This window comes from Canis lupus, chromosome X (assembly GCF_048164855.1).
Source record: "Canis lupus baileyi chromosome X, mCanLup2.hap1, whole genome shotgun sequence".
Lineage (NCBI taxonomy): Eukaryota > Metazoa > Chordata > Mammalia > Carnivora > Canidae > Canis > Canis lupus.
The window spans coordinates 61179508-61467865 of record NC_132876.1 but is presented as its reverse complement, the minus strand read 5'-3'; the positions used below and the strand labels follow the sequence as shown (position 1 = coordinate 61467865).

Here is a 288358-nt window from a genome sequence, read left to right as displayed (position 1 = left end):
TCTTTCTCCCTCTTCCTCTTCTCCCCCTCTCCATCTCGAAAAAAAAAAGAGAGAGAAAAGAAAAACTAGATTTAAAACCAAAGATTATAACGAGATGAAGAAGGGCACTATATCATAATAAAGGCTACTATCCAACTATCCTACTATCCAAGAGGATTTAACAATTGTAAATATTATGGCCACAACATGGGGATGCCCAAATATATAAAATACTTAATTATAAACATAAGGAAATTAATTGATAATAATACTATAATAATATGGGATTTTAATACTCCACTTATATCAATGGACAGATCATCCAAGCAGAACATCAACAAGGAAACAATTGCTTTGAATGAAGCACTGGACAATATTGGGTAAACAGATATATTTAGAAAATTCCATCCTAAACCAGCAGAATATAGATTCCTTTCATGTGTGCATGGGAGATTTCCAGAAGAGATCACATCTTAGGTCACAAACCAGATCTCAACAAGTACAAAAAGATTGAGATCATGCCATGCATATTTTCCAACCACAACACCATGAAACATGATGTCAGCCACAATTTAAAAAAATAATGGAAATATCACTAATATATGGAGGTTAAACAACATACTAAGAAACAATGAACATGTATACCAGTAAATCAAAGAAGAAATAACAAATTACATGCAAACACATGAAAATGAAAGCATGGTAGTCCAAAAGCTTCGGGATGCAGCAAAAGTGGTCCTAAGAAGTAAGAATTTAGCAGTACAAGTCTACATCAAGAAGCAAGAAAAATCTCAAACAACCTAACCTTACACCCAAAGGAGCTAGGAAAAGGGGAATATATAAAACCCAAACCCAGTATAAGGAAGGAAATAATAAAGATTAGAATAGAAATAAATGACATAGAAAGTACAAAAACAATAGAATGGATCGGTGATACCAATACCTGGTTTATTTAAAAAATTAATAAAACTGATAAACCCCTAGGCAGAGTCATCAAAAAGAAAAGGATCAAAATACATAACATCATGAACAGGAGACGAGAAATAACAGCCACAGAAATGCTAACAATTATGAGATAATATTATAAAAATTATATGCCAACAAATTGGACAACTTGAAATAAATGGAATCATTCCTAGAATCATGTAAACTACCATACCAAAAGAAGAGGAAATAGAATATTTGAATAGTCTTATAACCAACAAGGAAATTGAATCTGTAATGAAAAATTTCCCCCAAAAAACAAAAGTCCAGGCAAATATGGATTCACAGGTGAATTCAACCAAACATTTAAGGAAGTGTTAATACCTCTTTTTCTCAAACTCTCCTGAAAAATAGAAATGGAAGGAAAACTTCCAAGTTCATTCTTTGAAGCCAGCATTACCTTCATACCAAAACCAGACAAAGACTCCACTAACAAAGAACTACAGGCCAATATCCCCAATGAACATGGATGCAAGAATTCTCAGCGAAATACTAGCACATCAAATCCAACATTATAGAAGGGGAGGAGGGCGGGGGTGGGGGTGAATGGGTGACGGGCACTGAAGGGGGCACTTGAGGGAATGAGCACTGGGTGTTATTCTGTATGTTGGTAAATTGAACACCAATAAAAAATAAATTTATTTAAAAAAAGGAATCAGAGGGCTGCTGGAGGGGAGGTATGGAGGGGGACGAGGTAACTGGATCATGGGCATTAAGGAGGGCATGTGATGGAATGAGCACTTGGTGTTATATGCAGCTGGTGAATCACTACATTCTACCCCTGAAACTACTAATACACTACATGTTAACTAAATTGAATTTTAATAAAAATATTTTAAATGAAAAAAAAAACAAATCCAACATTATAGTGAAAGTATTATTCATCACAATGAAGTGGGATTTATTCCTGGGATGCAAGCGTGGTTCAATATTTGCAAATCAAGCAATATAATACAGCACATTAATCGAAGAAGGGATAAGAAAAATATGATCTTTTCAATAGATACATAAAAAGCATTTGACAAAGTACATGTATTCATGATAAAAACCCTCAACAAAGTAGGATAGAGGGGCCATACTTCAAAATCATAAAGGCCACATATGAAAAACCCAAAGCCAATATCATTGTCAATGGGAAAAAAAAGAACTTTTCCACTACGATCAGGAACATGACAGAGATGTCCATTCTTACCACTGTTGACACAGTACTGTAAGTTCTAGCCTCAGAAATCAGATAACAAAAAGAAATGAAAGGCATTCAAATCAGCAAGGAAAAGTTCAAACTTTCACTCTTTGCAGATGACATGATTCTCTATATAGAAAACCTAAAATACTTCACCAAAAAATTGCTAGATCTGATACATGAATTAATAATGTCACAGGACACAAAATCAATATGCAGAAGTCTTTCATTTCTATACACCAATGATGAAGTAGTAGAAAGAGAAATCAAGGAATAAATCACATTTACATTAGCACCAAAAACAATAAAGTACCTAGGAACAAACCTAACCAAAGAGGTAAAGATTTTTATGAAGATCTGAAAACTATGAAGGACTGGTGAAAGAAATTCAATACAACATGAAGAAATGGAAAATATCGCATGTTAATGGATTTGAATAACAAATATTGTTAAAATGTCTATATTATCCAAAGAAATCTACACATTTGATACAATCTTTATCTAAACATCAAACACATTTTTTACAGAGGTAGAACAGACAATCCTAAAATTTGCAAGGAAACACAAAAGACCCCATATAGCCAAAGGAATCTTGAAACAAGAAAGAAAAGATGGAGGCATCACAGTTTTTAACTTCATGTTATATCACAAAGCTATAATAATCAAGACAGTATGGTATTGGCACAAAAATAGACACGTAGATCAATGGAATGGATTAGAAAACCCAGAAATGAACCCACAACCCTATGTTCAATTAATCATCCACAAAGCAGGAAAGAATATCCAATGGAAAAAAAAATATAGTCTCTTCAACAAAAGGTGTTGGGAAAACTGGATAGCGACATGCAAAAGAATGAAACTGGACCATTTTTTCACACCAGACACAAAAATATTCAAAATGAATTAAAGATCTGTGATACAGGAAGCTGTTAAAATCCTAAGAGAATACAGGCAATAACCTCTTTGACACTGGCTGAACAACTTATTAGATATGTTTCAGGAGGCAAGGGAAACAAAGGAAATTACTGGGAATTCAAAATTTAAAAAAATAATTCTGCAGGTGTGAAGGAAAAAATCACCAAAACTAAAAGGCAATCACTGGAATAGGAGAAGGTATTTGCAAATGATAATTTGATTAAGAGTTAGTATTCAAAATATATAAAGAACTTTTAATAGTCAACCCCCAGAAAGCAATCCAGTTAAAAAAATGGAAGACAAGAATAGTCATTTTTCCAAAGAAGACATATCTTTGGTCAACAGATATATGAAAAGATTATCAATATCAGTCATCATTAGGGACATGCAAACCAAAACTACAATGAGCTATCACCTCACACCTGTCAGAATGGCTAAAACTAACAACACAGGAAACAATAGGTAGTGGTGAGGATGTGGAGATAGGTGTACTCACACTGCTTCTGCCAATGCAAATTGGTATAGCCACTCTGGAAATCAGTATGGAGGTTCCTCAAAAAGTGAAAATAGAACTACCCTACAATCCAGCAATTTCACTAGTAGGTTATTTAGCCAAAGGATACAAAAATACTAATTCAAAGGGATAAAATCACCGTCATGTTTATAGGAGCATTGTCAGCAATAGCCCAAATGGTGGAAAGAGCCCAAATGTCCATCCACTGATGAGTGAGATATACGTATTACATATATATAATATAATATATAATTATATATAATATATATCCATTATACTCCATATATATTCCATATGGAATTCCATATTCCATTATATTCCATATTTATTCCATATATATTATATTCCATATATTCCATATATATATTCCATATATATATTCCATTATAATAATATATAATGGAATATTATTGGAATATAATATTATATATGTTATATTATATATAATATTATATTTTATATGCATAATATGCATCTATTATTTGCATATGTTAATAATATATATTATATATACATTTTATATATATAATGAAATAATATTCCATTCTGAATATATATATATATATATATATATATATATATATATATATATAATGGAATATTATTTGGCCATAAAAAAGAATGGAATCTTACTATTTGCAGCTATGTGGATGGAGCTAGAGAGTATTATGTTAAGCATGTAAGATAGTCAAAGAAAGACAAATACCATATAATTTCACTCACATGTGGAATTTAAGAAATAAAACAAATGATTATGGGGGGAAAGATAGGCAAACCAAGAAACAGACTTAACTATTGAGAACAAACTGGTGGCTTCCAGAGGGAAAGTGGATGAGGGAATCAGTTAAATAGGTGATAAGGATAAGGCATGCATTTGTGACACTGGGTATCGTATGTAAGTGTGGAATCACTAAATTGTACAACTGAAACTAAGATTATACTACATGTTAACTAACTGGAATAAAAAAACTAATAAAAATGGTATGTGTAGAAGGATTAAAAAAAGTCTTTTTAACTTTTTTTTGTATGGTTGATTTTGAGGTGATAAACTGTTTTAACATTTGTTTGTTTTAGAAATTCTTTATCTCATCTTCAAATCTCAAGAATAATCTTAACTGGTAGAGTTTTCTTGTTTTAAGGACTTTTTTTTCCTTACAGCCTATCATGTCGCTCTCCTTTTCTCTGAAAGGTTTCTGCTGAAAAATCCGGTCATAGTCTTATTAGTCCCCCCCCCCCTTTTTTTGCTTCTGTCTTGCTGCTTTTAACTCTTTATGTTTATCTTTAATCTTTGACATTTTAATTATTATGTGTCATGGCATGGACCTTCATGGGTTCAACCTATTTTGGAACTCTGTGCTTCTTGCACCTGGATGTGTATGTGCTTCTCTGGGTTAGAGAAGTTTTCAGCTTTTTTTTTTCAGATAAATATTCTACCTCATTGTCTTTTTTCTTCTAGGACCCCTTTAATGTGAATGTTGGGTGTAGGATAGGGTGTCCTGAGACTCTATATAGAGAGGACACATTGACAAAAGAGTTGAAACTAAAGTTGGTATTATTTGGGGTATCTTAGGCATCTCCATGCAGAGAGTGTCTTGGAAAGGTAGCTAGAGGTAAGGCAACATGTAGCTTCAGAGGTTCTTGGGCTTTCCTTTAATAGATGCCTTTTCTCCCTCAAGTGGCTGAAGGCTGGATCGTCCCAGTCTTTTATGTGTTTGGGAACTCTGAAAGAATATCTAAAGGTAAAATGGGTGCAAGCTAGGGTGTCTTGGTGTCTTCTGTGCAATGGTGCTATAGGGGGCAGCTGGAGCTGAAGTAATATGCGGGCTAGTATGTCTCCGGACTCTATGTGCAGAGGGTACCCTGGCAATATAGTTGAAACTAATGTGAGTGTAAGTTAGTGGTACCCAGTTTCTACACAAAGAGGTCTCCTTGGCAGAATAGCAAAGCTTTTCTCCCCGTGATTGCACTGTTGGGGATTTACCCCAAAGATACAAATGCAATGAAACACCGGGACACCTGCACCCCGATGTTTATAGCAGCAATGGCCACGATAGCCAAACTGTGGAAGGAGCCTCGGTGTCCAACGAAAGATGAATGGATAAAGAAGATGTGGTTTATGTATACAATGGAATATTACTCAGCTATTAGAAATGACAAATACCCACCATTTGCTTCAACGTGGATGGAACTGGAGGGTATTATGCTGAGTGAAGTAAGCCAGTCGGAGAAGGACAAACATTATATGTTCTCATTCATTTGGGGAATATAAATAATAGTGAAAGGGAATATAAGGGAAGGGGGAAGAAATGTGTGGGAAATATCAGAAAGGGAGACAGAACGTAAAGACTGCTAACTCTGGGAAACGAACTAGGGGTGGTGGAAGGGGAGGAGGGCGGGGGGTGGGAGTGAATGGGTGACGGGCACTGGGGGTTATTCTGTATGTTAGTAAATTGAACACCAATAAAAAATAAATTAAAAAAAAAAGAATAGCAAAGCTAAGGTGGATAAAAACCAGGGTGTTCCAGGGCTCTGCACAGAGGTTGCCCTGAATGGGGCAGTGGAAGCCAAGGTTGGTACAGGTTGGGAGGTCCTGGGGTGATCCATGTAGGGTGTGGGCACCATGTAGGGTGTGGGCACACTGGCAGGACAGCTAAAGCTGTCTGGCTCCTGACCTAGTCACAGAAAAGGTGCTCTGGCAGGATAACTCAAACTCAAGCTGAAATTGTTGCAAGCCAGGTTGTCTCAGAATTCTTCATACTGAGTGCTTCCTGATGGGATGGCTAGAGCTGAAGTGGGTACAAGCTGGGGTATCCCAGGGAGCTCAGAACAGGGAGTTCCCTGGCTCAATGACGAGCCAAGGCCAGTCCAAGAAGGGGTGTTCTAGTGTCCTTCAGTAAAGGGTGTCTTGTTGGGATGACTAAAACCAGGGAAGTCATAGGCCAGGGATTCCTGGGAGTACTCTACTCAGAGAGCATCCTGGCTGGGCACCTGAAACTGAAGAAGACATCAGTTGGGTGCTTCTGTTTTGCTCTGTGCTGGAGGTGTCCTAGGAATCTGTCTGAAGCCAAGGTGGTGTAAGCCTGGAGTTTTCCATGGTGTATGACACCTGTGTCACCTTGATGTGAATACTGGAGGTATAATGAGTACTATTTGGAGGAGTTCTGATATATACCATCCTGTGGCTACCTTGGTGGAATGATTGGGGGTGGTGTGTTCTAGAACCCCAGGGCTTACTGAGGTGGCAGGCCAGTTAGGGTGCCTGGACTGTGCAGTAGTCTGTTTTCAAGATGAAAGGGGAGCATAGACTATGGAAATCTGCCTCTTCCACCCAGAGAGAGTTCCAGAAATTCTTTCACCCTTTCCTTGAGTTCTAGGATGGCTCTTTTATGTGCTAGTTTTTTTTTTAAACAACAGGTAGTGTGTGTGCATGTGTGTGTGAGCATGGACAGAGGAATCTGTTCTTGGCCCTTCAGTACCATCCCTCACCACTGTAGTTCACAGTGTCAGGTGTGGCATTTCCTTTTGTTCCCTTGTCTCTGTCTCTCTTGTTGCCCTTTGTCATTCTATATTTTGTTGTGCACAATTTGTTCAGTTGGCTTTCAGTTCTTCAAGAGGAATCACTCCATAAATGTAATTTGGTGTGTTCATGGAGGAGATGAGTTTAGGGTCTTCTACACTGCCATCTTGGACTGGAATCTCCAGGTAGTAGCTTTCAAAGTATGCAAATATAGTCTATGGCCATACCACCCTGAATGTGCCTGATTTCATCTAAAGTATGCAAATATATACAGTTGAGTGGGACTTGCAAATGTAAGCCCTGCTGGCCACCAGAGCCAGGCAATCTAGAGGTGTCTTAGGGTAACAATCACAAAAATCAGGGTGCCAGACAAGGGTACAAGCTCCTTTCTGAAGGAACATATTTTCATTTCAATAACTTGAGGCAAGGCAGAGGAAGAGCACAAAGATGACCTTCATTATCATCTGTTCCCTGAGAGCATCTAAGTAGGAACCTAGATGTTTATCAAACCATAAGCCTGTCACTCACACCAAAGCTCCAGAACAAACAAATAAGCCTCCTTTACAGAAAAATTGTATGTGTTTTATCCTGCTGTCTGTGTTTTGCCCTGGGATGTGGTAACTGGACAAGAACTTTCTCTCTAATTGCAACACAGCCATGGGACCAGGGGCACAAGCTCCACTAGCCACCACATCTAGGCAATCAAGGCAAAAGCCCTGGGCAACAGCCACAATAACTGAGGCACCATATATAAAATCCAGGGCACTGGATGTATGTATAAACTCCTCTTTTGAAGATACTACACCCTGTAGTATTGCATAGGGAGACCATAAAGATAACATCTGCCCTCCATGGTCTCTAGATAGTATCACAGTCAGCCCTGAAATGTGTGTTTAATTAAAAGTCTAGGGACACCTGGGTAGCTCAGCAATTGAGTGTCTGTCTTTGGCTCAGGGAGTATTCCTGGGGTTCCGGGATTGAGTCTCGCATTGGGCTCCTTATGAGGAGCCTGCTTCTCCCTCTGCCAATGTATCTGCCTCTCTCTCTGCCTTTCAGGGATAAATAAATAAAATCTTAATAAAAAGGTCTGCCTTTCATGCCACAGCTATGAAGATGAGCTAATAGGTCTTTTTCACAGTAAGATTGGATGCCTCAGTCTCTTGCTTCTTTGCTGTTCTTAAGCGGTGGCATACAGTTAAGTGCCCTTTCTCCATTTGTTACAGTCCCTGAGATTCTCTTGCATAAGTCCCACTGTCCACCAGAGCCAGCCAATCTAGATATGTCCCGTGGGTGAACAACTGAATAAATTGGAGAGCAAGATGAAGGTACAAGCTCCTTTCTGAGAGTTACTGGTGAGCTGGAGTGAGGCAGCGGGAGAGCACAAAGATGACACTAGCTGGCCTCTGTCTCAGATAGTATGTTAGGAGGCCAGTAGATGTGTATTAAATGAGATGCCTGTCCCTCAGGTCAATATGTTAAGACAAGAAAAAAAGCCTCTTTCACTTAAAAGTCTGGGCATTTCTCTGTCAGTTGCCTCTGCACTGAGCCCTGGGGCAGATAAAGCTGCACAGACCATTTAAGAACTCTTTTTCAGTTTTCTATAGCCTTTTGAGTCATATGGATGTAAACCCTATTATATTCACAGCTAGATGTCTCTGGTGCTCATCTCTAAGGTGCAACTCTTAAAAGTTGGGGTGTCTAATGTTGTATTCAAATATTTGTGCTCCTCACGGAGAAGCTTGGGGATTTGAGTTTCCTCCTGGTTGTGGGTCACTGCTCTGGAGGTGGTATATATGGTGAGATTGTGTCTTAGCTTCTCCTGCTCACTTCAGTGTGGAGTTTTTCTTATTTGCCCTATGTGTAAGAATTGCTTAGCTAATTTTTTTTTTCCCCAGAGGAAATTGTTTCATATGTAGCTATAGGTTTGGCATTTCCATGAAAAGAGATGTGTTCAGGAATTTTGTATATTTCTGTCTCAAAACAGAACATTTGTATGAATTTATTTTACCCTAGAAATGACAATGCGAATTCTCAAATTATTAAAATATTATAGAAATTAATATATTTTAATATACATATAATCCAAGATCTTTGGAAAACTATCATTATTTCTTCCGGTTTCTTTTTTTGTTCCACTCCATTCTGTTTTTTAATTCTTCCAACATTTTATTTTTAAAAAATTCTTCCAAAATTTTAAACTTTAAAGGCCATCATCATAATTACTTGTAAGATCAATACTCAGTTTAATTTACTGACTGATAACCCCACAATTTTGTTATTGTTCTTCCCTCTCTCCTCCTTAACTTTTTCTTTACATCTGGGATAATTTTCCTTCTTCCTGAAAAAGAAAATTATTCCCACCAATTAGGGTTTTGTGTTGACTGATGATGAAATCTGCTTTTCCTTGCCTGAAACAGCTTCATTTTGTCCTCACTTAAGAATAAGTTCAATAGAACTTAAATTAGTTATGTTAGATTTTTGTTTGAAAATTAATTCCTTTTAGTGTTTTAAAGATGTTATGTCATTATCTTCTGGCTTCTTTTGATTTCCTTTAAAGGTAATATGTTTTTCTCTCTGGAAATTTTTAAAATTTTTCTCTTTGAATTTTATTTTCAGCATTTTTTCTATGAACATGCCTAGATGTTGTTTTATTTGCATTAATTCTGCTTGAGTTTTTAGTACTCCTTGAATCTGTGGCATGATATTTTTCCTTAGTTTAGGGAAATTATACACTGTTATCTCTTGAATTATTTCTTAAAATATTGCTCCCATCCAAATTTCTCCTTTCCCTTTGCAGCATCAAAAAATATGAATCCTTCCATGATATCATAGATCTATTTGTTTGCATTTTTCAGTTGTTTTTTCCTTCCATGCCTCAGTCTGGACATTTTCTGTGACTTACTTTCTATTTCACTAATTATATTTTTTTACTCACTACTATTAAACAGATTCAATAAACTCTTAATTTTTGTTCTTCAGTTCTAGAATTTGCATTTGGTTCTTTTTTATTGATTCTGGTGGCCTGCTGCAATTCAATATTTTGTCCAGTTTTTAATACAATATTTTATAGTAATTTTAATTATCTTGCTGATAATTCTAATGTCTGTAACTCATGAGGGTTGGTTCCTTTTGAATGCACTCTTGCATTTTGATCATTTAAAAAATCCATTGTATCTTACAAATTTATTTGAATCCTATACATTGTATATGAAAATTTGTAAAGATAATTTGAAGCTTTTGATTATTATATGTCTTTCAATTTTTAAATTTAACTTCAATTAGTCAACGTATATTACACACATAGTTTCCAATGTAGTGTTCAACAATTCATCAGTTGCATATAATACCCAAAGCTCATCACATGACTGCCCTCCTTAAAGCCCATCATGCAATTAACCCATCCCCTCACTCAACTCCCCTAAAGCAAACCTCAGTTTGTGCCTATACTTATTTTTTTAAGATTTTATTTATTTTTTCATAAGAGACACAAAAGAGGCAGAGACACAGGCAGAGGGAGAAGCAGGATCCCCACAGGGAGCCCAATGTGGGACTTGATCCCAGGACTCCGGGATCATACCCTGAGCTGAAGGCAGACACTCAACCACTGAGCCACCCAGGAATCTCTTGTTTCCTATACTTAAGAGTATCTCATGTTTTTTTTGTTGTTGTTGTTATTGTTTCCCTTTCTGATGACTTCGCATTCAGTTTTTCCTCCCTTACCTTATGATCCTCTGCGATGTTTCTTATATTCCACATGTGAGTGAAACCATACGATAGTGTATTTCTCTGATTGACTTATTTCACTCAGCATAATATCCAACAGTTCCATCCATGTCAAAGTAAATGATAACTATTCATCCTCTCCAATGGCTGAGTAATATTCCATTGTGTGTGTATGTGCGTGTGTATATATATATACACACATATATATCACATCTTCTTTATCCATTCATCTATGGATAGATGTCTCATATCTTTCCAAAGTTTGGTTATTGTGGACATTGATGCTATGAACAATGGGGTGCAGGGGCCTATTCAGATTACTACATTTGTATCTTTGGGGTAAATACCTAGTAGTACAGTTGCAGGGTCATAGAGTAGCACTATCTTTAACTTCTTGAGTGAACTCCATACCATTTTCAAGAGTGTCTGTACCAGGTTCTATTCCCCAAAACAGCTTGCACTCTCACTAACAGTGCAAGAGAGTTGCCTATTCTCTGCATCCTCACAAACATTTATTGTTTCTAGTTTGTTATCTTTAGCCATTCTGACTGGTGTAATGTGGTCTCTCATTGTGGTTTTGATTTGTATTTACCTGATACTCAGTGATGGGGGGATTTTTTTCATGTGTCTGTTGGTCATTTGAATGTCTTTGGAGACATGTATGATCATATCTTCTATTTTTTCTTGAATGGTTTCTTTTTTTAGGATTTTGAGTTTGATAAATACTTTATAGAATGTGGATACTCACTCTTTATCTGATATATTATTTGCAAATATTTTCTCCCATTATGTAGGTTGCCTTTAAATTTTCTTGACTGTTTCCTTTGCTGCACAGAAGGTTTTTATCTTGATGAAGTCCCAATAGTTCATTTTTGCTTTTGTTTCCCTTGCCTTCATGGATGTGTCTTGCAAGATGTTGGTGTGGTGGAGGTCAAAGAGATTGTTGCCTGTGTTTTCCTTTAGGATTGTGATGGAATCCTGGCTCACATTTAGATATGTCACCCATCTTGAGTTTATATTTGGTATGGTGTAAGAGAATAGTACAGCTTTATTCTACATATGGCTGACAAATTTTCCCAGCACCATTTATTCTGTTCCATTGATCCATGTGTCTGTTCTTGTGCCAGTAACATTCTGTCTTGATGATTACAGCTTTGTAATATCGCTTGAAGTCTGGAATTGTGATGCAAACAGCTATGGTTTCTTTTTCAACATTCGTCTGCTAATCAAGGTCTTTTCTGGTCCCAAGAAAATTTTAGGATTATTCGTTCCAGGTCTGTGAAAAATGTCGATGATATTTAGATTGCTCTGGGTATCATAGACATTTTAACAATATTTACTTTTACAATCCATGAGCATGTATTCCTCAATTTCTTTCATAAGTGTTATGTAGTTTTTAGAGTCCAGATCTTATACCTCTTTGGTTAGGTTTGTTCCTAGGTATTTTATGGTTTTTGGTGCAATTTTAAATAAGATTGATTCCTTAATTTCTCTTTCATCTGTCTCATTGTTAATGTATAGAAATGCAAGTGATTTCTGTGCATTGATTTTATATCCTGCCATATTGCTGAATTCTTGTATGAGTTCTAACAACTTTCAGGTGGAGTCTATTGGGTTTTCCACATAACATATCATGTTATCCGTGAAGAATGAGAATGTGACTCTTTTGCCAATTTAAATGCATTTTATTTCTTTTTGTTGTCTTATTGCTGAGGCTAGGACTTCTATTACTATGTTGAATAACAGTGGTGAGAGTGAACATCCCTGTCATGTTTCTGACCTTAGGGTAAAAAGATCTCAGTATTTCTCCATTGAGAATGATATTCACTGTGGGCTTTTCATTGATGGCTTTTATGATATTGAGGTATGTTCCCTCTATCCCTACACTGTGGAGAGTTCTAATAAAGAAATAATGCTGTATTTTTCCAGATGATTGTCTGCATCAATGGAGAAGATCATATGTTTCTAGTCCTTTCTTAGTGTGATGTATCATGCTGGTAGATTTGTGAATGTTGAACCAACATTGCAGTACAGGAATAAATCCCACTTGCTTGTAGTGAACAGACATTTTAATTTTAGTGTTGGATCATATTGGCTAATGTCTTGGAGTATTTTGACATCCATTTTCATCAGGGATATTGGTCCTTCATTCTTCTTTTTGATTAGATCTTTATATGGTTTTGAGATCAAGGTAATGCTGGCCACATCGAACAAATTTGGTAGTTTTCCTTCCATTTCTATTTTTTGAAACAGATTCAGAAGAGGTATTAGTTCTTCTTTAAATGTTTCGTATAATTCTCCTGGAAAACCATCTGACCCTGGACTATTGTTTTTTTGGAGGGTTTTGATTGCTACTTCAATTTCCTTGCTGGTTATGGGTCCATTCAGATTTTCTATTTCTTCCTTTTAAAGTTTTGGTAGTTTATCAATTTCTAGGAATTAATTTGTTTCTCCCAGCTTGCCTAATTAGTTGGCATATAGTTGTTCATAATATGTTCTGATAGTTGTTTATATTTCCTTGATGTTTGGGGTCATCGCTTCGCTTTCATTCATTATTTTATTAATTTGAGACCTTTTTCTTTTCTTTTTAGTAATTCTGGCTAGCAGCTTATTGATCTTATTAATTTTTTTAGTAAATTTCTTTTTTCATTTTTTATTATTTATTTACTCATGAGAGGCACAGAGAGAGAGAGAGAGAAAGAGAGAGAGAGAGAGAGGCAGAGACATAGGCAGAGGGAGAATCAGGCTCCACACAGGGAGCCTGATGTAGGACTCGATCCTGAGTCTCCAGGATCATGCCCTTGACTAAAGGCAGCACTAAACCCCTGAGCCACCTGGGCTGCCGTCTTATTAATTTTTTGAAAGAACCAGTTTCTAGTTTCATTAATCTGTTCTATTCTTCTACTCATTTATATTTCATTGATTTCTGCTCTAATTTTTATTTTTTTTCCTTTTTGTTTAGGCTATATTTGCTGTTTCTTCTTCAGCTCCCTTAGTGTAAGGTTAGCTTGTGTATTTGAGATTTTTCTAATTTTTTGAGAGTGGCTTGTATTGAAATGTTCTTCCTTCTTAGGACAGGATTGCATGCATCCCAAAGTTTTTGAACAGTTGTGTTTCATTTCCATTTGTTTCCATGATTTTTAAATTATTTTCTTTAATTTCCTGGTTGACCCATTTATTCTTTTAGTAGGATGCTCCTGAACCTTCAAGTGTCTGAGTTTCTTCCAAATTTCCTCTTGTGATTCAGTTCATGTTTCAAATCATTGTGATCTGAAAATATGCAGGGAATAATTCTAATCTTTTGGTGTTAGTTCAGACCTGGTTGTGACCCTGTATGTGATCTAGTCTCAAGAAAGTTCCATGTGCACCAGAGAAGAATGTGTGTTCTGTTGCTTTAGGATGGAATAATCTGTATATATTTGTGAAGTCCATCTGGTCCAGTGTGTCATTCAAAGCCCTTTTCTCCTTATTGATCTCTTACTTAGATCCATTGCTGTGAGTCGGGTGTTGGAATCACCTACTATTATTGTATTGTTATCAATGTATTTATTTATTTTGGCTATTAATTGGTTGATATAATCAAATGTTCACAATTGAGGAGCCTAAATATTTTAATTGCTAGTTCTTCTTGTTGTACAGACACTTTAAGTATGAAATAGTGTCCCTTTTCTTCCTTTTCTACAATTTTTGGTTTAAAATCTAATTTGTATTTCTTTTTAAAGATTTATTTATTTATTCATGAGAGACACAGAAAGAAAGAGAGAGACAGAGACATAGAGAGAGAGACAGAGGGAGTAGTAGGCTCTTCACAGAATCCCAACGCGGGACTCAATCCTGGATCCCAGGTTCACGACCTGAGCCGAAGGCAGCTGCCCAACCAATGAACCATGCAGGCGTCCCAAAATCTAGTATGTCTTATATGAGGATCGCTACCCCAGCTTTCTTTTGAGGTACATTAGTATGACAAATTGTTTTCCATGGCCTCCTTTTCAGTGTGGAGTTGTCCTTAGTTCTGAAATGAGTCTCTCTGTAGGCAGCATATGGAAGACTCTTGTGTTTTTTGTTTGTTTGTTTTGTTTTGTTTTCCAATCTGCTCCCCTTTGTCTTTTGATTGAAGCACTTACATTCAGAGTATCTATGTAAAGATATGAATATAGTGCCATTGTATTTCCTGTAAAGTCTCTTTTTTTTAGATGTCTCTGCTTCTCTCTGGTCTATGGTACTCCTGAGCTCTCTCTTTGCTTATAGAATCCTCCTTAATATTTCTTGCAGGCTTGGTTTAGTGGTCACATTCTTTCAGTTTCTTTCTGTCCTGGAATCTCTTCATCTCTCCTTCCATTTTGAATGATAACCTTGATGGGTATTTTTGGCTAATGTATTTCTCATTTAATACTCAATATATAATGACAGCCCTTTCTGAACTATCTTTGGATAGTTTATGTTTTAAAGATTTTATTTTTTTAAAAAAATAAGATTTTTTAAAGATTTTATTTATTTATTCATGAGAGACGAGAGAGAGAGAGAGAGAGAGAGAGAGAGAGAGAGAGAGAGGCAGAGACACAGGCAGAGAGAGAAGCAGGCTCCACGCAGGGAGCCTGATGTGGGACTCAATCCCTGGTCTCCAGGACCATGCCCTGGGCTGAAGGCGGTGCTAAACCGCTGCTCCACTGGGGCTGCCCTATCTTTGGATAGTTTGGATACCAGTCTAATGTTCCTCTTATAGGTTAAGAACCTCTTGTCTCTACCTGTTTTCAGGATATTTTCTTTATCTCTGAGATTTGCAAGCTTCACTATTATATGTTGGCATATTGATCTATTTTCATTGATTTTGGGTGGGGTCCTCTGTATCTCTTGGACTTGAAGGCCTTTTTTCTTTTGAGATTAGGGAATTTCTCAGCTATGATTTGCTCAAATATTTCATCTGTCCCTCCCCCTCTCCTTTAAGACCCCCAAAATTCTTTTTTTTTCATTTTATGGCATCACTAATTTCTCAAAGCCTCCTCTCATGGTTCATTAGTTGTTCTCTCTTTTCATCAGTTTCCTTCCTTTACATCAACTTGTCTTTTTCATGTACTCTCTCTTTTGCCTCATTTATCCTAGGTGTTAGAACATCCAATTTAGACTGCATGTCAGTTAGAGCATTTTAATTTCATTCTGATTAGAACTCATATCTTCACCATGATATTCTTTAGTGAAGAATTCTTTTTTTTCAATCCCAGCTAGTAACTTTACAACTGTTATCCTGAATTGCATCTCTGACATTTGTCTTATATCCATACCAATTAGATCTATAGAAGAAAGAATTACCTCTGGTTCTTTCTTTAGTATTGAATTCTTTTGATACTCATTTTGTTTTTTTTTATAATAAATTTATTTTTTATTGGTGTTCAATTTGTCAACATACAGAATAACACACAGTGCTCATCCCTTCAAGTGCCCCCCTCAGTGCCTGTCACCCATTCACCCCTACCCCCTGCCCTCCTCCCCTTCTATCACCCCTAGTTCGTTTCCCAGAGTTAGGAGTCTTTATGTTCTGTCTCCCTTTCTGATACTCATTTTGCCCAAGGAGAATAGATGAATGAGTGAACAAAATAAAAAATATCAACCATGACTCAATTGAAATACACACTAGGCAAATCTGAAGAAGTCAGAAACCAAAAAAGTACCAAAAAGTAAAAGAAAATAATAAAAAGAGTAAAGAAAAAGAAAGAAAAAGAGAAGGTTGGGAAATGAACATAATCTCACAGTGTGGACAAAACAGGGTGATCCACTTGGTTCTTATTTTATTTTATTTTATTTTATTTTATTTTATTTTATTTTTATTTTTTTGATTTTTTTGATCCACTTGGTTCTAAGTGCACTTTGGTTTGTGTGTTAAAAGACACAATTGTAAACAATGCAAAACTTCATATTTATAAATATGAATACAGTGAAAAGAAGCCAAAAATGAAGAATATATCTTTTAAATATAAATGCAAAAATTGGAAGTTAAAAAGACTTAAAATCAGAGAGTTGAGGGGTGCCTAGGTGGCTCAGTCAGTTGAGCATCTGCCTTTGTCTCAGGTCATGATCCCAGAGTCCCAGGGTCCCAGGGTTCTTGGATTGAATCCTGCATCTGGCTCCCTGCTCAGTGGGAAACCTGCTTCTCCCTCTCCCTCTGCCTTACACTCCCCCTGCTTGTGCATGTACTCACTCTCTGTATCAAATAATTAAATAAAATACTTTTAAAAGTCAAAGATTTGATAAAATAAGAAACTAGTTGAAAAGGGAAAAAAGAAATGGAAAATTTTATAGTGAAAGACAGGTGAATCTTGAGAAAAAAACTCAAATTGTATATGCAATTTTCCCCTAGTGCTGGAGTTTTGCAATACTGTGTAGTTTAGAAACATTTTTCTCCTGTTCTTTCAGCTCATTTTCTGGGGAAAGAGGCCTGCTACCCCTATTTTCTGGTGTCTTTGCTTGGGCAGTGTTGCACCAGTTCTGAGTAAGTATGATCCTAGAATCCATGAAGTTAGAAGTGGAAACTATGATCTTCTGAAAAAGATCTGAGTGGCACATCCACATTATATACTACCTCTGCGCAGCACATTTATGTTTCTACACATATGTTAATGAAGCATCTCCTCTATGGTCCCTATGGGCCTTAATTTCTATGAAAAAACATAGAAGGAAATTAGTGGGGCAAATTCATCACTGTGTTTGGTATCAGGCCACAAATGTTACCCATTTCCCATCTCAGATATAATCTCAGGAGGACATGATAGCTCTTGCTTAGATATGTGTTCCAAAATTTATTCTTATGACTACTGAGCCCTTAATTCCTTTTGGAAACTGGAGTTGCTTTAGGTGACCAGTCATGGATTACCAAAAGGTGATCAAATGTATCATCTAAGTTTCATACATATTTTTCTCTGTTGCCATGGTATGAAAGAAGCCCGATCTCCTGTTGATCAGGATCAATAACACTTTCCACAGTGTTGACTCTTCATATGATGGTTCCTGGACATAAGGAGCCGAAAGAACCCAGGTGGCACCTGTTACATCTAGTTTAGCAGGGCAATTTTTGTAATCCCAGGCAAAATCCATTATGGATATGGACATCTAATCTTGAAAATCCCAGAGTTGTGGAAATAAAACCACAACATGTTCTAGTAGGTCTCTTGGGATGGTTGTAAATGGGTCCAGTTTTGTTTCCACTCCTTAGTTCCCAGAACAATGTTTTACTCTTAATGGAGTCACTGTAAAATATAGAGGTCTTCGAATTAATAAATATATTTTATCCTAAAGAATAGAATCCTATCCTTGTTTTTGACTTCAAATAGTCACTTCACCTGTACATTAAGTTATTAATTTCAAAACTCAGAAACAAACCCATAATTATGTGGCAAATTAATCTTCAACAAAACAGGAAAGAATATCCAATTGGAAAAAACTCTCTTCAACAAATGGTGTTGGGAAAACTGGTCAGCTACATGCAAAACAGTGAAACTGGACCACTTTCTTATTCTACACATAAATATAAATTCAAAATGGATTATAAATCTAAATTTGAGACCTGAAACCATAAAAATCCTGGAAGAGAACAGGCAGTAATATGTCTGCATCAGCCATTGCAACATTTTTCTAGATCTGTCTTCTAAGACAAGGAAAATAAAAGTAAAAATAATCTATTGGGACTATGCTAAAATATAAAAAAGTTTCTGTGCAGCAAGGGAAACAATCAGCAAAACTAAAAGACAATAAATTGAATGGGAGAAGTTATTTGCAAATGGAATATCTGATAAAAGGTTAGTATCCCAGATATATAAAGAACTTAAACAATTTAACACAAAAAATTGAGTAATGCAATTAAAAAATGGACAGAAGACATTAAAAGATATTTCTCCAAAGAAGACATGCAAATAGCCAACAGACACATGAAAAAATACTCAACATTACTCATAATAAGGGAAATACAAACAAGAATGAGATATCACTTCACACCTTTCAGAATGGCTAAAATAAAAACACAAGAAACAAATATTATCAAAGAGGTAGAGAAAAAGGAACCTTATTACACTGTTGGTGGGAATGCAAACTGATGCAACCATTGTGGAAACCTGTATGGAGGTTCCTCAAAAAGTTATCCATAAACTACCCTATGATTCAACAATCACACTAGGTATTTACCCAAAGTATAAAAAAAATACGATTTAAAAGGGATACACGTACCCCAATGTTTATAGCAGCATTATCTATAATAGCCAAATTATGGAAATAGTGCCAGTGCTTGTGGACTGACGAATGGGTAAAGAATAAGTGATATATATATAAATATATAGAGATATAGATATAGATAATGGAATATTACTCAAACATAAAAAATAATTGAATCTTGTCATTTCCAATGACATGGATAGAGATAGAGAGTATTTTGTTACATGAAATAAGTCAGTCAGAGAAAGACAAATATGGTTTCATCATATGTGGAATTCAAGAGACAAAACAACTGAGCAAAGGAAAAAAAAAGAGGGAAAACAAGAAACAAACTCTTGGCAATATATAGCAAACTGATGATTACAAGAGGGGATGTGTATGGGGGGATGGGTGAAATAGATGATAGGGATTAAGGACTACACTCTCTAATGATGAATACTAAGTAATGTATGGAATCGTTGAATCACTATATTTTACACCTGAAACAAGTATAACACCTTATGTTAACTGTACTGGAATTAAAATAATAAAAAAAAGAAGAGAGAGAGAGAGAAGTAAAGAGAAAGAAAGAAGAAAGAAAGAAAGAAAGAAAGAAAGAAAGAAAGAAAAAGAAAGAAAGAAAGAAAGAAAGAAAGAAAGAAAGAAAGAAAGAAGAAAGAAGGAAGAAATAAAGAAAGAAAGAAAGAAAGAAAGAAGAAGAAGAAGAAGAAGAAGAAAAAGAAAGAAAGAAAGAAAGAAGAAAGAAAAGAAAGAAAGAAAGAAAGAAAGAAAGAAAGAAAGAAAGAAAGAAAGAAAGAAAGGTGGGGCACCTGGGTGGTTCAGTCAGTTGTGTCTTCCTTTAGTTCAGGTCATGATCTCAGGGTCCTGGGATCAAGGCCCACACTGGGCTCCTTGCTCAGTGGGAGCCTGCTTCTCACTCTTCCTCTGCCCCTCCTCTCTGCTCTCTCTCTCTCAAATACTTTTTAAATATTTTTAAAAAATCTTTATTTTTTTAAGATTTTATTTTGTTCATGAAAGACACAGTAAGAGAGGTGGAGACATAAGCAGAGAGAGAAGCAGTCTCCCTGTGGGAAGCCTGCTGCAAGACTTGATCCCAGGACCCCAGGATCATGACCTGAGCCAAAGGCAGATGTTCAACCACTGGGCCACGAAGGTGCCTCTAAAAATATTTTTAAAATAATACTAATAAAAAACTTTAAAAACCTCCATAAAGTTACCTACTATAACATGAAAAAAATCATTTCAACATTCTTCAGTATTAGCTGATTCTGGATTATGTAGTATATGATGTAACTATTCGATTCTGTGGTCATGGACCCAGTCCCACATCTCATATCAGGTATTCTTTTAGACCCCAAGAAGTTTGGTTGGCCTTGTGACAGACAAAGGTAAATCCATAGCAAGAATTAGCATTTATCCTTGTAAGATAAGCTGCTGACCCATACAGGTTGGAAGAAACCAATATAGTCAACTTTTTACTGAGTCATTTTGTCTACGTATTTGTTAATGCCTCTTCCATGTGAATGCTTACTGTTTCTCATTAATATATGGTGCAAAAATCTTTCTACTTCGTGTCTGTTTGCATGCATCCATCTACATGCTTCTACCACAGATTTTCTTATCTTTCATTTTCCAGTCCTTTGCTTTTTTAAAAGATCGTATGTATGTATGCATGTATGTATGTATGTATGTATGTATTTTAGAGAGGGAATGAGTGGCGGGAGGGGAGAGGGGAAAAAGGCTCCATTGACCAGGGAGCCCAACCAGGGGCCAATCCCAGGACCCCAGGATCATGACCTGAGCAGAAAGCATACACTTAACTGACTGAACCACTAAGGTGCCCCTTCTAGTCCTTTTCCTTTCAGGCTTCTAATTAGATGGTTAGGTCATTGGCCATTGCTTAGAAATATGTATATATTCTCTTTTGGGTCACTTTTGCTTCCACATAAATCAAATGACCATATGCCATTTATTTCCATTAAGGTTTTTTGTTGAATGGTGATAAGTTTACTCAGTTTTTCTGTGTCTGAAAATATCTTCATCTAACAAGTAGAGAACATGCAATCTTTTTGGAAGATATATGAAATATTTATGCCAATTGTGAAAGTGTTTAGGCCATACTCCATTTGGCTACACCAAGCCAATGATGGGTAAATGTGAAGTACTAACGACAATTCATTCTTAATTAATGCGAGATTCATCTAACAGGAAAATTGAAGTCAAGAACTTCACAGGGCAGCCCGGGTGGCTCAGCGGTTTAGTGCCACCTTCAGCCCAGGGCGTGACCCTGGAGACCTGGGATGGAGTCCCACATGGAGCCTGCTTCTCCCACTGTTTGTGTCTCTGCCTGTGTACTCTGCCTCTCTCTGTGTGTGTGTCTTTCATGAATAAATAAATAAAATTTTAAAAAAAGAACTTCACCTTGGCTTTGCTGAATATTTTTTTAATATTTTATTTATTTATTCATGGGAGGTAGAGACATAGGCAGAGGGAGAAGCAGGCTTCCTGTGGGGCACCTGACACAGGACTCAATCTGAGGACCTTGGGATAACAACCTGAGCCAAAGGCATATACTCGACAACTGAGCCACTTAGGTGCCCCTGAATATTTCTTGAAATAATCTAGAGTCTGAAGCTTTTCCAACCTGATACTTCCATTGAATCTAACTTGTTATTTTACATATTCAAATCTTTTACATACTAGTTAATTTTTGATCAACCCGACCTACTGGTTTTGATAGGGATATTTAAAAATATTCCACTGTGCTCATAGAGGTGTCAATTTCATATTCATTCTACTAATTGTATCTTCTCATATTTTAAACCTCTATTATTGTTTGCATTAAAATTCTTATTTTTAGATTTCTTTAATTTTTATGCATTTTTCTTTTAGTGCTAATGCTATTTTGCCTTAAGTTCTACTTTGTCTACTGTGTTAGCTTTTAAGATTGTTTCCTCAACTGTTATGTATCTGATACATCTGTATGTAGAATTATATTTGCTTTGTAGATAGAGTCTACTTTAATTCTGTACCTTTTTAATTCTCAAAAAGTAACTTCTTTAAATATCACTTTTCATCACTTCCTTATTCTATTCTTCTGGAACCACTATTCAATGAATATTGGAACCCTTTAGTATATCATTTTTTATCCCTTTTCATGTATTTTATTACTTTTCTCTATGCTGCATTAATGGATGAGTTCCTTAATACTATTTTCCAATCTTCTCATTCTTTATTCAAGGTCTAATAAAAAGTTTTATTATAATTATTATTATTTGCTTTTAAAATTTGAGATTTTATCTTCCTCATTTTTTTTCAGCCTTTTTCTTTCTAATGGTTTTGCTTTTACCTCTACCCAGCTCCATTATATCTTCAATCCCAAATCAGTATGTTTTAGTTTGCGCTATGCCAGAATCAGAATTTATAGCAATGATTTTTTTTTTTTAGCTAGGGTACTTATAGTTGATCCAAAGAAGCTCTGTAAAAGTAATAAAGAAGTGAGTTAGAAAATGGAAAGTAGTCCAAAATTTTGTTATTAATAAAATTATCACTGTAGGCAAGTGAAGTTTTATTATTCTGGGTAATTATGGAATTTAGTGTAAAATATCCACCTCAAATTTATCCTCCTGAATGAATGAGGGAGCTGGAGTATTTGTTGAGGAATACTCTGGATAACATTGATTCCATGGCACTTCTAGCTACATGGGTGACAAATAAGGTTTTAAATGCCAGAAAAAACCTGCAGGCAAAGGAAATACATGGTTGTTTTTTTTGTTTTTGTTTTTGCATTTGGGAATCAAATTGGTGTGGGAGGTTGATAGTATCTAGTATGTAAACTATATTGATGGTTTAGAATTGCTCTGTTATAGTCATGTTGGATAAATTTTAGATTCAGTCACTCAGCCTACAGAAGCTTGACTCACTTTCTGCTCATGATTTTTTGGTCTGTATTCTTGAGCTTCCCAAAGTATGTTGATTTATATAAGCTACCTTAAGCAGATATAATTATTAGCTTTATTCAAATTTTTTTCATAAGTGAGGGGATGTAATCCCAGATCTTGGTTTTAATCAGTAAACACAGGCCTTCGATTTCAAACTTACACAAAGTAGTTTAAACTCTCAGGAATCTTTGGGAAATTCATTCCTAGATCCATTGCCTAGTTCTGGACTCAGAGAACAGCAGATTTTGGCTTTTTTAGCTTTACTCCTCTTCCTTCTCTTTCTCCTTCTTCATCCTCTTTAAATTTAGACTTAACAGAGAATGTTTTCTCTTTTTCACCTGCTAATATCAATAATTTTCACTATTTATATTTCACCAAACATTATCATGTATTTTGTGTAGAGTGGTGTTTCAAAGAATGAGCTTAGAATGGCATGTCAATTAGAAGTCTAAGTTGTCTGCTCTACATTTATATTACCATTCCACCAGCCTCCTATTATCCTTAGACAATTTCTATATCACTTTCTTTTTCCATGTCTCTATCTATTGCTTTTCTGTAATTTAATCTCTGAATATCTGATCCCTTTTTAGTGAGCAATTTTGACTTCTGATGCTTGCTTCAGTCTCCTGTCTCTGACCTCAGTTTTGAGGACTTATCATTATGCTTCCAAAAGAATTGACATTTGGCTTATTTTTCCCATATACCATAGTTTAACATTTTAACCAAAGCCCTGAACCAAATAAAACCATTTTCTACCTGACCTTCCTAAAAGGTGAAAAGGATTAAACACCTTTGTGACACTACTGACACTCATGTAAATCTCTCCTTTAGTATCACACTATATTGAAATATCTGCCTATGAGACATTTTTACTTGTCTATGAATTTATTAGGGCAAGGAGAATATATTCAAACAGTTTTGAAATAAGTATTTCTATTTTTAAGGATTTTATTTATTTATTCATGAGAGAGAGAGAGAGAGAGAGAGAGAGAGAGAGAGAGAGGCAGAGGAAGAAGTAAGCTCCATGCAGGGAGCCCAATGCGGGACTCCATCCCAAGACCCCAAGACTCCGGGGTCACGCCCTGAGCCAAAGGCAGATTCTCAACCACTGAGCCACCCAAGCGTCTCAGTATTTCTAAATTTTGACTTTTTACATTAAGTCTAATTTCAGACTTTTTACAGACAAAAGGAAAACACTACATAGAACCTATTCTAACTTTCACCACAAGATGGAACCATCAGAATTCAGATCATAAATGACAATGAAAAAATCAAAAGGAAGGACAACCAAAATAATAATAATAATAACAACAATCATCATCATCATCATCGTCATCATCATCATCCAGGGCTGTGAGAATTGATATGATTTTCAATTAAATTCAAATCCATATTGAATAAGAACATATTCATTTATTGAAATGGAAAAAAGTACCCCAAGTGTTCCATGCTGTAGATCTACACTCCAGTCTGAAATAAGAGCATAGATTTTTTTCAGGGAATATATTTTCAGAAGAGACTGATATAATTTTATATAAATTGGTTAAAGTAAATATCCACTGTTTCAAAATCTAGAACACACTAATTTATAATATCATAAGAAGGATCTTTTTTTTAAGATTTATCTATTTATTTATGATAGACGTAGACAGCGAGAGAGGCAGAGACACAGGAGGAGGGAGAAGCAGGCTCCGCCGTGAGCCTGACATGGGACTCAATCCTGGGACTCGATCGCAGAGACTCCAGGATCGCGCCCTGGGCCAAAGGCAGGCGCCAAACCGCTGAGCCACCCAGCGCTGATCTTAGCAACCGCTGGATCCTAAAAGGGATCTTTGTAGTAAGTGTTTTAAATTTCATTTGAATATCCTGTCATTTAAAAGAGAAAAACTTTAAAAATTATTCAAAAATAGAACTGTATGAATTATCAACTTATTAGGTTAGGAGACTTCAGGAAAGTTGAAAATCTGCCTCTTTCAAATGTTGGATAAGTGAAAAACACTTTTATGATATTAACAAAGTTACTCTTAAATCAAATGTCTAATAGTATTATATTAATTACTATTTTATACTTTTTCTTTTACCTTATTTATCAAATAAATATTTATTGTCTATCAAATGCAAAGTTCTTTTAAAAAACAACAATTTCCCACTCTAGAGTCCTTTGGCTCCTTGAAGTACTAGTTCTACCTTACCAATACTCATTCTTGGGTATTCACTTCCTATTTCTATATCTTGGTTCCTTAAATTTGGTATAAAAAAGTCACAAATCTTCCATCTCTGTTTCATAAAAAATGTGTATCACTGAACATATAGTGGGATTTTCCTCCTATCATATAAAAATTTTGTTTATAACAAAATCTGTAACTTGATGACATGATGGTCAGCTGCAGTCTGCAGACTTTTTAAATTTGGGGGATTTTACCTGACAATCCTAAAGTCCAGGTTATCTTTAAAAAGAGAATATCTGATAGCACTGGATGTTTAATTACTGAATGTAAACAGCTGGAAAAGTTGAGATATTACTTAAACACATTAGAATATTTCAGCTCTAGATTTTCAAGATTCCCTGAAAAAACTTTTTTTAGTCGCTGAAATAGTTTTCATTAATATTCTGGCTATTGTAAGCAATTTTCTATATATACTTGGTTTAACTGTTATCTCAGTAGCCAGTTCTCTCAAGTTTATAACAGCATTTTTCACAAAGGAGCAACATCATACTTAGTAAATAAAGATGAAATATTTAGAACAGGCAAATTCACAGAGACAGAAAGTGACTGAGCATTTACAATGGGATGAGGCTGGATTGGGAAGTTTTTGCTTAATGGTTACAAGGTTTTCTTTGCAATGATGAAAAGTTTTGAAAACAGTGACAATAGTTGCACAACACTGTGAGCATACTTAGTAACATTGAATTGTACATTTAAAAACATTAAGCACTAAAATTCATATGGTACCACAAATATAATTTTGAGCAAAAGAACAAAGTTGGAGGTATTGCACTTCTTGATTTCAAAATATATTACAAAATCACATTAAATAGAACTGAATAGTATTGACATAAAGACATTTATACAGACTGGTGGAACAGAATAGAGAGTCAGGAAATATATCCATGGATAAGGTCAACTGATATTCCACATAAGTGACCAAAATACAAAAAAGGGATAGGATATCCTCTTCAACAAATGGTTTTGGGAAAATTGGATATCCATATGGAAAACCATGAAATTGGACTCTTACACTGTACAATCAACTAGTACCAGAAAAGAGAAAGAATCAGTAATTAAAACATTATCAAAAAACAAAAGTCCAGGATCATAGGGCTTCACTGATGAAGTCTACCAAATATTAAAAAAAAATTATTATCAATTCTTCTCAAACTCTTCCAAAAATAAAGATATAGAAAACTTTTCCAAACTCATTCTATGAAGCCAGCAATACTCTAATACAAAAAGCAGACAAGGAAACCACACACACACACACACACACACACACACAAAATATCCTTAATGAACATAGATGCAAATTTTCAAACAAAATATTACCAAACTGGGATCCCTGGGTGGCGCAGCGGTTTGGCGCCTGCCTTTGGCCCAGGGCACGATCCTGGAGACCCGGGATCGAATCCCACATCGGGCTCCCGGTGCATGGAGCCTGCCTCTCCCTCTGCCTGTGTCTCTGCCTCTCTCTCTCTCTCTGTGTGACTATCATAAATAAAAAAAAAATATTACCAAACTGATGTCACCAATACATTAAAATAATCATACATGAGTCTCCCGGAGTCACTAATAGAGAAAGTGCGCCCAGGGGAAAGCATGCCACAGACCGGGAGCCAATCTCGGTAAAGGGCTGGAGTGCATACCTCCGAGGCGAGGCCTCGGGGAGAAGCCGGTCAGGCAGGCGGCAGCACTGGGTGGAGGGTTCTGCGCCCTGCTGCCTTCGGGAACTTGGTCCCAGGAGCACGATTCCAGCAGCTCATGCTCCAGATCCCAGGGCGCTGGGTGGACAAAGCCGGGGATCTTGCGCTCACCCCGGGACAGGTGGAGGTGGGGAGGGTACAGGACAGCGAGGCTCCCACTGGGCTCCCCCAAACTGTGCAGATCAGTGCCTCAGGGCCGCCCCCGGAGCATCTAGGCCAGTGCGAGTGGGGAGACTGTGGTAGTTACTGGGGAAGCTGACCCCAGAGCTGGAGACCTGGCTGCTGCCAGTGGTGTTGTTCCTCCTGGTGTCGTGTGTGCCTGGGAGAGGCGTGGCTGCCAAGGGACAGAGGTCTCATAGGGTAAACAGTTCCAACTGAGCCCAGCACTGGGCAGGGGGAGCGGGGCAGCTCCCCAGGTGCACACACCTGAGAGTCAACACAGCAGGCCTCTCCCCCAGAAGACCAGCTGGAAAAACAGGGGAAGAGCAAGTTCTTGACTGAGCAGCACTGGAAAGCTCCAGGGGAAGTCGAGGGATTTACAGTATATAGAAGAAGGGGTTACCCCTCCTTTTTTTTTCCTTTTTCCAGTACAACTCGTTTTTATATCAGACTGTAAAAATCCAATTTTCTTTTCTCTTTTCCCACCGTAATTACAATATTTTACCAACTCTTCTTTTTTTAAGACTTTTCCTTTTTTACTCTCATATTTCTACAATTACAAGTCCTAGATATATTTTCCACTTCTAGATTCCCTTCAACATACTCAAGTTAATTTTGAGAGATACACAAGATATGTTTTTGTTTTGTTTTGTTTTGTGTTTTTTTTTCTTCTCTCTGCCTCATTTTGTTCTACATGACAGAAGTAAATACCTTCTAAAACATGACCAGAATGCACCCAGAATCAAGTGGTATACTGTGCTGGTTCATTCTGTGAGATTCCTCATTCCCTTTTTGCGACCCTCTTTTATCTCATTTATGTTTTGGTAGTCAATGTTTGAGCCCTTTACAAGTATTTCTGATTTATGTAAATTTGGAACAGAGTATCTTCTAACATACAGAACTTAATATACACAGAAACAAAAGGATTACCCTCTAGAACCCCTCAGGTAGACTACATTCTCCCTCCACTACAACTTTATCACCACTGCCACCTCCCAATCCTCCCCACTTTTTTTTTCTTCTTCTTTTTTATTTTTGGTCCTTTTTTTGTTTCTTTTTTTTTCTTTTTGCACTTCTTCTTTAGGATCCCTGGCCTTTTACTTTTTATTACTTTGTTTTAAAATTTGTTTTTCACTTTAATGGTCCTTTTGTTTTATTTTGTTCTGATCTTTGTTTTAAATTTCTGGTCTTTGACCTGAGTGAATCATTAAGGGTGAAATTTAATTAGGTCTTGCTTGATATTCTTGATGGAGACCACTCATAGAGCCACTCTGCACTGAGCAAAATGACTAGAAAGAAGAACACACCACAAAAGGAAGAATCAGAAACAGTACTCTCTGCCACAGAGTTACAGAATTTGGATTAAATTCAGTGTCAGAAAGCCAATTCAGAAGCACAATTATAAAGCTACTGGTGGCTCTGGAAAAAACATATAAAGGACTCAAGAGACTTCATGACTGCGGAATTTAGATCGAATCAGACAGAAATTAAAAATGAATGGGATGAGATGCAATCCAAACTAGAGGTCTTAACTATGAGGGTTAAAGAGGTAGAAGAATGAGTGAGTGACATAGAAGACAAGTTGATGGCAAAGAGGGAAACTGAGGAAAAAAGAGAAAAACCATTAAAAGATCATGAGGATAGATTAAGGGAAATAAGTGACAGCCTGAGGAAGAAAAATCAATGTTTAATTGGGGTTCCTGAGGGCGCTGAAAGAGACAGAGGTCCAGAATATGTATTTGAACAAATCATAGCTGAGAACTTTCCTAATCTGGGAAGGGAAACAGGCATTCAGATCCAGGAAATAGAGAGATGCCCCCATAAAATCAATAAAAACTGGTCAACTCCTCGACATTTAATAGTGAAGCTTGCAAATTCCAAAGATAAAGAGAAGATTCTTAAAGCAGCAAGAGACAAGAAATCTCTGACTTTTATGGGGAGAAATATTAGATTAACAGCACACTTCCCCACAGAGAACTGGCAGGCCAGAAAGGGCTGGCAGGGTCTATTCAGGGTCCTAAATGAGAAGAACTTGCAGCCAAGAATACTTTATCCAGCAAGGCTCTCATTCTGAATAGAAGGACAGATAAAGAGCTTCCAAGATAGGGAGGAACTGAAAGAATATGTGACCACCAAACCATTTCTCCAAGAAATATTAAGGGGGACTCTGTAAAGGAAAGAGTAAGTCAATGGAACAATCGATAAAAACAGGAACTGAATAGGTATCATGATGACACTAAACTCATATCTTTCAATAGTAACTCTGAATGTGAATGGGCTTAATGACCCCATCAAAAGGCGCAGTGTTTCAGACTAGGTAAAGGAGCCGGACCCATCTATTTGCTGTCTACAAGAGACTCATTTTAGACATAAGGACAGACTGAAAATAAAAGGTTGCAGAACCATGTACCATTCAAATGGTCCTCAAAAAAAAAGCAGGGGTAGCCATCCTTATATTAGATAAACTAGTTTATCCAGAAGACTGTAATGAGAGATGAAGAGGGACACTATATCATACTTAAAGGATCTACCCAACAAGAGGACTTCACAATCATCAATATATATGCCCCAAATGTGGGAGCTGCCAAGTATATCAATCACTTAATAACCAAAGTTAAGACATACTTAGGTAATAATACACTTATACTTGGTGACTTCAATGTAGCACTTTCTATAATCGACAGGTCTTCTAAGCACAACATCTCCAAAGAAACAAGAGCTTTAAATGATACACAGGGCCAGATGGATTTCACAGATATTTACAGAACTTTACATCCAAACGCAACTGAATACACATTCTTCTCAAGGGCACATGGAACTTTCTCCAGAAGAGACCACATACTGGGTCACAAATCAGGTCTTAACTGACAATATTCAGGTTGGTTACTTTAAATGTCCAGCTATCTAGGCTTTTGTCCACAAGGTCTTTGATCTTGAATGGGTCTTCTAAATATCCTTGCCCCTCCAGTGGAAGTTCTGAGATTAGAGAATAAATCTCATTTAGGTATATCACAGTTTTGTTTTGTTTTTTCAAACTGCGGTTTCTGGGCAGCCCGGGTGGCTCAGCGCTTTAGTCCTGCCTTCGGCCCAGGGCGTGATCCTGGAGACCCTGTATCGAGTCCCACGTCAGGCTCCCTGCATGGAGCCTGCTCCTCCCTCTGCCTGTGTCTCTGCCTCTCTCTCTCTATCTGTGTGTCTCTCATGAATAAATAAATGAAAAAACCTCAAAAAAATAAACTGCAGTTTCTATGCTGTATCTCAACAGAGGCGTTTGCCAAACTGGCTCTTTAAGGGTTCCTACTTGAAGTAATAATGGGCAAAAACATTAAAATAAATGACATATTAATGCATATAAATCTCAGAAAACATGAGGCTAAATCAATTTTAAAAACATTATGCCCAAGCATATCATATTCAAATTGGAGAATATCAAAATCTTGAAAGAAATCAAAAGGGAAAAATGCCCTGCCAACAGAAAAAAGAATGATAAAAATTACAAGTGACTAATAGAAATAATGGAATAAAAAAGAGTGGAGTGACATATTAAAAGAGTGGAGAAAACAACAATTAAGGATCCCATATATAACAAAACTGTTCTTCAAAACTGAAAGGTGAATAAAACACTCAGGGAAAAAAAAACTGAAGGAATGCATTGTCATCATGAATGTGCTTCACGAAATATAAAAGAAGTGCTTCAAGAAGTATAAAATTATATAGGTTAGAAACATGGATCTACACATAGAATGGAAGTGAATTGAAAAGGAATAAATTAAGGACAGACCATTTGGTTTTCACTATTCTTAATTTTTCTGAGGAAATACATTTATAATAACTATCAATGGATAGTCTTTCCTCCTTTATTGAATATTAGTTGACCATAAAGTTCAGGGTCCACTTATGGGTTCTCTATTCTATTCGATTGATCTACGTGTCTGTTTTTGTGGCAGTACCACACTGTCTTGATGACCACAGCTTTGCAGTACAACCTGAAATCTGGCATTGTGATGCCCCCAGATGTGGTTTCCTTTTTTTAAATTCCCCTGGCTATTCGGGGTCTTTTCTGATTCCACACAAATCTTAAAATAATTTGTTCTAACTCTCTGAAGAAAGTCCAAGGTATTTGGATAGGGATTGCATTAAACGTGTAAATTGCCCTGGGTAACATTGACATTTTCACAGTATTAATTTTGCCAATACATGAGCATGGAATATTTTTCCATCTCTTTGTGTCTTCCTCAATTTCTTTCAGAAGTGTTCTATAGTTTTTAGGGTATAGATCCTTTACCTCTTTGGTTAGGTTTATTCCTATGTATCTTATGCTTTTGGGTGCAATTGAAAATGGGATTGACTCCTTAATTTCTCTTTCTACAGTCTCATTGTTAGTGTACAGAAATGCCACTGATTTCTAGGCATTGATTTTGTATCCTGCCACGCTCCCAAATTGCTGTATGAGTTCTAGCGATCTTGGGGTGGAGGCTTTTGGGTTTTCTATGTAGAATATCATGTCATCGGTGAAGAAAGACAGTCTCTTCAATAAATGGTGCTGGGAAAATTGGACATCCACATGCAGAAGAATGAAACTAGAGCACTCTCTTTCACCATACACAAAGATAAACTCAAAGTGGATGAAAGATCTAAATGTGAGACAAGATTCCATCAAAATCCTAGAGGAGAACACAGGCAACACCCTTTCTGAACTCAGCCACAGTCACTTCTTGTAAGATACATCCACGAAGGCAAAAGAAACAAAAGCAAGAATGAACTATTGGGACTTCACCAAGATAAGAAGCTTTTGCAGAGCAAAGGATACAGTCAACAAAACTAAAAGACAACCTACAGAATGGGAGAAGATATTTGCAAATGACGTATCAGATAAAGGGCTAGTTTCCAAGATCTATAAAGAACTTGTTGAACTAAACACCAAAGAAACAAACAATCCAATCATGAAATGGGCAAAAGACATGAACAGAAATCTCACAGAGGAAGACATAGACATGGCCAACAAGCACATGAGAAAATGCTCCGTATCACTTGCCATCAGGGAAATACAAATCAAACCCACAATGAGATACCACCTCACACCAGTGAGAATGGGGAAAATTAACAAGGCAGGAAACCACAAATGTTGGAGAGGATGCGGAGAAAAGGGAACCCTCTTACACTGTTGGTGGGAATATGAACTGGTGCAGCCACTCTGGAAAACTGTGTGGAGGTTCCTCAAAGAGTTAAAAATAGACCTGCCCTACGATCCAGCAATTGCACTGTTGGGGATTTACCCAAAGATACAGATGCAATGAAACGCCGGGACACCTGCACCCCGATGTTTCGAGCAGCAATGTCCACAATAGCCAAACTGTGGAAGGAGCCTTGGTGTCCATCAAAAGATGAATGGATAAAGAAGATGTGGTTTATGTATACAATGGAATATAACTCAGCCATGAGAAATGACAAATACCCACAATTTGCTTCAACATGGATGGAACTGGAGGGTATTATGCTGAGTGAAGTAAGTCAGTCGGAGAAGGACAAACATTATATGTTTTCATTTATTTGGAGAATATAAATAATAGTGAAAGGGAATAGAAGGGAAGGGAGAAGAAGTGTATGGGAAATATCAGAAAGGGAGACAGAACATAAAGACTCCTAACTCTGGGAAACGAACTAGGGCTGGTGGAAGGGGAGGAGGGCAGGGGTTGGGGGTGAATGGGTGACCGGCACTGAGGGGGGCACTTGACGGGAATAGCACTGGGTGTTATTCTGTATGTTGGCAAATTGAACACCAATAAAAAATAAATTTATGATAAAAAATAAAATAAAATAACTACCAACAATGAATTGTGTGATTAGTATACATGGATATGTACATTGAATGACAGAAATGAAATAAAGGCAAGAGAAAGGAACTGGGATTACTCTGTTACTAGGTAAATGTACTACATAGAAAGCAGTATAAAGTAGTATAAAGTTATATGAAATAAGACATACCTGCCCTATTTTACAGTCTAGAGAAACCATTAAAATACAAAACAAGTATAGTTGATATACCGATGTAAGAGATAAAATGGAATTATACTAAATATTCAATTAGAACCAGAGAGGGCAAATGAATATGACAAAAATCCATGACAAGAACAATGAATAGAAAACTGCTATAAACATGGTAGATAAATATCCAAATATATCACTCATCACAATAAATATAAATCATCTAACTACACCAATTAAACTATAGAGATTAATAAAATGTACAAAATAATAAGACCAAACTCTATATTATCTAAAATAAAATAACACCACTTTTAATATTATGAATCAAACACATTAAAAGTAAAATGATGGAGAAACCCACTTAGAGGGTACCAGACTACATTAGTGAAAATGACACTGTGGGAACTCCAGGGGACTTTCCCTTTCCAGAAACAATTTAAAATAATAAGTAAATAGGGTTGCCTGGGTGCTCAGCAGTTGAGCATTTGCCTTTGGCTCAGGGCATGTTCCCAGGGTCCTGGGATCGAGTCCCACATCAGGTTTCCTGCATGGAGCCTGCTTCTCCCTCTGCCTGTGTCTCTGTCTCTCTCTCTTTATCTCTCTCTGTCTCTTGTGAATGAATGAATGAATGAATGAATGAATAAATAAATAAACTCTTTAAAAGAAATAATAATAATAAACAAACTGGCAAAACTTGAGAGAATCAAGGATATCAGAGCCCTGGAAGACAGTCAAAGCCATACACCAACCAAATGAAAGATTATTCCAGAGAAATATAACTAAAACATTGTATGTTTCACATTACCTTTGCACCAGACATATGCTCAGGCATGATAGTAGTCTTGAATATTCAAGAATTCCTGTTGTGGATTAGTGTTTTAAACTTGAGCAAAGAAAAGCTTCTTCCAAAGGTACTGGTTTATCTGTTTTGACAAACATCCACAATGTGGCCAGAGTGTCTGTACCAGTTCATTCCCAAAAACAGTGCAACAGGATTCCCCTTTCTCCACAACCTCATCAACATTTCTTGTTTCCTGTCTTGTTAAATTTAGCCATTCTCACCAGTGAAAAGTGGTATCTTATGGTTTTGATTTGTATTCCCCTGATGACAAATGATGTGTGGTATTTTTTTTCATTTGCCTTTTTCCTGTATAGGTTTTCTTTGGAGAAATGTTTGTTCATGTATTCTGCCCATTTCTTGACTGGAATGTTTTTTTTTTTTTGGTTGTTGAGTTGTATACATTTTATATGCCTTGAAAACTAATCCTTAATATGTTTTTTTTAATTAACTTATAGTGTATTATTAGTTGCAGAGGTAGAATTCAGTGATTCACCAGTTGGATATAACACCCAGTGCTCATGACATCACGTGCCCTCTTTCATGCCCATACCCCAGTTACCCTATTTCACCAACCTCCTCGCCTCCAGCGACCCTGGTTTGTTTCCTATGATTAAGAGTCTCTTTTCCCTCCTTTTCTGTTTTCATCTTCTTTATTTTTCCTTCCCTTCCCAGATGTCCATCTGTTTTGCTTCATCAATTCCATGTAGAGTGAAACCATATGGTAATTTACTTTCCTGACTGACTTATTTAAATTAACATAATACCCTCTAGTTGTATCCATGTCATTGCAAATGGCAAGATTTAATTCTTTTTGATAGCTGAGTTACCTCTCTCTCTATATATATGTAATATTATATATAATATATATAATAAAATAATTGTATTTAATTATTAATTATAATTATTAATTATAATTAATTATTAAATTATATTTAATTATAAAAAGATATATATAGTATCTTTATCCATTCATCTTTCCAAGGACATAGTGGATCCTCCCAAGTTTGGATGTTGTGGACGCTCCTGCTGTGAACATCGGGGTGCAGGTGTCCTGGCATTTCACTCTATCTGTATCTTTTGGGTAAACAACCAGTAGTGCAATTGCTGGGTCATAGAGTAGCTCTATTTTTAACTCTTGAGCAATCTCCATAACTCTTTTACAGACAGGCTATACCAGCTTGCATTCCCACCAACAGTGCAAGAGTTACCCACATGTCCAGATCCTTGCCAACATCTGTTCTTTCCTTTATTTTAATTTTAGCCATTCTCACTGGTGTGAGGCAGTATCTCATTTTGGTTTTGACTTGTATTTCCCTTTTTTTAAAAAAAAATAAATTTATTTTTTATTGGTGTTCAATTTGCCAACATACAGAATAACACCCAGTGCTATTCCCGTCAAGTGCCCCCCTCAGTGCCCGTCACCCATTCACCCCCACCCCCTGCCCTCCTCCCCTTCCACCACCCCTAGTTCGTTTCCCAGAGTTAGGAGTCTTTATGTCATGTCTCCCTTTCTGATATTTCCTACCCATTTCTTCTCCCTTCCCTTCTATTCCCTTTCACTATTATTTATATTCTCCAAATAAATGAGAACATATAATGTTTGTCCTTCTCCGATTGACTTACTTCACTCAGCATAATACCCTCCAGTTCCATCCAAGGTGAAGCAAATGGTGGGTTTTTGTCATTTCTAATGGCTGAGTAATATTCCATTGTATACATAGACCACATCTTCTTTATCCATTCATCTTTCGATGGACACCGAGGCTCCTTCCACAGTTTGACTATTGTGGACATTGCTGCTAGAAACATCGGGGTGCAGGTGTCCCGGCATTTCACTGCGTCTGTATCTTTGGGTAAATCCCCAACAGTGCAATTGCTGGATCGTAGGGCAGGTCTATTTTTAACTCTTTGAGGAACCTCCACACAGTTTTCCAGAGTGGCTGCACCAGTTCATATTCCCACCAACAGGGCAAGAGGGTTCCCTTTTCTCCTAATCCTCTCCAACATTTGTGGTTTCCTGTCTTGTTAATTGTCCCCATTCTCACTGGTGTGAGGTGGTATCTCATTGTGGTTTTGATTTGTATTTCCCTGATGGCAAGTGATGCGAAGCATTTTCTCATGTGCATGTTGGCCATGTCTATGTCTTCCTCTGTGAGATTTCTGTTCATGTCTTTTGCCCATTTCATGATTGGATTGTTTGTTTCTTTGGTGTTGACTTTGATAAGTTCTTTATAGATCTTGGAAACTAGCTCTTTATCTGATACGTCATTTGCAAATATCTTCTCCCATTCTGTAGGTTGTCTTTTAGTTTTGTTGACTGTATCCTTTGCTGTGCAAAAGCTTCTTATATTGGTGAAGTCACAATAGGTCATCTTTGTTTTTGTTTCTTTTGCCTTCATGGATGTATCTTGCAAGAATTTACTGTGGCCTAGTTCAAAAAGGGTGTTGCCTGTGTTCTTCTCTAGGATTTTGATGGAATCTTGTCTCACATTTAGATGTTTCATCCATTTTGAGTTTATCTTTGTGTATGGTGAAAGAGGGTGGTCTAGTTTCATTCTTCTGCATGTGGATGTCCAATTTTCCCAGCACCATTTATTGAAGACACTGTCTTTCTTCCAGTGGATAGTATTTCTTCCTTTATCGAATATTAGTTGACCATAAAGTTCAGGGTCCACTTCTCGATTCTCAATTCTGTTCCATTGATCTATGTGTCTGTTTTTGTGCCAGGACCACACTGTCTTGATGACCACAGCTTTGCAGTACAACCTGAAATCTGGCATTGTGATGCCCCCAGATATGGTTTTCTTTTTTAAAATTCCCCTGGCTACTCGGGGTCTTTTCTGATTCTACACAAATCTTAAAATAATTTGTTCTAACTCTCTGAAGAAAGTCCACGGTATTTTGATAGGGATTGCATTAAACGTGTAAATTGCCCTGGGTAACATTGACATTTTCACAGTATTAATTCTGCCAATACATGAGCATGGAATATTTTTCCATCTCTTTGTGTCTTCCTCAATTTCTTTCAGAAGTGTTCTATAGTTTTTAGGGTACAGATCCTTTACCTCTTTGGTTAGGTTTATTCCTAGGTATCTTATGCTTTTGGGTGCAATTGTAAATGGGATTGACTCCTTAATTTCTCTTTCTTCAGTCTCATTGTTAGTGTACAGAAATGCCACTGACTTCTGGGCATTGATTTTGTATCCTGCCACGCTGCCAAATTGATGTATGAGTTCTAGCAATCTTAGGGTGGAGTCTTTTGGGTTTTCTACGTAGAGTATCCATTCATTGGCAAAGAGGGAGAGTTTGACTTCTTCTTTGCCAATTTGAATGCCTTTAATGTGTTTTTGTTGTCTGATTGCTGAGGCTGGGACTTCCAATACTATGTTGAATAGCAGTGGTGACAGTGGACATCCTTTTCGTGTTCCTGATCTTAGGAGAAAGGCTCCCAGTGCTTCCCCATTGAGAATGATATTTGCTGTGGGTTTTTCATAGATGGCTTTTAAGATGTTCAGGAATGTTCCCTCTATCCCTACACTCCGAACAGTTTTGATCAGGAATGGATGCTGCATTTTGTCGAATGCTTTCTCTGCATCTAATGAGAGGGTCATATGGTTCTTGGTTTTTCTCTTGTTGATATGATGAATCACATTGATTGTTTTACGAGTGTGGAACCAGCCTTGTGTCCCAGGGATAAATCCTACTTGGTCATGGTGAATATTTTCTTAATGTACTGTTGGATCCTATCGGCTAGTATCTTGTTGAGAATTTTTGCATCCAGTTTCATCAAGGATATTGCTCTATAATTCTCGTTTTTGGTGGGGTCTTTGGTTTTAGAATTAAGGTGATGCTGGCCTCATAGAACGAATTTGGAAGTACTCCATCTCTTTCTATCTTTCCAAACAGCTTTAGGAGAATAGGTATGGTTTCTTCTTTAAACGTTTAATAGAATTTCCCTGGGAAGCCATCTGGCCCTGGACTTTTGTGTCTTGGGAGGTTTTTGATGACTGGTTCAATTTCCTCCCTGGTTATTGGCCTGTTAAGGTTTTCTATTTCTTCCTGTTCCAGTTTTGGTAGTTTGTGGCTTTCTATGAATGCGTCCATTTCTTCTAGATTCCCTAATTTATTGGCGTATAGCTGCTCATAATATGTTTTTAAAATCGTTTGTATTTCCTTGGTGTTGGTAGTGATCTCTCCTTTCTCATTCATGATTTTATTAATTTGAGTCTTCTCTCCTTTTTAATAAGCCTGGGTAATGGTTTATCTATCTTATTAATTCTTTCAAAGAACCAACTCCCGGTTTTGTTGATCTGTTCCGCAGTTCTTCTGGTCTCAATTTTATTGAGTTCTGCTCGAATCTTTATTCACTCTCTTCTTCTGCTGCGTGTAGGATCTATTTGCTGTTTCTTCTCTAGTTCCTTGAGGTGTAAGGTTAGCTTTTGTATTTGAGTTCTTTCCAGTTTTTGAATCGATGCTTGTATTGCGATATATTTCCCCCTCAGGACTTCTTTTTCTGTATCCCAAAGATTTTGAATGGTTGTATCTTCATTCTCATTACTTTCCTTGAATCTTTTTAATTCTTCCTTAATTTCCTGGTTCACCCTTTCATCTTTTAGCAGGATGATCCTTAACCTCCACGTGTTTGAAGTCCTTCCAAACTTCTTCTTGTGATTTAATTCTAATTTCAAGGTATTATGGTCTGAGAATATGCAGGGGACGATCCCAGTCTTTTGGTATCAGTTCAGACCTGATTTGTGACCCAGTATGTGGTCTATTCTGGAGAAAGTTCCATGTGCACTTGAGAAGAATGTGTATTCAGTTGAGTTTGGATGTAAAGTTCTGTAGGTATCTTTGAAATCCACCTGGTCCATTGTATCATTTAAAGCTCCCGTTTCTTCAGAGATGTTGTGTTTAGAAGACCTATCGAGTGTAGAAAGTGCTAGATTGAAGTTACCAAGTATAAGTGTATTATTATCTAAGTATGTATTCACTTTGGTTATTAATTTATTGATATATTTGGCAGCTCCCACATTCGGGGCATATATATTGAGGATTGTTAAGTCCTCTTGTTGGATAGATCCTTGAAGTATGATATACTGTCCCTCTTCTGCTCTCTCTACAGTCTACGTGGTAAATTTATTTTATATGATATAAGGCTGGCTACACCTGCTTTCTTTTGAGGTCCATTTGAATTGTAAATGGTTCTCCAACCTTTTATTTTCAGGCTGTAGGTGTCCTTCCGTCTAAAATGAGTCTCTTGTAGACAGCAAATAGATGGGTCCTGCTTTTTTATCCAGTCTGACACCCTGCGCCTTTTGATGGAGTCATTAAGCCCGTTCATGTTCAGAGTTACTATTGAAAGATGTGAGTTTAGTGTCATCATGACATATATTCAGTCCTTGTTTTTGTGGATTGTTCCACTGGACTTCTTCTTAAAGGCGAATTTTAAAAGTCCCTCTTAAAATTTCTTGCAGAGCTGGTTTGGAGGTCACATATTCTTTCAGTTCCTGCCTGTCTTGGAAACTCTTTATCTCGCCTTCCATTCTGAATGAGAGCCTTGCTGGATAAAGTATTCTTGGCATGATTTTCTCATTTAGGACCCGAATCTATCCTGACAGCCCTTTTTGGCCTGCCAGGTCTCTGTGGAGAGGTCTGCTGTCACTCTAATACTCCTCCCCATAAAAGTCCGGGATATCTTGTCTCTTTCTGCTTTAAGGATCTTCTCTTTATCTTTGGAATTTGCAGGCTTAACTATTAAATATCAAGGTGTTGAACGGTTTTTACTGATTTTCAGGGCGGGGTCTCTCTATGTCCTGGATCTGAATGCCTGTTTCCCTTCCCAGATTAGGAAAGTTTTCCGCTAGGATTTGTTCAATTACTTGTTCTGGACCTCTGTCCTTTTCGGCGCCCTTGGGAACCCCAATTAAATGTAGGTTTTTCTTCCTCAGGCTGTCATTTATTTCCCTTAATCTATCCTCATGGTTTTTTAATTGTTTGTCTCTTTTTTCCTCAGTTTCCCTCTTTGCCATCAACTTGTCTTCTATGTCTCTCACTCATTCTTCCACGTCGTTAACCTTTGTTGTTAGGATTTCTTGTTTGTATTGCATCTCATTCAATTGATTTTTAATTTCTGCCTGATTAGATGTAAATTATGTAGTCATGAAGTCTCTTGAGTCCTTTTTGCTTTTTTCTAGAGCTACCAGTAGCTTTATAATAGTGCTTCTGAATTGGCTTTCTGACATTGAATTGTAATCCAGATTTTGTAACTCTGTGGGAGAGAGGACTGTTTCTGATTCTTTCTTTTTAGGTGAGGTTTTCCTTCTAGTCATTTTGCTCAGTGTAGAGTGGCCAAAAACACGTTGTATTGGAAAAAGGAGTAAAAGAGAAGAGAGAAAGAAGGAAAGAAAAAAGGAAAAAGAAAAAAGAAAAAGGAAGAAAAAAACAAAAAAGAGGAAAAAGAAAGAAAAAAGGGGTGGGGGAAGCAAACAGAAATCAAAAAGCAAACAAAACAAAACAAAACAAAGCAAATCAAAACAAAACAAAACAAAACAAAAAACATGGGGATGTATCTTCTGATTCTGTGTACTTTAAGTCCCTTGACTTCCCTTGGAACTTGTCAGTCTAGCTGGTCTTCTGGGGGAGGGGCCTGTTGTGCAGATTTTCAGGTGTTAGCACTTGGGGGAGCTGCTCATCCCCCTCCCTGGTGCAGGGCTCAGTGGGGGTTGTTTACCCCTTGAGGCCCCAGGAGGAACAACCACAGTGGCGGCGGCCACTTCTGGAGCCCTAGATTCAGCTCCCGCAGTAACTATGGCGCTCTCAGTCTGCAGGGGCCTGGATGCTCCGGGGGTGGGGCCGCTGATCTGCTCAGCTTGGGCAGGAGCGTCCTTGCTGTCCTGGGCCATCCTGGCCTCTGCCTGGGCCGGGGGGGAGGTCAGATCCTGGGCTGTGTCCCTGGTGCCCTGTGCTTCCGGGCCTGTGCTGTTGGATTTGCACTCCCGGCCGGGCAGTCCCCTCTCTGTGGAGCCGCCACCCTAGCTCCTCTGAGCTGCTCCTGGTGCTGCGCAGTCCCCTCCGCGCAAGCCTCTGCCGGAGCCCCTCCGAGCTGCTCCCGGGTCAAGCTGTGTGCGTGCTGCAGCCCTTTTGGGACCTCGTTGCACTCTCCATGGGGCACAGGTGTCTGTTAGTGTCCCAGGGAGCCTGAGGGCATCCCCACCCCTCCTGCGGTCCTGCTTTTACTCCCTGCGAGCCCGTTTCTGTCCGGGAAGATTGGTGAAGCTCCTGCTTCTCCGGGTTGGTGCTTTCCTGTCCTGGGGACACTCTCCCGGGCCTTAGCCGGGCTCCTCGCGGGGACCCTCCGCCTTGAATGCTTTTTGTTTCTTTATTTCTTTTTTCCCCGTCTTCCTACCTTGATAGAAGCGCGAACTCTTCTCACTGTAGCATTCCAGATGTTCTCTCTTTAAATCTCAGGCCAAATTCGTAGATTTTCAGGATGATTTGAAGGTTATCTAGGTAATTTGGTGGAGACAGGTGACTTGGGGACCCTACTCTTTCGCCATCTTGCCCTTCCCTCTCTAATCCTTAATCTGATATGTAATTTGCAAATATCTTTTCCCATTCTGTAGGTTGACTTTAAATTTTTTTTGACTATTTCCTTGTTGTGCAGAAGCTTTATATCTCAATAAAATCCCAATAGTTTAGTTTTGCTTTTATTTTCCTTGCCGTTAGAGTCTTGGAAGAACTTGCTGTGTATGAGATAAAAAATTTTGCTACCTGAGTTCTTTACTAGGATTTTGATGGATTCCTGTCTCACACTTAGATTTTTCAGCTATTTTATCTTTGTGTCTGATGTAAGTAAATGGTCCAAGTTCATTATTCTGCATGTAGCTGTACCATTTTCTCAAGACCATTTGTAAAAGGGCAGGAAATATCTGTTGGATATTCTTTCCTGCTTTGTTGAAGAAAAGTTGACCATAGAGTCAAGGGTCTGTGGCTGGGTTCTCTATTCTTTTCCATTGATCTATGTGTCTGTTTTTGTACCAATCCCATACTGTCCTGATGATCACAGCTTTGTAATATACCTTGAAGTCTGGCGTTGTGATGCTCCCATCTTTGTTGTTGTTGTTGTTTCAACATTCCTCTGGCTATTCAGTGTCTTTTATGGTTCCATATAAACCTTAGGATTATTTGTTCCAACTATGTTAAGAAAGAGTATGGTATTTTGATCAGGATTGCATTGAATGTGTAGATTTCTCTGGATCCCATAGATATTTTCACATATTTATTCTTCCAATCCAGGAGCATGGAATGTTTTTCCATCTCTTTGTGTCTTCCTCAATTTCTTTCATAAGTCTTCTGTAGTTTTTAGAGTATAGATCCTTTACCACTTTGGTTAGGTTTATTCCTAATTATCATTTTTTGTGCAAAATTAAATAGGATCAATTCCTTAATTTTCCTTTATTTTGTTTCATTGTTAGTGTATAGAAATGAATCTAATTATTCAGCATAATACCCTTCAGTTCCATCCATACCAGTGTGAATGGTAATTATTCATCCTTTCTAATGGCCGAGTAATATTCCATTGTATATAAATACCACATCTTCTTTATCCATTCATCTGTCAAATGTCCTGATTTTTGGAGGGAACCTCCCTGTCTCTTGGATCTGAATGCCTATATCCTTCCTCAAATTAGGGAAGTTCTCAGCTATGATTTGCTCAAATATACATGCTGGTCCTCTCTCTATGCCCTCAGGAATTCCAATAATATGGATGTTATTTTTTTCTAAGTATTACTTATTTCTCAGAGCATCACCTCATGGGCTCTTAGCTGTTTTTCTCTCTTTTCCTCAGCTTCCCTCCTTTCCATCAACTTATTTTCTATGTCACTTATTTTCTCTTCTGCTTCATTTATCTTAACTTCAGAGCATCCAATTTAGACTGCATCTCAGTTAGAGCATTTTAAATTTTGGCTTGATTATATCTCATTTCTGTAGTAAGAGATTCTCTAGAGTTTTCTCAGTTTTATTTTTTTCAAGCCCAACTAGTAATTTTATAATTGTATTCCCGAACTCTATATGCAAAATTTTACTTAAAAGAATATCTATTAGATCTGTGATGGAGATTACTACTCTTGTTTCTTTCTTTTGTGGTAGATTCTTACTTCTAGTCACTTTGTCCAATGCAGAATGGCTTTACAAGTGAGCAGACGCATAGATATCAACCACAACCCAAGCAACATGCACACTAGACAATTCCAAAGATGGCAGGAACCATAAAATAAAAGAGGGATGTCCCCCGGTGGCTCAGCAGTTGAGCAACTGCCTTTGGCTCAGGGTGTAATCCCGACGTCTTAGGATCAAGTCCCACATCAGGCTCCCTGCATGGAGCCTGATACTCCTCCCTCTTCCTATGTCTCTGCCTCTCTGTGTGTCTATTATGAATAAATAAATAAAATCATTTAAAAAAGAAACAAAGAAAAGAAAATAAAAATAGAGAAAATGAAAAATAAATTCTAAAAAGAGAGGGAAGAAAACAACACAAAAAAAAGGAGGAATAGTGGGAGGGGGGAGTAGAGAATGTAATCTCACACTGTGGACATAACAGGATGGTTCTCTTGATTCTGAGTGTATTTTGGTCTTTGCTTTAGATGATACTAAATTCCAAAATTATTTTAAAAAGCAAAACATATATATACAAAAATAAAATTGAATATGGTGAAAGGAAGCCAAAAATGAAGAATATATCTATAACATGTAATTGTAAAATATGAAAGTTAAAAAGAAAAGACTTAAAAATGAAGAGTTGATAAAATAATAAACTAGTTGATACAGGAGAAAAAGAAATAACATTGGAATTTTTTCCCTGAATGATAAATCATAGGAAAGAAATCTCTATTTCTATTTATTCTTTTCTCACAGTTCTGGTGTTTTCCAGTCATGTTTGGTCAATAAATCTTGCTTTTCCCCTGTTCTTTCCTCTATTCTGGGGGAGGTCCTGTTGCACCGATTCTCATGTTTCAATGCCTGGGTGGAGCTACACTATCCCTTGCCAGGTGGCCAGGTTCAGTGTAAGCTGGTTACTGTGTGAGGTTTTTGTTCCCTGAAGGCTTTCCCCACCTCTCTTGAGGACAAAAGGAATAAACAAAATGGTTGCACCCAGATTCCCAGCCATGGAGCAGAGAGATCCCAGTGTGTCCCAAACTGTGCATACTCCTATGGCACCTACCCACTCAGATCCTCCTTGGGGGGCAGGCGGGGTGGGAGGACACGGATTTGTGCAATTTCCATGGCCCTGGCAAGGAAAGCTTTTGCCTGCCTGTGTGCAAACCTCATTGGATCCTCCCAGAGGAAGCTGAGGGTCACCCCTTTTCTGTCCATTGCAGGGCCTTGACATGGAGAGTGTTCACCCAGTCAAGTGCACATCTTCTCTGCCTCTCCCAGAGGAAGGTGGACAGTTGCTGTATTCCAGTCTTTGCAGAAACCGAACATGGAGAACTGCAACCTGATCCAGTGAAAGTTCTGTTTATGGCAAAGCAAACTGAGCCTTCACCCAGGCTTGTGGACCTAAAGTCAATTCCCCACACCAATGTTTATGTACTTCCAGCTCAGGCAGGGAAGTGTCTCATAGGAGCAGATTTCTAAAGGTTCAGATTTTGAACTCCAAGGTTGTATCACTTTCCTGCAGCTGGCTTATGAAGGTTCCCCCCCCCAACATTTATCTTCAGATAAATCCCCTCTGTTTCTCTTCTCTGCACTCTTACTTTGCAAAACAATTGTCACTTTTCTATTTGTAGAGTGCCTGCCATTCTTTCTTTATATCTCAGGTTGAATTCGTAGGTGTTCAGGATGGTTAATATTTATCTAGCTAAATTTAAGTGAGCAGATGAAACAAGGATCCCTACTTTCCTTCTGTCTTGCCTCTCTCCCCACTGAATTGATAGGAAATATTTTAAAAATTAATTATATGATGTCTTCAATATGATCACATTAAATCAAAGAAAACAAGTAGGTTGAAAATAAAAGTATAGAAAATTATCCCATGCATATAGTAACCAAAAGAACAGCAATGATTATATTAATATCAGACAAAACATAATTTAAAGCTAAAACTAACTACTACAAAAGACAAAAAAAAGACAACATATATTGATAAAATCATTAATTTAAAAAGAATACATGACATATATAATTATGTATGCACCAAACAATAGGGAGATAAAATATCAGGAAAAAAAAAACAACATTGACCACTTTGAAAGAAGTAATGGTTCTAAATCTGTAGTTGGGTACTTAAGGATTCTATTGTGAATGATTATAGATCACATGGAAAGAAGATTAATAGGAAAATAGAGGGCTTGAACAATAGTATAAGCCAACTAGAACCATGAAACATGTATGGAACATTCTATCCAACAAACAGAAGAATATATATATATTTTTCTACTGCACATGGAACATTCTCCAAGATAGATCATATGGTACTCCACAAAACAAGTTTAAATGACTTAAAACCAAGTTATTTTCTCTAACCAATAGGGAAGCAAACTAGAACTCAAAAAAAAGGAAAATTGGAATTCACAAATATGTGAAAATGTAGAAAATACTTAGAATATAAAAACTGAAAACACAACATAACAAAACTTATGGAGTGAAGAAAAATCAATGCTCTGTGGGGAAATATATAGTACTAAATGCCCCAATACATAAAGGAAACCTCTTAAATTAATAACATCATGGTGTACTTTAAGAAACTAAAAAAGAAGAGCAAAGTAAACCCAAAGCTAGTAAAAGAAAAGAAAATAGAGATGGGGTAAACAAAACAAAATAGAAAGAATAATTTAAAAATCAAAAGCCTCAAATTCAGGTCTTTCAAAATATCAGTGGAATTTACAATTTTTCCTGGATTGACCAGAGAGAGAGAGAGAAAGAGAGAGAGAAACAGCGAGACAGAGAAAGACAGAGAGAGACAATAGAGAGACAGAGAGAGATAAGACATAAATAACTAAAATCAGCAATGAAAATCAGGATTCTACAATTACTTACCTATGGAAATCAAAGGATTATAAGAGAATACTATAAATCAATGATTTTCAAAAATTACATAATCTAGATGAAATATTCAAATTCCTAGAAGATACAGAGCACTGGAAGCAACTCAAGAAGAAAAAGAACATTTGAATAGAGTTGTAAGAAATAAAGAAATTGAAGTGGTAAAAACAAAAGAAAACAAAAGTGTTCACATAGGAAATCTCATCTCCAGATGGCTTCCTTGATAAATGATAATAAACGTTTCAAAATGTATCAACCCAAATCTGTCACAAAAAGTTTTAAAATACAAGAGGAGAGAACACTATCTAAATCATTCTGAGATTAAGATTCCTGGGATTACAAAACCAGGCAAAATGAGACAAGAAAAATCTACAGACCAATATCCTTTATGTATATACAGACAAAAATTTTGAACAAACTGCTAGAAAACTGAATCCAACAGAATATTAAAATGATTATATATCACAATGAGTTGGCTTTTTTCCCAGGAATGGGAGAGTGGTTCAACATAGAATACCATGTTGGGGGCAGCCGGGGTGGCTCAGCGGTTTAGCACCGCCTTCAGTCCAGGACATGATCCTGGTGACCTGGGATCCAGTCCCACATCGGGCTCCCTGCATGGAGCCTGCTTCTCCCTCTGCCTGTGTTTCTGCCCCCCCCTCTCTCTGCCTCTCATGAATAAATAAATAAAATCTTAAAAAAAGAATACCATGTTAACTCAATTAATAAAGAAAAATTGACAAAATTAAAGACTTCTGGTGATATAAATAATCAAAACTAGTAATAGAAGAGAATACTCTTAGTATGATAAAGCACATTTGTATAACAACCATAAAATAATTACCTTTATTTATGAAAAACAAATAGCTTTTCCTCAAAATTAGGATCAAGACAGGGATTCCACATTCACTGTAACTATTTAACTTTTTAATAGAATTTCTAGCTAGTGCAATTAGCAAGAAAAAAGGAAATAAAAGGTATCTAAATTGGAAAGAAATAAAACAATCTCTATTCAGAGGTGACATGATTCTATAGAAAATTCCAAATAATCCATAAAGAATAGCTAATAGTGTTAAAATGAATTCAGGTAATTTGCATGGTACGAAATCAATATGAAAAAAACCCAAATGTGTTTTTATACATAAGTAATGAACAATCCAAAAGTAAAATTAAATAATTCCACCTAAAATAATATCCAAAACGATAACATATATAGAAATAAATTTGAGTACATTGCTGTAAGACTTGTACACTGAAAAGTACAAAACATTGCTGAAAGTAATTGAAGAACTAAAATGGAAAGTCTACTGTCCATGGATTGGAAGACTTAATATTGATAAACAGCCTATAGATTCAATGAAATCCATATGAAAAACCCTACAGGGTTTTCTGTTTGTTTTTTCAAACCCCAAATTCACCCAGAATTGAAAGAGGTTTCGAATAGGAAAAAACAAACAAAACCTCAAAATAGGAAAATAACATATTTAGAGGACTCATAATTCCCAATTTTAATATTACCACAAAGCTACAACAATGAAAATAGTGTAATAGTGGCATAAGCTTATATAGAACAAGGGAATTGATTGTGATACCAAAGATACATACATACAGGTGGGCAATTAACTCTCAAAAATTGTGACAAAAGCATTCCACACTGAAAAATTTTCATTAAAAAGGAGTGTTGTGACAACTTTATATACACATGCAAAATAATAAAATTGAACTGCCATGTAGCACATACAAAGATTTAACCAAATAGATCCATGACCTAAATATAAGACTTAAAACTAAATATCTTACAACACATCTGAGTGGTAAATTGTTATGACCATAGATTGAGCAATAAACTCTAAGGTTTGTAACCAAAAACAGAAGTAGTAAAAGAAAAATAATTGAACTTTATCAAAATGAAAATCTTTTCCTTTTCAAAACACATTATGAAGAAAGTTGAAATAACAGCCCACAGAATTACAAGAAATTATTTGTAAATAGTTAATCTGATAAAAAATCTAGTATCCTGGATATATGAAGAACACTTACAACTCAATAACAAAATACATAACAATCTGATGAAAAATTGGGCAAAGGACTTGAATATAAATTTCCTTATAGAAGATATAGAAAGGACCAACAAGTACATGAATATGTTCTCAAAGCAATAGTCATTAGAGAAATGCAAATCAAAACCACAATGTTATATTATTTCACACCCATTTGAATGGCTGTATGTTTTTCCTTTTTTAAGAAAATACATTTTCTAGTGCTGATTAAAAATGTGACTAAATTAGGGATGCCTGGGTGAATCAGTGGTTGCGCATTTGTCTTAGGCTCAGGGTGTGATCCTGGGGTCCTGGGATCAAGTCCTGCATCAAGCTTCCTGCAGGGAGCTTGCTTCTCCCTCTTCCTATGTTTCTACCTCTGTGTTTCTCTCATGAATAAATAAATAAATAAAATATTTTTTTAAGGATGTGAATAAATTAGAACCTTCATACATTCCTAGAGAAAATGTTAAATGGTTAAGTCATTTTGGAAAGATTTTGTCAGTTTCTCAAAAAGCTAAACATATTGACTAAGCAATTCCACTTCTTGGTATAGACCCAAAAGAATTGATTACACATATTCAAGCAAATACAAACACAAGCATGGTAACAACAAGACCATTTACAATCGCCAAAGGTGAAAATAGTTCAAATGTTTCTAAATGGATGAAAGGATTTTTTAAAATATGGTATTTTCTACAGTCATAATAAGAAATGAAATACTAATTCATACTACTACAAGGATAAACACAGAAAATATCCTAAGTAAAAATAAGTCAGAACAAATGGTTACATATAGGATTCCATTTATATGAAATATCCAGAATCAGTTAATCTATAGAGAATGGATGCAGATTAGTCTCTGCCAGTGTCTGGGGGAAAAAAGAAATGTGGAGCAAAAGTTCAATGGAAAAGTGATTTCATTTTGTGGTGATAAAAGTGGAAGTAACAAGATACTGTGAATGTATTCAATGACACTAAACTGTTCATTTTTTAAAAGGTTAATTTTATTTTATGTGAATTCCATCACAATACAATAATTTAAACATTTTGTTTTATTTTTTTTACATCAAAGAGACTTCAATACAGTCCTAGATAAATGAAAGTTGAGGGAGTTTGTTGCTAATGGACCTGGCCTATAAGAAATGCTAAAGGAAGTCCTTCAGGATGAAATGAAAAGATAACAAAAGTAAATTGAAATCATTTAAGAAAAAAATCACTGGTAAAAATAACTATATAGGTAAATGGATAAAATAGCATTTTTTTAAGATTTTTTATTTATTTATTCGAGAGATTGAGAGAGAGAGAGAGACAGAGAGAGAGAGACAGAGACACAGGCAGAGGGAGAAGCAGGCTCCAGGCAGGGAGCCTGAGGTGGGACTCAGTCCTGGGTCTCCAGTATCAGGCCTTGGGCTGAGGCAGCGCTAAACCGCTGAGCCACCTTGGCTTCCCAGTATTGTTTTATTTTATATTTAACTCCTACTTTTATCTACATGTTTTAAAGAACAAAAGCAAGCAAACAAACAAACAAACAAAAAACACACCCACATGCAATAATTATGTTTATTTTAATGCTAACATAATATAGAAAGGTATAATTTGTATCAAAAACAACATGAAGGGAAAGGGAAAAATGTAATATAAGGGTATAATTTTTGAGTACTATTGAAGTTAAAATTCTGTTTATCCAAACTACATTGTCATAGATGTAATATGATAATTGTGATCCACAAGGTAACCACTAAGAAAATAACTAAAAAATATTCAGAAAATGAAATGAGAATGGAACCTAAATTGTATAATAGAAAAAAGAAAAATCTATTAATCACAAAAGAAGACAGTGATGACACAAATGAGAAAAATATGAAGTACAGAAAAAGTGATAGTAGACATTTCATATCAGTAATTTATAAATGGATTAAAGTCTCAAATTAAATGAGCTTAGTAAAGTAATTTTAAAATTATCTACCTATAGATTTTTTTTACAAGAGATTCACCTTGGATTGATAGATCCAGACTATTTGAAAGTGAGAGAATGCAAAAAATATCCTATGTAAGTAATCAAAAGACAGCTGGGATGGCTATATTAATATCGGACACAACAGAATCTAAGTAAAAAAAGGTTAAAAGAGATAAAATGCCATTATACACTGATGAAAGAGGTAATCCACCAAGAACATATAATAATTAGGTACATATTTATATATAACAATGACCTTCAAAATATGTGAAGCAAAGACTGACAAAATTAAAGGTGGAAATAGTTCTAAAAAATAGTTGAAGATATCAATATTCCACTTTCAACAATAGACTCAATGACTAGACATAATGGAAATGAAACTAGAAGCCAATAACTAAAGGAAAACTAGAAAATTCACACATATATGGAAATTAAAAGCATATTTTTAAATAACTAATGGGCCAAAAAAAGAAATAAAAGAGGACTTTAGGAAATACTTTGAGCAAAAATAAACAAATAAAAAATAGTGAAATTTGTGAAATAAAGCAAAAGCTGAGATCAGAAAGAAAATTTTATCTATAAACAATTACTTTAAAAGAAAGACTTCCAGTTTTTAGTCTGGCATTAAGGAGCTTGGAAGTCACCATTCCATCCTAACAAGAAAAAGTCGAACAAACTTAAAAAAAATCTTCTTAGATCCATCAGAGAAGTGAGGTAAAAGGGAAAAATGGGGGATCTCTCTATTTCCTGGATCTGAATGCCTGTTTCCCTTCCCAGATTAGGAAAGTTTTCAGCTATGATTTGTTCAAATACATATTCTGACAAATACCCACCATTTGCTTCAACGTGGATGGAACTGGAGGGTATTATGCTGAGTGAAGTAAGTCAGTCGGAGAAGGACAAACATTATATGTTCTCATTCATTTGGGGAATATAAATAATAGTGAAAGGGAATAGAAGGGAAGGGAGAAGAAATGTGTGGGAAATATCAGAAAGGGAGACAGAACGTAAAGACTGCTAACTCTGGGAAACGAACTAGGGTGGTAGAAGGGGAGGAGGGCGGGGGGTGCTAGTGAATGGGTGACGGGCACTGGGGGTTATTCTGTATGTTAGTAAATTGTACACCAATAAAAAATAAATTAAAAACAAAAACAAAAACAAAAAAAAAAAGGGAAAAATGGTGCCCTAAAGATTGGAGACACATAAAGAATCACAACTTACTCTAGTAGAAATGCATAATAAAATTTTTCTTCAGGAACCAATACCAGAATAGGAAAATCTGCATTATAATTGCTGAATTATTGGAGACTCAGTATGCAAACATCTGTGAGTTTAAAACGCCAAGAGATTCCTCGCACTTTTGTAAAGTCCACCTCCTGGAGCTATACCAGATTCTCACGTTGAGGATCAGAAAGAAAAATGAAAACTAAACAAAAAACAAAACCTTTGCAATTTGGCAAATAGACGGGGAGAGTGGCTATTTTGAAATATGTTACGGCTTTCTTCTCTTCTTAATAAGGACTGCCTCAAGAGAAATTATTTTGCCAGACCCTAACCTATTGGATTTTGTCAAAGCTTCACTAACCTGAGGGAAGAGAAATACTCAACTCAAGCCTACTTTACTATCCTTGGGGAGGATGCAAAATATCCAACTCCAAATCCCCCAGATATCCTGTTGAAATTAAGGGAAATAAAGCACTGGGAGGCACTTGTAAAGTGCTCAACAGCACAGGCTCAGGAAAAGACTGAAATCTAATCAACAGGAGTATACAAGGCTTACCTTCTCTTCATACCTTCTAACACTTGAATAAAGTCCTGCTAACCAAAGCTATTTTATCCAGTCCATCAAGTACAACATTCAACAAAAATTTATGAAGCATACTAAAAAGACAAACAAAACAAAACAAAAAACACAGTTCGAATAGACACAGCAAGTATCAGAAACAGACTCATATACAGCAGGAATATTAGAATTATCAAATTAGAAAAATGCTCTAAGGATCCAAAAATACATTAAGAAGATTACTCACCATGAACAAGTGGGATTTATCCCCGGGATGCAAGGCTGGTTCAACACTCGTAAAACAATCAGTGTGATTGATAATATCAGTAAGAGAAAAAACAAGAACCATATGATCCTCTCACTAGATGCAGAGAAAGCATTTGACAAAATACAGCATCCATTCTGATCAAAACTCTTCAGAGTGTAGGGATAGAGGGAACATTCCTCGACATCTTAAAAGCTATCTACGGAAAGCCCACAGTGAATATAATTCTCAATGGGGAAGCACTGGGAGCCTTTCCCCTAAGATTAGGAACAAGACAGGGAAGTCCACTCTTACCACTGCTATTCAACATAGTACTAGAAGTCCTAGCCTCAGCAATCAGACAACAAAAAGACATTAAAGGCATTCAAATTGGCAAAGAAGAAGTCAAACTCTCCCTCTTTGCCAATGACATGATACTGTACGTAGAAAACCCAAAGACTCCACCCCAAGATTGCTAGAACTCATACAGCAATTTGGCAGTGTGTCAGGATACAAAATTAATGCCCAGAAATCACTGGCATTTCTCTACACAAACAATGAGACTGAAGAAAGAGAAATTAAGGAGTCAATCCCATTTACAATTGCACCCAAAAGCATAAGATACCTAGGATAAACCTAAACAAAGAGGTAAAGGATCTATACCCTAAAAACTACAGAAAACTTCTGAAAGAAATTGAGGAAGACACAAAGAGATGGAAAACTATTTCATGCTCATGGATTGGCAGAATTAATATTGTGAAAATGTCAATGTTGACCTGGGCAATTTACATATTCAATGCAATCCCTATCAAAATACCATGGACTTTCTTCACAGAGTTGGAGCAAGTCATCTTAAGATTTGTGTGGAATCAGAAAAGACCCCGAATATCCAAGGGAATTTTAAAAAAGAAAACCATAGCTGGGGGCATCACAATGCCAGATTTCAGGTTGTACTACAAAGCTGTGGTCATCGGGGATCTCTGGGTGGCTCAGCGGTTTGGCGCCTGCCTTTGGCCCAGGGCGCGATCCTGGCCTCCTGGAATCGGGTCCCGCGACGGGCTCCCGGCATGGAGCCTGCTTCTCCCTCTGTCTGTGTCTCTGCCTCTCTCTCTCTCTCTCTCTCTCTCTCTATTTCTATCATTATTAAATAAATAAATAAATCTTTTTTAAAAAGCTGTGGTCATCAAGACAGTGTGCTACTGGCACAAAAACAGACACATAGATAAATGGAACAGAATAGAGAATCCAGAAGTGGACCCTCAACTTTATGGTCAACTAATGTTTGACAAAGGAGAAAAGAAAAGAAAGACTAACCACTGGAAAAAAAGTCAATGGTGCTGTGAAAATTGGACATCCACATGCAGAAGAATGAAACTAGACGATTCTCTTACACCATACATAAAGAGAAACTCAAAATAGATGAAAGATGTGAATGTGAGACAAGTTTCCATCAATCCTAGAGGAGAACACAGGCAACACCCTTTTTGAACTTGGCCACATCAACTTCTTGCAAGGTACATCCATGAAGGCAAGAGAAACAAAAGCAAAAATGAATTCTTGGGACTTCATCAAGATAAGAAGCTTCTGCACAGCAAAAGAAACATTCAACAAAACTCAAAAACAAACTACAGAATGGGAGAAGATATTTGCAAATGACGTATCAGATAAAGGGCTAGTTTCCAAGATCTATAAAGTACTTCTTAAACTCAACAGCAATGAAACAAACAATGCAATCATGAAATGGGCAAAAGACATGAACAGAAATCTCACAGAGGAAGACATAGACATGGCCAACACGCACATGAGAAAATGCTCCGCACCACTGGCCATCAGGGAAATACAAATCAAAACCACAATGAGATACCACCTCATACCAGTGTGAATGGTGAACATTAACAAGACAGGAAACAACAAATGTTGGAGAGGATGTGGAGAAAGGGGAATCCTCTTGCACTGTTGGTGGGAATGTGAACTGGTACAGCCACTCTGGAATACTGTGTGGAGGTTCCTCAAAGAGTTAAAAATAGATCTGCCCTACGACCCAGCAATTTCACTGCTTGTGGTTTACCCCAAAGATACAGATGCAATGAAACGCCGGGACACCTGCACCCCAATGTTTTTTTTTTTAAATACATTTTTTATTTTTTTATTCATAGAGATGCAGAGAGAGAGAGAGAGAGAGGCAGAGACACAGGCAGAGGGAGAAGCAGGCTCCATGTAGAGAGCCCAATGTGGGACCCGATCCAGGGTCTCCAGATCATGCCCGGGGCTTCAGGCGGTGCCAAACCGCTGCGCCACCGGGGCTGCCCTGCACCCCGATGTTTATAGCAGAAATGTCCACAATAGCCAAACTGTGAACACTTTTAAATCTTTTACTTCATTATCTTCTTTCTTGCATTATTTCTGAGGAGAAATCAGTGTTCAGAGAAAAACAATCTAGATTTATGTGCTCTTAAAAATTATTCTTCAGGGATCCCTGGGTGGCGCAGCGGTTTGGCACCTGCTTTTGGCCCAGGGCGCGATCCTGGAGACTTGGGATCGAATCCCACGTCGGGCTCCCGGTGCATGGAGCCTGCTTCTCCCTCTGCCTGTGTCTCTGCCTCTCTCCCTCTCTCTCTCTCTCTCTCTGACTATCATAAATAAATAAAATTAAAAAAAATTATTCTTCAAAAGTGAAGGAGACAAAAGACTTTCTTGCACTGAAAAAAAATTAGAAAAATTGTTGTCAGCAGACTGGCCTGTAAGAAATGTTGAAAAAGTCTTTTAGAGAGAAAATATTTATAAATCAGAAAATCAGATCTTCACACTAAAAGGACAGCATTAGAGAAGGAATAGATGAAGATAAATTTAAAAATATATTATATTTCTTATTCTTAATATATCTAAGATAGATATTAATAGCAGAATAGCAAAATAATAGCAGATAGAGTATATGTATAAACATCTGTAGACATTGTATATATACATATATGTACATTATATACAAAAATTTATGACATATATACATTATATATGTATCTGTATATATGTATATATAGTAATATATGTATATATATGTGTAGACATTCTGTGTATATATACACATATACAATATATGTATATATACATACACATATATGTATATGTGTATGTACTAGTATATGTATATATACATATATATGTACTAGTATATGTACTAGTATATATATATATACTAGAGCCTGTGTATATATACATTAGATATGTATGTATAATATATATGTGTGTGTATTCTTTTTTTCTGTCTTAAATGTTGAGTTTATTTATTGTTTTTTAATAAAATAATTTTTATTGGTGTTCAATTTACCAACATACAGAATAACACCCAGTGCTCATCCTGTCAAGTGTCCCCCTCAGTGCCCGTCACCCCACCCCCCGCCCTCCTCCCCTTCCACCACCCCCAGTTCATTTCCCAGAGTTAGGATTCTTAAGTATAAGTGAAATGAATGACGACAATGGTAAAAGGGACAAATAAGAGGAATTAGGAATATTTTGTTATTATAGATATTCTTTTTTTAATAATAAATTTATTTTTTATTGGTGTTCAATTTGCCAACATACAGGATAACACCCAGTGTTCATCCCGTCATGTGCCCCCCTCAGTGCCCACCACACAGTCACCCCCACCCCCCGCCTTCCTCCCCTTCCACCCCTAGTTTGTTTCCCAGAGTAAGGAGTCTTCCATGTTCTATCTCCCTTTCTGATATTTCCGACCCACTTCTTCTCCCTTCCCCTCTATTCCCTTTCACTATTATTTATATTCCCCAAATGAATGAGACCATAAAATGATTGTCCTTCTCCGATTGACTTATTTCACTCAGCATCATACCCTCCAGTTCCATCCACGTCGAAGCAAATGGTGGGTATTTGTCATTTCTAATGGCTGAGTAATATTCCATTGTATACATAAACCACATCTTCTTTATCCATTCATCTTTCGATGGACACCGAGGCTCCTTCCACAGTTTGGCTATTGTGGACATTGCTGCTAGAAACATCGGGGTGCAGGTGTCCCGGCATTTCATTGCATTTCTATGTTTGGGGTAAATCCCCAGCAGTGCAATTGCTGAGTCCTAGGGCAGTTCTATTTTTAACTCTTTGAGGAACCACCACACAGCTTTCCAGAGTGGCTGCACCAGTTCACATTCCCACCAACAGTGTAAGAGGGTTCCCTTTTCTCCAAATCCTCTCCAACATTTGATGTTTCCTGCCTTGTTAATTGTCCCCATTCTCACTGGTATGAGGTGGTATCTCATTGTGGTTTTGATTTGTATTTCCCTGATGGTCAGTGATGTGGAGCATTTTCTCATGTGCGTGTTGGCCATGTCTATGTCTTCCTCTGTGAGATTTCTGTTCATGTCTTTTGCCCATTTCATGATTGGATTGTTTGTTTCTTTGGTGTTTAGTTCAACAAGTTCTTTATAGATCTTGGAAACTAGCCCTTTATCTGATACGTCATTTGCAAATATCTTCTCCCATTCTGTAGGTTGTCTTTTAGTTTTGTTGACTGTATCCTTTGCTGTGCAAAAGCTTCTTATCTTGATGAAGTCCCAATAGTTCATTTTTGCTTTTGTTTCTTTTGCGGCCACAGTAACTTCTTACCATCTTTGTTTTAAAGTCTATTTTGTGGGCAGCGCTAGTGGCTCAGCAGTTTAGCACCACCCTTGGCCTGGGGTGTGATCCTGGAGACCCGGGATTGAGTCCCACATCAGGCTCCCTGCATGTAGCCTGCTTCTCCCTCTGCCTGTGTCTCTGCCTCTCTCTCTCTCTCTCTCTGTTTTTCATGAATAAATAAATAAAATCTTTAAAAAAATAAAGTCTATTTTGTGGGGAGACCTGGGTGGCTCAGTGGTTGGTCATCTGCCTTCAGCTCAGGCTGTGATTCTAGGGTCCTAGGATCAAGTTCCACATCAGGCTCCCTGCAGGGTTTCTGTTACTCCTCTTACCTATGTCTCTGCCTCTTTCTGTGTCTCTGATGAATAAAGAAATAAAATCTTTAAAAAAATAAAGTCTATTTTGTCCAATAGAAATATTTTCTTGGGCCTTTCTTTGACATCCATTTGCATCGTAAATCTTTCTTCATCCCCTCTCTTTCAATCTGCTGGTGCCTTTAGTTATGAAATGAGTCTCTTAGAAGCAATGTACAGATGAGTCTTTTCTATGTACTCTGTCATCCTATGTCTTTGGAACATTTATTCCATTTATATTCATAGTAATTATTGATAGATTATATATTTATTGCCATTTTGTTACTTGTTTTGTGGTTCTGTAGTTTATCTCTTAACCTTTTTTTCTCTCTCTCTCTTTAATGGTTTTCTGGTTTTCTTTTATTATATACTGGGGTTTCTTGCTCTATGTTTTGGATATCAATTATTGTATTTTTGATTTGTGGTTATCATTTCAATTTATGCACAACATAGAAGTTTATATTAAGATGATCACTTAATTTTGAACTTGTTCTTTACCCATATCCTTTCCACATTTCAGATACCTGGTATCATCTTTTACATCTTTTCATGTTGTGCATCTTATTTTTCATAGTATTACTTATTTTTTCCTAGTCATAGAGTCTTCCTTAACATCAATTTTAGGGCTGGGTTAGTGGTCATGAATTCTTTTAACTTGTGTGTGTGTGTGTGTGTGTGTGTGTGTGAAACTGTTTATCTCTCCTTTTTTTTCTGAATGATTGCCTTGCTGGGTAAAGTATTCTTGGCTGTAGATTTTTCCCTCTCATCACTTTGGATACATAGTACCACTCCCTTTCTCATCTGCATTGTTTCTGCTGAGAAATTGGGTGATAGCCATATAGAATTTTCTTCATATATAACTTGTCTTCTTTACTCTTGCAGCCTTTCAAATTCTTTATCACTAGTTTTTACCATTAAAAAAGATTTTATTTATTTATTCATGAGAGACAGAGAGAGAGAAGCAGAGACATGCACAGATGGAGAAGCAGACTCCTCATGGAGATCCTGATGCGGGACTCATCTCTGGATACAAGGTCATGCCCTGAGCCAAAGGCAGATGCTCAGTCCCTGAACCATCCAGGCATCCCTAGTTTTTGCCATTTTAATTGTTATGTATCTTGGTATGGACATCCTTGGGTTGAATTTGTTGAGAAACTCTGTGCCTCCTGAATCTAGGCATCTGTTTCCCTTCCCAGATTCAGGAATTTTTCAGCTATTATTTCTTCAAATGTATTTTCTGCCCCCCTTTCTCTGTTTTCTCAATCTAGGATCCCTATAATACACATGCTATATACTTAATAGAGTTCTCTAAGTCTATTCCCATTATGCAGTATTTGTCTCTCACTTGTTCAACTTAACTCCTTTTTATTACTCTATCCTGCAGGTCACTGATACATTCCTCTGCTTCCTTTGGCCTACATTTTAATCTCATGTATTGTATATTTAATTACATTTATTGATTTCTTCATCCATGATATGTTATTTTCCTTTTTTTTTTAAATTTATGATAGTCACACACAGAGAGAGAGAGGCAGAGACATAGGCAGAGGGAGAAGCAGGCTCCATGCACCGGGAGCCCGACGTGGGATTCGATCCCCGGTCTCCAGGATCGCGCCCTGGGCCAAAGGCAGGCGCTAAACTGCTGCGCCACCCAGGGATCCCAATATGTTATTTTCTTTTTTTTTTTTTTTTGTCAAATATCCTTTTGATGCCTTACACCTTTCTCTGAAGTCTGATGAGTATCTTTATGATCATTACTTTAAATTCTGTATCAAATTACTTATTTCTTTTTTGCTTAGATCTCCTGTTATTATTTCCATCTTGTTCTTTCATTTGGGGCACATTTCTCTGTCTTCTCATTTTGTTTACCTCTCTGTGTCTGTTTCACTATGTTAAGAAAGTTAGCCACAGCTTCTGTTCTTGAAAGTAGTGGCTTTATGAAATACAGATCCTGTAGTTCCTTGGGGTGCTGTGTCTCCTGTTCACCAGAATTTGGCACTTTAAGTGAGTCTCCTATGTGTATTGATTGTGTTCTGCCATTATGTCTGAGCCACTTTTCCTTTCAGTCCAGATGTTTGCACTGATTCTTTGCCTGTTGTGGGCTATGCCTTCTCTCTGCGATATTAGTGAGATTCAGGCAGGTTAACTCTGGCAGGATATGACAGCAGAAGGCTTTGGGGTTGGGGCTGTTGCATTAGCAACATTTGCACTGAGCCACTAGACCCAGGCTGGAATGGGTGGTGGTGGTAGAAACATAACATGCTGAGGCAACAGTTGGGTGGGGATGTACAATGTTAACAAAAATTCCAGTGAGCCCAAGGTGGACGCCAGCAGTTTTGGAGTGGACTAGCCTTCAGATGAACTCATGGGAGTGCACTGTTCATAGGTTAGGTAGCAAGTGTTTGTGCAGCACAACCTCTGGCAGGTTGCCCTGTGTTTATGCTGGGGGATGGTGGAAAAATTGGCACCTGCCATCTCCTTTGTTCCCAGAGAAGTCCCCCAAAATGCTTCCAAATCAATATAAACAGATCTCACTCACATTATGGAAGTCATTTATTCTATGTTGCCTCTCTCTGGGCTGTTTTCTCTATAAAGGCAGGAATCTGAGTATCATTTGCTCACCAGGCTGGCCTAGTGCTGAGTTGGTAGACTTTTAAAGATACAGGCTTCAAGTCCTGCTGGTTATACAAACACAGAATTTATCCTATCTGGTCTTCAAGACCAGAATTTATGGGGGTTCATTTTCCCTGTTTGAGCTCCCTGGTACTTTCCCTACTCCTGCCAGCAGCTCCATCCTGTGGATAGCTCCTGACCACCATTCCTGCCCTTCCGAAACTTTCTGATGGGGCTTTTTCTCTACACTTAGTTGTGGAGTTTGTTTTGCCAGTCTTCACTCCCTGTTTTATTTCTTGGATGTGAGTGATATCAAGTTATAAACATGGGATTGTGTGAGCTTAGGGTCCTCCTGAACTCTACCATCCAACTCTCCAGTACTACTCCTATATATATTTTCAATAAATATCTATCTTACAAACAAGAGTGGGAATTGCTGTATGGCAACCCATGTGGAAAGGATTCAAAGGGAGAGACTTCTAGGATCATTTAAAGTTTAAAGTTTTGCATGGAAAGTGGAATATAGAATCATTTTTTTGAGGAGAGATATAGAACAATGAAACAGGTTAAGGCTGGTAGTAGGGAATAAATTAATGTGATAGCCAAATGGAAAACTAGGCAGATGTAGAAATAAGGGACCTCTGGAAAGAGAGAAGTGATTAAAAAAACAACAATAGCCTGTTATTATTTAGTCATTTAGTCAACCAATGTTCATTGTAGAAATGTTACCATCCAGTGATTAAGAGAATAGTCCTCAGAAAAGAAATAGAATTAAAATATAAACTCTGATTTTGTAACTACAGAATGTGTCCTTGGACAAATTAAGGAGCTCTTCTGAGTCTCCTTATCTGTAATGTTGGGAGAATAAGCATCTCATAGATTTTCTCTGAGGATGAAATGTGCTAATGTCTTGACTTTTAGTAAACACTTAATATATGTTAATTGTCAATAATATTATTATTTTTATATTATTGGTATTAATTATTGAGCACTTTCTGTATATAATGAAATTTGCCAAACTTTTGGCATTGTTAAGAGGCTAGAACAATCATAAAGTGAATAAAACCAGAGTTTCTGGATAAGATAGATGTCCTAGGATATTCCATTTTATTAGTTTTAGGTGTACAATATAATGATTCAACAATTCTATACATTACTTAGTGTTCATAAAGATAAGTGTACTCTTAATCCCCTTCACCTGTAGATGAAGGAGACATTCCTTATTGTGGGTCCCAGGAAATCTTTATGGGCCAGAAAAAAGTGTGTAAAAAAGGCATACTGGAGTATACACTAAAGAAGTCCCTCCAAACTTTCATGATATATCTGTGGGATTCACGGTTTGATTATCTCTAGGGTCTTGATAAGTTCCACATTCACAGTGATTAAACTCATATGTATATATTAATTTTAATAGTTAGGCATGCTGGAAAATTAAAGGAAATTTTTATTGTTTAATGTGACAGCTTAATCATCAAAATACTGTTTTTCAGGGATCCCTGGGTGGCGCAGCGGTTTGGCGCCTGCCCTTGGCCCAGGGCGCGATCCTGGAGATCCGGGATCAAATCCTGCGTCGGGCTCCCGGTGCATGGAGCCTGCTTCTCCCTCTGCCTGTGTCTCTGCCTCTCTCTCTCTCACTGTGTGCCTATCATGAATAAAAAAAAAATACTGTTTTTCAGAAAACAATTTCTAAATAAGAGAGAACAACCAGGGTTTTGAAAAACCTTTTTTGCCATATTTTCTTAGTAACTGTTGAAGTTAATGTGCAGGACCCATGATAAGTAGCTTCTCTGTAGCAGGCCATCACTATTACCTAAAAGCAAACTGAACTGGCATAAATAATTGTACTAGCAAAAGCCTTTCTGTTGCACCTTGCTGATCACTGACAATTTGCAGATCTTAAGAAAACCTTTGTTGGCTTCTGTCATTTCTGCACTATTATGTGCCCTTCTGGATAATTACCAGTTAATATAAAAAAGCAGATGTAAAAATCCTTGAAATTTCTGTTAGAGAATTCCCAAACCTCTCCTCTTATCTATGCATAGCAGCTTCTTGATTTCAAAAGAAGTTTCAAAACCTTTGTTAAAAATGTCCCTGATTCCCAGTTTAAAGAACCAAAAGACATTCAGCTAAAGTTATTGTGCTTTTTTACACAATTAAATTCATTTTTCAGGAACAGTTAAAATAAAATGAAAGACCTCTTAACTAATCTGTCAGTTGTTTGCTTGGTAAATTTTGCAATATGTGGGCAGTATCAGACAGTCTCCTTTTCCCTATACCTTTCATCTTTTCCAAAAAGTACTCCTTTAAAGAAAGGTTGACTGAACATTCCACTAAATTTAAAAGGAGCTGGGCAGTTTGAATATATTGGCCCTTTTAATGTTTTGTTTTACCTGGATTTGTCTATCATTTGTGCTAGACATTAAACAACCTCAAGTGTCACTTCTCCTATTAATGAAATTATGATTAGATCATAATTTATGAAATCATTTTAAGATTATTTTATAATTTCTATCAAGAGAATGATATCAGAGTGTGATATATCTGAGATAAAAGGTAAACAAATTACTATACACTGGCAGCGAAAAACATTTCCTGACATTTTATGTAAGCTTGCATTTAATTAAAATGGCTGCATCTTTCCTTTCACCGTATCTTTGGGTATGTGAAGTATTTGGTACTTTGAAAGTGTTAGGGCCCTCTTTTCTTACCTTTTTAGAAAATTTGCTAATGTTGAAGTCAGCCCATGAATTCTCTGTCAAGTAATTGTTGGCTTTATAAAACATCTGTGAACAAATTTAGGGTCCCATTCCAGATTTCTTCCTTGCTGTTGCCTTTTTAATTTTCTCAGTATTTTAACTACTCTGAGAACTTAAAAAAATACTTATATATAAAAGCTTGCTTCAAGTATTGTATATGCTGTCTTTGTGTCCCTTACATATAAATGACTTCCACAAATCCTGAAATGCCATTGTAATAGAATGATAGTAATAACACTAACAATAATAGTAACCATCGGGATCCCTGGGTGGCACAGCGGTTTGGCGCCTGCCTTTGGCCCAGGGCGCGATCCTGGAGATCCGGGATCGAATCTCACGTCGGGCTCCCTACATGGAGCCTGCTTCTCCCTCTGCCTCTCTCTCTCTCTCTCTCTCTCTCTCTCTCTGTGTAACTATCATAAATAAATAAAAAAATAGTAACTATCATCATCATCACCACCACCACCATAATCATAATGACTAAACTTTACTGTTTATTCTGTATTAGGTTCTAAATTATTTGTACTCATAATCTAATCTAATCTTCACAACCATCCAATATTGTGGGTAGTATTATTTCCCATATATTACAGATTAATAAATTGAGTTTGGGGAAATTAAGTAATTTTCCCAAAGTAATTCAACTAAAAAGTGACAAACCACATATTAAACTCAGTCTCTCTGATTTCTAAGTACGTGCATTTAAATAGTATACCATCTTTCTTGGAGTTTGGAGGTATCTTCTAGGCTTTTGTTCCTTGTGTCTGAATCTGCAACCCTATACTGTGCCTCTAAATGATAGATGTATTTTTTCCATGGCAGTGTAGCTCATGAAAATGAAAAATCGGGAGAGAAACCCAAAATACTACCTTCTCTTCTGCCATTATTACTACCTTTTTTTTTTATAGCAGTGAAAGCCTCTGCCTCAGAAACATACCATATGTCTCTATTTAGAGAATTTTTATTCACACCCCTCAGCTTATGTCCTACTTCTTGGTACAAAATGTCAAGAATGGATAGCTATGAGTATGGATTTTGTTTCTGAACTCGCTTTATTAATTTAATCATGCATAGATTTATAATTCTTACCTATGAACATGTCAGTTGATGTAGTAGAAAGAGAATGAAACTTTACAATTTAAGAAACTTAAGTGCTACATAACTGGCAAAAACAAAATACTTTGAATTTCGAATTAAAGATGAGGTTGTGGTATTTAGGTTTTCAAATGCTTTAATTAAGGCACATGTGGATTAAATAGGTTTTTGTAAGCTAGTCTATTGATGTAACTACCATAATACAGTGTGTATGGTAATATACATTGTAAGTCTAGTGCAATCAGCTTACAAATCAAAAGTTGGAATACAACCATTTGTAAGCATGAGAAAGAAGTATTACAGCTGGTATGGAGATGGCTGCCTGTTCAGTGCACCAAAAAAAAAAAAAAAAAAAAAAAAAAAGGAGATGGGGAAAACATGGGTTTTATATTCTGGAACAGTGAGTTTCAATTCTAGCTCTGTCACTTTTAGGTGTATGGTCTTCAGTGAAATCATTGAACCTCTCTGAGCTGCAGTTTCCACAGCTCTGTAATGGCATTATCACATTTGATTGCTGAATGAACAGGAGGTGTGGCACAGAGCAATAAGAATCAAATGATGTAAAAAAATACAAATACTATGGAAAATATGGCAATATGTTAGTTGATATAGTTTTATTTTTACTGAAGATGTGTGTGCATCTGGCCCCCTTGACTTGCATAAATATTCATTTAGTCTGAATCTGTAAGCCAGTATTTTCATGTTGTTAACCAAGGCAAACCATTTTAAGAGGTTGTTCCTTTCTTCCTTTCCTAGTCAACCAGCTGTCTTCATTGAGTGGCCACAAGAAATGAAGAGTAGTAACTGATGTATTTCCTGATTCCAACTGATAATGCTAGTCTATGATAGCTTTACTACCTATTTGGTTTATCAGCCAGAAAAAAAGAATTAGAGATGAGTTCATAGAATAGTTAATTAATTCTCATTCCTCTTTATAGGCCTCTAAATTTCAAAGATTATTTATTTATTTATTCATGAGAGACACACAGAGAGAGAGGGAGAGAGAGAGAGAGAGAGAGGCAGAGACAGAGGCAAAGGGCTCCAGGCAGGGGGCTCGATGTGGGACTCAATCCTGGGGATTCCAGGATCACGCCCTGAGCCAAAGGCAGATGGTTCATCGCTTAGCCACCCAGGCGTCCCGACCTCTAAGTTTCATTTGTTCTTTAAGTGATTTAATAGTGTACAACATGACTAGTTTATCTAAATTTTTCAGCAATAATTTAGAATGAATTCAAATATCAAATTTCAAAGCACTGAATTCTAAATTGTATGTGTAGTATTTTTCCCCTGAAAACCATATTTCCAAATGTGGACCACAATTCATAAAAGTGAAAGATTTTGAATGAAATGACATAATTGCAAAGTATAAGGAAATCACCCAGAAAATGTTCAACCTCTGATTTTTCAAAAAGACATACATTGGCACAAAAATAGGAAATGGTTTGCCCATGCAAGGTAATAAGAATATTTGTTAAGAGTGTCAGTTTTGAAATTGAGGAGATCATGCATTTGAGTCCCAGCTGTGCAGTTTTCTATCTCTGTGTGCCCTTGCTCAACTTAATTTCTCAAGGCTTCTTATCTATATAATGGGGTCAAGAATGATAGTATTTACCTCATTAGAGAATTGTGAGGTTTAAATGAGGTAATAAATGAAAAACACTTAGCAAAATTCCTGTCATATAAAATGTGTTCAATAATTATTGCTATAATGATGGAGATGGCAACTCTGACAATGAGCAGAAGGAAAATCACCATTCTAGAACCTGCATTTTCTGATTTTCAGTTTACATTTTTCCTGACAATTCAAATACTGGGATATTTTGGGGCCACTGATACATGATAGAGTAGAATTTCACAGCATTTTTTTGCTTCTTGGTTAAAGTTGCATTCAGATCTGTGTTCTTAGATTATATTGTATATTTTTTAAATCATTTGTTCATTAAATGCTTATGTAGACTATCATCTATTTCAAATTCCATGGATATAGTAGAAAATAAGTTTGATGCCATCTTGGAGCTTGCATGCTAATAAGTTAAATCTATTTATTTTACTTTATAATATGCTCAGGAATTATGAGAAGTGGGTATGCTTAACAAGGGAATCAACCAAGAGGAATAAATAAATTGACTTTTAAATATATTTTATATTATGTTATGCTAGAATGATGTGTAGCGATAAAGTAGTTTTCAGAGATGTATTCCAAAAATCATTTTCTGCTATGATATTCAGTCTATATAGATTCAGCTTGCTTATTTCCATAGTAATAGCTAATACTTATTGAGTGTTCTCTTTGTCAAATCTATTTGTATGTATGTCTGTGTATGCATGTGTGTGTATGAGGCCTTTATATTATAAAGCTTATTTTTTAAATTTTTTAAAGATTTTATTTATTTGTTAATGAGACACACACACACACACACACACACACACACACAGAGGCAGTGACACAGGCAGAGGGAGAAGCAGGCTCCATGCAGGGAGCCCAACGTGGGACTCAATCCTAGGTCTCCAGGATCATGCCCTGGGTCAAAGGCAGCGCTAAATCGTTGAACCACCCAGGCTGCCCTACTATAAAGCTTAATTTAATGTTTAGAATAACCATAATAATGTAATGCCAATGTGTGAAATGTGTGACCCAAAGAGAATTACTAACTACTTGAAGTTTTATAGTCAATAAATGTAAAAGCTGAAACCCCACTCAGTGTGTTTTTAATTATTGCTTTCAACATCTTTAGTTTTATATAATAAGAACCAGTACTGAAGCAGAGGATGGACTTCCATAGAGGGGATTATTAAATTGAGGATATATTTGGACTAGATACACCTTGTAGTCCTTTTGTCAAATAAGATACACCTTTTCCATCACAAACCACACTTACCTTCACACAACAATCTCCTTTTAATATTTTAGATTTTGGTTTTGGCAAGATATTACCCAAATGCTATTTTAGTGCCCTTTCTATTTGCTTCTTATCATTCCTTATTAGACACCATGTTAATTTTGTTAATAGCATATCACTGTGCCTGATCCATACAAGACACTCAGTATGCATTGAATAAATAAAATATATACTATATATAAAAATCAATAAAGGAAACCCTAAATAAAATGAAGACATTATGTAAAAGTTAATGACCATTCCATGTTCTTAGCCTTGAAACCACCCAGTTCTACTAAAAAGTGCAAAAGCTAATTAACTTTGATAATATGAAAGGAAAAAAAGTATGCAAAGTTAGTGAGGGATGAGACTTGGAAAATAATTACAATACAGAAAATAAAATCATTTAATGAACCAAGCTAAGGATTTTGGACTTTAAAATTTTGATATTAGTGGAGCAAGTGAATGTTATAAAGCTGAGGAATAATATTATTGGATGGATTTTCTTGAATATCAATCATAGGAATAGCATAGAAGATATATTTTAGAGGAACTAAGTTGAGGACAAAAGACCTGATAAGAAAAAAAAAATGCTCCAATAATTTCAATTGAGAGATAGTGATGGTCAGACTAAAATGGAATTAGCAGTAGCATTGAAACAAAGTGTCTGTAACAGTCCCTGCATGCATTGTTGGTAGCAATGATGATGTAGTGCAGATGGTAGGTTAAAAAAATTACAAATATAACTGAAAAAAATTAGTAAGAAACTGAGTGTGGATATTGAGGGAACGTGAGGAATTATTTTCAGGTTTCTGGTATGAAGATTGAGTGGTATTTTTATACTGCTATGTGCTTTGAAGAAGAAATGGATACCAGAGAGTTTAATCTGATGAAAAAATTAGATTTTGACATGCTGCATTTGAGATTTTGTTAAAGGACTGGGTAGATATGTTGAATAGAGGTCTGGAGCTCAAGAAGCAGGTGGATACTAGAGATATTTAGAAATCATCACAATGTCAAATACTATCAAAATCTTGAAAGTGAATGAGATCTCCTTAAGAATCATACGGAATGAAGAGATAATATAATAAAATATGGAGAAATCTCAGCATTTAAGCGGAAAAACTAGATCAATCTAGTAAATAAAGGACACAGAGATAGCAGGAGAACCAGCAGTGATTTTTCTAATTTGGGCAAATATAGAGTTTCATATGAAGAGTTCATCAATATCAGAAGGAAATCAAGAATAACAGAAAAATTGAATGTATCTATTTGGAGGTCATTTACATTTTTGTAAATGGTCTCAGTGAAGTGGTGGGAAATCAAACCAAAGTCATATCTCATTGAATGAGGGCAAGAGCTAAAGAAGAATGTAGGATCGGATCATGAGATATTTTTCATTATATTTTGTTTTATTTTAATGAAAGAGATTAGAACAAATCTAACTAGATTAATTTGATAAAGGGGAAAGAACAACAAGAGAGAGGAAGGTTGGAGATGATGAGGGGAAATGATTGGATTAATAGAATAGGTTCAAGAGAATATGAGAATCATATCAAAATTATTGTAAAAAAATATGACCCTAAGTGAGAAAAAAGAATCTTTTCTGAAAATGAAAACAGGATATGGAAACAATTGAGTCTTTTTAAAACTCATGAACTTGTGAACTATGTTAATAATAATTCAAATTCTACTGGCCTTTGTTATTACCAACTGACATAGTACCTCAGTAAATGTAAAACATCTTCTTCATATCTATGGGATTCTCAGAGAATGTCTCATATGTCTTCAAAATTAAATTTATGTGATTTAAATACTTTCTTTACATCTTTATGATCTCCAAAGTTATTTTCTTTTGACAATAAATGGTATTTATCCCTTTTTAATATTTCTATTTAAATTTTAGGTGGTTAACAAACAGTGCAATATTGATTTCTAGAGTAGAATTCAGTGATTTATCACTTACATACAGAACCCAGTTCTCATCATAGCAAGTATCCTCCTTAATATCTGTCACCCATCTAGCCCATACGCATTTATCATTTCTTTTAAGAATTATATACTTTTATTACAACAGAGACATTAGAGTCCTTTAGACATCAAATTGAATGCTTTTCCATTATAAATTTTGGAAGAAGCTTTGCTTCCTTTTTTGATAAAGGTTATCAAAGAGGTAACCAAAAGTCCTATATATGTCTCCTATATTTACATCATTTTAAGGAGATAACAGATAATATTTAGGCATTTTTGTATGAATTTCTCCAATAGTACATAAAGGTCTAAGTCTATGGACAATATAGGTGGACTGAAATATGTAATGTTAGGATTCTGAAGGGTAGATGGGACAAAAAGGACAAAGAGAGACATTTGTTGATAACATTGCCAGAAGCTTCCCATTAAAATATAGTCTGGTTAATTAACAAATCATATACATAAGGTTGTGAGGGAAAACAACATTTGGTAGATGATCATTTTATTAACACTGAAAATAGAATCGGATAGGCATGATCATCTATGTAAATGTAAACTGAGTGCTCGGTTGGTTTATGCCCATTATAAGCAAATTACATTATAACCACATCCCTATTTAGATAATAAATATCAAAGTATCCCTAAGGTCCTTGCATTATTGATACTGACATATGAATTTGAAGCAATTAGACTGCATTATCTTGTAGTGGATATTTGCTTTGTTTTTGCCACCCAGAAACCACTTTGCTTTTTTGAGATAGCCTGATTTTACTCTCAGTCCATGTACTTCAGGTGAAACTGAATCCAGTACAAGCTCTAAGGATGCAAATTATGGCACAAGGTTAAAATAATCATTACATTACATTCCCCTGTCTATGGCTCTTGGTTTAATATTGAGCTCGTGACCAAGATCAGACCAATTAGAAATAATGACACTCAGTTCCTGGACATTTGTTGACATGTTAGACATGTTAGACAGTCTCTTCACACTGGACCTTAGGTGGAATTAACATAGTCATCTTATCACTATGAGTAAGGAATCAGTATGAGATTGTTTTAATTCCAGAGAAAGTGGTACAAAAAATATATAGAAACTAAATTAAAAGTGACATAAACAAAAAAAGTGATATGAACATTATGGCAGCATGAGTCATTCCTTTTTTCTCTCTTTGATTTACAAATAATGGGATGTTCATAATAAAACAAAAGTGACTCTGCACAGTATACCAGACATCTGGGAGAATCATCCATGTGTGCATCCAAAAGCGGATGGATTTGACCTCAGAGGAGTCTATGGAGCCAAGGGAGTCATAGCAACAGAAACAGCAGCACCAGAATCATGACCTTTCTAGCAAAGGAGGTAGAAAGTGAAAGGGGTGAGTAAAACTCTGCCCACCTGCATAGATTGCAGCTGGAGGGTACCATTGTAATTCTCCAAAAGTTGGATTTCTGAAGACACTTCCAGGGTTGGGGAGAAGGAGGGAAAAAGGAAGACGGCTGACTGAAGGAACATATTTCCTGCTGTCTAACCCCACATTCCAGCAAGATGTCTTCCCACAGACCCCTGCAATTCTCTCACTCAAGAATCCCTTTACCATGTTGTGAGCACACCCAAAGTCCCATGTGCTAAGCACACACCTCTCTAGACTCTGTGGTTAGGTTTTTTTTCTTCTAGTTTTTTATGCACTTGCTCCTAACTTTAGCAACAATCAGCTACAGCAAGAAACAGCAACAACTTGTACTACAGTGCCACTTTCTGGGAAACAAGAAAAAAACTTTTAATTGCCAATTTGAATGGTTTGAATCAAAGGAAACCTTATCTAAATATGAAAGATATTGATGTAGTGAAACTTCAGGACACCTGCACCCCAATGTTCATAGCAGCAATGTCTACAATAGCCAAACTGTGGAAGGAACCACGATGCCCTTCAACAAATGAATGGATAGAGAAGACGTGATATTTATATACAATGGAATATTACTCAGCCATCAGAAAAGATGAATACCCACCCTTTGCTTCAACGTGGATGGAACTGGAGGGTATTATGCTGAGTGAATTAAGTCGATCAGAGAAGGACAATCATCATATGGTTTAACTCATATGTGGGATATAAGAAATAGTAAAAGGGATTATAAGGGAAAGGAGGGGAACTGAGTGGGAAAAATTAGAGAGTGAGACAAACCATAAGAGACTCCTAACTCTGGGAAACAAAGGATTGAGGAATGAGAGGTGAGTGAGAGATGGGGTAACTGGGGGGGCAGGCACTGAGGAGGGCACTTGATGGGATAAGCACGGGGTGTTATACTATATGTTGGCAAATTGAATTTAAATAAAAATGTAAAAAAGCAAAGAAAAAAAGCAAAGAAAGATATTAAGTACTTCAAGTACAGTAACAGAGGCATATTGCATCAAACACTATAAAAAAATGAGAGTGACAGAGTATCATGAGAAGAAAATGAAAATTCTTTAGCAACCAAATGCAGAGACATTATTGTGATGTAAGTCATAAAAGAATTCAAAAGCTGTTATGAATAAGAAATTCAATGAGCCACAAGAAAACTGAGAAAGGCATTTCTTAGAAATATGAGAATAAATTCTCATTAGAAATGAACTTAGAAATATGATTAATAAAGAGTAGTGCTTTATTAAAAATATTGAAATTCTGAAAAAAAATACAAATTCTGGAACCAAAGAATCCAACAACTGATATTAATAATGTATTGGGTTTTCTGTGGGGAAGATAGTGATTGAATAGAAGGATCCTAGGCTTGCCTCATTCCATGAACACAATTACATAAAATTCAAATCATCCTTAATACCCCAGAAATTGACCTAAAGACTGACAGAACAAAGTACACAACTAAAGGAAAAGAAGAGGCCACATCAAAGAAGGTAGGAAGTACAGAGACACGGTTTAGGGGAGAAACACTTCACAGGTGCTATAGAAGAGAGGGAGTGATGATCATGGAGAAGGGCAACAGAGAGAGGAGCACACAGGGGAATGCACAAGAATAATTTTTCACTGAAGCCATTGGATTGGAAAATGAGAGAGGATGTATTTGTGACTTTTTGCAAATAGCTGAGCTTAAAGTCTGGAGATTTGAAGGTCAGTGGGCTTGGCTGAGAAACAGCCTAGAGGACACCGCACTGCTCCTTGAGAAAAGGCATGCAAATAGCCCAGGTTCAGATAGCATGGGAATAGAAACCTAAAGAAAGCCTAGAGGACAAAGGTGGGGGAGATTATCTGCTCTTCTTGGAGCACATTTTGAGATCATATCAACAAGAGAAAAAACAAGAACCATATGATCCTCTCAATAGATGCAGAGAAAGCATTTGACAAAATACAGCATCCATTCCTGATCAAAACTCTTCAGAGTGTAGGGATAGAGAGAACATTCCTCAGCATCTTAAAAGCCATCAATGAAAAGCCCACAGCAAATGTCATTCTCTCTTTTGTTTTTTTTGAGTATATCAAATTGTTTTATTTTTATAGTATTTTTTTATTGGTGTTCAATTTGCCAACACACACAATAACACCCAGTGCTCATCCCATCAAGCCCCCACCTCAGTGCCCGGCACCCAGTCGCCCCCATCCCCGCCCACCTCCCTTTCTACCACCCGTTGTTAGTTTCCCAGAGTTATGAGTCTCTCATATCCTGTCTCCCTTTCTGGTATTTCCCACTCATACTTTCTCCTTTCCCCTTTATTCCCTTTCATTATTTTTTATATTCCCCAAATGAATAAGACCATGTAATGTTTGTCCTTCTCTGATTGACTTATTTTACTCAGCATAATACCCTCCAGTTCCATCCACGTCGAAGCAAATGGTGGGTATTTGTCGTTTCTAATGGCTTAGTAATATTCCATTGTATACATAAACCACATCTTCTTTATCCATTCATCTTTCAATGGACACTGAGGCTCCTTCCACAGTTTGGCTATTATGGACATTGCTGCTATAAACACGGGGTGCAGGTGTCCAGGCGTTTCACTGCCTCTGTATCTTTGGGGTAAATCCCCAGCAGTGCAATTGCTGGGTCCTAGGGCAGGTCTATTTTTAACTCTTTGAGGAACCTTCACACAGTTTTCCAGAGTGGCTGCGCCAGTTCATATTCCCACCAAGAGTGCAAGAGGGTTCCCCTTTCTCCACATCCTCTCCAACATTTGTAGTTTCCTGTATTGTTAATTTTCCCCATTCCCACTGGTGTGAGGTGGTATCTCATTGTGCTTTTGATTTGTATTTCCCTGATGACAAGTGACGCAGAGCATTTTCTCATGTACTTGTTGGCCATGTCTATGTCTTCCTCTGTGAAATTTCTGTTCATGTCTTTTGCCCATTTCATGATTGGATGTTTGTTTCTTTGCTGTTGAGTTTAAGAAGTTCTTTTTTTTTAATTTATTTTTTATTGGTGTTCAATTTACTAACATATAGAATAACCCCCAGTGCCGTCACCCATTCACTCCCACCCCCCGCCCTCCTCCCCTTCTACCACCCCTAGTTCGTTTCCCAGAGTTAGCAGTCTTTACGTTCTGTCTCCCTTTCTGATATTTCCCACACATTTCTTCTCCCTTCCCTTATATTCCCTTTCACAATTATTTATATTCCCCAAATGAATGAGAACATATAATGTTTGTCCTTCTCCGACTGACTTACTTCACTCAGCATAATAACCTCCAGTTCCATCCACGTTGAAGCAAATGGTGGGTATTTGTCATTTCTAATAGCTGAGTAATATTCCATTGTATAGATCTTGGATACCAGTCCTTTAGCTGATACGTCATTTGCAAATATCTTCTCCCATTCTGTAGGTTGTCTTTTAGTTTTGATGACTGTTTCTTTTGCTGTGAAAAAGCTTCTTATCTTGATAATTTCACAATAGTTCATTTTTTGCTTTTGTTTTTCTTGCCTTCATGGATGTATCTTGCAAGAAATTAATACAACCAAGTTCAAAAAGGGTGTTGCCTGTGTTCTCCTCTAGGATTTTGATGGAATCTTGTCTCACATTTATTTTTTTAAGATTTTATTTATTCATGAAAGACACAGAGAGAGAGAGAGAGAGGCAGAAACACAGGTAGAGACACAGGCAGAGAGAGAAGCAGGCTCCATGCAGGGAGCCCGATGTGGAACTCGATCCAGGGTCTCCAGGATCACAACCTGGGCCGAAGGTGGTGCTAAACCACTGAGCCACCCGGGCTGCCCCTTGTCTCACATTTAGATCTTTCATCCATTTTGAGTTTCTCTTTGTGTATGGTGTAAGAGAATGGTCTAGTTTCATTCTTCTGCATGGGGATGTCCAATTTTCCCAGCACCATTTATTGAAGAGACTGTCTTTCTTCTAGTGGATAGTCTTTCCTCCTTTGTTGAATATTAGTTGACCATAAAGTTGAGGGTCCACTTCTGGATTCTATATTGTGTTCCTTTGATCTATGTGTCCATTTTCGTGCCGTACCACACTGTCTTGATGACCACAGCTTTGTAGTACAACCTGAAACCTGGCATTGTGATGCCCCTAGCTATGAGTTTCTTTTTAAATATTCCTCTGGCTATTCGGAGACTTTTCTGATTCCACAGAAATCTTAAGATGATTTTTTACAACTTTCTGAAGAAAGCCCATGGTGTTTTGATAGGGATTTCATTAAATGTGTAAACTGTCCTGGGTAAAATTGACATTTTCACAATACCAAATCGTCCAATCCATGAGCACGGAATATTTTTCCATCTCTTTGTATCTTCCTCAATTTCTTTCAGAAGTATTCTGTAGTTTTTAGGGTAGAGATTCTTTACCTCCTTGGTTAGGTTTATTCCTAGGTATCTTATGCTTTTGGGTGCAAATGTCAATGGGATGGACTCCTTCCTTTCTCTATAATCAGTCTCATTGTTAGTATATAGAAATGCCACTGATTTCTGGGCACTGATTTTTGTATCCTGCCACACTGCCAAATTGCTGTATGAGTTCTAGCAATCTGGGGATGGAGTCTTTTGGTTTTCTATGTACAGTATCATGTCGACTGTGAAGACGGAGAGTTTGACTTCTTCTTTGCCAATTTGAATGCCTTTTCTTTCTTTTTGTTGCCTGATTGCTGAGCCTAGGACTTCTAGTACTATTTTGAATATCAGTAGTGAGAGTGGACATCCCTGTCTTGTTCCTGATCTTAGGGGAAAGTCTCCCAGTGTTTCCCCATTGAGAATGATATTTGCTGTGGGCTTTTCGTAGATGGCTTTTAAGATGCTAAAGAATGTTCCCTCTATCCCTACACGCTGAGGAGTTTTGATCAGGAATGGATGCTGTATTTTGTCAAATAGTTTCTCTGCATCTATTGAGAGGATCATATGGTTCTTGTTTTTTCTCTTACTGATATGATCAATCACACTGATTGCTTTATGAGTGTTGAACCAGCCTTGCATCCCAGGGATAAATCCCACTTGGTCATGATGAATAATCTTCTTAATGTATTGTTGGATCCTATTGGCTAGTATCTTCTTGAGAATTTTTGCATCCATGTTCATCAGGAATATTGTTCTATAATTCTCCTCTTTGGTGGGGTCTTTGTCGAGTTTTGGAATTAAGGTGATGCTGGCCTCATAGAATGAGTTTGGAAGTATTTCATCTCTTCTATCTTTGTGAACAGCTTTAGAAGAATAGTTATTGTGTCTTGTTTAAACTTTTGATAGAATTCCCCAGGGAAGCCATCTGGCCCTGGACTTTGTGTCTTGGGAGGTTTTTGATGACTGCTTCAATTTTCTCCCTAGTTATTGGCCAATTCAGGCTTTCTATTTCTTCCTGTTCCAGTGTTGGTAGTTTGTGGTTGTCCAGAAATGCGTCTCTTTCTTCTAGATTGCCTAATTTATTGGCGTATAGCTGCTCATAATATGTTTTTAAAATCTTTTGTATTTCCTTGATGTTGGTGGTGATCTCTCCTTTCTCATTCATGATTTTATTAATTTGAGTCTTTTCTCTCTTCTTTATAATAAGGCTGGCTAATGGTTTATCTATCTTATTAATTCTTTCAAAGAACCAACTCCTGGTTTTGTTGATCTGTTCCACAGTTCTTCTGGTCTCCATTACATTGAGTTCTGCTCAAATCTTTATTAACTCTCTTCTTCTGCTGGGTGTAGGATCTATTTGCTGTTTTTTTCTCTAGCTCCTTTAAGTGTAAGGTTAGCTTTTGTATTTGAGTTCTTTCCAGTTTTTGGATGGATGCTTGTATTGCGATGTATTTCCCCCTCAGGACTGTTTTTGCTGTATCCCAAAGTTTTTGAATGGATGTATCTTCATTCACATTAGTTTCCAGGAATCTTTTTAATTCTTCTCTAATTTCCTGGTTGACCCTTTCATCTTTTAGCAGGATGGTTCTTAACCTTCACGTGGTTGAATACTTCCAAACTTCTTCTTGTGATTTAGTTCTAATTTCAAAGCATTATGGTCTGAAAATATGCAGGGGATCATCCCAATCTTTTGGTATCGGTTAAGATCTGATTTGTGACCCAGTATGTGGTCTCTTCTGGAGAAAGTTCCATGTGCACTTGAGAAGAATGCGTATTCAGTTGCGTTGGGATGTAAAGTTCTATAAATACCTATAAAATCCATATGGTCCAGTGTAACATTTAAAGCTCTTGTTTCTGTGGAGATGTTCTGCTTAGAATACCTGAAGATTGTAGAAAGCACTACATTCAAGTCACCCAGTATAAGTTTATTATTACCTAAATATGTCTTAACTTTGGTTTTTAATAGATTGATATACTTGGCAGCTCCCACATTAGGGTCATAAATATTGATGATTGTTAGGTCCTCTTGTTGGATAGATTCTTTAAGTATGATATAGTTTCCCTCTTCATCTATTACTACAGTCTTCGGGATAAACTGTGGTTTATCTGATATATGGATGGTGACCCCTGGTTTCTTTTGAGGACCATTTGAATTGTAAATGGTTCTCCAACCTTTTATTTTCAGGCTGGAGGTGTCCTTCTGTCTAAAATGAGTCTCTTGTAGACAGCAAATAGATGGGTCTTGCTTTTTTACCCAGTCTGAAACCCTGCGCCTTTTGATGTGTTCATTAAGCCCATTGATGTTCAGAGTTGTTTTTGAAAGATTTGAATTTTGTGTTATCATGATATCTATTCAGCCCCTGTTTTCGTGGATTGTTCCCTTGGACTTCCTCTTTCTATTACAGAATCCCCCTTAGTATTTCTTGCAGAGCTGGCTTGGTGGTCACATATTCTTTCAGTTTCTGCCTATCTTGGAAGCTCTTTATCTCTCCTTCTATTCTGAATGAGACCCTTGCTGGATAAAGTATTCTTGGCTCCATGTTCTTCTCATTTAGGACCCTGAATATATCCTGCCAGCCCTTTCTGGCCTGCCAGGTCTCTGTGGAGAGGTCTGCTGTTAATCTAATATTTCTCCCCATTAAATTTAGAGACTTTCTTGTCTCTTGTTACTTTAAGGATCTTCTCTTTGTCTTTGGAATTTGCAAGTTTTACTATTAAATGTCGAGTTGTGCGGTTTTTATTGATTTTAGGGGGTTCTCTCTATTTCCTGGATCTGAATGCCTGTTTCCCTCCTCAAATTAGGGAAGTTTTCAGCTATGCTTTGTTCAAATACATATTCTGGACCTCTGTCCCTTTCGGCCCCCCTGGGAACCCCAATTAAACGTAGATTTTTCCCTCTGAGGATGATATTTATTTCCCTTAACATATTTTCATGATCTTTTAATTGTTTTTCTCTTTTTTCCTCGGTTTCCCTCCTTGCCATCAACTTGTCTTCTATGTCACTCACTCGTTCTTCTACCTCGTTAACCCTCATCATTAGGACCTTCAGTTTGGATTGCAGCTCATTTAATTGATTTTTAATTTCTGCCTGATTAGATCTATATTCTGCAGTCATGAAGTCTCTTGAGTCCTTTATGCTTTTTTCTAGAGCCACCAGTAGCTTTATAATTGTGCTTCTGAATTGGCTTTCTGACATTGAATTGTAATCCAGATTTTGTAACTCTGTGGGAGAGAGGACTGTTTCTGATTCTTTCTTTTGAGGTGAGTTTTTCATTCTAGTCATTTTGGTCAGTGCAGAATGGCCAAAAACAAGTTGTGCTGGGAAAAGGAGAAAAAGAGAGAAGAGAAAAAGAAAAGAAAAAAAAAGAAGAAAAAGAAAAAAAGAGTAATAAAAGGGGGGGAGAAGCAAACAAAAGAATAAAACAAGGGGGAGTATCCTTTGATTCTATATACTGTAAATCCCCCTACTTCCCCTGGAACTTTCCAGTGCTGCTTGGTCAATAACTTGGGTTTCCCCTGTCTTTCTAGCTGGTCTTCTGTTGGAGATGCCGGCTGTGCTGATTCTCAGGTGTGAGCACCTGGGAGAGCTGTTCAGCCCCCTTCCTGGTGTACGGCTCAGTGGGAGTTGACTATTCTGTTTATCCTGTGAGGCCACTGTGAGGCTCAGTGGGGGTTGTTTATCCTATGAGGCCCCAGGGGAAACAACAACCGTGGAGGTGGCCATCTCTCAAGCCCTGGATTCAGCTCCCGTAATAACTACCACAGCCTCCAGTCTGCAGCGTCCTGGGTGCTCCAGGGGCTGGGCCGCAGATCTGCACAGCTTGGGGCCGCCCAGTGGCAGGAGTGTCCTTGCTGTCCTGTGTCCTCCCAGCCTCTGCCTGTCCGGTGGGAGCTCCGGATCCTGGGCTGTGTCCCCCAGCGCTCTGATCTCCGGGCCCTGCGCCGTTGGAATTCCACTCCCTGGCCGCGCAGCCCACTCATGTGGAGCTGCTGCCTGAACCGCTGCCTGAGCTGCTCCTGGGGCCCCGCTGGGCGAGCGCTGCAACCCTTTAGGGAGCTCGGCTGCGGTGTGTGGCGTGCTCTCCTCCTGAGTGCAGGTCCTCTGTTAGTGCCCCTGGGAGCCTGAGGGCATCCCCGCCCCTCCTGGGATCCTGCTCCAACTCCCTGTGAGTGCCTTTCCTTCTGGTAAGATTGGTGAAGTTCTGCTTCTCCAGGACGGAGCTTTCCTGTCCTGGGAGCACTCGCCGTGGCCTTAGCCCGGGTCCTAGCATGTCCCCTCCCGCTTGAATGCTTATTTCTTTATTTTTTTCCCCCGTCTTCCTACCTTGATAGAAGCGCGAACTCTTCTCACTGTAGCATTCCAGCTGTTCTCTCTTTAAATCTCAGGCCGAATTTGTGGGGTTTCAGGACGATTTGAAAGTTATCTAGTTAATTGGGTGGGGACAGGTGACTTGGGGACCCTACTCTTCTGCCATCTTGCCCCTTCCCGCCGTTTTTATCAATTTTTAAAAAAATATAATTAACATACAATGTTAATTAAGTTTGTCATGTGGCAAGACTGCTTTACAATTTTGATTTAACTTTAAGAATGAATAAAACTGTCATTGTGGAAAGACACAACTCGTGTGTGCCTTCATAACATGCTCATGACGCATATCTAGAAAAATGTTTCTATGAGTGATGCCATATCAATTACTGCCTGTATTTGCTTCTAAGAATTTTAAGGATTCAGGTGCTACACATATGTCTCTAATCCATTTTAGATTTATTTTGGTGTATACTGTAAGGATGTGATCGTTTCATTCTTTTGCATGTAGCTGTTCAGTTTTTCAACACCATTGCATGAAGAGACTGTCTTTTTCCCCATTATGTATAATCATCTTTTTATCATAGATTGATGATAAATGATTGCTTTTGCTATTTAAGTTTTATATAAATATTTAAATTGGCAAAGAAGAAGTCAAACTCTCTCTTTGCAGATGACATAACACTATACATATAAAATCCAGATGACTCCACCCCAAGATTGCTAGAACTCATACAACAGTTTGGCAATTGTAGTATACAAAGTCATTGCCCAGAAATCAGTGGCATTTCTATATACTAACAATGAGGCTGAAGAAAGAAAAATGAAGGAGTCAATCCCATTTACAATTGCACAAATGCATAAGAAACATAGGAATAAATGTAACCAAAGAGATAAAGGATCTATACCCTAAAAACTACAGAACACTTCTGAAAGAAATTGAGGAAGACACAAAGAGATGGAAAAATATTCCATGCTCATGGATTGGCAGAATTAATATTGTGAAAATGTCAAGGTTGCCCAGGGCAATTTACATATTCAATGCTATCCCAATCAAAATACCATGGACTTTCTTCAGAGAGTTGGAACAAATCATCTTAAGTTTTGTGTGGAATCAGAAAAGACCCTGCAAAGCCAGGGGAATATTGAAAAAGAAAAGCAAAGCTGGGGACATCACAATGCCAGATTTCAAGTTGTACTACAAAGCTGTGGTCATCAAAACAGTGTGGTACTGGCACAAAAACAGACACATAGATCAATGGAACAGAATAGAGAACCCAGAATTGGGCCCTCAGCTCTCTGGTCAACTAATATTCGACAAAGCAGGAAAGACTATCCAGTGGAAAAAGGACAATCTCTTCAATAAACGGTGCTGGGAAAATTGGACAGCCATGTGCAGAAAAATGAAGCTAGAACATTCTCTTACACCATACACAAAGATAAACTCAAAATGGATGAAAGATCTAAATGTGAGACAAGAATCCATCAAAATTCTAGAGGAGAACACAGGTAACACGCTTTTTGAACCTGGCCACAGCAACTTCTTGCAAGATACATCTATGAAGAGAAGGGAAACAAAAGGAAAAATGAACTATTGGGACTTAATCAAGATAAAGAGTTTTTTGTGGTTTCATAAGTTTTTAAGATTATTTTTTTCTAGTCTGTGAAAAAAACTGTTGGTATTTTGAATTGGCTTGCATTACATCTGCTAATTTGGGGAGATAATATGGACAGTTTAACAATATTGGTTTTTCAAATCAATGAGCATGAAATATATTTTCATTTCTTTGTGTCATCCTCAATTTCTTTCATCAATGTTTTATAGTTTTTGGAGTATAGGTCTTTCACTTCCTTGGTTAAGGTAATTTCTAGCTATTTTATTCCTTTTGGTGATATTGAAATTGGATTGTTTTCTTAATTTCTCTTTCAGCTACTTCTTTATTTGTGTATAGAAATGCAACAGATTTTTGTATATTAATTCTGTATACTGTGACTTTTACTGAATTCATTTATCTCTTCTAGTAGTTTTCTTTGTGGTGTCTTTAGGATTTTCTATACATAGTATCATATCTTATGCAAATAGTACAAGTTTTACTTCTTTGCTGGTTTGAATGTATTTTATTTTTTCTTGTATGATTGCTGTGGCTGGAATTTTCAGTACTACATTGAATAAAAGTGATGAGAATGGACATCTTTGTCTTGTTACTGATTTAGAGGAAAATTTTTCAGGTTTTCACCAGCGAGTAAGATATTAGCTGAGTTTTTCAATTATTGCCTTTGTTATGTTGAGACATATTTTCTCTAAACTGACTTTATTGAAGTTTTTATCATGAATGTATTTTGTACATCGTGAAATGTTTTTTCTGCATCTACTGAGATTATCATATGGTTTTTATATTTTTTTCTTGTTAATGTGATGGATTAAATTGATTAATTTGCAAATATTGAACCATACTTGCTTCCCTGAAATAAATTTCACTTGATTGTGGTGAATGATTTTCTTTTTTGTATATATATATTTTAATTGGAGTTCTATATGCCAACATATAGCATAACACCCAGTGCTCATCACATCAAGTGCCCCCTCAGTGCCCATCACCCAGTCATCCCAACCCCTCACCCACCTCCCTTTCCACCACCCCTTGTTCATTTCCCAGAGTTAGGTGTCTCCCATGTTCTGTCACCCTCACTGATATTTCCCACTCATTTTCTCTCCTTTCCCCTTCACTATTTTTTATATTTCCCAAATGAATGAGAATATATAATGTTTGTCCTCCGATTAACTTTCTAAATATGTTATTTAATGTGGTTTGCTAATATTTTGTTGACAGTTGTTGCATCTATGTTGATCAGAGATACTGGTCTGAAGTTTTCCTTATTATCTTTATGAAATTTTGATATCAGAATGAATTTGAAGCTTTCCTTCCTCTTCTATTTTTGAAATAATTGGGGGAGAATAGGTTTAACTCTTCTTTAAATGTTTGCTAGAATTCACCTGTGAAGCCATCTGGTTCTGGAGCTTTGATTGTTGGGAGTTTTTTTGATTATTGATTCAATTTTATTGATGTTAATCAGTCTTCAAATTTCCTGCTTTTCCTGATTCAGTTTTTTTTATTATTTTTTCTGATTCAGTTTTGGAATGTGATATGTTTCTGGGAATTTTTCCATATCTTTTGGGTTCTCCAATTTGTTGGCATATGATTTTTTATAATATTTTTGTATTGCTGTGATGTTGATTGTTATTTATCCCCCTTCAGTTTTGACTTTGTTTATTTGAGTCCTTTCTCTGTGTTTTGTTCACTTTGCTTCCCTTTCCTTTCCTTGATGAGTGTGGCTAAAGGTTTATCAATTTTGTTGATCTTTTCAGTAACCATCTACTGATATCATTGATCTACTCTATGGGTTTATTTTTTGTCTCAATTTCATATATTTCTATTCTAATCTTTACTATTTATTTTCTTCTATTGACTTTGGGCTTTGCTTGTTATTCTTTTTCTGGATCCTTTAGGTGTAAGGTTATGTTGTTTATTTCATATTTTTCTTGCTTCTTGTGTTTGGCCTGTATTGATATAATCTTCCCTCTTAGAACAGCTTTTGCTACATTCTAGTTGTTTGGGATCTTTTAATTTTCATTTATATCCATGTATTCTTTTATTTCTTTTTTCATTTCTTGCTTGACCCATTTGTCATTTAGCAGCATGTTATTTGGCCTCAATGTATTTGTGTTGGAGTTCTATATGTCAGATTCCAGATTTTTTCCTTGTTTTTTTTTTTTTTTTTTTAGATTTTTTCCTTGTGATTGATTTCTAGTTTCTTACTGTTGTGGTGTGAAAAGATACATGGTATGATTTCAATGTTGTAGTTTTTAATTTCTTGGGACTTGTTTTATGGTCTAACTTGTAATGTATTCCAGAAGTGTTCCATGTACAATTGAAAATAATATGCCTTGGATTCTGAATGGGTTGCTTTTGGATGGGATGTTCTGAGTATATGTTAGGTTCATCTGATCTAGTGTATCATTTAATGTTACTGTTTTCTTGATTTTCTGCCTGGATGATCTATCTATTACTGTCAGTGGGGCGTTAAAATCCCCTATTATTATTGCATTACTGTTGGTTTCTCTATTTCTGTTAATAGTTGTTTTTGTTAAACTTTTATTTTAATTCCAGTTAACATACAATTTTATATTAGTTTCAGGTGTACAATATAGTGATTCAACAATTCCATGCATCACCCAGTGCTTATCTGGATAAGTGCACTCCTTAATTTCTATAACTTATTTAACCCATCCCCGCATCCACTTCCCCTCTGCTAACTATTAGTTCTCTGTAATAGTCTGTTTCTTGGCTTGTCTCTTTTTTCCCTTTGCTTGTTTGATATTTTTATTAAATTTCACATATGTATGAAATCATATGGTATCCGTTTTTCTCTGTTACATTTCACTTAGCATTATGTTCTTTGTCTCTATTAATGTCATTGCAAATGGCAAGATTTCAGTCCTTTTTATGGCTTAATATTACATTGCATATATACACCATATCTTCCTTATGCATTCATAAATTGATATACACTTGGGCTGCTTCCATATCTTGGCTATTGTTAATGCTGCTAAAACATAGGGGTACCTATATCCCTTTGGGTTAGCATTTTTGCATTCTTTTGGTAAATGCCCAGTAGTGCCATTAGTGGTTCTTAGGGAGTTCTATTTTTAATATTTTGAGTAATCTCAAAAACAGTAATACTGTTTTTCACAAGGGATGCACCAGTTTGCATTTTCACCAACACTATAGGAGGGTTCCTTTTTCTCCACATCCCTGCCAATACCTATTTTTCCTTGTGTTGTAGATGTTAGCCATTTGACAATAGTGAAGTGATACTTCATTGTAATTTTGACTTGCATTTTCATGATCATAAGTGATAATGAGCATATTTTCATGTCTGTTGGCCACATAGATGTCTTCTTTGCAGAAATGTTTTCCATATTTTCTGATCATGTTTTAATTGGATCATTTGTTTATTTGGATTTTGAGTTTTATAAGTTCTTTATATATTTTGGATACTAATCCTGTATTGGATATGTCATTTGCAAATATCTTATCCCATATCATACGTTGCCTTTTAGTTTTATTGACTGTTTTTGTCACTGTGCTGGTTTTATTTTTAATTTTGTTTTTTTAAAGAATTTTATTTACTCCCAGTAGTTTATTCTTGCTTTTGTTTATCTTACCTCAGGAGACATATCTCGAAAAAATATTCCTATAGCTGGTGTCAGAGAAGTTACTGCCTGTGTCCATTTCTAGTATTCTTATGGTTTTTGGTTTCACATTCAGTTCTTTAATCCATTTTGAATTTATTTTTGTGTACAGTGTAAGAAAGTGGTTTTTTGGGCAGCCTGGGTGGCTCAGTGGTTAAGCATCTGCCTTCGGCTCAGGACGTGATCCTGGAATCCCGGGATAGAGTCCCATATAAGGCTCCTTGCATGGAGCCTGCTTCTCCCTCTGCCTGTGTCTCTGCCTCTCTTTCTCTGTCTCTCGTGAATAAATAAATAACATCTTTAAAAAAAGGAAAAATAAAGTGGTCTTTTGCATGTTCAGTTCACCCAGCACCATTTCTTGAAATGACTTTTTCCCACTGGATATTCTTTTCTGTGTTGTCAAAGATTAATTAATTATATAATTGTGGTTTTATTTCTGGGTTTTCTTTTCTGTTACATTGATCTGTGTGTCTATTTTTTGGGCCACTACCATATTGTTTTGATTTCTAAAGCTTTGTGATATAACTTAAAGTCTGTAATTGTAATGTCTTCAGCTTTGCTTTTTTCCCCAAGATTATTATTTGTATTTATAGTCTTTTGTGGTTCTATAAAATTTTAGGATTGTTTGTTTTAGTTCTGTGAAAAATACTATTGGTATTTTTATAGGGATTGTATTGAATGTGTACATTTTATCTGCTTCCTTTTGTTGTATAGAAATGCAACAGATTCTTTATTTTTTAAATTTAAAATCAATTGGCCAACATATAGTAGTACATCATTACTTTCAGATGTAGTAGTAAATAATTCATCAGTGCATATAACACCCAGTGTTAACCACATCATGTGCCCTCATTAATGAGCATCACCCATTTACCCAATCTCCCAAACCACCTCCCCTCCAGCAACCTTCAGTTTTTTTCCTATAGCTAAGAGACTCTTATGTTTTTTTCTCCCTCTCTGATAACTTCCCATTCAGTTTTCCCTCCATTCCCCTATGGTCCTCTGCACTGTTTCTTATATTCCACATATGAGTGAAAGAATATAATTGTCTTTCTCTGATTGAATTATTTCAGTCAGCATAATACCTTCCAGTTCCATCCATGTTGATGTAGATGGTTAGTATTCATCCTTTCTGATAGTATTCAATCTTTCTTGATATATATATATATCTCAGATCTTTCCACAGTTTGTCTATTGTGGACACTGCTTCTATGAACATTGGGGTACAGGTGCCCTTTCAGATCACTACAATTGTATCTTTGGGATACACACCTAGTAGTGCAGCTTCTAGGTCATAGGGTAGCTCTATTTTTAACTTCTTGAAGAATCTATATGTAGTTTTCCAGAGCAGCTGCACCAGCTTGCATTCCTACTTACAGTGTAAAAGGGTTCCTCTTTATCTGCATCCTTACCAACATATATTGTTTCCTGTCTTGTTAATTCTAGCCATCTTGACTGGTGTGAGATGGTATTTAATTGTGGTTTTGATTTTTATTTCCCTAATTCCAAGTGATGTGGAGCTTTTTTTCATGTGTCTGTTGGCCATCTGAATGTCTTCTTTGGAGAAATGTCTGCTCACGTCCTCTGCCCATTTCTTGCCTAGATTATTTGTTTCTAAGGTGTTGAATTTGATAAGTTCTTTATAGATCTTGGATATTTGCCCTGTACCTGATATGTCATTTGCAAATATCTTCTCTCATTTGGTTGGTTGTCTTTTGGTATAGATCCTTTACCTCTTTGGTTAGGTTTGTTCTTAGGTATCTTATGGTTTTTGGTGCAATTGTAAATGGGATTGACTCCTTCAATTCTCTCTTTTCTGTCTCACTGTTAGTGTATAGAAATGCAACTTATTTCTGTGCATTTATTTTCTATCTTGCCATGTTACTGAATTCTTATGAGCTCTAGCAATTTTGGGGTGGTGTCTTTTGGGTTTTCCACGTAAAGTATCATGTAATCTGTGAAGAGTGAGTGTTTGACATCTTTGCCATTTTGAAAATCTTTGTTTCTTTTTGTTTTCTCATAACTGAGGCTAGGACTTCTAGAACTATGTTGAATAACAGTGGTAAAAGTAGGCATCCCTGTCATGTTCCTGACTTTAGAGTTAAAGCTTTCAATTTTTCCCCATTGAGAATGATATTTGCTATGGCCTTTTTCTAAACAGACTTTATGATGTTGAGGTAGGTTCCTCTATCCCTAAACTGTGGTGAATTTTTATACACAAAAGATGCTGAATTTTGTCAAATACATTTTTTGCATCAGTTTAGGGGATAATATGGTTCTTGTCCTTTCTTTTATTAATGTACTGTATTACTTTGATTGATTTGTGGATGCTGAACCAACTTTGCATCCCAGGAATAAATCCCACTTTGTCATGGTGAATAATCCTTTTAATGTATTGTTGGATCCTATTGGCAAGTATCTTGGTGAGCATTTTGCCATCCATGTTCATCAAGGATATCAGTCTATAATGCTCCTTTTTGATGAAATCTTTGTCTGGGTTTGGGATCAAGGTAATGTTGGCTTCATAGAATGAGTTTGAAAATTTTCCTTCTATTTTTTTGAAGAGCTTCAGAAGGATAGATATTATTTCTTCTTAAAATGTTTGATAGAGTTCCCCTGAAAAGCCATTTGGCCCTGGAATATTGTTTCTTGGGAGGTTTTTGATGACTGCTTCAATTTCATTGGTGGTTATAGGTCTGTTAGGTTTTTTTATTCATTCCCGTTTCAGTTTTGGTTATTGATAAATTTCCATGAATGCACCAATGTCTCCCAGATTGCCCAATTTGTTGGCATAGAGTTGCTCATAATATTTTCTTAAAATTGTTTTTATTTCCTGAAATGCAATAAATTTCTGTACGTTGATTTTGTATCCTGCAACTTTACTGGATTGCTTGATCAATTTTAGCAGTTCTTTTTTTGTGATCCTTCAGGTTTTCTGTGTACTTAGATGCTTCCACATTGGATAAATAAATATTTATAATTGATATTTTCCTGTTGGATTGTTCTCTTTATCATTATGTAGTGTCCTTTTTCATTTCTTGTTATAGTATTTTCTTAACATCTGTTTATCTAATAGTAATATTGCTATCCCAGCTTTCTTTTTACTTTCTTTGTCATGGAAAGTATTTTTCTATCCCTTCACTTTCAATCTACAGGTATCTGAATTGAATCTCTTGTAAACGGTTTATAGATGGGTTTTTCTCTTTAATCTCTTCAGTCTCCCCATTATTTGAGTGAAATGTTTAGTCCATTTATATTCAAATTAGTTATTAAAAAGTATGTGCTTATTGCCATTTTGTTACTTATTTTATGGTTAATTTTTAATTTTTCTCTGTTCCTTTTTTCTCTTATTCTCTTCTGGTTTTATGGTCTTCTTAAGATATATGCTTATAAATATTTCTCTATTTTTTGCATTTTTTGATTTATTGTTACCACTAGGCTTATATACAACATCATATGTATATGGCAGTCTATATAATGTTGATGGTCACTTATGTTTGAACACATCCTAAACGCAATAAATTTTTACTCCCTCTCATCCTATGTTTAATGGATACAATGTCATGCTTGACATTTTTAACTTCACAAATCCCTTGACTGATTTTTATAGATATAATATTTTACAGATTTTGTGCTTTAACCTTCTCACTGATGTTATAAATGATTAATCTAATTGTTTTATTATGTTAATATTTACATGTGTCTTTTTAATCTTTTCATAATTTTCTTACTCCTAATTATGACCATTTTTTGTCATTCAAAGAAATCCTTTTAATATTTCTGTTAAGGCAGGTTTAGTGATGATAAATTCCATCAAACTTTGTTTTTCTGAGAAACTCTATCTCTCCATCTTTTCTGAATGATCCCCTTGCTGAATAGAGTATTTTTTATGGCAATTTTTATTTTCTTTTGGCACTTTGATTATATAATGCCACTCCTTTTTGGTTTGCAACATTTCTGCTGGACAATAAGCTGATTGCCTTATGTTGTATATAACTTTTTTTTCCCTCCTGCTGCTTTAAAAAGTATCACTCCTTTTTCCAATTTTAATTACGATGTATATTGAAGTGGACTTTTTGGGGGGTGTTGAAGTTATCGAGGGTTCTCTTTGTCTCCTTAATATTGACATCTGTTTCTTGCCCCAGATATGGGAAATTTTCAGCTACAATTTTCCAAAGAAATTTTCTGCCTTCTTTTCTCTCTCTTCTACTTCTGAGATTCCCATAATGCAAATATTATTACACTTGATTATGCCCCTGAGTTCCCTTAATCTATTTTAACTTTTTTACACATTCTCATTTTTTTGTTATTCATTTATCTTTTTGTCATCCAGCTTGGTTTCATTCTAATTCCTGCCAGGGCTGCAGTAACAGATTTGCAGAGCACTTTCTCTGCACTGCAAGATATAAAGTTTGGCTGCTGGGACTGCAAGTATACTGGTTAATGTGGTTTTCTTTCCCTTCCCTTAGAGCAGTACTCACATTGAAATGGCACCTGTTCCTGTGGTGGCTGCTTGCAGGATGAGACATGGAAAGGACTCTCTGTAGGGAATCCTGAGTGGGTTGTGTTCAATGGGGATGATACACAGGGTAATGCAGGGGCAGGTTGTGTACTGTTAGCAAGGTAGCAGAAAGTGTTTGAACTATTTCCTGCAGGTCTCCATCTATATGGGCTTTGGAGGAGGGGAGAGAAATGGATCCTACCCTCTCTTTTGTTCTCAGATAAGTGTCCTACAGATCCCTGTCTTTCTAGAACAGGTTCTGGGATTAGTAAATAGATTTCCTTCATATATACCTCAGATATTTTTCAAACTGCTGCTTCTATGCTATATGTCATCAGGATTGTTTGTTTTGCTCTCTCTTTAGGGTTGTAGACTCAGTTTCCTATGATCCTCTGACTCATAGAGCGAAGTTTGATGATTTTTAAAGTACCTGGAGTTAAGAGCAGGTTATTGTAAAAAACTCATGAATTTAAGTCCCACTGAATTTCAAAGCTAAATGTTATGGGGACTCATATTTGCAATACAAGTCCCTAATGTCTGGGGTGCCTAGTGTGGTTTCTGCTCCCCTCCTTTCCCTATGCTTGTGGTGTCACTCTTGTTTGCGGTTAGTCTTGAGGGGAGTTTCATTCCTGAACATGTCCTTACTCCTCCTTCTCTCTGAAATTAACTGTAAAAAGTCTGCTCTGCAAATCTTCAGGTCACTTTCTGAGTCAGATACACTGATGTCTTTTGTTATCTATATGTGTCCATAGGAAGAAATGAGTTTGAAATCCTTCTACTCCATCATTTTCCCAGAAGTACTGAAGTCAGAAGTTTTCTTTGGAAAAATGTCTATTTAGTTCTTCTGCTGATTATTGAATCAGATAGTTTTTGTTGCTTTTGTTATTGTTTTTGAGTATTATGTATTATTTATATAGTTTGGATATCAACCCCTTTTCAGATACATGATTTGAAATTTTTCTCTTTCTGTAGGTTGCCTCTTCATTTTGTTGATTGTTGCTTTTGAGTTTTATGTAATCTTGTTTGTTAATTTTTGTTTTTTTTTTTTTTTTTTTTTTTTTTTTTTTTAATTTTTTTTTTTTATTTTTTTTTTATTGGTGTTCAATTTACTAACATACAGAATACCCAGTGCCCGTCACCCATTCACTTCCACCCCCCGCCCTCCTCCCCTTCTACCACCCCTGTTTGTTAATTTTTGATTTTGTTGTTTGTACTTTGACGTCAAATCCAAAAATTATTTTCCAAGATCAATGTTGAGAAGTTTATTTTCCCTACATTTATTACTAGGATTTTTATGGTATCAATCTTATGTTTTTCTTTAATCTATTTCTAGTTGATTTCTGTCATTGGAGACATAAAGATTCATTTTTTGTTGTTCTGCATGTGTTTCTTCAGTTTTTCAAATATTTTTCTTGAGGAAACCTTCCTTTCCCCATTGTGCATTATTACCTCTCTTATCAAACATGAGTTGGCTGTATGTGCTTAATTTACAGATTTTAATTCTGTGCTATTTTATTTTAATTTTTTGTTTTTTTATCCAAATTTTCATGTAAATTCCAGTTGGTAAACATACAATGTAGTACTAGTTTCAGGTGGAGAATTTAATAATTCATCACTTACATAGAACAACCAAGGCTCAAAACACCAGTTGCCCTCCTTAATACCCATCCACCATTTAACTCATAACCCTGTCCACTTCCCCTTCAGCAGTCCTTGGTTTATTCTATACAGTTAACAGTGCTTTATGGTTTGTCTCTTTTTTCTCCCATATTAATCTGTTTTGTTTCTTAACTTCTATAAATTAGTGGCATCATACAGTATTTGTCTTTCTCTGGTTGATGTATTATATTGGCATAATAGTAGTTCTGTCCACATCATTTCAAATGGGAAGATTCCATTCTTTTTTATGTCTGAGTAATATTCCGTTGTGTGTGTGTGTGTGTGTGTGTGTGTGTACCACTTCCTCTCTATTCATTCATCAGCTTGTGGACATCTGGGATCTTTCCATAATTTGGCTATTATTGATGATGCTGCTATAATCATAAGATTGCATGTATCCCTTCAAATCAGTATTTTTGTGTTCTTTGGGTAAATACCTAGGTTGTGCAATTGCTAGATCATATGATAATTCCATTTTTAACCTCTTAAGGAAACTCCATACTGTTTTTCAGAGAGGCTGAAGCAGTTTGCAGTCCTACAAACTGTTTAAGAGTGTTCCCCTTTCCCTACATTCTCACCAACACCTGTTGCTTCCTGTGTTGTTAATTTTAGTCATTCTGACCTTTATGAAGTGATTTCTCATTGTAGTTTTTATTTGTGGTCCCCTGATGATGAGTGTTGTTGAGTATCTTTTTATGCATCTGTTAGCCATCTGTATGTCTTCTTTGGGAAAATGTCTATACACATCTTCTGTTCATCTTTTAATTGGATGATTTGTTTTCTGGGTGTTGAGTTTGATAAGTTCTTTAGAGATTTTGGAAACTAATCCTTTATCAGATATGTCATCTGCAATTATCATCTCCTATTCTAAAGATTGTCTTTTAGTTTTGATGATTGATTCCTTTGTTGTGCAGAATTTTTATTTTTTTAACTTGATGGACTTTCAAATCAATCAATGAGATATACCACATTGATAAAAGAAAGGAAAGAACAATATATTCCTCTTATTAGATGCAGAAAAAGGATTTGACAAAGTACAGCATCATTTCTTGATAAAAACCTTCAACAAAGTAGAGATAGAAGAAACATACCTCAAAGTAATAAAGACCATATATGCTAAACCCACAGGTAATATTATCTTCAAGGGAGAAAACTGAGAGCTTTTCCTCAATGGTCAGGTACAAAATAGGGATATCCACTCTCACCACTGTGATTTAACATAGTACTTGAGGTCCTATCCTTAGCAATCAGTCAACAAAAATAAACAAAAGGCATCCAGGGGATCCCTGGTTTAGCACCTGCCTTCAGCCCAGGGCATATATCCTGGACTCCCAGGATTGAGTCCCACATCAGACTCCCTGCATGGAGCCTGCTTCTTCCTCTGCCTGTGTCTCTGCCTCTATCTCTCTCTCTTTGTCTCTCATGAATAAATAAATAAATAAATAAATAAATAATCTTTTAAAAAGGCATCCAAACAGTAGTAACAAAGTCAGACTTCCACTTTTGCAGAGAACATGATGCAGTATCTAAAAACATGAAAGATTCCACCAAAAAAAATTGCTAGAACTGATACACAACTTCAGTAAAGCTTCAGGATACACAATCAATGTACAGAAATGGTTGTATTTCTGTACACCAATAATAAAGCAGTAAAAAGAGAACTCAAGGAACCAATCCCATTTATAATTTTACCATAAACCATAGACACCTAGTAATAAATCTAACCAAAGATGTAAAAGATCCTTAATCTGAAAACCATAAAACACTTATAAACAAAATTGAAGATGACACAAAGAAATGGAAAAACATTCCATGCTCATGGATTGGAAGAACAAATATTGTTAACACGTCTACACTACCCAAAGAAATCTACGGATTTATAGCAATTCTCATCACAATAACAAAATGATTTTTCATAGAGATAGAACAATCTTAAAATTTGTATGGAACCACAAAAATCTCTGAATAGCTAAAGCAATCTTGAAAAGGAAAAACAAAGCTGAAGGCATTTCAATTCTGGACTTCAATTCTGGAGTTATACTATAAAGCTGTAGAGAGCAAGATAGTATGGTACTGGCATGAAAACAGACATGTAAATCAATAGAAGAGAATAGAAAAACCAGAAAGGGACCCATAATTATATGGCCAACTAATCTTTGACAATCAAGAAATAACATCCAATGGAAAAAAGACAGTAGTTTCTAGAAATGGTGTTGGGAAACTGGATGGCCAGATGCAGAAGAAAGAAACTGGATCACTTTCTTACACCACATAGAAAAATAAAATCAAAATGGATTGAAGACCTAAATGTGAGTCTGGAAGCCACCTAAATCCTAGAAGACTCCCAAATATCCATCGACTTATGGATGGATAAAGAAGATATAATATCTATCTATCTATCTATCTATCTATCTATCTATCTACCATCGATCTATCTAGAATATTATTCATCCATTAAAAAGAAGCCATCTTGCCCTTTGAATCAATATGAGTGGAGCTAGAGTACATTATGCTAAGCAAAATAAGTCAGTCGGATAAAGACAAATATCATATGATTCCAATCAAGTGGAATTTAAAAAACAAAACAGGTAGGGGCACCTGGGTGGCTCAGTCCGTTAAATGTCTGACTTTGGATCAAGTCATGATCTCAGGATCCTGGAATTAAGCCCCACATCAGGCTCCATGCTCAGTGGGGAGTCTTCTTCTCCCTTTCACTCTTCTCTGCCCCTACTCCCACTTATGCTCTGTCTCTTTATCTCTGTCTTAAATAAATAAATAAAATCTTAAAAGAGAGAAATGAAACAGATGAACTAGGGCAAGAGAGGGAATAAAGGGAAGAAAACAATAAGAAATTCTTAACTATAGAGAACAGACTGAGGGTTGATGGAGTGGAAGTGGGTGGGGATGGGCTAAATGGGTTATGGGTATTAAGGACGGCACTTGCAATAAGCACTAGGTGTTCCATGTAAGTGATGAATCACTAATTATACTCCTGAAACCTTCATAACACTATATGTTTAAAAAGTAGCATGTAAATAATAACTTGAAGCAAAAAAGTTAAAAATGAAATCAATTCTTCAATATCTACAAAACAAAACAAATACACAGACCTTTGTGATGTCAATATAGCCATTTGTGGGAGAAAAATCTTAGAGTAGAACACAGGCAGTAACCTCTCTGACATCAGCTGTAGCAACAACTTACTAGTTATGTCTCCTGAAGCCAAGGAAATAAAAGCAAAAACAATTCAGTGCTATTTTAATCATTGGTCTGTTTCTATTTACATACCATTATAATGCTCTTTTTATTACTATATCTTTATAATATCATTTGATATCCGGAAGCATGATTCATCTGACTTTATTTTTGTTTTTGAATATTGCTTTTGCTATTAGAGGCCTTTTGTGGTTCTGCACAAAATTTGGAACTGATTTTTCTATGCTTGTGAACAATGTCATAATATATTTGTAGGGATTGCATCGAATATGTAGATGGATTTGGGCATTATGGACATTTTTACAATATTAATTCTAATGATCCTAGAACATGAATGTTTTTTCATTAGTTTGGATTTGTTAACAAGGTCTTATAGTTTCCATTTTTTGGTAAATATTTACTTATTTATTTGGGAGAAAGAGACAGAAATCACAGGAAGGAGGGTCAGAGAGAGAAGGAGAGAGAGAATCCTCAAACAGACTCCCTGCTGAGCACAGAGCCCAAAGAGGGGCTCGATCTCACAACCCATGAGATCATGACCTGAGTCAAAACTTAGAGTCAGATGTTTATTCAGCTGAACCTCCCAGGCACCCCAAAGTCTTATAGTTTTTATTTTATAGAATTTTTAATTCCCTTGTTCATTTTTTCTAGATATTTCATTGGTTATGATGCTATTGTGAACATGGTTGTTTTATTTCTCTTTATGATGGCTTATTATTAAGTGTAAATAAATGTAACATCTGCAAGTTGATTTTATAACTTTCAACTTTATGAATCCATTTTTTTTTATCTCCAACAGTATTTTTTTTTTGCTTTATTCTTGGGATTTCCTAAATAAATAAATCATATGATCTACAAATACTGACAATTTTACTTCTTCCTTTCCTATTTGGATTTGTTTTATTTTTTTTAGTCTTGCCTAGTCAACCTCGGTAGGACTTCCAATACTATATTGACTAAGAATTGTTCAAGTGGGCACTATTCCCTTATCTCTGATATTAGAGGAAAACTTTCATTTTTTTTACTATTGAATTTAATACTAGCTGTGGGTATGACATATATGGTGTTTATTATATTGAGTTATGTTCTTTCTCTACCTAGTATCTCAGGGTTTTTTTAAAGATTTTTATTTATTTATTTATTCACAGACACACACACACACACACACACACACACACACACACACACAGAGGCAGCGACGCAGTTAGAGGGAGAAGTGGGCTCCATGCAGGAAGCCTGACGTGGGACTCGATCCCTGGTCTCCAGGACCACACCTCAGGCGCAGGCAGCGCTAAACTGCCGCACCACCGGGGCTGCTCTATCTCAGGGTTTTTATTTATCAAAAGATGTTGTATTTGTCAAATGCTTTCTGTTCATCTATCACAATGGTTATGTATGTTTTATCTTTTATTCTATTACCGTGATTTATTACATTTATAGATATGCACATGAACCATCCTTACATTCCAGTAATTACTCTTACAGTCATGATGTAGCCTTTGAATATGTTTTGAATTCATTTTGCGATATTTTGTGGAGAATTTTTACACATACTTACCAAGGAAATTGATCTATACGTTTTTTTCTGTACTTTTATTTGGCTTTGTTATCAAAGTCATACCAGCCTCACAAAATGACTTGGGAATGGTCACCATTTTCAATTTCTTGGAATTGCGTGGACAAATTGGTGCTAATTATTCCTTATTTTTTTTTAATTTTTATTTATTTATGATAGTCACAGAGAGAGAGAGAGAGAGAGAGAGAGAGAGGCAGAGACATAGGCAGAGGGAGAAGCAGGCCCCATGCACTGGGAGCCCGACGTGGGATTCGATCCCGGGTCTCCAGGATCGCGCCCTGGGCCAAAGGCAGGTGCTAAACCGCTGCGCCACCCAGGGATCCCTCCTTAATTTTTTAAAATAAAATTTGCTGGTGAAGCTGTGTGGTCCTGAGGGATATGTGTGTGTGTGTGTGTGTGTGTGTGTGTATTGGAAGACTTTTGATGATTGTTTAAAATTTTTTACTCATTATTGGTCTGTATAGATTTTCCATTTCTTTCTCATTTAGCCTTTGTTAACTGTGTGTCTCTAGTAGTTTATCCAATTATCTAAGTTGTTAGGTTATGCAATTTCTTGTTGTTGACTTCCAATTTAATTCCATTATAGTCAGAAAATATGGTATGATTTGAATCTTCTTAAATTTGCTAAGACTTGTTTTGTGTTCTTCCATGATCTATTCTGGTGAATGTATTTGTGCAGTTGAGAAGAATGTGTATTCTGTTGCTGTAGCATGTAATGTTCTATTCGCGTCTATTAAGTCCATTTGGTCTAAAGTATGGTTAAACTTCAACATTTCCTTTTTGATTTCTTTGTATACTTTACCAACTGCTGAAAGTTGGAGTGTTGATGTCCCCTATTATTACTGTATTGTCTATTTCTCCTTTAAAATATAAGTATTTGCTGAGATGCTCCAATGTTGGTTGTGTATCTATTTACAATTGCTGTACCTTCTGGATATATTGATTCTTCCTACTTTTTTTAAATGGTAGAAATGTTATCTTAGCCGATTTTCAGTCTTTAATTTCCCTCAAGTTTGCATCTAAATTCTGAGATTGGATGGTGGGTGGGGAGTACATAAAGCAATATGTTATTCGGTCTGGTTTACTTTTAACCTTTCTCATAACCTACCAGTGTCTCTGTATGAGCTATTCTTTTATCATATAGCCATGCAAGACAATGGAAAATCCTCCTCATCTTGTCTAAGACTCATTATGTCTGGACTTAACATAGCAACATTTCCTAGGAGGATTTGAATATGTTTTGAGACTCCACCCAGAAATAAATGAATTGATATTCTCTCTTTTCATATCCCCTAATCTTATCCAAGTAATCTGTAATTTATATCATCACCAAAAACCCTAACATAGTTTATTTAGGGCTTGTTTTCTTACCTTTTTTTTTCCTTACTTAAATGCAATTAATATCTAGAGAGAGCAAGACATGGACAAAATCAACTCTTATATAATATAATGATAAACATTTAAATGAAATTTAGAGAAAACAAAAACACATGTATTATCTGTTTTTACCTCACATATTGATTATTACTGATAGTTTCCAAACTCTTAGTTCCCCAACTGGATCTCCATTATCACAAGTGCCATCATGAATAAATATGATAAGCCTAATAATCTTAAAATTAAAATTATCGTGTCATTCTTTCTCAAATTTACTTACAATTAACCAAAAAAAAGCTTTTAGAATAATATTCCATAACATAATTTATAGGTTTTCCAGTGGATAGAGTAACTTTCCTTATTTTTATTCTTTAAAGACTATTTTGCCTGAAAAAAAAACTGTTGTTGAAAACGTATCCTAGAATGTTTTTGGACATGTACAATTCAAATTTGTTACGAATAAGATATGCTTCAAAAACAAGAATTATATTATACTTGCATGGGTGATTTTTTTTATTTTTTAAGATTTTATTTATTTATTCATGAGAGACACATACACACACACACAGAGGTAGAGACATAGGCATAGTGAGAAGCAGGCTCCATGCAGGGAGCCCAATGTGGGTCTTGATCCCAGGACTCCAGGATCATGCCCTGGGCCAAAGGCAGGCACTAAACCACTGAGCCACCCAGGGATCCCCAACATGGGTGATTTTTTTATCCAACTTTACTAAGATAAAATTGCCATGTAACATGTAAGTTTAAGGTATGTGATGTGATAATTTCATAAATGTATATATTGCAAAATGATTACTATAACAGTTAATTAGCATTTCCATCAACACACGTTTACAATTTTTCTATTGATAGCATTTAAGAACTACTCTTCTTAACTTTCAAGTATGTAATACAGAATTGTTAAATATAGTCACCATGCTGTGCATTAGATCCCCATACTTATTCATCTTATGCCTGGACATTTGTACCTTATGACAAACATCTCCCTATTTCTCATAACATCTAGCCCCTGGCAACCACCAGTATACTCTGTATGAGTTCTTTTTTTAGATTCCACATATAAATGATATCATTCACAATTTCTCTTTCTTTGTCTGACAATTTCTATTTTCATAATGTCAAGGCCCATCCATGCTGTTATTTTGTCACAAATAGCAGGACTTCTTTCCTTTATCTTGAATCTTTGATATATATATATATTTGTGTATATATTCATTCATTCATTGACACTCAGGTTGGATACATGTCTATTGTGAACAGTGCTGCAATGACTATTGTGATACAGATATTACCATGGTGATTTTATTTCCTTCTGATATGTACCTAAAAGTTAGATTGCTGGATCACATAATAGGTTTATTTTTAATTTTTTGAGGATCTTCCACACTGTTTTCCATAGCAGCTACACCAATTCACAACCCTTGCAAAAATCAAAAGTTTCCAATTTTTCTACATCATTGACAACACTTGTTATCATTTTGTTTTCTGTAATAGCCACCCTAACTACTGTGAGGAGATATCTAACTGTGATTTTAATTTACAACTCCCTGATTAGTGATATTGAGCATCTTTTCATGTAACTACTGGCCCTTGTAAGAAAGACATATATGGTTTTGGGTCTTTGATTTTAGTCTTCTATTTCAAATTAATTTTTGTGACTGGTGTAAGTTAAGGGTCCAATTTCATTTTTTCTGCATGTGGTTATCCAGCTTTTCCAATACCATTTATTTAAGAGATTTCCCTTTCCCCATTAAATATTCTTGGCTCACATGTCAAATATTAGATGATATTCCATGCTTGAGTTTATTTGTGGGCTTTCTATTTGGTTCTATTGGTCTATGTATCTGTTTTATGCCAGTACCATAATATTTTAATTGCTATAGCTTTGTAGTACAATTGGAAATCAGGTAGTGTGATGCCTCCAGTTTTGATCAATTTTCTTAGGATTGGTTTGACTACTTGGGTTTATTTGTCACTCTCTACAATTTTAGTATTTTTTAAAGATTTTTTAATGGCATTGGAAATTTGATAGAAATAGTATTGGATCTATAAATGACTTTGGGTAGTATTGACATTTTAGCAATATTAATTCCTACAATCCATGAGCATGGGTTATCTTTTCATTTCTGTCTTCAATTACTTTCATCATAGTCATGAGATTTTATTTTATAAATCTTTCATTTCCTTAGTTAAATTTATTCCTAATAATTTTGTTATTTTTTATGCTGTTGTAATTGGGATTTTTTTCAGATCAATTGCTAATAAAGTATACTAACAAGAACTGATTTTTGTATATTTATTTTGTATCCTGCAACTTTACTGAATGTGTTTATTGTTTCTAAACATATGCGTGTTGGAAGGGATAACATTAGGGATTTCTATATAAATATGTCATCTCCAAATGAAAAGTTTTACTTTTTCTGTTCTGATTTGAATGCCTTTTATTTCTTTTTCTTGTCCAAATGCTCTGGCAAGAACTTCTACTATTATGTTGAATAAAAGTGGAGAGTGGGAAACATTATTCATAAGTTTAAAAAAATCCTAATTCAATTCTAATTACTGACAAGCCATACAAATAATATTTTATAGTTCACAAAGTGCTTTAAAATATTATATCATTGAACCTTTTAAATAATATGTGAAGCTGGTAATATTATTAACTTTCATTTTATACATGAAGAAGCTTAGACTCAGGAAATAAATTACCCATTTGATTAGAATACACTAATTGTCAGAGAATTCTGGAATGCAGGAGCCTAATACCACTGAATTAAAATAATTGAAATCATACAACATATATTTATGAACCACAGTGTAATGAGATAAGACATTGATAAGATTAAGAAATTGAGGAGATACAAAATTTAGAGCATTTAAGCAACATAGTTCTAAATAACCAATGGATCAAGGAATAAATCACAGGGAAATTAGGAAAAAGAATTGAGATAAATGTAAATAAAGGGCAACATGCCAGTGCTTAAATTATGCAGCCAGATAAGTGCTAAGAGAGAAATGGATAAAGGTGTCTATTTAAAAAGATGAAATATTTCAAATCAATAACCAAAATTTCTACCTTCAGAAACTACAAAAACTAGAGTAAACCAAATGTAATTAAGCAGATGAAAATTTGTGATAAATATTATAGCAAAAGTATATGAAATAGAAAATAAAGATAATTGAAAAAATATCAAATGAAACATCAACAAACTTGACAAACTATAACTTACAATGACCAAGAAAAATGGAAGGAGCCTAAAATTACTAAATAAAATAAAATTACTACTAACCTTACATAAATAAATAGTATTATATGGAAATAATATGAACAATTGTGCCAAAAAATTGGATAATGTAGATTAAATCAATTAATTCCAACAAAGTTATAAGCTATCCAAAGTGATTCAAAAGAAATAGAAAATATTCACACTTATAAAAATGAAGATATTGAATTAGTAAATTTAAATAATTTCATAAAGGAAATTTGGGGCCTATATGGTTTCAATAATGAATTCTATCTAAATTTTTAAAATTAACATTAATCCTATACATTTTTTAAAAATATAACTGTAAGAAACATATTAAGAACCAGATGAAAACATCACACACACACACACATTAGAATTTTTATAGGGATTGCATTGAATCTGTACATTGTTTTGGGTAGTATGTACATTTTATCTATTAATTCTTCAGTCCATGAATATGAAACATTCTTCTTCAATTCCTTTAATTAATGTCTTGTAGTTTTCAATATACAGGTCTTTCAACTCCTTGGTTAAATTTATTTCTAGGAATTTTATTCCTTCTGATGCAATCATAAATGGGATTGATGTATTAATTTATCTTTCTGATAATTCATTATTAATATATACAAATCCAACAGATTTTTGGATATGGATTTTGTATCCGGCAACTTCATTGAATTCATTTATTAGTTCTAACATTTTGTTGATGGAGTCTTTGGGGTTTTTTTGTAAATCGTATCATGTCATCTGAAAATAGTCACAATTTTACTAATTCTTTACAATTTAGATGACTTTTTTTCATATTTAATTGCTTTGGCTAAGACTTAAAATATGACGTTTAAACAATCATATGATTCCGAAATTCCACTTTGTGTTATTTTCCAAACAAAACATAACAGTAATTTGAAAGGATATATAAAGCCCAGTGTTTATTGCAGCATGATTTATAATAGCCAGGATATGGAAACAACCCAAATGTCCTTTAATGGATAAAGAAATAATGGTATATATACATAACAGTATATTATTAAGCTATAATAAAGAATGAAATGTTGCTATTTTACAACATAGATAGACCTGAAGAGCATTAGGCTAAGTGAAATAAGTCAGACATAGAAAGACAAGGGACACCTAAGATAGCAGCATTGTAGGAGGACCTAGGATTGTCTCATCCAAAACACAACTAGATAACTATGAGATCATTATGAATACCCAAGAAATTGACCTGAGGACTGACAGAATAAATTGCACAACTGTAGGGAGAGGTGAAACCGCCTCGAAGAAGATAGAAAGTGTAGAGATGTGGTTTGGGGGAGAAATGGATCACAGGTGCTAGAGGGAAGGGAGACTTAGTTGTGAAGAAAGGTGAGGGGAAAGAAGAACACATGGAATTGTGAAGATATAATACATTCCCTAAATCAATGGTGGGGAAAACGAGAGGGGTTTGCATTTGTAGAAGTTTTTGCAACCAGTAGGCCTTAAAGCCTAAAATTTTAAAGATCAGCAGGCTTGACTGGGATAGAGCCCTGATGGTACTGTCTTCTTGGAGAGAAGGCAGGCAAACAACTTGAGGGGGCACACAGTAAGATCTGAGAAAAGCTTAAGGCTCACAGAGGAAAGATTGTTTGCTCTTCTTGGGTGGATCTGTGAGAGATGGCATTCACAGAGATATGTCTCTGGGGACAGTAGAGCCATTTTCTTCCACTGCCCTTTAGAATAGATGCAGAACCACCTGCTAGAGTGGCTAGCTTGTATACTGGCTGCCTAGTGTATTTACTTCAAATCCCACACCCCTGTGCTCTAGCACAGCAGCGCTTCCTGGTCAAATCTGCATCAGTCCCAGTTTTACAAGACCCTTCCTAGGATCAGCACAGCGACACTGCCAAACCGGGCCCATAAAGTTTTGAATTTTTAAAGTCAGAAGTTTTGGAGCTCTTGGATGGCTCAATCATTTGAGCTTCTGACTCTTGATTTTGACTCAGGTTCTGATCTTGGGGTCATGAGATTGAGCCTTGCATTGGGCTCTGCACTGAGCATAGAGCTTGCTTGAGAGCCTCTCTCTCCCTCTGACCCTCCCCCCACTCACACATGCTCTCTCTCTTCCTAAAAATAAAATAAAATAAATAAAAAATAAGTCAACAAACTTGGTTTAGATAGAGCCCAAAGTGCACTCTGCAGTTCCTAGAAGGCAAGCAACCCGGAAACAGTGTGAAAACAACAATCTAAAAAATGCCTAGGATTCGGCAGGGAAGGGGGGAGATTATTCATTCTTCTGGGAGTACTTCCTTGAAAGAAGCAAGCACAGAGACACTTCTGGGGAAAAAGAGCTGGTTGGTGCCAGAAATGCACCTCTCTCCCCTGTCCTTCAGTTTGTTAAACCAACTTCAGTTAACAGAATAGCACCAACAGTGGCTACCTAATCTGCTTACACCATGTGCTGCCCCCTGTGCTCTACCTGTACTGCCCTTCTCCTTATAGGTGTGCTTTAGAACCAGTGCACTGGGCCCTATCCCCCAGAAGACCAGCAGAAATCCCTGTACACACCACATCTCCTGGCTAGAGAATTCTGCAAGGCTTCAGTTCTAGTGGTAGTAGCATCAGGTCTCATTTAACAACCAGACAAGAGCACACCTAGTTAAAAGTCACCACATTCTGGCCAAGGCCCAAGTTGTCCACTGCAGGCAAGAAGAGCCTCTGCAAATGATTGTCCTGATGGATTGAGGAGCTAAAACACACCAGCAGAGTGCACACAGCACACAGTACAGACAGTCCCTGAAGTACCAGACCCTGGACATTCTGTGACCCTTTCCTCATCAAACCATTACTCTCTGGAGCAGGAAACATAAATTGATTTTCAAACATACAAAAAAAAGATGGAGATATAGACAAAATACCAAGACAGAGGAATTCACCCCACATGAAACAAGAAAAGGTCATGGCCACATATCTAATAAATACAGATGTAAGTAATATGTCTGATGATGAATTTAAAGCAACAATCATAATAAAACTTGAACTTGAGCAAAGCATGGAAGACTTCAGGGAGAGGAGAAGAGTTAAGATGTAAAAGTATTAGGGGGACCCTATTCTTGGCACATTTTTCCAACACAGCAAGATAAATATCAAAGCATTCTAAATATCCAAGAACTTGATCTGAGGACTGAGGGAACAAACTGCATATCTAGAAGGAAAATGACCACTTTGTGGAAGGTAAGAGTTCCTGAGAGTTGAGTTTGGGGAGCAGAAAAGAATTCCAGGTGCTGTGGAGGGGAGAGAACCCTGATCACAGAGAGAGGAATTAGAGAGAAAGAAAGAGTAAAAGCAACTTCCAGCATACTGTACAAGATAAACTCTTCCCAAAAATCATTAACTGGGAAAAGGAGACGGGCTGACTACTACAAGTCTTTATAAGCAGCAAAGCTCAATGTCTGGAGTTTTAGAAGTCTGTGCCACACAGGTCATGCCTGGTGGACTTAGTGGTGCTCTTATGGGGAAGGAGGGTACAGGCCTAGAAGCTGACTGTGCAGTCTGAAGATCACATGGGTCACATGGGGAGAAATAATTCTCCTTCTTGGAATGCATTTGGGAGAGGTGGCGCAGCCTCTCTAGGAAGAAAAGAACTGGCAGGCACCAACATACTGCCTTGTCCATTAGCATAGGAACAGAGACATGCAATTAGGGTAGCAAACCTGGGTACCAGCATTCTATTGCACTTTACCATACATTCAGAAATGCTTCATGGTTCAGTGGCCACTTTTCTGGGACAAACTGGCACCAGTCACAGTGTGGTGAGACATTGCCCCAGAATATCAGTACAGGTCCACACCATATGGGGTCCCTAAAATTTGGAGTTTTGAAACCCAGACATGTGGCTGAGATAAAACACAGGAGAACTGTGCTGCCTGGCAGACAGATAACTCAAATACAGACAGGGTGAAGGCAAGGATCTGACAAAAGCTGGGGAAATAAGGGGGAAGATTGTTTACTCTTCTATGAGAGCTTCCTGAATAGTAGTGAGCATGAGCTCACTGTTCCAGGGACAAGATTGCAAGGCAATGCAATTTTCACCCCATCAGCACTGACAAACTTCAGTGAGCAACAGAGTACCCCCAATAGAGGCTGAAACCACTTACACTAAGCCCTGCCCCTCTGCATCCTGAAGGTGCATCTTTACTACAAGTATGCCTGAGAACCAATGTAGGAGGCTCTTACCCAAGAAGCTCAGTATAAAAATCTAGCATACACAAGTCTACTGATCATAGGGTGCTACTAAGCCAGCTCTAGGGGAAGTAGGATCTAGCTTTTTTTAACAAGGAGACCAAAACACACCTAGTTAAGATGTGTCCCACAATGGACAAGTTCCAAACATTCTCCACTGCACGAAAGGAGGAAATATGCAGAGGACTGACCTGAGGGAAATTGCAGGCCAAAACATAACAGTAGTATGCACACTATGAACCATTTCCTGAAACACCAGGCCCAGGACAATATAGGACCTCTTCTTTTTTTTCCATTTAAAAAAAATTATTGGAGTTCAATTTGCCAACATATAGCATAACACCCAGTGCTCATCCCGACAAGTGCCCCCTCAGTTCCCATCACCCAGTCACCCCAACCCCCCTCCCACCTCCCTTTCCACCACACCTTGCTCATTTCCCAGAGTTAGGTGTCTCATGTTTTGTCACCCTCACTGATATTTTCACTCATTTTCTCTTCTTTCCCTTTATTCCCTTTCACTAATTTTTATATTCCCCAAATGAATGAGACCATATAACGTTTGTCCTTTTCCGATTAACTTATTTCACTGAGCATAATACCCTCCAGGTCCATCCACATCGAAGCAAATGGTGGATATTTGTCATATCTAATGGCTGAGTAATATTTCATTGTATACATAGACCACATCTTCTTTATCCATTCATCTTTTGATGGACACCGAGGCTCCTTCCACAGTTTGGCTATTGTGGACATTGCTGATATAAACATCAGGGTGTAGGTGTCCTGGCATTTCAGTGCATCTGTATCTTTGGGGTAAATCCCCAGCAGTGCAGTTGTTGAGTCCTAGGGCAGTTCTATTTTTAACTCTTTGAGGAACCTCCACAGAGTTTTCCAGAGTGGCTGCACCAGTTCACATTACCATCAACAGTGCAAGATGGTTCCCCTTTATCCACATCCTCTCCAATAATGTTGTTTGCTGTTTTGTTAATTTTCCCCATTCTCACTGGCATGAGGTCATATCTCATTGTGCTTTTGATTTGTATTTCCCTGATGACAAGTGATGTGGAGCATTTTCTCATGTGCTTGTTAGTCATGTCTATGTCTTCCTCAGTGAAATTTCTCTTCACGTCTTTTTCCCATTTCAAGATTGGATTGTTTGTTTCTTTGCTGTTGAGTTTAAGAAGTTCTTTATAGATCTTGGAAACTAGCCCTTTATCTGATAGGTCATTTGCAAATATCTTCTCCCATTCTATAGGTTGTCTTTTAGTTTCGTTGACTGTTTCTTTTGCTGTGCAGAAGCTTTTTATCTTGATGAAATCCCAATAATTAATTTTTACTGCTGTTTCTCTTGCCCTTGTGGATATATCTTGCAAGAGGTCGCTGTGGCCAAGTTCAAAAAGGATGTTGCCTGTGTTCTCTTCTAGGATTTTGATAGAGTCTTGCCTCACATTTAGATCGTTCATCCATTTTGAGTTTCTCTTTGTGTATGGTGTAAGAGAATGGTCTAGTTTTATTGTTCTGCATGTGGATAGGACCTCTTCTTAATATAGGCATTACTCTCAGGGGCAGGAATATAAAAGATTTGCCTAACACACACACCACACACACACACACACAGACACACACACACACATACACACTGACCTAGAGAAACTGACAAGACACAGGATTTCATCTCAAAAGGAAGAAATAATTGCCAGGGATTTAACCAAGACAGATATAAATAAGATGCCTAAATCAGAATTTAAAAACACAACCATAAGGATACTAACTGGGCTTGAGGAAAGTATAGAAGACAATAGAGAATTCATTACTGCAGAGATACATGAATTAAAACTAGTCAGGTAGAAATAAAGAATGCTATAACCAAGATGGGAAATTGACTGGATGCAATGATAAGAAAGTTGGATAAAACAGGGCAATGAATCAGTGATACAGAAGATAAAATTATGGAAAATAATGAAGCTGAAAAGAAGGAAAGAAAAGCATTGGATCATGAATGAAGACATAGGGAAGACAGTGACTCCTTAAATCATAATAGTATTCATATCATAGGAATCCCAGAGGAAAACAAGAGAAAAAAGGTGCAGAACTTTAATTTTATAAATATTGTTGAAAACTTGCCTAATCTGGGAAAAGAAACCCTGAAATCCAAGAAGCATAGAAAACTTGCATTAAATTCAACAAAAACTGTGTTGGCAAATTGAACACCAATAAAAATAAATTTATTATTAAAAAATAAATAAATTCAACAAAAACTGGCCAACACCAAAACATACTGTAGTCAAATTTATGAAATACACAGGCAAGGAAAGAATCCTGAAAGCATCAAGAGAAAAAAAGTCTTTACCATACAAGGGAAAACAAATCAGGTTCGCAGCATACTTGTACACAGAAACTTGGCAGGCCAGAAGAAAGTGGCATGATATATTCAAAATGGTAAATGAGAAAAATATGCAGCCATAAAGATACTTTCTGCAGCAAGGCTATCATTCAGAATAGAAGGAACACTACTGTTCACAGACAAACAAAAACCAAAGGACTTCTTGACCACTAAAGAAGCCCTGAAAAAAATATTAAAGTGGAGTCTGAGTGGGAAAGAAAGAGCAAAAGTGACAAACTAGAAAGGAAAAGAGAAAACAACCAGAAACAAGAGCTTAAGGCAATACAAGGCACTAAATTCATATCTCTCAATAATAACTATGAATGGGGACATCTGGGTGGCTCGGTTGTTTAGTGTCTGCCTTTGGCTCAAGGCATGACCCCAGAGTCCAGGATCGAGTCCCACATCAGGGTCCTTGCAGAAGTCCTGATTCTCCCTTTGCCTATGTCTTTGACACTGTGTGTGTGTATGTGTGTGTGTGTGTGTCTCATGAAGAAATAAAATCTTTAAAAAACCCCAAAACCTAGCATTTAAAAAAATTAATAGCTACAAATGTAAATGGACTGAATGCTCCAATCAAAAGATATAGAGTATCAGAATGTATAAACAACAAAAAGACCCATCTAGATCCTGCCTATGAGAAATTCCTTCTAGACCCAAGACACCTAAAAATTGAAAGTGAGGGGATGGAGAACCATCTCTCATGCCAATGGATGCCAAAACAAAGCAGCAGTAGCCATACTTATATCAGAAAACCAGATGTTAAACCAAAGATAGTAAAAATAGAAGGAGGGTAATATATTATAGTTAAGGGGTCTATCATTCAAGAAGATCTAACAATTGTAAATACTTATGCCCTCAGCCCAAATATATAAATCAATTAATAACAGACATAAAGAAACTCATTGGGCATCCCCAGTGGCGCAGCAGTTTAGCGTCGCCTGCAGCCTAGGGCATGATCCTGGAGACCCTGGATTGAGTCCCATGTCAGGCTCTCTGCATGGTGCCTGCTTCTCCCTCTGCCTGTGTCTCTGCCTCTCTCTGTGTGTGTGTCTCTATGAATAAATAAATTAAAAATCATAAAAAATAAATAAAAATACTGGAAGAAAAAATGAAATTAAAAAAAAAGAAACTCATTGATAACAATACAATGATAGTAGAGGACGTTAACATCCCACAAACACCAATGTACAGATAATCTAAACAAAATCAACACGGAAACTGGATCGGAATGACACACTGGACAAGAATGTCTAACAGATATATGCAGAATATTTCATGCTCAAGCAGCAGAATACACATCCTGTTTGAACGTACATGGAACATTCTCCAGAATAAGTCACATACTGGGTCACGTAGCAGTCCTCTATAAAAATATTGAGATCACAAAATCTACATTTTCAGACTATAATACTATGAAACTTGAAGTGATTAATAGGAAAAAATTGGAAAGGCCTGAAATATAGATAGTCTAAAGAATATCTACTAAAGAATGAATGGGTTAACCAGGAAAGAAAAAAAAAATAACATGTGGAAGCAAATGCAAATGAAAAGACAACAGACCAAAACCTTTGGGACTTAGCAAATGTAGTCATAAGAGGGAAGTGTATTGCAATATAGGCCTATCTCAAGAAGCAAGAAAAATCTCAAATACACGACTTAACCTTACACCTAAAGGAGCTAGAAAAGGAACAGCAAGTAAAACCTAAAGGCAGCAGAAGAAAGGAAATGATAAAGATTGGAACACAAATAAACAATATGGAAACAAACAAACAAACAAAACCCACAGTAAAACAGATCAACAAAACTAAGAGCTGGTTCATTTAAAGAATTAATAACATTGATAAACCCCTGGCCAGACTTATTAGAAAGAAAAGAGAAAGGGCCCAAATAAATAAAATCAAGAATAACAGAGGAGAGATCACAAACACCACAGAAATACAATTATAAGAGAATATTATGAAAAAAATATATGTCAAAAATTGAGCATTTTGGAAGAAATGCATAAGCTCCTAGAAACATACAAACTGCAGAAACTAAAACATAAAAAATAGAAAATTTGAAAAGGCCCATAACTAGCAGAGAAATTGAATGTGTAATAAAAACTCTCCTACCAAAGAGAAGTCCAGGGCCAGAGGACTTCCCAGTGAAATTCTACCAGATATTTAAAAAGAGTTAATACATATTCTTCTCAAACTTGTTTCAAAAAATATAAACAAGAGGGCAACTTACAAACTCATTGTATGAGTCCACAATTACCTTGTTTCCAAAACCAAAGAACACACTAAAAAGCATTACAGGCAATATCTCTGATGAACATGGAGGCAAAAATTCTCACACAGATACTAGAAAATTGAATCAAACAGTACATTAAATGATTTATTCAACACGATCAAGTGAAATTTATTCCTAGGCTGCAGGGATGGTTCAATATCCACAAATCAATCAGCATGATATAGCACATTAATAAAATAAAGGATAAGAACAATATGATCCTCTCAACAGATGCAGAAAAAGGATTTGACAAAAAAAGCATTCATTATCAATAAAGTAGGTATAGATGGAACATACTTCAACATCATAAAGGCCATATATGAAAGACCTTCAGCTAATATTATCCTAAATGGGCAAAAACTGAGAGCATTTCCTGTAGAGGAAGGTCAAGACAGGGATTGCCACTTTCACCATTGTTATTTAACATAATACTAGAAGCCTTAGCATCAGCAAGCAACCATTAAAAAGAAATAAATGTTACTCAAATTGGCAAAGAATTTAAACTTTCAGTATGTGCAGATGGCATAATACTGTATGTAAAATATCTGAGATAATCCACAAAAGCTGATAGAACTAATACATGAATTCATTAATGTTGCAGGATATAAAATCAGTGTAAAGAAATCTGCTGTTTTTCATACACCAGTTATGAAGCAGCAGAAAATGAAATCAAGGATTCGATCTCATTTACAATTACACCAAAAACCATAAGATGCCTAGGAATAAACCTAACCAAAGAGGTTAAAGGTCTGTGTTCTGAAAACTATAGAATACTGACAAAAGAAATTAACAGGACACAAAGAAATGTAAAATCATTCCATGCTTAAGAATTAGAAGAGCATATATTTTTTAAATGACTACATTACCCAAAGGAATCTACATATTTCACGGAATCTCTAACAAAACAGCACCAGCATATTTCACACAGCTGGAATACTCTATGTTAAACTTTGTATGGAAATACCAAAGGACCCAAAATCACAAAGAAATCCTGAAAAAGAAAAGCAAAGCAAGAGGCATCACAGTTTTGGACTAGAAGCTACTACAAAGCTATGCTCATGAAGAAAATATGGTCCTGGCATAAAAACAGATACTTCTATCAATGGAATAGAATAGAAACCCAGAAATTAACCCATAACTATATGGTCAACTAATTTTTTACAAAGCAGGAAAGAATATCCAATGTGAAAAAGGCAGTCTCTTCAACAAACAGTGTTGAGAAAACTGGACAGTAACATGCAGAAGAATGAAACTCAACCACTTTCTTGCATCATACACAAAAATAAATTAAAATGAATGGAAGACCAAAATGTGAGAGAGGAAACCATCAAAGTCTTAGAAGAAAACACAGGCAGCAATATCTTTGACCTCAGCTGCAGAAAATTCTTACTAGTCACATGTCCTGAGGCAAGAGGGCAGGGAAAGCAAAAATGAACTATTGGGACTTCATCAAGATAAAAAGCTTCTGTACACCAAAGGAAAGAATCAACAAAGCTAAAAGTCAGCCTACAGAATGGAAGAATATATTTTCAAATGAAATATCTCAAACTCAATATCCAAAAAACAAATAATCTAGTTAAGAAATGGGCAGAGGACATGAATAGACATTTTTCCAAAGAAGACATTCATATGGGTAAAAGATACATGAATAGATGCTCAACGTCATTCATCATCAGGAACATACAAATTAAAAACATGATAAGATACCACCTCACAGAATGGCTAAAATGATAACACAGAAAATAGCAGGTATTGGCAAGAGTGCAGAGAAAGATAAACTCTCTTCTATTGTTGATGGGAATGCAAACTGGTGCAGCCACCGTGGAGAACAGTGTGGAGGTTCCTCAAAACTTTTCAAACAAAAATATTCTACAACATATTAATTGAACTACTCTACAATACAGCAATTGCACTACTAGTTATTTATTTACCCAAAGTATACAAAATACTGTTTTGAAGGGGCATGTGCAACCCAATGTATATAGGAGCTTATCAAGAAAAGGTAGACTATGGAAAGAGCTTACATGTCCATTGACTGGTGAGTTCATAATGTGGATGGAGCTGGAGAGTTTTTTGTTTTTGTTTTTTGCTTTTTTTTTTTTAGAGGCAGATGGGAGAGGGACAGGGAGAGGGAAACACAGAATCTTGAACAGGCTCCACACCCAGCATGGAACCAGATGTGGGGCTCATCTCACAACTCTGAGATCATGACATGAGCTGAAATCATCAGTTTGACTCTTAACCAACTAAGTCACTCAGGCACCCAGGAACTCAAGAGTATTTTGCTAAGTGAAAAATATCAGTCAGAGAAAGAAAATACCATATGATTTTACTCATATGTGGAATTTAAGATTCAAAACAGGTTAACATATAGGAAGAAAGAAAGAGGCAAGCCATAAAACAGACTATTAAATATAGAGAGCAATCTGAAGGTTGGTGGAGGGAGGGTCATTGGGGATGGAATAAATGGGTGATGGGTATTAAGGAGGACACTTGTTATGATGATCACTGGGTGTTATATGTAATAAATGAATCACTAAATTCTGCTTCTGAAAACGTGTGCGTGTGTGTGTGTGTGTGTGTGTGTGTTTATATATTACATATATAAATAAAGGAAGACATCAGGGAGTCCCTTACCACAAAGATCAAATCATTATAACAAAACCAGTTAGAAATGAAACATATAACTGAGATTCAAGCAGAGTGGATGTATTGACCACTTAACATCCAGAGTGGATGTAAGAACAGACGAATGAATAAGTGATATAGAGGATAAAATTACAAAAAATAATGAAGCTGATAAAAGAATGAGTGAAGGATTATGGATCATGATAAAAGACTTAAACAGTGAAACTGTTAATGAGTTATCTCATTAACTCCATCAAACATTCATATCATAGGAGTCCCAGAAGAAGAATAAGAGAGAAGAGGTGGCACAAAACTTGTTTGTGGAAATCACAGCTAAAATCTTCCCTAATCTGGAGAAGGAAACAGACATTCAGATGCAGGAGGCACAGCTAACTCTCATCAAAATTGACAAATTCGTGCCAACCCCAAGACATATTGTAATTATATTTGCAAAATATAGCAATAAAGAAAGAAGCTAAAAAGCAGCAAGACAAAAGTCCCTAACATATAAAGGAAGACCCATAAGGCAAAATGAAGATCTCTCAGAAATTTGGCAAGTTGGAAGAGAGTAGTATTCTATACTCAATATGCTGAGTGGGAAAAATATGCAGCTAAGAAGACTCTATCCAGGAAGACTATCTTTCAGAATAGAAGGAGAGATTAAAGGCTTCTCAGACAAACAAAAACTAATGGAATTCATGACCACTAAAATAGCCCTGAATTAAATATTAAAGGGGATTATTTGAGTGGAAAGGAGAGAACAAAAGTGACAAAGACTAGAAAGAAACAGAAAATATCTCTAGGAAGAATGAGAAAACAAGTATTAAATGGTATTAAACACTTGTCTATGAATAATAACTCCGAATGTACATGGACTAAATGCTCCAAACAAGATATATAGGATGTCTTACTGGATTAAAAACAACAAACAAACAAAACAACAACAATACACAGATCCTTCTTGATGTTGCCTATAAGAAATTCATTTTATACCTAAAGATGCCTCATATTGAAAGCAGATTAATCGAGATATACTTATCATACCAATGAAAGTGAAAGAAAGCTGGAGTAGCAATATTTATGTAAGACAAACTAGATTTAAAACAAAGACTTTAGGGCAGCCCCAGTGGCGCAGTGGTTTAGCGCCGCCTGCAGCCCAGGGCGTGATCCTGGAGACCCCGGATTGAGTCCCACGTGGGGCTCTCTGCATGGTGCCTGCTTCTCCCTCTCCCTGTGTCTCTGCCTCTCTCTCTCTCTGTGTCTCTATGAATAAATAAATAAAAATCTTTAAAAAAATAAAATAAGACAAAGACTTTAACAACAGATGAGGAAGGGCACTATGTCATAAAAAGTAGATTGTAAATATTTTTGTCCCCAAATTGGAAGCACCCAAATATATAAAACATTTGATAATAAAAACAAAGGCATTCATTGATAACAATACAAAAATAGTTGGGGACTTTAACACTCAATTACAACAATGGACAGATCATATAAGCACAAAATCAACAATGAAAAAGTGGCTTTGAATGACACACTGCACTATATGAACTTAACATATATTCTAAATATTCCATCCTAAATCAGCAGGACACAAATTATTTTCAAGTTAACATGGGACATTCTCCAGAATAGTCATCAATCAAGCTTCAACAGTACAAAAGTTTGAGAACAGAAGATGCATATTTTCTGATCACAACACTGAAATTTAAAGTCAACCCAAGAGAGGCAGCCTGGGTGGCTCAGTGGTTTAGTGCTGCATTCAGCCCAGGGTGTGATCCTGGAGACCCGGGATTGAGTCCCACGTCAGGCTACCTGCATGGAGCCTGCTTCTCCCTCTGCCTGTGTCTCTGCCTCTCTCTGTCTCTGTCTCTGTCTCTGTCTCTGTCTCTCGTGAATAAATAAATAAAATCTTTTAAAAAAATAGAAGAATAAAGTCAACCCAAGGAAAAATTTGGAAAGACTACAAATCAATGGAGATTAAGCAACATGGTACTAAAGAATGAATGGGTCAACCAGACAATCAAATAATAAATTTAAAGAAAAAAACATGGAAACAAATGAAAATGATAAGAATATGGTTCAAAACCTTTCAGATGCAGCAAAACTGGTCCTAAGAGGCTAGAATAGAGCAATACAGGCCTACATCAAAAAGCAAGAAAAATCTCAAACAACCTAACCTTATACCTAAAGGAAGTAGAAAGGGAAGCTAACGGTAAGCAGAAAAAGGAAGCTAATAAAGATAGAGCAAAAATAAATGATATAAAAATTAAAACAACAATGACAAAAATGCAGTAGAATAGATGAAACCAGGAGCAGGTTCTTTGAAAAAATTAATAAAATTGATAACCCCCTACCAGAATTATTAAAAGAAGGGAGAAAGGACCCAAATAGATAAAATCATAAATAAGAGAGGAGAAATAAAAACACAAGAGTGCAGAAATGCAAACAATAATAAGGAAATATTAGAAAACATATATTCCAACAAATTGGACAATCTGAAAGAAATGAAACAATTCCTAGAAACACAGAACTAAGAAACTAAAAAAGAAACAAAAGGGAGTGTGAACGAACCCACAAACAGCAAAGAAATTGAGTTTGTAATAAAAAAAAAGTATCTCCACAAATAAAAGTCCATGACAAGACAAGTTCACAGGACAATGCTAGCAAATATTTAAAGGAGAGTTAATATATACCACATTTCTGTATCTATTCATCTGTCATAAGACATCTGGGCTCTTTCCATAGTTTGGCTACTGTGGATATTACTGCTATAAACATTGGGGTAAGAGTGCCCCTTCGTATCACTACATTTGTATTACTGGGGTAAATCCCTAGTACTGCAATTGTTGGATCACAGTATAGCTCTATTTTCAACTTTTTGAAGAAATGACATATTGTTTTCCAGATTTACTGCACCAGCTTGCATTTCCATGAAGAGAATAAGAGGGTTCCCTTTTCTCTGCATCCTTGCTAATATCTGTTTTTTCCTGACTTGTTCATTTTAGCCATTCTGACTGGTGTGAATTAATATCTCATTGTGGTTTTGATTTCTATTTCCCTGATGGCAAGTGATGTGGAGCATTTTTTTCATGTGTCTGTTGGTCATTTGAATGTCTTCTTTGGAGAAATGTCTGTTTATGTCTTCTGCCCATTTCTTGATTGAATTTTTTGTTCTTTGGCTGTTGACTTTGATAAATTCTTTATAGATTTTGGATACTAGCCCTATATCTGAAAAGACATTTGGAAATATCTGTTTTCATTTGGTCAGTTTTCTTTTGATGTTGTCAACTATCATTTGCTGTGCAGAAGTTTTCATCTTGATGAAGTCCCAATACTTCATTTTTCTTTTGTTTCCCTTGCCTTTAGAGACATGTCTAGCAAGCAGTTGCTGTGGCCCAGGTCAAAGAGATTGGTACTGTGTTCTCCTCTAGGATTTTGATGGATTCCTGCCTCACATTTAGGTGATTCATCCATTTTCACTTTATCTCTGTGTTTGTGTAAGATAATGGTCCATTTTCATTCTTCTACATGTGGATGTCTAATTTTACAAGCACTATTTATTTATTCAAGAGACTGTCCTTTTTCCTTTTAAGATTATTTACTGCTTTGTTGAAATTAGTTGATAATAGAGTTGAGGGCCCATCTCTGGGTTCTCTCTTTTGTTCCGTTGATCTATGTGTCTGTTTTTGTCCCAATACCATGCTATCTTGATGGCCACAAGTTTGTAATATAATTTGAAGTCAGGCATTTTATGATGCCCCAAGCTTTAGTTTTCTTTATCAATATTATGTTTGATATTCACAGTTTTTTCTGGTTATGTACAATTTTTAGAGATTTTGTTTAAGTTCTATGAAAAAAGTCACTAGTATTTTGATAGTGATTGTACTGTATGTGTATAATAGACATTTTACAGTACTTGATCTTCCAATCCATGAACATGAAATGTTTTTCCATCTTTTTTGTCTGCCTTAATTTCATTCATGATTATTCTTCATTTTTTAAGAGAAGAGATGCTTTTCTCCTTTGTTTATTTTTTAAAGGTTTTATTTACTTATTCATAAAACACAGAGAAAGAGGGGCAGAGACATAGGCAGAGGGAGAAGCTAGCTTTCTGCAGGGAGCCTGATGTGGAACTCGATCCCGAGACTCCAAGACCACACCCTGAGCTGAAGGCAGATGCTCAACCATTGAGCCACGAAGGCATGTCTCCCTCTTTGTTTAAGCTTATTCCAAAGGTATCTTAGGTATTTGGTGGAATTGTAAATGGGATCAACTCCTTAAGTTCTCTTTATTTTGTCTCATTGTTAGTTTTTGGAAATGCAACTGATTTCTGTCCATTGATTTTCAATCCTGCCATTTTGCTGAATTGATGTATGAGTTCTAGCAATCATGTCATCTGTGAGGAGTGAGAGTTTGGCTTATTCCTTTCCAATTTGAATGCCTTTGTTTATTTCTGTTGTCTGATTCCTGAGACTATGAATTCTAGTACTATGTTGGACAACAGTAATGAGAATGTACGTCCCTGTTCTGTTCCTGAACTTGGGGGAAAATATCTCAGTTTTTCCCTATTGAGACTGATATCTACTGTGAGCTTTTCATAGATGACTTTTATTATTTGAGGTATGTTCACCCTATCCCTATACTGTGGAGACATTTAATCAAGAAAAAAATGGTATATTTTGTCAAATGCTTTTTCTAAGTCAATCGAGATGATCATACGGTTCTTTTTTAAAAGTTTTTATTTGTTTATTCATGAGACACACACACAGAGACAGAGAGAGAGTCAGAGACATAGGCAGAGGGAGAAGCAAGCTCCATGCAGGGAGCCTGATGTGGGACTCGAATCTGGGACTCTGGGATCATGCCCTGAGCCAAAGGCAGATGCTAAACCACTGAGCCACCCAGGCATCCCTATCATACAGTTCTTGTCCTTTATTTTATTATTATGACATATCACGTTGATTGATTTGCAGATGTTGAACCACACCTTGCAGTCTAGGAATAAATCCCACTTTGTCCTGGTGAATAATCCTTTTAATATACTGTTGGTTACTATTGCCTAGTATCTTGGTGAGAATTTTGAGATCTATGTTCATCAAGGATATTGGTCTGTAATTCTCCATTTTGTTGGGGTCTTTGGTTTTGTGATCGAGGTAATGCTGGCTTCATAAAATGAGTAAAGCAGTTTTCCTTCTATTTCTATTTCTTGAAATAGCTTCAGAAGAATAGATAATAGTTCTTATTTGATCATTTGGTAGAATTCTCTCTGGGACTCTATTCATGCCTGGGATCTTATTTGTTGGGAGATTTTTTGTTGTTGTTGTCACAGCTTCAATTGCCTTGATGGTTTTGTATATATTTAGGTATTCTATTTCTTCCTATTTTAGTTTTGGTAGGTTATGTTTCTAGGAATGCATCCATTTTTTTCCAGATTGCCTAATTTGTTGTCATATAGTTGCTTATATTATGTTCTTCAAATTGATTGTATTTTCTTGGTGTTGGTCGTGATCTCCCCTCTTTCATTCATGATTTTATTAATATGGGCCCTTTCTCTTTTCTTTTTGATAAGTCTGGCTGGGGATTTATTGATCTTGTGAATTCTTTAAAAGAAGCAGCTCCTAGTTTCATTGATATTTTCTAGTGCTCTTTTGGTTTCTATTTAATTTATTTCTGGTCTAATATTCATTAATTCTCATCCCCTGCTTGGTTTAGGCATTTTTCCCTGTTATTTATCATTCTTCTTTAGTTGTGTGGTCAGGCTGTGTATTTGAGACTTTCCTTATTTTTTGAGAAATATTTTAATATTTTTATTTTTTTTTAATTTTTATTTATTTATGATAGTTACAGAGAGAGAGAGAGGCAGAGACACGGGCAGAGGGAGAAGCAGGCTCCATGCACCGGGAGCCCGACGTGGGATTCGATCCCTGGTCTCCAGGATCGCGCCCTGGGCCAAAGGCAGGCGCCAAACCGCTGTGCCACCCAGGGATCCCGAGAAATATTTATATTGCTATGTACTTCTCTCTTAGGACCACCTTTGCTGCATCCCAAAGGTTCTGAACAGTTGCATTTTCCATTTCATTTGTTTCCATTTATTATTTTATTTCTTTTTTAATTTCCTGAGTGACCTATTCATTTTTATTAGGATGCTTTTTAACCTAAAGTTTCTGAGTTCCTTCCAAATTTCTTTTTGTGATTGAGTTCAAGTTTCAAAGTACTGTGGTCTGAAATTATGTAAGGAATAATCTCAGTCTTTCGGTACTTGTTAAGACCTGATTTGTGAACTGGTATGTGACCTATTCTGGAGAATGTGCCATGTGCAGTTGAACAGAATGTGTATTCCATTGTTTTAGGATGGAATGTTCTGTATATATCTGTGAAGTCCATCTAGTCCAGTGTGTCATTCAACGCCCGTATTTCCTTGTTAATCTTCTGCCTAGAAGATCTGTTCATTGTATGAGTGGGGTGTTAATGTCCCTTACTATTATTTTACTATTAACAATGTTTTTTTTAAATTTTGTTATTAATTGGTTTATATAATTGGTGGCTCCCATCTGAGGAGTGAAAATATTTACAATTGTTGAGTCTTCTTGTTGGATAGACCTTTAAGTGTGGCAGTTTCATTCTTCATCAATTATTATAGTCTTTGGTTTAAAATCTAATTTATCTGATAGAAGGATTGCTACCCCAGCTTTCTATTTATGTCCATTAGTTTGATAAATGGTTCTCCACCCCCTCATTTTCAATCTAGAGGTGTCTTTAGGTATAAAATGGGTCTCTTGCAGACAACGTATTGATGGGTTTTGCTTTTTTTTCCAAATGAATATCTTGTGTCTTTTGATTTATATTCAGAGTAACTATTGAAAAATATGAATTTATTGCCATTGTATATATGTAAATTCAATCTTTCTGTATATTGTCTCTGTTCCTTTCTGGTCTATATTACTTTGGAGCTCTCTCTTCTTAAAGGATCTCTTTTAATATTTCTTGCAGGGTTGATTTAGTGATCATAAACTCTTTAAGTTTCTGTTTGTCCCAGAAGCTCTTTATCTCTCTTTCTTTCCTGAATGAAAGCTTTCCTGGATAAAGTATTCTTGGATGTATATTTTTTCTCATTTAGTACCCTGAATATATCATGCCAGTCTTTTCTGACCTGCCAGGTCTCTATGGATAGGTCTGCAGCTAGCTTATTGTTTCTACCTTTGTAGGTTAAGGACTTCTTGTCTAGAGCTGCTTTCAAAATTTTCTCTTTTTCTCTGGAATTTGCAAGCTTCACTAATATATGTCAAGGTATTGACCTATTTTTACTGATTTTAAGAGGGTTTCCCTTATCCTCCTAGACTTAAATGCTTGTTTCCTTCTCCATATTAGGGACATTCTCAGGCATAATTTGCTGATATATACTTTCTGGCTTCTCTCTCTTTCCTCTTCCTGTAGAACCCCAATTTTTCCAATATTGTTTCACTTGTTGATATCACTGATGTCTTGATTCCTCAGGTCATGATCCAGAAGTTGTTTATATCTTTTTTCCTCAGTTTCTTTATTTTCGGTCATTTTATCTTCTATGTTACTTTTTCTCTCTTCTGTCTAATTTATCCTATCAGTTAGCACCTCCATTGTTGATTACATCTCAGCAATACCATTTTTTTTATTTCAACCTGATTAGTAGTCTGGTCTATGTTTTTTTCAAGCTCAGATAGTATCTTTATACTTATTATTTTCAATTCTAGCACTGACATTTACTAATATTCATATTTATTAAGTCTCTGACAATTATTCCTACCTCTTATTCTTTTTTCTTTGGATAATCTTTCTGTATTGCCATTTTGTACAGAGGATAATAGATGAATGGGAGAACAACATACAAATATATTAACCAGGAGCCAAATGAAATATACACTAGAAAAATCAGATGATATCATAAAACAAAAACAAAAAAGAAAAAATAGAGAGGTTATAATCAAACAGGTGGACAGAACAGGGTGATAACCTATGTTTGGGGTTAATTTTGGTATTTGTTGGAAGAAAATAGATCCCAACATTGTAAAGAAAGAAAAACTTAAAATTACACAAAAATAAAATTGAATACAGTGAAAGGAATACAAAAAAGAAAAATATATCTTTAAAATGTAAATGTAAAAGTGAAAAATATAGGACTTAAAAAATAGAGTCGGTAAAATAAGAAACTAGTTGAAAAGAAAAAAGAAGGATATTTTAAACTGAAAGACTAAAAATTTTTAAGAAAAAAAAACACTTGAATTCTATATAATATTTCCCCTAGAGCAGCAGTTTTTCAGTTTTGTGTGCTGGGAAACTTTGGTATTAGCCAGATGTTCCTGTAGTGTACACCCACTCCAATCTTCTTGGGGGAAGGAGCACCATCTCCCCAAGATTCTGCTACTTGCTGGGCTCCTGCTCAGAGAGTGGTCTCCCAATCATGCTGCAGTTTTCAGTTTATGACAACACAGAGCTGAAAGCCTACTCCTGGGCTCACTATTGCAGCCACCTTCCGCACTCCAGTGCTTGGAAACTCTGCAACACTCAAGCACCTCTGTTCTTTCTGTGATCCCAGGGATCATGAAACCACACTCTCCCCCCTAGGATTCTTCCCCACTTTGCCACATGAGCACATTTCAAGCAGGGAATTTCCTCAACAGAGCAGACTTCTAAAAGTTCTGATTTTGTGCTCAGATACTCCAGTATCTGACTTACAGAAGATCTCTGCCCCCATAGTTTATTTTCAGATATATTGCCACAGATTCATTTCTTCACATCACCTACCTTTCAAAGAGTGGTCACTTTTCTTTTTTTTAATAATAAATTTATTTTTTACTGGTTTTCAATTTGCCAACATACAGAATAACACCCAGTGCTCATCCCGTCAAGTGCCCCCCTCAGTGCCCGTCACCCATTCACCCCCACCCCCCTCCCTCCTCCCCTTCCATCACCCCTAGTTCGTTTCCCAGAGTTAGGAGTCTTTATGTTCTGTCTCCCTTTCTGATATTTCCCACACATTTCTTCTCCCTTCCCCTATATTCCCTTTCACTATTATTTGTATTCCCCAAATGAATGAGAACATACAATGTTTGTCCCTCTCCGATTGACTTATTTCACTCAGCATAATACCCTCCAGTTCCATCCACATTGAAGCAAATGGTGGGTATTTGTCGTTTCTAATGGCTGAGTAATATTCCATTGTATACATAAACCACATCTTCTTTATTTCTATTTTTATAATGGCAGCAATTCTTTTCTATCATCTCAGGTTGAGCTTACAAGTGTTCAGAATTATTTGATAGCTATCTAGCTGAATTCAAGGGACCAGATGAAACTAGGGTAACCTACTCCCCCACAATCTTCCTTCCAATCTACCCAATGCAAAAATTCTTTTTTTTTTCAAAAATTCTTAATAAAATACTAGCAAATAAAATCCAAAACTACCTTTAAAGAATCATTCACCCCAAACAAGTGGTAGTTTTTTTTTTCATGGCATGAAAATGTGACTCAATATTCAGAAATAAATCATTGTGATAAACCACATTAATACAAGAAAGGTTAAAACCCATATTATCCTTCAAATAGATGGGGGGGAAGCATTTGTCAAAGGAAAACATCCGTTCATTATAAAAACCTTCAATAAAATAGTGATAGAGAGAATGTACATCAACATATAAGGGCCTTATATGAAAAACCCACAGTCAATACCATTCTCAATGGGGAACAACTGAAAGTGCTTCCTCTAGTCAAGAACAACACAAGGATGTACAATTTCATCACTGTTATTTAACACTGCTAGAAGTCCTAACCACTGCTGGTTCTGTGAAAAAAATAATATCAATTAACCCTAGCTGGACTTATCAAAAAGAGAAATAAATCTAATAACTAAAATCATAAATTAAAGAGCACAAAAAATAAAAAAGAAATACAAATAATTATAAAAGAATATTATAAACAATTATATGCCAACAAATTAGGCAATCTAGAAGAAATGTATGCATTCCTAGAAAATATAAACTACCAAAACTGAAGCAGAAAAAAATTAGAATACCTGAGCAGATCCATAACTATCCAAAAAAAATTGAAGCAGTAATCAAAATTCTCCTAAAAAACAAAAGCCCATGTCCAGGTTTCCCAGAGGAATTCTACCATATGTTTAAAGAATAACTAATATTGATTCTTCTGAACTTGTTCCAAAAAATAGAAATAGAAGGAAAAATTCCACTCATTCTGAATCCAATATCACTTTGATACCAAAAGCAGACACTCTATCAAAAAGAATTACAGACCAATATCCCTGATAAACCTAGATACCAAAATTATAACCAAGATACTAACCAAAAAGATACAACAATAAAAGGATTACTCACCACAACCAAGTGGGAATTATTCCTGGGCAGCAAGATTGTTTCAAGATCCACAACCAATCAGACCATATTAATAAAATAAAGGACAAAACCTATTAGATCCTCTCAATAGATGCAGAAAAAACATTTGACAAAATTCAGCATCATTTCTTCATAAAATCTAACCACCATGAAGGGATAGAGGGAACATAACTTAGCATCATAAAAGACATACAAAAAACCCACAGTGAATATCAGTCTCAATGGCGAAAAACCAAGAGCTTTCCCCCTAAGGTCAGGAACAAAATAGGGATGTCCACTCTCACCACTATTGTTTAAACTGGTAGTAAAAGTCCTAGCCTCAGCAATCAGACAACAAAAATAAATAAATACATTCAAATTGGCAAAGAAGAAATCAAAATTTCACTCTTTGCAGATGATATGATACTCTATATAGAAAACCCAAAAGTCTCCACCCCAAAATTGCTAGGACTCATATAGTAATTCAGAAACTTGGCAGGATATATAATCAATGCTCAAACATCAGTTTCATTTCTATACACTAACAGTGTTTCATTTCTATACACTAACAAGGAATCAATCCCATTTATATTTGCAACAAAAATATAAGATATCTAGGAATAAACGTGACCAAAGAGGTAGGACCTACAGTGTGAAAATTACAGAATGCTCATGAAAGAAATTGGGAAAGACACAAAGAAATGGAATAACATTCCATGCTTATGGATTGGAAGAACAAATATTGTTAAAAGGTCTCAGCTACCCAGAGTAATCTACATATTCAGTACAATCCCTATCATATTTTTCACGGAGCTGGAACAAACAATCCTAAAATTTGTGTGGAACCAGAAAATACCCAGAATAGCCAATGTAATGTTGAAAAAGAAAACCAAAGCTGGAAGGATAATACCAGACTTCAAACTATATTATAATTCTTAAGTCATGTAGACAGCATGGTATGGGCAGAAAACCAGACATATAGATTAATGGAACAGAATAGAGAACCCCCCCAAAAAAAGAATAGAGAACCCAGAAAGGAACCCTCAAATCTATGGCCAAGTAATCTTCAACAAGGCAGGAAAGAATATCCAAAGGAAAATTGTCTCTTCAACAAGTGGATTTGGGAATATTGGATACTCACATGCAGAAGACTAAAACTGGACCACTTTATTGCATCATATACAAAAAATAACTCAAAATGGATTAAATACCTAAATAGGAGACAGTAAACCTTCTAAATCCTGGAGAAGAACACAAGCAGCAACCTCTTCAACCTTGGCCACAGCAACTTCTTGCTAGACACATCTCCAAAGGCAAATTAAAAAAATCAAAAATGAACTATGAGGACTTCATCAAGATGAAAAGCTTTTGGACAGCAAAGGAAACTGTCAACAAAACTAAAAGGCATATTAAGGAATGTGAGAATATATTTACAATGTCTTATTAGATAAAGTGCTAGTATTCAAAATGTATAAAGAATTTATCAAACTCAATGCCCCAAAAGAACAAAAAAAGGGGGGCAGAAGATATATATATATATATATATATATATATATATATATATATATATTTCTGTTGATGGACATGTGGGCTCTTTCCACATTTTTACTATGGTAGACTATGGTGGACATTGCTGCTATAAACATTGGGATGCATGTGCCCCTTTGAATCACTTTGTTTGTATCCTTTGGATAAATACCTAGAAGTTCAATTGCTCACTTGTAAGATACTTATTTTCTTAATTTTTTGGGAAACCTCCATGCTGTTTTTCAGATTGGCTGCACCAGTTTGCCTTCTCATCAAAAGTGTAAGAGGGTTCCCCCCTTCTCTACATCATTGCCAACATCTCTCCTTTCCTGAGTTGTTCATTTTAGCCACTTTGATGGGTGTCAGGTGGTATCTCATTGCAATTTTGATTTGTATTTCCCTGAAGTTGAGGGATGTTGAGCATTTTTTCATGTGTCTGTTGTATATATATTACTCAATGATCAAAAATAATGAATCTTGACATTTTCAACAATGTGGGTGGAACTAGAGGGTATGATGCTAAGCCAAATAAGTAAGTAAGAGAAAGGCAATTATATGTTTTCACTCATATGTGGAATTTAAGAAACCAGACATATGAAAATAGGTATAGGGAGGAAAAATAAAACAAGACAAAAACAGAGAAGGAGGCAAATCATAAGAGACTCTTAACTCTAGGAAACAAACAGTATTGCTGGAATGGAGTTGTGTGGGGGGATGCAGAAATTGGGTGGTGGGCATTAAGGAGGGCACCTGAAGTAATGAACACTGGGTGTTGTATGCAACTGATGAATCACTAAATTCTTCCTCTGAAACTAATAATATTGTATATGTTAATTAAATGCTGAGTGAAATAAGTCAATCAGAGTAGGACAATCATCATATGGTTTCACTTATACTTGGAATATAAGAAATAGTGAAAGGGATTATAAGGGAAAAGAGGGGAACTGAGTGGGAAAAATTAGAGAGGGAGAAAAACCACGAGAGACTCCTAACTGGGAAAGAAAGCAAGAGTTGCAGAAGGAGAGATGGGTAGGGGATGGGGTTACTGGGTCATAGACACTGAGGAGGGCATTTGATGGGATGAATACTGGGTGTTATAGTATATGTTGGCCAATTGAATTTAAATAAAAAAAATGTAAAAAGAATAATAATAGAAAAATTTGAATTTAAATAAATAGAAAGGCACCAAATCATCAAGGAAGTATTAAAACTTTCACTATATGCAGATTACATGATGTTCCATTTAGATAATCCAAAAACTCCACCAAATAATTGCTAGAAGTGATACACCAAATCAGAAAAGTCACAGGACATACAATCACCTTTCATAAATCTGTTGCATTTCGGTACACTGATAAGGAGCCAATTTCATTTAAATTTCCACCAAAAAACCTAAGGTACCTGGAAATAAATTTAACCAAAAATCTAAAAAAATATGTCCTCTGAAAACTGTAAAACACTGACAAAATACATTTAAGTTGATACAAAAAAAGGAAAAATACTTCATGCTCATGGATTAGAAAAACAAATATTGCTAAAATATCTATACTATCCAAATTATTCTACATGAATAATGCAATCCCTATCAAAATACCACCAGCATTTTTCACAGAGCTAGAGTAATTATACAGTCTGTATGCAACCACAAAAACCCTGTATAGTCATAGCAATCTTTAAAAAGAAAAGCAAAGCTGGAGGCACCACAATGTTGGACTTCAAGTTACATTATAAAACTGTAGTGATCAAGGCAGCATTTAACTGGCACAAAGCACTTATTAATAGAACAGAATCAAAAACCCAGAAATGAACCCCCAAGTGGGCAAAGCAAGAAAGAATATGCAATGGAAAATAGAATCTCCCAACAAATGTTGGGAAAACTAGACACCAGCATGGAAAAGAATGGAACTGTACCACTTTCTTACACCATGAAGAAAAATAAATTCAAAATGGATTAAATATTTGAATGAGAGAAAGGAAACTAATAAAACCCTAGAGTAGAACACAAGCCAATGGGATCCCTGGGTGGCGCAGCGGTTTGGCGCCTGCCTTTGGCCCAGGGTGCGATCCCGGAGACCCGGGATCGAATCCCACATCGGGTTCCCAGTGCATGGAGCCTGCTTCCCTCTGCCTGTGTCTCTGCCTCTCTCTCTCTCTCTCTCTGTGACTATCATAAATAAATAAAAATTTAAAAAAAATTAAAAAAAAAAAAAGAACACAAGCCAACATTTTTTCATGTGTCTGTTGGCAAGATGGCAGAGGAGTAGGGGTCCTCAACTCACCTGGCCCCACCAACTTACTTAGATAACTTTCAAAGCATCCTGAACACCTATGAATTCAACCTGAGATGTAAAGAGAAAATAGCTAGAATACTACAGAGAGATAAGTGATCACTTCTGACAAGGTAGGAAGGTGGAGAAGAGGAAAGATGGGGCAGGAAAGCAGAGCCGTGGAAATCGGGAACTTTAGAAAACTGCACCTGAAAGAGTCTTCCTGACTGAGAAGTATTCAGTGGGGACATAGGGCAGAATCACAGGAGGAGAAGTGAAGTCTCAATATTCCTGGAGACAAAATAAAAATAGACTCGCCCAGGAGAAAGTCCACCACAAACTGTAGTTGGATCACGATAAAGGGCGAGAACAACACAAACCTCCCAGAGCATCTGGGGGAAGCCAGATGATATCTCAGGCTAGCACCTGAGATTTCCTTACCCTGGAGCCTGGCAATGGATGGAGGTGGGCTACCCTCTGTTCCCTTCCTTCAGAAGACGCAGACCTCAGGAGGGCGGGTCCAGCAGTGCAGGGCCCTCAATCTGAGGGTGCCCTGGCAGACAAAGCAAGCTATCTCTGTTACATGCAGGGCAGGTGGAAACAGGGAGGTGATGGGACAGCAAAATCTCTCCTGCCAATGGGCGCCCTTCAATTTGTGCAGATCAGTGCTCTCATGCCTGCCCCCAGGAGAATCAAGGCCAGTGTGCGGTTCAGTACTGGCAGAGAGCTCTCGGTTCCAGAGTTGGAGATCTGGCTGGTGCCTTTTTTAAATTTTTATTTTTATTTATTTATTTATTTTTTATTTTTATATATATATTTTAATAAATTTATTTTTTATTGGCGTTCAATTTACCAACATACAGAATAACACCCTGTGCTCATCCCGTCAAGTGCCCCCCTCAGTGCCCGTCACCCATTCATTTTGCCTTTCACCTGGGAAAGGTGCGGCCTCTACGAACAAAGACCTCACGGGATAAACAGCTCACACTGAGTCTGGCCACCTGGCAAATGATGGGGCATCTCCACTCAGGCACAGACACCTGAGAATCAACACAGCAGGCCCCTACCCCAGAAAAACTGCTGGGAGAACAAGGGAAGAGCAAGATTACTGAACAAACAGCACGAGAAAGCAGCAGGACTGAGGGAAAATAGTATATAGAACTCGAAGCTTTTATTCTTACAATTCATTTATCTTTCAGGCTAAAAATTTCCAATATTTCTTCTTTTTTCCTGCTTAACTACAGTATTTTACCAACTTTTCATTTTTAAGCTTTTTTGTTTTTGACTTTCATATTTCTACAATTACATGTCTTAGATATATTCTTCATTTTTGGATTCCTTTCAACATATTCCATTTAAATTTGATAGACATGTGAGTTATGGTTTTTTGTTTTTGTTTTCATTTTTTTCTGACTAGTTTTGTTTCGTAATGGTAGATTTAGTACCTTCTAACACATGGACCAAAGTACACTCAGAACCAAGTGGAACACCATGTTGGCTCATTCTGTGAGACTGTATTCTCCATTCCATTCTGCCTCCTTCTTTAATCTTGTTTCTGTTATTGTGGCCAATGCTGGGTCTCTATATAAGTTTTGCTGATTTATACAAATTTGGAATTTAGCGTCTTCTAACTACAGAACAAAATACACCCAGAACCAAGAGGATCACTCTAGCTCCATTCAGTGAGAATATATTCTCTCACCACCACCACGTCCTCCCCACCCTTTAAAAAATTCTTACTATGTTTTAAATTTTGTTTTTCACTTTCATGGTCCTTTTGTTTTACTTTGTTGTTTTATTTTTCTATTATTTTTGGGTCTCCGACCTCTTCAGAGTTGTTAAGGGTGTATTTTATTTAAGTCATAGTCAATATTTTTTTACTCTGCTTGCTCATACAGCCATTCTTTACTGGACAGAATGACTAGAAGGACGAAGTCACCACAAAAGAAAGAACTGGAAGTAATATTCTCTGTCACTGAAATGCTAGATGAGGATTTAAGTATCATGTCAGAGATAAAATGTAGAAGTACAATTATAAAATTACCGGTGGCTCTGAAAAAAAACACTAAGGACTCTAGAGATCCTCTTACTATAGAATTGAGATCTAATCACGCCAAAATTAAAAATACTTTAACTGAAATGCAGCCCAAACTGGATACTAGGTTAACTGCTAGGGTTAATTAAGTGAAAGAGAGGGTGAATGACATAGAACAGAAGTTTATGGAAAGGATGAAAGCTGAGGAAAACAGAGAAAAACAATTAACAACCCAAGAGGAAAGACTTCAGGAAATAAATGATATTTATTCATTTATTAATATAAAGAATAATATTCATCTTATTGGGATTCCAGAATAGTTAGAAAGAGAGAGAGAGGACCACATAGTGTATTTGAACAAATGATAGCTGAGAAATTCCCTAATCTGGAGAAGGAAAAAGGCATTCAGATCCAAGAGGACTCTTCCTCCCTAAAATCAACAAAAACTGATCAAAACCCTGACATATAATAGAGAAGCTTGCAAATTTCAAAGACAAAGAGAAAATTCTAAAAGCAGCTCTAGAAAATAAATTCTTACCTATGGGGTAAGAATTCCCCATATAGTGGGGAGAAATATAAGATTAACAGCAGACCTATCCATAGAGACCTGGCAGGTCAGAAAGGGCTGGCATGATATATTCAGGGTGATTAAACAAGAAAAACATGCAGCCGCAGATACTTTATCCAGCAAAACTGTCATTCAGAATAGGAGAGATAAAGAACTTACAGAATAGAATGAAACTGAAAGAATATGTGAACACCAAACCAGTTCAGCAAGAAATATTAAGGGGGACACCGTAAGAAAAGGAGGGAGCCCAAAGAACAATCCACAGAAACAGACTATAGGTAATACTATGACACTAAATTTATATCTTTAAATAGTTACTCAGAACATGAATGGGCTAAATGATCACATCAAAAGTTGCAGGGTATCGAACAAGATAAAAAAGCAAGACCTATCTACATACTGTCTACAAGAGACTCTAAGGACACTTCCAGACTGAAAATGAGGGGGTGGAGAACTATTTCCCATTCAAATTGTCCTCAACAGAAAGTGGGGGTAGCAATCCTCATATCACATAAATTAGATTTTAAACAAAAGACAGTAATAAAAGATGAAGAGGGACACAATATTATAATTAAAGGATATATTAAAAATTAAAAATGATTTTTAATTTTTATTTTTAAAAATATTTTATTTATTTATTCATGAGAGAGAGAGAGAGAGAGAGAGAGAGGCAGAGACACAGGCAGAGGGAGAAGCCAGCTCCATGCAGGGAGCCCAATGCAGGACTTAATCCCGGGGCTCCAAGATCATGCCCTGGGCCGAAGGCAGGCGCTAAACTGCTGGGTTGGAACCCAGGGTCCCCAAATTTTTAATGATTATAAATATTTATGCCCCTAATATTGGAGCAGTGAATTATATTAATCAATTAATAATCAAAGTAAAGAGGGGACGCTTGTGTGGCTCAGGGGTTGAGGGCCTGCCTTTGGCCTAGGACGTGATCCTGGAGTCCCAGGATCAAGTCCCACATTGAGCTCTTTTGCATGGAGCCTGCTTCTCCCTCTGCCTATGTCTCTGCCTTCTCTCTCTGTGTGACTCTCATGAATAAATGAATAAATAAATAAATAAATAAATAAATAAATAAATAAATAAAATATTCAAAAAATAAAATAGATACATAGATAATAATACATTAATAGTAGGAGATGTCAACACAGCACTCTCAGAAAAAGACAGATATTCTAAGCAGAATACCACCAAAGAAACAAGGGCCTTCAATGATAACTGGACCAAACAGATTTCACAGTTATATACAGAACATTCCATCATAATGCAAAAGAATACACATTCTTCTCAAGCACACATGGAACTTTATCCAGAATAGACCATATGCTGGGTGACAAAACAGGTCTCAAATGATACCAAAAGACTGAGATTGTCCTTGCATATTTTCATAACTTCCACCTCTGGTATAGCCATTTTTTTATAGTTACAAGTTTTTATTTACATTCCAGTTAGTTAACATATAGTATAATGTATAATATTAGTTTCAGGAGTAGAATTTAGTGACTCATCACTTACATATAACACCCAGTGTACATCAAAAGTTGCCCTCCTCAATACTTATCACTCATTAACCCAACTCCCCACCTACCTCCCCTCCAGCAAACCTCTAGTATAACCTTTTTAAAGTGAAAACTTTGATAAGAGGAATGACACACATTAAAAGCCTTAAGGGAATGAATGTTATATTGGGAATCTGAGATGCAGACAAGACATGGATCAGCGAACCTGCGCCGCTCCAACATGGCTCTGTGGCTGTGCAGCATCTCTGCAGCCGCGCAGCGGCTGCTGGGGAGCCCGAAGCCCCGTGCCAGGGATGTCGCGGCTGCTGCATGCTTCTATTCCAAGGACAATGAAGGTAGCTGGTTCCGCTCCCTCTCTGTGCACAAGGTGGATCCCTGGAAGGATGCCCACTCCACCCTGCTGTCCAAGACGGAAACCAGCAACCTCTACAAGATCCAGTTTCACAATGTGAAGCCTGAATGTCTGGATGCCTACAACAGCCTGACAGAGGCTGTGCTGCCCAAGCTGCACCTGGATGAGGACTACCCCTGCTCGCTCGTGGGCAACTGGAACACATGGTACGGGGAGCAGGACCAGGCAGTACACCTGTGGCGATTCTCAGGCTGCTATCCAGTCCTCATGGACTGCATGAACAAGCTCAAAAGCAACAAGGAGTACCTGGAGTTCCAAAAAGAGCGGAGCCAGATGCTACTGTCGAGGAGAAACCAGATGCTCCTTGAGTTCAGCTTCTGGAATGAGCCACAGCCCAGAGCAGGCCCCAACATCTATGAGCTGAGGACATACAAGCTCAAGCCAGGAACCATGATTTAGTGGGGAAACAACTGGGCTCGGGCAATCAAGTACCGGCAAGAGAACCAGGAGGCAGTAGGCGACTTCTTCTTGCAGATAGGAGAGCTCTACGTTGTACACCATCTCTGGGCCTATAAAGACCTGCAATCTCGGGAAGAGACTCGAAATGCTGCCTGGAGAAAGAGGGGCTGGGACGAAAATATCTACTACACAGTCCCATTGGTGCGACACATGGAGTCTCGGATCATGATCCCTTCGAAGATCTGGCCTCTCCAGTGATGCTGCCTCTGCCTCCACCTCCTTCCCCTTTTCCCTCAGGGCAGCCATGGACAGACAACCTCCCAGTCCTGCTGTCTTGGTTTTCTCTCAGATCTGGGAGGACTCTGGGGGTGCATGCTCAGCTCAGACAAGGGGAAGCTGAAGGATGACAGGGTTCTGAGGTCTTGCTGCTCTGCCCAGACCCTTCCCACCTTCTCTGTTCACCCCATCCCTTGTGCTGGAAGCAATTTTTAGTTTCTCTGAATGAAGAACAGCAACCTTTTATGTCTTCTCACATTTCCCCCTAAGATTCCTCATCTCAAGGCCACCAGTCTCCAGTTATCACTATGGAAGGCCTCAGTTAAGCTTTCGTTGCACAAAATGTAATGTGTCCAGTGGTTAGAGATGAACTAGTCAGGCCTGGCTCTCTGGAATTCCCTGGTCTCCACTGGGCCACCTACTGGTTGGAAAGTCTGAGCCAAGTCCCTCCTGTCAGGGAAAAGCCTAAAACTGCCTCAAGAAGTAAAAGGGAAAACCTTCAAGTTAGCACCGTCAGGACGAGGTCCTTCATATTCCACTTAGAAAGTCTGGGAAAGGGGATGGGAGCTGGGAAGAATCTGGGTCACAAAATTGGACATGAACCTAGAAGGTAGAACAGAATTCAGAACTTGGATTTGAACTGCAGAATTTGGAAAACGGAAACAGGAAAATAGAATAGAGGTTACAGAAGACCACCAGGGGAGGGGTTCCTAAAACAAGACAGTTGGAAAGAGGCCCATCTCTTTCTCCCAATATAAGATTGAGAACTTGACTGTGTAGTTTCAGCCCTTCTGTGTAGGGAGTCTCCTGCCCCCCCTTTTTTTTTCATTCCTGCAGGTGAAGGAAAAGGCTGGGGCCTATTTCCTTCACCATGCATTCCTTTCTCTCTTCATATTCTATCAGCCCAACCCACATTCTACTGGGCCACTGGGTATGTGGCATGGGGTCAGTGACTTTGGGAGCCTCCTTGGTGATCCTTACACCTCACGAACCTCTAGGTTGCTTGATTCTGTTTCCCTTTCAGGAAAACTTGTAGTGGAGTCACTGATGGAACCAATTAAATATTTACTATAAAAAAGACATGGATCAGCTATATTAAATCTTAATTTTTACTAAAACCAGTCCAGATTAAACAAACAATTATAAAACTTGTCCTGCAATATTCAGGAGTAAAGTCCCAGATTTATAATACTTATTTTAAACAAATTTAACCTGGAAATCTACTTTGAAAATGGCCAGGTACTACCATATGTGAAATCCAAAATAGTAGGTGAATGAGTGATCGACAAAGAAATAGATTCAAATTTCACCTCGGGTTAAACTCAGACTTACAAAGGGAGCCTTGAAAAAACTAATTCAACTTCAGCTCCTTTAATACCAGTAATAACTGTTTGACAATTTTCCTTAAAGTTCCTGCAGGTCTTTTAGGATTGTTCCAGTCCAATTAAATACATGGAATTCAGTTTAGAGGCTCACCAATTTAAGGTAACTAGCAACTTGGGGCAACTGAGTGGCTCAGTCTGTTAAGTGTCTGCCTTTGGCTCAGGTTATGATCTCTAGGTCCTTGGATCCAGCCCCACAGGGGCTCCCTGCTCAGTGGAGAGTCTGCTTCCCCCTCTCCATCTACACTTTTGCCTACTTGTGCTCTCTTTCTAGCTCACTCTCAAATAAGTAAAATTCTTAAAAAATATATAGTTACTAACTTAAAATTCCATTTGACAAGCTTAATCCTTGTTCTTTTCTATTTACCTAAAGATTAAACTATGCATATATTTATATGTATGTGTAGCTAACATTTTAAGTGTTTATTTTGTGAAGAGTGTACCTTCTAGTGTTTTGTCTATTTTATCTCAATTAATTCTCAAATTGACTTTATGAGATAGATACTGTTACTATCTCCATGTTACAGGTGAGTGAGACCTATAGAAATTCAATAATTTTCTCAAGATTACTTGGCTAGGAATTAGCAAACCTGAAACTTAATCTAATCAGTCTCTAGAGATCACAGTCTTAACCACTTTAAAATATATAATATATTTTATATATAATAAATATATAATATTGTATATTATATAATATTTTATATAATATATATATTTCACATATGCACAAGGTATTTCATTTGTGTGAATGATTAATACTTTTTACATGTAACAGATTCAATCACCAAAGTGGTTTGCTTATCAATTTGTTGGAAAATAGAGAATCTTTTTGTACTCACTTTTTTATGTTTTTTTCATTATTCAGCTATTGACGTTTTCTGACATTTAGCATCAACCCAATACAATCCCTTTCCTTTTTAAAAGAAATCATAGCAATTGTTCTACTCAGGAAGAAAGAGAATATAAAATCTTCTCTAACTTTCCTTTTTTTTCTCACAACAGTTTACAGAAAGATGTTTTCTGTTGATTATTTCATTTTTTAAAAGTATAATTCCAGTTATTTGTTACACTTAGAATCAAGCATAGTTAACAATGAATACAGTTTTCTTTGTCAAAATGTGGTTTTCTTTCTAGTCCAGTTTAGTTCTAAAGAGCAGCCTCTCCTACAGTTGTTATATAGTGTTGCATTTATAAAAAGACGTTATTTATTTATTTATTTATTTATTTATTTATTCATTCATTCATTCATTCATTCATTCATGAGAAACACAGAGAGAGAGGCAGAGACATAGGCAGCGGGAGAAGCAGGATCCCTGCAGGGAGCCTGATACAAGACTCTATTCTAGGACCCCTGGATCACAACCTGAGCCAAAGGCAGCCTCTCAACTACTGAGCCACCAAGGTGTCTGTATAGTGTTGCATTTTTGTTCTCGAAATAGTTTAGGATTTTTTACAAACACTGAAGGAGTTCCATAATGATATTCCGTGTTCCAGGAATTTTTAAAAAATGATTTAGTTACTTTACTTTCATTTTAGCCTCAACTACTTTAAGTGGATATGTTTGGTCAAATAATAAATGATCAGTCTTTCAAAAGTGGGATAGCTAACCACCTGCTCTCAATCTGTAGATGATGATGATGATGATGATGATGATGATGATGATGATTTTTGCTTTCAGTTAGTTTTTTGTACAAATTTGAAGGTGAAAACTGAGTTCCTGTTATAAGTGTGGGTGTCTCATGAATAAAGAGTTTTATTAAGCTAGTGAAAATTTATTTTTTATCATTTAAACCAGTTTCTCATAATAAAAATATCTACAAATAATGTGGGCATCAAAAGTCTTAAGTGAATTGTCAAATGCTAATTAATCTCAAGAACAATTTCCTTACAATTTACACCATGTTTAATGATTTCTTCTAATAAATAGCATTTGATGACAGGTTTGTTTTTCAACCTGTTATAAGCAGGTTTTACTCTAATTTCCTATTTGTAAATAAACAAACAAACAAACAAAGCAATTCAGTAACCACAAATGTCCATTCTCTTGGGTCACTTTGTGAGTATTGGAGAGAAATGGAATTATAAAATCCTCAGGAAGTATGATTTACATTGAACAACGGCTGAAATTTCTGAAATACATGGTGTTTGGCATCCTTCAGCACAAGATAGTTTTTTTGTAGTTTTGAATACCTTAGAGAAGGTAAGTAATTGAAATATTACCAAAACTATATAATGCCACCATACATGCACTATAATCATATATTCACATATATTCTAAAGCAATTTCCAACTGCTGCTGCTTAATATTTACTGAGCAGTATGCTGCATTATGATTCCATTCATATAAGGTTCCTATTCTCAATCACTTTATGATCTAAAGTGACATTATATCACTCCAACAATATATATATATATATATATATCAATCTAGAAATAAAATTTTCATGTACACTGACTTTCAAAGATTAATTATAGTTTTTCTTTTTATGTATAGACGCACATACAAATCACACATCCCTTAGAGACAGTTATCAGATAAAAGGTAAATGAAGTAGCTATTGTTTTAAAGTAACTGCTCCTTTAGATTATTTCTAATTCTTTTGTAGAAATGACACCAAATAAAAAGTATTAAGAGATGTTACTATTAGAATCTCAAGACTGTATTTTATGAAGGTAGAAAAGTCAAAGATCTAAAACATAAGAATTTCTATGGTAGAATGCCAAACTCAGAATTTTTCAAGTATGTCTTACTTTACATTTGCTTACCTTATAAATTCATTTTAATTAAACAATATGTATACAGTACAATAGTAAACTGCAATGAAATTATACGTTAAATTATAACACTGTAACTTTCTTGGTAATGGCTAGGACTAGAATCTACAATTTAAAACATGTATCAAGGAGGCAGAGGCAAGATGGCAAAAGCATAGGAGTCCTCAACTCATTTTGTCCCACAAACTTACCTAGATAACTTTCAAAACATCCTGAGCCACCTAACAAATTTGACCTGAGGTGTAAAGAGACAAGAACTAGAATACTACAGAGAGAAAAGTTTTTGCTTCTAATAAGGTAGGAGGGTGAAAATAATTTTTTAAAAGAAATAAGGTAGGGGAGGGGAACCATGACAAGCCAGGAGAAAGCAGAGCCACAAAAGCCTCTGGGGCAATGAAGGCCCAGCCCTGGACAAGCGTGAACTTTAAAAATCTGCATCTGTTTTCCCTGACAGAAAAGTGCTTAGCAGGGAAATAGGGCAGAATCCCAGGATGGGCAGTGAAGCCTCAAGATTCCCAGACACACTCCAAGAATAGAGGCGCCTGGTAGAAAGCTCACCCCAAGCTCACTGAGGTCGGATCTCAGTAAAGGGGTAGAGCACTGCAACACTCTGAGGCATTTGGGAGAAGCCAGTGGGTTACACAGGGTGACTCTGGATCTCCCTTTACCCTAGAGTCTTGCAAAGGATGGAGGTGGCTATTGTCTATTCCATTCAGGACAGATGGTCCCCAGGAGTGTGGGTGCAGCAGTACAGGGCCCCGGATCCAAGGGTGCCAAAGCAGACGAAGACAACTATCCTCTGTTCCCCCTGAGAGAGGAGGAAGTGAGGAGGGCACAGGAAACCAAGAACTTTCCTGCCTCTGGGTGTCCTGCAAGCTGTGAAGATCGGTGGACTTGTGCATGCCCCCAGGAGCATGTAGGCAGGCCAGTGTGGGCTGGAGACTGCGGTTAGGTACTTGTGGGGAGGTCTTGTCTCTGGAGCTGGAAATCTGATCACCACCATTTTATTCTCTTCCTTTTGCCTTGAAATTGGGAGAGGCAGTGCCTCTAGGGAACTTACATTGAACCCAGCAAGGGGTGGGGCATCTCAGCCCAGGCACAGACACCTGAGAATCAATGCAGCAGAACCCTCTCCCAGAACTGCTGGAAGAACAAGGGAAAAGCAAGTTTATAGAATAAACAGCTCTGGAAAGCCCCAGGACTGGGGGAATAGTATATAGAACTAGAGGCTTTTTTTTTTCTTTTCCTTTACTTTTTTTCATGCATTATGACTTGTTTTTATAACAAGTTAAAATTTTCCAATATTTTTTTCTCTTTTCCCACCTAAACTACAATATTTTACAAACTCTTGGGATCCCTGGGTGGCGCAGCGGTTTGGCGCCTGCCTTTGGCCCAGGGCGTGATCCTGGAGACCCGGGATCGAATCCCACGTCGGGCTCCTGGTGCATGGAGCCTGCTTCTCCCTCTGCCTATGTCTCTGCCTCTCTCTCTCTCTCGCTCTATGTGACTATCATAAAAAAAAAAATTACAAACTCTTCATTTTTAAGCTTTTTCCTTTCTGGCTTTCATATTTCTACAATTACATGTTTTAGATATATTCTCACTTCTGGATTCCCTTCAACATACTCAATTTAATTTTGGTACAAGATATGGTTTTTTGTTTTTTTGATATTTCTGCCTTGTTTTGCTTTACAATTCTGAGAGTTAGTATCTTCTAACACATGGAACAAATACACGCAAAATCAAGTGTAACACTGTGTTGGTTCATTCTGTGAGACTCTATTCTCTCTTCCTTCCCATTCTTCCCCCCATTTTTATCTTGCTTATGTTTTGTGGCCAATTTTGAGTCTTTATATAAATATTGCTGGTATATATAAATTTGGAATTGAGTATTTTCTAACATACAGAACAGAATACATTCAGAACCAAGAGGATCACACTCTAGGTCCCCTCAGATAGACTACATTCTCTCTCCACTACCACTTCCTCATCACCACCATCCCCTACCCCTTTTTTTCTTCTTCATCTTTTTTTTTTTACTATTTTGTTTTAAATTTGTTTTCACATTAGTAGTCCTTTGGTTTTATTTTGTTTTGTTGTTCTTTTTCTTTTATTTAATAGTCTCTGCCTTTTTTGGAATTATCAAGCATGTATTTTACTTAGGTCATGATTGATAATTTGACTCAGCCCACTCATACAGCCACTCTGCACTGGACAAAATAACTGGAAGGAAGAAATCACCACAAAAGAAAGAACCAGAAGCAATACACTCTGCCACCAAATTATAAAATTTGGATTTAAATATGATGTCAGAAATTCAATTCAGAAGTACAATGGAATATAATTGAGAACCCAGAAATGGGCACTCAACTCTATGCTCAACTAATATTTTACAAAGCAGGAAAGACTATCTACTAGAAAAAGGACAGTATCTTTAATAAATAGTGTTGGAAAATTGGACAGTCACGTTGAGAAGAATGAAATTTGACCATTCTCTTACACCATATACAAAGATAAAATCAAACCGGTTTAAAGATCTAACTGTGAGACAAAATTCCATCAAAATCCTAAAGGAAAACACAGGCAACAACCTTTTCAAACTTTGCCACAGTAACATCTTGCAAGATATAACTATGAAGGCAAGAGAAACAAAAGCAAAAATGAGTTATTGGGACTTAATAAAGATAAAAGCTTCTGCACAGTAAAATAAACAGTCAACAAAACTAAAAGACAACCTACAGAATGGGAGAAGATATTTGCAAATGACATATCAGATAAAGGGCTAGTATCCAAGATTGTTAATTATTTCCCCCTTAAAGCTAAATAAAAATTGTCTTAAGGGCAGCCTGGGTGGCTCAGTGGTGGAGCATCTGCCTTTGGCTCAGGGCATAATATCCTGGTCCCAGTGTCGAGTCCCACATTGGGCTTTCTGCATGGAGCCTGTTTCTCCCTCTGCCTGTGTCTCTGCCTCTCTCTCTCTCTTTCTCTCTCTCTCTCTCTCTCTCTGTGTCTCTATCTCTATCTCTGTCTCTATCTCTGTGTCTCTCATGAATAAAGAAATAGAATATTTAAAAAATAAAAATAAAAAAATAAAAATCCATTATATTCCAAAGTGAATCTCAATAAAACACACACGCAACCTACCATAAACTGTCTCTTATGCAAAATATTCGAAATATAAAACATTCCCTTTGTTTGATTCTATGGACTAACAGCTGTGCTTGGCTAAGTAATTTTTTTCAGAGAATGACTTCAAGAACAGTGTCTTTGTTTTAGCTCAATCAAAAATAAATTGGGTATGATAGAAGATAGCTACATAGAAGAAAAAATAAGGTATAAACTGGATAGTAAGAATATAAGAGTTTTTTTCCCATTTTTTCAACTTTCCCTTTTTATAAATGTTAAATAACAAGCATGTATTTCTTTTGGAATTGAAACATATAAAATAAGGCTTATTTATTTTAGTACATGGACGCACAAAAATCTATTACATCAGAGAGAAAGGTTGTGAGGACCCACAATTACATTTGAATATGTTCTCAAAAGCAAACATCTGCTTCCAATAGTCATGCTCCCATCCATTTCTATTATTTTACTAATGATAAAAGTAAGAAGAGAAGATAATAAAAGTTAATTTAAAAACACACCTGAGGTTGGGGTCTCATTTCACATTCCCTGATAAATTATCTTCTTTCTGGGAACAAATGTGGAAAAGATAGCATGTCTTCTCAATGTCAGGAGGATATTATGATAAATTTGCTTGAATTTCAGAGACCAAGTAGTGGCCTATACTTAGGATATATGGGATGCCACTTATTATGGCAGAAGTATTTGGCTATGACTCATCAATTTTGCAGGTGAACAAAAAAGTCTGCTACTTATGACTGTCCCAGAATAAGAGAAGGCTCTGAAATAGGTCCATGCTGCTTTGCAAGTTGCTCTCCCACTTCAGCCATACAATTCAGGAGATGCAATGAGGCTAAATTGTCAGTGGCATATGGGATGGTGTTTCGGTATTTGGCAGGTGCCATAGTTAAATCACAGTGCAGAACAACAGGTTTTTGGATCAAAGCCTTGGCGTCATCTATGCATAATTAATATGATTTTGAGAAATGCTCCTGGCTGGCTACTAGATCATAGTAGACTGAGTGCTTGACGATGGGCTACCAAATTACCATGTTATCTGAGCTGTCTATTGTGAACTGGGTTTTACCTGATCCAAGACATAAACTTGAATGTGGGAACCAACAATCCATCACCAAGTAGACGTGATGTACACATGATCAGGTCTAATCAGGTCAAATATGTGACTTAAATGCTTAAGGACCTCATCCTAGTATCAAAATGTATATCACTCAGGGCTCTCCAGAGAAACACAGACAATAGAAGATTATAGATGTATATACATGTGTGTCTAAGGCATACCTTAGAGATATTGCAAGCTTGGTTCTAGACCTTTGCAAAAAAGTGGATACTGTAATACAGTTAGTCAAATTAATGTTTTGGTTTCCCAGTGCATGTAAAAGTTGTTTACAATATACTGAGATCTATTAAGTGTAAAAATAATTATGTATAAAAATAATGCATATACCTTAATTAAAAATACTCTATTGCTAAAAATTGCTAACTATAACCTGCACTGTAAGCAAGTATAATCTTTTTGCTTGTGGAAAGACTTGTCTCAAATTTGATAACTTTTGACTGTTCAGCTGTGGTTGATGAAGTTTGGAGTGGTTGTGCCAATAAAAATAAGACAATTATTTTTGCCACATTGATTTTTCCTTTCATGAGCAATTTCTCTGTAGCATACCATGTTGTTTGATAACATTTTACTCAGAGTAGAACTTTTCAAATTTGGAGTCAGTCCTCTTAAACTCTGTTGCTGCTTTATCGACTAAGTTTGTGAAATATTATAAATCCTTTGTTGTCTTTTCAACAATTATCACAGCATTTTCTCTAGGAGTAGATTCCATGTCAAGAAACCACATTTTTTGCTTATCCATAAGAATAAATTACTTATCTGTTAAAGTTTTATCATATGGTAAGATTACAGCAATCAGTCACATCTTCAGGCTGTGCTTCTTTTTTTATTTATTTTTATTTTTTTTAATTTATTTATGATAGGCACACAGTGAGAGAGACAGGCAGAGACACAGGCTCCATGCACCGGGAGCCTGACGTGGGATTCGATCCCGGGTCTCCAGAATCATGCCCTGGGCCAAAGGCAGGCGCTAAACTGCTGCGCCGCCCAGGGATCCCCAGGCTGTGCTTCTAATTTTAGTTGTCTTGCTATTAATACCACATCTGCAGTTACTTCCTCCACTGAAGTCTTGAAACCGTCAAAGTCATCCATGAGGTTTGGGATCGATTTCTTCCAAATTCCTGTTAATGTTAAAATACTGACCTCTTCCCAAGAATCACAAATGACCTGAGTGGCATCTAGAATGACAAATTCTTCCCATATAGCTTTAAATTTATTTTTCTCAGATCCATCAGGGGAATCATTATGGCATGTATAGCCTTAAAAATGTATTTGTTAAATAATAAGAATTGAAATTCTAAATTATTCCTTGATCCACAGGCTTCAACATGGATCTTGTATTAGAAGGCATGAAAATAGCATGAATCTCATTGTTCATCTCCATCAGAGCTCTGGGTGAACAGGTGCATTGTCAATAAGCAGTCATATTTTGAAAGAAACCTTTTCCTGTAAGCAGTAGGTATCAAAAGAGAGCTTAAAATATTCAGTAAACCATGTTGCAAACAGATGTGCTGTCATACAGGCTTTGCTCTTTCATTTATAAAGTACAGGAATAGTAGATTTAACATAATTCCTAAAGTACCTAGAACTTTCAAATAGTTAATCAACATTGACTTCAACTTAAAGTCACCAGTTACATTAATCTCTAACAAGTCAGCCTGTGCTTTGAAGCTTGGAAGGTAGACATTAACTTCTCTCTAGGTACAAAAGTCTTGGTTGTAATCTTTTACCAATAGATGATTGTTTAATCTACATTGAAAATCCGTTGCTTAGTGTTGCCACCTTAATTCATTATTTAACCTAGATTTTCTGCATAACTTGCTTCCACTTATACATCAGCACTTGTGCTTCATCCTGCATTTCTTTGTTATTGAAATGGATTCTTTCCTTAAACTTCATGAACCAACTTCTCTGAGATTCCAGCTTTTTTCCTGCAGCTTCCACACCTCTTCCAGCTTTCACAGAACTGAGAGTTAGGGCCTTGCTTTAGAGGAGGCTTTGGTTTAAGGGAATGATGTAGGAGGTTTGATCTTCTATCAAGACCATTAAAACTTTGTTTATATTAGCAATAGCCTGTTTCACTTTATCATTTGTGTGTTCACTGGAGTAGCTCTTTTAATTACCTTTCAAAAGCTTTTCTTTTGCATATACAACTTTACTAATAGTTTGGTGCAAGATATCTACGTTTTGGCTTATATCAGCTTTTGTCATGCCTTCCCCACTGAGCTTAATCATTTCTAGCTTTTGATTTTAAGTGAAAGTTGTTTGACTCTTCCTTTCAGTTGAATACTAAGAGGCTATTATAGGATTATTAATTGGTATGATTTCAATATTGCTGTGACTCAGGGAATAGGGAGGCCCAAGGAGAGGGAGATGGAGGGATAACAAATTTGGTGGAGTAATCAGAACACACAGAATATTTATCATTTGTCATGCTATATGGGCATGGTTCATGGCCCCACAAACAATTATAATACTATCATCAGAGATTACTGATCATAGATTATTACAAAATATATAATAATGGAAACTTTTGAAATATAATGAAGATTACCAAATGTGACAGAGACACAAGAAGTGAGAAAATGCCATTGGAAAATGATACTGGTAGTCTTCCAAATTGCAGTGTTGCCACAAACAATTTATAAAAACTGCAGTATATGCAAAGCACTAAAGTGTGGTATGACTATATATATATATATATACATATATATATATATATTATATATGCTTATATGTATGTGTATATGATTTATTTTAAGGAATTGGCTTATGTCATTATGGCAATTGAGAATTCCCAAGATCTGCAGATGGCAATCCAAGGAATTTGATGGTATATTTCTAGTCTGAGTCTAAAGGCCTGAAGAACAGGGACAGTTGAAGGTACAAGTTCCAGTCAACTCAGAGTCTGAAGGCAGAAGATTGTTGTTTAAGCTCAAAGACATTCTTAAAGAGAGAGAATTTTTCCTACTCAGTCTTTTTAAAATTTCTATTTCTTTTTTTAAGGTTTTGTTTAAATTATAGTTAGTTAACATATAGTATAATATTAGTTTCATCTGTAGTATTTAGTGATTCATCACTTACATACAGCATCCAATGCTCATCACACGTGCCCTCCTTAATACCCATCTCTTACTCACCCCCCTCCAGCAACCTACAGTCTTTTCTCTACAGTTAAGAGTCTGTTTTATACTTTGTCTGTCTCTCCTCTCTCTCTCTCTTTTCGACTTTATGTTCATTTGTTTTGTTTCTTTAATCCTACATATGAGTGAAATCATATTGTATTTGTCTTTTTTAAGATTTTATTTATTCGAGAGAGAGAGAGAGAGAGAGAGAGAGGCAGAGACACAGGCAGAGGGAGAAGCGAGCTCCTTGCATGGAGCCGGAGGTGAGACTCGATCCCGGGTCCCCAGGATCAGGCCCCAGGCTGAAGGCAGCGCGAAACCGCTGAGCCACCCGGGCCACCCCAGAATACTTTTCTTTTTTTTTAAATACTAAATTTATTTTTTATTGGTGTTCAATTTGCCAACATACAGAATAACACCCAGTGCTCATCCCGCCAAGTGTCCCCCTAAGTGCCCGCCACCCAGTCACCCCCACCCCCCCCTCCCCTTCCACCACCCCGAGTTCATTTCCCAGTTAGGAGTCTCTCATGTTCTGTCTCCCTTTCTGATATTTCCTATGCATTTCTTCTCCCTTCTCCTCTATTCCCTTTCACTATTATTTATATTCTCCAAATGAATGAGACCATATAATGTATTTGTCTTTCTCTGACTGACTTATTTTGCTTAGCATAATACACTTTACCTCCAACCATGTCATTGTAAATGGCAAGATTTCAATCTTTTGGCTGAATAATATTCTACTAAATATAAATACCATATCTTCTTTATGCATTCATAAATTGGTGAATGACATTTGCATCATCTTTTTGTTCTATCAAACTGTCAATGGATTGGATAAGGCTTACTCACATTATGGCAGGCAATTTGCTTTATGAGTCTACCAATTAAAATGTTATTTTTATCTAGAAACAACCTTTCAGATGTACTCAAAAATAATGTTTAACCAAATATCTGGGACATTTCAAATTAAACATCAAAGTCGCACCTCAGGAAAAAAAATGATTTCTAACAGCATTTAGTTTCCTTTCTCTTAAAATCCTTAAACAGCTGAAAGAATTCAAAATTTAGTTATCAGATATTGTCACCAGCTAGACCCAAATACCTGACCTTTACTGATCATCTGCTTATATTCACTAGACTTTGTCCAATATTTCACTTAAGGTCTTCTTTCCACTTATCTATTAATTCACACATATGGAAACCAAAACCACCCCTTAAGTGATAGTGATTGCCTTGAGAAGACCTCCAGCTGGCTCAGACCACCCAGACCAGTTTGAACATAATCCCTGAATAGGTGGGCCTTGGAATGACCTCTAGAATGAAAGACAACTACATTTATTTCATTATGATACCAAAAGCTCCACTCAAGTGTTAAGAGTAGTCAGTTAGTTAGGTTCCAACAGGACACGTGGAGGCCAGCAATGAGGAATTAATAGCCAACTATCAGGAAAGCTAAAAGCCTGTCCTGGCAACACTCCACAAAAGCCAGATCAAACCAGACAGGCCCAAGATGGCAGATGTCCTGACAAGAAACTTCTGACCAAATAACGAAGATAAGGCACAAAACTCTGCTTCTCCACTCCAAGTAAAGAATATTCCACTTCCGAGGGAAGGGGAATGATGGCGGAAGAGTAGGGTCCCCAAGTCACCTGTCCCCACCAAATTACCTAGATAACTTTCAAATAATCTTGAAAACCTACGAATTCCTCCTGAGATTTAAAGAGAGAACAGCTGGAATGCTACAGGGAGAAAAGTTGCGCTTCTATCAAGGTAGGAAGACGGGGAAAAAAAATAAAGAAAGAAGCATCCAAGGGGGAAGGGCCTCTCGAGGAGCCCGGCTAAGGCCGTGCAGCGACTGCCCCCAGGACAGGAAAGCCCAGTCCTCAGAGAAGCAGGAGCTTTACCAACCTTCCCGGTTGGAAAGGCGCTCGCAGGGAGTTGGAGCAGAATCCCAGGAGGGGCAGGGATGCCCTCAGGCTCCCAGGGGCACTAACAGAGGACCTGTGCCCGAGGGGAGAGCGCGCCATACCCTGCCATGGAGCTCCCTAAAGGGCTGCAGCGCGCGCTGCGGCCCCGGAGCAGCTCGGAGGCAGCTAGGGCAGAGGCTCCGCGCGGAGGCAATGGCAGCACACCTGGGCTAACTCATTCGAGCTACTAGGACTAGGGGTGGAATCCTTGGAGAGGACTCTCCCTTCTTGAGGTCTGTACTGCCATATTGGCATTGCTTTTGCCTTGAAGAGAGATCAGTCACTCTGAGCCTCTTGTTCTAAGAATTCCTACACAGAGGCAGTGATGTCCATCCTGTGGCATGACTTTAAAAGTATTTTCTCTGAGTTGTCTCACAAAACCTGGGAGGTCAGCAAGTCAGTTAAAAACACATCAAACACTCTAGGGGACTGAACACTTGATTATAGCTGAGTCTAGACATACCTGGGTGGCAAAGGTACACATAGCTGATATGTATTAATTTTTTTATAATAAATTTATTTTTTATTTGTGTTCAATTTACCAACTTACAGAATAACACCCAGTGCTCATCCCATCAAGTGCTCCCCTCAGTTTATTGCCAGTTTATTAATTGTTTTCTGGTCATTTCTGTAGTTATTCTCTGTTCCTTTCTTTTCCTCTTGCTCTCTTCCTTTGTGGCTTGATGGCTTTCTTTAGTGTTATGCTTGGATTCCTTTCTTTTTGTATGTGTGTATCTATGTATTTGGTTTATGGTTACCATGAGTTTCATGTATTGTATCCTATGTGTATGTAGTGTACATTGAGTAGATGAGTCTTTAAGTTCAAACACATTATAAAAACATGAAATTTTGACTTCCTTCTCCATATTTTATGTATATGATGTCATATCTCATATCATTTCACTTTGTGTATCTCTGTACAAAATTTTGTATATAATTGGACTTTACTACTTTTGTGTTTTAAACTTCTCACTAATTTTGTTATCGGATTGATCTTCCATCACTACTATATATTTACTTTGGCCATTTTTTTTTCTTTCATAATTTTCTTACATCTAGGAATGGCCTTTTCCTTTTACTTAAAGTAGCTTTTAACATTCCTTGTAAGGTTTGTGATGAACTCCTTCAACTTTTTTTTTCTAAGAAACTCTATCTCTCCTTCAATTCTGAATCATAATCTTGCTGGGTAGAGTATTCCAGGTCATAGGGTTTTATTTTCTTTTCAGTGTCTCCTAATTTATTTTTTTTATTGAAGTATAACTAACATATAGTGTTATATTAGTTTCAGGTGTACAATATAATGATTCAACAAATGTATACATTACTCATTATTTATCAAAATAAGTGTACTATGAATTCCATTTACCTATTTCACCCATCATTCCACCCATCTTTTCTCTGGCAACCACCAGTTTGTTCTCTATATTTCAGAGTCTGTTCCTTTTCTTTGATTCCACATATGAGTGAAATTGTATGGTATTTGTGTTTCTCTGTTTCATTTCACTTACCATTACACCCTCTAGGTCTATATGTGTTGTTGCAAATGGCAAGACTTATTATTTTTTATGGCTTAGTAACATTTCATTGTAAATATATTTCATTTTTTTTATCTTTTTTTAAAGATTTTATTTATTTATTCAGGAGAGACACACAGAGAGAGGCAGACACATAGACAGAGGGAGAAGCAGGCTACATTCAGGGAGCGCAATGTAGGATCATGCCCTGAGCTGAAGGCAGATGCTCAACTGCTGAACCACCCAGGTATCCCTATTTCTTCTTTATCAATTCATCTATTGATGGACACTTGGTTGCTTCCATATCTTGGCTATTACAAATAATGGTGCATACTGGTGTCCATAGTGATAGCAGCAATTTACATTTCCACCAACAGTGCATGAAGTTATCTTCTCTAAATCCTTGCCAAAAACTTGTGATTTCTTATCTTTCTGATTATAGGTTTTCAGATAGGTGCAAAGTAATATCTCATTGAAGTTTTACCTTGCAGTTCCCTGATGATTAGTGATGTTAAGAAATTTTTTAGGTGTTTGTGGGTCATTTGTATAATTTCTTTGGAAAAAAAAATCCAGGTCCTCTGCCTTTATTGAATTATTTGTGGGTTTTTTTTTGGTGTTGGGTTATATAAGTTCTTAATATATATTTGATATTAACCACTTATCAAATATATCATTTACAAAGACCTTCTCCCATTCACTAGGTTGCCTTGTCAATTTGTTGATGGTTTTCTTCATTGTGCAAAAGCTTTTTATTTTGATTCTTTCAGCACTTTGCATACATCATGCCACTGCCTTCTGGCCTGTAAATTTTCTGCTGAAAAGTCAGCTGATGACCTTATGGGCTTTCCTTTTATAGAAGTGTTCTCTCTTCCCACATTTAAGTTTCTATCTTCATTTTTAATTTTTTCATTTTAATTAATTTGTGTCTTGATGCGGATTTTCTTGTTTTTTGTTTTGGGAATAGGGGCTCTTAGTGCTTTCTGAAATTAAATTAAATATCTATTTCCTTCCATAGGTTAGGAAAGTCTTTAGCTATTATTTCTTCAAATACATGTTCTGTTCTCTTCTATCTCTCTTTCCTAATGGAACTTATATAATGCAAATGTTATTATGTTTGAGGATGTCATCAAGTTTTCTGAACTTATCCTCCTCATTTTTTTTTCCTCCTCATTTTTTATTATAAGTTTTAAACTTTTGTTGTTTAGCTTGTTTGCCTTCCATTACCATGTCATCCAGATTGTGGAACCAGTTTTCTGCATCTTCTAACTTGCAGTTGATTCATTCTAGAATTTTTTTTCATCTCAGTTATTGCATTCTTCAGATCCAATTAATTATTTTTTATATTTTATAAATTCTATCTTTTGGCTGCAATTGTCACTGAGTTTTTCTACTCTTCTCTCAAGTAAACTACACAGCTTTATGTCCATTATTTTGAACATTTTGTTAGGCATATTTTTACAACCTTTTTGTTTGGCTTTTTTTTCTGTGATTTTTGTCTTTTTCTTTCCCTTGGGACAAATTCCATTGTCTCCTCGATTTCTTTAAATTTCTGTTTGATTTTAAGTATTACATGGGTCACATCTGTGGCCTGATCTTGAAAGAAGTGATTTCATATAGAAGGCCCCATGTGATGTCTTATAATGAAATCAAAGGTCACTAGATCCAAATTCATTATAGGGCTGTCTTCTTTAGTGAGCTGCAAGAATGCTCTTTTAGTGGCTGAGCAACACTTGTGGGTGCACTAGCAGGCAGGGCTTACTTCTTGTGCATCTGGCTGTGAAGCCTAGTTAAAACTACTATGGATGCATTTACGGGCAAGGATTTATCCCCATGCTGCTGGCCTAGGGACTAGGATACAGCAACTGTTTAGTCACTAATGGGTTGACCCAGTACACAGAATGGCTCTCTGCAATGAGCTGCTAGGACTGGTTTTGTTTTCTGCACCCTTAGCAGATAGGTCTGCCTTTAGGCAATGAAGGCTTGCTGGTTTGTGAGACTGGGATTGTCACATCTGTCTGAAGTAAGCTGAGTGTGGCAGTATAGGAATCAGCTTTGGAGAATCTCCCACAAGAGTGGACATATTAGGTGGGTCAGAACCATAGTGGTTCTGGAATATGGAGGCAAGGCATAACGTGATAGCAAGATAAATGGAGCATATTAGAACTGACAAAAACCTTTAACTATCTAGAGTGGGAAAGGGCAAGAAAACTACCAACCACAGCATATTTATTTATTTATTTATTTATTCTTTTTTTTTCAAGAATTTTTTTTTCTTTAATAATAAATTTATTTTTTATTGGTGTTCAATTTGCCAACATACAATATAACATCCAGTCCTCATCCCCTCAGTGCCTTTCACCCATTCACCCCCACCCCCTGCCCTCCTCCCCTTCCACCAGCCTTAGTTCTTTTCCGAGTTAGGACCCTTTATGCTCTGTCTCCCTTTCTGATATTTCCCGGGGCTGCACAGCCCCCTCCGCTCGGAGCCCCCGCCTGAGCCCCTCGGAGCTGTTCCCTCCCTGTTCCAATAAAAAATTAATTTATTATTAAAAAAAATAAAAATATGTTCCATAGTTACTATAGGACAGTTTTTTCTAGGAGCCCTTGCATGGTCAGAAACTCAGCCATTAGAAAGCAGCACAGAAGATCTGGCAAAAATAAATCCAATGATTTAGTCCAGTGTGTCATAAGAAAAAAATTCCACAACAGTGGTTCTCAAATATTATATTTTAACAAATTACCATTTTTTAATCACTGACATTTATAAAAAGTTTAGATTAGTAATCTTCAATGCTAGAGATTCTGCCTAACAAAAAGTTTGAGGAAGATTTAGATATTAATTTATAAAAGGCACACCCAGGTGATTATGATGTTTTTGGGTTTTTGCCATATTTTGAGAAACATTATTTTATGCTTTGAAACTAGTTTAAATAACATGCATTCAGAATAAATAACTCAATTTTTACATTAAGGGTTGTGTCACATTAGAATAACTTGGCACACTGTCACCCACCTGACCAATTGTTTTCAAACTTCAGGGCACATCAAAATCATCTACACTGCTTGTTTACAACTGTGAGTTTATGGGAATAAATCTCAGAAGATGAAAGTCAGTAGGGTTAGTGTTTGGCCCAAAAATCTACATGTCAATGCAGGTGGTCAGGGTAAACTTTCTTGAGAAATATTTTTGTCCATGCCCATTGCTGAATGGCAGCTGAGAGGAAGTTTACATAAGAAAACAGGTACAAAATGCAGTTTTTTACTAGCAAACAATTAAATACGCAGGTGTTAGAGCCAAAAGGCAGAGAAACAGGCTAACTTAAAGAAAAGGCTTTTAAGAAACTCGCTTCCAATGGATTTTTGGTGCAGTCTAATGGACAGGTAGTAAATAGCATGGTTCAGCACAATTCCTAAGAGTTACTCAGAGGCCTTCCAGTGATGATAAGGTTGCTAACTATAGCAAATAAAAATACAGGATGCCCAGTTAAAGCTGAATTTCAGGTAAGAAACAATTAACTTTTGGGATAAATATATCCCATGCAATATTTTTGATATGTGATTCCAAGAAAGTATCAATATTCTTTTTTTCCTTTGAGGTCATTTAATTTCTTTAAAACTAAAGACAATGACATGAATAATTAAATTAAAATGTGATGTTTGTTTGTATTTGTAAATATGATATTTATTTGCATTATATATATAATTATACAATTTTTTGTATATTGTTTTATTGGAGTTCGATTTGCCAACATATAGTATAAAACACAGTGCTCATCCCATCTAGTTCCCTCCTTAGTTCCTGTCAATGTAACACATAATATGAATTTTCTGTAAATGACTTAAATTTTAAAATAAATTTTTATTTTAAATTTTAAGGAAAAATTTATTCAACCATAACCTTGTAATAACATCATATGGAGGACCAAAAAAAAAAAGACAAAAACAAAAACAATCTGATCATGTTCTGATTTGTCATTACTTACTTATTTTGGTAAAATTTTTAAATTAAAAATAGTGAATTAATTCAAGAAATCCTGAATTACACCAGATGTAGACAATAGCATTGTAAAAATGTTATATTTTCTGCTCCTTCAGCTGTAATAGAATGCTAATAGTGATAATATCTGGGAGGATATGCTAATGACTTGTAAACCACCTTGTGGTTATCAAACAAAAAATGTTATAAAAATAAGAGTGTCACTTTTTTATTTTGAAGAAACATAAATCGCCCCCTTCCATTTACCAGGACTTAAGCAAATAAATGTATTTGCAAACAAATTCGTATTTAATTGTGAGAACATCTCTAACTTTGGAAGAAAGATTTGTTAAAAAGTGCTCTGGCAAATGAGGTGATGATGATATGTGTATCATCATATATAGATATCTAGATATATATAAGTGGAAACTTTCTAGATATCTATTTTTTTAAAGTTTTTATTCATTTACTCATGAGAGACACAGAGAGAGAGAGACAGAGACACAGGCAAAGGGAGAAGCAGGCTCCATGAAGGGAGCCTGTCGTGGAACTTGATCCTGGGTCTCCAGGATCACACCCTGGGCTGAAGGCAGTGCTAAACCGTTGAGCCACCCAGGTGTCCCTGGATATCTAGATATATATAGGAGGAAACTTTCTTTTTTTAGGATTTTATTTATTTATTCATGAGAGACACACACACACAGAGGCAGAGACATAGGCAGAGGGAGCAGCAGGCTCCCTGTAGGGAACACAATGCAGAGACTCTAGATCCCAGGACGCCTGGGATCTTGGCCTGAGCCAAAGGCAGATGCTCAACCACTGAGCCACCCAGGTGCCCTGGGGATAACTTTCTGACCATACCCAATATTGAGATAATTTCTTTCATAAAAAGAAATGCAAATTATTTTTCACTCTCATTTTTAAAAATTTAATTCCATTATAGTTAACATACAGTGTTATATTAGCTTCAGGTGTACAAATAGTGATTCAACATTTCTATAAATTACTCAGTGATCATCAAGCTGCTTCACCTATTTTACCACCCTTCGACCGATCACCCTACTCTTTATTCTCTATAGTTGAGAGTCTGCTTTTGGTTTGTTTTTTAATTGACATATTGTTTAAGCTGATGGTGTGCAAAATAACAATTTGATTTAAAATTTAAAAATCAAGAAGCAAAATACTCTACCTCACAAGGTTCCAGTTCAAAATTGGAGAGATTGAATTTTCCAGACAAAGAAAAGTCAAAGGAGTTCATCACTACTAAACTGGCCTTACAAAAGTTAAAAAAATTTCTTTAAAGTTAAAAGAAAAGGCCATAACTAGAAGTTGGAAAATTATATTAAAAAGAACACAACTCATGTGTAAAGGCAAGCATACAGTAAAAGTGATAGAACCATCACTTATAAATGTAGCGTGAAAGTTAAAAAGCCAAATTATTATTTTAAAGATTTTGTTTATTTATTCATGAGAGTCACAGAGAGGCAGAGACACAGGCAGAGGGAGAAGCAGGCTTCTTGCAGGGAGTCCAATGTTGGACTTGATCCCTGCATCCTGGGATCACGCCCTGAGCCAAAGGCAGACACTCAACTTCTAAGCCACCCAGGCATCCCAAAAGATCAAATTAAAATTCATTATATTGTAAAAATGATTACCATAAAGTTAGGAACTTTTTTTTTAACCTGGCATAGTTACATTTATTTTTTTTATGGTGAGAATTTTTAAGATTTAAACTCTTAGCAACATTGAAATATGCAATATTGTATTAACTAAATATTCTAATGTTATACATTACATCTCCATTACATATTTATCTAATAGAGTTTGCATAATTTAACCACCTTCACTCACTTTTGCCACCATAACCCCATCACAGGCAATCAAAAATTTGCTGTTTGAGTTTTGTTTTTTGACATTCCATTTATAAATAAAATCATACACTATTTGTCTTTCTCTGACATATTTAACACAGGGTCCCCAGGTAATCCATATGGTCAAAATAGAAAGATTTGTTGTTTTATAGCTTAATAATATTATTTTTTTCTTAAATATTTTATTTATTGGGGAGAAAGAGAGAGAACATGACAGAGGGGGAAGGGACAGAGGGCGAGGGAAAAGCAGACTCCCCACTGAGCCGAGAGGCGAATGCAGGGCTTGATCCTAGGACCCAAAGAACATGACCTGAGCTTAAGGCAGATACTTAAACGGTTGAGCCATCCTGCACCCCACTGAATAATATTCTAGTACACCTACATCACATTTTCTTTATACACTGACCCATCTATGGACACCTATGTTGTTTCCATATCTGGACTATTGTAAGTAATGCTGCAATGAATACATAAACATGAGAATCTGTGCATATTTTTGAGTTAGTTGTTTTTATAAAATTTATTTTCACAAAAATACCCAGAAATGGAATTGCTGGATCACATAGTAGCTCCATTTTATTTATTTATTTATTTTTTGAAAAACCTCCATACTGTTTTCCTTAGTGGCTGCACCAATTTGCATTTCCACCAAAAGTGCATTTGGTGCACTTTGATTCCTTTTATCCAGGACCTCACCAACATTTGTTTATTTCTTGTGTGTTTGACAATAGCCATTCTAACAGGTATAAAATAGTATCTCATTGTAGTTTTGATTTGCATCAAATCGTCAAATCATCCCTGATGATTAGTGATGCTGAGTGTCTTTTCATGTACCTGTTGTCCATTTGTACATCTTTCAGGGAAAAAAATCTATTCTGATCTACTGGCTATTTTGAATCAGATCTTTTGTCTGCTATTGATTCATATGAGTTTTATTTGTTTTGAATACTAACCCCATATCAGATATATAATTCTCAAATAATTTATTCCATTTGATGGGTATTATTTTCATTTTTTGAAGTTTTCTTTGCTGTACAGTTGTTTGGTTTGGGGTTGTTTATTTTTTATTTTTTTGTATTTTTAATCCCACTTGTTTATTTTTAGCTGTTGTTGTTTTAACTGTTGATGCCAAGTAAAACTGTCATCAAGACTTATACCAAAGGGCTTAACTCCTGTATTTTCTTTTAGGAGTTTTGTGGTTTCAGGTCTCATATTTATGTTCTTAATCCACATTGATTTTCTGTATGGTGCAAGATAGTAGCTTAATTTTTTTCTTTGATATACATTTGCCCAGTGTTTGCACCATTTATTGAAGAGACTGTATATTCTTGGCTCCTATGTCATAAATTAAATGACTGTTTATGTGCGGTTTATTCCTGTGCTCTCTATTCTGATCTATTGATCTATGTTTCTGTTTTTCTCCCATACTCATTTAATTACTATGGATATGTAATATACTTTATATTACTTAAGTTTTTATTTAACTTCCAGTTGGTTTACATACTGTGTAATATTAGTTTCATATGTACAATATAGTGTTTCAAAACTTCCATACAAAAACCTGTGCTCATCACAAGTGCACTTAATCCCTACCTATTCTATCTATTCCCTGACCCACCTCCCCTCTGGTAACCATCAGTTTGTTCTCTAAACTTGAATCCTCTCTCTAAAACTCAACAACAACAACCAAAACAAAAAAAGGGACACGAAGATGGTTCAGTTCATTTGAGCATCTGACTCTTGATATGGGCTTAGGTCAGGATGTCAGGGGCTTGAGATTGAGTCCCCAACATTGTGCTCCATGCTGGGCATGAAACCTGATTAAGAATTCTCTCTCTCGGGCAGCCCGGGTGGCTCAGCGGTTTAGGGTCACCTTCAGCCCAAGGTGTGATCCTGGAGACCCAGATCGAATCCCACGTCGGGCTCCCTGCATGGAGCCTACTTCTCCCTCTGCCCGTGTCTCTACCTCTCTCTCTCTCTCTCTCTCTCTCTCTCTCTCTCTCTCTCTCTCTCTCTTTCTCTCTCTGTGTCTCTCATGAATAAATAAAATTAAAAAAATAAAGAAATAAGAATCCCCCCTCTCTCTCTCCCTCTCCCCCTTCCCCTGACTGATTCTCTCTCTCTAAAAATATTATTTTATTTTTTAAAGGATTTTATTTATTTATCCATGACAGACACAGAGAGAAAGGCAGAGGGAGAAGCAGGCTTCCCACAGGGAGCCTGATGTGGGTCTCGATCCCAGGACCCCGGGGACCACGACCTGAGACAAAGGCAGATGCTCAGCCACTGAGCCACCCAGGCACCCCTAAAATTTTTTTTAAGGAGTCCTTTTATTGTTTTGTCTCCCTCTCTCTTTTTTTCCTCTTGGCCCATTTGTTTTGTTTCTTAAATTCCGTATATGAATGAGATCATATAGTATTTGTCTTTATCTGACTGACTTATTTCACTAAGCCTAATACCCTCTAGTTCCATCCATATTTTTGAAAATGGCAATATACTATTCGTTTTTATGGCCAAGTTGTATATATATATATATATATATATATATATATATATATATATATACACACACACAGACACTTAGTCTATTTCCATAATTTGGTTATTGTAGGTAATGTTGCTAAGAACATTGGGGTGCTGTATCCCTTTGAATTAGTATTTTTTTAACTCTTTCAGTAAGTACCCAGGAGCATGATTATTGTATCATAAATTAGTTTTATGTTTAACTTTTGAGGTGCCTCCATATTGTTTTCTATAGTGTCTGTACCAGTTTGCATTCCCACCAACAAGGCAAGAGATTTCCTCTTTCTCCACATCCTCACCAATACCTATTATTTCCTGTTTTGTTGATTTTAGCCATTCTGACAGTTTTGAGGTGATATCTCATTGAAGTTTTTATTTTCATTTCCCTGATGATCAGTGATGTTGAGCATCTTTTCATGTGTCTGTTGGCCATCTGTAGGTCTTTGTTGTCTATTAATATCTTTTGTTTATTTGGTAATTGGATTATTTGGGTTTTAGGTGTTGAGTTTTATAAGTTCTTTATATATTTTAGATACTAACCCTTTATTGAATATGTCATTTGCAAATATCTTCTCCCATTCTGAAGATTCCCTTTTAGTTTTGTTGATTTGTTTCCTTCTTTGTGCAGAAATTTTTATTTTCATGAAGTTTCAATAGTTTGTTTTTGTTTTTTGTTTCCCTTGCCTCAGGAAACCAGAAAGAAATTTCTACAACTGATGTCAAACAGGTCACTGTTGGTGTTTTCCTCTAGGAATTTTATAGTCTTGTATTGAGAACTTTAACCCATTTTGTATTTAAGTTTGTGTTTGTTTTAAGAAAGTGGAAGGAATTGGTCCAGTTTCATTCTTTTGCATGTTGGTGTCTAATTTTCCCAACGTATTTTGTTGAACAGATTGTCTTTTTCCCATTGGATACTCCTTCCTGTTTTGTCAAAAGTTAATTGCCTATATAATTGTGAGTTCATTTGTAGCTTTTCTATTCTTTTCTATTGATCTATGTGTCTATTTTTGTGCTGGTGTCATAATGTTTTGATTACTATAGCTTTTAACATAACTTGAAGTCTGTAATTGTGATGCCTGAAGCTTTGGTTTGCTTTTTCAAGTTTGCTTTGGCTATTTTGGGTCTTTGTGGTTCCACAGAAATTTTAGGATTGTTTCTTCTGGCTCTGTGAAAATTGTGTTGGTATTTTTATAGGGATTGCATTAAATGTGTAGAGTGCTTTGGGTAATACAGACATGTATTGTCCCAGGCCTGGTACTTCAGGAATCGTATATGGTGTATGCTGCACGCAATTTGTTATTGTGTTTTGGATGATTGTTCAAGGCAGCCATCTGCAGGTTTCCCTTGCTTGCTGTGGACAGTGTCTGATTCTCCGACTGGATAATTTCAAATGACGTATCTTCCAGTTCACTTATTCTATTTTATGTTTGAGTCTACTATTGAAGTTCTCTATTGAATTTTCTATATTATTCATTGTATCCTTCAACTCTATGATTTTTATCTGATTTCTATTTCTTCGTTATACTGCTAATTTTGTTTATGCCTTATTTTTCTAATTTTATTTAGTTGTTGTTCTTGCTGAATACACTCCCGCTGAACTTTTGCAAATTCTGAATTCTTTGAACAGTTCTTAGTTCTCCATTTTTTTAGTTTCAGTAATTGGAGTTTTTTGGTGTGTTAGTTTATATTTTGTTGGTGTCATATATCCTTGAGTCTTTGTTCTCCTTAACTCCTTACATTGATATGTGTGCATTTGAGTATCAGTGCACCAGTATCCATTTGGTTTAAAAGCAATGATCCTGGGGCAGCCTGGGTGACTCAGTGGTTTGCACCCCCTTCAGCCCAGGGTGTGATCCTGGAGACCCGGGATCAAGTCCCACATCGGGCTCCCTGCATGGAGCCTGCTTCTCCCTTGGCATTTGTCTGTGCCTCTGTGTGTGTGTGTCTCTCATGAATAAATAAATAAAATCTTTAAAAAAAGCAATGATCCCTTGCATTGTTACCTGTTCACTTGTCAGTTCAAGTTGGACTTCTGGATGAGTTCATTGGTAGCACCTTGGACAGACAAGACATGATACAGATGTCTCTAGTTGGGAAAGACCATCTCTCATGTTCTGAAATTAAGGGAATGTTGCTGTCTGTATTCAACTCTTTGGTTCTGCTGGCTGGTCTCTTTGTTTAAGTGTGGTTTTGGGGTGTACTTTATAATTGCATGGGGCTAATAGCTGCCCCCTCAGGTGGAACCGCTAGCTTGGCTTTGCAATTGCCTCTACTCAGGGGAGATAAGTCTGTTTCCTGGAAGGGTTGTGCAACAGGTTGGATTCCATCATTGGGCAGCACCATGGTCTTGGCTTTGGATTCTTTCTTGGTTGAGTGATATCTTAGGCTATTCTTTGCTATTATTTGTGGGCACAAGCAGCACATCAGAGCTGGGCATGGCCACAGGCTGTGCTTTGCTGTTGAAAAAGGATGCTGGTTAATCTCTCTCATCAATAAATGCCTCCAGCTATACCCCACATTTGGATGGGATTACATATTGTGTTCTCTATTTGGGTAGGATCACTGTTCAGGATCACTCATTGTGTGAAGCCTCTGGTTATGATCTACAATTGGTTGAGGTCACTGGTTGGGCTATCCGTCTAAGCCAGGCCACAGGATATGCTTAGCAATTATTCAAGACCTTAGTCAACACCACTGCAGAGTGAGTCAATAAGCTCGGTTCACAGTCGGGTGGCACCTTACACTAAGCACCAGTGTCACTGCTCAGGATCCCTGGTTATGCAGGACTACAGGTATATTTAACAGTCAGGATGGGCTGCCAGCTTGGCTGCCAGGGAAAGCAGGGCTTTAGGATGGGCTCCACAACTGCTCACATTCTCTAGTCAAGCTTCCTGTCCAGTCAGGACTGGACGCTATACTTAACATTTGCGAGGATCTGAGAATTTGCTTCTCTGTCCAGAGAGAGTTATAGAATCAGCCTCATGGGTGGCATGGCTCAAGGGTTAAAAAATTAAGCATAACTGCCATCCCAGCTCTCTGGCCACATAGGGCCACTGACTCAACTCCACAGATGGGCAGAATCACTGGTTGAGACCTATGCCACTACAAGCAGGAAAAAGGCCCACCATGATCTGAGCACTGGTTGCTATAATTACTGTCCCTGTTGTCTATCTCTTTCTTATCCTTAATGTTCAAGTCCCACAGATTCCCCCTAACAATTTTTGTGATATGATTCATAAATGGATTTCCTGGGAAGCATCCGGTAACACGGAGAAGCCAGATATCCACCTTGGCCTTTATCCCACTGGATAAATTATAGGACAAAGTGGACCCTCTTAGAATGATGTTGGCATAGGTGAGATGTGATGCTATCAGACTGCAGCCACTCTCTTACTCTTCCAATGCTCTCCTTCTTGGTCCCTGTGATCCACGGTGGTCCTTTGGTGCAAAATCTGGGACTGGAACTTTTACAATGGTGCCCTATCTATGGAGAGTTGTTACTTGATCTTCTTGTGAGGTGGACAGAATTTGGGAATGACCCATGTTACCATTGTGATGATGTCATTTCTTAGAAGAAAACAGGAAAAAAAATCCTTGATATTAATCCTGGCAACACTTTTTTGAATATAACACCAAAATTTTAGGCAACAGCAACTAAAATAAAACAAAGTGGAACTACATAAAATTAAAGAAAAAAAAACTGTCCAGCAAAGGGATCACTTATTTATTTATTTAATCTTTTTAAAAATTAAAAGTTTGTTTTTTTATTATTTTTTAAAGTTTCTTTTTTTAAAAGATTTTATTTATGTATTCATCACACACACACACACACACACACAGAGGCAGAGAAACAAGCAGAGGGAGAAGCAGGCTCCATGAAGGGAGCCTGACGTGGGACTTGATCCCGGGTCTCCAGGATCAAGCCCTGGGCTGAAGTCAGTGCTCAGCCACTGAGCCACCCAGGCTGCCCAAAGGGAACAATTAAAAGAAAAATAAGGCAGTGTAAGGAATATGAGAAAATACTTGCAAATCATATATTCATTAGGTGATGAATATCATTAATATATTAATAACTCATACAACTCAATTATAATAAATGAAAAAATGCATAAATAAATTGGCAACAAACCTTAATAAACAATTTTTCCAGAAGATATCCTGGTGACCAAAAGATACATAAAAAGGTGTTCAACATAATTAATTATCAAGAATATATTCTGTAAATTAAGAGTTATATAACTTCACAGCTAGTAAGATAGCTCACTATTATCAAAATGACATCAGATAACACAAGTTGGATAGGATGTGGAGAAGAGGCCCCCTAGTGTGCTGGAACTGGTAAGAATGTAAATTGGTACAGTCATAAAAAACAGTAGAAAGTTCCCATAAAAATTAAAAATTCAACTACTATATTATTGAGTAATTCTATTCCTGGATATATATCTGGAGGGAAAAACTAGTATTTTAGAGAAGTATCTTCGCTCCCAGGCTTAATGCAGCATTACTTGCAATAGCTAAGATACAGTAACAACCTAAGTGTCCATTGACAGATAAATGAATTTTAAAATATGGTATATGTAGTAAAAAAATATTTTTCAGCCATAAAAAATAAATAATTCCCATCATTTGATAACATGGATAAATTGAAAAGTCATGCTAAGGGAAATAATCCAGACAAAGGCAAACACTGTATGTTTTCATTTGTATTCGGGAAAAACATAGAAATAGGCTGTAAAATGCTGATTGCCAGTGGTTGAAGGATAGGGAAAATGGGAAGATCTAGATCAAAGTGTAAAGTAATAATAACGGAATACATTTAAATGCATAATCTGTGAGGATCAAATATATAGCATGGTGACTATAGTTAGTAATATGGTATTGCATAATTGAAATTTGCTGAGCATAGGTCTTGAGTGTTCTCATCACAAGAAAATATACTTAACTATGTGAGGTGATGGATATATTAACTTGATTACAGTCATCATTTCACAATATATATGTGTATCAAACCATCAAAATGTACACTTTAAATATCTGCAATTTTATTTGCTCAATTATTCCAACAAAGCCTAGGAAAAAATATTTTTAAAAATCCACATACTGGGAGAAAACATTTATGTTGTATATATCTGAAATAAGACACTTCTAGAATATATAAATGTATGTAAATAGCTTATAAAAATCAATAATAAAATCACAAACCATCTAGTAAAAATATATATAAGAGGTTTCTTTTTTAAAAGATTTATTTATTTATTCATGAGAGACACACAGAGAGAGAGGCAGAGACATAGGCAGAGTGAAAAGCAGGCTCCTCACAGGGAGCCTGATGTGGAACTCGATCCCAGATCCTGGTATCATGCACTGAGCTGAAGGCAGACGCTCAACCCCTGAGCCACTCAGACATCTCAAATATGCATAAGAGTTTAACAGTCACTTCACAAAACAGGAATCATGAATAACCAAGGAGTAAATTATAAGGTGTTGAACTTCATTAATGAATAGAACAATATAATTTAAAATGATAATTGGATGCCATTATACACTCACTGGAATGATATAAATAAAGAACTCTAACAGAAGCTAATCTTTTTAAAGATTTTATTTATTTATTCTTGAGAGAGAGAGAGAGAGAGCGCCAGAGACAGGCAGAGGGAGAAGCATGCTGCATGCTGGGAGCCTGACATGGGACTCGATCCCCGGTCTCCAGGATCGCACCCCGGGCCAAAGGCAAGTGCTAAACTGCTGAGCCACCCAGGCTGCCCGACAGAAGCTAATTTGATGAGGATTCAGAAATCAGATAAGTCTCATAATTTACTGGTGTGGTTTCAATATGCACAGGCTCTTTTGAAAATAGTTTGGCAATTTCTTTTTAAAGTTAAATGTACCCAAAACTAGATGCAAGATGATGGTAGATTAGAGGTCCTCTTTCATCCAGTGCACCAAATTTACTAGATAACTTTCAAACCATCCTGAACACCTATCAATTCAATCTGTGATGTAAAGGAAGAACAACTGGAACAACTCTACAAATAGAAAAATGACCACTTCTTAAAGGGTAGGAGTGCAGAGAAGAGAAATGGTGGGGATATATTGGAAGATAAACAGGAGGGGGATGAAGCCTTTGTAAGACCGCTACAGGAAAGTGATACAGTTCCAGGGCTCAAAATTGGGACTGTTAGAATTCTGCTCCTATGAAACTCTTGCCTGCCTGAAAGGTGCTCAGTGGTGAAAGGGGGCAGAATTGCAGGAGGGACAGTGAGGTCTCAATATTCCAAGAGACACAGAAATATCAGGAGCATCTGAGCCAGCAGATTTCCTAAGCACTGAGGCAGAGACATGGATTTAGGTCAATGAGCCTGGGAGAAGACTCAGCTTTTTGTGTCATAAACTACAAATCCTTGATGGATTAGTTGATCACTGCCAGTGCTGGGTACCTGCAAAAGACTGGAATGCAGCAAACCTCTACTATCATCTGGGAGAGGCAAAGTAGGTGCACACTGGATGTGGTGAATACTCCCCCAGCTGGGGCCCTGCAATAGACATAAATGGGGCAACCCTCTCTGCTTCCTCTGGAAGGGGCAGATCAGGTACGTATACAAGTGGGCAAAATCTCACTGCCCCAGTGCACTACAAATTGCACAAATCAGGGTCCCTCTACCTGCCCCTGAGGAGGATCTGAGTGAGTGGACACAGTAGGAGTCTGCAGTTTGGCACAGGCCTGGATGTCTGAGTGCCAGGTCCAGGTCCAGGGCTGGGGATCTGGGAGTGGTCTCTCTCGTTTTTTTTTTTTTTCTTTTCCTTTCACCCTCAAGAGAGGCCTGGAAGGCCCCCAAGGAGCAAAGACCTCACAGGGGAAATACTTACACTGAGCCCTACCAACCTGCAAGTTGTGGTACAACTCCAGCCAGGCACAGACATCTGAGAATCAGTGCAGCAGGCCCTCTTCCAGAAGACCAGCTGGAAGAACAGGAGAACAGCAAGTATACTGGCCAAACAGGAGTGGAAAATTCCAGGACTGAAAAATTAGTATATAGAAGTCGAGGGTTTTTTTTTTCTATGATTAATTTAACTTTAGGGTTAAAATTTCCAAATACTTTTACTTTTGTCCAGTCTTAACTATAATATTTGATCAACTCTTTGTTTTCAAGGTTTTTTTTTCCTTTTAGACTTTCACATTTTAAAATGGCATGTGATAGATATATTCTTCATTTTTGACTGCCTTTCACCATATTCAATTTTACATTTATATATGTTTTGTACTATTTTTTATAATTTTGAAATTTAGTAACTTCTAGCATACAAACCAAAATACAATCAGAACCAAGTGGATTGGGAGATGATAAAGAAGATGGCGGAGGAGTAGGGTCCCCAAATCACCTGTCCCCACCAACTTACCTAGATAAATTTCAAATCATCCTGAAAACCTACAAATTTGACATGAGATTTATTTATTTTTTATAAGGAAATGGACATTTTTAAAATGATTTCATTTATTTATTCATGAGAGACACAGAGAAAGGCAGAGACACAGACAGAGAGAGAGGCAGGCTCCCCACAGGGAGCCCGATGCTGGACCTGGGGGACCTGATCCTAGGTCCAGGATCACAGCCTGAGCCAAAGTCAGACGCTCAACCACTGAGCCACCCAGGCATCCCTCGACCTGAGATTTAAAGAGAGAAGAGTTGGAATGCTACAGAGATAAGAGTTTATGCTTCTAACGAGGTAGGAAGATGGAAAAAAAAAGAAGAAAGAAGAAAGAAAGAAAGAAGAAAGAAAGAAAGAAGAAAGAAAGAAAGAAAGAAAGAAAGAAAGAAAGAAAGAAAGAAAGATGAATCAAGGGCGGGAGGGGTCCCCATGAGGAGACAGTCTAAAGCCAGGCAGAAAAAGCCTCCAAGACAGGAAAGCCCAGTCCCAGAGAAGCAGGAACTTTAAAAATCTGCACCGGATTCTTCCTAGATGAAAAGGCGCTCCCAAGGAAACCAGGAAAAAACAAAGGAGGGGCAGTGGAGCCTCCAGGTTCTCTGGGACACTAACAGAGGAAGTGCATCTGGGGGAGAGCGCACCAAAGACTGTGAGCCAAGCTTGGTAAAGGGGTGGGGGGAGTGCCTGCCCGGCGGGGCCTCAGGAAAACCTCTGGCAGCAGCTCCAGATGGACGGGCTGCACCCTGCTGCCTTCGGGAGCCATGGCCCTGGAATCCTGATTCCAGCAGCACAAGCCCTAGATCCCAGGGCGCCGGGGGACACAGCCCAGGATCCTGCACTCCTCGCAAGACAGGCAGAAGCAGTGAGGGCACAGACAGTGAGGATGCTCCTGCCAGTGGGCACCCCCTAGCTGTGCAGATCAGCACCCCTGTCCACAAAGCATCCAGGCCAATGCAGACTGGAACACTGTGATAGTTCCTGGGGGAGCTGACTCCAGAGCTGGAGAGCTGGCCACCACCAGTGTGGTGGTTCCTCCTTGTGTTGTGCTGTGCCTGGGAAGGAGCGGGATGACCAGGGAACATGGGCCTTAAAGGATAAACAGCTCCCACTGAGACTTGCACTTGGCAGGGGGTGGGGCAGCGCCCCAGGTGCACACACCTGAGAATCAGCACTGCAAGTCCTTCTCCCAGAAGACTAGCTGAAAGGAGAGGGGAAGAGTGAGTTCTTAACCAAGCAGTGCTGGAAAGCTCCAGGGGAAGTCGAGGGACTTACAGTATATAGAATCAGGAGATATACCTCTTTTTGTTGCTGTTGTTGTTGTTTGTTTGTTTGCCTTGTTTTGTATTTCTTTTGTTTTTTTTTTCTTCCTTTTTCCAGTACAACTTGTTTTTAGCCACTCTGCACTGAGGAAAATGACAAGAAGAAGAATTCACCACAAAAGAAAGATTCAGAAACATTACTCTCTATCACAGAGTTACAGAATTTGGATTATAATAAGAAGTCAGAAAGCCAATTCAGAAGCAAAATTATAAAGCTACCAGTGGCTCTGGAAAAAAAACATAAAGGATTCAAGAGACTTAATGACTGCAGAATTTAGATCGAATCAGGCCAAAATTAAAAAATCAATTAAATGAGATGCAATTAAAACTGGAGGTCCTAATGATGAGGGTTAATGAGGTAGAAGAACAAGTGGGTGACATAGAAAACAAGTTGATGGCAAGGAAGGAAGCCAAGGAAAAAAGAGAAAAACAATTAAAAGACCATGAGGAAAGGTTAAAGGAAATAAATGACAGCCTCAGAAGCAAAAATCTACATTGATTTGGGGTTCCAGAGGCTGCCGAGAGGGACAGAGGACCAGAAAGTGTATTTGAACAAATCATAGCTGAGAAGTTCCCTAATTTAGAGAGGGAAACAGGCATTCAGGACCAGGATATAGAGAGGTCCCTCCCTAAAATCAATAAAAACTGTTCAACACCTCGACATTTAAGAGTGAAACTTGCAAGTTCCAAAGATAAAGAGAAAATCCTTAAAGCAGCAAGAGACAAGACATTCCTAACTTACATGGGGAGAAATACTAGATTAACAGCAGACCTCTCCACAGAGATCTGACAGGCCAAAAAGGACTGGCAGGATATATTCAGGGTCCAAAATAAGAAGAACCTGCAGCCAAGAATGCTTTATCCAGCCAGGCTTCATTCAGAATAGAAAGAGAGATAAAGAGCTTCCATAATACGCAGAAACTGAAAGAATATGTGACCTCCAAACCAACTCTGCAAGAGTTGGTAAAAGTTTTACAAAAAGTTGGTAAAAGTTTTACAGAGTTGGACTCTGTAAAAGAAAGAGTATGCCCAAAGAAATAATCCACAAAAACAAGAATTAAATAGGTATTATGATGACACTAAATTCATATCTTTCACTAGTAACGTTGAATATAAATGGACTTAATGATCCCATCAAAATAGGCAGGGTTTCAGACTGCATAAAAAAGCAAGACCCATCTATTTTCTGTCTACAAGAGACTCACTTTAGACCTAAGGACACCTACAGCCTGAAAATGAAAGAGTGGAGAACCATTTACCATTCAAATGGTCCTCAAAAGAAAGCAGGGATAGCCATCCTCATGTCAGATACATTAAAGTTTATCCCAAAGGCTGTAGTAAGAGATGAAGAGGGACACTACATCATACGTAAAGGATCTATCCAACAAAAGGACCTAAGAATCATGAATATATGCCCTAATGAGGGAGCTGCCTAGTATACCAATCAATAACCAAAGTAAAGACATACTGAGATAATAACACTGTTATATTGGGAGACTTGAACATAGCACTTTCTGCAAATGGCAGTTCTTCTAAGCGCAACATCTCCAAAGAAACAAGAACTTTAAATAATATACTGGACTAGATGGATTTCACTGATATATACAGAACTTTACATCCAAACTCAACTGAATACACATTCTTTTCAAGTGTACATGGAACTTTCTCCAGAATAGACCACATACTGGGTCACAAATCGAGTCTGAACCGATACCAAAAGATTGGGATCGCCCCCTGCATATTTTCAGACCATACTGCTTTGAAATGAGAACTAAACCACAAGAAGTTTGGAAGCAATTCAAACACATGGAGGTTACAGACCATCCTGCTGAAAGATGAATGTGTCAACCAGGAAATTAGAGAAGAACTAAAAATATTCATGAGAACTAACGAGAATGAAGATACAACAGTTCAAAATCTTTGGGAGAAAGCAAAAGCAGTCCTGAGAGGGAAATACATCAAAATGCAAACATCTCTTAAAATTTGGAAAAAACTCAAATGTAACCTCACACCTAAAGGAACTGGAGAAAGCAGCAAATAAATCCTACACCCAGCAGAAGAAGAGAGTTAATAAAGATTCGAGCAGAACTCAATGAAATAGAGACCAAAAGAACTGAAGAATAGATTAAAAAAATCTGGAGTTGTTTCTTTGAAATAATTAATAAGATAGATAAACCATTAGCTAGCCTTTTAAAAACAAAATAGAAAAGACTCAAATTAATAAAATCATGAATGAAAAAGGAGAGATCACTACCAATACCAAGGAAATACAAACGATTTTAAAACATATTATGAGCACTATACACCAAAAATTAGGCAATCTAGAAGAAATGGACGCATTTCTGGAAAACCACAAACAACCAAAGCTGGAACAGGAAGAAATAGAAAACCTGAACAGGCCAATAACCAAGGAGGAAATTGAAGTAGTCTTCAAAAATATCCCAAGACACAAAAGTCCAGGGCCAGATGGCTTCCCAGGGGAATTCTATCAAACGTTTAAAGAAGAAACCATACCTATTCTACTAAAGCTGTTCCAATAGATAGACAGGGATGGAATACTTCCAAACTTGTTATATGAGGCAACATCACCTTAATTCCCAAACCAGACAAAGACCCCACCAAAAAGGAGAATTATACACCAATATCCCTGATGAAAATGGATACAAAAATTCTCAACAAGAGACTATCCAATATGATCCAACAGTACATTAAAATTATTCACCATGAACAATGGGGATTTATCCCCGTGATGCAAGGCTGGTTTAACACTCGTAAAGCAATCAATGTGATAGATCATACCAACAAGAGAAAAAAAAAAAAACAAGAACCATATGAATCTCTCAATAGATGCAGAGAAAGCATTTCACCAAATACAGCATCCATTTGTCATCAAAACTCTTGAAAGTGTAGGGATAGAAGGAACATTCCTCAGCATCTTAAAAGCCATCTACAAAAAGCCCACAGCAAATATCATTCTCAATGGGGAAACACTGGGAGCCTTTCCCCTGAGATTGGGAACTCGACAGGAATGTCCACTCCCATCACTGCTATTCAACATAGTACTAAAATTCCTAGCCCCAGCAATCAGACAACAAAAAAGAAGTAAATGCATTCAAATTGGCAAAGATTAAGTCAAACTCTCCCTCCTTACAGATGACATGATACTCTATGTAGAAAACCCCAAAATACTCCACCCCAGGATTGCTAGGACTCATACAGAAATTTGGCAGTGTGGCAGGATACAAGTCAATGCCCAGAAATCAGGGGCATTTCTATACACTAAGAATCATACTGAAGAAAGAGAAATGAAGGAGTCAGTCCCTTGACAATTGTACCCAAAAGCATAAGACATCTAGGAATAAATCTAACCAAAGTGATGAAGGATCTATACCCTAAAAACTACAGAACACTTCTGATAGTAATGGAGGAAGATACCAAAGAGATGGAAAAATATGTCACACTCATTGATTGGAAGAATTAATATTGTGAAAATGTCAAAGCTACCCAGAGGAATTTACACATTTAATGCAATCCCTATCCAAATACCATGGACTTTCTTCAGAGAGTTGGAACAAATCATCTTAAGAGTTGTGTGGAATCAGAAAAGACCCCGGATAGCCAGGGGAATATGGAAAAGTATAACCATATCCAGGGGCATCACAATGCCAGATTTCAGGTTGTACTACAAAGCTGTGATCATCAAGACAGTATGGTAATGGCACAAAAACAAACTCATAGATCAATGGAACAGAATAGAGAACTCAGACATGTGCCCTCAACTCTATGGTCAACTAATATTCGACATAGCAGGAAAGACTATCCACTGGAAAAAGGACAATGTCTTCAATAAGTGGTGCTGAGAAAACTGGACATCCACGTAAAGTCGAATGAAACTAGACTATTCTATTACACCATTCACAAAGATAAACTCAAAATGGATGAAAGATCTAAGTGTGAGACAAGAATCCATCTAAATCCTAGAGGAGAACACAGGCAACACCCATTTTGAACCTGGCCACAGCAACTTCTTCCAAGATATATCTATGTAGGCAAGGGAAACACAAGCAAAAATGAGATATTGGTACTTAATCAAGATAAAAAGCTTCTGCACATCAAAAGAAACAGTGAAGAAAACTAAAAGACAACCTACAGAATGGGAGAAGATATTTGCAAATGACCTATCAGATAGAAGGCTTGTATCCAAGATCTATAAAGAACTTATTAAACAATCCAGTCATGAAATGGGCAAAAGACATGAACAGAAATTTCACCAAAGAACACATACATACACATGGCCAACCAGCACATGAGAAAATGGTCCGCATCACTTGCCATCAGGGAAATACAATTGAAAAGCACAATGAGATACCACCTCACACCAGTGAGAATGGGGAAAATTAACAGGACAGGAAACAACAAATGTTGGAGAGGATGTGAAGAAAGGGGAACTCTCTTGCACTTTTGGTGGGAATGTGAACTGGTACAGCCACTCTGGAAAACTGTGTGGAGGTTCCTCAAAGAGTTAAAAATAGAACTGTCCTACTACCCAGGAATTGCACTGCTGGGGATTCACCCCAAATATGCAGATATAGTGAATTCGGGACACCTGCACCCCAATGTATATAGCAGCAATGTCCTCAATAGCCAAACTGTGGGAGGAACTTTGGTGTCCATTGAAAAACGAATGGATAAAGAATATGTAGTCTACATATAGAATGGAATATTCCTCAGCCATTAGAAACGACAAATACCCACCATTTGCTTCAATGTGGATGGACCTAGAGGGTATTATGCTGAGTGAGATCAGTCAATCGGAGAAGGACAAACATTATATGGTCTTATTCATTTGGGGAATATAAAAAATAGTGAATGGGAATAAAGGGAAAGGAGAGAAAATTTGTGGGAAATATCAGTGAGGGTGACAGAACACGAGAGACTCCTAACTTTGGGAAACGAACAAGGGGTGGTGGAAAGGGAGGTGTGCGAAGGGTTGGGGTAACTGCATGATGAGCGCTTAGCGGGGCACTTGACGGGATGAACACTGGGTGTTATAGTATATGTTGGCAAATTTAACTCCAATGAAAAAATAAAGAAACAAATAAACAAAAACATGTGGATCAGCAAATTGGTACACCCTGTGAGATTATATTCTCTCTCCCCCACAATCTTTTTAAGTTCTTTTTCTTTGTCTTCTTTCTTTTATTTTCTGGTCCTTGCTTCTTTTGAATTGTCTAGTGTAAATTTAGCCTGGCTCTGGGTTAATATTTCTGAATTTGTTCATTTTTTTCAGCCATTCTCACTGGACTAAATTAGCAAAAGGAAAGATTCAACACAAAGGAAAGACCCAGATTTAATATTCTCTGCCACAGATCCAAGAATATGCATTTAAGTAAAAATGTCAAGATAGATTTCAGGAATATGATTATAAAGATACCAGTTGGGCTTGAAAAAAAGGATAAAAGACTATAGAAAATCTATTACTGCAGAAATGAGATCTAATCAGGCCAAAATTAAAGATTCTCTTACTGAGTTGCAGTCTAAACTGGATTCTCTAACAGCTAGGCTAAATGAGGCAGAAGAGAAAGTGATATAGAAGATAAGTTAATGGAGAGGAAAGAAGCTGAGAAGAGACAACAACAATTAAGAGACAACAGGGAGGGGATCAAAGAATTAAGTAATAGTTGGGAAAAGAATAGCATTGTATTATTGGGCTTTTATAAGGTGTGGAAGACAGAGCAAGAATCAGAAGGTATATTTAAACAAATCAAAGCTGAGAACTCTGTAACCTGGGAAGGAAACAAGCATTCATATCCTAAAGACACAGAGGACCACCTCCAAATAAACAAAAAACGATCAACACCCCAACATATAAGAGTGAAGCTTGCAAATTTCAGAGATAAAAAGAAAATCCTAAAATCAACTTGAAACAAGAAATTCTTAATATATAGGGTAGAAATATCAGATTAAGAACCACAGAGATCTGGTAGGCCAAAAACGGCAGTCATGATATATTTAGGGTTAGTAAATGAGCAAAACAAGCAGCTAAGAATACTTTATCCAGCAAAGCTGTCATTCAGAATAAAAGGAGAGATGAGGAACTTCCAGTACAAACAAACTGAAGGAATATATGACCACCCCGCCAGCTCCACAAGAAATATTAAGGGGGACCCTGTAAGTAAAGAGGGAGCCCAAATAAACAGAGAAACTCTGAAGAAACAGGGACTGTAGAGGTAATCAATTGCAGCCGCCATATTTCCAGCTCTGGAGCCAGCCCCTTGCTAGTAACTACCAGTCTCCCAGTCCACACTGGCCTAGATGTTTCCAGGCCGGCGCAGGCACACTGATCTGCACAGTTGGGGGCGCCCAGTGGCTGGAGAGTCCTTGCTGTCCTGTGTCCTCCCTGCTTCTGCCTGTCCTGGGGGGAAACCAGGATTGTGGGCTTTGTGGGCTCAGACATCCTGGGATCCGGGGCCCTGCGCTGCTGGAATCGCTCTCCCTGGGGTGCGTGGCTCCCAAAGGCAGCAGGGCACAGACACCTCCATCTGGAGCCATGGCCTAACCAACTGGCTTCTCCCAGATGCCCTGCTGGTGTGCACTCCAGCCCTTTACCGAGATCGGCCCACAGTTTGTGGTGCACTTTCCCTGGCGTGCAATTCCTCTATCAGTGACTCTGGGAAACTGGGAGGTTTCACTACCCCTCCTGCGATTCTGTCCAATTTCCCTGCTTAGCACTTCTCCGTCTGGGAAGAATCCGGTGAGGAATTTTTTAAAGTTCTCACTTCTCAGGAGGTGGGCTTTCCTGTCCCACAGGCTTTCGCAGTTGGCTTTAGCCTGACTCCTCTCACTGCCCCTCCCCCACTTGATTCTTTTTATTTTTTTTTCTGCCTTCCTACCTTGCTAGAAGTGAAAACCCTTCTCTCTATAGCGTTCTGGCTGTTCTCTCTTTACATCTCAGGTTGAATTCATAGGTGTCTAGGATGATTTGTAAGTTATCTAGGTAAGTTGGTGGGACCAGGTGAGTAGAGGACCCCTACTCCTCTGCCATTTTGCCCCACCTCTCTAGCCTTATTTAATATCAGATATTTCCATTGCTTTTAATTGTTGTATGTCAAACTAATGTATTTGTAGATTAATAGAATGTTCTTCATTTGGGGTTTGTGTGATATTTTGTTTAGATTAGATTCAAATTATGCATTCTCATCCAGAATAATTTATAGGGGTTATTTTGTCCTTAGGATATAACATCTGGAAGTCCACAATGTCTATCTGTCCCTTCTTAGTAATGTTAATGTGGTCACTTAGTCAAGTTGTTATCCAATTTCTCCAGTATATAAATTTTTCTTTACAACTAATATCCACTTTTGGGAACACATTTAAGATCATACAAATATTCTGAACTTCTCAAAATGTTCTTCTAGATTTAGCATCTATTCTTTTCTCATGTGAAATTTATTATGATGGTTACAAAAGATGGATTTTGCAAGTTCAGATGTCCTTGTATATCTGTCAGTCAACACATCCATTTTATCATATAATGTTTTCTCTGACCCTGCCATTTATCACACTATTTATTTTTCTATTTATTATTAGGATAGACTCAAGTTAATATGGTTTCAGTGTTTTATAATTTATCACCATATTTTATTATTTTGGTGTTCATATTTTTCCAGATTTGGCCAACTGTACCTCCTTTTAAGGTGACTTTGGTGTGTGCTCATGTATGTGTGTGTGTGTGTGTGTGTGTGTGTGTGAGAGAGAGAGAGAGAGAGAGAGAGAGAGAGAGAGACCTATCATTTTTTTCAACACTCTTACTTTACATCATTTTAAGACTTTTTTTTCGTATCAAGAAATCTTTTACTCACCATGACACTGTAATCAGCCATTCCTCTCTTTATAGGAGAGAATGATAGTGGAGACCAATATCTGGGTGCTGGATGTGCTCATTGATACTGGGAAATCTTAGTTTCTTGGCTTATTCAGAATTATTATATTTTTTTTACTCATTCTCCTTGATCACTATCATATGTGAAATTATTTACTATCCATTTCTTGAAATCTATTTTTGTCTTGATGTCTATGTTATGATTTTTTTTCCTGGAACTTTTCCTTTTGTAACTGTTCTTGGTTTCCTTTTCAAATTCCTTTTTTAGTGGCATGCAAGAATGCACCAATTTCCTGTTACTAAAAGTGTGTTCCAAAGTTTCTATTCTTTTTTTTTTTTTAAATGAAATAATACCACTTTTAATACCAAATAAAATAATAAAACCAAATAAAATAATACCAAATTTTACATGAAATAAAGATAGCACTTTATCTACAGTAAACACACAATTACAAGGATGAAGTACAAGCACTCATTCACATTTTGTTGTTTTTTTTTTTTTAACAATTCATTTTTATTGGCAGGCATTGTATTTCCTAGTTTCAATTTGTCAGTTTTACTTCTTTAGTATTTTTAACCAAAAGAAAGAGAAAAATAGTTTTAACATTCTAAATGTAATTTTTTTTTCACAGCCACATATTTTTGTTTTGATTTTAAAAAGCTGTGCCTATCCCAAGGTCTAATTTTTGATATGTAGTATGGTTTTTTATTATTCACTTCTGGATGGTTTTAAATTCCCATTAGGATTTCTTTTTAAATTATGATTTATTTAAATATCAGTATATAATGATTTAATTTCTAATTATTCAGGAAAATTCTGTATATCTTTTGCTATATACTTTTTGATATATTTACTTATTTTTTTACTAACAACTTTTTAAAAGATTTTTTTTATATATTTAGTTTTTAAAGTTGTATTTAAATTCAGTTAATCAACACATAATGTATTATTGCTTTCAGAGTTAGAGGTTTCAGAGTAAGACTGATTCATCAGTCTTATATAACACCCGGTGCTCATGACATCACTTGTCCTCCTTAATATCCATCACCCAGTTACCTCATCTCCCACCCCCTTCCCCTCCAGGAACCCTCAGTTTGTTTCCTATGATTAAGAGTCTCTTATGGTTTGTCTCCCTCTCGATTTCATCTTTTTTTTTTTTTTAGATTTTTTATTTTTTATTGGTGTTCAATTTACTAACATACAGAATAACCCCCAGTGCCCGTCACCCATTCACTCCCACCCCCCGCCCTCCTCCCCTTCCAACACCCCTAGTTCGTTTCCCAGAGTTAGCAGTCTTTACGTTCTGTCTCCCTTTCTGATATTTCCCACACATTTCTTCACCCTTCCCTTATATTCCCTTTCACTATTATTTATATTCCCCAAATGAATGAGAACATATAATGTTTGTCCTTCTCCAACTGGCATACTTCACTCAGCATAATACCCTCCAGTTCCATCCACGTTGAAGCAAATGGTGGGTATTTGTCATTTCTAATAGCTGAGTAATATTCCATTGTATACATAAACCACATCTTCTTTATCCATTCATCTTTCGATGGACACCGAGACTCCTTCCACAGTTTGGCTATCGTGGCCATTGCTGCTATAAACATCGGGGTGCAGGTGTCCCGGCGTTTCACTGCATCTGTATCTTTGGGGTAAATCCCCAGCAGTGCAATTGCTGGGTCCTAGGGCAGGTCTATTTTTAACTCTTTGAGGAACCTCCACACAGTTTTCCAGAGTGGCTGCACCAGTTCACATTCCCACCAACAGTGTATGAGGGTTCCCTTTTCTCCACATCCTCTCCAACATTTGTTGTTTCCTGCCTTGTTAATTTTCCCCATTCTCACTGGTGTGAGGTGGTATCTCATTGTGGTTTTGATTTGTATTTCCCTGATGGCAAGTGATGCAGAGCTATTTCTCATGTGCATGTTGGCCATGTCTATGTCTTCCTCTGTGAGATTTCTGTTCATGTCTTTTGCCCATTTCATGATTGGATTGTTTGTTTCTTTGGTGTTGAGTTTAATAAGTTCTTTATAGATCTTCAAAACTAGCCCTTTATCTGATATGTCATTTGCAAATATCTTCTCCCATTCTGTAGGTTGTCTTTGAGTTTTGTTGACTGTATCCTTTGCTGTGCAAAAGCTTCTTATCTTGATGAAGTCCCAAAAGTTCATTTTTGCTTTTGTTTCTTTTGCCTTCGTGGATGTATCTTGCAAGAAGTTACTATGGCCGAGGTCAAAAAGGGTGTTGCCTGTGTTCTTCTCTAGGATTTTGATGGAATCTTGTCTCACATTTAGATCTTTCATCCATTTTGAGTTTATCTTTGTGTATGGTGAAAGAGAGTGGTCTAGTTTCATTCTTCTGCATGTGGATGTCCAATTTTCCCAGCACCATTTATTGAAGAGACTGTCTTTCATCCAATGGATAGTCTTTCCTCCTTTATCGAATATTAGTTGCCCATAAAGTTCAGGGTCCACTTCTGGATTCTCTATTCTGTTCCACTGATCTATGTGTCTGTTTTTGTGCCAGTACCACACTGTCTTGATGACCACAGCTTTGTAGTACAACCTGAAATCTGGCATTGTGATGCCCCCAGATATGGTTTCCTTTTTTAAAATTCCCCTGGCTATTTGGGGTCTTTTCTGATTCCACACAAATCTTAAAATTATTTGTTCTAACTCTCTGAAGAAAGTCCATGGTATTTTGATAGGGATTGCATTAAACGTGTATATTGCCCTGGGTAACATTGACATTTTCACAATATTAATTCTGCCAATCCATGAGCATGGAATATTTTTCCATCTCTTTGTGTCTTCCTCAATTTCTTTCAGAAGTGTTCTATAGTTTTGAGGGTATAGATCCTTTACATCTTTGGTTAGGTTCATTCCTAGGTATCTTATGCTTTTGGGTGCAATTGTAAATGGGATTGACTCCTTAATTTCTCTTTCTTAAGTCTCATTGTTAGTGTATAGAAATGCCACTGACTTCTGGGCATTGATTTTGTATCCTGCCACGCTACCGAATTGCTGTATGAGTTCTAGCAATCTTGGGGTGGAGACTTTTGGGTTTTCTACGTAGAGTATCATGTCATCGGCGAAGAGGGAGAGTTTGACTTCTTCTTTGCCAATTTGAATGCCTTTAATGTCTTTTTGTTGTCTGATTGCTGAGGCTAGGACTTCCAGTACTATGTTGAACAGCAGTGGTGAGAGTGGACATCCCTGTCTTGTGCCTGATCTTAGGGGAAAGGCTCCCAGTGCTTCCCCATTGAGAATGATATTTGCTGTGGACTTTTCATAGATGGCTTTTAAGATGTCGAGGAATGTTCCCTCTATCCCTACACTCTGAAGAGTTTTGATCAGGAATGGATGCTGTATTTTGTCAAATGCTTTCTCTGCATCCAATGAGAGGATCATATGGTTCTTGGTTTTTCTCTTGCTGATATGATGAATCACATTGATTGTTTTACGGGTGTTGAACCAGCCTTGTGTCCCAGGGATAAATCCTACTTGGTCATGGTGAATAATTTTTTTTAATGTACTGTTGGATCCTATTGGCCAGTATCTTGTTGAGAATTTTTGCATCCATGTTCATCAGGGATATTGGTCTGTAATTCTCCTTTTTGGTGGGGTCTTTGTCCGGTTTTGTAATTAAGGTGATGCTGGCCTCATAGAACGAATTTGGAAGTACTCCATCTCTTTCTATCTTTCCAAACAGCTTTAGGAGAATAGGTATGATTTCTTCTTTAAACATTTGATAGAATTCCCCTGGGAAGCCATCTGGCCCTGGACTCTTGTGTCTTGGGAGGTTTTTGATGACTGCTTCAATTTCTTCCCTGGTTATTGGCCTGTTCAGGTTTTCTATTTCTTCCTGTTCCAGTTTTGGTAGTTTGTGGCTTTCCAGGAATGCGTCCATTTCTTCTAGATTGCCTAATTTATTGGCGTATAGCTGTTCATAATATGTTTTTAAAATCGTTTGTATTTCCTTGGTGTTGGTAGTGATCTCTCCTTTCTCATTCATGATTTTATTAATTTGGGTCTTCTCTCTCTTCTTTTTAATAAGGCTGGCTAATGGTTTATCTATCTTGTTAATCCTTTCAAAGAACCAACTCCTGGTTTTGTTGATCTGTTCCACAGTTCTTCTGGTCTCGATTTCGTTGAGTTCGGCTCGAATCTTTATTAACTCCCTTCTTCTCTTGGGTGTAGGATCTATTTGCTGTTTTTTCTCTAGCTCCTTTATGTGTAAGGTTAGCTTTTGTATTTGAGTTCTTTCCAGTTTTTGAATGGATGCTTGTATTGCGATGTATTTTCCCCTTAGGACTGCTTTTGCTGCATCCCAAAGATTTTGAATGGTTGTGTCTTCATTCTCATTAGTTTCCATGAATCTTTTTAATTCTTCCTTAATTTCCTGGTTGACCCTTTTATCTTTTAGCAGGATGGTCCTTAACCTCCACGTGTTTGAGGTCCTTCCAAACTTCTTGTTGTGATTTAGTTCTAATTTCAAGGCATTTTGGTCCGAGAATATGCAGGGGACAATCCCAATCTTTTGGTATCGGTTCAGACCCGATTTGTGACCCAATATGTGGTCTATTCTGGAGAAAGTTCCATGTGCACTTGAGAAGAATGTGTATTCAGTTGAGTTTGGATGTAAAGTTCTGTAGATATCTGTGAAATCCATCTGGTCCAGTGTATCATTTAAAGCTCTCGTTTCTTTGGAGATGTTGTGCTTAGAAAACCTATCGAGTATAGAAAGAGCTAGATTGAAGTCACCATGTATAAGTGTATTATTATCTAAGTATTTCTTCACTTTGGTTAATAATTGATTTATATATTTGGCAGCTCCCACATTCGGGGCATATATATTGAGGATTGTTAAGTCCTCTTGTTGAATAGATCCTTTAAGTATGATATAGTGTCCCTCTTCATCTCTCACTACAGTCTTCGGGGTAAATTTTAGTTTATCTGATATAAGGATGGCTACCCCTGCTTTCTTTTGAGGACCATTCGAATGGTAAATGGTTCTCCAACCTTTTATTTTCAGGCTGTAGGTGTCCTTCTGTCTAAAATGAGTCGCTTGTAGACAGCAAATAGATGGGTCCTGCTTTTTTATCCAGTCTGAAACCCTGCACCTTTTGATGGGGTCATTAAGCCCGTTCACATTCAGAGTTACTATTGAGAGATATGAGTTTAGTGTCATCATGTTATCTATTCAGTCCTTGTTTTTGTGGACTGTTCCACTGAACTTCTTCTTAAAGGGGAATTTTAAGAGTCCCCCTTAAAATTTCTTGCAGAGCTGGTTTGGAGGTCACATATTCTTTTAGTTGCTGCCTGTCTTGGAAGCTCTTTATCTCTCCTTCCATTTTGAATGAGAGCCTTGCTGGATAAAGTATTCTTGGTTGCATGTTCTTTTCATTTAGGACCCTGAATACATCCTGCCAGCCCTTTCTGGCCTGCCAGGTCTCTGTGGAGAGGTCTGCTGTTACCCTAATACTCCTCCCCATAAAAGTCAGGGATTTCTTGTCTCTTGCTGCTTTAAGGATCTTCTCTTTATCTTTGGAATTTGCAAGCTTCACTATTAAATGTCGAGGTGTTGAACGGTTTTTATTGATTTTAGGGGGGGATCTCTCTATTTCCTGGATCTGAATGCCTGTTTCCCTTCCCAGATTAGGAAAGTTTTCAGCTAGAATTTGTTCAAATACATATTCTGGCCCTCTGTCCCTTTCGGCGCCCTCGGGAACCCCAATTAAACATAGGTTTTTCTTTCTCAGGCTGTCGTTTATTTCCCTTAATCTATCCTCATGGTCTTTTAATTGTTTGTCTCTTTTTTTCCTCAGTTTCCCTCTTTGCTATCAACTTGTCTTCTATGTCACTCACTCGTTCTTCCACCTCGTTAACCCTCGTCGTTAGGACTTCTAGTTTGGATTGCATCTCATTCAATTGATTTTTAATTTCTGCCTGATTAGCTCTAAATTCTGCAGTCATGAAGTCTCTTGAGTCCTTTATACTTTTTTCTAGAGCCACCAGTAGCTGTATCATAGTGCTTCTGAATTGGCTTTCTGACATTGAATTGTAATCCAGATTTTGTAACTCTGTGGGAGAGAGGACTGTTTCTGATTCTTTCTTTTGGGGTGAGGTTTTCCTTCTAGTCATTTTGCTCAGTGCAGAGTGGCCAAAAGCAAGTTGTATTGGGAAAAAGAGAAAAAGAGAGGAGAGAAAGAAGGAAAGAAAAGAGAAAGAGAAAAAAAAAGGAAGAAAAAAAACGAAAAAAAAAAGAAAAAAAAGAAGAAAAAGAAAGGAGAAAAAAGGGGGTGGAGGAAGGAAACAAATCAAAAAGCAAAACAAAAAAAAAAAAAAAAAAAAAAAAAAAAGAACCACGGGGCAGTATCTTCTGATTCTGTGTACTTTTAAGTCCCTTGGCTTCTCCTGGAAGTTGTCAGTCTAGCTGGTGTTCTGGGGGAGGGGCCTTTTGTGCTGATTTTCAGGTGTTAGCAGTTGGGGGAGCTGCTGTGCCCCTGCCTGGTGCAGGGCTCAGTGGGGGTTGTTTACCCCGTGAGGCCGCAGGAGGAACAGCCCCAGTGGCGGGGCAGCTCTGGAAACCTGGATTCAGCTCTGGCAGGAACTCCGTCTGCAGGGCCTGGAGGCTCCGGGGCGGGGCCGCTGATCTGCTCAGCTCGGGGCAGGAGCGTCCTCGCTGTCCTGGGTCCTCCCGGCCTCTGCCTGTCCCGGGGGAGGCGGGATCCTGGGCTGTGTCCCGGCGCCCTGTGCTCCGGAGCCTGCGCTGGTGGATTCGCGCTCCCGGGCCGCGCAACCCCCTCCGCGGAGCTGCCGCCCGAGCCTCCCCGAGCTGCTCCTGGAACCGCGCAGGCCCCTCTGCACGGAGCCTCTTCCTCTGCCCGAGCCCCTCCGAGCTGCTCCCGGGGCCGCGCAGCCTCCTCTGCGGAGCCGCCGCCCGAGCCCCTCCGAGCTGCTCCGGGTCCCGCTGGGTCCCGCCGTGCGCGCTGCAGCCCTTAGGGAGCTCGGCGCACTCTCCTGGCGAGCAGTTGCTCTGTTACTGTCCCGGGGAACCCGAGGGCATCCTCGCCCTCCTGGGTCCTGCTCCAACTCCCTGCGAGCCCCTTTCCGCCCGGGAAGGTCGGTGCAGCTCCTGCTTCTCCGGGACGGGGCTCTCCTGTCCTGGGGACACTCGCCCCGGCCTCAGCCCGGCTCCTCGCGGGGCCCCTCCCCCTTGGAGGCCTTTGTTTCTTTACTTCTTTTTCCCCGTCTTCCTACCTTGATAGAAGCGCGAACTCTTCTCACTGTTGCATTCCAGCTGTTCTCTCTTTAATTCTCAGGCCGAATTCATAGATTTTCAGGATGATTGGAAGGTTTTCTAGGTAATTTGGTGGAGACAGGTGATTTGGGGACCCTACTCTTCCGCCATCTTGCTCCTCCCCAAAGTTTCTATTCTTGATGTTATTTCTGCTGTATTTGTTGATTTCACTCACATCCATGTTAAAATATCAGTAATATATTCATCATTATCAAGTGATTTATCGTCATCTAATAGCTCTTTCTGGAGCAATTGACTCACTTTGTCAAACAGCAAATTGAGCATCTCTATTTCAATTTCCTGCAGGTATCTGCACCTCATCATTTTAGAAAATACTATTTTATATTAATCTCCACTACCCTTCCCTTGAAAGATCAAACCTCAAACCTTTCTTCACTTAGATTGCCTATATATTTATTGATTATGCAATCTACCAATAAACTGAGAGTAATACTAAACTTCTTTCTCTTCCTCAGTTTCACCATTCAATTAATTAGTAAATGATATAGATTCTCTACCTCTTAAACAATTTCATAATTCTGTACATCCTCTTCATTCCTAATGTAGATTGTCTTTCTTCTCATCTTAATGATCTGTTTCAATGGTCTCATAAATAGTCATTTTGATTCTTATCTTTCCCTTTCACCCTGTACTTTGCAGCCAGGATGCTCTTCTATGATACTAATCTGACAAGGATATTTTTATATATAAAAACTTCTATGACACAGAATTAGAATGATTTTTTCAGTCTTTCCTTTTGTCATTATCTCCTATACTTTCTGAGTTCTACATCAGAAGACTTCTTTTTTTTAATTCAGAAAATATAGGGGATCCCTGGGTGGTTCAGTGGTTTAGTGCCTGCCTTCAGCCCAGGGCGTGATCCTGGAGTCCCAGGATCGAGTCCCACATCGAGCTCTCTGCATGGAGCCTGCTTCTTCCTCTGCCTGTGTCTCTGCCTCTCTCTCTCTCTCTCTCTCTCTCATAAATAAATAAAATCTTAAAAAAATAAAGTTGTAACGAAAATTCTTAAATATGTGCCTTGGTGTCTCAGTACATAAAGTGTCTGCCTTTGGCTCAGGTCATGACCCCAGATTCCTGGGATTCAATTCTAAATCTGGCTCCCCGCTGAGTAGGGGATCTGCTTCTCCTTCTCCCTCTGCCCCTCCCTCTGCTCATGCTCTCTGTTTCTCTGTCTCTCTCTCAAATAAATAAAATCTTTGAAAAAGAGGAAGAAAATTCTTAAACATATGTATCTGTTGACACATATATTCATTTTATATGCATGTATCTAGAAGTAAAAATGCTAAGTTATAAAACAAGGATACATTTAACTTTATTATTTTATTTAAATTCAATTAGCCAACATATAGTATAACATCCAGTGCTCATCTCATCATGTGCCCTCCTTAATTTCATTCACCCAGTTACTCTATCTACCTACCCACCTCTGCTTCTGCAACCCTTTGTTTCCCAGGGTTAGGGGTCTTTCATGGTTTGGCTTCCTCTCTCGTTTTTTTTTTTTTTTCACTCAGTTCTCCCCTTCCCTTATGGTTCCTTTCACTATTTCTTATATTCCACACATGAGTGAAACCATATGTTAATTGTCTTTCTCCAATGGACTTATTTCACTTAGCATTTACATCCATATTGATGTAAATGGTAAGTATTCATCATTCTAATGGCTTAGTAATATTCTACTGTGTATATATACACCACATCTTCTTTATCCATTCATCTGTTGAAGGACATCGTGGCTCCTTCCACAGTTTGGCCATTGTGGACATTGCTACTTTTGAATAGTGGGGTGCAGGTGTTCCATCATTCACTGCAACTGTATCTTTGGGGTAAATACCCAGTAGTGAAACTGCTGGAACAAAGGGGAGTTCTATTTTTAACTTTTTGAGAAAGTTCCACAGTGTTTTCCAGAGTGGCTGTACCAGCTTGCATTCCCATCAATAGTGCAACAGAGTTCCCCTTTCCCCACATCACCACCAACATTTGTTGTTTCCTGTCTTGTTAATTTTCACCATTTTTTTTTAATTTTCACCATTTTCACTGGTGTAAAGTGGTATCTCAGTGTGGCTTTGATTTGTATTTCCCTGATTAAAAGTGATGCTGAGCATTTTTTCATGTGCCTGTTGACCACAAGTAGGTCTTCTTTGGAAAAATGTCTTTTCATGTCTTCTGCCGATTTCATGACTGAATAGTTTGTTTTATGGGTGTTGCATTAGATAAGTATTTATAGACCTTGGATACTAGCCCTTTACCTGATATGTCATTTGCAAATATCTTCTCCAATTCTGTAGGTTGTCCTTTAGTTTTGGTGACTGTTTCCTTTGCTTTGCAGAAGCTTTTTGTCTTGATGAAGTTCCAATAGTTCACTATTGCTTTTGTATCCCTTGCCTTTACAGACGTGTCTTGCAAGGAATTGCTGTAGCCAGGGTAAAAAAAAGTTATTGCCTGTGTTCTCCTCTAGGATCTTGATGGATTCCTGTCCAACATTTATGTGTTTCATCAATTTTGAGTGTATCTTGATGTATGGTGTAAGAAAATGGTCCAGTTTCATTCGTCTGCATGTGGCTGTCCATTTTTCCCAGCATCATTTATTGAAGAGACCATCCTTTTTTTTCCCATTGGTTATTGTTTCCTGCCTTGTCAGAGGGTCCATTTCTGGGTTCTCTATGTTTGTTCCATTGATCTGTGTGTCTTTTTTTTTTTTTTTTTTTGTGTGCTGGTACCATACTCTTTTGATGATCACAGCTTTATAATACAGGTTGAAATTAGGCATTGTGATTACCCAGCTTTGGTTCCCTTTTTCAACATTCCTCTGGATTCCTCTGGCTATGTGGTGTCTTTTCTGAGTCCATACAAATCTATCTTAGGATTATTTGCTCCAACTCTGTGAAGAAAGTCCATAGTATTTTGAAAGGGATTGCACTGAATGTGTATTTTGCTCTGGATAGCATAAACATTTTCACAATATTTATTCTTCAATCCATGAATATGGGATATTTTTACATCTCTTTGTGTCTTCCTCAATTTCTTGTATAAGCACACTGTAGTTATTATAGTACAGAACTTTAACCTCTTTGTTTAGGTTTCTTCCTAAGTATGCTGAAGACAGCCTCTCAACTCCTGAGCCACCCAGGCATCCCAGGATACTTTTTTTCCATCCTTTACTTAATCTGTATGTGTCTTCAGGTCTGAATGGTTATCTTCTAAACAGGAGACATAGGGATCTTGTATTTTTATCCATGTAGTCACCCTATGTCCTTTGAATGCATCACTTAGACTATGTATAATTAATTATTGATAGATATGTATTTATTTCCATTTTGTTAATTGTTTTGTTTGTTTTAGTAGTCTTTTTCTATTCCATTTTTCTTCTTTTGCTCTATCTCCTTGTTATAAAGTACTTTAATGTCATGCTTGGTTTCTTTTCTTTTTATGTTGAGTATCAGTCATAAATTTTTGGTTTGCGGTTATCATGGGATTCATATATAACATCCTACATATATAGCAGGCTATATTAGGTTGATTTTCACACAACTTAGGCCACATTCTAAAAGAACTACTTCTTTACTTTCCTATCCATATTCTTTGTATGTCATATTGTACATTTTTATTTTGTGAGCCTCTTAACTAATTTTTATATGTAATTGATTTTTTAATTTTCTCTTTTAACATTCATACCTGCTTTCATACCAGCTTTTAAGTGATTACTCTAGTATCCTTATTATGTGTTAGCTTTTGCTCCTGAAATTTTTCTTTCAATAATTTTTTCACTTCTAAGTTTGGTCTTTTATTTTTCACTTAGAAAAATAGGTGATGAATATTAAGGAGGGTACTTGTGGTGAGCATTGGGTATTGTACATAAGTGATGAACCACTAAATCCTACACCAGAAAACAATATTACACTACATGTTAACTAACTGGAATTTAGATAAAAACTTGGAGAACAAAATAAACATCCCAGTAAAATTTCCTGGAAAGGCAGTTTAGTAGTAATAAATTTCATTAAAATTCATTTATCTGGGAAACTATTTATCCTTCAATGCTGAATGATTACCTTGCCAGGTAGAATATTCTTGGTTGTAAGAATGTGTGAAGTCTCTTAAATCACATATTTTAATCCACATCTTATTTTATTTTAAACCACATAATATTTCCTGTGCCCCAGGACAAACAAATTTGCTCCTGGTCCCTCAGTACTTACCTCCCTGACTGAAGTTTAACATTGTTGCAGGTGGAGTTTCTGTCATTACTAAGTCTATGTATCTTCCGCCATTTTCTATGTGGTCTGTTTACCTTTTGTTGTGAAGAATCTGTTTAGTCAGCCCTCAGTTCTTTTTCAGAAGTAATTGATCAATATGTAGGTGTAAAATCAGTATGTCTGTGGAGGAATTAAATTCAGTTTTCTCATATTGTCATCTTAAACCCTCTCTCCCATTTTGTGATATTTTGTATTGTTGTCATCATTGAGAACGATATTGTACTTCCTTTTGTTCTATCAGTAGATATTCTTTTATTTACTATTATTTAGTATTGTTAATAATAAGTTATTATTGTTAATAAAGCAAGTTATTTTAATTTATGTTGCTTTATATGGCTTCTTTACTGATATCTTGTAACCGCTATACATTTTACTTGAATTCATTGTTTTTCTAAATAGATAATGTGGTCTGCAAAAATATGAGCTTTCTCCCTTCTTTATAATGTATTTCCTTATCTTGTATTGTGTGTGATCTACAATACACTATAGAATAATAATGATATTGGAAGGCATCTTTGATTTCTTACACTACATTCTTTCCAGTATAATAAAAATAAACTTAATATGTGAATAGAAGATAAATATTCATCAATACAATGTTTGCTTCACAAAGAAGTAATATGAAAGAAAGGTGAGTTAAAACTGTCATCAAAACATGTAGCAGAATTGAAAATATAAATAAATGATCATTCCTAAAAACAACATACAAACTTAAGAACAATAGTCCACAACTTATTAATATGATTTTTAAGTTTGTGAAATATTGGATTCTGACAAATTTGGATGAACAAAAATTAGAAACAAAAAGGAATAAATTATGTTTAATTATTTTCACATATTACTTGCATATTCTATGGGTTCTTCAGCTGTACACCCATGTCCATTGGAAAATCAGATAATCACACGAGATTTACTAATCTGGATTCAGTAAACTGCTTAGTACTTCAATATATTAAATTAAGGACAATAGTAGTATTGCCTTTATTTTTTCTTAAGAGAGAGGGAGAGAGTGGGAGTGGGCAGAGGGAGATGGAGATGATAATTTTAAGCAGGCTCCATGTCCAGTGCAGAGCCTGACATAGGGCTTGATCTCAGCACCCTGAGATCATGACCTGAGCTGAAATCAAGAGTCCAACACTTAACTGACTGGGTAACTCCGGAGCCCCAGAATATTATCTTTTGACAATAATGATTAAAAAAATATGATACACATGCATAAAAGACCTACCATATAGCCATTCAAAGTGCCATGAGAAGAGTTGTGGGAAGATTGCAAATGTAGAATGACCCTGAACACATTTTGGTTTGGACACACAGAGATTACAGCTATATCCATGCAATTAACTCATGAAGCCACAAGAAGACTGGCAGAACAGATTTTCAACAGCTAATCAAAATCATAGAGAGAAAGCCACATCAAAAGAAGTAGGAGGGGTAGGTAAAAAAGAAGTATGAGGAGTGGAGATGTACTTGAGAATCAAAAACCCTTGTGCAGGTAAGCAAAAATGAAAGGGCTATCACAAGCATGGGAAATGCGGGGATCAGACCCCATACCAGATACCCCTGGCACTGGGGACCCACTTTAGGAAAATGAGTCATGATAATGTTTGACTTTGAAAACAAGTGGGGATTAACTCAAGAAGCTTTATAAATCCACAGACTTGAAAAGAGCTGAAGGGCAATAGGTAACCAAGTCTCTGCCCTTAAAGAGCCAACACACTAAACAACTCAGCTTAAGACACAGCTCAGTGGCAGCAGTATAAAAAATATCTGGGGTATTATTGATTAATCTTGGAATATATGCTGAAAGTGCAGGGACTTGCAGATTTCTCCAGAAATAAAAATGCTGGTAGGTGCCATTTATATTCCCCTCCTCCAGCCTTGAAAGCTAGATGACTGAATGAGCCAGCACTAATATTTTCCATCTATTTTTCTACCAACTCATGCCCCAGTGTTTTCCTACATACACATGCTCCATCAAACATGCCTACCTTGACAAATGTTGCTTCAATGTCACTCCTGCATAACAGCAGGCAGTCCAGTCCAGGACCACTGCAACTTCAATGTGATTCTTACCCTGGGAAGGTGGAGGCAGAAAATCCTTCCCAGCAGTATGTCTACAGTTCACAAAGCCAGGCTTCCTATCTTGCTGTGCAGGGAGCAATCCTTGCCCTTTCATGTACATACACCCAGAGCAGAGAGGCTAATTGTGGACTATTGATTAATTGCAAGCTTTGCCCATAAGTAAGTCTACAGTGACCACAAACAGGCTTCTTAACTGTGCAGAGAGTAAATCCTTCCCAGTGCACAAATAGCAGGAAAAATGGGTCATTGTAGCCAGTTTGATGGAAGGTAATCATGGCTCAACCACAACAGAGGGTACAAGAAGTCTACACAAGAAACACTTCTGGATCTTACATTCTGGTGACTAGGTGGAATTGCACTAAAGTGCATGAATGAATTCAAGACAAGACTACTACTTTCAAGAAGATCAGACATACATGACCTATAGCTAACACAGAAAAACAGAAAGTTAGACAAATACAAAAATATAGGACCGTGTCCCAAATGAAAGAACAAGACAAAAATCACAATAAAAGAGCTATGGGAAGGGAAGTTAATCAATAAGCCCAACAAAGATTTCAAAGTCATGGTCATAAAGATAATCAATGGATTTGAGAAAAGAGCAGATAAAGTCAGTGAGTACTTCAATAGAGATTGAAAATAAAAGAAAGGACCATGCAGAGATTAAGAATTCAATAGCTCAAATAAAAATGCACAAGAAAGAATCATTAGCAGACTAGAGTATGCAGAATGGATCACCTATCTGGAATATACGGTAATGGTCAGCAACCAAGATGAAGAGAAAAAAAAAAAAAAAAGGAAAGAATATGTGTGACGGGTACTAAGGAGGGCACTTATTGTGATGAGCACTGGTTTTTATAGTGTTGTAGAATCACTAAATTTTACTCCTGAAACCAATATTACACTATATGCTAACTAACCAAAAACGAAATAAAAAAATTTTTAAAAAATACTAAAAATGAGAATAGGTTAAGGGAAATCAGCAACATCCCCAGGGTTAATAACATTCACATTCTAGTGATTTCCAAAAGGAGAAGGGTCAGTGAAAGAAGGGAGAAGAAAATATATTTGAATAAATTATAGCTGAAAACTTACCAAATCTGTGAAAGGAAATGGGCATCCATGTCCAGGAAGCACAGAAAGACCCTAAAGATGAACCCAAGTAGGTCCAAATCAAAATATAGAATATTTACAGTGGTAAAAATAATGTTAAAAAGCAGCAAGGGAAAATAAAACAGTTACGTACAAGGGAAAGCTCTTAAGATTATCAGGTGACTTTTCAGCAGAAACCACAGGACAGAAGGGAGTGCCATGTATTCAAAGTGCTGAAAGGAAAAACAAAAATGTACAGCAAAGAATACTTACCCTGGCAAGGTTATTATTTGGAATGAAAGGAAAACAGGTACTATAATAAAAATATTAAAGCAGTTTATTATTTTTTAAATATTTTATTTATTTATTCATGAGATACATACACACACACACAGAGGCAGAGACACAGGCAGAGGGAGAAGCAGACTCCATGCAGGGAGCCTGATGTGAGACTTGATCCCAGGACTCCAGGATCGTGCCCTGGGCTGAAGACAGGCGCTAAACTGCTGAGCCACCCAGGGATCCCCTAAAGCAGTTTATTATTATAAGAAATGTCAAAGAGAATTCTTTAAGTGTAAAGAAAAAGTCCATAATAAAAGTGAGAAATTTATAAAAGGAAAAAAAATCACAAGTAAAATCAAACATATAGTAAAGTAGTAAATTAATCACTCATAAAGATGTTATGAAGATTAAAACACAGCAGTAGTAAATCAGTTGTATCTACAAAACTTAGTGGATGCAGAAAACAAAAAGATGTAAAATATGGCATCATATACATAAAATGTGAAGGTGGGAGTAAAAATTTATATACAGTTTATATAAAAAATGTACTTATTTATCAAACCACATGGGAAGAGACAAAAACAAGAAGAGAGGAAAAGAAAGCTACATAAACAACCATAGAGCAAGTAACAACGTGAGAATAAGTATACCCCTACCAAAAATTAAAATGTAAATGCACTAGGGGTCCTGGGTGGCTCAGCTGGTTAAGCATCAGCCTTCAGCTCAAGTCATGATCCTAGGGTCCTGGAGCAGGGAGCCTGCTTTTCCTTTTCCCTCTGCTACTCCCATTGCTTGTGTTTTCTCTTTCTGTGTCAAATAAGTAAATAAAATATTTGAAAAATGTAAATGCACTAAATGCTCCAAACAGAAAACAGGGTGAGACATTGGATTCAACAAACAAACATCAATATGGTGCCTATGAGAGATTTGCTTCAAGCCTAGAGAAATACAGACCAGAAGTGAAGAGATGGAAAAACATTATACAAATGAAAGTGAAAAACAAGTAAGAATAGTAATACTTACATGAGACAAAATAGACTTTAAAAGATAGGGAGAGACAAAGAAGGACACTACATAATGACAAAATAATCAATCCAATTAGAATATTGAACAACTATAAATATTTACACACCCAAATAGGAACATCTAAATGCATAAAACAAATACCAACTGATATAAAGGGAGAATTTGGCAGTAATAACACAGGTGTAAGAAGTTTAATATCCCACTTGCATCAATAAATATATCATTCACATGGAAAATTGATAAGGAATCCAAGATTGTAATGATACATTAGACCAGATGGAACTAACAGATATATTAAGAACATTCTATCAAAGAGAGGAGAATACTTTTTTTTTCAAGTGTATGTGAAATATTTTCCAGGATAGATCACAAAAAAAAACTGGTTTTGGTCACAAAAAAATGACAATCATCATGTGGTTTCAGTAATATATGGAATATAATAAATAGTGAAAGGAATTATAAGGGAAACTGAGTGGAAAAATTAGAGAGGGAGACAAACCATGATAAAGTCCTAACTCTGGTAAATAAACAAAAGGTTGTGGAAGGGGAGGTGGATGGGGGGATGGGGTAACTGGGTGATGGGCACTGAAAGGGGCACTTGAAGTGATGAGCACTGGGTGGTATACTAATATGTTGGCAAATTTAATTTAAATTTTAAAAATGTAAAAGAAAGTCAATCAATTTAAGAAAATTGAAATCATATCAGGAATCTTTTCTAACCACAATTTTATGAGAGTAGAGATTACTCCAAAGAAAGATAAAATGGAAATATTATACATATATGGTTCCATACACATTTTAGAATCGTTTGTTCTAGCTCTGTGAAAAATCATTGTGCTCCTTCTATCCCTGAGTTCTTGGGTTCTTTTATCCAGAAAATATGCTTGGGACACCTGGGTGGCTCAGCAGTTGAGCATCTGCCTTCAGCTCAGGGCGTGATCCTGAAGTTTCAGTATCAAGTCCCACATCAGGCTCCTGCAGGGAGCCTGCTTCTCCCTCTACCTCTCTCTCTCTATGTCTCTCATGAATAAATAAATAAATCTTTTTTTATAATAAATTTGTTTTTTATTGGTGTTCAATTTACCAACATACAGAATAACACCCAGTGCTCATCCCGTCAAGTGCCCCCCTCAGTGCCCATCACCCATTCACCCCCACCCCCTGCTCTCCTCCCTTTCCACCACCCCCAGTTCCTTTCCCAGAGTTAGGAGTCTTTATGTTCTGTCTCCCTTTCTGATAAATCTTTAAAAAAAGAAAATATGCTGCACTTTGTCAAATGCCTTTTCTTCACTTATTGAGAGAATTGTACAGCTTTATCCTTTCTGTTATTAATGTGGTATATCATGTCGATTTATTTGCATGAATTGAACCACCCCTTGCAGCTTAGGGATAAATCCCAGTTGGTCGTGGTGAATGATCCTTTAAATATACTGTCAGACTTCATTAGCTAGTATCTTGTTGAAAATTTTTGTGCCCATGTTCATCAGGGATATTAGTTTGTAATTCTTCTTTTTAGTGGGGTCTTTGCCTTGTTTTGGAATCACGGAATACTGGCCTCATAGAATGAGTTTGGAAGTTTTCTTTCCATTTCTGTTTTTCGAACCATTTCAGAAGAATAGGTGGTAATTCTCTTTAAATATTTTCTAAAATTCTCCTGAGAAAAGACACCACATAGTGAAAGTAATTTTGAAAAAAGAAAATCAAATCTGGAGGCATCACAATTCTGGACTTCAAGCTATAATCATCAAAATGGTATCACAGTGGCACAAAAACAGACTCATAGATCAATGGAACAGAATAGAGAACCAGAAATGGACCCCCAACTCTATGGTCAACTGATCTTTGACAAAACAGAAAAGAATATCCAATGGTAAAAAGACAAATTGTACTGAGAAAATTGGGCAACCACATGCAGAAGAATGAAACTGGACCACTTTCTTACACCATATACAAAAATAAATTCAAAATGGACTAAAGACCTAAATGAGAGATAGGAATACAACAAAATCCTAGAGGAGATCACAGGCTGTAACCTCTTTGCCATCAGCTGCAGTAATTTCTTTAACAGAAACGTCTCCAGAGCCAAGGAAAACAAAAGCAAAGATGAACTGTTGGAACTTTGACAAGATATAAAGATTCTATGTAACAAAGTAAACCATAAACAAAACTAAAAGACAACCTATATAATGGGAGATGATATTAGCAAAGCACATAGGACAAAGGGCTAGTATCCAAAATCCATAAAGAATTTATCAAACTAACACCAAAAATTAAAAACACAATCAAGAAAGGACAGAAAATATGAACAGACATTTCTCCAAAGGAGATATAAAAATGGCCAATGGACACATTGAAAAAATATTCCACATCACTTGGCATCAGGGAAAAACAAATGAAACCACAGTAAGATACCACCTCACCCTGGCCAGAATGGCTAAAATTAACAGCTCTGGAAACAACAGATTTTGGCAAGAATGCAGAGAAAGGGGAAACCTCTTACACTGTTGGTGGGAATGCAAACTGGTGCAAATATTGTAAAACAATATGGAAGTTCCTCATAAAGTTAAATATAGAATTACCCAAGACCCAGCAATTGAACTACTAGATATTTATCCAAAGGATACAAAAATACTGATTGAAAGGGGCACATGCACCCTATTTATAGTAGCAATATCTGCAATAACCAAATTATGGAAAGAGCCCAAATGTCCATTGACTGATGAATGGATAAAGATGTGGTGTGTGTGTGTGTGTAATTAGATATAATATATAATATATATATTATATATAATATATATTACTCAGCCATCAAAATAATGAAATCTTGCCATTTGCAGTGACATAGAGGGAACTAGAGTGTATTATGTTAAGCCAAATAAGTCAGTCAGAGAAAGACAAATATCATATGATTTCACTCATATGTCGAATTTAAGAAACAAATGAACATAGGGGAAGGGAAGGAAAAATTTAAAAAAAGATAAAGACACAGGGGGCATAGGGACTCTTAAACATAGGGAACACACTGAGGGTTGCTGGAGGAGAGCTAGGTGGAGGGACAGGTTAAATGGATAAGGAGTTTTAAGAAGTGCTGGATGTAGGGATCCCTGGGTGGCGCAGCGGTTTAGTGCCTGCCTTTGGCCCAGGGCGCGATCCTGGAGACCCGGGATCGAATCCCACGTCAGGCTCCTGGTGCATGGGGCCTGCTTCTCCCTCTGCATATGTCTCTCTCTCTCTCTCTCTCTGTGTGTGTGTGTGACTGTCATAAATAAATAAATTAAATAAATCTTTAAAAAAAAAGTGCTGGATGTAATGAGCACTTGGTGTTATCTGCAAGTGATGAATCACTAAATTCTACTCCTGAAACTAATACTATATTATATGTTAATCTGAAATTTGAAAAAAAATCTTGAAGGAAAAAGAAATATAAACACATGGAGGCTAAACATCATGCTACTAAACAACCAATGGATCAATGAATAAATAAAAAAATAAATAAGGACAGATCAAAATATATACAAATAGTCCAAAATTTTTGAAATGTAGTAAAAGCAGTTCTAACAGGAAAACCCCCCTCACAAAGCTAATAAATAGATAAAGGACATAGCAAAAAGTAGAGTGGAAATAAATGAAATAGAGACTAAAAAATAAATGGAAATGGTCAATAAAACCAAGACCTAGATCTTTGAAAAAAATACACTGAGGTGATAAAACTTTACCCAGACTCATGAAGAAAAAACGTCTCAAATAAATAAATTCAAAAATTATGGAAGAGAAATTACGACCAATAACACAGAAATACAAACATATACAAGATAAAATAACAAAAAAATGTATGGCAACAAAATCAATAATGTAGAAGAAATGAATATGTTCCTGGAAATACAGAAACTTCCAAAACTGAAACAGGAATAAAAATACTATTTTGAACACACCTATTACTAGTAATAACATGAAATCAGTAATGAAAATATCCCTAATAACAACATCAACAATTCAGGATGAGTTGGTTTCACAGGTGAATTCTACTAAATATTTAAAGAAGAGTTAATGTCTATTCTTCTCAAGATGTTTTAATAAAGGAGGAGGGAGTGCTTCCAAATTCATTCTACAAAGTCAGCATTATCATAATGTTAAAACCAGACAAAATATTACAAAAAAAGAAAGAAAAATAAAAGAGAAAAAAATAACTACAGGGCACCCCAGGTGGCTCAGCGGTTTGGCGCTGCCTTCAGCCCAAGGTTTGGTCCTGGAGACCTGGGATCAAGTTCCACATCAGGCTCCCTGCATGGAATGGAGCCTCCTTCTCCCTCTGCCAGTGTCTGTGCCTCTCTCTCTCTCTCTCTCTCTCTCTCTCTCTCTGTCTCTCATGAATAAATAAATTAAATCTTTAAAAAAATAACTACAGACAAAAATCTATGATGAAATAATCCTCAACTAAATATCAGGAAACTGAACCCAACAGTATATTTTTAAAAATATTACTATGGTTTTTTTAATCATAAAGTGGGATTCATGACAATGATGCAAGTGTGGTTCAATATTCACAAATCAATCAATATGATACATCAAATCAATAATGATAAAAAATCATGATCATACCAATAGATGCAAAAAATTACTTGACAAATTTCAACATCATTTATTTATTTACTTATGTAAATATTTTATTTATTTATTCATGAGAACACACAGAGAGAGGTAAAGACACAGTCAGACAGAGAAGCAGGCTCCATGCAGGGAACCTGACATGGGACTGGATCCCGGGTCTCCAGGATCATGCCCCAGGCTGAAGGCGGTGCTAAATATCTGAGCCACCTTGGCTGCCCTCAACACAATTTAATGATAAAAACTCTTAACAGTGTGAGGTTAGAGGGAATATACCTCAACATAATGAAGGTTATATATGGAAAGCCCACAGCTAATGTCATTCTCAATGTTAAAAAAAAAGGCAAGTTTTTGCTCTAAGAGCTGGAAAAAGATAAGGATGTCCACTCTCACCACCTCTACTCAACACAGTAGTGGAAGATGTAGCTGAAGTAATCAGACAAGAAAGGAGAATGAAACTAGACCCCTCTCTTGCACCATACACAAAGATAAACTCAAAATGGATGAAAGATCTAAATGGGAGACAAGATTCCATCAAACTCCTAGAGGAGAACACAGGCAACACTCTTTTTGAACTCAGCCACAGTAACTTCCTGCAAGATACATCCATGAAGGCAAAAGAAACAAAAGCAAAAATGAATTATTGGGACTTCTTCAAGATAAGAAGGTTTTGCACAGCAAAGGATACAGTCAACAAAACTAAAAGACAACCTACAGAATGGGAGAAGATATTTGCAAATGACGTATCAGATAAAGGGCTAGTTTCCAAGATATATAAAAAACTTATTAAACTCAACACCAAAGAAACAAACAATCCAATTATGAAATGGGCAAAAGACATGAACAGAAATCTCACAGAGGAAGACATAGACATGGCCAATATGCACATGAGAAAATGCTCTGCATCACTTGCCATCAGGGAAATACAAATCAAACCCACAATGAGATACCACCTCACACCAGTGAGAATGGGGAAAATTAACAAGGCAGGAACCACAAATGTTCGAGAGGATGTGGAGAAAAGGGAACCCTCTTACACTGTTGGTGAGAATGTGAAATGGTGCAGCCACTCTGGAAAACTGTGTGGAGGTTCCTCAAGGAGTTAAAAATAGACCTGCCCTACGACCCAGCAATTGCACTGTTGGGGATTTACCCCAAAGATTCAGATGCAATGAATCGCCAGGACACCTGCACCCTGATGTCCACAATACCCAAACTGTGGAAGGAGCCTCGGTGTCCATCGAAAGATGAATGGATAAAGAAGATGTGGTTTGTGTATACAACGGAATATTACTCAGCTATTAGAAATGACAAATACCCACCATTTGCTTCAATGTGGATGGAACTGGAGGGTATTATGCTGAGTGAAACGAGTCAATCGGAGAAGGACAAACATTATATGTTCTCATTCATTTGGGGAATATAAATAATAGTGAAAGGGAATAGAAGGGAAGGGAGAAGAAATGGGTAGGAAATATCAGAAAGAGATACAGAACATAAAGACTCCTAACTCTGGGAAATGAACTAGGGGTAGTGGAAGGGGAGGAGGGCTGGGGGTGGGGGTGACTGGGTGGCGGGCGCTGATGGGGGCACTTGACGGGATGAGTACTGGGTGTTATTCTGTATGTTGGCAATTTGAACACCAATAAAAAATAAATTTATTATTAAAAAAAAGAATTATTTTGCTATTCAGGTTCATTTGTGTCTCCATACAAATTTTAGGATTACTTATGATAGTCATGTGAGACATGGTGTTAGTATTTTAATGGGGATTGCATTAAATGAATAGAGTGCTTCGGGTACTGTAGAGCATTTTTTAAAATATTGGATATTGTAATCCATGTGCATGAAATTTTTCTCCATTTGTTTGTGTTTAATTTCTTTCATTAATGTTTCATGGCTTTTGAAGTACACATTTTTCACCTCCTTGGTTAAGTTTATTTTTAGGTATTTAATTATTTTTGGTCCAATTATAGAGAGGATTGTTTTCTTAATTTCTCTTTCTGCTGCTTCATTATTAGCTCATATAAATGCATCAGACTTCTGTACCTTAATTTTGTATCCTGTGACTATACTGAATTCACTTATCAGTTCCAGTAGTTTTTTGGTGGATCCTTTCAGTTTTCTATATATAGTAACATGTTATCTGCAAATAGTATGAGTTTTACTTCTTCCTTACCAATGTGGATGCTTTTATTCCTTTTTGTTGTCTAATTTCTTTTGCTAGGACTTCCAGTACTATATTAATAAATATGGTAATTGCGAACATCCTTGTCTTGTTCTTGACTTTAGGAGGAAAGCTCTCAGTTTTGTTCATTTTTGCCATTGATTAAAATATTCCTTCTGTTGTTGTTGTTGTCATTGTTGTTGTTTTCCTATAAGCCTTTTCATATGGTAAGGTATTCTCCCTCTAGTCTTACTCAGTTGAGGGGTTTTATCCTGAATAGATATTGTCCTGTGTCAAATGCTTTTTCTGCATCTATTGAAATGATCATATATATTTTTATCATTTCTCTTACTGATATAAAATACAATGTTGCTTAACTTGCAAATATTAAACCATCCTTGCATCCTGACAATAAATTCAACTTGAATATGGTAAATTATTAGTTAATGTATTATTGGACTTGGTGTCCTAGCATTTTGTTGGTGTTTTTTATATCTGTGTTCAACAGAGATATTGATCTGTCGTTCTCTTTTATTGTGGTATCTTTATCTGGTTCTGATATCAGGATAATGCTGGCCTCATAGGATGAATTTGGAAGTTTTCCTTCCTATTCTATTTTTTGGAAGTTTGAGAAGAATAGATATTAATTCTTCTTTAAATATTTTGTAGAATTGCCTGTGAAGCCATTTGGTCCTGGACTGTTGTTGGTTTGTAGTTTCTTGATTACTGATTCAATTTTATTGTTGGCAATCAATCTGTTAAATTTTTCTAATTTTCCTATTTCAGTTTTGGTAGGTTATTTCTAGAAATATATTCATGCCTTCTAGGTTACCCAATTTGTTGGCATGCAGTCTTTCATAATCTCTTACAATTGTTTTTATTTCTGTGGATCTGTTGCTATTTCTGTTCCTTCTTCATTAGTGATTTTGTATATTAGAGTCCTGTTATTTTTCTTTCTTTTTTGATGGATCTCATGTGAAGTTTATCCATTTTGTTAAGCTTTTCAAGGAACCAGATCCTCTTGTCATTGATCTGTTCCATTATTATTATTTTATTATTTTAGGTTTATACATCATGTACTTCTGTTCTGATCTTTATTATTTCTTTCTATCTCCAGTTTTGGGGTTTTGTCTATTTTTCTAATTCCTTTATGTGTATGTTTTGGCTGTGTTTCTGTTGTTTGTTTCAAGTTTATTTAAATTCTAAGTGGTTTGCATATAGTGTAATATTGGTTTCAGGAGTAAAATTTACTGATTATTATTTACCTTGTGTTCATGTAATACCTTGTGTTCATCACAGCAATTGCCTTCCTTAATACCCATCACCCATTTAGCCCTTCCCCTTCCCACCTCCTCTCCAGCAACCCTCAGTTTGTTCTCTGTAGTTGAGTCTCTTATGATTTGCTTCCTTCTCTTTTTCCCCTTCCCCTATTTTCATCTTTTTCATTCCTTATAATCCACATTTGAGTGAAATCATATGATATTTATCTTTGACTGACTCCTTTCACTTAGCAGAATACTCTCTAGCTCCATCCACATTGTTACATATGGAGATATTTAATTCTTTATATATATATATATGAATATATATATTCACATCTTCTTTATCCATTCATCAGTTTTACATCCCCTTACTTTCATAATCAGTGTATTGAGGCCTAAATTATTCTTTTGTAGGCGGCATATGGATGGGTATTTTGTATTCATTGCCAATATTTGTTATTTTCCATTTTTTAAATTTTATTTTCTTTAAATTCACTTAATTAATATACATTATTAGTTTCAGAGGTAGAATTCAGTGATTCATCAGTTGCCTATAACACCCAGTGCTTATTACATCACATACCCTCTTTAATGCCTATCACCCCATCCCTTCACACACCTCCCCTCATCAACCTTCAGTTTGTTTCCTATAGTTAAGAGTATTTAATAGTTTGCCTTGTTTCCTACTGTTAAAAGTTTCTTGTGGTTTGTCTCCTCTCTGCTTTCATCTTGTTTTATTTTTCCCTACCTCCCCCTCTGTTCCTGTTTTGTTTCTTAAATTCCATAGATGAATGAAATAATGAATCTTGTTTGTTTGTTTTTTTATCCTTTCTGATTCCTTAGGTCTTTAGGTGTGAACATTTAGTACATTAATGTTCAGAATGATTATTGACAGATATCAATTTAGTGCCATTATATTATCAGTGAAATCTGGGTTTCAGGAGCTTTTCTCTTTTCCTGTCTAGTCTTAGTTGCTTTTGGCCTGTGTTTCCAATTCAAAAGTCCCCTTTAAGATTTCTTGTAGGGTTGGCTTAGTGGTCACAAACTCCTTTAGATTTTGTTTGTCTGGGAAACTCTTTATCTCTCTGTCCTTGTATGAAGTAGAATTGGTTGCATATTTTTTCCTCTTCAACATGTTGACTATATCATGCCACTTTCTTCTGGCCTGACAAGTTCTGTGAAGACATTTGCTGCTAACCTTGTCTTCACTTGTAGATCAGGGTTTTCTTTTCCCTTACTGCTTTAAGGATTCTTTCCTTATCTCTGTATTTTGCACATTTTATTGTGATATGTCTTGGAATTGGCCAGATTTTGTTTATTTTGATGGGAGTTCTCTGTGCCTCCTGATTGTGGATGTCTGTTTCCATCTCCAGATTAGGGAAGTTTTTAGCTCTAATTTTCTTAAATAAACCTCTGCCCATTTTTCCCTCTTTTCTTCTTCTGGGATGCTTATGATATAAATATTATTATATTTTATGGAGTCGCTGCATTCATGATCCAATATTTTAGTTTCCTTTTCTTTCAGCTCTGTTATTTTCCATAATTTTATCTTCTATATAATTTATTTATTCCTCTGCTTCTTCCTTTCTTGTGCTTTCTTGTGCTCATTACATCCAGTGGGTTTTGCTTCTTGGTCATAGCATTCTCTCCCTAATGAGGGATCCTCCCCTGGACAGCACTGGGAATTCTTTTCCCCCTAGATCACATCTCTGCTCCTCCTAACTTCCACAATGTGGCCTCCTTTCTCCTTTTAGTCATGCAATGAATGTTTTCTCAGTTCTCAGATCAGTTTCCTGGGTGGTCAGAATTATTTTATATTTATCTAGCTCTTTTTTTAGGGATGAGGCAGGCATAGGGCCCCCATTACTCTGCCATCTTAACTCCTACCTCTAATATTACATTGTTTACTTGAATTTTTTCTTGTTTTTTGAGATAAGCCTGTATTGCTATAAATTTCACTCTTAGAACTGCTTTTGCAGCATCTCAAAGATTTTGAATCCCTGTGTTTTAATTTTCATTTGTTTCCATGTAATTTTAAATTTCTTCTTGGATTTCTTGATTGGCCCATTCATTGTTTAGTAGCATGTTATTGAACCCCATGTATTTGTGCTCTTTCTAGATTTGTTTGTAGTTGATTTTAAGTTTCATAATGTCATGTTCAGAAATGATGCATGGTATGACTTTAATCCTTTTGAATTGGTAAGGCTTGTTTTGTGGTCTAATGTGTCATCTATTCTGGAGAATGTTCCATGTGCACTTGAAAATAACCTATATTCTGTAGTTTTAGGATGGAATGTACTGAATATATCTGTTATGTCCATGTGGTTCAGTGTGTTACTCAATACCACTGTTCCTTTGTTGATTTTGTTTAGATGATCTGTTCATTGATGTAAGTGGGGTTTAAAGTCCTCTATTATTATTGTATTACTATCAGTAAGTTCCTTTAGGTTTGTTCTAAACAGTTTTATGTATTTGGATGTTCCTATTTATGTTGGGTGCATAAATATTTATAAAGATATGTTTTGTTGGATTGTTTCCTTTATCATTATACAGCATCTTCCTTTGTCTCTTGTCACAGTCTTTGTTTTAAACTCTACATTGTCCAATATAAGTATTGCTACTCTGGCTTTCTTTTGACATTCATTTGCATGACAGATATTTCACCATCCCCTCACTTTCAATCTATAAGTGTCTTTAGATCTGAAATGCATCTCAGGGGGCAGTATATAGATAAATCTTGTTCTCTTTTAATTTACTCTGTCACCTATGTCTTTTGATTGAAGATTTTAATACATTTACATTCAAAGTGGTTTTAATAGATATGCATTTATTGCCACTTTGGTACTTGTTTTGTGTTTGTTTCTTAGTTTTTTCTGATCTTTTCTTTTGCTCTCTTTCATGGTTTATTGGCTTTATTTTGTGATGTAATTGGATTCCTTTCTCTATTCTTTACATATCTATTCCGTTTTTTTCCCCTGTGGTTACCATTAAGTTTGTATATAATATCTTCTACATATAACTGTCTTTGTTAAGTTGTTGAACACTTAATTTTGATCCCATTCTTCACCCCTTTCCTACTATATTATAGTAATATGGTATCATAATTAATATCTTTTTATTTTCTGAGTCCCTTTACTGATTTTTACAGATCTAGGGTTTTTGTTTTTGTTTTTGTTTTACTTTTTTTGTGCTTACAAGTTTTCATGCTCCCAATTTTTTTGTTACATTATCACTAATTTTTGCTATTTTACTCACTATGTGTGTGATTTGGACTTCCTTGAGTGGATTTTGTTGGAGGATCTCTGTACATCTTGGATCTGGATATCTCCGTCCTTCCCCAGATTATGGAAGTTTTCAGCCATTAGTCCTTCAAATAAATTCTCTGCCTCCTTCCCATCTCTTGTTTTTCTGGGATCCATATAATGTGAATGTTATTATGCTTGATGGAATCGCAGTTTTCATAATTATTTTTTTCTTTCATTTTCTCATGTTGATTAGTTTCACTATTCTATCTTCCAGATCATTAATTCATCCTTTGCTCCTGTAGCCTGTTATTTGTTTTACCAACTGTATTTTTATTTTCATTTATTGTTTTCTTAATCACTGATCATTTTTAATCTCTTTGTTGAGAATCTCAATGAAATGTTCTACTCTTTAGTCTAATGATTATCTTAATGATCATTACTTTATATTCTCTGTCAGACATATACTTGTATCCATTTTGTTTGGATCGTTTGTTGTGGTTTTGTCCTGTTCTTTCATTTGGGACATATTTTTTTTCTGTCTCCTTATTTTGTCTAACCTTCTTGCCTATTTCTCTGTGCTAGGATATTCAGCTATGTCTTCTGCTTTTAAAGGTAATGGCTTTTTGAAAAAGTGGTCCTACAGTGCCCTGCAGTGCCATGTCCCCTCTTCCCCAGTTCCTGGCACTTCATGGGTGTCTTTTATGTTTGTGGCATATGTATATAAGTTCAGTTGTCTTTGGAGGCTCTCTTTGCCTGTTGGGGCAGTGTGTGGTCCCCAGCTGGGTGGGACACATTTTAACAAGGTTTCTGCTGTTTCACTTTGGAAATAAAGCCTTCTGCTGCTGCCACCACTGCTAGAACTGAGATACCACAAAACTTGGGGTGGGAGATGAAGTGTTGCTGAAGTTTGAATGTATCTTCTGGGGGAGAGGACCCAGAGCAAAGGTATTAAGGCAAGAGTGGAAAGTATTGATGCTTTGAACTGTGATGCAAGGTTGGTGTAAACAAGCTAGGAAGCAAGTTTGGGTGCTGTGTTGGTTTCTGAATGTGGCTATGTATTTATGCTAGGGATCTTTGGAAGAAAATGGCATCTGCCAGTTTTTCTGTTCTTTGAAGGGTGTCTCTGTGATACCTACCTCTCTAGGCCATGCTCTGAGATGAGTAATTAACTCTCCTTCCATTATTTCCCCAGAATTTTCAAACTGCTGCTTCTAGGCTGGATCTTGGCTGGCTCTTTGTCATGCTCTCTTAAGGGCAGTAACTCTGCTTCCTAATACCCTATGGACTCTCTAGGAGCTGAACCTGTGGATTTTTAAAATTCCAGGCTTTATGTCCTGCTGTTTGTTAGAACTCATGAAATTCAGCCATTGTTGCTTTCAATGACAAATGTTATAGAGATTCATCATCCCTGTGCAGTCTCCATGATGTGATAGGCTATTTCTTGCCCTTTACCATGCCCCTGGCTCCCCCTAGATCTATGATAGCCATGGTTTGTTTTATTCCCAAACCACATATTCACCCTTCCTACCTTCTTTGAACCTGCCTCTTCTCAACCTTTACTTGTGGAGTTTGTCTGCCAGTCTTCACGCCATTGTATGGGTTATTTACATCGATGTGGGTGTTATCTAGTTGTATCCATGGCATGAGGTGAGCTTAGGTTCCTTCTATTCTACCTCTTGAGGCCATGTTTTTGAATTGAGGAAGTAAATTTTTTTAAATTTATTTTTTATTGGTGTTCAATTTACTAACATACAGAATAACCCCCAGTGCCCGTCACCCATTCACTCCCACCCCCCGCCCTTCTCCCCTTTCACCACCCCTAGTTTGTTTCCCAGAGTTAGCAGTCTTTACGTTCTGTCTCCCTTTCTGATATTTCCCACACATTTCTTCACCCTTCCCTTATATTCCCTTTCACTATTATTTATATTCCCCAAATGAAAGAGAACATATAATGTTTGTCCTTCACCGACTGACTTACTTCACACAAAATAATACCCTCCAGTTCCATCCACGTTGAAGCAAATGGTGGGTATTTGTCATTTCTAATAGCTGAGTAATATTCCATTGTATACATAGACCACATCTTCTTTATCCATTCATCTTTCGTTGGACACTGAGGCTCCTTCCACAGTTTGGCTATCGTGGCCATTGCTGCTATAAACATCGGGGTGCAGGTGTCCCAGCATTTCATTGCATTTGTATCTTTGGGGTAAATCCCCAACAGTGCAATTGCTGGGTCGTAGGGCAGGTATATTTTTAACTGTTTGAGGAACCTCCACACAGTTTTCCAGAGTGGCTGCACCAGTTCACATTCCCACCAACAGTATAAGAGGGTTCCCTTTTCTCCGCATCCTCTCCAACATTTGTGGTTTCCTGCCTTGTTAATTTTCCGATTCTCACCGGTGTGAGGTGGTATCTCATTGTGGTTTTGATTTGTATTTCCCTGATGGCAAGTGATGCAGAGCATTTTCTCATATGCATGTTGGCCATGTCTATGTCTTCCTCTGTGAGATTTCTCTTCATGTCTTTTGCCCATTTCATGATTGGATTGTTTGTTTCTTTGGTGTTGAGTTTAAGAAGTTCTTTATAGATCTTGGAAACTAGCCCTTTATCTGATATGTCATTTGCAAATACCTTCTCCCATTCTGTAGGTTGTCTTTGAGTTTTGTTGACTGTATCCTTTGCTGTGCAAAAGCTTCTTATCTTGATGAAGTCCCAATAGTTCATTTTTGCTTTTGTTTCTTTTGCCTTCGTGGATGTATCTTGCAAGAAGTTACTATGGCCGAGTTCAAAAAGGGTGTTGCCTGTGTTCTTCTCTAGGATTTTGATGGAATCTTGTCTCCCATTTAGATCTTTCATCCATTTTGAGTTTATCTTTGTGTATGGTGAAAGAGAGTGGTCTAGTTTCATTCTTCTGCATGTGGATGTCCAATTTTCCCAGACCCATTGATTGAAGAGACTGTCTTTCTTCCAATGGATAGTCTTTTCCTCCTTTATCGAATATTAGTTGCCCATAGAGTTCAGGGTCCACTTCTGGATTCTCTATTCTGTTCCACTGATCTATGCGTCTGTTTTTGTGCCAGTACCACACTGTCTTGATGACCACAGCTTTGTAGTACAACCTGAAATCTGGCATTGTGATGCCCCCAGATATGGTTTTCTTTTTTAAAATTCCCCTGGCTATGCAGGGTCTTTTCTGATTCCACACAAATCTGAAAATAATTTGTTCTAACTCTCTGAAGAAAGTCCATGGTATTTTGATAGGGATTGCATTAAACATGTATATTGCCCTGGGTAACATTGACATTTTCACAATATTAATTCTGCCAATCCATGAGCATGGAATATTTTCCATCTCTTTGTGTCTTCCTCAATTTCTTTCAGAAGTGTTCTATAGTTTTGAGGGTATAGACCCTTTACCTCTTTGGTTAGGTTTATTCCTAGGTATCTTATGCTTTTGGGTGCAATTGTCAATGGGATTGACTCCTTAATTTCTCTTTCTTCAGTCTCATTGTTAGTGTATAGAAATGCCATTGATTTCTGGGCATTGATTTTGAGTCCTGCCACGCTACCGAATTGCTGTATGAGTTCTAGCAATCTTGGGGTGGAGACTTTTGGGTTTTCTATGTAGAGTATCATGTCATCAGCGAAGAGGGAGAGTTTGACTTCTTCTTTGCCAATTTGAATGCCTTTAATGTCTTTTTGTTGTCTGATTGCTGAGGCTAGGACTTCCAGTACTAGGTTGAACAGCAGTGGTGAGAGTGGACATCCCTGTCTTGTTCCTGATCTTAGGGAAAGGCTCCCAGTGCTTCCCCATTGAGAATGATATTTGCTGTGGGCTTTTCATAGATGGCTTTTAAGATGTCGAGGAATGTTCCCTCTATCCCTACACTCTGAAGAGTTTTGATCAGGAATGGATGCTGTAGTTTGTCAAATGCTTTCTCTGCATCCAATGAGAGGATCATATGGTTCTTGGTTTTTCTCTTGCTGATATGATGAATCACATTGATTGTTTTACGGGTGTTGAACCAGCCTTGTGTCCCAGGGATAAATCCTACTTGGTCATGGTGAATAATTTTCTTAATGTACTGTTGGATCCTATTGGCCAGTATCTTGTTGAGAATTTTTGCATCCATGTTCATCAGGGATATTGGTCTGTAATTCTCCTTTTTGGTGGGGTCTTTGTCTGGTTTTGGAATTAAGGTGATGTTGGCCTCATAGAACGAATTTGGAAGTACTCCATCTCTTTCTATCTTTCCAAACAGCTTTAGGAGAATAGGTATGGTTTCTTCTTTAAACGTTTGATAAAATTCCCCAGGGAAGCCATCTGGCCCTTTTAATTGTTTGTCTCTTTTTTCCTCAGTTTCCCTCTTTGCTATCAACTTGTCTTCTATGTCACTCACTCGTTCTTCCACCTCGTTAACCCTCGACGTTAGGACTTCTAGTTTGGATTGCATCTCATTCAATTGATTTTTAATTTCTGCCTGATTAGCTCTAAATTCTGCAGTCATGAAGTCTCTTGAGTCCTTTATGCTTTTTTCTGGAGCCACCAGTAGCTGTATAATAGTGCTTCTGAATTGGCTTTCTGACATTGAATTGTAATCCAGATTTTGTAACTCTGTGGGAGAGAGGACTGTTTCTGATTCTTTCTTTTGAGGTGAGGTTTTCCTTCTAGTCATTTTGCTCAGTGCAGAGTGGCCAAAAGCAAGTTGTAATGGGAAAAGGAGAAAAAGAGGAGAGAAAGAAGGAAAGAAAAGAGAAAGAGAAAAAAAAGGAAGAAAAAAAACGAAAAAAAAGAAGAAAAAGAGAAAGAAAAAGAAAGAAAGGAGAAAAAAGGGGGGTGGGGGAAGGAAACAAATCAAAAAGCAAAACAAAAAAAGAAAAAAGGAAAAAAAAGAACCACGGGGGAGTATCTTCTGATTCTGTGTACCTTAAGGCCCTTGGCTTCTCCTGGAAGTTGTCCATCTAGCTGGTCTTCTGGGGGAGGGGCCTGCTGTGCTGATTCTCAGGTGTTAGCAGTTGGGGGAGCTGCTCTGCCCCTGCCTGGTGCAGGGCTCAATGGGGGTTGTTTACCCCGTGAGGCCCCAGGAGCAACAGCCCTAGTGGCGGGGCCAGCTCTGGAAACCTGGATTCAGCCCCCGCAGGAACTCCGGAGGTCTCCGTCTGCAGGGCCTGGAGGCTCCGGGGCGGGGCCGCTGATCTGCTCAGCTGGGGCAGGAGCGTCCTTGCTGTCCTGGGCCCTCCCGGCCTCTGCCTGTCCCGGGGGAGGCAGGATCCTGGGCTGTGTCCCGGCACCCTGTGCTCCAGAGCCTGCGCTGTTGGATTCGCGCTCCCGGGCCGCGCAACCCCCTCCGCGGAGCCGCCGCCCGAGCGCCCCGGAGCTGCTCCTGGAACCACGCAGCCCCCTCCACATGGAGCCTCTTCTTCTGCCCGCGCCCCTCCGATCTGCTCCCGGGGCCGCGCAGCCCCCTCCGCGGAGCCGCCGCTCGAGCCCCCCCGAGCTGCTCCGGGTCCCGCCGGGTCCCGCCGTGCGCGCTGCAGCCCTTAGGGAGATCGGCGCACTCTCCTGGTGCGCAGTTGCTGTTACTGTCCCGGGGAGCCCGAGGGCATCCTCGCCCTTCTGGGTCCTGCTCCAACTCCCTGCGAGCCCCTTTCCTCCCGGGAAGGTTGGTGCAGCTCCTGCTTCTCCGGGACGGGGCTCTCCTGTCCTGGGGACACTCGCCCCGGCCTCAGCCCGGCTCCTCGCGGGGCCCCTCCACCTTGGAGGCCTTTGTTTCTTTATTTCTTTTTCCCCGTCTTCCTACCTTGATAGAAGCGCGAACTCTTCTCACTGTTGCATTCCAGGTGTTCTCTCTTTAATTCTCAGGCCGAATTCGTAGATTTTCAGGATAATTTGAAGGTTTTCTAGGTAATTTGGTGGAGACAGGTGATTTGGAGACCCTACTCTTCCGCCATCTTGCCCCTCCCTACGAGGAAGTAAATTTTTAACATAGTAAATGAGTTTCCCTATGTGTTGCAGAATATTGTGATAAAAGGAGATTCATGCTCATGTTTATTTTTTATTGTTATATGTAGACACTATTTACTGAAAATATATAATTGTAATCTGTGCCTGACCAGCACTACTTACCCAAATAACAATCTTTTTTTTTTTTAATTTTTATTTATTTATGATAGTCACACAGAGCGAGAGAGAGAGAGAGAGAGAGAGAGAGAGAGAGAGGCAGAGACACAGGCAGAGGGAGAAGCAGGCTCCATGCGCTGGGAGCCCGACGTGGGATTCGATCCTGGGTCTCCAGGATTGCGCCCCGGGCCAAAGGCAGGCGCCAAACCGCTGCGCCACCCAGGGATCCCTTGAGTTAATTTTACAGGATTTCAACCCCTTGAGCATTCAAATAATGGATCAATTGGAACCAAAGATTTGATCATGCTGACCTTTCCCAGCCCACATGACTTCAACTTCTGTCACCTTACAATGACATTTGCCTTAATTCCATGCCGAATACCCCGATTTCCAAGCCTCCTGTCATGAATATGCATGCATCCATAGTTTTGAACTTTTCTAGTTTTGTTGTTTGAGGAGAGACTGTTCTGGGAAATATCCCCAATGTTCTTTATTGTTGCAAATAAAACCATTTCTTTCCTGTTATCTGATCTGGCTGTGCCTTTTGGCTTGACGCTCACCAAAAAGTGAACTCAGTTTTGGGTAACAATATCATTACATTGGATTGTAGAAATTTGACCTACAAATCTTTGAAGGACAGAAAAATTCAGTCCATAACAGTGCTCAATCAATGTCTTTAAACTTCACATCAAATTTTTGGTGGTCAAGATATATACTTTCCTTTACAGCACTAATTTTTTTCATATTAAATTAACTGGAAGCACACATTGGAGTTTGTTTATATAACTGACTCTATCTTGATGAACTTGAATTAAAGAAAACCTAAAATAGAAGAACTTGATACTTTGAAAAGCTAAAGAACTACATAAACCATATAATATGCTTTCTGATTGGCCACAGTTTACCTATAATTCAGTATATCTGCTTAATGACACAGAGGTGTGGCTGTACATATGTGAACTAATTTCCACTCTTCACAAAACTTTCCTTATTCCCATGGCAAACTCAGTCTAATATATGTGGCAATAGGTTGGTCAAAGGCAAGTTACACTCCAAATTGAATATGTACATAACAATGTTTATTTATTTATTTATTTATTTATTATTTATTTATTTATTTATAAAATATTTTATTTACTTATTCATGAGAGACACACACACACAGAGAAGCAGAGACATAGGCAGAAGGATAAGCAGGCTCCCTTAAAGGAGCCCAATGTGGGACTCGATCCCAGATCCTGGGACCATGTCATTAACTGAAGGCAGACTCTCAACCACTGAGCCACCCACGTGTCCCTACATAACAATATTTAATGATAATTGTTTTACATTTCTTTTTTTCTCTAATTAAAAGGAATAAATACACTTTATTCCATATTTTGGAAAGAAATAGAGGTGGTTAGTTTTTGACATGCTGGAAATGATTTTCAAAAACGCAATGATTTTGATAGCTATATTGTCACATTGTATTATTAAGGCTAAATTTACAGATCATGAAAACTGAGCTGTGAAGACTATAATTACCTTTTAAAAAGTACTACAAATTGTCCTTAGATAATGATATTTAACAATCATATCCTTCTCTTTACTTTGTAAAAAGTTATTTGTTTTCTTCTAAAAAAATTCAGAAGATCCCATAAAAGCACATCTTCCTACCAGACTGGCTGTTTTGTTTTGTTTTTGTTTTGTTTTTTAATTGAGTGTTCAAATGGGCACATAAAAGTAAAAATGTCTGCAAGAATGTTTTTAAAATCTACCATTTCCATCCTGCCCTTGCTACCTACCTGAGAATATATATTTCATAGCAGTTTGGATTGAGTTATACAGTGTAAAGCTATAAATTGATTCAGTAGATTTTGATCTAAGGGTCATAGAGCCATACTCTATTGTAATCGAAAAACTTTAAGCTTAGTGCATATTTTAAGTACTAGAATAGACCTTTGAAAGTACATGATTTCTTGCTGTTGTATGTTACTTAGTGCAACTAAGGTATGCAGATCAGAGTGTTGACCCAATATGAAACTGTATATATTTCTATAATATTATCTATATACTTAATTTTGGATTGTTATTCAGAGAACAACTTTGATAGAGCAAGGTAGAAACTGGTCATACAGGGGAATGAGAATCAAGGAGCATGCTCAAAATTCAGACAAGGGAGTTCAACACAGGTTCTCTATGTTCTGGTGAAGAAAAGTGGCTTAAAAGAAACTGCTGTCTTAGGAAGATATCTCTAAGGACAGCCATATATTTTTTGTATATGAGGACACCATAAACTTGAGACTTCCATTGCTGACTTTGAGGCTCATCTTGAAATAATTCTGCTGAATCCCAAGCAGAAATTATACAGAAACACCTATAGGTAAAAGAGTATGAAGAGAAGGGGAATAATTATTTCAGTAACTGGTAGTTTTCTCCAGGGAACCATCTAGATAGGCTCCTAACTATTATATATCATGGGTGGCAAGAGCACACCTTAAGTAGCCAGTGTAGGTTCCTGTGAGAGGGGATGTAAATAGCCACACATCTTTCTAAAAAAGATAAATTCCTCTTTAAATTTGCTAGGATTCTCTCAGAGCAGAAGTAAAGAGATTTTATTAACTTCTTTTTCCTTTTCAAATTTTTATTCAAATTCTACTTAGATAACAGGGTGCAACATTGGTTTCAGGGGTAGTATTCAGTGCAAAAGTGTTCCCCTTTCTCCACATCCTCAACAACACGTGTTGTTTCTTTTTTAAAAATTTTATTTAAATTCAATTTGTCAGCATATAGTATAATACCCAGTTCTCATCTCATCATGTGCCCTGCTTAATGCCCATCACTTAGTTACCCTATCCCCCCACCCATCTCCCCTTCTACAACACTTAGTTTCCCATGTTTAGGAGTCACTCATGGTTTATCTTCCTCTAATTTTTTTGCTACTCATTTCCCCCCTTCCTTTATAGTCCCTTTCACTATTTCTTATATTAAATATACGAGTGAAACCATATGATAATTGTCGTTTTCCAGTTGACTTATTTCACTGAGTATAATATCCTCCAGTTCCAGCACACCTGGGTGGCTCAGTGGTTGAGCGTCTGACTTCTGCTCAGGTCACGGTCCCAGGATCTGGGATGGGGTGCCGCATCAGGCTCCCTGTGGGGAGCCTGCTTCTCCCTCTGCCTGTATCTTTGTCTCTCTCTCTTTCTCTGTCTGTGTCTCCCATGAATAAATAACTAAATCTTTTTTAAAAATCCTCCAGTTCCATCCACATCAATGTGAATGGTAGGTATTCATCCTGAGGGTATATATATATATATATATATATATATATATATATATATATATCTTCTTTATCCATTTATCTGTCGAAGGACATCTTGGCTTCTTCCACAGTTTGGCTATTGTAGACATTGCCACTATGAAATTTGGGGTGCAGGTGGCCTGTCATTTCACTACATCTGTATATATGGAGCAAATACCCAATACTGCAATTTCTGGGTGGTGGGGGAGTTCTATTTTTAACTTCTTGAAGAACATCCATACTGTTTTCCCCAGCGCCTGCACCACCTTGCATTCTCACCAATAGTACAAGAGGGTTTCCTTTTCCCTACTTTCCTTTTCCCTACTTGCCAACATTTGAAGTTTCCTGTCTTGTCAATTTTAGCCATTCTTACCAGTATAGAGTGGTATCTCATTGTGGTTTTGATTTGTATTTCCCTGATGGCAAGTGATGTGGGGTGTTTTTTCATGTGCTTGTTGGCCATGTGTAGGTCGTCTTTGGAGAAATGTTTGTTCATGTATTCTGCCTATTTCTTTTTTTTTTTTTTAAATTTTTTTTTTAATTTTTATTTATGATAGGCACACAGTGAGAGAGAGAGGCAGAGACACAGGCAGAGGGAGAAGCAGGCTCCATGCACCGGGAGCCTGACGTGGGATTCGATCCTGGATCTCCAGGATCGCGCCCCGGGCCAAAGGCAGGCGCCAAACTGCTGCGCCACCCAGGGATCCTGTATTCTGCCTATTTCATGACTGGGGTTATTTCTTGAGTGTTGAGCTTGATAAGCTCTTTATAGATCCTGGAGACTAGCCCCTTATCTAATATGTCATTGCAAGTATCTTTTCCCATTCTGTATGTAGACTTCCAGTTATATCAACAGTTTCTTTTGCTGTACAGAAGCTTTTTATCTTGATGTGGTGCCAATAGTTAATTTTTGCTTTTGTTTCCCTTGCCTTCATAGATGTATCTTGCAAGAAGTTTCTGTAGCCAAGTTAAAAAGGATGTTGCCTGTGTTCTCCTCTAGGATTTTTATGGATTTGTCTCATATTTAGAACTTTCTACCATTTTGAGTTTATCTTTGTGCGTGATGAAAGAGAATGGTCCAGTTTCATTCTTCTACATAAAGCTGTCCAATTTTCTGAACACCATTTATTGATGAGAAGGTCATTTTTTCCATTGGAGATTATTTCCTGCTTTGTTAAGGATAAGCTGACCATAGATTTGAGAGTCCATTTCTGGATGCTGTATTCTGTTCCAATGATCTACGTGTCTAGCTTTTGTCAGTATAATATTGTTTTGATGATCACAGCTTTGTAATACAGCTTAAAGTCAGGTATTATTACGGCTGAGCTTTGGTTTCTTTCTCAACATTCCTCTAGCTATTTAAGGTCCTTTCTGGCTCCATACAAATCTTAAGAGTATTCGTTCCAACAATATGAAGAAAGTATATGGTATTTTGCTAGAGATTGCATTAAGTGTGTAAATTGCTCTGGATAGCATAGACATTTTTTACAATATTTGTTCTTCCAATTTAAGAGCATAGAATATCTTTCCATCTCTTTGTGTCTTCCTCAATTTCTTCAATAAGAGTTCTGTTGTTTTGAGAGTATAGATACGATACCTCTTTGGTTAGGCTTATTCCCTTGTATGCTATGGTTTTGGGTGATATTGTAAATGGGATTTATTCCTCAATTTAACTTTCTTGAGTTTCATAGTTGTCTGTATAAATACAACAGATTTTTGTGCATTGATTTTGCTTCCTTTCATGTTGCTAAATTGTATGAGTTCTAGCAATGTTGGAGCAATGTCCAACAATATCTTTCAGGTTTTCTATAAACAGGATCATGACATCTGTGAAGAGGGAGAGGTCAACTTCTTCTTTGATAATTTGAATGCATTTTATTACTTTTTATTCTCTGACTGGTGAGCTTAGGATATCTACTACTATAATGAACAAAAGTGGTGAGAGTTAGGTGTCTCTCATGTTCTGTCACCCTCTCTGATATTTAACACTCATTTTCTCTCCTTTCACCTTTATTCCCCTTAACTGTTTTTTATATTCCCCAAATGACTGAGAGCATATAATGTTTGTCCTTCACCGAATGACTTATTTCACTCAGCATAATACCCTACACTTCCATTCACATTGAAGCAAGTGGTGGGTATTTGTCATTTTTAATGGCTGAATAATATTCCATTGTATATATTGATGACATCTTCTTTATCCATTCATCTGTTAATGGGCACTGAAGCTCCTTCCACAGTTTGGCTATTGTGGACATTGATGATATAAACATTGGGGTGCAGGTGTTCCAGCATCTCACTGTGCCTGTATCCTTGGGTTAAATCCCCAGCAATCCAAATGCTGGGTCGTAGGGCAGTTCTATTTTTAACTCTTGGAGGAACCTCCACACAGTTTCCCAGAGTGGCTGTACCAGTTCACATTCCTACCAAAAATGCAAGAGGGTTCCCCTTTCCCACATCCTCTCCAACATTTGTTGTTTCTTGCCTTGTTAATTTTCCCCATTCTCACTGGTGTGAGGTGGTATCTCATTGTGGTTTTGATTTGTATTTCCCTGATGGTAACTGATGCGGAGCATTTTCTCATGCACTTGTTGACCATGTCTATGTCATCCTCTATGAAATTTCTGTTCATGTCTTTTGCCCATTTCAAGATTGGATGGTTTGTTTCTTTGGTGTTGAGTTTAATAAGTTCTTTATAGATCTTGGATACTAGCCCTTTATCTGATATGTCATTTGAAAATAACATCTCATATTTAATAAGTTGATTTTTAGTTTTGTTGGCTGTTTATTTTGCTGTGCAGAAATTTTTATCTTAAGTACCAATAATTCATGTTTGCTTTTGTTTCCTTTGCCTTCATAGATATATCTTGCAAGAAGTTGCTGTGCCAAGATCAAAAAAGGTGTTGCCTGTGTTCTCCTCTAGATTTTTGATGGATTCTTCTCTCACATTTAGATCTTCCATACATTTTGAGTTTATCATTGTCTATGGTGTAAGAGAATGCTCTAGATTAATTCTGTACATGGTTGTCCAATTTTCCCAGGACCATTTATTGAAGAGACTGTCTTTTTATCCAGTGAACCGTCTTTCCTGCTTTGTCAAATATTAGATGAACATAGAGTTGAGGGTCCACTTTTGGATTCTCTATTCTGTTACATTGATCTATGTGTCTGTTTTTGTACCAGAACCACACTATCTTGATTATCACAGCTCTGTAGTACAGCCTGAAATCTGGCATTGTGATGCCCACAGCTATGATTTTCTTTTTTAATATTCCCCTGGCTATTCAGGGTCTTTTCTGATTCCACACAAATCTTAAGATGATTTGTACCAACTCTCTGAAGAAAGTCCATGGTATTTTGATAGGGATTGCATTAAACGTGTAAATTGCCCTGAGTAACATTGACATTTTCACAATATTAATTTTCCAATCCATGAGCATGGAGTATTTTTCCATCTCTTTGTGTCTTCCTCAATTTCCTTCAGAAGTGTTCTGTAGTTTGTAGGGTATAGATCCATTACCTCTTTGGTTAGGTTTATTCATAGGTATCATATACTTTTGGGTACAATTGTCAATGGGACTGACTGCTTAATTTCTCTTTCTTCAGTCTCATTGTTAGTGTATAGAAATGCTACTGACTTCTGCGCATTGATTTTGTATCCTGCCACACTGCCAAATTGCTGTATGACTTCTAGCAATCTTGGGGTGGAGTCTTTTGGGTTTTCTATGTACAGTATCATGTCATATGCTAAGAGGGAGAGTTTGACTTCTTCTTTGCCAATTTGAATGTAATTATTTCTTTTTGTTGCCTGATTGCTGAGGCTAGGACTTCTGGTACTATGCTGAATAGTAGGGTGAGAGTAGACTCCCAGTCTTGTTCCTGATCTTAAGGGAAAGGCTCCTAGTGTTTCCCCATTGAGAATGATATTGGCTGTGGGCTTTTTGTAGATGGCTTTTAAGATGCTGAAGAATGTTCCCTCTATTGCTACACTCTGACGAGTTTTGACAGGAATGGATGCTGTATTTTGTCAAATGCTTTCTCTACATCTATGGAGAGGATCATATCATTCTTGTTTTTCTCTAATTGATATGATCTACCACATTGATTGCATTACAAGTGTTGAACCAGCCTTGCATCCTGGGGATAAATCTCACTTGGTTATGGTAAATAATATTAATGTACTGTTGGATCCTATTGGCTAGTATCTTGTTGAGAATTTTGCATCTGTGTTCATCAGGGATATTGGTCTATAATTCTACTTTTTGCTTTTTTTTGGCTTTAGAATTAAGGTGATCCTGGCCTCATTTAACGAGTTTGGAAGTATGCCATCTCTTTCTATCTTTTGGAAAAGTTTTAGGAGAATAGTTATTGTGTCTTGTTTAAACGTTTGATATAGTTCCCCTGGGAAGCCATCTGACCCTGGACTTTTGTGTCTTTGGAGGTTTGTGATGACTCCTTACATTTTCCCCCTTGTTATAGGTCTATTCAAGTTTTCTATTTCTTCCTGTTCCAGTTTTGGTAGTTTGTGTCTTTCCAGAAATGCATCCGTTTCTTCTACATTGCCTAATTTATTGGCGTATACCTGCTCATAAGTTTTTAAAATTGTTTGTATTTCCATGCTGTTGGTGGTGATCACTCCTTTCTCATTCATGATTTTACTAATTTGAGTCTTTTCTCTCTTCTTTTTAATAAGGCTGGCTAATGGTTTTTCTATCTTATTAATTCTTTCAAAGAATCAACTCGGTTTTGTTGATCTGTTCCACAGTTCTTCTGATCTCTATTTCTTTTTTTTTAATTTTTTAATTTATTTTTTATTGGTGTTCAATTTACTAACATACAGAATAACCCCCAGTGCCCGTCACCCATGCACTCCCACCCCCCGCCCTCCTCCCCTTCTACCACCCCTAGTTCGTTTCCCAGAGTTAGCAGTCTTTACGTTCTGTCTCCCTTTCTGATATTTCCCACACATTTCTTCTCCCTTCCCTTATATTCCCTTTCACTATTATTTATATTCCTCAAATGAATGAGAACATATAATGTTTGTGCTTCTCCGACTGACTTACTTCACTCAGCATAATACCCTCCAGTTCCATCCACGTTGAAGCAAATGGTGGGTATTTGTCCTTTCTAATAGCTGAGTAATATTCCATTGTATACACAAACCACATCTTCTTTATCCATTCATCTTTCTTTGGACACCGAGGCTCCTTCCACAGTTTGGCTATCGTGGCCATTGCTGCTATAAACATCGGGGTGCAGGTGTCCCGGCGTTTCACTGCATCTGTATCTTTGGGGTAAATCCCCAACAGTGCAATTGCTGGGTCGTAGGGCAGGTCTATTTTTAACTCTTTGAGGAACCTCCACACAGTTTTCCAGAGTGGCTGCACCAGTTCACATTCCCACCAACAGTGTAAGAGGGTTCCCTTTTCTCCGCATCCCCTCCAACATTTGTGGTTTCCTGCCTTGTTAATTTTCCGATTCTCACCGGTGTGAGGTGGTATCTCATTGTGGTTTTGATTTGTATTTCCCTGATGGCAAGTGATGCAGAGCATTTTTTCATATGCATGTTGGCCATGTCTATGTCTTCCTCTGTGAGATTTCTCTTCATGTCTTTTCCCATTTCATGATTGGATTGTTTGTTTCTTTGGTGTTGAGTTTAAGAAGTTCTTTATAGATCTTGGAAACTAGCCCTTTATCTGATATGTCATTTGCAAATACCTTCTCCCATTCTGTAGGTTGTCTTTTAGTTTTGTTGACTGTATCCTTTGCTGTGCAAAAGCTTCTTATACTGATGAAGTCCCAAAAGTTCATTTTTGCTTTTGTTTCTTTTGCCTTCCTGGATGTATCTTGCAAGAAGTTACTGTGGCCGAGTTCAAAAAGGGTGTTGCCTGTGTTCTTCTCTAGGATTTTGATGGAATCTTGTTTCACATTTAGATCTTTCATCCATTTTGAGTTTATCTTTGTGTATGGTGCAAGAGAGTGGTCTAGTTTCATTCTTATGCATGTGGATGTCCAATTTCCCCAGCACCATTGATTGAAGAGACTGTCTTTCTTCCAATGGATAGTCTTTCCTCCTTTATCGAATATTAGTTGACCATAAAGTTCAGGGTCCACTTTTGGGTTCTCTATTCTGTTCCACTGATCTCTATTTCATTGAGTTCTGCTCGAATCATTATTAATTCTCTTCTTCTGCTGGTTGTAGGATGTATTTGATGTTTTTTTCTCCAGCTGTTATAGGTGCAAAGTTAGCTTTTGTATTTGAGTTCTTTCCAGTTTTGGATGGATGCTTGTATTGCGATGTATTTCCCCCTCAGGATTGATTTTGCTGTATCCCAAAGATTTTGAATGGTTGTATCTTCATTCTCATTAGTTTCCATGAATCTTTTTAATTCTTCCTTAATTTCCTGGTTGACCCTTACATCTTTTAGCAGGATGGTCCTTAACCTCCACGTGTTTGAAATCCTTCCAAACTTCTTCTTGTGATCTAGTTCTAGTTTCAAAGCATTATCGTCTGAAAATATGCAGGGGATAATCCCAATCTTTTGGTATTGGTTAAGACCTGAATTGTGACCCAGTATGTAGTCTCTTCTGGAGAAAGTTCCATATGCACTTGAGAAGAATGTGTATTCAGTTGCATTTGGATGTAAAGTTCTGTAGATATCTGTGAAATCCATCTGGTCCAGTGAATCATTTAAAGCTCTTGTTTCTTTGGCGATGTTGTACTTAGAAGGCCTGTCGATTGTAGAAAGCACTATTTTGAAGTCACCAAGTATAAGTGTATTATTATCTAAGTATGTCTTAACTTTGATTTTTTTATTTTACTTTTTTATTTGTTTATTTATGATAGTCACACACACAGAGAGAGAGAGAGAGAGAGAGAGAGAGGCAGAAACATAGGCAGAGGGAGAAGCAGGCTCCATGCACCGGGACCCCGACGTGAGATTCAATCCCGGGTCTCCAGGATCATGCCCTGAGCCAAAGGCAGGCGCCAAACCGCTGCACCACCCAGGGATCCCTTCTTGATGGCTCCCACATTCAGGGCATAAATATTGATGATTTTTATGTTCTCTTGTTGGATAAATTCTTTAAGGATGATGTAGTGTCCCTCTTCATCTCTCACTACTGTCTTTGAGATAAACTTTAGTTTATCTGATATAAGGATAGCTACCCCTGCTTTCTTTTGAGGACCATTTGAATGGTAAATTGTTCTCCAACCTTTTGTTTTCAGGCTGTAGGTGTCCTTATATCTGAAATGAGTCTTTTATAGACAGCAAATGATTGGGTCCAACTTTTTTATCCATTCTGAAACCCCACGCCTTTTGATGGGGTAATTAAGCCCATTCACTTTCACAGTTGCTATTGACAGATATGAATTTCGTGTCATCATAATACCTATTCAGTCCCTGTTTTTGTGGATTGTTTTCTTGGACTTCCTCTTTCTTTTACAGGGCCCCCCTTAGTATTTCTTGCAGACCTGATTTGGTGATCACATATTCTTTCAGTTCCTGCCTATCTTGGAAGCTCTTTATCTCTCCTTCTATTTTGAATGTGAGCCTTGCTGGATAAAGTATTCTTGGCTGCATGTTCTCATTTAGGACTCTGAATATATCTTTCCAGCCCTTTCTGGCCTGCCAGGTATCTGTGAAGTGGTCTGCTGTTATTCTCATACTTCTCTCCATAAAGGTAATGGATTTTTTGTCTCTTGCTGCTTTAAGGATCTTCTCTTTATCTTTGGAATATGCAAGTTTCCCTATTAAATGGCGAGGCTTTGAATGGTTTTTATTGATTTTCGGGGGGAATCTCTCTATATCCTGGATCTGAATGCTTGTTTCCCTTCCCAAGTTAGGGAAGTTCTCAGCTATGATTTGTTTAAATACACTGTGTGGACCTCTGTCCCTTCGGCACCTTCTGGAACCCCAATTAAACTTAGATTTTTCCTTCTGAGGCTGTCATTTTTTCCCTTAACCTATCCTCATGATTTTAATTGTTTTTCTCTTTTTTCCTCAGTTTCCTTCCGTGCCATCAATTGTCTTCTATGTCACTCGCTCATTCTTCTACCTCACTCACCCTCATCATTAAGACCTCTAGTTTGGATTGCATCTCATTTAATTGATTTTTAATTTCTGCCTGATTAGATCTAAATTCTGCAGTCATGAAGTCTCTTGAATCCTTTATGCTTTTTTCTAGAGCCACCAATAGCTTTGTAATTGTGCTTCTGAATTGGCTTTCTGACATTGAATTCTCATCCAAATTTTGTATCCCTGTGGGAGAGAAGACTGTTTATGATTCTTTCTTTTGTTTTGAGTTTTTCCTTCTAGTCATTTTGCTCAGGGCAAAATGGCCAGAAACAAGTTGTACTGGAAAACGGAGAAAAAGAGAGAAAATAAAGGAAAAAAAAAAAGGTGGTGGAAACAAACAGAAAACAAAAAACAAGGGGGATTATCCCCTGATTTTATGTACTGTAAATCCCTCGATTTCCCCTGGAACTTTGCAGTGCTTCTTGGTCAATACCTTGCTTTTCCTCTGTTCTTCTAGGTGGTCTTCTGTGGGAGTGGACTGCTGTGCTGATTCTCAGATGTGTGCACCTGGGGGAGCTGCCCTGTCCCCTGCCAGGTGCACTGTTCAATGGGTCCTGTTTATCCTGTGAGGCCCCTGCTCAGTCCCAGGTACAACGTGACACCAGGAGGAAGAAGAACAGTGGCATCGGCCCACTCTCCAACTCTGGAGTCAGCTCCCGCAGTAACTACCGCAGTTCCCAGTCCCTGGATGCTCTGGAGGTGGGGGGTGCCGGTCTGCAAAACTCAAGGACACCCAGTGGCAGGAGCGTCTTTGCTGTCCTGTGTCCTCCCGGCCTTTTTTCTGTCCCGGCGGGAGCGCCGGATCTTGGCCTGTGTACTCCAGCGCCCTGGGCTCTGGGGCCTGCACCGCTGGAATCACACTTCCCGGGGCCGCACAGCCCCCACCGTGGGGAGCCACTGCTGGAGATGCTGCCCAAGTTTCTCCAGGGGCCATGCAGCCCCCTCTTCATTGAGCCACTGCCTGAGCCACAGCCTGAGCTGCTCCAAGGCCCTGCTGCGCGTGACCTCCAGCCCTTTAGGGAGCTCAACCCGCAGTGTGTGGCTCGCTCTCCCCCCGGGCGCAGTTTCTGTTAGTGCCCCTGGTAGCCTGGGGGCATCCCTGCTCCTCTTGGGTTCCTGCCCGAGTTCCCTGCGATTGTCTTTCCATCCGGGAAGATTGGTGAAGCTCTTGGGCTTTCCTGTCCTGGGGGCACTCGCTACATGGCCTTAGCCTGGCTCCTCGGGGGGCCCCTCCCCCTTGGATGCTTTTTTATTTCTTTTTTTCCATCCTCCTACCTTGATAGAAGCGCAAACTTTTCTCACTGTAGCATTCCAACTGTTCTCTCTTTAAATCTCAGACTGAATTCGTAGGTTTTCAGGATGATTTGAAAGTTACCTAGGTAAGTTGGTGGGGACAGGTGACTTGGGGACCCTATTCTTCCGCCATATTTGTGTGGTGTGATTGTAAAGGAGATTGGTTCCTTGATTTCTCTTTCTATTGCTTCATTATAAATGTACAGAAATGCAACAGATTTCTGTATGTTGATTTTATATTCCACAAATTTGATGAATATGTATATTAGTTCTAGCAATATTTTGGTGGAGACTTTTGAGCTTTCTACATAGAGTATCATGTTGTCTGCAAATAGTGAAATTTGGCTTCTTCCTTGCTGCTTTCAATGCCTCATTTCTTTTGTTGTCTGATTGTTGAGCCCAGGCTTCCAGTACTATGTGAAATAACAATGTTTAGAGTGGATATCTCTGTCTTGTTCTTGATTGCACAGAACATACTCTCAGTTTTTCCCCACTGTTAATTACATTAGTTGTGTGTCTTTCAAATATGACCTTTATGATGCTGAGGTATGTCTCCTCTGTCCCTACTTTCTTGAGGCCTTTCATCAAGAAAACATGCTGTATTTTGTCAAATGCTTTTTCTGCATCTATTGCAAGGATAATATGGTTCTTATCCTGACTTTTATTAATGTGATATATCACATTGATTGATTCACAACTATTGACCCACCGCTGCAGCCCAGGGAAACATCTCACTTGATCATGGTGAGTAATACTTTTAATGTTCTGTTGGATTTGATTTGTTAGTATCTTGTTTAGAATTTCTGCATTTGTGTTCACCAGGGATATTGGCTTGTAATTCTTTTTAAGTGGGGTCTTTCTGGTTCCATTGTCAAAGTAATGCTAGGATCATAGGAGTTTAGAAGTTTCCCTTCCATTTATATTTTTTGGGACAATTTGATGTGAATAGGTATAAATTCTTCTTTAAATGTCTGGTAGAGTTACTCTGTAAAGCCATCTGGCTTCAAAACTTTGTGTTTTGGGAGAGTTTTGATTAGTGATTATATTTCTTTACTGGTTATAGATCTGTTCAAATTATTTACTTCTCATTTCAGTTTTGCTAGTTTGTATGTTTCTGGGAATTGGTCCATTTCTTCCAGATTTCCCAGTTTTTTGACATGCATTTTTTTACAATATTCTTTTATTATTAATTTTATTTCTGTGGCATTAGTTATGGTCTCTCCTCTTCCATTCATGATTTTATTTATTTGGTTCTTTTCTCTTTTCTTTTTGGTAAGTCTGGTTAGGGGTTAGTCAATTTTTTAAAGATTTTATTTATTTATTCATGAGTGACACACACAGAGAGAGAGAGAGAGAGACAGAGAGAGAGAGAGAGAGAGAGACAGAGACAGAGGCCGAGGTAGAAGACGCTCCATGCAGGGATCCAGATGTAGGACTCCATCCCGGGTCTCCAGGATCATGCCCTGGGCTGAAGGTGATGCTAAACCAATGAGCCACCTGGGCTGCCGGGGTTTATCAATTTCATTAACACTTTCAAGAAATGGCTCTTAGTTTTGTTGATCTGTTCTACTTTAGTTTTGTTTCTATATAATTTATTTCTGTTTTAATCTTTATTATTTCATTTCTCCTCTGGCTTTAGGCTTTATTTCCTGTACCTCTTCTAGGTCTTGTAAGTATAAACTTAGGTTGTGTATTTTAGATTTTTCTTCCTTCTTGAGGTAGCCCTGTATTGCAATATATTTCCCTCATAGGATTGCCTTTGGTGCATCCCAAACATTTTGAACTATTGTGTTTTCATTTTCTTTTGCTTCCATGTACATTTGTTTTCATTTTTCTTCAATTTCCTGGTTAACATATTCATTCTTTACTAGTATGTTCTTTCATTTCCATTTATTTGTTGTCTTTTCAAATCCGTTCTTGTGATTGACTTCATATTCCATAGCATTATAGTCTGAAAATATGCAAAGAATGATCTTTGTCTGTATTTGTTGAAGAATTATTTGTGACCCAGTATGTGATCTATTATGGAGAATGTTCCATGTTAAAGCCACATTTTATGTGAAATAATTTATATGAAAATATTTAGTCCTGTTTATGTATGCAAGTACTCAAAATATTTTCATTTTTCCTATTTTCTTAAAAGTTTATTGTAACATAAATGGCACAAAATCATCACATATTTAAAATCTATAATTAGTTAACTTTGAGATTTATATACACCTATAAAGGTATCACCACACTGAAGAATATGTATATAAGTAGTCATTTTCCAAAGTTTTCTTGTACCCCTTGTTAATCACTCCTCACTATCTGTATTTACAATATCAGTCTTACCAGCTTTCATCCTTGGGCAACCACTAATCTGTTATAAGTTATTCTTGATGAGTTTGATTTATGTCTAAATTCATCATGGAGGGAGATATAGGAAAGTCATAGCAGAGAAGAAGGACCTTAAATTACCTTGTCCCATGAATACAAATAGATAACTATGAAATTATCCTAAATACACCAAAAAATCAGCCTGAAGACCAGCAGAACAAATTTCACAATTAAAGGAGAGAACAGGCCACATCATAGAACACAGGAACTGCAGAAAAAAATGGCTTAAGGGAGAACTGGATCTTAACTGCTGCAGAGGGGAGAGAACTATGGTCATTGAGAAGGGGAAAAGAGAGGGAGTTAATAGGGGAATACACAAGAAGAACATTTCCCTATAGCCATTGACTTGGAAAGTGAGAAGCGCTGAATTTCATGAGTTCTTGCAAACAGAGGTCTTAAAGCCTGAAGTATTAAATATCAGAAGACTGGGTCCTGGGAGAATCTGGAGGCATTAGGACCAGTCTTGCAGAGAAGGCAGGTAAATAACCAGTGGACATATAGTGTGGAATCAACAATTTGAAGAGAAAAAAGGGCATGCAGTGGGGATATTAATTATTCCACTTAGAGCATGCCCCCAAGAACAGTGATCACAGAGATTTCTCTAGGAACAGAAGAGATTGCTTGTCAATTTCCCTACTCCTCAGCATAAACATAGAGTTACCTGCAGGTATCACTTCAGCACTGCCACTGGCTGTCTAATGTGCTTACATTTAGGCCTATCCCCTACATTCCAGTGGAACTTCACTTCTCAGGCACACTTAGCTCAGTCCCTGTGCAGTGGACTATGTCTTTGAGAAGACAAGTACAAACTTTTGTCCACACATCTCCAAACTGGAGTTTTGCAGTGTCCTGATAGGAGTGGAGATGGTGATGGCCTTATTGCATAAGTACAGGAGGATGGAGCAGCAAGAACAGAAGAGCAGAGTGCATGCAGCACATACTAGAGACACTAACTGGTATGCCAGTTCCTGGACACTACCTGAACTTTTCCCCATGAAGCCATTAGTTCCAGGAGTAAGAGACACAATTATGTTTTCTAACAAGTAGAAGAAGGCTGATTATATATATAAACAGAGGAGTTGATCCCAAATGAAAGAACAATATAATGCCATGGCCAGAGTTATAAGTGAAAAAAAAAAACATAAGTAACATGCATGATGCAAAATTTATTTTCTTAAAGATTTATTTATTTGTTCATGAGAGACACAGACTGAGAGAGAGAGAGAGAGGCAGAGACACAAGCAGAGAGAGAAGCAGGCTCCATGCAGGGAGCCCAATGTGGGACTCGATCCCAGATCCCAGCATCACGACCTGAGCTGAAAGCAGACACCCAACCACTAAGCCACTCAGGTGTCCCGCATGATGGAAAATTTAAAGCAATAGTCATAATGATACTCACTGTATTGAATAAAAGAATGGACCATATGATGAGACCCTTACCACAGAGGTAAAAATATATAAAAAGAATCAACCAAATATGAACAGTAAAATAAGCAAGATTCAAAAGTCTTGATGTAATTAACAGTAAATGGGAAAAAGTAAAGGAATTAATTAGTGAGCTAGAAGACAAAGTAATGGAAAATAATGAAGCTGAACTAGAGAGAGAATTATGCAACAAAAGAAGTCTTCTAGGACTCGGCGACTCCATCAAACATAATAACATTCATATTATAGGAGTCCCAGAAGGAGAAGAAAGAGCAAAAGGGGCAGGAAAATTATTTGAAGAAATAGCTGACTGCTATTGTATTGACAACTGACAATGTCCTTAATCTGAGGAAGGAAACAGACATCCAGATCCAGAAGACACAGAGAACTCCCATCAAAATCAACAAAAGCAGTCCAACCCCAGGACGTGTTGTAATTAAATTTGCAAAATAGAGTAGCAAAGAAAAAAAATCAGCAAGACAAAAGAAGTCCCCAACATAGAAGGGAAGACCCATAAGGATACCTGGAGATTTCTCAACCACAATTTAGCAAGCCAGAAGAGTTATATATGACATACTCACAATGCAGAATGGGAAAAATCTGCAGCTAATAATGTTCTATTTAGCAAAGCTATCATTCAGAAGAGAAGGATAGATGAAGAGTAACTCAGACAAAAACTAAAGGAATTCATGACCACTAAACCAGCTCTGCAAGAAATATTAAAGGGGACTCTTTGAGAGGAAAGGAAAGACCAAAAAAGGACACATCAAAAGTTACAAAGACAAGGAACAGATAAATTTCCAGAAACAATGGCAAAATAAGTAATAAAATGGCACTAGATACACATCTATTAATAATAACTCTGAATGTTAATAAACTAAATGCCCCAATAAAAAGACATAAACTGTCAGAATGAATAAAATTGAGACTCATCTATATGCTGTCTACAGAGTCTCACTGTAGACCTAAATAAATATGTATGTGTATTGAAACTGAAGGGTTGGAGAAATATTTTTCATGCAAATGCATATCATATGAAAGCCAGAGTAGCAATACTTGTGTCACACAAACTAGACATTAGACCAAAGTCTGTAATAAGAGATGGAGAAGGGCACTATATCATAAAAATGGGATTATCTACCAAGAAGTTTTAACAATTATAAATATTTCTGCACCCAACCTGGGAGCACCCAAATATAGAAGACAATTGATAACAAACAGAAGGTTTCACTGATAATAATACAATTGTAGTAGGGGACTTTAACACCCTACTTACATCAAAACACTAACTAGAAACTAACCAGATAAATCAACAAGAAAACAATGACTTTGAATGATATATTGGAACAAATACACTAAACAAATATATTCAGAACATTTTATCCCAAAGCAGCAGAATATTCATTCTTTACAAGTGCGCATGGGATATTCCCCAGAATAGATCACATATCAGGCATCAACAAGTACAAAAATATTGATATCATACATTCAAATTTTCTGGCCATAACTCTTTGATGTTTGAAGTAAACCAGAAGAAACAAATTTGGAAAGGCTACAAATACATAGAGGTTAAAACTTTGCTTCTACAATGAATGCCTCAACTAGGACATCAAAGAAGAAAGTTAAAAAGTATATGGAAACAATAATGAAAGCAAAATGATCCAAAATTTTTAGGATGCACCAAAAGAAGTACTAAGAGAGAAATACATAGCAACACAGGCTTACACCAAGAAACAATAAAAATCTCAAATAAATAACCTGACCTCAAACCTAAAGCAGGTAGAAAAAGAACAACAAATGAAACCTACCACCAGCAGAAGGAAGGAAAAACTAAATAATAAGAAATATAGAAATGAAAAGCAATAGAACAGACAAATGAAACCAGGAGCTGATTCTTTGAAAGAATTAATAAAATTGATAACTCCCTAGCCAGATTTATCAAAATGAAAAGAAAAAAGATGCAAATCAATAAAATCACAAATTAAAAAGGAGAAATAATAACTAATACCACAGAAATACAATAAATTATGAGTTTATTATGAAAAAAAAGTCAATAATTTGGATTACCTGGAAAGAATGGATAAATTCCTAGAAATATATGAACTAATAAAATTGAAACAGGAAGAAATGGAAAACTTAAAGAGCTGGATAGCCAGCAATGAAATTGCATCAGTAACAATCTCCCCACAAACAAAATTCCAGTGACAGAAGGCTTCAAAGGAGAATTCTAATAAACATTTAAAGAAAAGTTAATGCCCTGTTATTCTCAAAATATTTCAAAAAATATAAAATGATGAATAACTTCAGGACTCATTCTAAGAGGCTAACACTACCCTTATATCACCTGATACCAGTACCTGACAAAGATTCCATAAAAAGCAAATAACAAAATAAAACAAACAAACAAAAAACACACACAACTATAGGCCAATATCCCTGATTAACATGCATGCAAAAATCTCAATAAAATATTAACAAAACCAAGTCAAAACTACATCAAAGGAAACATTTATCACAATCCAGTTAGATTTATTCTTGTGTTGTAGGATGATTCAACATGTGGAAATAAATCAAGATATTCACTGCATTAGTGAAAGAAAGGATGAGAACCATATGATCCTCTCAGTAGATGCACAAAAAGCATTTGTCAAAGTACAATATCCACTCATGATTAAAAATCCTATCATTGGGGATGCCTGGGTGGCTCAGGGGTTGAGTGTCTGCCTTTGGCTCAGGGCATGATCCAGGAGTTCCAGGATTGAATCCCACATTGTGCTCCTTCAAGGAGTCTGCTTCTCCCTCTGTCTATGTCTCTGCCTCTCTGTGTCTCTCATGAATAAATAAATAAAATCTTTTTAAAAATTCCTAGCAATATAGAGTAAAGGGAACAAACTTCAACATAATAAAGTCCATCTATGAAAAACCCAGAGCTACTATCATCTTCAATGGGCAAAACTAAGATATTTTTCTCTATGATCAGGTACAAAACAGGGAGTTCCACTCTCCCCACTGTTATTTAACATAGTACTAGAAATCTTAGCCATAGCAATAAGACAGCCAAAAGAAATAAGAGGCATCCAAAGAGACAAGGAAGAAATAAAAATTTCACTATTTTCAGATGACATGACACTATAATGAAAACTCAAAAGCCTTAACTAAGATTTTCTAACTGATACATGAATTCAGTAAAGGCAGAGAATAGAAGAAAATCAACATGGAAAAATCTGCTTCATTTCTTTTACTTAAAAGATTTATTTGGGATCTCTGGGTGGCTCAGTGGTTTAGTGCCTGCCTTTGGCCCAGGGCATGATCCTAGAATCCCAGGAACGAGTCCCACATCAGGTTTCCTGCATGAAGCCTGCTTCTCCCTCTGCCTGTGTCTCTGCCTTTCTCTCTCTGTGTGTCTCTCATGAATAAATAAATAAAATCTTAAAAAAATAAAAATAAATTATTTATATATTTACTTATTTTAGAGATGGAGAGATAAGACAGACTACATGAGGGGGGAGGGTCAGAGGGAGAGGTGGAGAGAGAGAGAGAATCTCAAGCAGACTCCCTGCTGAATGTGGTGCCCTGAGATCATGACCTAAGCTGAAACCAGAAGTTTGAACCACCCAAGTGCCCCTTTGTTGCCTTTCTATACACCAATAATGAAGCAGCAGAAAGAGAAATCAAGGAATTTATTTCGCACATAATTGCACCAAGAACCATAGGATATCTAGGAATAAGCATAACCAAAGAGGTAATGGATCTGTACTACGAAAACTATAAAACATTAATGAAAATATTTGAAGATGACACAAAGAAATGGAAAGACATTGCATGTTCATGGATTAGAAGAACAAATATTGTGAAAACTTATATAATATCCAAAGCATTTTACACAGTTAATGTAATCTCTATCAAAATACCACCAGCATTTTACCGAGAACTAGAACAAATAATCCTACTATTTGTAAGGAGATGCAAAAGACCCTAAATAGTCAAAGCAATCTTGAAAAAGAAAAGCCAAGCTGGAGGTATCATAATCCCAGACACCAAACTACAAAGCTGTAATGATTAATATACTATGCTACTGGCACAAAAATAGATGCATAGATTGAAAAAAGATAATATAAAATCCAGAAATGAACCCATATATGGTCAATCAATCAACTACATAGCAGGGAAAACTATCCAAAGGAAAAAAAAGAGGGTCTTTTCAGCAAATGGGGTTGGAAAAATTGGGCAGCAACATGCAAAATAATAAACCTGGACTATTTGCTTATACCATACACAAATATAAATTCAAAATGGATTAAAGTCCTAAATGGGAAACAGGAAAACCTTGGAATTCTAGAGAACACAGACAGTACTTCTTTGATATTGGCATAGCAATGTTTTCTTAGATGTGTCTCCTGAGGCCCAGGAAACAGAAGCAAAATTAAACCACTGGGATTTGATCAAAATAAAATGTTCTGCACAGTGAAGGAAACAATCAACAAAACTAAAAGACAACCTACTGAATGGGAGAAGATATTCACAAATGACATATATGTTAAAGGGTTCATATCTAAAATACTTAAATAATTCATAAATCTTAATACTCAAAAATCAAATAGCCTAGTTAAAAAATAGTAAAAGATATGAGAAGAGATTTTTCATACCAATGGCCAATGATCAATAGACACGTGAAAAGATGATCACTGATCATTAAGAAAACACAAATCAAAACAATAAGATAAAGAGCTTCTGCACAGCAAAGGAAATAATCAACAAAACTAAAGGATAACATTCAGAATGGGAGAAGATATTTGCAAATGGCATATCTGATAAAGGATTAGTATCCAAAGTCCATAAAGTGCTTATAAATCTCAATATTCACAAAATAAATAATCCATTTAAAAACGGACAAAAGTTTGGAATAGACATTTTTCCAAAGAATACATAGAGTTTGCCAACAGAAACAAAAGAATACTAAAAAGAAACATTCATCAGCAGGGAAATACAAACCAAAGCTACAATGAGTCACCTTACTCTTGTCAGAATGGGTAAAATTGAGAACACAAGAAGCAACAGTTGTTGGCAGGGTTTCAGAGAATGGTAACCTTCTTCTACTGTTAATGGCAATGCAAACTGTTGCAGACACTCTAAAAAATGACATGGAAGTTTCTCAAAAATTACCAAATAGAATTACCATGTGACCTAGCAATTGCACTACTAAGTAATTACCCAAAGGATACTAAAATACCAATTCGATGGGATACATGTTCCCCTATATTTATAGCAGCAGCAGCATTATCTACAATAGCCAAATTACAGAAACAGCCCAAATGTCCATTGATTAATAAATGAATAAAGATATAAATAATGGAATATTGCTTATCCAGAAAAAAAGAATGAAATCTTGCCATATACAATCGAATGGATGGTGTTAGGCAGTATTATGATGTGTGAAATAAATCAGACAGAGAATAGCAAATACCATATGATTTCACTCATATGCGGAATTTAAGAAACAAGACAAATGATCATAGGGGGATATAGAAAGAGGCAAAACAATAAATGGACTTTTAATTATAGAGAACAAATTGTTGTTTGCCAGAGAGGATGTCGCAAGAGGGATGTGTTAAATAGATAATGGGGATTAAGGAGTTCCCTCATTCTGATGAGCACAGGGTGTTGTATGAAAGTGTTGTATCACTAAATTGTACTCTGGAAAGTAATATTACACTGTATCCTAACTAATTGGAATTTATATAAAAACTTAAAAATAATACAAATAACTAAGGAAGAATCAAGAAGACATGAGGAGTGCAATACTGAAGATTAGAAATATTCTATTCAATTAACAGCTGGCTGGAAGAAGAGGAGGAACAAAGTAATTACCTTGAAGACTAATTAAAGGAAAATAATTAAGCTGAACAAAAGAGAAAGAAGACTTATACAAAATGAGAATAGATTTATCGAACTCAGTGACTCCATCAAATATAATAACATAAAAAATATAATAACATTTGCATTATACTAGTACCAGAGTACAAATTAAGAGAAAAGGGGGCAGAAATTATTTTGAGGAAATAAGAGTGGAAAACTTCCCTAATAGATATTCAGATCCAGGAATCAGAGACAACCTCTAGGAAAATCAACAAAAGCAGATCCACACCAAAATGTAACTGAACTTACAATATAGAGTGAGAAGGGAAAAAAAAACCCTTAAAAGCAGGAAGAAGAAAGGAGAAAGTTACTTATATGGGAAAACTGATAAGACTACCAGCATATTTTTCAGCAGAAACTCTCCTAGTCAGACTGGAGTGGCATGATATATTCAAAGTGTTGAAAGAGAAAAATCTGCAGCCAGAAAACTCTATCCAGTAAGCCTAACATTCAAAATAGAAGTAAAAAATTAAGAATTTCACAGAAAAACAAAATTTAAAAGATTTCATGAGCACTAAATAAGGCCTGCAAGAAATATTCAGAGGAACACTGTTAGTGGAAAGGAAAGACTAAAAGTGATAGATAGTATGAAAGTAGGAACCACGAAAGCAGTAAAAATGAAATTTCTATAACACATAAGTCAAGGAACTCACAAAGGAAATAATGTAAAATATGACAATATATAACTAAAATGTGGGGAGGAGAGGAATAAGTAATGTGTTCATACTTAAACAATCATTTACTTAATATGTACTGCTATATGCAGAGGATGTTATATACAAACCTAATGGTAAACAGAAATTAAAAACTACTAGTAAATAAGCAAAGATCAAAAAGAGAAATCCAAATGTACCACTGAAGAAAATTAACAAAACATGAGAAAGAGAAAGATAAAAGAGGATCAGAGAGAATCACTAGGAAAAAAATAAAACAAGATAAAAAAATGGAAATAAAGATATATTATCAATAATTACTTTGAATGTAAATGTACTAAATGCTCCAATGCAAAGATATAAGCTCTCCAAATGGATAAAAAAAACAAAAATGTGCAAAAAAAAATCTATATACTACCTCTAAGAGACTCATTTAAGACCTAAAGACAAATGCAGTTTGAAAGTGATAGGAAGGAGGAATATTTTTTACACAAATGGACGTCAAAAGAAAGCCAGAATAGCAATACCTATATCAGAAAAGTAGAATTTAAAACAGAGACTGTAAGGAGAAAAAATAAAGCACTATATCCCCAAAAAAGGGGATTCTCCAACAAGAAGATATAACAATTGTACATACTTATGTGCCCCACATGGGAGCACTCAAATACACAAAATAGTTAATAACAAACATTAGGAAACAAATTTATAATAAAACGATAATAGTAGGGAGCTTTAACAACCCACCATCAATGGATTATCTAAGCAGCAAGCCAGCAAGGAAAGAATGGCTTTTTTTAAAAAATATTTTATTTATTCATGAGAGACACACAGAGAGAAACAGAGACACAAGCAGAGGGAGAAGAAGACCCCATGCAGGGATCCTGATGTGGGACTTGATCCCAGGTCTCCAGGATCATGCCCGGGGCTGAAGGCAGATGCTCAACCACTGAGCCACCCAGACGTCCCAAAAGAATGGCTTTGAATGACACACTGGAACAGATGGATTTAACAGATAAATTTAGAATATTCCATTCTATAACAGCAGAATACACATTATTTCAACAGCACATGGGACATTTTCCAGAATAGATCACATATTAGGCCACAAAATAATTCTTAACAAATTCACAAAGATTGAATTCATACCATGCATTTTTTTCTGACCACAATGCTATGAAACTAAGAATCAAACACAAGAAAAAATCTGGAAAAAAGCACAGATACCTGGAGGTTAAACAACATGCTATTAAACAATGATAGAACCAATGGTGAATAAAAAAAAATCAAGGTGAAAACAAATGGAAATGAAAACACAATGGTTCAAAAACCTCAGGAGACCAGAAAATCCAATATAAGAAGGAAATGTATACCAATATAAGCCTACCTCAAGAAGCACAAAAAAATCTGAAATTAAAAAGAAAACTAAACCTATACAGCTAGAGAAAGAGCAACCATGAAAACATTAAACCAGCCAAAGGAAGGAAATGACAAAGATTAAAGTAGAAAGAAAAGATATATAAACAAACAACAAACAATAGAATACATCAGTGAAACCAGAGACCAGTCCCTTGAAAAGAAATTATAAAATTGATAAACATCTAGCCAGATTTATCAATAAGAAAAAAGACCCAAATAAGTAAAATCACAAATGAGAGAGTATAACAACAAACAACACTGCAGAGATACAAACAATTATAAAAGAATAGTATGAAAAACTATATGCCAACTCATTGAACAATGTAAGGAGAAATGGACAAATTCTTAGAAATATAAATTACTAAATCTGAAATTGGAAGGAATAGAAATTTTAACAGGCCAAAAACCAGTAAAGAAATTGTATGAGTAATCAAAAGAACTCTCAACCAACAAAGATCCAGGACTAGATGGCTTCCCAGGTGAATTTGACCAAACATTCAAAGAAGAGTAAGTACCTTTTCTTCTCAAAATACTCCATAAAATAGAAAATGATCGAAAGCTTCCATGTTCATTCTATGAGGCCAGCATTATCCTAATATGAAAACCAGATAAAGATGCCACAAAAAAAGAGAAATACAGGCCAATATCTCTGATGAACATAGATGCAAAATCCCCGGCAAAATATGAGCAAACCGAATCCAATGATAAATTAAAAAATCATTCACCCCTATCAAATATGATTTTTTCTTGGCTTTCAAAAGTGGTTCATTATTCACAAATCAATCAAAATGACACATCATGTTAATAAAAGAAAAAAAAAGAACCATATGGTCATCTATCTCAATAGATGCAGAGAATATTTGACAAAGCACAACATCCATTCATGATAAAAAACCCTTTAAAAAGTAGGTTTAGAGGGAATGTATGTCAACATAATAAAGGTCATATATGAAACATCCACTTTGAACATCATTCTAAATATGGAAAAACTGAGAGCTTTTTCTCTACAATCAGAAATAAGACAGGAATGTCTAATATCATTGCTTTTATTCAATGTACTACTGGAAATCCTAGCCACAGCAATAAGACATCTAAAAGAAATAAGAGGCAACCAAATTGGCAAAGAAAAAGAATAACTTTCACTGTGGCAGATGATATGATTCCATAGATAGAAAACCCAAAAGACTTCACCAAAATGCTGCTAGAGGTGACAAACAAATTCAGTAAATTCACAGGATACAAAACCAATGAAAAGATACATGTTGCATTTCTATACACCAATAATGAAGCAGCAGAACAAGAAATTAGGGGATCAAACCATTTTACAATTTCACCAAAAATAATAAGATACTTGAAATGTAATCAAAGATTGAAAGATATGTACTCAGAAATTTTAAAACACTGATGAAAGGAATTCAAGATGACACAATGGAATACAAAGACAGTCCAAGGTCATGGATTGGAAGAATAAATGTTGTTAAAATGTCTGTAAAAACCAAATGAGTTTACATATTTAATTAAATTCTATCAAAACACCAACTGCATTTTTCACAAAACTAGAAAAAACAATCCTAAAATTTGTATGAAACAAAGGACCCTTGGATAGCCAAAGAAATTTGCAAAAGAAAGCAAAGCGGGAAGCATCATAATTCTGGACTTGGTGTTATATTACAAAGCTATTGTAATCAAAACTATATGGTACTGGAACAATAATAGATAACATAGATCAATGGAACAGAATAGAAGTCAGAAATAAACCTACAACTATATTGCCAATCTTTGACAAAGAAGTAAAGAATATCCAGTAGTAAAATGACTGTCTTTTCAAGAAATGATGTTGGGACACTTGGACAGCAACATCCAAACTAATGAAACTGGACCATTCTCTTTCACTGCACATAAAAATACATTTGAAATGTCTTAAAGACCTAAATGTGAGAAATGAAACCATATAAACCCTTGAAGGATTCACAGACAGTAATTTCTCTGACATGGGCCACAGCAACATTTTTCTAGATATGTCTCCTGTAGCAAGGGGGGAAAAAGCGAAAGTATATTATAGGTAATACACCAAAATAAAAAGCCTGGGCAGCCTGGGTGGCTCAGCAGTTTACTGCTGCCTTCATCCCAGGGCATGATCCTGGAAACCCGGGATCAAGTCCCACATCAGGCTCCCCGCATGGACCCTCTTCTCCCTCAGCCTGTGTCTCTGCCTCTTTCTCTCTCTCTCTCTCTCTGTCTCTCATGGATGAATAAATAAAATCTTTAAAAAAGAAAAGTATGTGCTAAAGTTCTGTATTCATTTTAGACTCTCTCTGTTGCTCATGAATAAATAAATAAAATATTTTAAAAAATAAAAAGCCTTTGTACAGTGAAGTAAACAATCAACAAAAATAAAAGGCAACCTACTGGAGGAAGATATTTGCAAATGACATATCCAATAAAGGGTTAATATCCAAAGAATATAAATAGCTTGTCAAACTCAACACTCAAAAATGATTAATCTGATTAAAAATGGGAAGAAGACATAAATGGACATTTTCCCAAAGGTTATATACAGATGTCCAACACGCATATGAAAAAATGCTCAATGTCAGTGATCATCAGGGAAATGCAAATCGAAACTACAAAGCGATGTCATACCATTGCTGCCAGATGACTAAAATCAACAACACAAGAAGCAACACCTTTTCTTGAGGATGTAGTGAAAATGGAAGACTCCTGCACTATTGGTGTGCAAATAAACTGGTGCAGGCACTCTGAAAAATAGTATACAGGATCCTCAAAAATTGCAAAATGGAGCTACCCTATGATCCAGCAATTGCATTACCATGTATTTATACAAATGATACAAAATACAAATTCAAAGGGATACATATGCAGCCTGATGTTTATAGGAGCGTTATCAACAATAGTCAAATTATGGAAAGATCCTATATATCCATTGACTGATGAATGCATAAGGAAGATTTTATATATATATATATATTCATATATATGAATATTATTGAATATTGCATATATATACATATTCATATATATATATATATACATAGGAATATTGTTGAATATTGTTCAGCCATAAACAAGAATGAAATCTTACCATTACAAATATATAGGTGGAGCTAGAGTATGATGCTAAGTGAAATACATCACTCAGAGAAAGACAAATATCATATGATTTCACTCATATGTGACATTTAAGAAACAAAACAAATGAGCAAAGGAAAAGAAGACAGATAGGTGAACCGAGAAGCAGGTTCTTAATTATAGGGAACAAAATGATGTAACCAAAGTGAAGGTGGGTGGGGAAATGGATAAAATCGGTGATGGGAATTAAGGACTGCAGTTGTTGTGATGAACACTGGGTGATGTATGGAATTATTGAATCACTATATTGAACATCTGAAACTAATGTAACACTGTATGTTAATTATACTAGGACTTAAAATATTTTTAATGATAAATTTATTTTTTTGGTGTTCAATTTGCCAACATACAGAATAACACCCAGTGCTCATCCCGTCAAGTGCCCCTCTCAGTGCCCGCCACCCAGTCACCCCCACCCCCCGCCCTCCTCCCCTTCCACCACCCCCAGTTCGTTACCCAGAGTTAGGAGTCTTTATGTTCTGTCTCCCTTTCTGATATTTCCTACCCGATTCTTCTCCCTTCCCTTCTATTCCCGTTCACTATTATTTATATTCCCCAAATGAATGAGATCATATAATGTTTGTCCATCTCAGATTGACTCATTTCATTCAGCATAATACCCTCCAGTTCCATCCACGTTGAAGCAAATGGTGGGTATTTGTCGTTTCTAATGGCTAAGTAATATTCCATTGTATACATAAACCACATCTTCTTTATCCATTCATCTTTCGATGGACACCTAGGCTCCTTCCACAGTTTGGCTATTGTGGACATTGCTGCTATAAACATAGGGGTGCAGATGTCCCGGCGTTTCATTGCATCTGTATCTTTGGAGTAAATTCACTTACCTTTAACTTAATTTAAGCATGTCCTTCAATTATTAACAAAAGCATATGATTTCACTCACATGTAGAATTTAAGAAATAATACAGATGAACATAGGAGAAGAGAAAGAAAAATAAAATAAGATAAAAACAGAGAGAGAGAGCCAAACTATAAGAGACTCTTAAGCATAAGGTACACACTGAGGGTTTCTGGGTGGGAGGAAAGCAGGAGGATAGAGAATTGGGTGATGGACATTAAGGAGAGTACTTGGTGTAATGAACACTGGGTCCTATATGCAACTGATAAATCACTAAATTTTATCTCAGAAACTAATATTACACTATATGTGAGCTAATGTGAATTTTTTTTAAATCTTGAAAAAAAAAAAAACAGGCCATCATTTAGAATAGGAGATAGTTTCCCATACAAACAAAGACTAAAGGAACTCATGAACACTAAACCAGCCCTGCAAGAAATATTAAAAGAGACTCTGAGTTCACAGGAGAGACCAAAATGACAAAGACAAGAAAGGACCAGAGAAATCTCCAGCAACAATGACAAAAAAGTAGTCAAATGGCAATAACTACATATCTGTCAATAATTACATTAATTCGAAATGGGCAAAAAAATAATTGGAAATGGGCTAAGAGAAATTACAAGAAATTTATCTTAGACTTAGAGACACTTCCAGATTAAAAGTGAAGGGATGGAGAAATATTATGTAAATGAATGTTAAGTGAGAGTCAAAGTAGCAATACCTGTTCCAGATAAACTAACATTTAAAAACGTGTAATTAGGGAGTGATCCTGGAGTCCAGGGATCAAGTCCCACATCAGGTTTCCTGCGTGGAGCCTGCTTCTTCCTCTGCCTATGTCTCTTCCTCTCTCTCTCTCTCTCTCATTCTCTCTCACTCTCTCTCTCTCTCTCTGTGTGTTTCTCTCATGAATAATTAAATAAAATCTTTTAAAAAATTAAAAAGTGTAATATGAGACAAAGGCACTATATAATTATAAGAGGGATTCTCCAATAAGAAGATATGACAGTTGTAAATATTTGTGCACCAGAATATATACAACAATTAATAAGAAACCTGAAATAACTAATTGATAAGATAATAATAGTGGGGGGACTTTAATACCCCACTTACATCAGTAGACAGAAGATCTAAACAGAAAATCAACAAGGAAACAATGTCTATGAATGAATATTCAACCAGAGAAATGTTGCATATATTATCAGAACATTCCATACTCAAAGAGCAGAATACATATAACTTTCAAGTACACAGGGGATATTCTCCAGAATAGATTGCATATTATTAGGTCATAAATCATGCATTAACAAATACAAAAAGATTGAAATCACACCATGTAACTTTTCTGAGCACAATGCTGTAAAACTCCAATTCAACCACAAGAAAAAATTTGGAAGCAGCACAAATATATGGAGTTTAAGCACATGTAACTAAGCAATGAATGTATCAACTAGGAAATCAAAGAGGAAATAAAAAAGTACATGGCAACAAAGAAAATTAAAACAACAGTCCAAACCTCTGGGACGCAGCAAAAAAAAAAAGTACTAAGAAGGCAGTGTATAATAATATAGGCCTACCTCAAGAAGCAAGAAAAATCTCAAATAAATAATATAATCTTACACCTAAAAGAGTTAGAGAATTGACAATAAATGAAACATAAAGGCAGCAGAAGGAAGAAAATAATAAAATTTAAAGCAGAAATAAATTATATTTTATTTACTAAAAAACAATAAAACAGATCTATGAAACAGGAAAAAAACTAATAAAATTCATACCCTCTAGCCTGATTTATGAAGAAGAAAAAAGACACAAATAAATAAAATCACAAGTGTGAGAGGACAAATAACCAATACCACAGAAATACAAACAATTATAGGGGAATGTTATGAAAAACTATATGCCAACAGATAGGATAATGTGGAAAAACTAGATAAATTCCTAGAAACATAAACTACCAAACCTGATACAGGGAGAAATTAGAAAACTTGAACAGAATAAGAAACAGCAAAGAAATTGAATCAAAACTAAAAAATCCCAACAAACAAAAGTCTAGAGTCAAATGGCTTCACAGGCAAATTATACCAAACTTTTAAAGAGTTAATACCTCTTTTTCTGAAACTGATCCAAAAAAATACAAAACGAAGGTCAACTTCCAAATTCATTTCTATGAGGCCAGCATTACCCTCATTACAAAACCAGATAAAGACCCCACACACACAAAAATTACAGGCTAATATTCCTGAGGAATACGGATGCAAAAATTCTCAGTAAAATACTAGGAAATGAATCCACTGAAACATTGAAAATATCATTTGCCATAAACAAGTGGGATTTATTTTTGGGTTGCAAGTGTGGTTGATTATTTACAAATCAATCCATGTAATATACTACATTTTATTTTTTTTATTTTTTATAAATAGATTTTTTATTGGTGTTCAATTTGCCAACATACAGAATAACACCCAGTGCTCATCCCATCAAGTATCTCCTCAGTGCCCATCACCCAGTCACTCCCACCTCCCGCCCACCTCCCCTTCCACCACCCCTAGTTTGTTTCCCAGAGTTAGGAGTCTCTCACGTTCTGACACTCTTTCTGATATTTCTCACTCATTTTGTCTCCTTTCCCCTTTATTCCCTTTCACTATTTCTTATATTCTCCAAATGAATGAGACCATAATGTTTGTACTTCTACGATTGACTTATTTCACTCAGCATAATACCCTCCAGTTCCATCCACATCGAAGCAAATGGTGGGTATTTGTCATTTCTAAAGTCTGAGTAATATTCCATTGTATTCATAGACCACATCTTCTTTAACCATTCATCTTTCGATGGACACCAAGGCTCTTTCCACAGTTTGGTTATTGTGGACATGGCTGTTATAAACATCGGGGTGCAGGTGTCCTGGAGTTTCACTGCACCTGCATCTTTGGGGTAAATCCCCAACAGTGCAATTGCTGGGTCATAGGGCAGATCTATTTTTAACTCTTTGAGGAACCTCCACACAGCTTTCCAGAGTGGCTGCACCAGTTCACATTCCCACCAACAGTGCAAGAGGGTTCCCCTTTCTCCATATCCTCTCCAACATTTGTGGTTTCCTGCCTTGTTAATTTTCCCCATTCTTACTGGTGTGACATGGTATCTCATTGTGCTTTTGATTTGTATTTCCCTGATGGCCAGTGATGCAGAGCATTTTCTCATGTGCGTGTTGGCCATGTCTATGTCTTCCTCTGTGAGATTTCCATTCATGTCTTTTGCCCATTTCATGATTGGATTGTTTGTTTCTTTGGTGTTGAGTTTAATAAGTTCTTTATAGATCTTGGAAACTACCCTTTATCTGATTCGTCATTTGCAAATATCGTCTCCCATTCTGTAGGTTGTCTTTTAGTTTTGTTGACTGCATCCTTTGCTGTGCAAAACTTCTTATCTTGATGAAGTCCGAATAGTACATTTTTGCTTTTGTTTCTCTTGCCTTCATGGATGTACCTTGCAAGAAGTTACTGTGGCCAAGTTCAAAAAGGGTGTTGCCTGTGTTGTCCTCTAGGATTTTGATGGAACCTTGTCTCACATTTAGATCTTTCATCCGGGATCCCTGGGTGGCGCATTGGTTTAGGGCCTGCCTTTGGCCAGGGCATGATCCTGGAGGCCCAGGATCGAATCCAAGATCGGGCACCCGGTGCATGGAGCCTGCTTCTCCCTCTGCCTGTGTCCCTGCCTCTCTCTCTCTCTCTCTCTGTGTGACTATCATAAATAAATAAATAAAAATAAAAAATAAAAAAATAGATCTTTCATCCATTTTGAGTTTATCTTTCTGTATGGTGCAAAAGAGGGGTCTAGTTTCATTCTTCTGCATGTGGATGTCCAATTTTCCCAGACCCATTGATTGAAGAGACTGTCTTTCTTCCAATGGATAGTCTTTTCCTCCTTTATCGAATATTAGTTGCCCATAGAGTTCAGGGTCCACTTCTGGATTCTCTATTCTGTTCCATTGATCTATGTGTCTTTGTGCCAGTGCCACACTGTCTTGATGACCACAGCTTTGTAGTACAACCTGAAATCTGGCATTGTGATGCCCCCAGCTACGGTTTTATTTTTTAAAATTCACCTGGCTATTCAGGGTCTTTTCTCATTCCACACAAATCTTAAAATAATTTGTTACAACTCTGTGAAGAAAGTCCATGGTATTTTGATAGGGATTGCATTAAACGTGTAATTGCCCTGGGTAACATTGACATTGTCACAATATTAATTCTGCCAATCCATGAGCATGGAATATTTTTCCAACTCTTTTTGTCTTCCTCAATTTCTTTCAGAAGAATTCTATAGTTTTTAGGGTATAGATCCTTTACGTCTTTGGTTAGGTTTATTCCTGGGTATCTTATTCTTTTGGGTGCAATTGTAAATGGGATTGACACCTTAATTTCTCTTTCAGTCTCATTATTAGTGTATAGAAATGCCACTGACTTCTGTGCATTGATTTTGCATCCTGCCACACTGCCAAATTGCTGTATGAGTTCTAGCAATCTTGGGGTGCAGGCTTTTGGGTTTTCTATGTACAGTATCATGTCATCTGCGAAGAGGGAGAGTTTGACTTCTTCTTTGCCAATTTGAATGCCTTTTCCTTCTTTTTGTTGTCTGATTGCTGAGGCTAGGACATCTAGTACTATGCTGAATAGCAGTAGTGAGAGTGGACATCCCTGTCTTGTTCCTGATCTTAGGGGAAAGGCTCCCAGTGCTTCCCCATTGAGAATTATATTTGCTGTGGGCTTTTCGTAGATGGCTTTTAAGATGTTGAGGAATCTTCCCTCTATCCCTACACTCTGAAGATTTTATATCAGGAATGGATGCTGTATTTTGTCATGTGCTTTCTCTGCATCTATTGAGAGGATCATATGGTTCTTGTTTTTTTTCTTGCTGATATGATGAATCACATTCATTGTTTTACGAGTGTTGAATTAGCCTTGCATCCAGGGGATAAATCCTACTTGGATATGGTGAATAATCTTCTTAATGTACTGTTGTATCCTATTGGCTAGTATCTTGTTGAGAATTTTTGCATCCATGTTCATCAGGGATATTGGTCTATATTTCTCGTTTTTGGTGGGGTCTTTGTCTGGTTTTGGAATTAAGGTGATGCTGGCCTCATAGAACGAGTTTTGAAGTATTCCATCTCTTTCTATCTTTCCAAAGAGCTTTAGTAGAATAGGTATGGTTTCTTCTTTAAACGTTTGATAGAATTCCCCAGGGAAGCCATCTGGCCCTGGACTTTTGTGTCTTGGGAGGTTTGTGATGACTGCTTCAATTTCCTCCCTGGTTATTGGCATGTTCATGTTTTCACTTTCTTCCAGTTCCAGTTTTGGTAGTTTGTGGTTTTCCAGAAATGCTTCCATTTCTTCTAGATTGCCTAATTTATTGGCGTATAGATGGTCATAATATGCTTATAAAACTGTTTATATTTCCTTGGTGTTAGTCGTGATCTCTCCTTTCTCATTCATGATTTTATTAATTTGAGTCTTCTCTCACTTCTTTTTAATAAGGCTGGCTAATGGTTTATCTATCTTATTAATTGTTTCAAAAAACCAACTCCTGGTTCTGTTGATCTGTTCCACAGTTCTTCTGGTCTCGATTACATTGAGTTCTGCTTGAATCTTTATTAACTCTCTTCTTCTGCTGGGTGTAGGATCTATTTCCTGTTTTTTCTCTAGCTCCTTTATGTGTAAGGTTAGCTTTTGTATTTGAGTTCTTTCCAGTTTTTGGATGGCTGCTTGTATTGTGATGCATTTCCCCTTCACGACTGCTTTTCTGTATCCCCAAGATTTTGAATGGTTGTATCTTCATTCTCATTAGTTTCCATTACTCTTTTTAGTTTTTCACTAATTTCCTGGTTGACCCTTTCATCTTTTAGCAGGATGGTCCTTAACCTCCATGTGTTTGAAATCCTTCCAAACTTCTTGTTGTGATTTAGTTGTAATTTCAACACATTATGGTCTGAGAATATGCAGGGGACGATCCCAATCTTTTGGTATCGGTTCAGACCTGATTTGTGACCCAGTATGAGGTCTATTCTGGAGAAAGTTCCATGTGCACTTTAGAAGAATTTGTATTCATATGCATTTGGATGTAAAGTTCTGTAAATATCTGTGAAATCCATCTTGTCCAGTGTATCATTTAAAGGTCTTTTTCTTTGGAGATATTGTGCTTAGAAGAGCTATTGAGTGTAGAAAGCGCTAGATTGAAGTCACCAAGTATAAGTGTATTATTATCTAAATATGTCTTAACTTTGTTTATTAATTGATATACTTGGCACCTCCCACATTCGGGGCATAAATTTTGATGATTGTTAAGTCCTCTTCTTGGATAGATCCTTTATGTATGATATAGTGTCACTTTTCTTTTCTCACTACAGTCTTCGGGATAAACTTTAGTTTATCTGATATAAGGATGGCCTCCCCTGCTGTCTTTTGAGGGCCATTTGAATCGTAAATGTTTCTCCAACCTTATATTTTCAGGCTGTAGGTATCCTTATGTCTAAAATGAGTCTCTTGTAGACAGCAAATAGATGGGTCTTGCTTTTTTATCCAGTCTGAAACCCTGTGTCTTTTGATGGGGTCATTAAGCCCATTCACGTTGAGTTACTATTGAAAGATGAATTTCATGTCATCATGATACCTATTCAGTCCCTGTTTTTGTGGATTGTTCCACTGGACTTCCTCTTACTTTTACAGAGTCCCCCTTAGTATTTCTTGCAGAACTGGCTTCGTGGTCACATATTCTTTCCGTTTCTGCCTATCTTGGAAGCTCTTTCTTTCTCCTTCTATTCTGAATGAGAACCTTGGTGGATAAAGTATTCTTGGCTGCAGGTTCTTCTCATTTAGGACCCTGAATACATCCTGCCAGCTCTTTCTGGCCTGCCAGGTCTCTGTGGAGAGCTCTTCTGTTAATCTAATATTTCTCCCTGTAAATGTTAGAGATTTCTTGTCTGTTGCTGCTTTAAGGATCTTCTCTTTATCTTTGGAATTTGCAAGCTTCACTATTACATGTCAAGGTGTTGAGCGGTTTTTATTGATTTTAAGAGGGGATCTCTCTATTTCCTGGATCTGAATGCCTGTTTCCCTTCCCAGATTGGGAGCGTTTTTAGCTATGATTTGTTCAAATACATATTCTGGAACTCTCTCCCTTTCGGTGCCCTCGGGAACCCCAATTAAACCTAAATTTTTCTTCCTCAGGCTGTCATTTATTTCCCTTAATCTATCCTCATGGTCTTTTAATTGTTTGTCTCTTTTTTTCCTCAGTTTCCCTCTTTGCCATCAACTTGTCTCCTATGTCAGTCACTCATTCTTCCACCTCATTAACCCTCGTCGTTAGGACTTCTAGTTTGGATTGCATCTCATTCAATTGATTTTTAATTTCTGCTTGATTAGATCTAAATTCTTCCATTATGAAGTCTCTTGAGTCCTTTATGCTTTTTTCTAGAGCCACCGGTAGCTTTATAATAGTGCTTCTGAATTGGCTTTCTGACATTGAATTGTAATCCAAATTTTGTAACTCTGTGGGAGAGAGGACTGTTTCTTTTTTTTGAGGTGAGGTTTTCCTTTTAGTCATTTTGCTCAGTGCAGAGTGGCCAAAAACAAGTTGTATTGGGAAAGGAGAGAAAGAGAGAAGAGAAAGAAGACAAGAAAAAGAAAAAAAAGAGGGAAGAGAAGAAAAGAAGAAAAGGGGGGGTGGAAGCAAACAGAAATCAAAAAACAAAAAACAAGGGGGAGTATCCTCTGATTCTGTTTACTGTAAATCCCTCGACTTCCCCTGGAACTTTCAGTGCTGCTTGGTCAATAATTTGTTTTTCCCCTGTTGGTCTAGCTAGTCTTCTGTGGGAGGGGCCTGCTGTGCTGATTTTCAGGTGTTAGCGCTTGGGGGAGCTGCTCAGCACCCTGCCTGGTGCAGGGTTCAGTAAAAATTCTTTAACCTGTTTATCCTATGAGGCCACTGTATAGCTCAATGGGGATTGTTTATCCTGTGAGGCCCAAGGAGGAAGAACAACAGTTGCACTGGCCAGTCTCCAGGCCTGGAGTCAGCTCCTGCAGTAACTACGGAACTCTCAGTCTGTAGGGGCCTGAACGCTCAGGGGGCGTGGCCCGCTGATCTGCTCATCTTGGGGCCGCCTGGAGGCTGAAGCATTCTTGCTGTCCTGTAACCTCCTGGCTTCTGCCTGTCCTGGGGGTAACGCTGTATCTTGGGCTGTGTCCCCGACACCCAGTGCTCCTGGGCCTGCGCTGTTGGAATCGTGCTCCCGGCCGTGCAGCTCCCTCTGTGGGGAGCCTCTGCCCGAACTGCCGCCGAGCTGCTCCCAGGCCGCGCAGCCCCCTCTGCGGAGCCGCCGCCTGAGCCCCTCCGAGCTGCTCCCGGGTCAATGCGTGTGCACGCTGCAGCCCTTTAGTGAGCTCGGTGCACTCTCCCTGGTGCGCAGGTCCTCTGTTGGTGTCCCCGGGGGCCTGAGGGCATCCCTGCCCCTCCTGGGATCCTGCTCCAACTCCCTCCAAGTGCCTTTCCGTTGGCAAGATTGGTGAAACTCCTGCTTCGCCAGGACGGGGCTCTCCTGTCCTGGGGGCACTCGCCCGGGCCTTAGCCCAGTTCCTCATGGGGCCCCTCCCCCTTGGATGCCTTTTGTTTCTTTATTTCTTTTCCCCCCCGTCTTCCTACCTTGACAGAAGCGTGAACTCTTCTCACTGTATTATTCCAGCTGTTCTCTCTCTTTAAATCTCAAGCCAAATTCGTAGGTTTTCAGGATGATTTGAATGTTATTTAGGTAATTTGGTGGGGACAGGTGGCTTGGGGACCCTAACTTTCCTCCATCTTGCCCCTGTCCCCCAATATACCACATTTTAAGAGAATATAAGAACCATGTTATCATTTCAGTAGAAGCACAGAAAACATTTGACAAAATATGATACAGATTCATGATAAAAACCCTCAAGAAAGTAGGTTTAAAAGGAACACACCTTTTTATTTTTTAAAACATTTTATTTATCATGACAGAGAGTGAGAGAGAGAGAGAGAGGCAGAGACATAGGCAGAGGGAGAAGCAGGTTCCACGCAGGGAGCCAGATGTTCGACTGGATCCTGGAACTCCAGGATCATGCCCTGGGCTGAAGGCAGGAGCTAAACCACTGAATCACTCAGGCGTCCCTAGAAGAAACGAACCTTAACATAATAAAAGCCATCTCTGAAAAACCCATAGCTACAATCATTTTCAGCAAGGAAAAACTGAGAGTTCTCCTTTATTGTCAGGAACAAGACAGAGGTGTCCACTCACATCACTGATATTTAACATATTATTGAAAGTCCTAGCCACAACTATTAGAGAACAAAAAGAAGTTAAAAGCATCCAAATAGCATGAAAGAAGGAAAAATTGTACTATTTGCAGAAGACAGTATAATCCATATAGGAATCCCAAAAGAATCCACAAAAAATCTACTAGAGCTAATACAAATTCCATAGTTTCAGGATACAAAGTCAATGTACAGAAATCTGTTGCATACCTATATACCGATAATGAAGTAGCAAAAAGACAAATCAAGGAATCAATCCCATTTGCGATTGCAGCAAAAACCATCCACCTAGGAATATACCTAACCAAAGAGGGGAAAGGCCTCTTCTCTAGAAATTATGAAACACTGATGAAAGAAATCGAAGATGACACAAAGAAATAGAAAGGCATTCCATCATGGATTAGCAGAAGAAATATTGAGAAAATGTTGGTACTATCCAAAGCAATCTAAAAGTTAATGCAAAACCTATCAAAATACCAGTATTTTCACAGATCTAGAACAAACCACCCTGAAATTTGTATTGAACCACAAAAGATCCTAAGTACCCAAAGCAACCTTGAAAAAGAAAACAAAGCTGGAAGCATCAGAATTCCAGTCTTCAAGTTTTATCACAAAGCTTTGATGATCAAAACAGCTTGGTACTGGAACAAAAATAGACAAATTGATCAATAAAACAGAATAAATAACCCAAAAATGGACTCATAACTATATGGTTAACTAATATTTGACAAAAAAGGAAAGTATATCCAATGGAAAAAAGACAGTCTCTTCAAAAAATGGTGTCAAGAGAACTGAACAACAACATGGAGAACAATGAAATTGGACCACCTTCTTACACTATACCCAAAAATAAATTCAAAATGAATTAATGACCTAATTGTGAGACAGGAAACATCAAAATCCTGGAGGAGAACACAATTAGTAACTTTTTTGACATCGACAAAGCAACTTCTTCTTAGATATGTCCACTGAGGCAGGGGAAACTAACCAAAGGCAAACCGTTGGGAGTTCATCAAATCAAAAACTTGTGCTGAGTAAAGGAAACAATCACCAAAATTAAAAGGCAATCTAGTGAATGGGAGAAGATATTTGCAAATTACATCTGATAATATGTTAATATCCAATATATATAAAGAACTTAAAAATTAAACATCCCCAAAATTAATAATCCAATTAGACTATAAGCAGAAGATGTGAATGGACATTTTTCCAAAGATGACATCCGAATAACCAACAGACACATGAAAAGACAAAAGACAATGTCATTGATCATTAGGGAATTGCAAATCAAATCCACAATGAGATATCACCTCACATCTGTCAGAATGGCTAAAATTAGCAACACAAGAAGCAACAAGGTTTGGTGAGGATCTGAAGAAAGGGGAATCCTCTTATTTTGTTGATGAGAATGCAAAGTGGTGCAGCTACTCTGGAAAACTGTATGGAGAGTCCTCAAAAATTTAAAAAGAGAACTAATTTATAATCCAGCAATTGCACTATTAAATATTTACCCAAGTAATACAAAAATACTAATTCAAGGGGATACATGTACCCTAATGTTTATAGCAACTTTATTGTTAATAGCCAGATTCTGGAAACAGCTCAAGTGTGCATTCCCTGATGAATGTTTAACGAATATATCTATATGTATATCTATATAGATATTGTCTATAATGAAATATTACTCAGCTATATAAATGAATGGAATCTTATCATTTGCAAAGACACAGATGGAGCTAGACGGTATTTTGGTAAGAAAAGTATGTCAGTCAAAGAAAGACAAATATGTGATTTCACTCATATGTGGAATTTAAGAAACAAAACAATTGAGCATGGTAAAAAAAAAGAGAGGAGGGGCAAATCAAGAAACAGGCGCTAAATATAGAGAACACACTGATGGTTGCCAGATGGGAGGTGAGTGGGGCTATGTGTTTAAATAAATGAGGGAGATTAAGGAGTGCATTTGTGATGAGCACAAGGTGTTGTATGATCTTGTTGAATCACTATTACTGTACACCTGAAACTAGTATTTCACTGTATGGTAACTAACTGAATTCAAAGAAAGACTTAAAAATAATGAAGTACTTAGGAATTAACTTACCCAAGGTGCTGAAAGACCTGTACTCCAAGAACCATAAAACATTAATAGAAGAAATTGAAGATGACACCAACAAACGAAATGGCACTTCCTGCTCATGGATTGAAAGAATAAATATTTAAATGTCATTACTACCCAAAACAATCTACAGATTTAATGAAGTATCTATCAAAATAACATTTTCACAAAACTAGAACAAATAATTCTAGAATGTGTATGGAACCACAAAAGACCCAAAGTAGCCAAATCAAACTTTTTTAAAGAGTTGGTCTCTGCATCTCTCTCTATATATTTACAATATAATATTCTTTAGCCATCAAAAGGAGTAAAATCCTGCCAATTGCAAGGACATGGATGTAACTAGAGGGTATTATGCTAAGTAAAATAAGTCAGTCAGAGAATGACAAATATCATATGATTTCACTTATATGTGGAATTTAAGAAACAAAACAGATGAACATAGGGGAAGGGAAGAAAAATTAAGATGAGATGAAATCAGAGAGGGAGACAAACCATAAGAGACTCTTAACAATAGGTAATAAACAGGGGTGCTGGGAGAGTGATGGGGGATGGGGTGACTGGGTGATGAGCATTAAGGAGGGCAATGAAATGAGCACTGGGTATTATATGCAACTGATTAATCACTGAAGTCTACCCCTGAAACTAATAATACACAGTATGTTAATTAATTGATTTTAAATTTAAAAAGTCACACACCATATGTCTGCATATATAAATTATAAGCCATGTTAACGATGCTAAGTAAAATGTATGGTATCTTTCTAACTTAAAAGTCAGCCTTTCCTAACAACCAAATTTAAAGACATGAGAAGAGCAAAAGCTTTTGTACTTTGGTAGCAAAATATCACAATCTATAGCATTTTCTTACTGTGTACATCTGAATATTCTGCTAATGGATTGGTAATGTTTGAATGCCTAATAAAATAAAGGCATAAATTATTCATAACCTATATACATTCCATAAAACATTTTGCTGTAATTTAGGCAACTAATTTATCATAAACATGTGAAACATAATTTTATTTAATAGACAGTAATGAAAGCATTAAAATAATTAAAATAAAAGGTAATTGTATTCAGAAATTAAGAATCTTATTGTACTATCAAAATTGAAATAGGAAGAAATGGAAAATCTGAACAGAACCATAACTAGCAAAGAAATTGAATCAGTATTCAACAATCTCCCAACAAACAAGAGTCCAGGACTGCATGGCTTCTCAGGGGAATTCTACCAAACATCAAAGTATAATCAATACCTATTCTTCTGAAATTGTTCCAAAAACATAGAAATGAAAGGAAAACTTCCAAACTCTTTCTATAAGGGCATCATCACCTTAATCCCAAAACCAGAGACCACACTAAAAAGTATCACAACCAATATCCCTTATGAATAATGGATTAAAAATTCACACTAATTAGATCCAATAGTACATTAAAAGGATTATACCCATAACCAAGTGGGATTGATTCCTGGACTGCAGGAGTGGTTCAACATCCACAAATCAATCAATATGATACACCACATTAATCAAAGACAGAATAAGAACCATGTGATCCTCTCAATAGATGCAGAAAAAGCATTTGACAAAATACAGCATCCTTTTTTGATAAAAACCCCCTCATCAAAGTAGGGATAGAAAGAACACTACTCAGTATTATAAAGGCCATACGTGAAAGAACCATGGCTAATAACATCTTCAATGGGGAAAAAGTGAGAGCTTTTCCTCTATGGTCAAGAACATGACAGGTATGTCCCCTCTCACCACTGTTGTGCAACATAGTATTGGAGGTCATAGCCTCAGCAACCAGACAACAAAAATAAATAAAAGCATACAAATCAGCCACGAAGAAGTCAAACATGTTGCAGAGGGCAAGATCCTCTATGTAGAAAACCCGAAAGACTCCACTCAAAAATTGCTGGAACTGATATAGGAATTTAACAAAGTCGTAGGATATAAAGTCAATTCATATAAGTCTGTTGTGTTATATACACCAATAATTAAGAAACAGTAAAAGAAATTGAGTAATTGATTCCATTTACAATTGCACCAAAAACGATAAGATACTCGGGAATAAACCTACCAAAGGAGTAAAAGATCTATATGCTGAAACCAATAGAACACTTATGAAAGAAATTGAGGAGGACACAAATATATGGAAAGCATTCCATTCTCCTGGTTTGTAAGAATGAATATTGTTAAAATGTCTGTAATACCCAAAGTAATCTACACATTCAATGCAATCCCTGTCAAAATACCACCACCATTTTTTCAAAGAGCTGGAACAAACAATTCTAACGTTTGCGTGGAACTAGAAAAGATATTAAGCAGCCAAAGGAATGTTGAAACAGATAACCAAAGCTAGAAGTATCACAATTCCAGGCTTCAAGCTGTATTACAAATCTGTAATCACTAAGATAGTATGGTACTGGCACAAAATCAGACACATGGATCAATGGAACAGAACAGAGAATACAGAAATGGGCCTCAACTGATCTTCAATGAAGGAGGAAATAATATCCAATGGAAAAAAAAGACAGGCTCTTCAACAAATGATGTTGAGACGACTGGACAGCCACATGCAGAAGAATGATACTGGACCATTTTCTTACACAACACATAAAAATAACCTCAAAATGGATGAAAGGCCCAACTGTGAGACAGGAATCTATCAAAAACCTACAGGAAGCAACTTCTTTGACATTGGCCACATCAACTTCTTGATGGACAAGTCTCCAGAGGTAAGGGAAACAAAAGAGAAAATGAGCTATTAGGACTTCATCAGGATAAAAAGCTTTTGCATAGGAAAGGGAAAAATCAACAAGACTAAAAGGTGTAGGGGAAAGGAAATGAAATTAGAGAGGGAGACAAACCATAACAGATTCTTAATCATAGGAAACAAACTGAGGGTTGTGGGAGGGGAAAGGGGTGGTGAGTTGAGATAAGTGGATGATGGACATCAAGGAAGACACGTGATGTAATAAGCATTGTGTATCATATAACACTGTTGAATCACTCAACTCTACCTCTGAAAGTAATAATACACTAAATGTTAATTAGTTGAATTTAAATAAAAACAAAACAAAACAAAAACTGCACATGACCCCAAAAAATATATTACCAGAAATATAATCGAAAATTATAATTAACTCTAAAATATGTCAACCTCTCTATAAAGGTATTTTTTTGTTGTTACTTCTTTAAAAAAATTACTTTGTTTTTGTTTTTCTCCCAAGGTTATTTGTTTAGTTGTCCATAAGAATTTTAATTTTGATGTGTGCCACAAAGACCTACCTTAGCTATTTATAGCTTTGAATATTTAATGACCTTAATTTTACCCTTGAAAATATACCTTAAAAAAGAAAAATATACCTTTAAATAAATCATCTTTATTAGACATAGTAAAAAATTCAGTACACAATTTGAAGAAAATAAATCTTATTTTTTGGAGAAAATTAATTTTATATTCATCCTTAAAATTCCATATGTCACCACTAAAATTATTTAAATTATAAATTCAATGAAATTTTAAAAAATAAAAGGCAACCAACAGAATGGATAAAGAAGTGGTATATATGTACAATGGAATATTAGCCATCAAAAGAATGAAATCTTACCATTTGCAAGGATGTGAATGGAACTAGAGAGTATTATGCTAAGTGAAATAGAAAAAGAAAATGTATGTTTTCACTCATGTGGAATTTAAGAAACAAAACAGAAGAATATGGGAGAAGTGAATGAAAAATAAAATAAGATAAAAGCAGGGATCCCTGGGTGGCGCAGCGGTTTAGCGCCTGCCTTTGGCCCGGGGCGTGATCCTGGAGACCCGGGATCGAATCCCACGTCGAGCTCCCGGTGCATGGAGCCTGCTTCTCCCTCTGCCTATGTCTCTGCCTCTCTCTCTCTCTGTGTGTGTGACTATCATAAATAAATAAAAAACAAAAAAACTTTAAAAAAAAAACAAAAATAAGATAAAAGCAGAGAGGTAGAGAAGCCATGAGACTCCTAACTAGAGAGAACAAGTTGAGGTTTGTAGCTGGAGTGGAAGTGAATAGGGGTTTGTGGTAATTAGGTGGTGGGCATTAAGAAGGGCACTTGATGTAATGAGCACTGTGTGAAGCACTAAATTCTACTCAAAAATTAATAATCCATTATATGTTAACTAATTTGAATTTAAATAAAACCAACAAAAGCTTACTATACTATTATAAAAATACCTTAAGAATAAAATTATAAAAATAAATAATTTTGATTAATAGTTGCAATAGTTATTTTTACTGCAAAATACTCAGAATGATCTATGAAATTTAAAAGTCAAAGTATCATAATATAGAATGAGAATCAAGTAAAATTTGTTTATATGATGCTGAATATTTTAAGCTTTTTAATTTAATTAGAATTTATTAAAATCTTTTACTCTGTGCAGTTTTAGTGTGTCATGCCATATATGTTACCTATGTAAAAATATCATATATGTTACCAATGTGAAAATCCACTTAATCCATCTATATCTATATCATCAATATATCTATATCCTATATCTATATATAGTTTAATACTGTAAAAATGTTCATTAAATACAAATATTTTTAAATATTTTATTTATTTATTTAACAGAGAGAAAAATATAGCACAGGCAGGCAGTGTGGAGTGTAAGAGGGAGAGGGAGAAGCAAGCTCCCACTGAGTGGGAGGCTGCACGTAGGACTTGATCCCAGGACCCTGGGATCATGACTTGAGCTGAAGCCAGATCCTTAACCAACTAAGCCAACCCAAGTGCCCCCATAAATTCAAATATTTTAAATTAACCTTTTTACTTTAAGATCATTAATTCACATAGAGTTGTAATAAATAATATAGAGAACTTATGTACCCTTTACCCAATTTCTCCCCATGGTAATGTCTTGAGAAACTATAGTACAATAATATGACTAAGATATTAACATTTATACAGTCAATAATATTGCAATAGGTCATATGATGACAGACGGCGAATACACTTATCCTGGCAAGCATTGAGTAGTGTATAGAATTATTGAATCACTATATTGTACATCTGAAACTAATGTGACATTGTATGCCAACTATACTTGAATTATAAAAATTAAAAGAAAATTACAGAATAATCTTATCACCATAATGATCCTTCCTGCTACCTTTTCATAAGCCACACTCACATTCCCCATCACTCCCTTACACTTCTCTCTTCTAGCAATTTTTAATCTGTTATCTATTTCTATAATTCCACCATTTTAGATTACATAAATGAAATCATACAGTATGTAACCTCTTGGAATTAACTTTTTCAATCAGCATGATTTCCTGGAGATTCACCCAAGTTGTGTGTTTTAGGAGTTCACTACTTTCTATTGTTGTATATGTCTATGAAAATATCACAATTTGCTTAACCACTCTCCTTTGCAGAACATCTAGGCTGTTTCCATTTTTGGCCTGTTAGAAATAAAGCTGCAATGCATATTCATGTACAAGTTTTTATGTTAAAATTAGTTTTCAATTTCCTGTGATAAATGCCCAAAATTGCAATTACTGGATTGTATGACAATTTAATGTTTCACTTTATAAGAAACTGGAAAAATGTTTTCCAGACTAGATATTTCACTTTAAATTCCCACTAGCAATATATGAGTAATCCAATTTCTTTACCTCTTCACCAGCATTTAGTATTGCCACCATTTTTAAAGTTAGAGCCATTGTGATAGATGTGTAGTAATATTTCATTGGGTTTTAATTTGTATTTATCTAATAGCTAGTGATATTGAATATTTCTTTGCGTCTTTACTTTCCATCTGTAGATCAGCGTCGGTGAAATTTCTGTTCATATCTTTTGTACGTTTTCTTATTTAGACTATTTCATTGTGGATTTTGTTCAGCTTCTTGCTGGACCCTGCTCACATGAAGGATTAAGGGAAAGTAAAGTGTTGACTAGTCTCAACTTAAACTATTTTATTCAGTCCCATTCATCCCCAGTGTCTGTGGAAAGGTCTGATAATTAGAGAGATGTCAAGAGTTTAGGGTTTTTAAAATTTCTTATTATAAAGACATTAGAGCATGTGAAAGCATTTATGAGAAAGATACAGTCAAGAGACAGGAATATGTGAGAGCAAGAAGGGAAAAACATTTTCCCTTCAGGTTTTAGGTGAGCATTCATTAAGCCAGTGTACATTGTGAACCCTGGAGTGGAGAGTGGTTCAAGTGCATAGCAAGGGAAATTTTGAGTATAAAGTTACAGAGAATGTAGAAGGATTAGAATTCAGAACACAAAGAATTGACTTTTTTAGATTTTGTTTAAATTTACATTAGTTAACATATAGTGCATTATTAGTTTCAGGGCTAGTAGTTAGTGATTCATTGGTTGCATGATACCCAGTGCTCATTACATTAATGCCCATCACCCAATAACCCCATTCCCCACCCCCACTCGCCTCCTTCCCGGAAGAGGAATTTACTTTATTTTTTAAAAGATTTTATTGGTTTATTTGAGAGAGAGAGAGAGAGAGAGAGAGAGAGAAAGAGAGAGCACAAGCAAGGGGAACAGCAGGTAGAAGTAAAAGAAGAAACAGGCTCCCTGCTGAGAAGGGAGGCAGAAGTGGGGCTTGATTCCAGGACCCAAGGAACAAGACCTGAGCCAAAGTCAGATGCTTAACTGACTGAGCCACCCAGGCACCCTGAGGTATTGATTTTAAATAAGAGTTGACACAACTCCTAATAATGTGATGTATGTAAAGAAAAAATACAGATGTAAGAATGTTGGAACATTTGGTAGCAGGAAGTTATAGAAAGGTTTCTTTTCTTACCTTCTTAACAAATTTTAAGTGTACAATGCAGTGTTGTTAAATATATGAAAGAAAAGTTTCTGCTTGATTACATAAACTTGCCTATTTAAAGTAAAAGCAAAGGCTATCTCCTCAATGTCCCAAAATAGAGAATTAAAATGAGGAGCCAGCAAAGGAAACTGAAAAACAAAATTCACAGAATGAAGTAGACACTTTTTAACAGTACATATTCAAGGAGGAAAAGAGTTTACAGGAAGATTATACCAACAGTGTCAGGTGTTATAAAGGTATCAAGAAGAAAAACACTGAGAACTGGACTTAGCAAGTAAAAGTAAGTCATTGAAAATAAATTTGAACAGAAATTCATTTTTTCAGAAATGCATATTTACAAAAATTGTGGGAGATAATACTAATAAGGTAAGACTAGTATTTGTTTTAGGTTTTGGGTGTTTATTTTATGTCATAACCTGGATACTGGAGAGTAATTGAAAATCATTGATTTGAAATTGTTCAAAATGAATTGGATCAAGAAAGAAGGAGAAAGATCTATTGACATCCTATTACAGTAATCTGAGGGAAAGTTGAAGAGGGCTTGAATAGAACAGTAGAAATAGAGAAGAATGGACAGATATGGCAAAAGATACCACAGACAAATTATTAGAATCTGGTGACCAATTGGCAATTTTCTAATAATATATATTTCCTCAGACCAAAAAGACTGGGATGAAAGATAAAAATGGGATCATATTAATACCAATAATGTATACTTCTCTGTGTTTTACCATCTCTGATAGTGCATAATCTCTAAATATTTTTCAAACCAAATGTCTGCAGTATGAACAAATACCCAGCACCTTTGGGGTCCTCAGTAGGTTTTTATAGTATGGTCACAGGGCTTTACTGTAATGCTCACAAACAGGTCTTCTATGAGGCCTTTGTTGATTACTAAAGATTGCACTGTTTGTGAAATTGTGTCCAGGAGCATTCCCTATGCACTTAGTGTCCATGGCCATGATGACTCCTGCTGGACATTATTTGATTTAAATTACGTTTCCTTCTGAAGCTATATATTTTGCTAATACAGTTATAATTTCTATGTGATATAACAATGCTTGTGCTTTTTGGAGAAATCAGTTCACTTAAGTAAGGTTCTGTACTGTGATGTCTTAGGTCCAGATGTTTTATAGGATTAGATATAGCAACAATTATTTAAAATTTGTAGTCTCCTCTTCAAGGCCTTAGGCAAGAAAACAAATATGAGTGATACTTCTTGTATTACTGCTACTAACTTAAACAAGGGGTTCTGGCTGTAGTAGATGCTTAATAAACAAATGGTGGCTTAAACATAACAGGTAATTTGATGTGACCACCATTTTAAGAGACAAGGATGACATAGTTGGAACACATTTCCTCAAATAGAAGGATATGGAGAATGCTGGATTCAGAAATTGTCTGAAGTCTCTCTTGATTCCTTTAAGAATTTGCTTACTTACTATAGATACATTTTTTTCTTTTATTGTTCCCTTCCAATACTTTCATATTCAGAATATATATTCACAAGCTTGAACCTGTAATTGTTGCTTCTTCCACATGTAAGACCTTTTGGAATGTAAATTTTCTCAGTATGTGGACAGTTCTAGGGTTAAAATTACCTGCATAAATACTATAGAATTTTGCTCAGTGGTATTAATTGTTACTTTGAATAGTTCTCTGCTGGCGGGGGAAGGGCAAGATGGTGGAAGAGTAGGGTCCCCAAGTCACCTGTCCCCACCAAATTACCTAAATACCTTTCAAATCATCCTGAAAACCTACAAATTCCGCCTGACATTTAAAGAAAGAACAGCTGGAATTCTACAGTGAGAAGAGTTCACACTTCTATCAAGTACAACTTGTTTTTGGCGACTCTGCACTGAGCAAAATGACTAAAAGAAAAACTCACCTCAAAAGAAAGAATCAGAAACAGTCCTCTCTCCCACAGATTTACAAAATTTGGATTACAATTCAATGTCAGGAAGCCAATTCAGAAGCACTATTATAAAACTACTGGTGGCTCTAGAAAAAAAGCATAAAGGACTCAAGAAATTTCATGACTGCAGAATTTAGATCTAATCAGGAAGAAAGTAAAAATCAATGAAATGAGATGCAATCCAAACTAGAGGTCCTAACGATGAGGGTTAACAAGACAGAAGAACGAGTGACATAGAAGACAAGTTGATGGCAAAGAGGGAAACTGAGGAAAAAAGAGAAAACAATTAAAAGATCATGAGGATAGATTAAGGAAAATAAATGACAGCCTCAGAAAGAAAAATCTATGTTTAATTGGGGATCCTGAGGGCGCTGAAAGGGACAGAGGTCCAGAAACTGTATTTGAACAAATCAGAGCTGAGAACTTCCCTAACTTGGGAAGGGAAACAGGCATTCAAATCCAGGAGATAGAGAGATCCCCCCTAAAATCATAAAAACTGCTTAACACCTCGACATTTAAGAGTGAAGCTTGCAAATTCCAAAGATAAAGAGAAGATCCTTAAAGTAGCAAGAGACGAGAGATCTCTAACATTTATGGGGAGAAATATTATATTAACAGCAGACCTATCCACAGAGACCTGGCAGGCAAGAAAGGGCTGGCAGGATATATTCAGGGTCCTAAATGAGAAAAACCTGCAGCAAAGAATACTTTATCCAGCAAGGGTCTCATTCAGAATAGAAGGAGAGATAAAGAGCTTCCAAGATAGGCAGAAATTGAAAGAATATGTGACCACGAAGCCAGTTCTGCAAGAAATATTAAGGGGGACTCTGTAAAAGTAAGAGGAAGTCCAAGGGAACAATCCACAAAAACAGGGACTGAATAGATATCATGATGACACGAAATTCATAACTTTCAATAGTAACTCTGAATGTGAATGGGCTTAATGACCCCTTCAAAGGGCGTAGGGTTTCAGACTGGATAAAAAAACAAGACCCATCTACTTGCTGTCTACAAGAGACTCATTTTAGACAGAAGGACACCTGTAGCCTGAAAATAAAAGGTTGGAGAACCATTTACCATTCAAATGGCCCTCAAAAGAAAGCAGGGGTAGTCATCCTTATATCAGACAAACTAAAATTTATCCCAAAGACTGTAGTAAGAGATGAAGAGGGACACTATATCATACTTAAAGGAACGATACAACAAGAGGACTTAACAATCATAAATATTTATGCCCTGATGTGGAAGCTGTCAAGTATATCAATCAATTAGTAACCAATGTTAAGACATACTTAGATAATAATACACTTATACTTGGTGACTTCAATCTAGCGCTTTCTACATTTGATAGGTCTCCTAAGCACAACATCTCCAAAGAAACAAGAGCTTTAAATGATACACTGGACCAGATGGATTTCATAGATATCACAGAACTTTACATCCAAAAACAACTGAATACACATTCTTCTCAAGTGCACATGTAACTTTCTCCAGAATAGACCACATACTGGGTCACAAATCAGGTCTTAACAGCTACCAAAAGATTGGGATCGTCCCCTGCATATTTTCAGACCATAATGCTTTGAAATTAGAACTAAATCACAACAAGAAATTTGGAAGGATTTCAAAAACATGGAGGTTAAGGACCATCCTGCTAAAAGATGAAAGGGTCAACCAGGAAATTAAGGAAGAATTAAAAAGATTCATGGATACTATTGAGAATGAAGAAACAACCGTTCAAAATCTTGGGGATACAGCAAAAGCAGTCCTGAGGGGGAAATGCATCGCAATACAAGCATCCATCCAAAAACTGGAAAGAACTCAATTACAAAAGCTAACCTTGCACCTAAAGGAGGTGGAGAAAAAACAGCAAATAGGTCCTACACCAAGCAGAAGAAGAGAGTTAATAAAGATTCGAGCAGAACTCAATGTAATGGAGACCAGAAGAACTGTGGAACAGACTAACAAAACCAGGAGTCTGTTCTTTGAAAGAATTAATAAGATAGATAAACCATTAGCCAGCCTTATTAAAAAGAAGAGAGAAAAGACTCAAATTAGTAAAATCATGAATGAGAAAGGAGAGATCACCACTAATACCAAGGAAATACAAAAGATTTTAAAAACATATTATGAGCAACTATATGACAATAAATTAGGCAATCTAGAAGAAATGGATGCATTTCTAGAAAACCACAAACTAGCAAAACTGGAACAAGAAGAAATAGAAAACCTGAACAGGCTTATAACCAAGGAGTATATTGAAGCAGTCATCAAAAACCTCCCAAGACACAAAAGTCCAGGGCCAGATGGCTTCCTAGGGGAATTCTATCAAACATTTAAAGAAGAAAGCATACCTATTCTACTAAAGCTGTTCGGAAAGATAGAAAGAGATGGAATACTTCCAAACTCATTCTATGAGGCCAGCATCACCTTAATTCCAAAACCGGACAAAGACCCCCCCCAAAAGGAGAATTATAGACCAATATCCCTGATGAACATGGATTCAGAAATTCTCAACAAGATACTAACCAATAGGGGGCAGCCCCAGTGGCGCAGTGGTTTGGCGTCGCCTGCAGCCCAGGGCGTGATCCTGGAGACCCTGGATCGAGTCCCACGTCGGGCTCTCTGCATGGAGCCTGCTTCTCCCTCTGCCTGTGTCTCTGCCTCTCTCTCTGTGTGTCTCTATGAATAAATAAATAAAATCTTAAAAAAAAAAGATACTAACCAATAGGTCCAACAATACATTAAGAAGATTATTCACCATGACCAAGTGGGAATTATCCCCGGGATGCAAGGCTTGTTCAACACTCGTAAAACAATCAATGTGATTCATCATATCAGCAAGAGAAAAAAACAAGAACCATATGATCTTCTCAATAGATGCAGAGAAAGCATTTGACAAAGCACAGCATCCATTCCTGATCAAAACAGAGTGTAGGGATAGAGGGAACATTCCTCAGCATCTTAAAAGTCGTCTATGAATAAAGTATTCTTGGTTGCATGTTCTTCTCATTTAGGACCCTGAATATATCCTGCCAGCCCTTTCTGGCCTGCCAGGTCTCTGTGGAGAGGTCTGCTGTTACCCTAATACTCCTCCCCATAAAAGTCAGGGATTTCTTGTCTCTTGCTGCTTTAAGGATCTTCTCTTTATCTTTGGAATTTGCAAGCTTCACTATTAAATGTCGAGGTGTTGAACGGTTTTTATTGATTTTAGGGGGGGATCTCTCTATTTCCTGGATTTGAATGCCTGTTTCCCTTCCCAGATTAGGAAAGTTTTCAGCTAGAATTTGTTCAAATACATATTCTGGCCCTCTGTCCCTTTCGGCACCCTCGGGAACACCAATTAAAGAAAAACCCACAGCAAATATAATTCTCAATGTGGAAACACTGGGAGCCTTTCCCGTAAGATCAGGAACAAGACAGGGAAGTCCACTCTCACCACTGCTATTCAACATAGTACTAGAAGTCCTAGCCTCAGCAATCAGACAAAAAAAAAAAAAAAAAAAAACCAAAAGCCTCCACCCCAAGATTGCTAGGACTCATACAGCAATTCAGCAGTGGGGCAGGATACAAAATCAATGCCTCTGCCTGTCCTGGGGGAGCTCCAGATCTTGGGCTGTGTCCCCCATCATGCTGCGCTCGGGCCTGTACTACTGTAATTGCGCTCCGGGGCCGTGCAGCCCCCTCCTTGCGGAGCCTCTGCCGGAGCTGCCCTGAGCTGCTCCTGGGGCCCCGCTGGCGGGCGCTGTAGCCCTTGAGGGTGCTCGGCCCGCGGGGTGTGGCACGCTCTCCCCCGGGGTGCAGGTCCTCTGTTAGTGCCCCTGGGATCCTGAGGGCATCCCCGCCGCTCCTGGGATCCTGTCCGAGTTCCCTGCTAGGGCCTTTCCGTTTGGGAAGATTGGTGAAGCTCCTGCTTCTCCAGGATGGGGCTTTCCTGTCCTGGGGGCACTCGCAGCCAGACCTTAGCCCGGCTCCTAGCGGGGCCTCTCCCCCTTGGATGCTTTTTTATTTTTTTTTTTCTGTCTTCCTACCTTGATAGAAGCAGAAAGTCTTCTCACTGTAGCATTCCAGCTGTTCTCTCTTTAAATCTCAGGCTGAATTCATAGGTTTTCAGGATGATTTGAAAGTTATCTAGGTAATTTGGTGGGGACAGGTGACTTGGGGACCCTACTCTTCCACCCTCTTGCCCCCTTATCCTCCAGGAAACATTTTTAATGATAGATTTTTGGGCACTATAAATATGTGAAAGAAAATATTTTGGTCAGAGCTATATTGATGGGTTTCTCATCTCATAGGCAGTTTCCTATCTAAACTGTAGTATCTGTCTTAATTTCTCAGTAATCATGGATAGAAATGTAATCCTGGAAATGATTCCACTCTGTGACTACTAATCTGCCAGAATATGTAGTTTTATAAGGCTCAGGATTGTTTTTCTGTTTTTGTTTGTTTTCTTCCAGTAGTTTACAAATAAAATTATAAAGGCATGCAATAGCTACAATGATTTTCTCAAAAAGTATTCTATAGACTTTCCATATCAGATTGACTTGGGTGCATCTTAAAAATTCAGATCCCTTTACTCACCTACAGAGATTTAAATTTGGTCCACCTGCAACGACAATGATGAGCCAGGTCATTATGCTAAGTGAAATAAATCAGGAGCCGAAAGACAAACACTACATGATCTCACTGACACGTGGAATATTAAAAGATTAAATTCATAGAAGCAAAGATCAGAATGGTAGTTACCAGGTCCTAGATGAGTGGTATAATGAGGGAATGTTGACCAAATTGTACAAAGGTGCATTTATGTAGAATGAAGAAGTCTAAAGGTCTAATGTACTTTATCATAATTATCTTTAATAACACAGTATTGGATACTGGAAATATGTGAAAAGAGTAGATTATAGATTACAATAAAAAAGTTTTTAAAGTACATTGAAAGGTATTCTAATATCTATGACTAAGGTCTCACTCTGCATAGGCTCTCAGGCTTTCCACATAGAGAACTACACAGTCCTTTGTGAACATGGCCTATCTGCTGCTAACATGTTTATGACTCCAATAATTCTAGTCTGAAAGCCAATGACTCAGGCTACGAAAGAATCTTTCCTGCCGGATTTTGGCACAATCAGCCTGGATCAAAGAAGCCAAAGAGTCAAAGTGATTTAAGCACATGGCTATTTTAGGGAGTAATTCATACTGTTGATATGTCACAACAATAAAATGCATGCTGTGCACTATCCAAGGAAAAGGAAGGAGCAGGCTGAATTAAATATGCATTTCAATACAGAGTAGCAAAATTTTAGGAAAAAATTCAACCTCTTAACTGAAAATTTATTTCCAAGAGCTTCATATTTAATTTAATTAATGTTTTTCTTTTCTTGATATGACTCTATTTAGAAGAATTTTTGTATGGTATTGGCTCTCTGAAACTGTAAACAAGTAATTAGGTCAGATTTTAAATTTCCCTGGAATTCATTTATTTAAACACAAACAAAAATACACCAGGTCATAGGCACAGCCATTTCTGAGAAACATCTGAGAAAAACTCAGCACTTGAAAACTAACTTGAAAAAATGTTCTGTTTTGCCTAATCCATCCCAAATACTTTTTTAAGAGGCAGAAACATAAATTGTCCTTATAGAGCATTTTAAATTTGATGGCATAATAGTTGCTAAAGATTTTATTTATTTATTTGAAAGAGAGCAAAAGGGAGCATGTGCAGGATGGGTGGGTAGGAGCAGAGGGAGAGAGTAGCAAACTCCCTGAGGGGTAGGAGCTTGATACCTGGCTCAATCCAATGACCCTGGGATCATGACTTGATCCAAAGGCAAACAACCGACTGAGCCACCCAGGTGCCCCTGGATGCTACATTTGTAAATAATTTGTGCTGGTTATCATTTATTAATAAATAATTTGTGCTATTTTGGTGATGCTTGTTTAAACAAGGTATCTGTCCTTAAAAAAAAGATTTGAAACTACATAAAGCATACTGGATAAGACAGAGGATACTGAGAAGGCTTTGATTTTCTGCCTAAGCTTAACATCTCCTTTGGTCAATCAGTGCTTTCTTCAAGTGGGCATAGACACACCGTGGGATTCTGTAACATGTCATTAATGCATATTACAACTTCTGAGTCTCAAAGTGTGTGGTTTTCTCTTGTGTGCATGTATTTTTCTTCATGGGTAGTTTGGCACTATATATATAATTTAGGATTAGAGAATTATAGTTCAGTGAGGACTTAATAATTGGGATTTCCTAAAAGTGCATAAACAGATTATTTACTCTGAAGAGCACAGTTATAAATTCTCCATGGGTAAAGTGGCAATATATCATTATAGCTGTAGAGTATTTTTTAATTTAGAAAGTAATTTAATATGTGCTATCTTTTTTGATTCCTGCAAGAATTGTATAGAGTAGACAGGGTAGATATTAGTATTCCATTTTACAGATTAAAATACCAAGTCTAATTAATTTTTGAGATGCCTCGATTAATAAAATGATGATTACTGCAGCTGTGAACAAAATCCAGGTTTCTGGTTCCTACCTCATTATCATCTCCATATCTATAATTCATGTTATGCCAAAGAAAGAAGGAAAAAAATGTTCCAATTATCATATGTAATTCCTTTAAAATGTAGATAAATCATGGTTTTACTGTACATCTTATTAAATTTTGCTCTTTAGAAACCTGGAGTCCTGCGGTCAGCTGAAATATTCTTTTCATTTATTATTCATAATAATGCTTGTTCCTCTAACAGGTAAAGAAACAATTGTAAAAGAAGGTATTAAATTTGGTGTTAATAACAGGAATATGTGAATCCCCATAATTTGGCCTCAGAGTTCAACAGTTTATTTATTCTTCTTTGGTTTTGGAGAGAAGTTTATAGACTCCTTATGCGGAGGATGCAGATTCTGTATTCTATATTTCTAGCCCTTATAGCCAATCTATAGTTTCATATACCAACAGTATTTAATCTCTTGAACTGAATACTGCTGATTAATTTATTAAAAAGTACTTGGCTTCCACGAAGGCAAAAGAAACAAAAGCAAAAATGAACTATTGGGACTTCATCAAGATAAGAAGCTTTTGCACAGCAAAGGATACAGTCAACAAAACTAAAAGACAACCTGCAGAATGGGAGAAGATATTTGCAAATGACATATCAGATAAAGGGCTAGTTTCCAAGATATATAAAAAACTTATTAAACTCAACACCAAAGAAACAAACAATCAAATCAAGAAATGGGCAAAAGACATGAACAGAAATCTCACAGAAGAAGACATAGACATGGCCAACATGCACATGAGAAAATGCTCTGCATCACTTGCCATCAGGGAAATACAAATCAAAACCACAATGAGATACCACCTCACACCAGTGAGAATGGGGCAAATTAACAAGGCAGGAAACCACAAATGTTGGAGAGGATGTGGAGAAAAGGGAACCCTCTTGCAGTGTTGGTGGGAATGTGAACTGGTGCAGCCACTCTGGAAAACTGTGTGGAGGTTCCTCAAAGAGTTAAAAATAGACCTGCCCTACAACCCAGCAATTGCACTGTTGGGGATTTACCCCAAAGATACAGATGCAATGAAACGCCGGGACACCTGCACCCCAATGTTTCTAGCAGCAATGTCCACAATAGCCAAACTGTGGAAGGAGCCTCGGTGTCCAAAGAAAGATGAATGGATAAAGAAGATGTGGTTTATGTATACAATGGAATATTACTCAGCTATTAGAAATGACAAATACCCACCATTTGCTTCAACGTGGATGGAACTGGAGGGTATTATGCTGAGTGAAGTAAGTCAGTCGGAGAAGGACAAACATTATATGTTCTCATTCATTTGGGGAATATAAATAATAGTGAAAGGGAGTATAAGGGAAGGGAGAAGAAATGTGTGAGAAATATCAGAAAGGGAGACAGAACGTAAAGACTGCTAACTCTGGGAAACGAACTAGGGGTGGTAGAAGGGGAGGAGGGCGGGGGGTGGGAGTGATTGGGTGACGGGCACTGGGGGTTATTCTGTATGTTGGTAAATTGAACACCAATAAAAAATAAAAAATAAAAAATAAATTAAAAAAAGTACTTGGCTTAATTCACTGAGCACACTCCAGCATCAATTCTAAAACAAAGAAAAATAGCAACATGCAGCAGTTCAGTTAGCTTGGATTTAAAATTTTGTCCTCGAAAATTGAGTCTAGTCTCAAACTCAGGGATATGTATTCTTATCAAGAATATTTTCTGCTCTGGTCATTGAGACAGAGAGCCACATGATCTCTCCTACATAAGTTATTGTGTTGTTTCCATCCTACACCTTTGTTAGTGGTAAATTCACTAAACAAATGAGAGGATAAATTATAATATAGTTCTCTTAAAATCCAACTATTAGAATGCAATTTAACCCACCATGATAAGAAAGTTTAAATACTTTAAATAAAGTTATTTAAGTTTTATAGCTTTCCTAAATCCTTCTATGAATGCTGAATTATATTTTGAATTTTAAGCTTATTTTGTAATCATTTGAGTTTTTCACAGAAAAATAAATTAATTACCTTGTTTTGCTTTAACATTCATTCAAGAAAATAGGGCATCTCACAGCTCCACTTGATTTTTTTGGTTATTACTTATGATGGTAGTAGATAATCCCCTTTAAAGGAGTCCAGGTTCTATCACTTCAAGATAAGACATGATATCACTTCAAGTTCATGTGGTATCACTTCAAAACTGGATGGACAATGTGGGATTAATTGTGTCTTGAAAGAACTGGTCTTGTTGGATAGTATTAATGGCTGCAAACAGATGATTATGCAATAGATGCTTAAAGTCTCCTCTGTCCTTATGTTTCTCATTTGCACAAAGCAATTGTGAAATGAGTGTAACTCTACTTTGGAAGGCTTTGTGAGAAGAAGAGATGATTTATATAATACACCTAACACAGCATGTTGTATTTAACACATGGAAACATCTCAATGAATATTATCTTTCCTCACCTTTCTCCTGGAATCAAACATCCTGGATAAAGTTAAGATATTCATTTTAAGGGCCAAAATTTAATACTTTATTTTACCAAATTGTAAATACTCAAAGCATTAACTTCCTCTGCTAAAAGTTAACCATAGGTATCCAGTTGGTCGAAGCTGAAAAAGAAAATGACATGATGGGAAGCATGACCAAGAATGCTGATAGTGAAGATTATCACTGCTGAAGGTTGAAATTGAAAGAAGCACCCATAATTTGACCTAAGTATGGATACCAAACCTTTTGCAATTTTAGAAGTTTGCCTTGCCAATTTGGCTTAACTTCAATTCATTTATTTATTTGAAGTAAACTGTACTTAAAGCCTGTACTTCAAAAATATATAAACAGGTGAAGAAACATAATTTAACCCGTATTTATCTGAAGTACATAGTCCTATATATGGAAAGCCTGGACAAGTGTCAAGTGAAACAAGCAATGAGTTGCTCTCTAACAGTGAGCAGTTCACACTGTAACATCATTCCAGGCATGATTAAGAATGATAGAGCACATCGTCATTGCCAACACTATTCAGCCAATGTAAACCTTAGAAAAGTACTTGTCAGGGAAAAATGTGCCATTGATTTCTATTACACTTTCCCAGTAATTGCTGTCATCAGTGGCAGCTTATTATTACAGTTGAATAGAATTTCAGTAATTACTTCTGCAAAGATTCTAACAGCCTTTAGAATGAAAGATATTCTGACAGTATGAATATTCTTAACAACAATTACCTTTTTCTTGGTTAACACTGATTCAGGAAAATTAAAATTTAAATCTGTTAAGAGGAAACACATATGCCACTAGTAAGTAGGTTGATACAAAAAATGTGTAAATTGCAGAGTGACAAATTTTTTATTTTTTTCTCTTATGTATTATTGAAAACAAGCATTAAAGGAGACAAAGACCATACTGGTTAAATTAATAGAAGGTAATATGCAATAATCAAAAGCAGTCTTCAGGGGATCCCTGAGTGCTCAGGGGTTTGGTGCCTGCCTTCGGCCCAGGGGTGATCCTGGAGTCCCAGGATTGAGTGGGCTCCCTGCATGGAGCCTTCTTCTCCCTCTGCCTGTTTCTCTGCCTCTCTCTCTCTCTCTCTCTTTCATGAATAAATAAAATTCTTAAAATAAATAAATAAAATAAAAGCAGTCTTCAATGCAATTATTAACTGAAATTACTGTACTAGTATAACGAGGAAAATGTGTGCATGAGAAAGCTTAGACATGATTATTTATATATGCATGCCTGCATTTACCTATGCGTATGAATGTAAACGCCTTGAATAAATGGAGACCAAAGTACATACACATGCCTACATCTTTCACAAAGTGAAAATATATTTCTAAGATATTTGTATTCTATGACATTAAAATTGCCTGCTTATGTAATGTGAAACGGGGAATTGAAGCAGTTAACCAGAACATTTAGGAGCAAACCACTTTGGAATGAGTTTTTGAAATATCCAGATAATTGAGACCAGAGAACATGGAATGTAGGAAATCCAGGTAATCACTTGAATTCTTTACTCAGTTTTGTTGCACTCACTTAAAAATGTCCAAATTATACAATCATACTTGGAATATTCTTCATATATTAACTAGTACAATTGACCATCCATTTTGAGAAGTTTTTTAAAAAACTATCTTATTCTTATTTATTCATGAGAGACACACAGAGAGAAAGAGAGAGAGAGGCAGAGACATAGGCAGAGGGAGAAGCAGGCTCCATGCAGGAGGCCCAATGTGGACTCAATCCCAGGACTCCAGGATATGCCCTGGGCCGAAGACAGGCTCTAAACTGCTGAACCACCCAGGTGTCCCTGAGAAGATTTTTTGTAAGTGAAGGCAAGGATGAAAAAGTAAAAAACAATAATCCAAAGAAAGGCTTTTAAATAAGTCTTATCAAAATATTGTTTTCAGGTGGCAGAATAAAAGTATGATACATAGAAAGTATCAATTTTGGAAATTTTTTTTAATAGATATAAATGAATGCTACAAAAAAGCCTGCTATGTCAAAATATGAGTGACAAAAGACCAAATTGGAAAACAAGTTGTTTTCCATGTTGTAAAAACAGTTCAGTAGACTTTTGGAAAACTAACTCTTCTCCCCAAAGTAAAAGCATGGAGAAAGCTAAAATTAAATGCCATCAAATTTCATAGTTTAAAAAAAGCTATATTTAACTATAAAGGTTAATGTGTGTTTGGGAGCACATTTTTCTCTATGTGATATTGATTTAATTGTTTTATTATAAATAGAATAAAAACTCTTGTCAATCTGTATTGAAGAATTCACATGAAATTACTATTGACTTTTATCTAGAAGCATAAATAAGATTTGGAAATACAATAACTGTGTCAACAAAATTTATCAGATCCAACTAACGATGTTAAACACCAAAATCTCTTATTCATTACTAAGGTCAAAACACTAACAGAAAAAAAAAAAAAAAAAAAAAAACAGAAAAAAAAACACTAACAGATTCTTCAAAGCTCTAAATATTCTACATATACAAAATATCTCTACTACCAAAATATATTACTTTCCTTCATAACTGCCTCAATGAATAATGGACATTTCCATTACTAGTTATCCGGCTTACTATCATATAAAACTAATAATAACTAATAAATTTGAAAACATTAGTTGCAAATGATCAGGGAAAGAATTGAAATGCCTTGATGGGTAGTGTTCTGTTTCATTATATAGCTGTCAAAAGTTTGGCATAGATGTGCTCCCAAAACTAATGAAGAGTTCAATAAGTTCATACATTTTATCAGATGGACAATAAGCCATAGCATGGATATACAACAATAAATGAAACCACTTTGGTGTTGATGGATATTCACGCTCCTGGGTTTTTATTTCCTTACCATTTATCTCCATTTCCTAGGACAATGGCAGGTAAAATATAGGTGTGGATCTAATGTATTTGAATGAGGAAGTAAATGGATAAGTGATATAAGTAAATTGATAAGTCTATATGAGATTCTAAAAAGAGAAAATTCAGAACCTAACTACATTTCCATTTTTTCTATTTTAGATTCTCAAAAATGTTTTAATAATTTATCAAAGTAATATATGAATAGCATTTTAAAACTCAAATTCACAGTCTCAGCCTATTCTACCATTGATCCCTATGTAAAAATTAGAAAAATTGCAAAATGTTAAAGGATTTTAGTTTGTTGTTTTTTTATAATTATGTTCTCAGCATTTGTTGGGAACATTTATTCTAGATATTCATGTCATTTAGAGATGGAAAATTCACTTGTATTCTTTCATGATTTCATCATTTGTTTAATCAGTATATTTTTAGATATCTTTATCCAAACATTAATACAGCAGTAATCTTCTAGGTCAGATATTCTAACTTTGACATTCTGTTTTTCATTCTGGAAATATTGACATTATCACTTCCCTCTTATAAATTTCTCATATATATAAAATAAGTAAATAAGTAAAGTAAATAAATTCGAGTTAGTTGACATACAATGTAATACTAATTTCAAGTGTACAATATAGTGATTCAACACTTCCATACAATGCCTGGTGCTCATCACAACAATGTACTCCTTAAAGCCCATCATCTATTTAACCCCATCCCCCCACCCATCTTGCTTCTGATAACCAACAGCATGTTCTCTGTAGTTTAGTGTCCGTTTCTTGGTGTGGTTTTCTTTTTTTCCCCTTTGCTCATTTGTTTTGATTCTTAAATTCCACATCTAAATGGAGTCATATGTTATTTATCTTTCTCAGACTTACTTATTTCAGTTATCATTATACTCTCTACCTCCACCATGTTGTTACAAATAATAAGGTATAATTATTTTTATGGCTGAGGAATATTCTACTATATATATAGATATAGATATAAATATAAATATATATAATCACATCTTCCTTACCTATTCATCAGTTAATGGACAACTGTTCTGTTTATATAATATGGCACTGTAGATAATGCTGCTCTAAAAATCAGGATGCATATATCTCTTTGAATAGTATTTTGTATTCTTTGGGTAAATACCTAGTAGTGCAATTGCTGGATCATATGATAGTTCCATTTTTAACATCTTAAGAAACCTTTATACCATACTGTTTTCCAGTGTGATTGCAGAAGTTTGCATTCCCACCAACAGTGCAAGAGGGTTATCCTTTTTCCACATCCTCACCAACACCTGTTGTTTCCTGTGTTGTTGATTTTAGACATTCTGACAGGTGTGTGGTGATATCACATTGTGGTTTTTATTTTTGCGTTTTATTTTATTTAAAATGTTCTCTTTATATTTCGAGTTCTTATTTAAATTTTAGCTAACATATACTGTAATATTAGTTTCAGGAGTGCAATTTAATGATCCATGACTTGCATATAACACCTAGTGTTCATCACAATTGCCTTCTTTAATATCCATCACCCATTTAGCCCAGTCTCCACCCACCTCCCTCCAGCAACCCTCAGGTTGTTCTCTATAATTAAGAGTCTCGGGATCCCTGGGTGGCGCAGCGGTTTGGCGCCTGCCTTTGGCCCAGGGTGCGATCCTGGAGACCCGGGATCGAATCCCACATCAGGCTCCTGGTGCATGGAGCCTGCTTCTCCCTCTGCCTGTGTCTCTGCCTCTCTCTCTCTCTCTCTCTCTCTCTCTCTCTGTGACTATCATAAATAAAAAAAAAGAGTCTCTTATAGTTTGTCTTCTTCTCCTTTTTGCCCCTTCACATATGTTTATGTGATTTTTTTTCTTAAATTTTACATATGAGTGAAATCATATGGTATTGTGTTTCTCTGACATATTTCACTGAGCATAATGCACTCTAGCTCCATCCACATCACTGCAAATAGCAAGATTTAATTCTCTTTGATGCCTTGGTAATATTATATTGTATGTGTACATACCACATCTTCTTTATCCATTTGTCAGCTGATGGACATTTGGTCTCTTTCCATATTCTGGCTATTGTCGATAATGCTGCCATAAATGTTGGGGTGAGTGTGCCCTTTGAATCAGTATCTTTTTTGTATTTTGTATTTTGAAAAAAAATACCTAGTAGTGGAATTGCTGGGTCATAGGATAGTTATATTTTTAAAATTCTGAGGAACCTCCTTTTCCAGAGTGGTTTCTCTGGGAATACCAATCTGTATTCCCACCAACAATATAAGATGGTTTCCATTTCTCTGCATCCTCACCAACATCTGTTGTTTCCTATGTTATCAATTTTAGTTATTCTTACAAGTGTGAGGTGGTATCACATTGTATTTTTGACTTGTATTTCCCTGATGATGAGTGATATTGAGCATTTTTTTTTTCATGTGTCTGTTAGACATCCCCATGTTTTCTTTAGAAATGTGTCTATGCATGTCTTCTGCCCATTTCTTGACTGGATTATGTGGTTTTGGGGTGTTGAGTTTGATAAGTTCTTTATAGATTTTGCATACTAACCCTTTATCAGGTATGTCACTTGCAAGTATCTTCTCCCATTCTCTAATTTGTCTCATAGTTTAATTTTTTTGTGCATTTCATTTGCTGTTCACAAGCTTTTTAAAGGATTTTTAAATTAATTATCTATTTATTTTAGAGAGAACAAGAGAGAAAGTCAGAATAGGGGGAGGGGGAAAAGAGAGAGAGTCTTAAACAGACTCCATGCTGAGTGCTCAGCCCAATGTCAGTCTCGATCTCTCAACTGAAGATCACAACCTGAGCCAAAACCAAGAGTCAGATGTTTAACTGATTGCACCACCCAGGCACCTCTGCACAAGTTTTAATTTGAAAAAGTCTCAATTCATTTTTACTTTTGTTTCCCTTGCCTCTGTAGGCATGTCTAATAAGAGGTTGCTATAGCTGATGTAAAGGATGTTGCTGTGTTCTCCTCTAAAATTCGAAGGTTTCCTGTCTCACAGTTAGGTCTTCCATCCATTTTGAATTTATTTTTGTGTATGGTGTAAGAAAGTGATCCAGTTCCATTTTTTGCATGTTACTGTCCAGTTTTTCCAACACCATTTGTTGAAGAGACTTCTTTTTATTGGACATTCTTTCCTGCTTTGTCAAAGATTAGTTGACCATATACTTATGAGTCCCATTTCTAGGTTTTCTATACTGCTCCATAGACCTTTGTGTCTGTTTTTGTGCCAGTGCCATATTGTCTTTATCACTACAGCTTCATTATATAGCTTGAAGTCCAGAAGTATTATGTCTCCACTTTTGCTTTTCTTTTTCAAGATTACCTTGACTATTTGGAGACTTTTGTGGTTCCACACAAGTTTTAGAAATGTTTGGTCTAGCTTTGTTCAAAATGCTGGTGATATTTTTTATAAGGATTACATTTATGTGTTGATTGATTTGGGTAATATAGACATTTTTAGTAATATTTTTTCTTCCAATACATGAGAATGGAATGTTTTTCCATTTCTTTTTGTCCTCTTCAATTTCTATCATAAGGGATCAATATTTTCATAGTATACATCTTTTACCACTTTGGTTAAGCTTGTTCTTTGATATCTTATGGTTTTTGGTCCAACTGTAAATGGGATCAATCATTTGATTTCTTTTTTGCTTCTTTGTTATTGGTGTATAGAAACCCAACAGATTTCTGTGTGTTGATTATATTCTTGTGACTTTACTGAATTTGCACATCAGTTCTAGAAATTTTGCAGTGAAGCCTTTCAGGTTTTCTACATAGGATGTCATGTGTTTGTGAATAGTGAAACTTGACTTCTTCCTTGAAGATTTGGATGCATTTTCTTTCTTTTTCTTGTCTGATTGGTCTGGCTAGGATTCTAGTACTACATTTAAATACTAGTGGTGAGAATGGACATCCCTGTCTTATTCCTGACCACAAAGGTAAAGTTTTGTTTTTCCCCACTGAGAATGATATTAGCTGTGAGTCTTTTGTATATGGTCTTTATGATGCTGAGGTATGTTCCCTCTATCCCTACTTTTTTGAGAGTTTTTCTCAAGAATTGATGCTCTACTTTATCAAATGATTGCATCTACTGAGAAAATCATATGATTTGTATCTTTTATTTAAAGTTTCTGTTTGCATTTCCCCAATGATCAGTGATGTTCAGCATTTTTCCATGTGTCTTTTAGCCATCTTGATTTCTTCTTAGGAATAATTTCTATTAATGTCATCTGTCCATTTATTAACTGGATAATTTGCTTATTGGATTATGAGTTTGATAATTGCTTTATTGGTTTTGAATACTAAACTTTTATCAGCTATGTCATTTGCAAATATCTTCTCCCATTCCATAGGTCATCTTTTAGGGTTTTTTAAATTGGTTTGCTGTGCAGAAGCTTTTTATTCTGATGTAGTCCCAATAGTTTATTTTTCCGTTCATTTTCCTTGCCTCAAGAGACATGTCTAGACATGTTTTCTATGGCCAATGTAAAGAAATTACTGTCCATAAATAGTTTTCTATGGCCAATGTCAAACAAATTACTATGTTTTATTCTAGGAATTTTATAGTTTTAGGTGTTACATTCAGGTCTTTCAACCATTTTGAAGTTATCTTTGTGTATGGTGGAGAAACTTGTTTGTTGGTGGGAATGAAAACTGATGCAGCCACCCTGGAAAACATACGATATGGAGGTTCCTCTAACAGTTAAAAATATAACTACCCTACAAGCCAGGAATTATATTTCTTTATTTACCCAAAGAATACAAAAATATTAATTCTAAGCTCTACACACACCATGTCGTTTATAACAGCATTATCTACAATAGCCAAATTACAGACCGAATGTCCATTGACTGATGAATGGATTTTGAAGATATATATATATATATATATATATATATATATATATAATCAGCCATAAAAATAAATCTTGCTATTTGCTGCAACCTTAATGTAGCTACAGAGTATTATGCTAAAAAAATAATTCAGTAGAGAAAGAGAAATGCAAAATGATTTCACTTGATGTGGAATCTAAGAAAAAAATCAAATGAGTAAGGAAAAAAAAGAGAGAGGGGTACACTAAGAAATAGACTTTAAATATAGAGAATAAATAAATAAATAAATAAATAAATAAATAAATAAATAAAATACTGTTGGTTACCAGAAGGGAGATGTGTGGAAGAATGGGTTAAATAAGCAATGGAGATTAAGGAATACATTGATGTGATGAGCACCAGGTATTATATTGTATGGAAGTGTTTAATTGTTATATTGTACACTGGAAATTAATATTACACTGTATATCAACTAACTAGAATTAAAAATAAAAAAATGTAAAAAAAATAATTTGCCCTTATCACTTGGGATTTATTCCTGTGTTGCAGGGGTGATTCAAAATTCAGAAATCAGTGGGTGTGATATATCACATTAATAAAAGAAAGGAAAAGAACCATATGATTGTTTCAATAGCTGTGGTAAATATATTTGACAAGTACAACATTCATTCATGATAAAAACAGTCAACAAAGTTGTTTTAGAGGGAACATACCTCAACATAATAAAAATGGTATACGAAAAACTCACAGCTAATATCCTCAATGGGGAAAAACAGCTTTTCCTCTATGGTTAGAGACAAGACCGGATGTTCACTCACATCATGATTATTTAACATGGTACTGGAAATCTCAGACACAGCAATCAGACAGCAAAAAGAAATAAAAGACATCCAAATCTGCAGGAAGTAGTCGAACTTTCATTTTTTGCAGATGACGGGACTCCACCAAAAAACTGCTACAACTAAACAAATTCAGCTAAATCACAGGAAACAAACTCAACATACAGAAATCTGTTACATATCTCTATGTCAATAACAAAGCAGCAGAAAGACAAATTAAGCAATGCATCCCATTTACAAATGCACCGGAAACCATAAGATACCGAGGAATAAATCTCATCAAAGAGTTAAAAGATATGTACTCTGAAAATTATAAAACACATCTGAAAATGGCAAAGAAATGGAAACAGCATCTGTGCACCTGGATTGGAAGAACAAATATTGTTAAAATGTCTATACTACACAAAGCTATAAATACATATAATGCAATTCCTATAAAAAAACAATGTAATTCATAGAACTAGAAAAAACAGTCCTAACATTTGTATGGAACCAAAAAAGACCCCCAATAATCAAAGAAACCTTGAAAAAGGAAAGTAAAGCTGGAGACATCACAATTCCTGACTTCAATTTATATTACAAAGCTGTAGTGATCAAAACAGTATGGTAGTGACACAAAAATGAGTATATGGATCAATAGAACAAAATGGAAAACCCAGAAATGAGACCACAACTATATTGTCAATTAATCTACAGTGCAGCAGGGAAGAATACGCAATGGAAAAAAGACAGTCTTTTCATCAAATGGTGTTCAGAATCCTGGAAAGCAACATGCAAAAATTAAAATTATATATAAATATATTTTTGTACTCCTAAGTGCTTTATTCTATAATTGTATCTCTTTATCATACCTTATTTTCTTGCTGTAAACAATATATACTTATGAAACTGAATTGAATGGCTAACACATATTTTGTAAATTCAGTTTTGTACTTTATATTTAGTCCAAGGTTTATCATTAAATAAGGTAAATATTATGCTGCACTAACATTGATTCCATAATGTAAAGGATTATTCTGTTTTCTTCTATGTGAAGCATCATTTTAAAAAATTGACTTTTAACTTACTTTGAGGTGTGATATTACTAAAAATTGTAGAAAAGCATTTAGTAATCATACCCAGGCAATCAATACCCTGATTAAAAAGTAGGATATTTTTAGCACCTCAGAAATCCTTCATTACCCTCTAGAGTTATTACTATCTTGCATTCTGTGACCGTAAGTAACTTCTTCTAATTTTTTATCTTTATACAAGTTGTATAGTGTGTACTTCATTTGTATTTGGCTTCTTTCTTCCAGCATCACATTCCTGAGCTCCATGTTGCATACAGCAATGGTTTCTTTATTCTTATTGCTGTATATTGAATAAAGAAAAGAATATCCATTTCTACACTTAATGATTATTTGGGTTATACAGGTGTGAGACAAATGTTGAGAGGATCCCTGATGAACACTTTTGCACATGACTTCTGGTGAATGCATGTATGTATTTCTTTTGGGATTATCTATTGTGAAACTTTGGGTCATAGAAATTAAAATATTTAGATTCATTGACACTGTCAAAAAGATAAAGTGATTATACCAGCATATACTTGAGCAGCATATGATAGTCCAGGTTCTCCACATTTTCAGGAACATGTGGTATTTTGAGTCTTAATTTTGCCATTCTAGCAATAATATATTAGTGTCTCACGTACCCCTATGTTTATAGCAGAATTATTTTCAATAGCCATATTATTAGAAACAACCCAAATGTCCACCCATTGATGACTGGATAAAGAAGATGTGATATATATATATATATATATATATCACATCTTCTATACTTATATATATATATATATATTCATTCTATTTATGCTATATATATAATATTGCACTGTGGATATATATATATATATATTCATTCTATTTATGCTATATATATTCACAGTGCAATATTATATATATTATATATATATATAGCATAAATAGAATGAAACTTGCAATCACTTGGATGGAGCTAGGGAGCATAATGCTTAGTGAAATAAATAAGTCAGTTAGAGAAAGACAAATGTCACATTATTTCACTCATTTGTGGAATTTAACAAAGACAAATAAGCAAAAGTGGAAAAAAGAGAGACAAAGAAACAAATTCTTAATTATTGAGTAAAAGCTGATGGTCACTAGAGGGACCGCTGGATGGGGGAAGTAGGTGAAATAATTGATGGGGATTAAAGTGTGCTCTTGTCATGATGAGCACCAGATGATTTAGGAATCATTGAATCACTATATTGTATATCTGAAACTAATGAAATGCTGTATGTTTAAAAAAATATATATTAGTAAGTCATTTGCATTTCTCTGATAACTGAAAAAGTTGAGTACCATTTACTATAATTGGCCATTTAATTATTCTCTTTTATAAATTGATCATTCAAGAATTTTACTCAGTTTTCTATTGGGTTGTGTGTCCTTTTCTGATTAAATTAAATGAGTATATTATGTATACAAGTCCTTTGTCATATCTATATATCTGTGTATCCATACAAATATATAATATTTTCTATTTTAAATAATGTATTCTATTTTGTATAATATTTTTATTTTATTTTCTATTTTATATTTAAAAATATATACTATTTTCTATCTGTCTATCTATATAAATATATATTTTCCCTCTCTGAGCTTTGCTATTGTACTTCCTCAATGGAATATTTTGGTAAACAGAAGTACTTAAATAAAAAAATATGTTAAGTTGTGGAATTCACCCTTATGTTAACTGCATGCTGTATTGGTTTATAGTATAATCACAGAGTTGTGCAAACATCAACACAATAAATTTTATATTTATCTTCTTATGTATCAATAACATCCCATGTCTATTACCAGTTTTTTTCAATTGCCATCCAAAGGCCAGTCCTAGGCAATCACCAATTTATGTTATAAGACTTCGGGGCGGGGCAAGATGGCTGAAGAGTAGGGTCACCAAGTCACCTGTCCCCACCAAATTACCTAGATAACCTTCAAATCATCCTGAACATCTACGAATTCGGGTTGAGATTTAAAGAGGGAACAGCTGGAATGCTACAGTGAGAAGAGTTCGCGCTTCTACCAAGGTAGGAAGACGGGGGAAAAAAATAAAGAAATAAGCATTCAAGCGGGAGGGGACATGCTAGGACCCGGGCTAAGGCCACGGCAAGTGATCCCAGGACAGGAGAGCCCCGTCCCGGAGAAGCAGGAGCTTCACCAATCTTCCTGGATGGAAAGGCGCTCCCAGGGAGTTAGAGCAGGACCCCAGGAGGGGCTGGGATGCCCTCAGGCTCCCGGGGACACTAACAGACATCTGCGCCCCGGGGAGAGCGCGCCACACCCCGCAGCCGAGCTCCCGAAAGGGCTGCAGCGCACACGGCTGGCCCCGGGAGCAGCTTGGAGGCGGTTCAGTTGGTGGCTCCGCGCGGAGCAGGCTGCGCGGCCAGGAGTGTGAATCCAACAGCACAGGCCCGGGAGCACCGGCGCCGGGGACACATCCCAAGATCCGGCGCTCCCCCCGCCCCCGGACAGGCAGAAGCTAGGAAGGCACAGGACAGCAAGGACACTCCTGCCGCAAGCTGAGCAGATCAGCGGCCCCGCCCCCGGAGCATCCAGGCCCCTGCAGGCTGAGAGCTCTGTAGTTACTGCAGGAGCTGATTCCAGGGCTCCAGAGCTGGCCACCACCACTGTTGTTGTGGCTACTGGGGCCTCACTGAACCTCACAGTGGCCTCACCGGATAAACAACTTAAATATCTTTCACTGACCCCTGCACCAGGCAGGGGGCTGAGGAGCTCCCCCAGTGCTAACACCTGAAAATCAGCACAACAGGGCCGCTCCCACAGAAGACCAGCTAGACCAACAGGGGAAAAACAAATTATTGACCAAGCAGCACTGGAAAGTTGCAGAGGAAGTCGAGGGACTTACAGTATACAGAATAAGAGGATACACCCCTTATTTTTTGTTTTTTGATTTCTGTTGCTCCCTCCCCGTTTTTTCTTTTCTTCTCTCCTTTTTTCTTTTTTTCTCTTTCTTTTCTTCTTTTTTTCTTTTTCTTTCCTTATTTCTCTACTCTCTTTTACTCCTTTTCCCAATACAACTTGTTTTTGGCCACTCTGCACTGAGCAATATGACTAGAAGGAAAATCTCACCTCAAAAGAAAGAATCAGAAACAGTCCTCCCTCCCACAGGAATACAATATTTGGATTACAATTCAATGTCAGAAAGCCAAATCAAAAGCACAATTAATAAAACTACTGGTGGCTCTAGAAAAAAAAAACATAAAGGAATCAAGAGGCTTCATAACGGAAGAATTTAGATCTAATCAGACAGTAATTAAAAATCAATTAAATGAGATGCAATCCAAATTAGAGGTCCTAACAATGAGATGAAAGTTAACGAGGTGGAAGAACGAGTGAGTGACATAGAAGACAAGTTGATGGCAAAGAGGGAAACTGAGGAAAAAAGAGACAAACAAAAACCATGAGGATAGATTAAGGGAAATAAGTGACAGCCTAAGGAAGAAAAATCTACGTTTAATTGGGGTTCCCGAGGGCGCCAAAAGGGACAGAGGTGCAGAATATGTATTTGAACAAATCCTAGCTGAAAACTTTCCTAATCTGGGAAGGGAAACAGGTATTCGGATCCAGGAAATAGAGAGATCCCCCCTAAAATCAATAAACAACGTTCAACACCTCAACATTTAATAGTGAAACTTGAAATTCCAAAATAAAGAGAAGATCCTTAAAGAAGCAAGAGACAAGAAATCCCTAATTTATATGAGGAGGAATATCAGATTAACAGCAGACCAATCCACAGAGACCTGGCAGGCCAGAAAGGGCTGGCAGGATATATTCAGGGTCCTAAATGAGAAAAACATGCAGCCAAGAATACTTTATCCAGCAAGGTTCTCATTCAGAATAGAAGGAGAGATAAAGAACTTCCAAGACTGGAAAGAACTGAAAGAATATGTGACCACCAAAGCAGCTCTGCAAGAAAATTTAAGGGGGACTCTTAAAATTCCCTTTTAAGAAGGAGTCCAATGGAACATTCCCCCCAAACAGGGACTGAGTAGGTATCATGATGGCACTAAACTCATATCTTTCAATAGTAACTCTGAACGTGAGTGGCCTTAATGACCCCATCAAAAGGCACAGGGTTTCAGACTAGATGGAAAAACAGGACCCATCTATTTGCTGTCTACAAGAGACTCATTTTAGACAGAAGGACACCTACAGCCTGAAAATAAAAGGGTGGAGATCCATTTACCATTCAAATGGTCATCAAAAGAAAGCAGGGTAGCCATCCTTATATCAGATAAACTAAAATTTATCCCGAAGACTGTAGTGAGAGATGAAGAGGGACACTATATCATACTTCAAGGATCTATCCAACAAGAGGACTTAATAATCCTCATTATACATGCCCCGAATGTGGGAGCTGCCAAATATATCAATCAACTAATAATCAAAGTTAAGACATACTTAGATAATAATACACTTATACTTGGTGACTTCAATCTAGTGCTTTCTACCCTCGATAGGTCTTGTAAGCATAACATCTCCAAAGAAACAAGAGCTTTAAATGATACACTGGACCAGATGGATTTTACAGATATCTACAGAATTTTATGTCCAAATGCAAATGAATACACATGCTTCTCAAGTGCACATGGAACTTTCTCCAGAATAGACCACATACTGGGTCACAAATCAGGTCTTAACCAATACCAAAAGATTGGGATTGTCCCCTGCATATTCTCAGACCATAATGCTTTGAAATTAGAACTAAATCACAACAAGAAGGTGGGAAGGACTTCAAACACGTGGAGGTAAAGGATCATCCTGCTAAAAGATGAAAGGGTCAACCAGGAAATTAGAGAAGAATTAAAAAGATTCATGTAAACTAATGAGAATGAAGATACAACCGTTCAAAATCTTTGGGATGCAGCAAAAGCAGTCCTGAGGGGGAAATACATCGCAATACAAGCATCCATCCAAAAGCTGGAAAGAGCTCAAATACAAAAGCTAACCTTACTCCTAAAGGAGCTAGAGAAAAAACAGCAAATAGATCCTACACCCAGTATATGAAGAGAGTTAATAAAGATTCAAGCAGAACTCAACGAAATAGAGACCAGAAGAACTGTGGAACAGATCAACAAAACCAGGAGTTGGTTCTTTGAAAGAATTAATAAGATAGATCAACCACTAGCCAGCTTTATTAAAAAGAAGTGAGAGAAGACTCAAATTAATAAAATCATGAATGAGAAAGGAGAGATCACTACCAACACCAAGGAAATACAAACAATTTTAAAAACAGATTATGAACAGCTATATGCCAATAAATTAGGCAATCTAGAAGAAATGGACGCATTTCTGGAAAGCCACAAACTACCAAAACTGGAGCAGGAAGAAATAGAAAACCTCAACAGGCCAATAACCAGGGAGGAAATTAAGCAGTCACACAAACCTCCCAAGACTCAAATGTCCAGGGCCAGATGGCTTTCCTGGGGAATTCTATCAAATGTTTAAAGAAGAAACCATACCTATTCTACTAAAGCTGTTTGGAAAGACAGAAAGAGATGGAGTACTTCCAAATTCGTTCTATGAGGCCAGCATCACCTTAATTCCAAAACCAGACAAAGACCCCATGAAAAAGAATTACAGACCAATATCCCTGATGAACATGGATGCAAAAATTCTCAACAAGATACTAGCCAATAGGGTACAACAATGCATTAAGAAGATTATTCACCATGACTAAGTGGGATTTATTCCTGGGACACAAGGCTGGTTCAACACTTGTAAAACCATAAATGTGATTCATCATATCAGCAAGAGAAAAAACGAGAACCATATGATCTTTTCAATAGATGCAGAGAAAGCATTTGACAAAATACAGCATCCATTCCTGATCAAAACTCTTCAGAATGTTGGGATAGAGGGAGCATTCCTCAACTTCTTAAAAGCCATCTACGAAAAGCCCACAGCAAATATCATTCTCAATGGGGAAGCACTGGGAGCCTTTCCCCTAAGATCAGGAACAAAACAGGGATGTCCACTCTCACCACTGCTATTCAATAGAGTACTAGAAGTACTAGCCTAAGGAATCAGGCAACAAAAAGAAATAAAAGGCATTCAAATTGGCAAAGAAGAAGTCCAACTCTCCATCTTCGCCGATGACATGATACTCTACCTAGAAAACCCAGAAGCCTCCACTCCAAGATTGCTAGAACTCATCCAGCCATTTGGCAGTGTGGCAGTATACAAAATCAATGCCCAGAAGTCAGTGGCATTTCTATACACTAACAATGAGACTGAAGAAAGAGAAATTAAGGAGGCAATCCCATTGACAATTGCACCCAAAAGCATAATATACCTAGGAATAAACCTAACCACAGAGGTAAAGGATCTATTCCCTAAAAACTACAGAACACTTCTGAAAGAAATTGAGGAAGACACAAAGAGATGGAAAAATATTCCATGCTCATGGAGTGGAACAATTAATAATGTGAAAATGTCAATGTTACCCAGGGCAATTTACATGTTTAATGCAATCCCTATCAAAATACCATGGACTTTCTTCACAGAGTTGGAACAAGTTATTTTAAGATTTGTGTGGAATCTGAAAAGACCCTGAATAGCCAGGGGAATTATAAGAAAGAAAACCAGAGATAGGGGCATCACAATGCCAGATTTCAGGTTGTTTGTAAAGCTGTGGTCATCAAGACAGTGTGGTACTGGCACAAAGACACATAGATCAATGGAATAGAATAGAGAATCCAGAAGGGGACGCTCAACTTTATGGTCAACTAATATTCGACAAAGGAGGAAACACTATCCCCTGGATAAAAGACAGTCTCTTCAAAAAATGGTGGTGGGAAAATTGGACATCCACATGCAGAAAAATGAAACTAGACCACTCTCTTTCACCATACACAAAGATAAACTCAAAATGGATGAAAGATCTAAATGTGAGACAAGTTTCCATCAAAATCCTAGAGGAGAACACAGGCAACACCCTTTTTGAACTCGGCCACACTAACTTCTTGCAAGATATATCCACAAAGGCAAGAGAAAAAAAAGCAAAAATGAATTATTGGGACTCCATCAAGATAAGAAGTTTTGCACAGCAAAGGATACAGTCAACAAAACTAAAAGACAACCTGCAGAATGGGAGAAGATATTTCCAAATGACGTATCAGATAAAGGGCTAGTTTCCAACATCTATTAAGAACTTATTAAACTCAACACCAAGGAAACAAAAAATCCAATCATGAAATGGGCAAAAGACATGAACAGAAATCTCACAGAGGAAGACATAGACATGGCCAACAAGCACATGCATCACAAGCTCTGCATCACTTGCCATCTGGGAAATACAGATCAAGACCACAATGAGATACCACCTCACACCAGTGAGTATGGGGAAAATTAACAAGGTAGGAAACCACAAGTGTTGTAGAGGATGTGGAGAAAGGGAAACCCTCTTGCACTCTTGGTGAGAATGTGAACTGGTGCAGCCACTCTGGAAAACTGTGTGGAGGTTCCTCAGAGTTAAAAATAGATCTGCCCTACAACCCAGTAATTGCACTGCTGTGGATTTACCCCAAAGATACAGATGCAATGAAACGCCGGGACACCTGCACCCCGATGTTTATAGCAGCAATGTCCACAATAGCCAAACTGTGGAAGGAGCCTCGGGTCATCGAAAGATGAATGGATAAAGAAGATTTGGTTTATTTATACAGTGGAATATTACTCAGCCATTAGAAATGACAAATACTCACCATTTGCTTCGATGTGCATGGAACTGGAGGGTATTGTGCTGAGTGAAATAAGTCAATCAGAGAAGGACAAACGTTATATGGTCTCATTCATTTGGGGAATATAAAAAATAGTGAAAGGGAATAAAGGTGAAAGGAGAAAAAATGAGTGAGAAATATCAGGGAGGGAGACAGAACATGAGAGTCTCCTAACTCTAGGAAACCAACTGGGGGTGGTGGAAGGGGAGGTGGGCGGGGGTGGGGTGTCCGGGTGAGGGGCACTGATGGGAGCACTTCATGGGATGAGCACTGGGTGTTATTTTATATGTTGGCAAATTGAACACCAATTAAAAATAAATTTATAAAAATAAAAAAATGTTATGAATGCTCACTTTGGCACCACATAAACTAGATGCTGTAGAAAATGCATGAAGCAAAACCATTGGAACCACCAGATCTCTAATTGTTTGTTAGATATGCCTTGTGAAAATGTCTGTATCTTATGCCAATTTGTGGAGAGGTTATAAAATAGCATTTTCTATGGGCACTGAATGGGGCACTTGATGTGATGAGCCCTGGGTGTTATGCTATATGTTGGCAAATTGAATATATATATATATATATATATATATATATATATATATATATATATATATAAAGGAAATAGAAACACGTATAAGTGAATGTTATGAAAACCTATATGCCAACAATTTGGACAACCTAAAAAAAATATTGTAAATCCCAGGAACGTATAACCTATCAAAACTAAAGCAGGCAGAAATAGCAAATTTGAACAGAGTAGTTACCAGCATTGAAATTGCATCAGTAATGATAATTTAAAAATCTTAACTAAAGGACGTCCAGGACCAGATAGCTTCACAGGTGAATTCTTCCAAACATTTTTTATGTATGTATGTATGTATGTATGTATGTATATATGTATATATGTATGCATGTATTGACTGGTTGATTTCGAAGATGAAAGATTGGCCTTTATTGTGGGCTCAGGAGGGCACAGGAGCAGAGCACAAAGTGGAATGAGCAGCACTCTGCTTGTCTGGTCAGATGAAGTGGCTCACAGTGGGGTTCCAGGGCAGTAGCCTCACGTTGCACTTCCTGGGGGAGTTCTTGTACTGAGTGACATTGAGGACTTCACTCTCCCAAACATTTAAAGAAGAGTTAATATTTACTCAAACTGTTCCAAAATATACAGGTGCAAGGAAAACTTCCAAATTCATTCCATGAGAAAAGTATGTATCTTTTGTATGTATGTACATCATACATGTATCAAAGTATGTATCACTTTGATACCACAACCACATACAGATACCACTAAATATGAGAACTACAAGACAATATCTTTCATCAACATAAATTCAAAAATACTTAAAAATATAATAGCAATCTGAATCCAACAATACATTAAAAAATAATCCACCAAGATAAAGGGTAATTTCTTCCCGGGATTGAAAGTTAGTTCAAAATCCATAAAACAATCACTGTGATATATCATAGCAATAAGAAAAAAAGGGTAAAAAACAAATTATCGTTTGAATACATTCAGAAAAACACATTCGACAAACTACATCCAATCGTGATAAAAAGCTTCTGCAAAGTAGGTAAAGAAGAAACAAACCTCAACATTAAAAAAGAAAGCCTTATATGAAAAAACCTGCATCAAATTCAATGGAGAAAAACTGAGAGCATTTTTCCCTAAGGCCAGGAGCAAGATAATGTTATCCACTATCACTACTTTTATTGTACAAATTGTACTGGAAGTCCACCCACAGAAAGTAGACAAGATAAAGAAATAAAAAGTATCCAGGGATACCTGAGTGGCTCAGTAGTTGAGTGTCTGCCTTTTGCTCAGGACATGATTCTGGTTCCAGGGATCGAGTCCCACTTTGGGCTCCCTGTAAGAAGCCTACCTCTTCCTCTGCCTATGTCTCTGCCTCTCTCTGTGTGTCTCTCATGAATAAATAAATAAAATTTTGGGGATCCCTGGGTGGCTCAGCAGTTGAGCGCCTGCCTTCAGCCCAGGACGTGATCCTGGAGACCAGGGATCAAGTCCCGCATCTGGCTCCCTGCATGGAGCCTGCTTCTCCCTCTGCCTGTGTCTTTGCCTCTCTCTCTCATGAATTAAATAAATAAGTAAATGAATAAATAAATAAATAAAATTTAAAAATATTTTTAAAAAAGAAATAAATAGTATCTAAATTGTCAAGGAAGAAGTGAAATTTCCCTGTTTGCACATGAAATGATACTATATATAGAATATCCAAAAACTTCATGAGAAAGTGAAGTTTGAAGACAATGAATTGTCTTCATTGAAGACAAATGAATTCATTGAAGTTACAAGATACAAAGTCAAAGTATAGAAATTGGTTGCATTTCTATATGCTAATAATGAAGCAGTGGAAATAAAAAGAAAATAATCCCATTTACAATTGTACCAAGAAACAATACAATTTCTAGTAATAAACTTATCTAAAGAAGTAAAAGACTTGTACTCTGAAAATTATATAATACTCAAGATAAGCTCCATTGTTTTCCATTATTTTGACTTCTATGTTACCAAATTGTTCTTCTGCTTCTTCCAGCCTCCTTCTTGCACCAAGCTTGCTTCAAATCTCATTTATTGCAACTTCATCTCTGATGGATCCTTTTTTAAAACTCTTTTATCTCTGTGGTAAGGGTCTCACTGATGTCTTATCTTCTTTTCTCAAACTCAGTGAGTATCCTTGTGACCTTTGTCTTAAATTTTCCATCAGGCATGCTATTATATCTGTTTAGCTTAGATCTCTAGCTATGGCCTTATCTTGTTCTTTCATTTGGGATAAATTTCTCTGTGTGCACTTTTGTCTACATCTCCACCTTTTTCTGTATGTAAATGAAGCCAGTTTTGTCTCTTGGCTAGTAATGGCTTTATGAGGAAAAAGTCACATAATGCTCAGGGCTTAGCGCTTCAGGAAGTTTATCTTATGTGTGCTGCATGTGCTCTGCTGATTATTTGGCTAATCTTTCCTTTCAGGCCAGTTGTCTGTAACAGCTCTCCTTGTCTACTATGAGTAATGTTTGGTCTCTAGCCTGAATGTGGCAAGTTTTACCTAAATGTGCCCTGGTCTGCTTGTTAAATGATACCTGACACCACCTCCATTAAAACTGAGGCCCTGCAGAGCTCTCTGAATGGAATACATGGCATGGGCAGGAGTTTGTGCCAGTCTGCCAGGGGAGTGTCTTGCCACACTGGGACTCAGGCAAGCTTGACTGAGAAGGCCTTTCTCTCCAGAACACAGGAGATGGAGCTTGGTATAAGAAAGTCAAGCATCCAGTGTGTATGTTGTTCTGCTTCTTACTGATGGCTCTGAATTTAGGCTGAGGGGCAGGTAAGGGAAATGTTGCCAGATCGCATCTTTGTTCCTGGAGGAACATCTCCATGAATGCTACCTCTATGGGAAGCACTAATTAATAGAACAATTAATCTTCTTATTTGACCCAGGCATTTTTCAGATCACTGTTTCCACATTTTCTGCCCTTGGGATATTTGCCTGCTTTCTCTCTAGGAGCAGCACAGTGTCCTCCATTCTGTATTGCAGCCAAGACTGCTGACTTTTAAAAGTCCAGATTTTAGAGATATGGTGTGGGTAGTGGATTGTGCTGGTCTTCTGGGGAAAGGCCCACTACACTGGGACTGAGGCATGCTTGATTGAGAAAGGTGGTCTCCATAGACTATCAAAGTGTGGCTTGGTGTAAATAAGTTCAGCAGCCATCATGGGTTCTCTGCTGCTTTCTGCAGGTAACTCTGATGAAAGAAATGGAAAGCCATTCCATGCTCATGGGTTCAAAGAACAAATATTTTAAAATGTGTATACTTCCCAAAGCAGTCTACACATTTAATGCAATCTCTGTCAAAATACCAACAGAAAAAAAAAACAGCATTTTTCACAGAACTAGAATAAACAATATTACAATTTGTGTGGAAACACAAAATACCTCAAATAAACAAGGCAATTTTAAAAAAGAAAGGCAAATTGAGGTATCACAAAGCCAGATTTCAAGTCATATTACAAAGCAGTGATAATTATAACAGTATGGTACTGGGATAAAAATAGACACATAGATCAATGGAATAGAACAGAAAACTTATTAAAAACACAATTATATGGCCAATTAATCTTTAGCTAAGGAAAAATGGATATCTAATGGGAAAAGCAGCCTCTTCAACAAATTGTTCTAGGAAAACTGGACAATTATTCCATTCACAAAAATAAACTCAAAATGAATTAAACACCTATATGTGAAACCAGATACTACAAAAATCACTGAAGAGAGCACAGGCAGTAAAGACTCTAGAATCAACCATAGAAACTTTTACTTAGATATGTCTCCTAAGACAAGAGAAATAAAAGCAAAAATAATATTGGGACTATATCAAACTAAAAAGCTTCTGCGTAGTAAAGGACATAGTCAATAAAACTATAGAGCAACCCACAAAATAAAAATAAAATGTAAACTACATATCTGATAAAAAGTTAATATCCAAAATATATAACAAACCTATGCAAATCAACACCCAAAAGCCAAATAATCCAATTAAAAAATGGGCAAAAGATATTAACGGACATTTTTCCAAAGAAGACTGACAAATATTCAAAAGACACATCAAGAGATGTTCAATATTGTTCGTCATTAGGAAATGCAAGTCAAAACTACAATGAGATATCATCTCACACTTATCAAAACGACTAAAATCAACAACACAAGAAACAAGTGTTGCTAAGAATGTGGACAAAAGGGAACCCTTGTGAACTTTTTTTGTGGAATGCAAACTTGTGCAGCTACTGTGGAAAACAGTATTCAGTTTCCTAAAAATATACAAAATAGGGCTACCCTATGATCCAGTAATCACATTATAAGCTTTATATTTATCCAAAATATACAAGAACACTGATTCAAAGGGATACATGCATCCTTATATTTATTGCAGCATTATTTACAATAGCCAAATTATGGAAACAGCCCAAGTGTCCAGCTATAGATGAGAGGATAAATAAATGATCTATCATCTATCTAATATATCATCTATCTATATCTGAATATTAGACATAAAAATTAATGTTATTATTTGCAACAATGTGTAAAGTTAGGGATTATAATCCTAAGCAAAATAAGTCACAGAAAAACAAAAACTATATAATTTTACTCAAAAGTGGAATTTAAGAAACAAATGAGCAAAGGGAAAGAAAGGGAGAGAAAGACAAATCAAGAAACAGAGTATTACCTATAGAGGAAAACTAATGGTTACCAGAAGAAAGATGAGTGGGGTGAAGGGTGAAACAGGGGATAGAGATTCAAAAGTACACTTATGATAAAAAATTAAAAACTCATGAAAATGTTCTATCTTACTGAATTTGAAAATCTAAATTGCCAACGTGATTTGCCTAGGAAAATATATGTAATAAAATTTGTTAAGTATGAATTAGAAAACTTTAATAGATCATTAGCTATAGAAGAGATTGTAAAGATAGAGACTTCAAGTCAAATTGGTTTCAAGTCTAGAATCTAATTCTTTTAATTTTTTTAAATAATAAATTTATTTTTTATTGGTGTTCAATTTGCCAACATACAGAATAACACCCAGTGCTCATCCCGTCAAATGCCCCCCCTCAGTGCCCGTCACCCATTCACCCCCACCCCCTGCACTCCTCCCCTTCCACTGCCCCTAATTTGTTTCCCAGAGTTAGGAGTCTTCATGTTCTGTCTCCGTTTCTGATATTTCCTACCCATTTCTTCTCCCTTCCCTTCTTTTAAGTCTTTTAGGAAGAGGAAAAAGAGAGAGAGAGAGAGAGAGAGAAAGAGAGAAAAGAATTTCATAAATAGACATACCACAATCATGAGTCAGAATACTCAGCATGTTAGTGTAAATTCTTTCCGAAGTGATCTATAGCTCTAATGAACTTCATATCAACATTCTAACAACTTTTTTTATGTAGAAAAATTATTATAAAATATATAGAAATTATAATAAGTCTTAGAATAGCTAAAATAATCTTTAAAAAGTATAATAGGGGCACTTGGGTGGCTCAGTTATTGAGCATCTGCCTTTGGCTCAGGTCATGATCCCGGGATCCTGGGATTGAGTCCCCTGTTAGGCTTAATGCAGGGAGCCTGCTTCTCCTTCTGCCCATGTCTCTGCATCTATCTCTGTTTCTCTAATAAATAAATAAAATCTTTAGAAAAGTATAATAAATTTTGAGGAACTATTCTACTCAATATTGATAATTACTATATATTTACTGCATCCAAGCCATTGTGGTATTGTTAGAGGCATAGACAAATAGGTCAATGGACCAGAAGAAAAAATCTAGAAAAAAACCACATTAATATGCCCAGATTATTTTTTTACAAAGATGCAAAAGTAATTTAATGAGAAAGGGATTGACCTTTTAACAAATGGTATTAAAGTTGGGATACCTGGCTGGCTCAGTGTTTGAGCTTCTGCCTACGGCTCAGGGCATGATCCCAAAGTTCCAGGATCAAGTCCCACATTGGGTTCCCTGCATGGAGCCTGATTATCCTCATTCTGCCTATGCTTCTGCCTGTGTGTGTGTGTGTGTGTGTGTATGTGATGAATAAAGAAATTAAATCTTTAAAAATGGTATTAATGCAATTGAGTATATATAGCCAAATTTTATAATTTAATTCAAAATGTATGATAGATTTAAATATAAAATGTAGAAGTATAAACTCTAAAAGAGACAGTATAGTAGAAAATTTTAGAAACTTGCCTATGCAAAAGGTTCTTTGATATAACACCAAAATACAATTCTTAAAAGGGAAAATTGACAGTTTGGACGTCATAAAAATTGTTGAATTTTGCCTTGTGAAAAACCCTTTTAATAGAATGAAAAAAGATTCATACTGTGCTAAAATATTTGAAAAATGCATATCCACCAAAAGGTTAGTGTCTATAATATATAAAGAACTTTTGTAAGTCAACAGTAAAAACAAAATATCCAATTGGACAATAAAAATAAATCACATTGAAGAGGAAAAACTGAAGGCATGTAAAACCAAGAATAGATGCTAAACATTGTTAGCTATAAAAATTGTTAAAAAATAGTGAAAATATGAAATTCTATCAAGGATGCACAGAAATTAAATTACTCAGACATTGATTTTGGGAATGCAAAATAGTATAACAATAGAATAACTATTGGAACACCTTGACAGCTATTCACAAAATTAATATGCAATTACCATATGATCCAGTAAATGAAAAGTTGACATTTATCCCTAAGATGTGGAAATGTATGTTTACACAAAATTCTTTACATTAATATTCATAGCAGATTTATTCAGTTCAACCATAAAATGGAAATAAATTAGATATTTTATACTGGCTGATTTTTTAAAATGTGGCACATCTATACCAAAGAAAACCACTTCCTTAGCAATTAATTGGGCTCCACACTCTGTGCTCAGTGCAGAGTCTGCTTGTCCCTCTCTCTCCTTTCTTCTCTTCTCCCACTCATGCTTTCTCTCTCTCTGCTCTTTCTCTCTCTCAAGTAAATAAATACATAAATAAAATATTTTAAAATACAACAAATTATTGATACAGACACAACTTGGGTGAATCTTTAGGAAATGCTAGATGAAAAAACCTCAATACCCCCAAATTGCATATTTTAATAACATTTTGAAATTGCAAATTTAGAGAAATGGAAAATAGATTAGTAGTTTCTAGGGGTTAGAGGTTAGAAGTGGGGATGGGATTGGATGTTGTTATTAGAGTAACACAAAGACTTGTGATGACAGACTGTACTGTGTTATGCCTGTGATGTTGGTTACATAAATCTATGCATGTAATTAATTACATAGGAAATACACATATATGTCTAGGTAAAACTAGTGAAACCTGAATGAAGTGAATAGATCATATCAACATCCACATTATGGTTGTGACATTTTGCCTTGCAAGATGTTACCATTAGGACCTTTTACATGTGTCTGGTTTTCCAATTTTTGTGGCTACTTTCTATGGGAGGCTTTTTGATCACCTGGATCTGGAAGCCAGAGGTCCTTGAGTTCCTGGTCCCATGGGACTGTAATAATTTGTGGCACTGAGAAAGGAGCTCATACCTCTAACTGGCATGACAATTTTTGCAACTGCTGGCAGGGGATACCTCTACATAATTTGGCTCTAGTGGCTAGTGAGTGTTATAATCATTGGTTTTGTAGCACTGTACCTAGTGGAGAAGCTGCCCTATGGCAGGACAAGAAGAAACAGGTCTTTGTTTTGTAGCACTGTACCTAGTGGAGAAGCTGCCCTATGGCAAGACAAGAAGAAACAGGTCTAGGAGCTTGTTCTTTCTATGAAGGAGGCCTAGTCCTTAATCATCATGAGTGCACCCTGAGAGAAAGGCTTTTAATTAAACATGAACCTAGGTGCTTACTGTAATCTTTGCTAGAGACCTCAGAAGGTGGACACTCTTTTGCCCTTATCCTCTACCATCCTCCAGAGTATCTGTGTCAGATAGAGAGAAGATGAACATGCTTCTGTCACTCTAATTTTTATATCTTGTGCCCTGGTATTGTGGCTCCTACTCAGGGGAAACTCCTTTATTGCCTGTCTCTGGTGTCTGGGGGCTTGCATTCTTGAGTCCCATAGAATGGTAGCAATCAGAATAATGGTTCTTACCAAGCTACAATACTCAGGGCACTGCACAGACACCAGACTAAGGCATAACTCCTGTTTTTGGTGAAGAAGTCTTCTTTGATTGTTCTGGAGAGTCAGGCTTCAGCTTTGGCATACATTTAGTGACCTAAATAGCTACTCTCAAGGAACACATAATGTAGACATCACCTTGGTTCTCTCTTTCTACCTTGCTTCACTTCCCTGATATGATTCAGAAAAGTACTTATGAAATTATCTGAAGTCCCAAATTCCATAACTGCCACCAGGGAACACCTCCAGATAACTTAGATACTGTGGCCAATGGGGCAGTATTTGTGGTCCCAAAGTACTGCATATATTTTCATAATTTTAAAAGCTGGTGTCCGAGGGTTTAACTTCTAGTCAGCCTGAACATAGATGTTAAAATCCTGCTGTTTTGAACACTGGTAAATCATCGTACATCTTCACTAATGACAGCTATTAAAAATGTAATAGTTGGGATGCCTGGGTGCCTCAGTGATTGAGCGTCTGCCTTTGGCTCAGGGCATGATCCCAGGACTCCAGGATTGAGTTCCACATCAGGCTTCCTGCCTGAAGCCTGCTTCTCTCTCTGCCTATCTCTCTCTCTCTCTCTCTCTCAATAAATAAATAAATAAATAAATAAATAAATAAATAAATAAATAAAATCTTTTAAAAAAATGTAATAGTCTTCTTGGACAGGCACAATGGTTTAAGAGACAACCCAGAGATGAAATAAGGTTGAATGGCATGGTTAATCTTCAACATGAGGGCACTCCCTCAAGACAGAAAAATTGACTTTTTCATATACTATATAAAAACCACCATAGGGAATTGAGCAGAATAAAGAAACAGAGAAATAAGTTACAAAGCTGAAGAATACCATAACTGCAGTGAAACATACTAGAGGCATTCAACAAAAGACCACATGAAGCAGGGAGAAAAAAAGGATAAGTCATCTCAAAGACAAGGCAGTGGAACTAAACCAATCAGATTAGCAAAAGAGAAAAAAAAAGAATAAAAAAAGGTGAAAATAACTTAAGGGACCTATGGGACAACAACAAGCATATCAACATTTGCAGAATAGGCATCCTAAAGATAAAAGAGAGAAAAGGGACAGAAATTTTATTTGAA

At 36.8% G+C, this 288358-nt stretch overlaps 1 pseudogene; it reads left to right on the top strand.

Moving 5' to 3' along the window:
* The first annotated feature begins 129156 nt into the window (after nt 1–129156).
* LOC140628285 (protein NipSnap homolog 1 pseudogene) lies at nt 129157–130737 on the top strand (annotated as a pseudogene).
* Nucleotides 130738–288358: the final 157621 nt, after the last annotated feature.